Below are 278,191 nucleotides of genomic sequence, written 5' to 3' on the forward strand. Positions count from 1 at the left end.
ACCTTTCTACTTTATAGTCAGGTCAGGAAGACGTAATCTTTTAAAATAATATATCAAGTTAAAAACGGCTACATAAGAGTAGGTAGAGTAGTAGTTTTAAGAGATTATCCCGCGCCTACAACCGCTACAAAGTTAATCATGGGATTTACTGCAAGAGAACCCCTTGAGAACAGAATCCAATAAAAAGTCGAGTAGAAGAGTGATTAAACATTTCCTTAATAAACATCTCCATAGAAAACAAGACCGTGACGGACATGAAGACGCGAATCTCAAGCGAATATTTTGGGTTCGCCAATGACTTTTTATTTATTTCATTTGAATTTATACTTCGTCTAGACATCGTCGGTGAAAGAAAACATCGTGAGGAAACCTATATATTGTGTTGGATAGAATTCTGTCATATTTGAATTGGAAAAGCGTGATGGATTAATATATAGCTGCAAGCCTTCAATACGGATGGTAACTTTTTCCCCACACACCGAACATTTACATGCTATTACTAAGTTAGGAAATGTTACATAATAGTTATAAATAATATAAAATGATCTTCCTAATTTTTAGCGATATAATTGTATTACATATTAAATAGTTTATTGAACTACGGTATATAAAAATGACAGTACAACGAAAACAAAAACGTCATCGAGCGAAACCGTTTGGGTGGTGAAATACTTATTGATGTACTTCACTTAATATATTTAATAATTATATATTTCTATATTGTATTTGATTTAATAAAAATATAATCGGTTTCAGAACGTCATTGTTATTGTTTGGTAAAAAAGTTAAAAAAATAGTTTTTCGGCGCATATATAAAAAAGGGGAACTAATCGATTGTTATCGAATTAATAATATATGATATTTTGTTTTTATTAAATTTAAAATATCTCATAAGTTATTATATTGAAGATATTAAAATTAACAAATAATAAAATTTATTACTTCTACTGGTGTATTTTTTAATATAGGTCTGTTGTATTGTCATCCCTGCAACGGGACGTTTAAAATGAAATATGGATTTTCAAGTTACCTTCGCTCGCAACACACTAGCCAAGTTCGCCATTGACGGACACGTCAAGAAGACATCATCATCATCATTATTATTACCATTTAAGAGGTACTGATTTATAGTTAAAGTAAGGTTTTAATTATTACTATATAAAATATTATGACGTAGGACTTGATTAAGCTTTAAGTTTTGTACTTGGAATTATGACAATAATAATATTAATTATTATGTAACTAGCCCGCAGTACAGCATCTTGATGGAATAAAGCTTTCAAATCATTTTCCTTAATAAGCCCTATAAATTAAGAAGCCCTTTGCCTAGAAGCATGTTACTTAACTTTAATAAAATACATCACTATAAAATCTTTTGTAAAAACTGACTTAGTTACTTTAACTGTGACAGAGTTCTCAGTGAAGGTGAATAAATAAATAATAATTACTCTGTCAATCTGATATCAGTACCGATTAAAAAAAGTATCAGATTTAAAAACAAAATGCGTCAGATAAACCATTTATTGAGACTTTTTTGTCATTTAACAACATAAATACTTAATAAATTATATATTTACATATTAAAAAACTTCTGATAGATAGACTCATGATAGCATAGTTTTTACCTTGAAAATATTTTTATATAGTTATATTATTATTTAAGTACTTTTGTAAATTGATTTGTAAAAACTAAAAATAAAATAAAGTCTCTAGCTAAATATACTGGTATATAAGCGAAATATCACTAACTGTTTGACTCATCACAAGATCTCCGAAACTATAGGCTGGTTGCCTTGAATAGCACAATTACTCCTTTCGCAACGTGGACAGTCGCTAAGAATATTTAAAGGATTTAACGCAAATCCTAACCAATATAAATTTTTCATCATCTGAAATTTGGAACATAACCTTCCAACTAAATTAATCAATTTACATTGTTATTTTGTATGAATTTTTCACGTACAAATTCAGCAGCTAATAGAATAACAATCACGATACGAACCAAACAGAAACCGTGCGGAGCACGGGAATATATGTTTATACCTATCAGTATAAAAATATATCCCCAAAATGAAATATCAAAACGAAGAATAGGATAATATACATTTTCAACTTCTTGAAAGTGAATAATAAAAGATTAAAAGCACTGAAATTCGTGTAAACATTTGTAAATTTAAGCATGAGTGAGCAACCTTTTCAGGCCTTAATAAAACAGGCAGGCATGACCCTTCAAGTAAAATATTCAGCAACGCCGGTTATTCTTCTCTTAGTCTCGTCCAGTATCAAATGCTTCGTAAAATTTAAACGTTTTTATCATTGTTCCATTGTTCTGTTTGTTTAATTTTGTTTCTTTAAATTTATTTTAAGCTTAAAATAAATTTCACAGGTGGTAAAATGTCACTCTTAAATTATAAATAGATTTGCAATTCGAATATAAAAATTAATTCATTTTAGAAATATCCCTCTATAAAATTTTTTTTTAGTCTGTAGTCACGTTTACATTTTACAAAAGTGTAACAAATATTGTGTCGCTTTTATTGAAGGACACGCCGCAGTTCTAAAATAATTATAGTTAGATATGTAGATCAGAATATATAGTAATAAAACGCAATAACTGTATACCAAAAGCATGATTCTGAGTTTTCAATTTTTTTATCTTTTATAACAATTAATTTATTAAATTCTCGTATATATTTTTATGAACTTCACAAAAATCAAAATCTTATGTAATTTATTAATATTTCCGTTACTATTAAGAAATATAAAGAGTTACACAATGTATTTATTTGTAAACATTTCTATTAGCACAAATTATTATTAAAATTTTAGATAAGATATATTTATTATAAATGTAGCATTAAGCTAAATGAAATCAGTTTTCACTTGAAGACGTGCTTAGTGCTACAATAGATTATTACGCTAATATCATGTCGTATTTAGAATACGAAGTTTGCATTAATCATGAGTCGCTGGCTGAGTGGACCGACTCCGCTGTATATCAATCTTGCGTCCAGACGTTGGCACAGCGCGGGGAGTAAATGTACACCTGCATCCATAGAAAACCTGATGTCTCTTGCATAATGAATGATATATAAAAGAGATTTATGCCACTACCCTGAGAGACAATATGGCCCAGTGGATAACTCTTTCGTGTTACCACAAGATAGTTCACGGTTTTTATGAGGTAATACTAATTTTTCTTTACCTTGTCGCAAGTAAAGAAAAATACATGCATGTGTCGAAAGCTATTCTGCCACACGTGTACTCTTCTCCTTAGCTCAGCATTGTGTCATTTATCGTCTGTAACTTTTACATTAACACTGTAAGAAATCATTACTATCCCTTACAAAGTTGCATCGTCAAAGCGACGCTACCAACCTTGCGAACTAAGATGTTATGTCCATTGTGGCTGTAGTTACACTGGCTCACTCCTCCCTTAAGGAAACCATGCTAAGAATTGCTATCGGTAGAATATGTAATGAGTGTATGGTACCAGGTGAGCTTGCACCAAGGCCTACAACCAAGTAAAGTTTTAGGTATGATATATTAATAGTTATTTTTTTTTATTGTTTTAATAATGCTCGAAGCTCAATATGCGCTCGAAAATAATCTTCATAATCTTGTTATAATATTACTGAAAAAGTAAGAAAATTACCACACTCCTTGTTTTGAAGAGTTTCGACGAAAACCTAATCAAATATTCATATCGCGTTGAATAGACTTACAAGTTCTCTTTGACTTTCTGCGTTGTTTAAATTTATCTTGTTTTTTGTTAAATTACGAAATCTTCAACATAAGGTCAATTATAAGACAAACAAGACTGAATCGGGGTACCGTTTTATTTGCCTAAGCCATAAACTTCTCACACAATTTACATCATTTTATACATAAAATTTTGCGGGGTTCTTATAACTAAAAAAAACTAATTTATCTAATACTATATTACTATAACTAACTATAATATACTATAACAGTAACTTGATTAAGATTTTATTATAGAATAACTCGTCAGCTCAAATTAGTCGTAATGTCGATGTGATCATTAGTTTATATGATTCGAGAGACGAAAGAAACGTCTAAGAAAATGTAGCCTTTTATTTATTTATTTAGTATATTACAAAAAATGTAAAATTACTTAGTTGTAGCAAATATTACCTATTACAATCGCTTACGTTACACGACGGAAATACTAAAACAAGTCACTGTATCTTATTAATTTTCTTATGTGTATGTAAGACAAAAACTCCGAATATATTATGTTTCAATTTATAAGGCTCCTACGGCAGTTCATATTGAGTCTAGATCTCTATTTTTTGCGTAATAATAACAATAACAGATAGAAAAACGTAATAATAACAGATAAAAAAACTAAACCCCCTTCTAAGATGATTTGCTTTATTTTATTTGTTTTTAATTTCACTTAAAATAGGTATTTTGAAGCTTAATTTAAGAGCCCTATTGATGATGGATGATGATGATGACGATGGCGGGTGAATTTAAATTGATAGATTACCAAAAATCCTCCTTCTTATTTTCATTATTATTATTGTTTTTAATTTCATTTCGTATTCATTTTGAGCATTTTAAACTTAGTCTAAGAGTAGATGACGTACAAAAAGTAGGCAATAGGTCGAAAATCGTCTCACAGCTGGGTAAGTGCTTCTACCCTTACAGAGTAAGATTTAAAGCTTACATCCACCCACATTGATCCAATGATTCGATTCGAATGACACGGATTGAAAATTTAAATGTACGCAAGGACAAATTGTGTGTATGGAAGGAAGGATCTATTCGCGCTGGATAAAAAGCTGATAAAGGCGGATACAAAAGATAAAAATTCTTGGCGCGAAGATGTGAGCAATTTTATATTTTTCATTGTTCTATTAAAATATACATGAAAATACATACATGTATTATTAAGTTACATAAAATACTATTAAAAATGCTATTGTTTTATCATCTTTTTCCCTTTATACATTTCCGTTTCAGGAAATAAGGAAATTAATTTTAAGCAGAACATTGTTATCTGTACAGAAAAATACATGGTTTGGAGCTTATTCCACCACACTGCTCCAATGCGGGTTGGTGGAATACACATGTGGCAGAATTTCAAGCAGTCCTTTCCCTGTCGTGGATTTCCGTCCCATCGAATTATGTCAGTATTATAGTTGAGGCGTATTTATCATCACAAATAAATAAAAGTAGCAATCTGACACAGTGCCACAATTTCTTCCATATCTGTGACAGATGTCATTTATACTAACTTCAAAATAAATGCTCGTGAAATAACATTACTATTCATCCGGCAATATTTTTCACCTGTGACAGTGGCTATTAATAATAATTTGAGTATCGTACCAAGTATCGTCTGTCGCTGTTATCGTCCGTGAAAAAATAATATCATTATTTTTTTTACGAACATAAGTATTAAATAACTGAGAAAGAGACAAATATTATTTAAGGTTGTATCATAATATGTGTAAATTTTGGTACGTGTATTTTTGGTTTGTTTCGTTGTTAGTTAAAAAATAAATAATAAGGATACTATTACGATTATATGCGTAAAAAAAAGATTAATGCGTTAAAAAAGCCGAGATGGCCCTGTGGTAAGAACGCGTGAATCTTAACCGATGATCGTGGGTTCAAACCCGGGCAAGCACCACTGAATTTTCATGTGCTTAATTTGTGATTATAATTCATCTCGTGCTTTACGGTGAAGGAAAACATCGTGAGGAAACCTGCATGTGTCTAATTTCACTGAAGTTCTGCCACATGTGAATTCTACCAACCCGCATTGGAGCAGCATGGTGGAATAATTTCCAAACCTTCTCCTCAAAAAGAGGAGAGGAGGCCTTTAGCCCAGCAGTGGGACATTCACAGGCTGTTACGGTACGGCGTGATTTAATTGGATTTTATTTGTAATACTCTTAAGAGAAAAATTAACAAACTGAAATATTCACTGCTCGATAAAAACCTTATCTTGGTGTTTTGATCCGATTCATGCTTTCTTAACGATGAACGATTTGAACCCAGGACCTCCAGTTAATGATCACATCTTATATTCACTTAGCCATCTTTGTTAACGTGTATTTTAATAAAAATTTAAATGCCAATTTGCTAAAAATAAATACACAAAAGATATATTATAATGTAACAATAAAATGTGTATTAATTTTATTGTTACAATATTCAATAATATGTTTTCTATTACAAAAATGAATGGTTTTAATTTATTTTCCTATTCTACATCGCTGTCGCAATAAAAACAGTTGTTAACAGTAATGCACCCATTCCGAGATTGTGTTTAAAATTTTATTATCTGAGTAAAAATGAGCGCATAAAATATGAAAGCGAATAAAATGTGAATAAAGACTGTTTTATTTTAATAAAAAAGGAAAATGTACTCTAATTTTATGAAACAATAAAATCTAATTTTCTTTTATAATATAATGATAATTTGTTCCGTTATAGTCCTTACCTTAGTAACTACCAATTTATTAAAAAGCTCGTTCTTTAATGGAATAAAATTATGCTATACTATTGAGGTGAGTATTAAAAATATTTACTTACAAAAATGAACAAAATTATTTCACGCGAAACAATTTATACGCAAAATAAATTAAATAATATTTTACATGAAATTTAAAAAAAAAAACAAAAACATCAACTAAGTTTTTTAAGACGGGATAATTTCGAATTCAGTTTGACAATGGCGTTTTGACAGCGTCACCAGGTGGTGCGCACGCATAAAACCATTGGTTTTAAAATTAAATTATTTGTTATCCTACTTCTTACTACTATTATAAATGTAAAAGTTTATATGCTTGGATTTTTGATACTCAATCATGGAAAAACAGCTTGACGGAGTAGAAATAAATACGGAATATAGAGATTATACTCTGAATACATACACAACTCATACATACAAAAGACATAAATGAATAATTATAGTATACTGGGACATTATTCACACACGGCCATCTGATCCCAAATTAAGCAGAGCTTGTGCTATGGAAACCAGACAACTGATATCCTACATATACTTCTTGTAATTGTTTTCTTAAAAAATATATCTTCTTTATTTGCCGTTTTAAGTCACGTATACGCCAATGAACAAGATGAAAAGATCAAAAATCGAAATAGTTGTTTTCCTCACTAAACAATAAAATTAGTATCAATTTAGCAACATACTTATAATCTAAATTCATCTCACTTACGACTTTTGCATGTTATTAATTAGTATAGAAAAAGCAATAGATGATGTTGGATATAGTTCCATGATCATGAACATTGGAAGTATTCTGTCTTACATAGTGCGGTTTGATTTACGGTTATTGTGGGTGTGACTAATAAAAGCGAAAAACAACTCCTTACATTACATACATTGAGAGACACTACCACACTTGTAAACATTTCCACTATTTTTTATCACTTAATTTATTACGATGCTTATCATACAATAACGTTCGTTGTGCCATTATTATTACTTGCTTTTAATAAGTATTGAAACTTTTTTATGTACTAAAAAGCACATGCATTTTTTTGCAAATAACATCATTGTAATTCAAACAATCCTAACCCAATGTATTCTACATTATATTTTATATTATTAACAAAACTTTTAAACAGTTTAATTCCTCGCACTACATCTCGTATCCACATTTGTATACTTAGGTAATATACATGTAGCATGTTCGTCAATAACAAGTATAAAAAGAATTTAAAATCATTTTCCCGTCTATTGCACATTTTTCTCGAATTTTCTCGGCGACACGAGCGATTCCGAAACCAATATACATCTGGCTACATGCGTCGAAACAAATAAATATACAAACATATGTATATGTAGACAAATATGTAACTGCAATTTTCGAATATAGTTTATCTACAGTGTTGACGTTGAGGGTTTTAAAGAAATAAAAATTATTATTTATTATTTACTTTAAAAAAACGTTCTTAAATTTTGTTTTTAGTATAACGTTTAAAATAAATGCTTAAATTTCAAGATGGTATTGATTTAGAGACTTTTTTTAACCAAATTATTAAAATTCAGAGGCACTTATCTTCGCTTTAAAATAATTTATGATTACGATTAAAAATTATTAAAGTGTGAGAAAGCAGTGACCAGTTTTTATCAATACTCTTTTTTCTGACCAAAAAAACTGCTTCGATTAAAAAAAAATTAAAATGTTTTTAATAAGCAATATTACAAAGGAAAGCCATACACAAAACACCTTTGATGCTGAATACAGCACTATTCATCAAAGAGCAATCACAAGGCCAAGTAAAATGTAAGGAAATGAACATTAGAAGCACTTAAACGGGTCTAAAAGGAAAGCGTTAAGTGCACTGCAAGGGAAATGAAACATTTGTAAATACCATTATGAAAATATTATCGGATTTCATGCCTCAGTGAATTCATTACTTTGGATCTTATTATATACATATCTAGGATATTATATACTAAAGAATATAACAAAACTATCTGAAATGAATATCAGAACATTGTCCTTCGTAATATAAAACTCTGAGATAAGTTTTTTATTTGTTCGTCTTTTACTGATTCATGTAAATACAATTAAAATAAAATTGTCGACTTCCGAATCGAACGCTGCCAGAACTGTAACCAATACACATATTCTCTAGAGAAAACATATTACAATATTTTAAAGATAAGCAAGATTTTATGTTCGGTATGTAATAATGAGAAAAATAACGACAACTTCTGTTTAATTTCATTGTCATGAAGTATTGATTCTTGTGAAAAAAATAACATACAAGAGATAATCAATGCCTTTTGCAATTTGTATATCGAAACAGTTATTTTAAAAATATCTAAACGAGGGAAAAAATAGGCGAAGAGTCTTGTAAGATGGGAATCGAATATTGAAATAAATTTCAGAATACAGAATAATTTCACGATATATAATATATTTTTTTATTCAATAAATTCAGAATTTCAATTTCTCGAAATGCCTTTAGTCGACATAAATATTCTAGCAACTTATGCAAAATGCGATAAACATGATATAGAATATGATACCGAATATTTATAGGCTCCCGTAAATTTCTTTATTTAGAACTTTTCTCTTACTTCGATTTCTTTATTTTGTATGAAAATTACACGGTGCTCGAAATGGAAAATTTATTATTATAAATAAAAATGAAAGTTTTTATGTTTGTTTATAAACGTTCCTAAGCCATTGATCAGAATGTGAGGAAATTTTATAAGTGTTTGTTTGTACATATGGCCCAAAAAAATTAATAAATATGCCATTTGTATACATATATGTAAATTATCATAATAATTCATGAATATTGACAGTACGTGGGAATAATTTGTTTTTTGTGAAATATGTTAGGAAAATCACCTATATAGCTAAGCCTTAACGAGCAATACCTTATTACAAACTTGAACCAAATCGAGCCACACCACCATATAGAGCCATCCGAGATAGTTACATTTTCATACTTCAAAATATAACCATGGCCCAAAACATTATAATCGTAACCAAAAATATCATGTTTAAACCTGAGAAAACAAAACTGAAATTCCATTGGTTTATTATGCATCTCGAGCTCGTTGGTGAAGGAGAACATCGTGAGAAAACCTGCAAATAAAAATTTCTTCTTCTTCATACACATAACAACTTCAACGTTTTACAAGGCTATGATTGTTCAGTTATCTACAGTCAAGGAATCGACTTCTACGATAAGAGGTATCCAATTACTTATCAATTAAACAAGGATCCTGAGCCTTTGTCAGTTGCAGAATATTAGTTAGCAAGGATTAATCTTAGCTTCGATTCTCAGAACTGTCTTAATACACTGTTGCGTCGGCTTATCGCGTATCGCTTTGACGTTTCAGTTATCAATTAAGTTTAATACCACAACACAACTTTATTCACATAACATATATACTAACAATGACTGACTGCCTCGTTGGTCTAGTGGCTTGATATAAGGCCGCAGACCCGGAGGTCCTGGATTCAATTCCCAGGTCGGGCCAATAAAAAGTTACTGGGTTTTACTGTCAGAAAAATTCTCAGTAGCAACCCGGAGTCTGGAAGTTAGAAGTGTGTACACTCCCGTGCCTCGTAAAGCACGTAAAGCCGTTGGTCCTGCGCCTAAACTCTTTCCGATCGTGTTGGATTGCCGTACTATCGGATTATAAGATTTAGGGAATAGAGAGTTCACCTGTGTTTACGCACACACTTGTGCACTATAATATCTCCTGCGTAGTTGGCTAATCTCTCTTAAGATTGGCCGCCGTGGCCGAAATCGGTCTGGAGGACATTATTATTATTATACTAACAATAACATATACATCTAATATTATGCTAATATTTCATATACAACCCCAAAACCGAAAATCGGATAAGAATAGGAATCGTACATATGATATTTATACAAATTGCTATTATGTCAGTTTCTGTAACCCTAAGAACATGTACATATACAAAATGGCATGATGATCGGTTGAATAGATAAGATTGGAAAGCATACCTAACAAACAAACTCAATTTCACATTTATAATATTAATAAGAATATCAGGAAAGCCTTTTTGAAAATCTCATCAAATACCGCATATTTTTTAAACCAATTTTAAATTTATTTGATGTATATTAAAGTACTATATTATTATTATCAATCGTCTTACATAATGCTGCTAAGCGTGGAATGTATGTTGTCGTATACGAAGCGCTTATAATTACTCTACTCTCACTTTTCAACGCAATCCCTTCGTAGTTTACAAGGTTGTATTTTTGTTTCTAAAATTGAAAGTGCTATGAGAAAATTCAATATCATATATTCATATTTACTAATATGCCACACAATTACCTCCAAATTTTGAAGTGCTTATCAAAGTCAGATTAGATAATACTGATCGCTCATTGGTCGCCTATTGCGTCATCGGTTGCCAACGACCAATTACAATTCACATTTAAGTAAAATTCGTTAATTTGACACTGTTCAGCGTTTCTCAACTGAAGATTAGTAGTTAGTGAAATATGTGTCAAATAATAAAAAGTGCATTTTATTATTGAAGTGAGTAAATACGACAATCTTAGGTCGATGTACTATTAAGCTTGTAAGAACGAGAAATTTATAGAACCTAACTAGCCAACGTCACTTAATCTCTTCAAAGGGGGCTCAGTAAAGTGGGTCATTGCACGCCTCGCCTCGCTAACTAATTACACAGCCACCTTCGGGATTAACCGCCAGCGATTCGATTATATCCTGATATTGTGAAAGTGCAATAGAATCTTATTTGCCTTAACTAAACTGCAATATCTATCCGTCGTTTATAAAGTTAAGTTTGTTAAAAAAATTATTGATTTTATTTTCACATGGCTCATAAAGTATTAATATAGTGTACTAATTGATTAAACTGGTTTAATGTAATTCGAAAATGTTCTTTTATGTAGGTATTAATGAGAGCGTCACGGTAGCATACGCAAGCGATCCCGTGGCGCTCTTCGTTAACGGAAAGGGTACCGCTGGTTTTTTAGTGGATATGTTCGAGGCGCACTCGGTGCCTTGGACACCAACGAGCCCCACATACCCCCCCACTGTACCCGTGGGAGAAACGCGTAATGCGTTTCCAGCGTTAAAAAGAGGTAGGTATCACATTTTATTGTAACGAATTACCTACATTTTTTTTGTAGTTACTTTATTAATAAGTTTCTAATGATAAAACACAAAACAGGTAAAATTACACATGAGTATTCATTCTGTTCGATTTTAGTTCACCAACAAGAAGTTAGTTGTTAAATAGGTATTTAAAAACTAACGAATTATGTATAAATTTTGTGTAGTCAAACAGTGGTGTGGTCTTCTTCCGAATGTCAAATCAATGATAACAGAAAGAAAACTAAACTCGTGCTAGACATCGCTTATAAGTAATGTCGTTAAATAAAATAAAAATAAGTTTTGAATTTGAGACAATTAAAGGTGAATTACATTTGGATTGAAAATGTAGTAACTGGTAAGACGGTTAAAATCATTTACGATTTTGAAGTAAAACTGATAAGATAAATTTTGAAAGCGATTTAACATAAGCATTTATTTTGCACTACAAAACATCAATATAAAATCTAAACTTAAATTAATTTCATTGCGCTTACAACGAAGTTTAGACATAATATAAGAGTTAGTAATTAATATGTTTTTTAAATCTTAAAACGATTTAAATCGAAATGAAAGTGTAATTCTAAACACTTTACCATTTTATGTGAGCAAATATTAATTAATTATTGTTATTACCAGTACTACGAATTGGAAACAATAGATATCATAATTAACCCTTAAAAATAGTGTTTATTTATTTTATTAGTGTAACAAACAACATAATTTAACATAATAATATACAGATAAAAAAAACATAGACATGCCAACTAATTTTCCACAAAAACATCGACAAAGAATAGACAAACAAACATAACGTGTGTGTGCTTATAAATAATATGAGCCGCACATTTTTTATCATTTCTACATCTAGTTACTAATTTACTCATGTAACGTCTTACATTAGGTATTATGTCTTACGTTAGGTATAATGTTATAATTACGTCAATAAGATTAGCCAGTGCCTAATTGAATTAGTACCAGTTGAGGGGGTCCACATTGATTTAGAATGTCACGTGAAACAAGGGTCAATCGTTTATCGTATTAAATATAGTAGGTACTAAAATAATGTCAAATATAATTGATAACATTAAAATTTCAATCACATGAGGAGTAAATACAATTAAGCAACTTGACATTAAATTGACATGATATAATTGATCGAAACCTTGAATAATCTAATCGAAATGTATATACCATACATGTAGTGAAATAGTGTTCTCTTATAAATTATACTCCATCTTCGATTGGAATAGGAATATACGCTACATATACAAGTACATACATGTATGTAATATATAGTAGAAATAATTTTTATTTTTATAAATTATTTTTCTAACAAAAAACAAACTACCAGCTAGTATTACAAATTACAAAATAATTTGAAATATTCAACGAAACGAAAAATCATATATAATAATAATTAATCATACATAATAATTTAATTGTGTACTTGATTAATTAACTCAACATCTCAAAATAATGAAGCCAAACATTGATTGGTTGGTGTGTATTGAATCGTATAATTGTAAAATTAACTCGACAAACCAAGAAACAAATTAACCGTGTAATCTAACCACAGAACACTTAACCGCAACGATTCGGATGCGATTCAAATAAAATAAATAAATTTAAGACAAAATATATTCACGCGAATTCAGTTTCCGGCAAATTATAATTTTACAAATCTAACGATATATTAACTATGCAAGAACAATAAAATCACACTGATTATCTTAATTTAAAACGGATGACGCAGCTCCTTACACAACACCATATAAGCTAGGGTTTACAACACAAAACGTTTGCATCGTAATATGATACATATAACTCTTTTGGTTTAAATGGCACAATAAAGCTCCCATATTTCAGCCAATTTTCACAAATTTTTAATGAACTATACACCTAAACGTTCCTCATGAATCACTTTGAACACTGTTGAAAACCAAATGAAACTCCGCTCGGTAGTTTTTCAGTTTATCGAGTTCAGACTGACAGACAGACACGGCGGGACACTTTGTTTTTGTGTTATATGTAGTGATTGTAATTTTGTTGAATAAATTAAAACATTAAAATATTGACTATCGATTCTCAATTCTAAGAATTTATCTATTTTTTAAAACTTACATGAATAAAATAAATTTATTTGATTTGATTCAAGATATACTTGAGTTTAATCGTGGAAGATTATACAATTAATGCATTGTATGAATTGTAAAAGTTAAAAAAAAAATTAAACCAACTTGTTCGTATAGTTAAATAAACTAAAAATAACAATATCTAGGTGCTCTTTTAATTAAAATATTTAAAAAATGACGAAACATAACACAAATGACGAAACGTAACAAAAAAAAAATGACGAAACGAGTTTAGAGGAAAGCTCGTAATATAATCAGTATCAATAAAATAAGTGCAGCTTATTATTTCACTTTACAGTAATTTAAGTTGATTTATTGGGTATTTTTTTGGTAAGTGTAGTCTTAGTAGACTACTTTAGAACCAAAATATTTATGTATTTAGAAAATAATCTTAACGGTCTATATTTCTGTACCTATTTTACTAAATTATCTAATAAAATAATTTTTATATAATTTTAATTAATAATTTTGAAGAGGTTTAATACTCTGTGTCAAAAAATTTGAAGTAAAATTATCGAGGATTGTGGGAACTTCAATCAATGTGCGTTTATATAATATACAACTACTAATATACTTTCGACTGCCTCAGTGTTCTAGTGGCTAGATATAAGGCCGCAGATTCCTAGGGTCAAACCCTGGGATGAGCTATTAAAAGTTATTAAGTTTATCTGTCGAGAAATTCTCAATAGCAGCTTGGGGTCTAGAAATTGGCAGTGTTTACACTTTCGTGGAAAACACCTAGGAAAACACTAAAAACCGTTGGTCATGTGCCTGAACTTTTTTTCCGTCCCATCTGATTATGAGAATGAGGGAATAGAGAGAACACCTGTTTGCACACATACTTGTCAGTCTCTCTTAAGAATCATAAACTAAAAAAATACTAAACCAATTTCCATAAACAATAGGTACGTGATTTTCACTTTATTTTGAAATAAAACAAAATCCACGAAAACCATATTGCAGTCTAATAATTAAAATTTTCCCCGATATTCAGAAAAATGGTTTGTTATAAGTGAAAGAAAAATATAAATCATCCAAAGCGGTACATCGCAAAGCCGTCTTTGAGTAATTAGTAAAAATACATTTACAAAATGAGTAAATAAGACACATAAGCGTCGCACATATAACGTCATCCTTGTGGAAACAAATGGATTGACTATAATTAAACTCAGCATAATGATAGCTTGTGTTCTATGTCGAGGCATTGTATCTTTTATCCTCGGAAATGAAAAGGCAACCAATGGATAGTCATAAAATTCTATATTCCCGTTCAAAGCCCGCGAGAACAAAGTCGCAGGCAGCAGCGCTCGTATTTCATACGTGGAGTATTTACCAACCGGAGAAAGATTAAATATTGATTAAACTATTTTCGTTTTGTTTTTACATATATTTACATAAAAAATGTATCAGGATTGTTTATAAAGGCAGACGTTGTGTGTATGCATGTTGTTTTAGTAGAAAGATAACAAATAAGATAGAATATTGATATATATACAGTATGCATAATAGGTTTGAAGGTATTAGTGACAATAATATCAAAATAGCGTAACAGTATTTCATATGCTCGTAGGCTACAATATATCACCACATACCGAGATATTTTTTTTTTCATATTATAATGGTAACTTTATATGAATTGATTTTGAAGCATTTACCATTGAAAAATGGAAAATATTTAACGATTATTTTCATTATATAAAACTGAATACAAAAAATACCAAACACTTTATTTATTTTTATTTTATATTATTATTTTAACAAATACCAAGCATTGTAAATATTTTCTTTTTCTAAGCTATCTTAACAAATGTTTTCTTAGTACGATATTTATTTGTTAAGAAACATTTACGCAGAGGACTTAAATATATATAAATATACACAATATACAAATCATGACTACGCCATATTCCGCCCGTAACAGCCTGTGAATGTCCCACAGCTGGGCTTAGGGCCTCATCTTCTCTTTTTGAGGAGGAGAAGGTTTGGAGCTTATTCCACCACGCTGCTCCAATGCGGGTTGCAGTTGAATCGCAATTACGATTCTCTGGGCATACTGAACCATAATCTAATCAAAAACTAATAAATGTAATAAAAGTAGACTTAATTTTTTTTTAAATCAAAAAAGTCTAACCTAACGTAACTTGACAGAGCTTTGGGTGTTTATTAGAAAATCAATATTATAGGATTCACTTAATGTAAGCAACTTACGTCACTAATATAGGATAATTTCAGAAACCAGCTAATAATCTCAGACTTATTAATTAATATTTATTAATCACGTAATAAATGAACAAAAAAACCACGTAAATCGGTTATAGCTTATTTACATATTTTAGAAAATGTTACTTTACACATCTATTAAACTACTGAGGTTACAAAAATTATAACCATCTATATACTACTGTAAAATTATAACCATCTGTATAGTACTGGTGGTAGGGCTTTGTGCAAGCTCGTCTGGGTAGGTACCACCCACTCATCAGATATTCTACCGCAAAACAGCAATACTTGATATTGTTGTGTTCCGGTTTGAAGGGTGAGTGAGCCAGTGTAATAACAGGCACAAGGGACATAAAATCTTAGTTCCCAAGGTTGGTGGCGCATTGGATATGTAAGCGATGGTTGACATTTCTTACAATGCTAATGTCTAAGAGCGTTGGTGACCACTTACCATCAGGTGGCCCATATGCTCGTCCGCCTTCCTATTCTATAAAAAAATAAAATACTATATTTAAATAAATATAAGAATTTATGTAAAGACCCAGCGACATCTGAAATTGTATATTGAGTAATACGAAATTGCTACCATGGTGTATCGTGATATAGGATTACCCGATGTGAGCATCAATTCTTTGTGACTAAATCCGTACTTATAATATTAATCCTAAACTTTTCACGCCTAAACCACCAAACCGATTTTAATTTTTTTTTGCCACCAATGGAAAGCTACATTATCAGCGAGTAACATAGGCTACATTTTGTCCCCATATTCCCACGGGAACGGGTACTACGCGGTTAAAACCACGGGCAAAGCGCTAGTATGTTATAAATGCGAAAGTAACTTTGCTTGTAAACTTCACGTCTCGACTTCACGTCTTAACCACTCAACCGATCATTATGAAATTTTCATACACGCTGTCAGGAGTACAGAAAAGGACATAGTGTATGTAACGGCGCTCCCCCCCCCCCCTTAAACGTGGGTGAGATCACACGCGGAATCCAGTTTGTTATAAAGGTAAGTATTTTTAAATAAACATTTTTCATTTTATTTGACCTATATGATTGGCAGTTGCAGTGTTTTTACTTTTAATTATCAGCCTATCATTCTGATATTGTTCAGTCTAAATGATTGATGAAATGGAATTCAAATAATTTAATTGCACGCATCGAAAGCGTGCTGGAAAAGTTCATTATCACCAAAAAATATCGCATCAACTCTGTTTATATTATTTTACCAACTTTATATTGTATTTATAACGTTAAAAAAGCACAGGCACTAATGGCAAGCGGAGATTTCTGAAAACAATTGAGATACCTTTAAAGTAATTGTATTCAAACTATTATTATTATTATTTTATGTACATATATATATATACGTATGACACATAACGTATATATATATATACCGGTCATCTTGACGTCAGAACGACCAGCCGTTTTAATATTTTTTTTGTTAATGATTTAAGTACCAAATATTTAAACAAAGATACTAAATAGGTACTAAATGCTGGTAGTATTAAAATACTCTCTCTAAGCTAATCTCTCACTTTGGGCAGTTATTCTGATGCATGCCGTGTTAGTAGGCGCGGGCTAGTGTTAAATACAAAAAATATTATGTAAAATTTATTTTAATAAGTCTCTTGTACCTTTGAATCTACAAAATTACCACTTAACGCGTACTGATATTCGTAGCGAAATTAAAACTTTAGTGCTTAACCAAAACATAATTTCTTAATGGACTGACCTTTTCAGGTGCGCCGGAATTCATAGTCCAGTCAAATAAGCAATTAAATCGAAATTTGAGCTAATTGGCTTAATTTGCTGTATGAGGTCAAGTGAGGCATCCAAAAACTATTTGTCAACAACAAAAGCACTTACATTAATTTACTTATAACAGAAATCTACTTAGTTATGCTTGTTTGATTCCACTACAAGCCTTCAGAAAACAATATATTTCAGAAATTAGGTATTGATAATGACATATTATATAAAAGATGCCTTAAATGGCGTAGTAGCTATTGGCGGGCAAGACGCTGCAGTGCAACAAGGCTAAGTAAGGAGGGTAATATAAAAAATAGCACTTATTATTTACTTTTTACACTATCTATTTTAGACTATTATTCAATCTAACAGTACCAAATTTTCTATACTTTTTTAATTCCATCACGAACGGGCAAACGTATTAGTTTGCCCGTTCGTGATGGAATTTCTCTCTATGGCTAAACATAAAAAAAAAGAAAAACAAACTTATTTTATTTTGCTTAGCTTTCTTTCTTTACAAGTCACTGTAATCTTATTATATTGTATTTATTATTTCAAAAGTAGTATATATAAGGTAAAGCCACGCGGATTCTTTCAAAGTACTGCCGCACCGAGGCCAATAAATGCCTTAGTACTGGTAGGTAGTATTTTTAATTCTTACCGTCACTGTAACTTTAAATATTAAATAAAGTCGTATTGTCATTTTCCTTTAAATCCGCTGAAACGTTCGTTACCTATTCATTTCCCTAGACATCGTTTTTATCAATTTGAATATTATTGAACATTGAAAGTCCCACGATTCTTACTTCAGTCAATTTTAAACATTAAAAATAATATAGTCGACCTTTTTTTTATAAATACTCCATAAATAATAACTTCAGGGGGAAATCTCACCTGGAGACTTAAATATTCATCCTGCTTAAATTTTTTAAATTAAATAAAATACTAAAATATATAAATAAGACGAACTCAACGTAAAATTACACAGCATCTTAGTAAAAACATTTTAATGTGTTATAAACATTTTTTATTTCTAATAATAAAAGGATTTCAAAGTTAAAAAGAAATATTATATATTTAATAAATATATAAAAATTAACTTCATTGGATATAACTTAGAGCAAAATATCAGTTGTCAATTTAGTTATAACGTTAATCGAAAGCGTTATAATGAAGTCCTAGCTTAGAGTTTCCACTTATAAAAATCGAATAAAAATATAAAAAGTATTATCATTAATGATTATATTAAATATTATAAAACTTGTAATTTTACCCGCTATTAAACTGCCGTGCCAACATATAACGGCATATAACCAACAAACATCTATCGCATTGATATCGATGACAATATATTAGAGTGTAACAATTGATGCAACTGTCATTTAAAACTGACCCCCTTGAAAATAGATATCTTGATTTGGTTTGTCTTATATTCGTTGTGAAAAAACGTCCACCAACGAGGTAAATATATATACGAATTAAAAAGTGGAATCTTAATACTTATCATAAATACATATTTATACAATTAAAATACATTAAAAGATTTAACAACAACAATGTTTACGGGATTTTTTAAAGACACTATTTAGTTTTCTTCAATAACAAAGCAGGAAATATAACATTATAAGGCTTTAACGCAAAAATTTCATATGACTTAGTTGGCAGAACGGCAACAATGCACTAAAGTTTTGGCCTTATTTGCAACAGTGTACCGGAAACGAAGACAGCGGTTACAACTTCCGACCATGGTCATCTTGGTGGGGAGACTGATAGCTCAACTTTAGTTGGCTACTGCGATATTATCCCTCTTGTTTGATCGACTTCCTAGACTCGAACCCGCATAAGAGAAATATATTTGTATAGACTAGTCAGGAAGTTTCTGTGTTGTGAGAATTTTCTAAATCGAACTGATGAATAAGCTAGATTCATTTAAAAAACATTATTTGTTATTGATCCCTAATTAAATAAGCTGCTATAATCTCTTAATAAACATAAACCCCATAAACCTTCCTTGCATTTCAATAAATATTAATTTAAAATTATTACTATTTAAAAATCAAAACAATTCAATCGTCGGTCATTAGTTAAAGATGCTCCACCATACCCCATGGGGATGACAGTGAAGTACATAGGACCGCAAAAAATATTTGTAGGGAAACTATCACCATCTAGCATAGAGAACGAATCAACTAAGTCACATAAAAACGTTTGAATTGCACGTCATGTTTTGTTAATTTTTTATTTTTAAATAGACAAATTGGAAATGTCAATATAAAAATATTGTTTACAAATGAAGTCATTTCACATTTTTACTAGGAATAAATTTATTCAAGATCACAATTTTGCAATAACAGCACTATGTGATGTGTCAAAGTTCAAAACTAAACGTTAGAAAACTAGGAAATTTCTTTCTCGAGTTCGTTCGGTGCGTAGACAGAGAAACAAATAGACCAAGGGGCTGTGAAACCGCGATTGAAACAGAGATAGTTTGTCAATGTGTGCGTATAATGTTGCCATAGTAACTGCATTCCCTGTTTTGGGAGATAAACAATTTTCAGGATTTAATTAAAACAAAATAAGGTTATTAAATTTTATTTTTTATTATTTATTATACACTTTTGTAATTAAAATATTTTTTTGTTTTCCAACTACACCCAAAAACCGTTGCATTGTTTGATTTTGTTTTCGTTATCAATTCTCAGCATCTTTATATGGTACTGGATTAGCATTCTCCTCAGATGTTGATATCTAATCAAATCGTCATTGCGTCTATTAGTTTCTCTGTCTACGGTTCGATGTGTTCCGGTTTATATGTATTATCTATGCTTAACATATATCGCTTGCTTGCTATGAGCTTGCTATGAACACATAAAAAATGCCCGCAATGTTACTGGTTCACCTTTCACGATATTAGGGGGTTGACTTCAATACTTATGGCTTTCTCCCTTATGTATAAGTGAAGAAGATTCGTTTGCTTATCTAATTTTATATATTCGAACGAAATAAACTTAAAGATGCAGGTCTTTAATATCCATATGTAAGAAAAAGTTGTATATCTTGGTGTCAATAAAAATCAAACGGACATAAAATATTTTTTAAGCTAAAAAAATATGAAATTGATTTCGCGCTTAAATTCATGATCGTATCATCAAATTATGTTTGAGAAGAATACTTTTCAGATAAGCAATAATTTGGGTTATTTATTCTTTGTTGACAATTTGAAGAAAGAAGTAATCTTCAATTCTAGTATGCCGTTATGTTTTTCCTGATCAGAAATTCCTCAGACTTCCACTTGTGAAATATTATTTTATAGGTGCAACATTATGCTATTCTAATATATAAAAAATGCTGTTACATCGATTCTAATGGGAAGTCTCAAATATGTAAGCAGTAATTTTTATTCACAGTGTATGTTTAAAATGAATATGCCATTCATTTTAATAACGATTATAACTGTATGTAAAATACTTTAAACTCAACTAAACTAATATGGAAGTAAGTTAATATTACCATCCAGATCGGTTAGGCTGTTTCTAAGAAATTGGTTAACATAAAAAGCTTCCTTCATTTTTGAAGTCAGCTAAAAAGGATGACTAATATATATTGTATATATATTGTTAAGTAAGATAATTTACAAATAAATTATAATTGTTTGCACATTTACTAAAGGAAATCAATTACTTTTAGAAATAAAACACTTTTATTAAATCTTTCTTTTATTTACCATCTAAATTACACAATAAACTAAACATTACAGTACATAATAAATCTCACAAACAATACCATTCACAATAATCATTCACTCATTCACAATTATGTACAAGTTAACATTTGTAAGGAATTATTTATAATTATGATATATTTTTATTCTTCTGACGCATCCTATATGGCATTTTTGGCATTCCTCGAGGCAAATTAGGCTTGTCCGTTTTTACATTTATATCGGATGTAATAAGCTGGTCTAATGTCTGAAAAAAAAACAATATGGCCTTTAAAACACCAAGCTGATGAATTTCTTCCAAAAATTTTGTGCAGAATTTAATAACCCTTAGCAAAATTCTTAACTATTTTTTAAGTATCTTACCTGATTATCAATTAATTGACGATCTTTAAGGGCTTTTTCAATAGTTTCATATTCACTTTGAACATCCTTGTTATCTGATAATTCAACGGCTTCTCGTATTTTAGAAATCTGAAAACAGGATGTAACACTTAATGTAAAATACATATGTTTCCTTTTAAGTTTAAATTATATTATACCATTATTTACAAATGTACACCCTCAAATTAAGGTTAATTATCATTTAACTTATCATAGTAGTCCAGGAGGTAGTGTTGTATTTTAGGTAGTGATTTTACGCCGATCGATTGCCATAATTTTCGATACATCTCGAATAACTAATAAGTGAACCAAGCGTCAGCTGACGCACCCGCGGTGGGTTTGGCTGTGGAAGGGTGCGAAATTGGAAAATTAAAGAAAAACAAAATATAGTACGCCGGCTGAAACTTTTCTCGTGAATAGTTAACATCATACTGATTTGGAAAATAATCGTCAGCTGCATCGTGGAGGGGGATTTACGCGTCAGGTGGTCGCATGAACATTGTTTTCGTATTTTCAAATATTTAAGAAATGAAAAGAAAATAGTAAAGTTTCATCCGGCGTACTCTCCCACAGACAAACCGACCGCTATTTGGGCAGCTGTCGGTCGGTTTGTTTATTAGCTATACAAGATTAAGTATTGTTGTCAACCATGACTTTTGTAAATGCAACGCTACCTCCCGGACCATAAATATTAATGTTACAGAAATTGACTTACTGTTTCTTCAAAGAAGGTATGCTTTTCTTTCTTATCTGGACGGTCAACATCCAAAACTCCCCTTAATATTGGTAAAGCTTCATCTACTCGTCCTAATTGAGCCAATGCCAAAACCTAAAACATTTCTTGTATGGTATTCTTTCTATTTTCTGGTGGTAGGATGTTAAACATCCGCCTGGCTTGTTACCACCGTACGCATGGTGAAAAACTCGTGAAGTGGCTTGCAGCCGCGTTTCGAGGTCAGCCACCGTACAGCCAGTGCCCAAGCGAGTATTGCCGTGATGAGTGTTGGTCCTATGGAGACGGCTGTTGAAGCAATGCCAGGGGAAACTGTATTGACCTGCTGGACAGGGAGACCCGAAGAAACGGCTGTTCCGCTGGCCGCCCGTGGCATAGTGCAGGGGCCCGAGCGTGCCTAACCAGCTCGCGAGGCTGCCCCACCAGGCCACGCATAATCTCGGGGTGGACCGTCCTGCCGGTTGGTGACCGGAAGTTGGGGTGCCGGCGGCCACTTTCGGGGGGGTTCGGGGGCCCTTCCATCCGGCGGGTCAGTGTATTTTTCCTTTTGGCAACCACTTGGGGAAACACGCCTCCACACTTTGCCCATCCCTATCGTGGCAATACGTCGCTCGCTTCACGTCTCTTTTCCATTTTTTTTCCCAAATGGTAGCGCAACAAAACAAAAATAACGGTCGTACAGCTGTGCACACCACCACCATACCCTCGCTGTTTGAGGTCGAGTTCTCTAACATCCGTGGACTCCACGCTAACCTCAACGCTGTCCACCACCATCTCGAGACAGCACGGCCAGCAATGTTGTTTCTCACGGAGACATAAATACTCCGTCTTGCCGATACCAGCTACCTTAATTACCCGGCTACACGCTTGAAGAATCCTTCAAAGCGAAAGCCGGAGTATGATTGTTCGTCAGGACGGATGTTTGCTGTCACCGACTGCGCTGCTTGGAGGACCCCTCCTTCTCCATGTTGGTGGTACGTGTGGACCTGGTTCGTCAGAGTCGAGTCTACGTGTGCCTCTACAGATCCCTGAATCATAGTTGAAATCCCTCGAAACTGACCATGCTGGAAGGACTGCTCATGCTTTTGCTCTCACACATGACTTAACCCAACTGGTTTATCAGCCCACCAGGATCCCAGACATTGATGGGCAAGCACCTTCTCTACTAGACCTTCTGCTGACTTCTCACCCGGTGGAATATCAGGTTGTGGTTCATTACTATGCGTCGGTCCCTTGGAAGGAACGTTGCTTCAGTGGGAATGACCCGACAGCTAGTGCCGCTGCTGTTGCTGACGAGATCATGTTGGGAATGGAATACTACATTCCTAGCTCAGATCTCGTCAGTAGGGGTACGTTTAACCGTTGGTTCACTCGTGAATGTGCCGATGCTGTATCATCTAAGCAGGCGGCATATCGCAAGTGGATCAACGGCTGCATAAGCGGAGCATCTAACATTGACTCACTGAAAGCAAACTACAATAAAAATTCCAAGTCCTGTAGAAAGGCATACACGAGAGCGGATGCACAGCGCATTGTACAGATTGGTCATGACCTTGTTTCGCATCCTAGGGGCTCCCGTAGCGTCTGACCAAGTCTGTGCAAAACAATTTCTGCCAACCGCTCAGAAATCCGGACGGATCGCTAGCTCACAGTCCGCAAGAGCAAGCTGATCTCCTGGCTAAACTCTTTGTCGATAATTCCGTCATCGATGATTGTAGTGCGCTGCCACCTACAATACCTTCATGTGGCCATACGATGCCTGACATCAAAATCAGGCAACGTGATGTGCCTGCAATCACTTGATGTACGGAAAGCTAGCGGTCGCGATGGAATACCAGCCATAGTGCTAAAGAAGTGCGCGGCGGAGCTGTCTCCTGTGTTAACGCGCCTGTTCCAACTTTCTCTCTCTTCGGGATGTGTGCCGGAGGCTTGGAGAAGAGCTAATGTGCAAGCGGTTCCCAAAAAAGGGGATCGGTCTGATCCGGCAAATTATCGGCCAATAGCTGTCACCTCAGTACTTAGTAAGGTGATGGAACGGATTTTAAACAACCAACTGATCCATTACCTAGAAGAACACTATCTAATTAATGATCGTCAGTACGGGTTTCGACCAAAACGGTCCACAGGTGATCTTCTAGCGTACGTAACACACCTCTGGGGTGAAGCTATCGACAAGCATGGAGAATCGTTGGCTGTCAGCCTCGATATCTCCAAGGCTTTACTGGTGGTAGGGCTTTACTGGTGGTAGGGCTTTGTACTGGTGGTAGGGCTTTACTGGTGGTAGGGCTTTGTGCAAGCTCGTCTGGGTAGGTACCACCCACTCATCAGATATTCTACCGCAAAACAGCAATACTTGATATTGTTGTGTTCCGGTTTGAAGGGTGAGTGAGCCAGTGTAATTACAGGCACAAGGGACATAAAATCTTAGTTCCCAAGGTTGGTGGCACATTGGCTATAAGCGATGGATGACATTTCTTACAATGCCAATGTCTAAGGGCGTTTGGTGACCACTTACCATCAGGTGGCCCATATGCTCGTCCACCTTTCTATTCTATAAAAAAAAAGGCTTTCAACAGGGTCTGGCACAGAAGTCTTCTCTCCAAGCTGCCAGCATATGGTCTGCCTGCTCAGCTATGCACCTGGATTGCCTGCGTCCTACACAAGCGTAGCCTTCGTGTTTTAGTTGATGGTTGCGCTTCACAATTCTATGTAGTGAATGCTGGGGTCCCCCAGGGATCTGTGCTATCTCCCACACTCTTTCTTTTGCATATCAATGATATGCTCTCTCTTGGAAACATACATTGCTATGCGGACGATAGTACAGTGCATGGTGGATACCACGGAAGCGCAGTGGCTAGACGAGCGGAAATTGAGGAGAGGCGGAAGGATCTTATCATTGAACTCGATAGAACATTAGAGCTCATCGCCAAATGGGGCTCTGATAATCTTGTTGAGTTAATGCCAAGAAAACACAGGTATGCGCTCTCACAGCGAAAAAGTCAGCATTTTCCCCTCTTCCCTCCCTCTGTGGTACTCCGCTGGTGATACAAAGCAAAGTCGCCATGCTGGGGATTGACGTTCGCTGCGACCTTAGTCCAAGGGGACTTAATCCCTTGGACTAAGGGAGGTCTAATCGAGGTTGTTATAAAAACAGCTTCACGGAAACTCGGAGTTCTGAACAAGGTGCGGCGTTTTTTCACGCCACAACAACTGTGTCTGCTGTACAAAACACAGGTACGGTCTTGCGTGGAATATTGCTCGCACCTTTGGGATGGCTCCGCTAAGTACCTACTGGAGGCCTTGGATCGGTTACAGCGACGTGCGGTCCGCATTATTGGCGACGTAAAGATCACAAACAGCCTCGAACTTTTACAATTGCCTCGATAGATATATCGATGCAATATCTGCCCTCCCAGCGAATATAAAAAAAAATTTTATCAAAAATATATTGCAAGGCCACAGAAATTTCTATAGATATAATAATATATATATATATTTATAATAAATAAGTTAATAAAACACAACAATAATAGAACTTTTTTTTTCAAAACAAAATATGTAAATATGTTTATAATTTGTTTTAGAAATAACCTCTAGTAATAATTAGAAAAAAAATTGATTTATGGTTTGTTTGTATTTGATACAAATTATTTGATTCTATTTAATAAATGTATGAAAAATATAAGATGAATGTGTATTAAAAATAATATTATATGGAACTTACTCGAACATTCCTAATGGTTATATAATGTTGTTTCTGTAATGCTACCGACTCCAGTGCTATATGAGGAGCCCCTTGATTTAAAGCCAATGCTGCAAGAAATAAATGCGCTCTACAAATACAAATATTATAAATGCGAAAGTTAAGATGTTTGTTACTCAATAATGCAAAGGCGATTGGATGGATTTGGATGACATTTGATATAGCTTTAAAACTTATTACAGGCCTCTGCACAGCCATTCACAATCGGCTAAAACGGTGAGTGGGGTCTAGTATTCTATAATAATAAATAACATATATTTATATAAATCAATAAATGCTTAGATATTTCTCACAGATGTATAAGTAAGTATTATCTAACTTTTATTGTTTTACAGGGGTTTATAAAAGTGTTGGTGTGATAAGTACCACGAATGTTAAGCAATAAACTAAAAGTGACTAAGAAAATAGTAAGAGTGAGTTTAAAATCCTCCAGCATCATGTGGATCATATTTTCTCCTCTTAAAGAAAGGAGGAAGACATGTTATGGATAATCCAACCAAACTTTCACTGCACAGGACGAGTCATGAGACAATAATATTTTTTAACAACCACCTGAATCATACGACCACTTTTACATGCTCATAGTAAACAAGACTGAAACCTCAATCCTTTTATTAGCAGCTCAGCTTAAACTTACGATGTAAGATGAAAAATGAAAAAAAATACACACCAGCCATAAGAGTAGCAGTTCTTCTTAATGGAATAGAGCCTACAGCGGTCATGTCCGTCCACAATTTCTTTGCATACTCAAAACTCTGTGGTGTGTTCTAGAAGTAAAATAATGTCTATTAATGCACCATAATTACAATGATTTAAATAATGTTGACAATTTTTATAAATTACATAGAGCAATTGATATTTTTTAAATGATATCAGAAATATATGGTCTTGAAAATGTAATATTCTTCTTTACTATATGAGAAGAATAAATAACTCATTACATAAATATTAATATTTTTACCTGTTTGTAGCAAGCTGCCATTATTAAAACAACTGGATATTTAGGGAACTTGGACATATTTAATTGTTTTTCTTGTACCCTTTCAAACACATGATACATCATATCATACATTTGATGATTATAGAGTAAGTCAAGTAATATCTGATATGATACCAGTTGATCAAAAAATCCATCATTGTCAGGATCTTCAAAACACTAAAAATGAATGAAAGGCCATTATTCAATACCAACATATTTATTTTTACGAGACCATTAATATTAATAATAATCGATATTGAATATTCTTTTAAAATTTTTGTTTTAAATAATAAATTATTTGATAAATAAATAAACTAGTATTGTCTTTTCAATTTACCTTAATAGCTTCATCAGGTGCATCAAGAAAATGGAACATTCTCATAACAATAGGACCGAAAACAAATGAACCAAATCTAAACTCCGTCTTTTGTGTATTGAACCTGGAGATATTTATATGTAATTAATATTTATGTACATTTATATTTCAAATTTATAGTATTCTCAAAAATTATAAGCAACTTTCAAGTACAATGTAAACAACCTTGTCTTTTCAATGTAGTAAATAGTCTTTACTCTATATATCCATTTTTAATCTTACTTTTTAACCATTGTTACGACTAAGTCCAAATCAGCTGGTTCTGCAATATGTACCATATTTTTCAAATCTTCAGTGAATATCATATTTTTAGAATCTGATACAAACTCTTGCATTTTTATCCTAAACTTATCAGAATAATTTAAAAATTGCTCATTAATCTTTTTCCTGGTCTGCAGATATCCATCTATCCCCAGCGATGACAAAGCGTACAATTGGTGCACTGAAAATGAGAGATGTAATGCATTTTAAAATATTTATGCACAATTTAATACAAAAATATATATAAAAATACACACCTTGAGTAGTATGAAACCCTCTTGATGTAAACAGTAAGCGAATGCCATAATTTGATGATATTCTAGCTAAAGAATTATAAAACAAAGACATTTCTTTAATAATTCAGATTTTTAATACAAAAATATATATATACCGAATAGAATATCTTAGGTTAGGTTTTGAAAAGTTAAAAATTTTACAGATGATACAAAAATTATAGGAATAAGACTAGGTTATGACATGAATTTGTCAATGTCAATAGGGGAAACCTCAAATCCATAGACAGAGAAACAAATAATCCAAGGGGCCGTAAAACCGCAATTGAGACAGAGATAGTTTGTCAATGTGTGCGTATAATGTTGCCATAGTAACTGCATTCCTTGTTTTGGGAGATAAATAATTTTCAGGATTTAATTAAAACAAAATAAGATTATTAAATTTTACTTTTTAATACACCCAAAAACCTTTGCATTGTTTGTTTTTGTTACCGTTATCAATTGTACTTCAGCATCTTTATAGGGTACTGGATTAGCATTCTCCTCAGATGTTGAAATCTAAAACACACAATTAAATTATTAATAAAAAATGGTTGCCACATATATTTCTATGTTAACTTCTTGACTCGGAATCTAATATTATTATAAATTCATGAAGAATGTTTAATAATATTGTCGTTAGGTAATTATAAAAAGGAGAACGAATAAATAAAAATAACATATTTACATATAACGAAGCACTTTAGGTTATTATTGGACTCCATTTTTATTTGTTTGTATCGTCTACGAGTCGATATTTTTTATCGAAAATCGGGACTTTTTTTAGCTGACGCTGGCAGCACTTACATGATAAATAATTTTAGGTTATGAATGATAAAAACTGGAAAATCTTCAGGATTTTAATGCAATATAAGGTTCCGTCATGCTATGGCATAAATAAATATCACTGAGAAACTATATTTAGAGACAAAATCGTCGTACTTACGCTTAAAAACACACGTCGGCAATTTTCTTCTTGCTATCACTTTAACATGAAATAATACGACAATGCACCTTCGATATTATATAAGGATTGTTTCTCAGCCTTTTCACTGAATTAGAATCGTTTTCTAACATAAAAATAAGCGAAAATTGAACGAAAAACACAATGAACGCACCAACTGTCAAGCTTACTCGCTACTTAAGTAGCGAAACAAACACCAAAACTGGTTACGCGATAAGGGACAAAAGATTTGATAATTCTATCTCTGTCTAAACCATTTGTAACGTAATTTTCGTTCTCTTTCTTGTGTAAGTGAGAAGAAAATCGTCATTGCGTCTATTAGTTTCTCTGTCTACGCTCAAACCATAGTACTTATCCTCCACCACCACCTTGTAATTATTATGTCACTTGATTATTTATCTAAAGTCATCAACCTTTAATTTATTTATAGAGGTCACAAACATTTGTTAGTCATGATGTCACGAGCTGCAAAAATATTAAGGTATATTTTAACATTTTTTTGTCGTTAAAAATCAAAGATGAGAGATGTCCAGGGGGTTTTTTAAGGGGTACATTTATTTACTGGATTTTTAGGGGTCTTTAATTATTATTTAGTCTATTATTATTTTAAGATTTTTTTCCTTATAAAAACGCACGACTACAATTTATATTAAGCCTCGACCCCAAGCAACAAACTAAACCATAACTAAATTATAAACTCCAAGCATGGCTATCAAAAAACTATAATATATTGAGATTGAAATAATAGCTCAACGGTCCGCGTGCTTGTACAACACATATGAAGCCCGGGCATCGAATTCTGGTCACTGAATGAAAAATAAAAATCGTTTAATGTCATTGTTATCATCATTAATAATATTAGGTCATTAATTAATGTATGTAAAATGCACCCGCATAAATAATACAGCTATTTTATGCTACTTGAATGTATTTTATATTTGAAATGACCTCTCAAACCGAGTGTACAACAAAAAATTTAGGGGGTTTTAATCGATATTTATTAGGGGAAATTGAAATTCGTCCTAGGGGAAACATTCTGTAGGTGTTGGCATCACTGTTATATACTATGACTGTATTATAATCTGTATGATAAAATAGAAACTGTCAAAAATAAAAAATATTAATGTTTTGACAAAAAGGTTAAAATATTAAAGTTACAAATTATATATTTGTTAAGTAGTGAATAAACCATAAATTTGATAATGTAATCAATATTCAAGAATAATCAATTTTTCAAAGTCAATGTGTTTAAAAGAGTTAAAAAATAACACTTTGTGATTTTGTGTTCCTAAAACATTTGCAACATTTAACTAATTATTGTAGAACGAAAAAACGGTACTATATATGGTTACTATGCTGCTTGTAAAAATATGATCTCAAGCATTTAAACGAACGTATAAGCAAGTTTTGTTGTGTCTGTGTAATGACATTGTGTAATCAGGAATACCATATTACTATTAAAATGAAAACAATATTTTAAAGCAAACCATTGCACAATTGAGTGCTCATAACATGAAAATATTTATAAATCACTAGGCAAAGTCAATGTGTTATAAAAACATATCTATACTTGACTTTAAGCCTGTGAAGTTTTCATGCTGTGTGTACTATTGTAATATTATTCAAAGGTAAGGATGCGTTATATTCAGATATTGATTATTTCCTTATAATAATTGTTAATAAATTGTTTTTTTGGTTTAATAATTGCACATTTGTGATTTTGTTTAAAAGGTCCAATGAGCCAAATTAAATTTAAAATAAGTTGCAAAGACGATTTTCATTAAATTATTTCTGATATGTATATTAATGGCCTATTGATTTTCAATATAGATAACCATGGATGGGAAAGTAAAGTGACTAAAAGGACTAAATAAGTGGAGGACATGTGAAAATGCATATTTTCATAATGAACAACATGAAATGTTCAACATAATATGTAATGTTGGAACTGATGACAAAATGCTGGGTGGAAATGTAATCAATGATAATATACTACATAGTACCCCATTTGATTGTCAACATTTGTCACATTTATGATAGTTATACTTCATTGTTTTGACAATTCACATTTTAGTCTATTAAAAAAAGTAACTATCATATATGTGACATTTCATGCTTAAATCATTTTTATACCAAAATTATTAAATAGCATCTATACTTTATGTCTCATTGATATTTTGACTAAAACACAAAAACAAATTTTACATTTTACAGATGCAGGCACATTAACAATTGAAATAACTTCAAAGTGAGAAATAAAGTTAATTAATAATGGCTGACAGGCATAGTAAATATCATTCCACGAGATATTCTAAGAGCAGTAAGAGAAGAAGAAGCAAAGATGATACTAAATGTCACCCATATGAAAGTAAAACACCACCACTTCCCCACAGGCGTACTAGCATACAAGAACTGATGAAAGAACGAGAAACAATTAGAAAAGAACTCAAACATATAGCAAAACTTAAAAATGAAACTCAAAAGGAAATCAAAGACAACTATAAAAAACGAAAGTGCGAAAACTTTAATGATAAAAGTGCCAATGAAAAACATCACAGGGATTATGTAAAAAGCAAAAAACCTAAAAATGAGGTAACGGTAAAGAATACATCGCCTGAAAATAGTCAAGATTATGCACAGTTAGATTCTGAGGATGAAGAGTATATAATTGAGCAGAGAAGACAACAAAGGAAGCAATTATTACAGCAATTACACACATCAGTGGGAAAAACAGATGACACATCATTCGAGGAAGATACTAACAATGAATTTAAAGACCTCAGTATAAATAAAAGCCAAAAGAGTCTTATAATAAACCAAACAAAATCGGCAAAAGATGTAACAGACATGTTTTCAGAAGAGGACTTTGTTCCAAAAAATGATACGGATAATGTTACACAGGACAATAGAAAAGAAAGTTCACAGTTAAATGATAATTGGGATGATGTAGAAGGTTATTACAATATCAAAGTCGGTGATGTCATAAACAACAATCAATACACAATAAAGGCATTGCTTGGACAAGGAGTTTTTGCGAATGTTGTTAAAGCACAAGATATTAATAGCAATAGCGAGGTTGCAATAAAAATTGTCAGAAACAATGATCTGATGTACAAGACTGGTTTAAAAGAAGTGGAGATATTAAAGGAAATAAATGAAGCTGATCCTGATAGTAAATACCATTGTGTGAAATTTTATTGTAATTTCATGCATAAAGGACATCTTTGTCTAGTACTTGAACCTCTTCATATGGATCTGAGGAACATTCTAAAGAAATATGGCCGACACCATGGAATCAATATCAAGGCATTGATGAGTTACAGCAGACAGTTGCTTCTATCTTTGAGACTCCTAAAAAAGATTGGTATTATACATGCTGATATCAAACCTGATAACATTTTAGTTAATGAAAAGAAAAATATTTTAAAATTGTGTGATTTTGGGTCTGCTACAAAAATAAACGACAATGAACCTACTCCTTATTTGGTCTCAAGGTTTTACAGAGCACCTGAAATTATATTGGGTATACCTTACAAGCATGGTGTGGATGTGTGGTCTACAGCATGTACCATATATGAAATGTCCACTGGAAAAATCCTGTTTACTGGGAACTCCAATAACAAAATGTTAAAATGTTTCATGGACTTAAAGGGCAAAATACCAAGTAGAGTTGTAAGGAAAGGAAAATTCAAGGATCAACATTTTAATTACAACAATAATTTTCTTTCACACAAAAAGGATGAATTCACAGGAAGAGAAAAAGTTGTGGAAATCACTAACATTGCAGCTTCAAGAGATTTGTATAAAGAATTAAAGAAAAGTTCTTTAAATCCACCAACATGTGAAGAAAAAAAGATAATACAATTAAAAGACTTACTTGAAAAAATGTTAATATTGGATTCCAATCAAAGACTTTCAGTAATGGATTGTTTAAAACATCCATTTATACAAGAAGAATTACAAAAATGATTGCTCAAAATAAAACTTTAATTAAATTATTCAGTCTTTGATTTTATCTTAAGTATATAAAAGGTGAAGAAAGGTAAATATAAGAAAATGCAAATTCAATAAAATTGTTACTTTAATAGTTTCCTAAGACAGAAAATAACAAAAATATATGCCATCAACCAAAATATCACTTAAAATAATAAGTTTCACATGGGTACATAGTACATACATACATCATGTGATCTATCACATTTCATAAAGGAAAATTGACAATTGTCATTAACTGCTTGATACGATTCAATTATAATTCGAGATTCAAATTGACATTTTCTTTTTTTTCTTTTAAGTTTCAATAATCTGTTTTAAAGTCCACTGTATTTGTAGTTATGGTTACATCTAATTAACATCTACAATCAAACTTTTCCTTAACGTAAAAACTAGAGACTAGTCGTAGAAGGCAAAATGTGTTTTTATTTGGGCCATCTTAACTTTTGTTCTTTATTTATAAAAACAGCTATACTTCTACACTCTAAATAATAGGTTTAAACTGTTTCATAAAGGCTGCCTATAAAAATAACAAAATCAAAATAAATAAAGCCGATATAATATATATTTTTTTGCATTTTAATATTTCATAATTCATTGCTATTCCGCAAAAATATATTTATAGAAAGTGCAGTTAACCTATATATTTAAAATGTCAGCTTTGCTGTTCTGGATAATATTACTTATTTCCACTATCACTTTCATAAACATTAAAATATAACAACAAAATTAAAATAAGTAGGTAAACCATCACAGTATGATAAAATAATTATATATAAACCAATTAGTGTCAATCATAAAATATATAAAATAGCAATACATTCGAACTTCACGCTTACACCTCACAACGGAGAGTCTGATTTAAATTGCGAAATAATCATAGGTTATTCCATACTAATACTATCGATTAAAAGGAATACTGTACAATTGAAATAGCGTAACAGATTCGAGTTCCAGAAAATAATAAATAATTTAAAAAAAAAAACATGTTCGATGAATGTTTGTGTATATTGCTTCCTAAAATATTATTGCAAAATCTAGTAATATTTTATTGCATCAATAATTTCATATAGATATAATCGCAACAGACTTTTAAACGAAGATAAAAACTTCTATCGGTATCATTAATCACGAGACTTTCTATACTATTTAGCAATTGTATGCTCACGATGACTCACCTAAATTATTAAAGTACAAAATTGTTTATGGTCGGATGCAATAACACTGCTCTATGTGATTTTTTTTATAGTCTGTAATTATTTTGAAGATAATTAAAATGTTATTGAAAAAATAGACAATATGTGTCGCTGTTTCAGCTTTAGCCTAGTTTGAAATTTATGTGGATGGATACATTACAACTTTTTTAAGCAGAAAACGAGAAGATTTCGTCTAAATGAGTCCGAACACTGGCTCTAGCTATCACAAAGCGTCTGATAAAAACAATGAAATAAACAAATTAAGAGATTCTGAAAAAAGAAACTACTTGACACTTAAATAGAAAATATTTAAAACTATTTCGTATTCGCTAATTCTTAAATTATAATGTATTTCTTTGGATGAGTGGCATTAATGTTAGGTATATTTAATCTGTTTTTCTTTTGTTATGTTGAGAGCATGTTTTGATTTGGGAACCCTGATGTTGGTACTCCAATGTCTATGGATTGGCCCGACGCTATAGAATCAGGACTTTGTAGAGATGCGCTGTAAACTGGGTTCACCGGGGTGGTCCCTCCTACTTCGAATAGTGTGCTGTCGTAAACACTATTGCTCTGCTGAAACGAAGTTTATACGTCACGAATCACAAATAAATAACCATATTCAAATATTTTTCAGTAGTTGAATATTTATATGAATATAAATTAATGATACAGTTGTCATGGCCATCCATTAAAGCGAAAAATAGAAAGACAACAAACTTACACGCATTTTTTTTAAATATAATCATTAATTAATAACATAATATTAGCTAACAATTTCAATTGATTCATTCAAACACAAATCAGAATTATATTTTCGCGCTTATCAAAATGGCAATTACGACTTTAATTAACTTAAAAAATAAAAATAATAATATTAAATTATAATTGACAACAATACCTGACTACCACGACCGTACCTGATAAATATAATCAGAGTCCGTTTTGAGTGAACTGAAGCTCTGCTGATGCGGAAGGGATACCTGATCGTCGTCCATGGGCTCGTCCATCTGAGCCTTGTACGAGAACATGATGCTGGGCTGGGAGACACTAGAAAATAATTACAAAAAACATTCTAAATCGAGTTTATATAATCTTTATTTTGACTCCTTCGTTTCTCTTGTGGCTATATAAAAGGCTGCAGAACCCGAGGTCTTGGGTTCCTAACCCAGGATTCCAGACCAATAAAAAGTTTCTGTGTTTTTCTATTGAAAATTATCAGTGAGAGTCCGGAGTCTGAAAGTTCCGTACCTCGGAAAGCGCGTACAGCCGTTGATCCTGCGCGTCAACAAAGTGCCATGGGGTGTAACGGATAACAAGTAGACGAGTGTTTCAAATGACATTTTTATCGATTGATATTTGTATACATACATTTAAATCACACTGCACAAATAATATATCTCATTATTTTCATTTACGTACGCAGACATACATAAGCTCTGCAGTCAGATACCTTTTAGTTATCGCGGTTACTAACATAAATTGAATTTACGGCATTAATTAAACATCCCTGAGGTTGATGTTTTACAAATCATTACTTCGATATATCTTATTTACCTACTTATTCTGAAGTAAATTATACAAAGATTGGCCTACGACATTTATATAAGGACTATACGAAAAAAAACCACAGCAATGTGTTCTTGTTTTTATTTTTCACCGATAACTTACCCGATACTTACATTTTACCCCCCTCTTATGAGTACAACTTGTGTCTACGCTCCACGTAAAACACACAAGTTTCTAATGGTAGTACATTTCGAACCTTTATTTTATGCAGCGTATATACTGAATTAATCAAATACATTTAATTCATTAAGCTTATAAAATCAAAATATTTAATACAATCACAGTGTATATTGTATATAAATCCATAGATGGAAAGGCACTCAAGATAAAAGTTGCATGGTTTTCGTAGTTCCATAATTTAATTGTTATTTGGTTGTTACTATTATTGAATAAATAAAATAAAAATATAATTTATTCAAGTAGACTCTCAGAAGCAACTTTTAATCGTCATTTCACATTCCACCGGTTCGGAATGTACGCGAGGATTTTTTTAAATGGTTTAATTTCTTTGTAGTGAATTTATATTCATTGTTTTTGAGAAATTTAATGATAACCGGTAGTCACTAAAACGGTGGCTGTCGACCTTTAGTATAGTTCACTTGCGGTTGCGGTTATTATTTAAGGTCACAGATAAAAAATATCGAGGTTTATTATATTGATATCAATGTAATGTAAGATTTAAATAAATTGCAAGCGACGTGTATCCATAAAAAAATATTGTGATTAGCGTTCAAAGATAAAATAATCGAGCAATTGCGAATTATTTGAAATCATTTCACCCACCTCTTTAATAATAGAGCCGAGATGGTTGAGTGAAAAAAATAAGCTCCTAACCATCTCAAGGGCAGAGCTGTTACTTTTATAAACATGTTATAACGAAACTCATAACATCCGGGATATTTTAATTAACATAGCTCACAATGGCTGATATAAAGCCAAAATTACATCGTTAATTGATATAATATAGCATTTCCGTTATTATTTTTTTAACAATATTTAGAACAGTACGATAGGAACAAAAGGTAAATTTAATACCCGAATACATTCTATCTAAGACCAATCAACCTAAATCCTACAAAATGTGTAAACTCAATATTATATATATTACGCTCAATAATTTTATATATACATACATACATAACTCTGTAGGGTTTACTTGTTATGTACTAGAACCGAGAAAGTATATAAATTATTACCCCAGTGATACAATCTTATTAAAATTAGTCATTTACTTTCTGAACATATCGTACATACAAAAAAGAGACGACGGTGTTGTAACCGAAAGAATCCAAATCCGAAAGAAATCAAAAAGAAAACTTGATTTCGTTTAAGAATAAACACATTAAGCTTACCTGAAAAATTCACTCAAAAACGTGTGATACACGAGCGGCGTGTACAGGGAGAAGTAAAGCCACGTGGTAACGTCCACGACGCACAGACCAGACGGCATGGAGCCCCACGTGAGTATACCCGCGCCGATCGCCTGCGTGGTGTCCAGCAATGCGAGGAGAAGCACGTACAGATAGAACGAGAGTTTCGCTGGAAATAAACGTGGGTCGGTGATATTTGGTTATAACATGGTATGGTATCGAATTAGCAGATGTATAACTTGACGGTTGCACAATGCCTGAACAGGCTGAGAATGCCTTAAGTTAATTAGTTTCCCGCCACAAGTTCGACGACGATGCTTGATAAACGAAATCACTGAATATTATAAATGAGTGTAGTATTTTCTTTTAATTTTCTGTTATTTACTACCAAAATAAATTGTTTGTGTATTTCTAATTAAAATCATCGCGTGATACAAAATTACGCATCGAATTACACACACGATACACGGACCTCTTCCTGATTTAGAACAAATAGCATGAAAATATTCGATATCGTATTATCAAAGTCCCAGTACTACGAACAATAAGAAAAACTTAAATTAACATTATATGACTGGATAACAAACATGAAGAAATGTGAAACATATACTTAACTAAGTTTTCAATCTATTACTTCTAGCATATTTTAGTGGTTTAGTTATTATTATTATAATAACTAACGTCAGGGAACATGCTTGATTTAGTTCTTGTTAAAACAGTTTTGCGATTTAAAACCGTACAAAATTATTCCGACATACCAATCGCAACTTGAAAATATTTACATAAAAACAAAACTAGATTACAACAATAAAAACATACAAGATAAAGTATTTGAAGTGGTTCTCAATTTTAAGTTATCTACAAGAGATAAGATTCGTTTCATCTCGAAAGCCTAAAATAACACCTAAAATAAATACATGAACTGAAGCTTAGCAAAGATATAATATCAGAGAGATAGAAGACGTCATTGAAAAACGCGTTATATAAGATTGATAAGATTCTTTATAAACGACATATTATTATATTTTTTATTAGCGATTCACAATTGACGAAAACTGGATGATGTCAAATTTGTTTAAAAAAAACTTAATGTATCCAAAAGATTTATTCTCTGTAGCTATTATAGCTTCGGATTTCTCTATAATGTTCCAGATTTAAAAATAACTCGTATATTAATTAACATAGTATTTTTTTTTTTTTATAGAATAGGAAGTTGGACAAGCATATGGGCCACCTGATGGTAAGTGGTCAAACGCCCTTAGACATTGGCATTGTAAGAAATGTCAACCATCGCTTATTGCCAATGCGCCACCAAAATTGGGAACTAAGATTTTATGTCCCTTGTGCCTGTAATTACACTGACTCACTCACCCTTCAAACCGGAACACAACAATATCAAGTATTGCTGTTTTGCGGTAGAATATCTGATGAGTGGGTGGTACCTACCCAGACGAGCTTGCACAAAGCCCTACCACCAGTAAAATACCACCAGTATAATATCGTATACTTTCGATATTATTAATAGAATAGAAAATATAAATAGAATTATATATTTATATTATTCTATTTAATGACAATAATAATAAAAATATATTAACCCAATCTCTAAAAAAATGCTTCATTCAAGAATGGTAACATTTTTAGAAGATCTTTTCAACCAATTCGTATTGTAAATATTTCTACCCAATTACGAAGCCTAAGATGTTATTTCGCAATTACTCTGGCCTTTATTATATAAATATGTATATAATTTATATATTGCACACAGAAAGTTGCGAGGGCACTAGGCATCATCAGTAGCATTTTGGTTAAAATTACCAATCAACTTGAGTACCATACATTTTGGAACCTATTAATGTTAAACAAAAAAAAAAATTATAAAATCGTAGATTAAAAAAACAAATATATTTAAACAAAGTTCGCCTAAATTTACAATTTTAACTAACTAACATGGTCATTACTCAATTTTAATTGACTGCCATATGTAACCCTATTCGTATTTAATCCAGTAAATTCGTTTTTCATTCTCCTTTCTAGACACAACTTAAGACAAAGGGTTGATTACAATGCGCTCATACAAGGCTTCTCAATACTAACAAATTATTCATTGCACAAGTATTGTATTGCATTAAGAATCGAGTTTGTATTTTATTACAAAAATCAATAACATCCACGTATTTGCTCAGTGTATTATAATTATTATATTATATACATGAAAATATAATAATCAAGACGAACGCAGCAGAAATTATTTCATAAAGACTTCATATAGAATTTACATGTATTATAGGAGATGTCATCGTCAATTACTTGCGTTATCCCATTCACAATTATTTATTACTAATATTACCATTATATGTATAGAGCTGAAGTATTTACCTAATGGCCAAGAGGGTATATGTCCAGTGTGGCAGGTTTTGCTTATTATTGTTACTTTTTGATTTGATTTTTTAAAATTAAATCATTTCATTAATCACACAAGTGGTCTAAAGCTCATTATTAGTTGCCTACCTACTCTTAATTAACCATAAGTAATAATTAATCGTATAATGAGTTTTTTTTTCCTAAAGCGTCGGAAATGTATTAGTATGTGAGACGCCAAGATTTAAAATACTTCCGAGCTGAAGTGTTTGTTCATTTGACGCGACAATCGCAGTGTTCACTAGTACAATAAAAATAATACCCTATAAGACTACAAACGCTGGTGAAACAGCGCTTAAGAAGTAAGTCTTTAAATGTAGTAGTTCAGGCGAAAAATATGACACCAGTCTAGCATTTGTCAAAATAATATGAAAAACATAATTTGATATAAAAAAAATCTCTTAGTACTAGTAGTAACACACATATACAATACGTAAATGTTCAAAGCATTTCGTTTATCTTCGTAACCAAGTTCGAACGCTCTAATTTTCATTTTTCTTACAATGTAAACAAATACCGAGAGAGACAATTAAAATAATTCAAGAGAAATTAATTAACAGGTCCCGCTTTTAATAATTGTAAAACTTAATTAAATTCAGAATGTTTTAATCACAATAATTGAGTTAAAATATTTGAAATACGTAGAAGTATATAATAGCACAACAATATTCATATGAAAGTTCAAGAAAGTAACCTACACAGTTTATTATCTACACTTATGTAACTAATAAACAAGAAATTACTTTGAATATTATACGTAATTATTATTCCGTGAAGAGGAAATATCGAAGTCTTTATCAACATCCAATGCAAATATTAATAAACGCATATTAATTGTTATGTGATTGTAATATGTTTTTAATATATGCTAAGTATTTTTTAATTGGATATTATAATTAAATAGATATAACTACGTGATATATTTTACGTTATAAACTAAAGCTATTAGAATATATTTGTTTGGTAAACGACTTTAAAAAAGAAGATTTTCAAATCGATTGATTTTTTGTGTACATGTTACGCGATATCTTCGACATATCTTTATTTTATACTTGGGAGGTCCAATTTAAAGAAAAAAAAAATAAATAAATAACTGTTTATGTATTTACATAACAATAATTGTAAACATTTTCCTTATAAACTTTTCTTTGGCGTAATTGATAATAATCGACAATCGACATGGTCAAACAATTTAAAAGAAGACTAATTGTTTGACAATTCCGAGGTCTGCAGTGTTGCCAATTATTTCTATGTAAAATTAGTAATAATAAATTAGTTATCATAACTGAATAGATCTTGACGTCTTATTTGAAGTTCTAGTTAAGATTCTGTGTTTTAGAAGTAGTCCGAATGAACATATGTTTGTACGAACGTGTTTTTTAAGAATACTAGTAAATGTGTTTTAAAAGAATGACTAATGTAAAGGCGTAAATCTTATGTAAGGAATGGTTACGCCAATAGATCGAAAGTCAAGAAACATCTACGGGCGATGACCTCGCATATTGGTACCAACAAGTTATATTAAATCCAAAATAATGGCAACTAACTTACATATTGAACACATAGCTTAGACTAAACATCATATTTTTATAAATCACGCAGCAAACATTGCCGTGTGGTTTAAACAACATTGGAGTTCAGTGGCTCTGTATTCCAATGTAGTTAATCTATAATACTGGTAAGAGTCGATTAAGGTATTTTTGCATCAATCAATCGAATAACTAATCGCCTTAAACAAAAAAGTGAAACGTCAATACGATTTTATATAAACTTACTAATAGGTGCTGATATAAAAAGTGTAGATTTCGTCATCTTTCGTTTGCATTCACTTAAATTGAATTGGGAATCATGGAATATTTTAATCGCCAATGGAAAAAAGACGATTTGAAAAAAAATTTAGTGTACATCGTGACTTGTTATTGTAAATTTTGTGTAGAAAAATAATATTAATTTGAGATATTTTAAGCGATTCTACATTAATTACAATTCTATTTATAATTATAAAATATTGAAATATAAACATAATTAATATTTTAAACTCATATATCAACAACTGAATCATTTTGTTCATTTCATTGAGTATTTGCAGTGTTTTATTGCATTTTAAAGTTAGAATAAATACTTTTATAATGATTTTTATCATCGAACAAATTTAGCTTTTGTTTTAATTTGTATTACTTCAAATATTGTTTTTTGACTTCCTTGGGTTTATACAAAATTTTAGAGCATAAATGTAAAGCATAATGTCTAAAATTTATTGTCAATTTCTGCTTATCATTGAAGAAACAAATAACTGAACCGATTTATTCTATGACAAGGCAAAAATATAATATAATAATAATAAATATATAAGAAAAAAAGCAGAGATGGCCTAGTGGTTACAACGCGTGAATCTTAACCGATGATCATGGGTTCAAACCTGGGCAAGTACCACTGAATTTTTATGTTAAGCACATTTGTGATTATAATTCGTCTCATGCTTGACGGAGAAAAAACATCCTGAGGAAACCTGCATGTGTCTAATTTCATTGAAATTATGTCACATGTGTATTCTACCAACCTGCATTGGAGCAGCGTAGTGGAACAAGCTCCAAACCTTCTCCTTAAGAAAAAGGAGAGGAGGCCTTAGCCCAGCAGTGGGACATTAACAGGCTACTTAAATATATAAGTATATAAGTTTTACAAAATTTTATCAAAATTGTTTCAGTGTTTTAGCCCTGAATCATAACAGACAGACAGAGTTACTTTCGCATCTATAATATTAGATGAATCTATTCATAATAACTATAAGTGAATTGGGTAAGATAATATTTACAAGATTTATTACATAAAAGAATAAATATATCTTTTATAATTACTGATTGTTTAAACATTCCAAACTCATTCCAATTTTAACTGTATTTTAGTTTTTCTAAACTAAATCTTTTTTAGGTAAGCGAGTTACAAGAAGGTTGTATTTTTTTGTCGTAAAAACATGTTTTCTTCTTAGTATAAACTAAGAACTATTTTTAAAACTATTATTTAGAATTGTCACTGTAAATTGCATTCAATCTTGTTGGCCTTCACTAACATAGTTTTTATGAAGTGTTTTAAAACTGAAGAAATTTATTTCATACAATAATAATTGTCAATGTAACTGACCCAATTTTAAGATTCTGTCGAAATCTATATATAATTTTATAGATTAGAGACGTATAAAGCTATGATGTTTGCCTTTAATTAACTAGTAGTATATATTTGTAAGGTAATTAATATATAATATTTGTATTATATTACATAGACTTGATATAACAACGAATTTCCAATTGAGTCACATAAAAACTGACATGACAATTTTAGAATTTATTCAAGTTATTCTCTTATTACAAAAGGACAATGAGAGCTTGCAATGCATGTTCTTTAGTAAATATTAAGCATAACTTGTTTATAATGAATAAGTATTAAGTATAAAATTAACTTACTTGGTAAAGCCAAATATTCCCTTAAAGGTATCCAGGGTAATATAAGTATTACAAAATATATGATGGCAAACACGAGTGACGATGTAAACCAGAACAGCATTCCACCGTGTCCGAACAAGTCATAATCCCTTGTGTCGATATGAAACATATCATTTGGCATAATAATTTCTAATGTTCCTTGTGTTACTGTGAAAGCGAGTGATATAAGTGACGTAGCTAGTAACACATATCTGATACTGCTACGACTGTCCATATGCCCTGAAATTTTAGGATTTCTATTAATTGTTTTAAGAATTATATAAAATTGCTTATTAGAATATCTGTTTATACATATAATCAATTACAAAACTTAATATGACTGACATCAACTTACCAAAAGCTAATCCGAATATAACCACACTCATTTCTGTTGCAAGTAAAAAAAATCTCACAGTGACCCACAATATCTTGTCGATCAGACCGCCCACAGGCATCGCTGCGTTTACAGTCATAGAAACAGCACATCTTATCAAGCTGATGACCACATTACCCCATACAAGTGTATAGAACGTCAAAAATATGGGACTACTGGTAGCACGCAACTTTAACTGAGCCTTATTAAACCGTACCACTAGGAATAGCAGGAAGAGAGCGTTTGGTATCAATATTATCAAATCCCAGATACGAACTCTGCAGAAAAAACAAAGCTGTGAGAACAAAAACATAACCATGTAACTGCACAAGGACAACTTAGTAGTTAGTGATTCGCTACCTTGAGTTGTTCATTTCATAATATAATACGTATTTACAAAATGTTTCTTCTTTAACGGGCGGCAAATCTGATCCATTTGTTCCATCCATTTTTAAGTTTTAATGATGTGCCATTTAGTGTTACGAAATTATTTCAAGATCCCTGAAAGGGAATCATAACATTGCTACTGTAATCGAATTATCTCTCGTAACATAACGTCAGCTTTGTCGTCGCATTATAAAAACACAATTTTTCTTTGTATTTTTGATGGTCTCACTTTCTAATCCAATTTAAAAATTACAACACAACATTAAAATCAACAAACGTCCGACTTCAATGCTTTACAGCTTAATCTATCTCTAATTGCTTTTATTGTCTGTGGGCTGTGGCTGACGGCTACAGAGCACAGGCTACGAATGATGGGAATAGGCAATGGTCTTTTTACCTATAAAATATTTAATCAAAATAATTACTTACTTAATAACAGTAAACTTTGATACTTTTAAGCTGATAATAAAGACAATTGGCAAATTATGCTTATATTATTATAAATACATTGCAAAATTATAGTGTTTATTAATTAGTAATTTTAAACATTATAGACTTAATTAATTTTACACTAAGCAAATGAAATTAATAGAGACATTTTAGTACTTTTTTTAAGTCATAATTATAATAGAAGATATATACAGATTCCAATGACGATTACGACTGACTACAGATAATTAATTTATTCTAGCCTTTGTGAGCTAGGTCTGAGGCCGGAATTCTGACTTCTGACGTGTACGTCTGTCGTCGAGCTGAATCTGACTTACTGCGTGACTTGATTGCATGTATAGTTTGGCCGGCACCGGTTCTGTTAATAGTCTTCTACTACTAGCCAACTCAGTAAAACCTTGTCTCTTTATTTTTCTTGCCTTTATCAAAAATTAGTAGAAAAAAAACTAAATTAATTTTAATCATGGGGATTCTTGTGATGGCACTTGGCCTTCTTCTGGTTGTTAACACGGCCTGGTCGGCCGATGCCCCTAAAGGACCCAAGGTGACCCACCAGGTAATATTTTTTTTAAATAAATTTACTCTTATTTAAAACAACTGAAAGCTTTTAAAGTTTAACCGGATATCATCATTGTGAGGTCGCTGACCTTGTTTGTGGCTGTGATGACGCTTCAAGTTTTGCATTATTCATTCTTTGTTCGGTGTTTGTTTTATTTGTGATCAGATCAAAACATTCAAAACTTACTTAAAACTACCTAAAAATTATATCTTCCTATTTTTTTTTTCTTTTGAAATGAATTAACACAACAAATTATTTTATGTAACTATAAATAAACTCTTAAATAAATGTTTAAGTAAGTCCGTAAAAAAAAAGTGATCTTAAATTGACAAAAATTACTGTCGCCTTGAACTTATCTGTGATAAAAAATATTTTTTTCTGAACAGGTTAAGTTTGATATCAGTATAGGCAATGACCCTGTAGGTACCATTGTCATTGGTTTATTCGGTAAAACTGTTCCCAAAACTGTTGAGAACTTCTACCAGCTTACACAAAAACCTGAAGGTGAAGGTTACAAGGGTAGCAAATTCCACCGAGTCATTGATAACTTTATGATCCAAGGAGGCGACTTTACTAAAGGAGATGGAACAGGAGGTAATTATATATTCTAATTTACTTTTTTTGTTACACATTAACTTCTTAAATGTAGTTTTTTTTTACACACAAAATACAATTGTTTTTAATTGCTTTATTGTAAATTGTTTCCAATTAATTTGTAAAGTAATAAACTTTTATGCCTATAGGAATGAATAGTTTCAAATTATTACATTTTGGATTTTTGATTTTATTTAATACATTTAATTATGGACACAATAACAGCCTGTTGATGTCCCACTGCTGGGCTAAGGCCTCCTCTCCCTTTTTGAGGAGAAGTTTTAGAGCTTATTACACCACCCTGCTCCAATGCGGGTTGGTAGAATACACATGTGACATAATTTCAATGAAATTAGACACATGCAGGTTTCCTAAGGATGTTGTTTCTCCGTCAAGCATGAGATGAATTATAATCACAAATTAAGCACATGAAAATTCAGTGGTGCTTGCTCGGATTTGAACCCACGATCATCGGTTAAGATTCACACATTCTAACCACTAGGCCATCTCGGCTTTTTAATAATGGACACATTTATAAAAAATATTTTAATTATTAAGAGTCAAAACTCATCAGTATTTTTTCATTTCTTCATAGGTCGTAGCATTTATGGTGAACGTTTTGAAGATGAAAACTTCAAGTTGAGCCACTATGGTGCTGGTTGGCTGTCTATGGCAAATGCTGGAAAGGATACTAATGGTTCCCAGTTCTTCATCACTACCGCTAAGACCCCATGGTTAGATGGCAGACATGTTGTCTTTGGCAAAGTAATTGAAGGCATGGTATGTATTTATATACTATGTATTATTATATATATATTATTAATCATAATAAATAAAAAAATATATATTCTTAAATTATTAACCATTACCTTAATTATATATATAAACATTTTATTATTTGAAGATGGTTAAACCGAGCAACAAAAACGACTATCTATTATTAGTAGCAATTTGATTGCTAAGAATGCAGTTCCCAGCTATATAAAAATGCAATACAATTAGTATTGTTACAATATGCAGTTATAAACAATTTGTTTGTTTTGCAGGATGTTGTTCGTAAGATTGAGAAGACAGTTACTGGTACTAATGATCGACCAGTCAAGGATGTTGTGATAACTAATACTCATGCTGAAATTATTTCTGAACCTTTCAGTGTCACAAAAGACAGTGCTAAGTAATAGTAATTAAGATAATAAATTTGTAAGATAATGAAAAATCATTGAATATTATTTTTTCGCATTTAATTTTCTTCTTATGTATAAATGTTTAATGTTAACATCATAAATGTATTTACATTATCATATATATAGATATTAATACTTGATTCTCTCAAATTAGTTTGTACATATTTTTATATTATGTGCATTATATTTTAATTTTGAATACAGCCATAATTATTTATAGACTTCACAGGGTACAACTTGTTTGTATTTGCATTTTCATTGATGATTAAATAAAATTAAACAAAATATGATTAAGTCATGTTTTTTATTTCTTGAATACAAAGTTCTGCTTCATGTTTTACATCATTATTCTTCATAAGTACCCCTAACTTCCATCCATGTCCACATGACTTTCTAGCAACATCTATCATATTTTTCTTTAAATATGCTCTACCTAAATTAACGTAGAATACACCTAAATCTTCTAAATCAGGTATTTGCTTACCAAGATCAATCGCTTTTGTGAAAAATTCAATACTTTCATCAATTTTGCCAATGCTTGCACATACAGTACCAAGATCATTTAATTGTACCACTAAATGCTCTTTATCTGTATCTGTTAAAGATGCAATCTTTTCATAAGCACTCTGCATGTAACGGAAACCCAATTCGTCTTTATTGCATTCTAAAAATAATCGCCCATACCAGTCCTCAGCCATTGCCAGCAACTTTATATTTTCTTCCGTAGGATTTTTTGATACTGCACTATTGAGTTTTTCTATGCACCAATCATATCCTATCTGTGCTGTTGTATAATCTTTTTTCATATGACTAATTCTTGCTAACTTAATGCTGATGTGAATGACACTCAAATCATCTTCCGTTGCACCATCAGCCATAATCCTCTGTGATACAACTACAAATAACTTCTTAGCTTTGTCATACTGTTCCCTTTCAAGTGCTAAATTAGCCATGACATCGTAAATGTATGTTACACCTAAGTGATGTTGTATTTGCTGTGCCTGTTTTAAAGCTACATGAAGAAGTTGTTCAGCTTTATCATATTCATTTCGTTGGATAAACAATACACAATGTTTTATTGATAATATCAACTCATCTTCTGCATTTAACTTTTTTTCCAAACCAATGAGTGTTAGCAATGAAAATCCAAGAGTGCATGGAAGAGTTATTTCCTTTGAGGCATTAAGAAATGATCGTGGAACTATTGTAGGATTCACTTTTTTTAAGTGCAAAAATCGCCGCCATAACAATCTATATCTTGAAGTCATTATAGCAATATTATTATAATTATATAAAATAAACTTTATAAAGAATGATTATATAACCCACAAAATAATTTTAATGGCAGACTTGTTTAATAAAATTTATTAACTATATGCATACTATTAAAAGTGATAAAATTATTTCTTCATTTTAATAGTTTAATTTGATTGTTAGCAAAATTATAGAACATTTAAATTCCGCGAAGTAAGTGCAGTAGGAAAAACAGACATGAAATATCATATGACATATTTATCAATTTTAACCTTATTCTATTTGTCTTTGACTTACAAGTACAGTCAGTACAGAGTCGTAGACAGACAAACAGACTCAACCATCAGCTGATTATTAATAATCTGTAATAAGAAATTTGATTGTCTATATTATTTTATATGTACAATACAAATCAAATCATCAGTGATACACTAGTATCAATAATTTGATCGTGAAAATATTTGGTGAAATAATAAATATTAAGTAAGTTATTTAGTTATGTGATATTAAATAGTTACTAGCGTAGTGTAGTACAGGCATTAGGCACTTTACTTCACATTATTTGTCCAAGCACGTTAATGAGTAGAAGACGTTTAGATTCAATTCCGTAACAGCCTGTGAATTTCCCACTGCTGGGCTAAAGGCCTCCTCTCCTCTTTTTGAGGAGAAGGTTTGGAGCTTATTCCACCACGCTGCTCCAATGCGGGTTGGTAGAATTCACATGTGGCAGAATTTCAGTGAAATTAGACACATGCAGGTTTCCTCACGATGTTTTCCTTCACCGTAAAGCACGAGATGAATTATAATCACAAATTAAGCACATGAAAATTCAGTGGTGCTTGCCCGGGTTTGAACCCACGATCATCGGTTAAGATTCACGCGTTCTTACCACAGGGCCATCTCGGCTTTTTTTTTTTGAATCTTTTTTTTTTTTTTTTCAAAAAAAAGATTCAATTATATTTGCTATATTTACACAAGTATAAAAAATAACTTCAGCGATTAATATACGCGTTGAAATACACACAACATAGTTACAAACTTCAAACGAGTCAACTATTACAAATTTTCTTAAGAAGCCTATCACAAAATTACATTCTACAAAATTACGTATTTACGCACGACGACAACTCGATCTATTTCTTGAGTTTACGACACAGCGCTGTCGCTGTGACTAATCACTAAGCAATCTTGCTAGTTTTTCTATTAATTAATTCATTGTTTTTCTAAAAATGTTGTTAACGGTGATAAGCAATTCAATAATTAGCGAAGGCCGGCAGATATATCAAAATCGAATAAAATTATTTTTTTATTTTTGTGAAACTTCAGTGTTTTTCAGTGTGTTATTTAAGTGTGTTCAGTGATTGAGTTTGTGTGCATTCGAATTGCTGCCACTAGCTATCCGCGGCTTCCCTCGTGTACATTATTATAATATTTTAGTATAATAGTAATCCCCATTTTAAGGAATTTACTAATATTTGGAATTTTAGTAATTTACTCCTCCAATTAAACATAAAGCTTATATTGGGAATTATGACAATACCCCAAAGTTCGAACCTAGGATATGTGTGCGGGTTCGTAATGCGTAAAATTAGATATTTTTTTAAATAATTTAAATATAATATTGTATTTTATCCATTCAAATTGGTCAGCACTGTAGTTCAATCTACGTACTCAAAAAATTACATTCACGCATTTTACGTAATAATTGCTTTGGAATTTTGACTTTGTATGAAATGCTATGCCCAAATAGAGAAAATTGAGGCCGCTATGATCTATAACTGTTAATCTTGAAGATGTGTGAACAACGCCGTATCGGCAATGATATAAATTGAAAAATCATTAATGACTAACGACCCATTGAAAATGATTTTCACCATATTATGTTTCTTTAAAAGTCAAATACGAAGTCTAATAAAGTACATATGATACAAATGTCATTTAAATAGGCGTATAAGGGGACTTTTGAATCGGCATGTTACAGTATATAATTAAACGTAAAGCTGCCATCTACTCTGCTTCTTCTGTATTTTAATGACATGTGCAAATTAGCATCATTCAATGTTGGCAGACGACAGCACTGTAGACGCCTTATATACTGGCCGCGCTAATATATGTCGGGAACACGTCGATTAGTATAAACTTGTGTCTGAAATAACAAGTTTTTATTAACTAAAGCCTGAGATTGGGGCCAACCAAACTTGGTATAACTCAACCCCAATACGACACAAGTTAGCACGATGACTTCTAAAATGACACCTTTTGACCGCAATGACTTCTAAAATAACCATCCCCTCATTTTGAGAATACCGCCTCGCTACCAAATCCAGTATCAGGACGTTAGGTTCCGCAGTCTATTGGAAAGTGCAGCTAAATTAGCCTCTAAGAGCTTTGTATGCTTATCAAGGTAGGTCAGTACTACAAGTCAGCACATCGCCTAAAATTCTACAAGGCGAAAACTCAGCCCCACATGGAGTACTGCTCTCATCTCTGGGCGGGAGAGATGTTATCAGTCTGCTTCCTCTATCGCATCTTTTACGGAGAATGCTCGGAGGAACTGTTCAGATTAATCTCATACGCTGAATTTCACCACCGGACATCGCGTCTATATTCTAAATTCCATCCATACCACCTCGACGTCTGAAAATCTACTACTACAGCGTTATTTTTAAAGCATTTTCTGCCATTTCTGCGGAACCATATTACCCGGCGACTTTCCGAACCGTTATGATATAGAAGAAGCCTTGAAGAAGCCTAAGCCTACGCATTCCTTTAAGGCTGACAACGCACCTACAAGCTCTCCGGTGTTGCTGTAAGGACAGCAACACCGATTACCACTTAGGATTACCACTGTCCAAGGGGACAGTGGTAATCACTTTCCATCAGGAAGACCTCCTTCTTGTTTGCCCCCCTTTTACATAAAAAAGGTTTCTTCCAGTAACAGATTATTTTAATAAAAATTGGCTCCTCACATAGCTATGAGAGTTACTAATACATACAATACATATGTATTTTTGCATCCTTCACATTCGAGGTTGTTAAATTTATTTGCACTTTCATGAGAGGAAAATTTACAATAATATGCCGTGGCTCTATATCGTAACTATCGCACCCCGAACTGTGTACGTAAAACTTAAATGTAAGAAATGCATATTATATATCGATATTATCTTCTATCGAAAGCGGAAAGCACTAGTATCTACGTGAAGAATACGGACTTATTGCCGTTATATATATCACAGTTATGATCACCTGCATTGACAAAATATTAAAATAAACAATAATAATAAGCTCACTAATATATTTCGAGTGATTTGTGAAAGAATCCGCAATCATAAGATCGACTTTCGGTAGATTATTTGTTAGTCTACGTAAAAATACTGCTATTACTAAAGCATAAAATAAAATATTAATAATCGTTCTAATATTATTATAAGTAAAAGAACATATGCGGGGCGTTGAATCACACCGAAGGATAAAATAAATACCAAATTATCAACGCGCGTATCGCAAAAGAGTCGCCCGCAATAACGAACCGGCGATGTGACGTCACAGTCAAAACTCTGACGGAGCAAGAATTATACGAGAGCGCCTAATTTGGCTTGCTTATAAAAAAAAAGTGTACATGATATAATCATAATTTTTTTCACACATGTTATTATAATCGTGTAAAGATTATTTTAGTACAAAAAAAATTTACAAGATGTAAATTAATTGTTTTAGTGAGAAAATTGCGTGACGCTATAATTATTATTTTTTGTTAACAATTTGCTCACTTGGGTCGTTGTTCGATGAATAAATAAATATTTTCATATATTAAAGTTAACGCTTTTAGTTTGTGTGGATGATGTGTTTGTAATTTGCAAAATTACACCAAATGGTTAATAATGGTTAATGGTTGGCCACATGAAGTGAGAAGTTCCCTTTACTTTTAAAATATTTTAATTTATTTGCTTTTATCCATAGATTCGAAACTGAAACGCTAAGTTGCCTTTAATATGCCTGAAAAAAAACATTCATCATCATTATTGATTTCAAGAGAAACTTTACGGTAAATTATTGTAAGTTTAATAAAACATCATAACAATTTGGAAACATTATCATTTTTCATTCCGCTGCTTCCGCGCTCTCACATCTGTACATACACTGTTTAGTCGGTTGCATCAACTTTGAAACTTCTTTACTTGGTGAATTTATTTTATCACATTCGATGTTTGATGAAATTTTGAAACGTATTTATTTTAATTATTACTTATATTTATTTATTTTACCAAACTACAGGGATTCTTACCTGTCTAATTTATGAGAACTGATGAGTTTTGATCCTTTATTATTACCTGAAATGTTTATTGTTTATTAAATATGTTACCGAGTTCAAAGTTATATATAATGTACACGTATATTTTTTGTTTCTACAATAGTATATAATAGTTATACTCAAATGACAAATGTCAGAGATTATATGAATAAGCCTCATCCTGTTCACAATGATAAGTAGTTACATCCTTTATAGTTTAATATATTCAAGTAGCAGCCCAATAGCGAAATGACAACAATAGCGATCGACGATTACGCAGCTGATAGCACATTCAAGTGTCAATATTCGGAAATATAAAATATTGTACTCACACATATTATTTTATTATTTGCTCGAGTGTTTCACCTGAAACTGATCCATTGACACCATTAATCGGATGAGTTATACTTTTGTATTTCTGTAAATAAAAATAAAAATATTACATGGGAGTGAAAAAAAACATTATTACATTTGAATTATAATCGACTTTATGTAATTTCTATATAATATAGGTAGAAGGACGGGCCAATGGGCCACTTGATGGTAAGTGGTGACCACCGCCCATAGATATTGGCGCCTTGGCACCTAAGATGTGATATGTTTCTTACGCATGTAATTACACTGACTCACTCACCCTTACAACCGGGACACAACAATACTATTCATTACTGTTTGCCGGTAGAATTTGTGAGTGGGTGGTACCTACCCAGACGGGCTTACACAAAGAACTACCACCAAGTAAATTATAATAAAATACTTGTAATTATAATAAAATCATTTAAATTAGGAAAATAAAAAAATTGCGAACCTTTGCATCACGCAGCGGCTTTTTAATTTTAATTTTATTCTCCTTCCATTTATCAAGGGCTTTTTTTTGGCATATTTTAAGGTTAAGATACTGCGAATACCATTCAATATGTGAATGAATGTCTTCAAATCTGGGATCTATAAAATTATAAAAGTAATGTATCAAACAGCAGAGTTAGTTTAGTCTGCTGTCTATGAAATACTAAAAGCAGTCTAACGCAATATGAAGGACTAAATAGACTTATTTACACTTACCGTTATCAAAGCTAGTCTTTATTTATTGGACAAATCATCCAACGTTATTGTGTGAGTGCAGAAGCGTTTTATTTTTTTACTCACTTCGTATTAAACAGTCATCCTTCGAATAGTACGTCGAATAAGTAAATAGTCCGTTCATTTTCGTACAACTCACGATTAGTTTATATAAATCGCGACGATTTTTTTTTAAATTAAGAATATTATTCCAATATGCCTAATTCATTTCACCAGAAGTAAATGATAAGTAAAAAACTTAAAATATTTTTACGGCTTATTTTTTACAATCCGAAATACGTGTTTTAATAATCTAATTCTTATACCCAATTTAAGATTCGAACAAATCTATTACTTACCTGAAATTTTTTGGAAAACTTCATCTATAAATTCTTGAAAAAGATGTGAGTCGTCAATACGCTTCGATGTAAATAACACATTTCCATTATATTTGTTCCAAATTTGAACAAACAGATTGTGGTTATACTCATTCCAACCACCGTAACGGTTAGGGCTAGCCTTCATGAACTCTTGAAATTGATGGACTTCCTACATTTAAATATTTTAAATGAACGCCGATATAACTTGCAATATCTTATACCTACATTTTGTTGATTCTTATACACAACATAATTAAATTGTTATAATATATCGTTAGCCTTAAAAAACTAGTTTTCACGCGCGACTTCGCCTGCAGTTTAGGAGAGGAAACAGTCCTTAGGTATAAAAATATGTATGGAGCCTTGGGGTTTTAGCTTGCTTTATTCCAAATTTCATCTAAATCGATTCAGAGGCTTATTCGTAAAAGTAATAATAATAATAATATCCTGGGACATTTTTCACACACGGCCATCTGATCCCAAATTAAACTTGTACAAAGCTTGTGCTATGGAAACCAATCAACTGATATACTACATATACTACTTTTCTTTTTGTAAATACATACTTATATAGATAATTACACCCAGACTCAGGACAAACAGACATGTTCATGCACACAAATGTCTGTCCTGACAAACCCACAACCTTCGGCGTGAAAGGCAAGTGTTCTACCAACCACGCCAACCGGCTCGTGTGTAATATACAGACAGACTCTACTATTTATAATATTAGTATAGATTACTAGATTAATACTTATAACACATTTGAAAGGACATTTGATCATAAATCGCACTGGACTAGGGATAATTTCTTTATACGACTTTTTTTTAATTTTTAGTTTCTCATCACTTTTTATTTCTTGTAAATTTGTATTATTGACCTGAAATAAAACATAATTATTTAAAATAAAAAAAATATATTCCTTATTATTTTCTTTTTTTCTATGTCATATCCTTATACCTTTTCCTCGAGGATACTTTCTTCAGCTTGAATTGAATTTATTTCTTTTCTTAAAAATTGTTTAAAGAATCTTATTTTTTGTTCCAGTTCTAATATATCCTTTTTTAAATCATCGATATCTAAAACATTTAACGTAAATATCCTTTTATTACTTATTGTCGTACTTATGTACCAGTACGCACGTATTCCCCCTTATACCAGCTTTAAATATTTTGTAGTTAATATTTTTACTATATTATGTAAATAATATATAATTTGTAATAGAACAAAATTTATTCAAAAAAACAATTTTTTTCTTTATCTTATCGTAAGTGATTTCCTTTAAGACTCTGGCCTTAAACTTAGTAATATAACAGCATGGCGGCTTTAGTTTAAAATCCTGTTTTTTTAATAGCTTTTCGATATCGATAATAAATAATAATATGAATAAGGTAACAAACCGATCACTTCTAAAGATTTTTCTTGAAAGTTGGTTTTGTCTTTTATGTCTTCGAATAAGTTTTTCATATCGATGTATGAATCTTTTAATTTGCTTGAATATATCTTAAGTTTTTTGTCACTATTATATTTATTGTTTCCGTCGTATACTTCCTGACATTCATCGTACGTTTTATTTACATTTGAGGACAGAATTCCTTCTTGTATTTTCAATCTTCTTAACCGAGCAATGTAAGCATTATTATTATTACCAACAATATCACTTCCTTCCATAGACATGTTGTTTATTTTGTGCATGTTATTGGACTTTTATTTGTTATATACGTTTATAAATACGTTTTAATAAAAAGTTTTTAGACCATCGCGTCACTATGATATTCATCGATCAAACTGGTATCGTACATGTACGATATCACACACACCAGAAAAATATATTTATTAATAATACAAGAAGATGTTCTTGGATTGTGAATAAGCATTTTGTATCCAATTATTTAATTTAATAAACGACATATTATATTTTATTGATGCATAAGCAATATTTCCTATAACTTTTTTAGATATTATAAATTAACGTATCATATTCTTTCTTATTGTTTTTTTTCTATAATTGAATTAACCGAAAACATTAAAAAAAAAGAAAATAACTGTTAATCGTTGTTCCTATTTTCATTTTTAGTTAGTTTCTCTGTCTACGACGAGTTATGACAATTTATTGACATTTTCGGGAATGACAATATGACATAACTGACAGATGACAATTGCCAAACAGTAAATTGTCATTCCAATAAATTGTGGTCGGCTGTATTTAGCTTATAGAATGTGATATATTGATTATATTTAATGTTGTACAATTGCTGATATTCTATATAAACAGAAAAAATGTTTTCACGTACGAGATTCCTTTTTTCAAGAGTTCTACCTCTAAAAGTATGTATTATCTCAGATAAATTATATTAAAGTGTGCAGAGAATAATGCTAATGTTTACTATTTTTTTTAATTTCCAGAGTGCTTTTAAGTTAGAATATAAAAATGAAGCTCGTATATTGTGCGGAATTACAGCTGTAAGGCACCGTTCAACAACTCCACTCAATACTATTGTTATGTTTGTACCACAACAAGAGGTTAGTAATTCTTTTTTTTATACAGACAGTTGTGTACATTGTAATTCAGATACATAGAAAAATTATATAACATCTTTAGTGAAAAAAAACCTTCAATATTATAACTATAATTTATAGGTTATCAATGAATATAATATATATATGAAGAAATATTTCACTTTAATGAGGCTATAACATATATTTTTAAATATCATTTCCAGGCATGGATTGTAGAACGAATGGGAAAATTTCATAGAATACTTGAACCGGGGTTAAATTTGCTCTGGCCTGTGGTAGACAAGATTAAATATGTTCAAAGTTTGAAAGAAATAGCAATAGATGTTCCGAAGCAAAGTGCAATCACATCTGATAATGTTACACTTAGTATTGATGGAGTGTTGTACTTAAGGATAATTGATCCCTATTTGGGTAAATATTATATTAAATGAATAAAATACTTTATATACTTTATCCTTAGCTTCCACCTCTTTATAAAATTTAAATCACCACACTAGGTGGCAGGGCTTTGTGCAAGCTCGTCTGGGTAGGTACCATACACTCATCAGGTATTTTACCGCTAAACAAAAATATTAAGTATTATTGCATCCAGTTTGAAGGATGAGTGAGCCACTCTAACTGCAAGCACAAGGGGCATAACATCTTCATTCCCAAGATTGGTGGCGTACTTGCAATGTAAGGATTGGTTAATATTTCTAACATCACCAATGTCTATGGGTAGGGGGTGACCACTTAACCGTCAGGTTGTAAGGAGTTTTTCTTCAATGCTGAGCAAGAGAGCAAGTGAAAAAAAACTAAGTATTTGAACTCACAATCAATCAATCAACAGCCAATCGTTGTCCACTGCTGAACATAGGTCTCTCCCAAGGTGCGCCAAAGCTCCCTGTCCTCCGCCTTCCGCATCCAGTTGGTGCCCGCCACCTTCTTAAGGTCGTCGGTCCACCTGGCTGGAGGGCGCCCTACGCTGCGCTTGCCGATTCGCGGTCTCCACTCTAGGACTCGTCTGCTCCAACGGCCATCGGTCCTACGACACACGTGACCAGCCCACTGCCACTTCAGCCTGCTAATTTTGCAAGCTATGTCGGTGACTCCGGTTCTTTTCCGGATAATCTCATTTCTGATCTTATCCTTCAAAGACACTCCGAGCATAGCTCGCTCCATAGCACGCTGAGCGACTTTGAATTTGTGGACTAGTCCCGCAGTTAGTGTCCACGTTTCGGCACCGTATGACATGGCAGGTAAGACGCATTGGTTGAAGACTTTCGTCTTCAAACATTGCGGTATAGACCACTTGAGGACTTGACGAAGGTTGCCAAATGCTGCCCATCCCAAGCGAATTCTTCGATCGGCTTCCTTCTCGAAGTTGTTCCTACCGACTTGTATTATCTGTCCTAGGTAGGTATATTCACTAACAACTTCGAGAGGTTTCCCCTCGACGTATATCGGTCCCGGCACGACATGCCTATTGAACATGACCTTGGTCTTGTCCAAGTTCATACCGAGACCGACACACCGGGAAGATTCGCCTAGGCTACGCAGCATTTCGGTGAGTTGTTCCAGCGACTCTGCTATGATGACGATATCGTCGGCAAATCGAAGGTGTGAGATGTACTCGCCGTTTACATTGACTCCATACCTAGTCCAATCCAGCGTTTTGAAAACGTCTTCCAACGCGTTGGTGAACAGTTTCGGGGATATTACATCCCCCTGTCTCACCCCTCTGCGCAGTTGGATCGCCTTCGTCTTACAGTCCTGGATGTGGACAGTCATTGTAGCGGCGTTGTACAGACATCTCAGTACCTCGATATATCTCCAATCGATATAACATCTCTGCAATGAGTCGAGCACTGCCCAGGTTTCGATGGAGTCGAAGGCTTTCTCGTAGTCCACAAATGCCATACACAGCGGCTGATTGTACTCTTCGGTCTTCTGCACAATCTGCCGAACAGTATGGATGTGGTCGACGGTGCTGTAGCCTGATTGAAAGCCGGCTTGCTCTGGGGGCTGGAACTCGTCAAGTCGTCTGGCGAGACGGTTCGTGACGACTCTTGAGAACAGCTTATACACGTGACTCAGGAGGGAGATTGGTCTGTAGTTTTTCAAGAGGGTTTTATCACCTTTCTTGAAAAACAGTACCACCTCACTCCCGCTCCACGTTTCCGGGGTCTTGCCATGTTGGATGACGGAATTAAAGAGGCTTGCTAGCTCTTTCAGGACCGGAGTCCCGCCTGCCTTAAGCAACTCTGTTGTGATTCCGTCATCACCCGGAGCTTTGTTGTTTTTAAGCTGTTCTAGAGCCGCCCTAATCTCTCCTTGGTCAACGACCGGGAGCTCCTCGGAGTAATGGCGCATAATAGGGGCGCGCTGGTCATCAATACTGATTCCCACGGGTTTATCCGATCTTGAAGAGAACAACTGCCCATAAAACCTCTCTACTTCTCCGACAATCTCAGGCCTAGAGGTACGACCCCACCATTTTCAGTTTTAAGTTTTGTCAGACGTGGCCTCCCAAACTTGCGAGCGAACACTTTCGATCCCCGATTTTGCTCAATCGCAGCCTTGATGGCACGGGTATTGGAGCGTCGGATATCGCGTCGCGTCAGCGTTTTTATTGTTCGGTTTAAGGCCTTATCTGACAAAAACGATGGTAGTTCTCGTCGTTTTCTCATGAGCTCGAGTGTCTCAGCAGAGAGTTTTGGTGCGTTGTCTCTTCTCTGTGGCGGAAAACACTTGCGGGATGTGTTTTGCAGTATTTTGACCAGCGTGTCGGTTCTCTCATCAATGTTGCTCATGGTTTCCAACGTGGTGAATTGATTTTGAAGTTCCATTTGGAACTTTTCGGAGCATTGAGCAGCTTGGAGCATGGTAGGTCGGAGAGTAGACCTCATCATTCTCGATCTTTCGGCTTTTAAGTTGATATTTAGAGTGCCTCGAACCAAGCGGTGATCACTTCCGGTATTAAACCTGTTGATCACTGAAACATATCTAAATATGTGCCTTTTATTCGAAATGATAAAGTCTATCTCGTTCCTTGTCACGTTATCGGGGCTTCGCCAGGTCCACCTCCTCTGAGGCTTCTTTTGAAAAAAAGAATTCATCAAAAAAAGCCCCTGCGCTTCGAGAAAGTTTACCAGCATTTGCACCCTGTGATTTCTGCAGCCCAAGCCGTAAGGTCCGACTTTCGATTCACCGCTATCTTGTACTCCCACTTTAGCATTAAAGTCTCCCATAACAACATTGTAGTGGGCCTTCGAGGTGTCGTTGAGGGCCTTTGCGATGTCCTCGTACATCGCTTCGACCACATCATCAGAGTATGTCGAAGTTGGCGCATATACCTGTACGACCTTCAGGGAGTACCTGTCGGAAAGTTTTAGGACAAGGTACGCTACCCGGTTCGACACACTACTGATTTCCACAATGCTGCTAATGAGATCCTTTTTGACTAGAAAACCGACACCACCCTGGGAAAGGTTATCACCTTCGCGGAAGTAGAGTAAGTTACCGGACTCTAGAGTTATCGTGTCCTCCCCCTGTCTTCGGACTTCAGATAACCCCAGTATATGCCAGTTTATATGACTTAACTCTACTTCCAGCCAGTCCAGCCTCATCGAGCGTCCATTATACGTTGCCATGTTCAGTCGCTTTATACGGTAGCCTGCCGTGAACCGGTGATTCTTAGCACCCCCTGCCCTGCCGATACCGCGACCGCTACCTTGGTCGGGCCTAGCGGGCTTGCCGGTAACTGGGGGCCTTTTTTTGGGCGCATCTGCCATTAAGGGAGGGGTTTGCCCATACTCGCTGCGCTGGGCAGGCGTGTTGGCGAGTGCAGTAGGGGGGTAAGATGTTTATGGGAGGGGGGACGCTGCTGCCCATCCCCCCTTTTCCCCGTCCCTCAGTCGCCTCTTACGACACCCACGGGATGAGATTGGGGGAACTCACAATCTTCATTTAAAATCCACATGTTCTTTTCACTGGAACAAATTTTTATAAAATACTTTAAATAAAATTTAAGTTCACAATTTTGCTTATCTATAAGTTGATAGAAATTTATTTACATTGTATTATATTCAAAAAAATTGTTAAATAAATCAGAATAGGAAACGTATTTAATCATTGTACTCTTATCTTCAATAGCGTCTTATGGTGTGGAAGATCCAGAGTTTGCGATAACACAGTTGGCTCAAACAACGATGCGTTCCGAATTGGGACAAATATCACTTGACAAGGTGTTTAGAGAAAGGGAATCTCTCAATGTATCAATGGTCCATGCAATAAACAAAGCCAGTGAAGCTTGGGGTATTACATGTCTGAGATATGAAATTCGTAAGTAGAAAATGTAATATATCTTGGCCTTTAGGTTTTATTGTTACCTAAGATTGATACTCAAAGACAAAATTAGGTTGACTTTATTAAATTAATTAAATAGTTGTTAAGTTAACTGATCTCATTGCAATCCACATTTGTAACCTGGATACATTACTACTACAAAATATATTCTGATTTGTTCTCAGTCCTAAAACTAAAAGTTTCGACCTAATTTTCAATAAAACCAGTCTTAGTGGGCTTCCTCAATGAAAAATAGCCCGTGAGATATTATAGTGGTTATGTGTAATAAACACATACAATATATTCCATCACTCTTATATTTATACATCAAGTGCAGGATTAACATCTTTACATGCTTTCCAAAGCACCAGAGTGTAAACAATGCCTACTTCCAAACTTTGGGATGCTACTGAGAATATCTTTATCGAAATACTCTGAAAGCCGATAGTTGCATATAATATTCGGTTCACGATTACGATATGATGTTTTCAATTTTGGTAATGTATAGATGAAACCGAAAAAGTTAACAATCATATCGAAGAAATATATTGACATGTAATCTTCTAGATGGGTCTATCTATTTGTTCTAGGTGATATAAAGCTGCCAACTAGAGTTCATGAAGCTATGCAGATGCAAGTTGAAGCAGAGAGACGAAAAAGAGCCGCAATTTTGGAATCAGAGGGTGTCCGCGCCGCTGACATTAATGTGGCCGAGGGAAAGCGGCAGGCTAGAATACTGGCATCAGGTAAAATTATATATATAAGTACAATTTAGTGTTTATAGTTTTGAATGAGTTTTGTAGATTTTAAAGAAGATCAATGTATATATATATATATCATTGAGTTGCTTAGTGTTTTGAAGGGTTGTGTATTGAGGAGTTTGATTGTTACAAATTGACAGCTAAGAAACTGTGCAACTAAGTTGAAATTGGTGAGATCGAAATAATAAGCAGTTTGTTTACACAAACGAGTAAAAAGATTAAATAGAAACTGCAAATTAAAATTAAAATTTTCTACTTTATGGGTAAACTACAACTTACAAGATTTAGACTATTTTTAACACTTAGAAGATATTTTTATTGTAATATAGTAATCAGATATTTTAGTTAACCATACAGTATTACATTTTTAATGTATTTATGAATAACCCAATGATTTTTTTTTTAATTTAAACAACAATATAATTTTTTTAATTTATCAGAGGCCGAGAAACAGGAACAGATAAACAAGGCATCGGGTGAGGCTCAAGCGATGCTGGCTGTGGCAGAGGCACGGGCCCGAGGATTGACGATGATTGCTGGCGCACTATCTCAACCGGTATAATATTTCATCTATACAAACCAATTACATCTTATAATATTAAATGTTATATATAATTTATAATTGCATATATATATGCAATTCTTGTATATATTATTTTTTTATGTATCTCGGAAACGAAATGATTTTGTTGTTGTGAAAGTTTGTATTTAGATAAGATTTTGCTTTTTTAAGTTTATAAAATTATTTTATTTTTTATCTATGATTTTTTTTTGATAAATGTAGATGTGAATGGATTTGCTATTTGATATGCAAATGTTAGTTTTCGAGACTGGTACACTGACACAATGAAAAATAAGCATATCCAGAAATAATTGACAACATTATTTCTTTGAATCGAATAATTTTTATAATTCTATTTTCTATGTAGGAAAGCAAAAACGCAGCATCTCTGACACTCGCAGAGCAGTATGTATCAGCCTTCAACAAACTTGCGAGAACAACCAATACACTCATATTGCCCGCTAACGCAGGAGACGTCTCTAACTTGGTTGGCCAGGTAACACTCCAAGTCTGACTTATAAAACACTTCATATTAAGTAGAAAATTTTAAAACGTTACTAAATAATATTTATTTTATTTGTATTTATATGTTCCACTCACAATTAAATTTTCAGGCTATGTCAATATATTCAACGGTGGCCTCGCACAATAAACAAGTACCTCATGGAGAGCCAATAGTTCCAGATATAATGTATGACGACCCTTTATTCAAATTAAGTGCTCTAAATGAAAATGGTACAGCGTTATCCGGACAACCAGTGCCAAGTGAAGATGATAATTTAGCAGAATATTATTCAGATGACGAAGAAAGGGAGAAAGCAAGAAAGGGACAAGCACAAAATGAAAAGGAACAATTTAATATTATTGACAAAAAAAAATAGAATTGTTAAGAATAAATATGTCTGTTAATAAAAATAAAACTAAGCATTGAATGATTTATTGTTTATTTCCCAAAACATATCAATACAAAAAATTACATTACATATTTATACTGACTTAAATACTTATCTCTAAACTAATTTGATAGGATATAACAATATTTCTTTCTCTTGTACCAACTTAGAAATGATAGCATTTTAGACCTGTCAAAAGTTTTTTTTTTAATAATTTTGATGTAACCTTTACATACAATATTCAATCATGTAATTCTAAATATGTCATTAGTCTTAAGAGATTGCATGTAAAAGAATCCGCACCATATTATAATTGTCTTATTTTAATTTACATACTATGTATGTTGTCTATACAATTTTTATAGCTCCTTATGAGATAAATTTTTTCAATAGTCCTTATTGTCTAAGTTCATATAAAAATGGTTTATTAAACCATAACAATATAATAATATATTTTATATAATATAATTCATGTGTGATTTTAAATGCAAAATAAAATTATTTATTGAGGAATGTTTCAAAAATGGAATGATTTGATTACATTCATCTATGTTATCTTAACAAATTTGTCTTTTTGATTGAAGTAGCTCACACTACCCTCCTCAGGCTGCCCTTGTGGAGCTCCTACTTTATGAAGACTAATATATGATGCAGTGCAGTCAGTGCCATCAAATTGTCTCAGATGAATCTGAAATAGATTTTGTAAACAAGATAAAATTTTAGTTTAAAAAAAATTTTGGTCATTAGAGTTAGTCTACGCAACTCCCTACCCATTGTTTATAAAATGGCAATTTTATTTAGCCTGGATATTTTATATACTTTATTTAAATATTAAAGAAATATATTTTTTTATATTTTAATAATTATTTTAAATAATATAATACTGTTAAAATAGGTTATCTAGGATTTTATTTTAAATCTATAAAATATAACACATTTTAATTTCTGCTTACCAGTAAATGCAAATTGACTTCATCACTTCTACTCAAATAAGGGAAATTACCTCCACTCTTCAAATGAGCGAGTTTAGCATGAGGGTATGACTTATATAGATCTTCGCGAACTCTTGAACTTAGAGCACTTTCATCCCAAACATCCATTATTGTTATAGGCAGGTCACTTAGCAACTGAGGTTGAACATAACATGGCATGCAATTAAGTGTTAATCTTGATGCTAGCTCTGTTTGCGTAAGTGATTCTAGCTATAAACAAATGAGTAATTAGTAAGTATTTATGAAATTTATGTTTAAATAATAAGCATACAAAGATGTTAAAGCTATAAATTTTGGCAAATTAACATTAAAGCAATCAATTTATGCATTATTTTTAAATGTTATTCATACTCTTTCAACCATAAAATCAATGGATTCTGCTATTCTTTTATCCACTTTGTCTGCCGTAAAGTTTCCCATTAACATTCTCTTCAAGACTAAGGATGGCAGAAGCCAAAAAAGAACTGCTGAATCGTCGTATTCAAAAATAGATGTATCAGTAAATGAGTTGCATAATATTATAGATGCAACACGAGGACAATTTTTTGTTAATTCTGTAAACTTTTGCCCTATGAAACCACCTAGAAACAAAATATAAAAAATTAAATAATAAATTTATAAGAATGCAAATAATTCTTACTTTTTGATATTAGTTTCTATATCAAAATTACCCAGAGATGCTCCAAATATATGTACTCTATCTAATTCCATGTAATCTATAAGTCGTTTGAAGCCATCACACCATTCTTTCAAGTTCCAATAAGGTGGAGGCTCAGCTGCTATTACGCGAATACCTCTTGTTGTCAGACCCATTATTTGTTTATAAAAAATGTCAGCAGTCCCCGAGACTGGTGGTAAACATACAAGGGGGCAATTAACAGATTTTGGACCACTATCAAATATTTTCCATGTCTGAAACAGCAAAGATAATTTTATTACAAGCTGTAAGTGCATACATACGCAACCAAGATAACTTGAAATTTGTTTGTTTACCTTGGAGCCTTCTATATCAACAGCTATTTTTCGTAAAGGAATACTACTTCGAAAACTTAAATATTCACTAGATTGCGATAAATCACTAAGGCAACTCATTATAGAATGAACTAGATTAATATTTTACTAGCTTAAACGAACTAGTTCAATTTGATTATTAATATTAATGAATTGAAACGTCGAAAACGTCAAGTGTCAAGTAAATGACAAATATCACGTTTGCATAAATGCCATTCTAGTAGCCGTAGTTATTTTTTTAAAGATATATTAGACTTGATAATACCATTGTTTTATTCCATTTTCCACAAAATTATCTTATAAAATAATGACGATATAGCAAAAACTCTCATTTTCTACTTTGCTGATACTTAGTATCTTGATGTTATCGACGTCTAAACAAGCTTTAGTGTCTGCAAAATGTTTGCACACAATTTATTTTCGATCTTCGAAATATGATCATCTCTTCCCATTTTGCAATAAATACAAGTATTCGACATAGCAGGTAAAATCTTATCTAATCGCTACTGTGTTCCGTTCAACGTTGACAGCATTTTACCTTGTTTCGAGATTATACATTTCCATCTGCTAAAGCCATTAACTATGAAACTGAACTTAATAACTATGAAACTTGGTTCAACCGATATTTTAGGAAACACGTCACAATGTTACAATTGTATATACTAGTTTTACTTTATGTTCTTCAACTTCAATACATTATGCAGTTGACCCGAAGTAATCTCCGCACACCCTATCCGACATGCCTATAACAATACCTATAATGTGTCCATGCTATGTACCCATACCCATCATCATCATCATCCTTTTGTCGTCCGCAGTTGGACATAGGCCTCTCCAACCCATACCCATACATATATATAATGTGCCTTACAATTTTATAGCGGCAAATCATCGTCATCGTATGTATAAACACCTTGTCTTGTTAGCATCATAGTAACTATATAATTTGATGTATTGCAAGGTACTTCTCATCAAAAAAGTTTAGGGGTCGCACTGGTGGCAGTCTCAGCTCTATTTAGTCCGTCAATGTGTGTAATGTACACTTACTAGGTGTGTAACCTACTTATTGTTTTTGCATTATATTTGACTAGCTGGTGCCCGCGACTTCGTCTACGCAGGATTAGTATTTGGAGTAGCTTATATTAGCGTGGCGTAGAAAAGAACTAACATTATGACATAAATATTTTTTGAGTCGCATTTGAAAAATATAACTGCTTGACAATATTTTAACATAAGAAAATTGGCAATATAATAAATATACGGTAATTAGGCACTGCAGAACCCTGATCATAGGCCTATAGTTATCTAGCTACTGCAGTATGCTCTTATAAACTATATTTAACGATTTTTTTCCTTCAGCATAAACATGCAGATTTTTTGCTTTGGAAACACGCGAGCAAGCCACATAGAGCTGACCGTGAGAAAAACATGGCGTGCCTAAATGTATGCCTGCTACCTTTAAGGTTTGCTCCTGCGATTTGTTGATCGTCATTGAAAATGCGACTTTTAACGGGAACTGCAGGCGTTTAAAATTGAATGGCAAGTTATTGGGTATGATTGGGATGCGCGGTATAAGAACATTGTCTCCCTTGGCTTCTCCAGTTAAAATTGTGGCCTTCACAATGTGCCTTCCTAGTTCGGTAACTCGCATTGATATACATCACGTTATTTACAATATTATAAATCAACCAAAAAAAGACCAATTACTAACCTACCTACAACCTCTGTAATTTACAAAAAAAGAAGGAATTCGGTATAATGAACAGGTAAGTAACCTATATCTATTAATTTAAATAAAAATGAAGTATCTTATTTAAGTGTAACTCCTAACCAAAAAAAAACTGCCAATACCTAATCTTAGGCCTATATTACTTGAAGTACAATCCGTTTTTAAAAAATCGCTATAACCATGAAAATTCGCTAAACGGAAACAACAGTCAACGATGTCTGCCCTCACGCTTCTGCCCGCGTTCGGGTCGCGCACTCAGCGATGAGCGCCTTCTTCCCCCACACAAGTGCGTCGTGCACCACCCGCCACCGCCGCCGGAGGCGAACCGCGCCGTACCGCTCGCTACACCGCACCCGTAGTATCGCGCATTTAAACTAAATGATGTCTATCATACATTACATAATTATGTGTAACTAACGTTTATGGCAGCGCACGCCAGAATAGCTCGCAGAAAGGTAGGTTTTTTCCTAGTTACTTGACATTTAATGTCATATTTTGGACAGCTCACACAATATCTTTATAAATTGTAGCCTATGTGTTATTCTGATGTATAAGCTATATTATTGGAAAGTTTAATTGAAATCCATTCAGTAGTTTTTGCGTGAAAGAGTAACTGTAGTGTAGTATATAAGCAGCTGACACATGGTATTGAGAGCAGTAATAAATTTATCTTCAAACCTTAAACATCTACTTTATTTACCTAGTCCCGTCCTTACATGGCGACCCTGCCATTTAAGGTTCGGTTTCGGGTTCTAACGAAGTGCAGTATAACAATATAATGTCGCTCTGTGTAATATTGGACATTCGTGTATTTAATTGTTCGAACGTTAGTAGCGTCATAATACAAAATGGGCAAAGAACAAAGTAAAGAACAAATTGTGATTGCACAAAATGCCGCAGGAGGCGTGAATTCGGCCGACGTGAAACTAATACACCAAAATCAGAAAGTGACAAATATAATTTTGGGTATTTTTCTTTTACTTTTAATTTTGGGGGCAAAGTTTGCCATATATAAATTATATAAACGCTGCCACATAAACTGGATGCGTCAGGAGATGGCCAGGAGCGCTTTCAGACGTTCGAGGCGTGGACCAGAGACTGGAGAAATAAATCAGGAACGTGTCGTTTAGCCTGGAGACGCATCAATGGATGCTTATAAAAAAAAATAGGAGTGTAAAAGTGTGAAAAATATATAAAAGGAGAAGTGAAATAGTGTCATCAGCAAAGGTGTTATGGTATTATAGACAATAGATATATTCATATTTTATCATTATTTTTAAGTGTATATTTTTAAGCCGTTTCTTAAGATTTAAATGGATCATATATTAGATATAAAACATCAAATTGAAAATATAAAAATAAATTTAATTAAACTAAGTAAAGGGAAAAGAACTAAAAAGTTGTTAGAACAGAAATATTTAGAGGCAAAAAGTTTATATGACGAATATATAAAATATCGTGACGAGTTAAACTTTAATGCATCTAAAGGGTATATAAAAAAGGAAGAGATAAATTACTTATTAGTTGCTTGCGAAGAAATTGAATCGTTTTATCAAAAAATTCAAACAACTTGTTTAGTTAGTGACCAAGATTTTAGCACCATGACTGACTTTGACATGAAAACTGCTACTTCTCTTCTACCTATTATGACAGGAGATGAAGAAGTTACTAAAAAATTAATAGATTGTATCGAATTCTATAGCCAAACCATTAGGAAAGAACATGAACAGTTACTTATTTCTTTTGTCCTTAAAACTCGTTTAACTAAAAATGCCAAATTACGTTTGTTATCTAACTATGAATCTTCCACAGAACTTATTGCCGACATGAAAAATAATCTGTTGACTAAGCAGTCAGCCACGGCACTACAAATAGAAATGTTAAAATCTAGACAAGGTTCGCAGAGTATTGAGGAATTTGGTAAGAAACTTGAGGATTTATTTGTTGAATTGACTATTTCCCAAGCTAACGGTGACGATAACGCGTTTAAAATATTGAGACCCGTAAACGAAAAATTAGCAATACAGCGATTCACCGAAGGTTTAAAGAACAGTCGATTAAGCACTATTTTAGCGGCCCGCAACTACTCAGAGCTGAAAGATGTTATAAGAGCAGCCAAAGACGAGGAACTGTCGCGTCAAGGCTCTTTTACATCAGCTGAAACGATTTTCACGACTCAACATCGAGGTAAGTACCAACCATCTTATAGGGGGCATAGTAGAGGTCGAGTATTAAACAACGCACGCCAACATTACACGCCAAATAGTTCATTTAGGCCGATGCCGAATCAAACATCTAGTTTATACCACCGAGGAAACAATAGAGGATCCACAAGTAATTCTCGAGGACGCGGACATAATTTTGAACGTGCAGTATCGCGAGGTAGAAATAATAACGGAAGAAAACAGCATGGGTATCTTATGAATCAATCCCAAAACGATATACAGGTTACTACTTCGGAAAATAACCAAAACTTAGAGTTTTTTCGATCCTAACTTTATTCTAGCATGCAATACATATAATAATTTCGTAGAGTTTACAATATTAGGTACCAAATATAGAATGCTAATTGACACGGGCGCCTCGATGTCAGTGATTAAATACGATGTAATAAGAGATAGGAATATTCCAATACATCCAAAACGCGTAGCCGTAAATGGTATTGGTGGCACCTCGTACACCGAGGGCTATGTTTACATACCGTTTACCTTATGTGGAATAGAATTCAAACATAAGTTTTATGTCTTAAAGAATTTGCCTTGTATTCAAGATGGTTTAATCGGACAAGAATTTTTAACTAATTATAATTGTGTATTAAATTACGAAAATAATACATTTACTTTAAATAGCTTCGACAAACCAATTACGCTCTCCTTAGGTTTAGGAAAATTAGGTAAAAATACATTTATAAAGGTACCTCCGAGGTGTGAAAAGTTTTTTCAAGTTGATTCTTATTTGAATGAATCGTGTGTTATATTTCCCAGAGAATTGTGTGAAGGTGTATTTATCGCTGGAAGTATCTGTCAACCGAAAGAGGGAAAAATATTTATTCAAATTTTAAATACTCGCGAAACAGAAATTAATCTTAGTTATTTTAGGCCTGAAATTGATTTATTATCGAATTATAATATTTGTTCGTTTAACAAAGAAAATTTGGACGGAAAAAGAGTTCGGAAATTATTATCATTAATTAAATTGAATCATTTGAACAAAGAAGAAAGCATTAGTATACAAAGCATTTGTGCGAAATATGCTGACGTATTTTTCTTGCCAGGAGACAAGTTAGGTACGTGTAATCTTTACGAACAAAATATACAACTAAAAGCTAATACGAATCCGGTCTATACTAAACAATATAGATTACCGTTTTCTCAACGTGATGAAATAGAAAAACAAGTTCAAAAAATGTTGGCCAATGATATTATCGAACCCGCTAACACCGAATGGTCTAGCCCAGTACTATTAGTACCTAAAAAATCAGAAGATAATAATAAAAGCTGGCGTTTAGTGATAGATTTTCGGAAATTAAATGATTGTATAATGCATGACAAATTTCCCCTTCCGAATATAAGTGATATATTAGACTCACTTTCAGGAGCTATTTATTTTTCTCAATTAGATTTAACACAAGCTTATTATCAAACGAAGCTAAATGCTGACAGTAGGAAATATACCGCATTCACAACACCGTCTGGCCAGTATCAAATGACCCGTATGCCTATGGGTTTGAAAACCAGTCCTGGTTCATTTTCACGCTTAATGACAGTAGCAATGTCGGGACTTAATTACGATAAATGTTTTGTATATTTGGATAATTTAATTTGTTTCGGAAGAAATTTAGATAGTCATAATAAAAATTTGTTAGATATTTTAACAAGGCTTAGAAAAGTTAATTTAAAATTAAATCCTGATAAGTGCGATTTTCTTCGAAAAGAAATTTTATACCTCGGACACGTGGTATCAGCGGACGGCATTAAACCAGATCCAGAAAAAATTAAGGCGTTAATTAATTATCCGGTTCCTAAAAACGTAGACGAGCTCAAACGATTTGTAGCCTTTGCGAACTATTATCGAAAGTTTATTCCGAATTTCGCCCAAATCTGTATTCCATTAAATGATTTATGTCGTAAAAATGTAATATTTAATTGGGATAAAAACTGTCAAAAATCATTTAGTACTTTAAAAGAAATGTTAATGAGCCCTCCAATATTACAATATCCTATTTTCGATTATAATAACACATTTATACTACAGACAGACGCCTCAGGGTATGCAATAGGTTCGATTTTATGTAATGCTGATCGTAGACCAATAGCTTACGCCAGTCGTAGTTTAAATAAAGCTGAACGTAGGTATCCAACGATTGAGAAAGAGCTTTTAGCGATTGTTTGGTCTGTTAAATATTTTAGACCGTATCTCTATGGACGAAAGTTCATTATAGAAACAGATCATAGACCCTTAATATTTTTATACAATATGACAGATCCTTCCAGTAGATTGTTAAAATTTCGGCTAATACTTGAAGAGTATGATTTTAAGGTTACTTATGTGAAAGGGTGTGATAATGTAGCTGCAGATGCATTGTCACGCATAGAAATTAGTAGTGAAGAATTAAAGGCGATGAATGATCATATTATGTCAGTACTTACAAGGGCACAAAAGAAGAAGCTTGATGAAAAACCTTGTAATTCTACTTCGGTTTCTAATATTTCTACTGACGATTGGACTGATCACCCAAGAGTTGTAGAGATGTTAAAACTACCGAAGTATTACACGGAGTTGGTATTTGTGAATGAAGAAGAATGGAGAAAGTTTAAAAAATGCGTATCATTAGAGCGTGGTGATTATGCATACTCGTCGTCAAATCGTACAATTTTTGTGAAACTGTTTACCCAATCCCAGTGTACACGAGCTGTCTCTGTGAGGGAAATGGAATCATTTTGTATCGATTTAAAAATAAATACGTTATATGTAATAAAAGATGAGAATAATTTTCAAATAATTAAAGAGCTAGCTCAGGTTATTAATAAAATGCGTAAGTGGTCCGGACCCCGTTTATGCGTAATTAAAGGAGTTACAAAAATTATAGACGACGATACGAAAAGAGTTATATTAAACGATTATCATATCCTGCCCACTAGCGGACACGCAGGAATAAGACGTATGTTAAATAACATTCGTAAAAAATATTTTTGGCCAGGATTAGAGCATGATGTTAAGCTTTTTGTAAAAAAATGTAGTAAATGTCAACGTTATAAATATTTAAATACCATAAAAGAACCTATGACCATAACGGACTGTGGAAATTCAGCTTTTGATAAGATTTATTTAGATTTGGTAGGTCCATTGACAAGAGATAATAATTATAATTACATTTTAACGCTCCAATGCGACCTCACCAAATATGTCGAGGCATATCCGATAGCAGGTAAGGATGCGCGCACAGTAGCTACAACTCTAGTAAATAATTTTATACTTAGATATGGCATCCCTCGGCAGATCGTGACCGATAGAGGAACTGAATTTATAAATTCTACAATGGAAGAGGTTTGTAAAATTTTAAATATAAGTCAATTACAGTCTACAGCCTTCCACCATCAGACCTTAGGATCACTTGAAAATAGTCATAAACATTTAACATTTTATTTAAGAATGCAAGTTAACAGTCATAGTCAGGAATGGAGTTCATGGATTCCTTACTGGTGTTTTTCGTATAACACTTCTGTACACTCGAGTACAAAATTTACTCCATACGAATTAGTGTTTGGCAAACAATGTAACTTACCAAGTAATCTTAGGTCGACAATAGATCCAATTTACAATTTTGATGATTATGCAATAGAACTAAAATACCGGTTACAAAAGTCACAAAATGATGCTAAAACAAACCTCATAAATTGTAAAACTTTAAGAAAAATAAAATATGATAGAAGTATAAACCCAGTGGAGTATAAACAAGGAGACTTAGTATTGGTTAAAAATGAAAATATTAGCAAACTTGATCCATTATATTTAGGTCCATATACAGTTGTTAAAGATTTATCACCGAATGTTGTAATTTTAGTCAATGGTAAAGAAAAAACTGTTCATAAAAATAGGACAAGACTTTATGTTGAATGATCATTAAACATATTGTTTATTAAGACTTGTGATTATGACTGTACCTATTATGATATTTGATATTAAATTTCAGCACTGCATTATTATACCTTTGTTTACATATTTGTTTTATTTTGTTTAATTATTATTATATTCAATTTTATTTTACTTTTTCATATTGTATTTTGATAAAAAAAATGTTAATGTATCCAACATTTTTTTTTGTTTGGTAGGGCATGTAGTGTAGTATATAAGCAGCTGACACATGGTATTGAGAGCAGTAATAAATTTATCTTCAAACCTTAAACATCTACTTTATTTACCTAGTCCCGTCCTTACATAACAAACATCCATCCACACATACAAACTTTCACGTTTATAATAGTAGTAGGAAGTAGGAAGTATAGTTTTTAAGTTATTGAAATTTACTATCATTTATACAGACTTTAAGAACTTCACACGAAAAGAATGAATAAATAATTATCGCCCTGCATTGAAGTCAGCAATCTTGACTTACAACCATATTTTAGTTCATTTTCGTATGGTTTTCTATCACGCATATATTTTTAAATGTGCAAATTTACAATAGTAAAATAAATAAAAACACTAGATTTGGCCAAAGCTCACGTTCACGTACATTTGTGTTTGGCTCGGCGATAAAAGGATAAAGTTGGGTTCTATAAGAAAAAAATCAAATTCGCATCCAAACACATGCAGTTTATTACTGAATATCTTTACGCAATTAACATTTTTTTGACCTCCTACAGTAATTTTCCAAACCACTTATATTTACTTAATCTAATTTAAATGTTATCATCGGACGATTTTTATAAATTTCTATTTAAAATAAAGTGAAGAGTGGAGTTGATTATTTTACTTATTGTAATTCTATACGTTAAACAAAGTACAATACTAAAAATGGGGGTAAGGGAAGGGGGTGGATACAGATACAATAATTCGAATTATATTTTTGTTAAAATTAAAAGCGTCGTACATTGTAATAGAAGTTTATTCTTATTTATCCCTGTACATTGTCCTATAAACTAGACTTCATATATAATCAGATTTTTTAAGTATATTTAAAAAATATACTCTGACATGTTTAATATTATTTAAGTAGTTAATTGAAAAAACTAATTTAATACTATCTAAAATATTTCAACTTCATATAAATAGGACAACTTATTGGAATAAATGAGAATAATCCTTAAAATAAATTACGTATGCAGCTAATTATTCCATATTTAATATATAATAATGATATAAGCCAACTGTTTAGAGAGTAATTAATAATCTATAATTGTCAATCAACTTACATATTTAAGTATAACATTAATTTAGCTTAGTATACTAGCCATTAAAACTACTTTTTTTTATTAAATAATTTCGGTAATGTATCGATAAAGTAATATATGTATGCACTCTTCAAATATAGCCTAGAGGGTATTGAATATATTATAGTATTATCATATTATTATACAGTTATGATTTGAGCACACCTACTTTTGAACAATAATTGAATGCTAAATTAATCTCTGTACAATTTTTGATACCATTAAAAATGTCTAAAGCAGCATTATATACATTGTTTCATAGAAAAATAAATAAAATTGTGATGCCTCAATTTTAATGTATGAAATAATAAAAAACGATATAGTTTTAATTATATTTTAAGTGTCAAAAAGGATAAAATTATTACATTCGATTGAATCAAATTATAATTTAAAACATTCTATTAATTACAAAGTTTCATGAATAAATAAATCATACAAACAGTTCTTGTTGTGGATAAAACCATTACGGAACTATAAAAATTATACAAATCTAATTCAAAATAATTGGTCTACAATATGTTCTAGGCTAATTTTAAGGAAACTAATATTAAAAAAAAAGTAAATGACTTATTGGATGACATTCGAAAATTAAACTATACATGTTAAGTTTTGGCTAGAGGCGGACTTTTTTTTTGATAAATAATATTAAAATTGGCATTTGATCGAGACATTACATCATAAATAATTTTATATTACAATTAGATACAGCTACATATTAATAGGCTGCATGCCATAGTTACATTTTCACATTACTTTTACAATTATTTGTATATTTATTAAGCAAAATTATGAATATAGTTAATGTAATATTTAATACAATACTGTATTTTTAATATTGACAATTTTTTTTTACTGTCCTACTGGGATTGTAGCAAAGACAAATAGTCTTTGTTACAAAGATAATATATTCAAAATTATATCTGTTATAATATCAATGTTGTGGAATATTATACTGTTCACGATTCTATAGTCTTTTGCATGTTACAAGAAATGAAAATTGTTTTGACCCATATTAGTAATTATTTATCTGTTTTGGCAGTGATTAACGTTACTAAAACAAAATATGTATTTTGTTTATTTCAACTTCTATGTAGGAAAAATGTGAGTAAGTTTTAGGGTAATTTCCATAGCTACATACACTAACAATTTTCTCTTAACTTTAAACTCTGTTAATGTAATAATTTTTATGTCACCTGGAAATATTTTAATTTGATCGAGCATTTGATTTATTATTATTGTTATTGTTGCGTTTAAAGTTTATACTGATGCCTGTATCGTTCAAATGGCCTTTTGTTAATTATTTTGCATAGTCCGACTTAATATTTAAGTTCTCCCATATTCTTATGGTGCATTTGTGTTTGTCAATTTATGTTTATTACATAATTTTTAGACAATACAAAAGTTGGTAATATTACTTCGATAGAGTTTTAAGGAATAACAAATGCCAATATATAATATTATATATTTCTGGTTGTCCGTCCGTCGCATGAGATCTCTTTGACGTATCACGACTCGCCGTTGCCGCTGTCGTCGCCATCTTCACCCCCCTCCAACTCCTCCTCAGAGTCGGTGTCGAGGTCATCGTAGTCATCATCATAGAAGTCTGTCATGTCCAACTGAAAGAAAATTATGATTGATGAAATAACACTACATATTTTATGTTACTAAGTTTACATAATTTCTATGTGGATTAATTCGTTGCCTGTATACAGGATCATCTGGTTGAGATGAGATCACGGAGGTATCACACTAATTCCTTTATTTTATTGTCAAACAACAATATTTATTTTAATAACATGTTAATATTATTATGTTTAATATTGTTATGTTTACTGGTGGTAGGGCTTTGTGCAAGCTCGTCTGGGTAGGTACCACCCACTCATCAGATATTCTACCGCAAAACAGCAATACTTGATATTGTTGTGTTCCGGTTTGAAGGGTGAGTGAGCCAGTGTAATTACAGGCACAAGGGACATAAAATCTTAGTTCCCAAGGTTGGTGGCGCATTGGATATGTAAGCGATGGTTGACATTTCTTACAATGCCAATGTCTAAGAGCGTTGGTGACCACTTACCATCAGGTGGCCCATATGCTCGTCCGCCTTCCTATTCTATAAAAAAATGTATAGGGGATTTGTTCTTGAACCCACGGCAAAAAATCCTTGAAAATAATATAAGTGCTTTATCTTTCTTGCAACGACACACCAATAACATTGGTTATTTCTATATGGTGATAACTATTCTATAAGGTAGTCAAATTGCCTAGGATTATAGTCACATTTTATTAGATTATATTCATAATATGCTATTAAAATGTATATTTAAATGAATACAATGCCTACCTGTGGTTCTTGTGTTGTCGATTTTACTTGTGTTTTAATGCAATAATCTTCTAATGTTAAAGGTACGACTATTCCTTCTTTCTCTGCTTCTATGCGCGCCACTTGAGCTTGTTTTCTGTAATAAACAATGCGTTTAAGTGAAACAATTATAATACTTAATTCTGTAAGGAAAAGTGCTTAATCTTATCTTCGAAATTAACATTTACATTATTATGATGCAAATCCACTGAAATAGTTAGCAATATTTCAGAGAGTCACCAACTCATATTGACAACACATGCAAGTTGCCTAATTACAAAAAGAATGATTCCGAGAGTGTTTTATATAATCTTTAGAGTAATTTAAAAGGACTAAAAAGATTGCTATCGTATTTATCATGTGTTTTGAAAATTAGGAACTAAGTATGTCAATGGGGGTGTACTACTTATGGTATGTTGTTTGTGGTATGTCAACCACTCATCAATTTTTTTTTTATATTCGCCAGGAGGGCAAATGACTACTCCACCTGATGGTAAGTGGTAGTAGAGTCCAAACGCGACGACGGCCAGTACAGACGGGAAAAACGTTCTGCACTAGCCGCCTTCGCCTTGCCGGCCCGCAAGATGCCTCTTCACGCCTCGTTTGAAGGAACCCGGGTTGTAAGAGGAGAGGAACACGTGAGCTGGTAAGGAATTCCATTTTTTGGAAGCGCGACAAAGAAAGGAGTTGCCAAATTTCTTTGTTCGCGATGGAATTGATGTCACAGTTAGGCGGTGACATCGAGAACCAGCTCGCGTGGACTTAAGAAGGAAGGGGGAAGCAGGAATTAGAGAGAATAATTCCTCAGAGCACTCGCCGTGATACAGTCGATAGAAAGCGCTGCTATCTCTCGACGAAATTGTAAAGGTTCGGGGTTGTTAGTGACCTTTACGTCGCCAATAATGCGGACCGCACGTCGCTGCAACCGATCCAAGGCCTCCAGTAGGTACTTAGCGGAGCCATCCCAAAGATGCGAGCAATATTCCACGCAAGACCGTACCTGTGTTTAGTACAGCAGGCACAGTTGTTGTGGCGTGAAAAAACGCCGCACCTTGTTCAGAACTCCGAGTTTCCGTGAAGCTGTTTTTATAACAGCCTCGATGTAATCCCTTGGACTAAGGTCGTAGCGAACGTCAATCCCCAGCATGGCGATTTTGCTTTGTATCACCAGCGGAGTACCACAGAGGGAGGGAAGAGGGGAAAATGCTGACTTTTTCGCTGTGAGAGCGCATACCTGTGTTTTCCTGGCATTAAACTCAACAAGATTATCAGAGATCCCCTTTTTTGGGAACCGCTTGCACATTAGCTCTTCTCCAAGCCTCCGGCACACATCCCGAAGAGAGAGAAAGTTGAAACAGGCGCGTTAACACAGGAGACAGCTCCGCTGCGCACTTCTTCAGCACTATGGCTGGTATTCCATCGGGACCGCCAGCTTTCCGTACATCGAGTGATTGCAGCTCCGCACGCACATCACGTTGCCTGATTTTGATGTCAGGCATCGTATGGCCACACGAAGGTATTGTAGGTGGCAGCGCACTACAATCATCGATGACGGAATTATCGGCAAAGAGTTTATCCAGGAGATCAGCTTGCTCTTTCGGACTGTGAGCTAGCGATCCGTCCGGATTTCTGAGCGGTGGCAGCGAAGGTTGGTTTGAAATTATCCCACCGCTAAACATAATGACTCTGCATTCCGTGTGTAGAATACACACAGAATGGTTTGAGGGGTGAGTGAGCCATCGTAATTACAGGCACAAGACATCATAGATCACATAGTTGGCAGTTCATTGACGATGTATGGAGTGGTTTACACTTTATGCATTGTCAGTGACCATGGGTAAACGTGATCAGTTATCACCGGTGACATATTTGCTCATTTGCCTTCTTAAAATAAAGGCTTTTGTATAAACTTGCTTCAACGTTTACTGTTTCTAATTAGAATAATGTTGATTTTAAAACACCCTGAAAAATTGTTCATCAATAGATAACATTTTTCAAGTCAACCCACTTTAAATCGTTCGTTTGAGCCTTTTTACCGATTTTAATTATTCTGACTACACTAAGCAAAATGGAACGTATTTGTTGAAATGGCATGTAAATAATCCTAATTACAAAAACCTTTGTTTAAATAAATGAAATCAACGTTGTTCATCATAAATTTACGATGCATCGATGTACGATGAATGAATTACTTCATTTCAAACAATGGAATAAATTAGAACATACATGAAACATAAGGTCATTTGCACGATAACCAACATTCGGCACGGCATTGAAGCAGGAGACGTACTTATAAATTGATATGACTCCAGGGGATAGAATAGATGGATCTTAACTCATGTGCGCGAGTTTAAATCCGAAAGAGAACCATTGAGTTTTCATGTGTTAAATTTGTGTTGTCTAATGATGACGATAATGTCCTCCTGACCGGTTTTAATCACGGTGGTCAATATTAAGAGAGGATAGCCAAGTATACAGGACATTTTGTAGTGTACAAGTGTGAGAGCTAACATAGATGCATTTTATTCCGTCACTCTCATAATCCTAAGGGATGGCAATCCGACATGACCGAAAAGAGTTCAGGCGCAGAACCAAATACTTAATCCGAGTAGAGCTGCATGGTGGAATGAGCTTAAAATCTTCTTTAAATGACACAGTACAGTGGTAGAGTTTTGATGAGTTATTGTAATTTTTACCTTATTATATTTTCGTACTCCTTATCCTTGCCCTTGGAATCACGCCAGCGGCGGTACATGACGCTCGCGTCAACATTTGCTGGGCTGAACGTGTTCGGCTCGTTCAGTAGAGAGATGACTGATAGTAGCACGGTGCGAACGGATTGCGTAGGGTTCCAGCGCTCGCACGGCAACTCACCCGACTGTGGGTCGTCCACCGGTGGATGAAGGATTGATATGCAAAGATCACCGTTCTGAAAAAAAAATGAAAAAAAAAGTTTAAATTTTTCTTATTATATTCCTATATCATTGAATTTAGAATTTCGAAGTACGACTAATTCTATAATAACAAAATTCATTAAACCAAAAGAAGGAAATCTATGTGGGTACAAATTGACATAAAATGTTCATTTATTTGGACCGATATATCTTTAAATATTTTGGGATAACAAGATTACTTAAATATTGTATATACGATACACGGGCGGTACACAAAAATAAAGAACAACAAATTAAACTCTTCATTTAAAATAATGTGTGGGTATGACAAATAGAAGATGCAATATTATGTATCGTTTGTGTTATAGCAATTACATAACAATTGATATTATTGTCTTTAACTAATTTAAAAATTAAAACTTTGTAAGATAAATGCTATAATCAAATAATATATGAAATAAAGAAAAATACAATAATCAAATGAAACTGTAGAGTATTAGTCGCTGATAGTATTAAATGAAACTCTTAAAACAATTTCATAACAAATGCAAATACTTTAGGGCCTTGAAAACTTTTTTTAACATATGACTAAATATCCTTAATGATATAAGGTAATTCATTGTATAACCGTGCTCCTTTATATAATATACTTTTTTACCGTAGTTGGTTCTTAGTCGTACGAGACATATATTAATCATCCGTTTAGTTATCCGTTTCTATGTTTATCCTATTTTTGTAAACGATAGTTTTGTGTTTATGTTTTTGTTCAAAATCTTTTGTACTAATATACACGTGTTTATATATTTGGGACACTGTCATCAACCCTGTTTCGTTATACACTTTTTCAGTAGGATATCTTGAAAACAAAACACGTTAAAACCAGTTTAATACGATGCTCGCGTAATTGTATAATTAGCAACGTTATATTTGACGAAAATCGTCACAATGTTGTTTATTACGATAATTAATTTACTGGTGGTAGGGCTTTGTGCAAGCTCGTCTGGGTAGGTACCACCCACTCATCAGATATTCTACTGGTGGTAGGGCTTTGTGCAAGCTCGTCTGGGTAGGTACCACCCACTCATCAGATATTCTACCGCATAACAGCAATACTTGATATTGTTGTGTTCCGGTTTGAAGGGTGAGTGAGCCAGTGTAATTACAGGCACAAGGGACATAAAATCTTAGTTCCCAAGGTTGGTGGCGCATTGGCTATAAGCGATGGTTGACATTTCTTACAATGCCAATGTCTAAGGGCGTTTGGTGACCACTTACCATCAGGTGGCCCATATGCTCGTCCACCTTCCTATTCCATAAAAAAAAAGAAAAAAAAACATATTTATTTAATTTGAGTTTACGAGATAAATGAGACGGTTTCGTGTATGCATATTATACGTGTCCGCTATCTTATCCAAGAATCAACATTCCATGTGTACCACTGATTGAAATCTTACTTTCGTTAGAAAATAAATCTTCTTGTTTAAAAACATAAAGTATTTTAATTCTCTACATATTAAAAAAATGGAATTAATAATAGTGTTATGTGCGAATATTATGCGTTACCGAATAAGTATATTATACGAAGATATCCTATATGTTAATATCTCTTAGTTTATGATGTTTACATAGCAAAAAAATAAATAAAAACAAAACGACGAAAAAAAAAACTAACAATTGAAAAACAATCTTTAAAATGTGGAAAATAATATTTATAATTTATATATTACTTTTAATATATAAATAGCGATATAAATAAAGACGACTGGTAGTTCTCTTAAGCACTTGTTTCTCGATTTTTCACTTTTCAGTATGTTATTGCGTCGTTTAGTTTGCGGTGAAATATTCGACACGTGTTTTAAGCAATCGTAAAACAATGAGCCGATGAAAGAGGTCGGACATTTATTCTCCCGTGACACATTAAATAAAACTAATTAAAATGTCGTTGGTGAAGAGATAATTTCGTGTGTATAAGGTACATATTAAGTGATCGGAAGACTTCTAAGGCTTGGAGCGACCGTATATATCTAAATACACTAGTATCGAAAGTTGGCAAAGTAAAATACTCCATTTCAATATGCATGGTTATATTATGCAGACAGACGTATGTATGGCATTTGAGCCGAAAATTCAGCTGAATATTTACGAATACAAACTGAAAATTTGGTAAATACTGAAGGTATTAAACGATTATTCAGCTCGTTATAGCTCTGTACTAAGAATGAATATATATATATATAACGGATGTAAGTAATGAGTATAGCTTGAAACTACAAGTTATAATTTTTATTTTTTGTACAGTATCATATTATGTTATGTTATTAAGTATATTGTTTATTTTTTTAAATAACAATGTATTAAGTCACAGCCGTTACTAATATATTAATATCCTAATAATAATATCCTGGGGCATTTTTCACACACGGCCATCTGATCCCAAATTAAGCTTGTACAAAGCTTGTGCTATGGAAACCAGACAACTGATATACTACTTCTCTTCTGTAAATACATACTTTTATAGATAATTACACCCAGACTCAGGACAAACAGACATGTTCATGCACACAAATATCTGTCCTGGATGGGAATCGAACCTACAACTATCGGCGTGAAAAGCAAGTATCTACCAACCACGCCAACCGGCTCGTTGTTATATGTAATCTACGATGTAAATTCATTGAAATATATAATCTACAATCTGCTTTAAATGTTTAAATTTATCGCTAATAATATACTAAGAACGTTAATATGTACCAAATATATAAAACCTTTTTATTAATCTCTTTACATTATAAATTTTTTGAATAATATTATACGGTGGTGTGACTCCGAATGATATTTTCTTTGTGGCGATACATATCGAATTAAGTTTATTTATAACTGTTCCCAATATATGCAGTGATCTAAATTTATTCATAAGGCCCCCGCGTAGGAAAATAGCAATTGATAATTTCGGCTTGTGAATGATAAAACATCTATATACATAATAATATCCTGGGACATTTTTCGCACACGGCTATATATCTGATCCAAAATTAAGTTTGTGCAAAGCTTGTGCTATGGAAACCAGACAACTGATATACTACATATACTGCTTTTCTTTTGTAAATACATACTTATATAGATAATTACACCCAGACTCAGGACAAACAGACATGTTCATGCACACAAATGTCTGTCCTGGGTGGGAATCGAACCACACCAACCGGCTCGTCATACATATATGTATAGTTTGTACGTAAAAAATTGCTTTCAAAGAATCGACGGTTATTAAACCTGTATAGTATTTATCGCTTCACGGTATATAGAGCTCTGCGAATCGTACCCGATGCAAGTAACAGTTTGGTTACATAAAAACCATTGTTGTCGACTCGGCTTATGTATTCGTAATACATGCTTAAAAATCAACCGCAGTCATTTCGAAATAAATTATTCTAATTTTGAAATTTGTTTTTCTTTCGAAGAACGATCATGTAAAAACGTACTTGTTTACGTTTTTATCAGATTCTTATGAATATATGCATGACTGTCTGGAACATAATTTTCGCAAGTATAAACAGTTATAAATTCTAGTACTTGGTATTGTAGTGTCCCGGGTTGAAGGGTGAGTGAGCCAGTGTAATTACAGGCACAAGGGACATAACATCCTAGTTCCCAAGGTTGATGGCGCATGGTGATGTAAGCGATGGTTACCATTTCTTACAATGCCAATGTCTATGGGCGTTGGTGACCACTTACCATCAGGTGGCCCATATGCTATTCCGCCTTCCTATTCTATAAAAAAAAATACATATTACAGTATTGCAAGGACATAATAATAATAAATAATTTCTTAGAATATATAAATTGAATGAAGTTCAGATGAAATTAAGTAACCGTCTGTTAGGCCCTATTTTGTCTCTAAATGCAAATATAACCTAGTACTGTATTCATTTGCTAAAGACTTATAACCTTTGACTGCAGCCTGTTATGTAATGGGCACAAACGAGTACCATTGCTTTAACTACCAATGCAAAATATGAATGTTATATATTTTTTTTATTACACAAATATACTAAGCTGGATAACTAGTAAATCGATCAAAGAATTTTGATGAAATGTTCAATCTCCTATTAAGAACGTTCTAGTTCTTTCAAACGCCTATATTAGAAAGAGTGGATCAAGTAAGAAATATTTATAATAATAATAATATCCTGGAACATTATTCACACACGGCCATCTGATCCCAAACTAAGCAGAGCTTGAACTATTTATTTGTTTGGATCTCCAACTATTACTATACTATGGAAATCAGACAACTATATATACTACTTTTCTTTTGTAAATACATACTTATATAGATAATTACACCCTGACTCAGGACAAACAGACATGTTCATGCACACAAATGTCTGTCCTGGATGCGAATCGAACCCACAACCTTCGGCGTGAAAGGCCGAAGGTTGTGGGTTATCTACTAACCACGCCATCCAGCCCGTCAAATTTTTGACATCAATTATGGCAGTTAATTTGAGGCTATTATTTATAAATTTATTAAATTAATAGCGATAGAACATCACGACATAATTTGGAAAAGTTGAAAATACTCGAGTTATATTTTGGAATAAACAATTCCCATTATGAATTCAAAATGGCGGATAATGCAATGATGGAATCGGTTCGCCATTTTGAATTTAAATTTTAAAATTGAAACTATCAGAAACTTTAAAAGGTTACAGCGATAAAATATCTGAAGGGTTTTTTTTTTAAATTTGAAACATCTATCGCTTCTGGGACTAAATGTTCTTAAATAGTGCAGTAGGTAATTTAAATAGTACAACGTTTGCAAAGTCTCTGAGGTTCTTTTTAGATTACTAAATCAGAAATGTTAACCTTCACGATTCGTTAAACAGATTACAATTCCAAACACAGCTTTGGAGATTGTTAGAATTATTATTTTGGACTTTAGTTCGTTGTAATAGAATACAAATAAAGATAAATGACATCGTATGCTGTATGAAATAAAACCAAGGGCAAAATGTAGAGGTAAGCCGCTCAGAATACCTAGGCTTCTTCCGCTATCTCCTTATACAAGTAATATATCTTAAGAACAATTTATAATACAGCGATGTGACTTTTTAAATTATACTGCAATAATTTTAACCGGTCGATAGTACAACAAAAGTTTTCTGCGTTCTCCTTATGTAACTAAATGTAAGCTCCAAAACCTTCTCCTCAAAAAGGGAGAGGAGGCCTTAGCCCAGCAGTGGGATTCACAGACTGTTACTAAACGTAACAATGGATTATAATTATGTACATACATCATTAATTGATATCATTTTATAGAATAATATTACCTAACCCGTGGTTGGTTTACCATCTCATTTAAAAAAAGGTTAGACTTTTAAACCAGTTTAAATTTTATGTTATGTAGTTTAAAAAAATGAAATATAATATAGTACACGTAGTTTACTTTTTGAAAATAATATTGCGAAATCTTAAACTAAGAGTAAAATATATTTTTATTCCGAATATTTCATGTAAGTAAATTGTATTGGCATTTACACGAGGTTACTAAATATAATTTAGAGGAAAGGTGACGAATAATTCGTGAGTGATTTCCTACTAGCATTTAAGATTGAAATTTATTTTATAAATATAACTCAACAGTTTTAAGTTTATAATTACGACATGTATATTTTTAACCTAATAATTATTTTATATTTAGAGTTAGTGACTTAGTTTTTTTTAATAATTAATGTACTACTAAAAAATATTTAATGTTTTAAAAAGTTACATACGGTAAATTATTTAATATTACTGGTGGTAGGGCTTTGTGCAAGCTCGTCTGGGTAGGTACCACCCACTCATCAGATATTCTACCGCAAAACAGCAATACTTGATATTGTTGTGTTCCGGTTTGAAGGGTGAGTGAGCCAGTGTAATTACAGGCACAAGGGACATAAAATCTTAGTTCCCAAGGTTGGTGGCGCATTGGCTATAAGCGATGGTTGACATTTCTTACACTGGCAATGTCTAAGGGCGTTTGGTGACCACTTACCATCAGGTGGCCCATATGCTCGTCCACCTTCCTATTCTATAAAAAAAAAATTATTAACTAATTATATATAGGATAATGAAGTCGGTAAGAAATTTATAATAATTGGTGCATCTAATTTTAACTAATATTATAAAGGCAAATGTAAGTTATTTTATTTGTTTTTGTTATACTTTTAACAATCATCACTAAATTTTGCATACGCTTTGTTAGGGATACAGAAACAAAGCACATAGGGTTCTTAACACCCCCCTCCACCACCACCACACACACCAGACTCGGACGAAACCGTGAGCGGCAAATAATAAGCAATAAATAATTATTTTAAATATATATGAAACAACACATTTCGAACATGACAATTTAAATAAATGCCGTGGAGTACCGGCTTAGAATAGTACTCCCCCAATCTCATCCCGTGGGTGTCGTAAGAGGCGACTGAGGGACGGGGAAAAGGGGGGATGGGCAGCAGCGTCCCCCCTCCCATAAACATCTTACCCCCTACTGCGCTCGCCAACACGCCTGCCCAGCGCGGCGAGTATGGGCAAACCCCTCCCTTAATGGCAGATGCGCCCAAAAAAAGGCCCCCAGTTACCGGCAAGCCCGCTAGGCCCGACCAAGGTAGCGGTCGCGGTATCGGCAGGGCAGGGGGTGCTAAGAATCACCGGTTCACGGCAGGCTACCGTATAAAACGACTGAAAATGGCAACGTATAATGGACGCTCGATGAGGCTGGACCATCACCTCGCCGAATTAGAAGTAGAGTTAAGTCATATAAACTGGCATATACTGGGGTTATCTGAAGTCCGAAGACAGGGGGAGGACACGATAACTAGAGTCCGGTAACTTACTCTACTTCCGCGAAGGTGATAACCTCTCCCAGGGTGGTGTCGGTTTTCTAGTCAAAAAGGATCTCATTAGCAGCATTGTGGAAATCAGTAGTGTGTCGAACCGGGTAGCGTACCTTGTCCTAAAACTTTCCGACAGGTACTCCCTGAAGGTTGTACAGGTATATGCGCCAACTTCGACATACTCTGATGATGTGGTCGAAGCGATGTACGAGGACATCGCAAAGGCCCTCAACGACACCTCGAGGGCCCACTACAATGTTGTTATGGGAGACTTTAATGCTAAAGTGGGAGTACAAGATAGCGGTGAATCGAAAGTCGGACCTTACGGCTTGGGCTGCAGAAATCACAGGGGGCAAATGCTGGTAAACTTTCTCGAAGCGCAGGGGCTTTTTTTGATGAATTCTTTCTTTCAAAAAAAGCCTCAGAGGAGGTGGACCTGGCGAAGCCCCGATAACGTGACAAGGAACGATACATATTTAGAGATGTTTCAGTGATCAACAGGTTTAATACCGGAAGTGATCACCGCTTGGTTCGAGGCACTCTAAATATCAACTTAAAAGCCGAAAGATCGAGAATGATGAGGTCTACTCTCCGACCTACCATGCTCCAAGCTGCTCAAGGCTCCGAAAAGTTCCAAATGGAACTTCAAAATCGATTCACCGCGTTGGAAACCATAAGCAGCATTGATGAGAGAACCGACACGCTGGTCAAAATACTGCAAAACACATCCCGCAAGTGTTTTCCGCCACAGAGAAGAGACAACGCACCAAAACTCTCTGCTGAGACACTCGAGCTCATGAGAAAACGACGAGAACTACCATCGTTTTTGTCAGATAAGGCCTTAAACCGAACAATAAAAACGCTGACGCGACGCGATATCCGACGCTCCAATACCCGTGCCATCAAGGCTGCGATTGAGCAAAATCGGGGATCGAAAGTGTTCGCTCGCAAGTTTGGGAGGCCACGTCTGACAAAACTTAAAACTGAAAATGGTGGGGTCGTACCTCTAGGCCTGAGATTGTCGGAGAAGTAGAGAGGTTTTATGGGCAGTTGTTCTCTTCAAGATCGGATAAACCCGTGGGAATCAGTATTGATGACCAGCGCGCCCCTATTATGCGCCATTACTCGGAGGAGCTGCCGGTCGTTGACCAAGGAGAGATTAGGGCGGCTCTAGAACAGCTTAAAAACAACAAAGCTCCGGGTGATGACGGAATCACAACAGAGTTGCTTAAGGCAGGCGGGACTCCGGTCCTGAAAGAGCTAGCAAGCCTCTTTAATTCCGTCATCCAACATGGCAAGACCCCGGAAACGTGGAGCGGGAGTGAGGTGGTACTGTTTTTCAAGAAAGGTGATAAAACCCTCTTGAAAAACTACAGACCAATCTCCCTCCTGAGTCACGTGTATAAGCTGTTCTCAAGAGTCGTCACGAACCGTCTCGCCAGACGACTTGACGAGTTCCAGCCCCCAGAGCAAGCCGGCTTTCGATCAGGCTACAGCACCGTGGACCACATCCATACTGTTCGGCAGATTGTGCAGAAGACCGAAGAGTACAATCAGCCGCTGTGTATGGCATTCGTGGACTACGAGAAAGCCTTCGACTTCATCGAAACCTGGGCAGTGCTCGACTCATTGCAGAGATGTCATATCGATTGGAGATATATCAAGGTACTGAGATGTCTGTACAACGCCGCTACAATGACTGTCCACATCCAGGACTGTAAGACGAAGGCGATCCAACTGCGCAGAGGGGTGAGACATGGGGATGTAATATCCCCGAAACTGTTCACCAACGCGTTGGAAGACGTTTTCAAAACGCTGGATTGGACTATGTATGGAGTCAATGTAAACGGCGAGTACATCTCACACCTTCGATTTGCCGACGATATCGTCATCATAGCAGAGTCGCTGGAACAACTCACCGAAATGCTGCGTAGCCTAGGCGAGTCTTCCCGGTGTGTCGGTCTCGGTATGAACTTGGACAAGACCAAGGTCATGTTCAATAGGCATGTCGTGCCGGGACCGATATACGTCGAGGGGAAACCTCTCGAAGTTGTTAGTGAATATACCTACCTAGGACAGATAATACAAGTCGGTAGGAACAACTTCGAGAAGGAAGCCGATCGAAGAATTCGCTTGGGATGGGCAGCATTTGGCAACCTTCGTCAAGTCCTCAAGTCGTCTATACCGCAATGTTTGAAGACGAAAGTCTTCAACCAATGCGTCTTACCTGCCATGACATACGGTGCCGAAACGTGGACACTAACTGCGGGACTAGTCCACAAATTCAAAGTCGCTCAGCGTGCTATGGAGCGAGCTATGCTCGGAGTATCTTTGAAGGATAAGATCAGAAATGAGATTATCCGGAAAAGAACCGGAGTCACCGACATAGCTTGCAAAATTAGCAGGCTGAAGTGGCAGTGGGCTGGTCACGTATGTCGTAGGACCGATGGCCGTTGGAGCAGACGAGTCCTAGAGTGGAGACCGCGAATCGGCAAGCGCAGCGTAGGGCGCCCTCCAGCCAGGTGGACCGACGACCTTAAGAAGGTGGCGGGCACCAACTGGATGCGGAAGGCGGAGGACAGGGAGCTTTGGCGCACCTTGGGAGAGGCCTATGTTCAGCAGTGGACAACGATTGGCTGTTGATTGCTTGATTGATTTGAATTTAAATAAAATTTTACATAAACAAAGAAAATAAATTAAAGTAATTATTTGAATCGTGATAACTGACGTAGATATTAAGCAATAATTATTTCGAATAAATAACACAAAAGATTTCCCGAACACGACGTGACGTTTTGATTTTTTACCTAATACATAAAAATGATAAATGTGATAATGTGTGTAAAAGATTCATAAATAAATATTATTGTAAGCATGAACATATATAGTTCATTACAAATAAAAATAGATTTCGTACTTTAAATTTAACCTTAATTATTCGAATAAGTCGAGATGGCCCAGTGGTAAGGACGCGTGAATCTTAACCGATGAACGTGGGTTCAAACCCGGGCAAGCACCTCTGAATTTTCATGTGCTTAATTTCTGTTTATAATTCATCTCGTGCTTTTCGGTGAAGGAAAACATCGTGAGGAAACCTGCATGTGTCTAATTTTATCGAAATTCTGCCACATGTGTATTCCACCAACCCGCATTGGAGCAGCGTAGTGGAATAAGCTCCAAACCTTCTCCTCAAAAAGGGAGAGGAGGCCTTAGCCCAGCAGTGGGACATTTACAGGCTGTTACTACTTACTACTACTATTGGAATTCAGTATTGTTATCACAAATGAGCAATTGGCATTAATAAATTAAAAGGTTTTTGTATAAATAATAATTTCAATAATTGTTATGTGACCTATTTATAAAATTGGTATTTGACTAACCAATCATAATTGATCTTTCTAATATTTTTTTTCGTTGCAATATTTGTTGTTCTATGAAAACCTGTTACAAAAGACAACATTAAAAAAATTACTTAAAACTATGCGTTGCATGACCATCGTTACGAAAAGCATTTTACTTTACGAACATCATGTAATATAAAAAAGTAAAAAAAAACTGTGTTGAGCATTAGAAAGGTTTTATGATTGATGAAATAAAATAATATTATCAATTTTTGATTCCAGCAACGTGGCATGTTTGTCTGTGACAAAAAGCTTTTGCTGCGCTTTAATTGACCAGGAGATGATTGTAACTCGCAATATTAATATTAAATATATGTACAAAACTTCTCTGAAATGTCGAGTCTGTAGAACAATTTGATACTATTTATCTAGAAAAAATGTTTACTGTACTTCAAATATATTTACACGGCATTTACTTATCAAACAATTATTATATAAGAAATGACAATAAGCATAGTTCTATCGATAGACTAATATTATATAAATCCTAGTTATTTGTGAATTTATTAATAACCTGAGCGCCTAATTATATTATACTTTTTATAAACATTACAGTAAATCTTTTCATTACGTATTTATCTTAAGATACCTGTGATGTACATCATCATAATGCTATTTATGAAATCTAATGAAAAGAACACTTATCGTAAAAAATGAGTCGTTGTTCACTCGCGTTAAGGTTTCTGACATATAATATATAGCCAACGTACAATGGAAAGAGCGCTAGTCGTATGGGAAAATTGTTTACAAAAAAAATAAAGAGACATTGCAAGATTGCAACGCCATTAGTGATGACATAAAATATAGAAAGAAAAAGCAACATGTGATAGCCGATCCAACTTAATGTTATGCCCTAGATATTAAAAAACTGAGCGTTCATCTATTCAGCATTACATAACCTGAATTGCTATTACATATAATATATTAGTTTAAATGAATACACTAAAACATAATTGTTGTATGAATTTGCAATTATCATATATATAAATATTGTTAAAACAATGTTAATTATTTAAATGTCCGTTTGTAAAATGTATGCAATCAATCGTAATCTATTATTATCTGTTATTTTTAATTGTACGATCTACTTGTCTTCCTGCCTACGTAAGTGGTTATGTAGTTATTGAGTTACGTACTAAATAACAAGGAAAATACTTAACTTACACGTTGTTTATATTATTTTTAATATTAAGAAACGAGTCTATTATTTAAATTTTGGTAATATATAAAGAGACGGGCAAAAATAAAATACGAAGATGCAATTAGTGTTTTTATATAAAATTACTTAATCAGTAATATAATGAGCACAAGGCGAGTAAGATTATATAACGAGGACTGTACTTTTAGATAGACTATCAAAATAACCGAGAATGGTATGTTTGCTATATTATAAATTTTATTTTATAAATATTATGCATCCAATATATAATCAACGCCTTTAATATAATTGATTTAGTGTGACATCTACATCTGCCTTATTAAAATTCTTTTCATAATGTAATTTTCCATACATACAGTTCTCATTTCTCAAAATGAATCGTGAGCAGGATCTAGATCGGGGAATTTGAAACCCGCAAGCACCAAGCACCAGCACATGCTTAATATTCATTATTACGTACATACATTATTCAACTTAACAGATATATACATAATTAGAAATAATCATTATAGGTTGCAAAAAATTCTCCCCATTATTAAGTTATATTTTATTATAGATTTTTATTAATCTAATAGGTACTTCTTTGTTTGAAGTCTTTATAAATAAATTTAGAATATTGTATAGTAATTTTGACATTGATCGTAATTGAAAAGGATCGTTGGCTGTTATATGATAAAGCATAGGGACCCTGGTTATAAATTATTATTTAAAGTCTACGGTATCCTGAAGCTGTGACTACACTCAATATTCATAACTACTACGATTGGGATAATGAGTACGTAGGTCTTAACTTTTAGGAATGCGTGGAGGAGTCCGTCCGGCCTTTACTATAACCCTTTGGTTTGGAGACCCTTTCTCCAATTGATAGCATCCAAACTGTTTATATATATTTATTACATAACTTGTAGTCAGATAAATAATTAAATAGTAGTCATTATGTAGTAAATTGGGAATCTATGATGCAGCTTCATAGTACAAAAACATAATGATATATCAATAAAACGATCATGTACCTAAGTATAAAATGCTGCCTCGTTGGACTTGTTCAAGCTTCAAGCCTCGGGTCAGGACACTATATTTATTGGGATTTTCTGTTAAGATATTTCCAATAGCAGCCCAGAAATTGGCAGTGTTTACAATTAGTGCTTTGGAATTGAAGTCGTTGATCTTGCCTTATCTCTTTAACGTCGCGTCTTTCATAATCCGATGGGATTGCGCCTCATCGGATTATGAAAGTACACTTGCATTTGCGAATACACACACACACACACAAAAACTTGGTAACTAGCTTTTCCCGGAGTCTTCTTTCTCACGAATTTAATTTCGTACTTACCGCATTTCCTAGTAAGGAACATGCCAAGTCTCAGGGGTACCTCCATATCAAATTTCATTACGATCATTTATTATGAGCCAAAAAATAGACAGAAAATACGATCAAAATCTATTCTATGATAACGTGTGACATTTCAAACAATTGACACGAATTTTAACGAATGGACGGGTCTCAGAGTTTTGCTAAACAAAGACACAGTGAAAGTAACCAAACAGCTCCGCTAACGGTCCTGTCTAAGGAGATACAAGAGAGCACACATAAGCCTGTCATATATCTTATTCATAACCGACTGGCTGTCCTAGAAGGACAAAGGCTAGATTCTATCAGGGTTGACAACTGTACCGATGAAACAGTACGTATGTTGCTAGAGCACGTGAAAATAATATCTACAGAATTTACAATTCATCAATTATTTTATTAAAATTGTGTAAATTATTTGACGCAACGTGAAAATTAACAATCGATCCATCTGCGTGTGCGTTAATTATAAAGGAACTAGTTTTCGACCAAGAATTCGTCTACGTGGCATTATATATGTATATCCTTCCTGGGGGATCAAGCTTGTTTCATACTATATTTTATCAAAATCGGTTTACTGGTTTTTAGCTTTGAAAACGTATCAGACATACAGCGTAACTTTCGCATTTATAATATCAGTATATATATTGGAATAGATTAGACGGGTTTTAATAGCGTGTATTGTTTGTATTTTCATTAAATAAATAAAATATTAGGACTTAATCGATTTTCATTCACGATAGACTGCTGTGACCTCAGTCGGCCTGTTACATAGATTTTTGGAAAATGTTTACGCCAATCGATTGTAAATATTTTATACGAGCAGTCAGCTCCGATGTCGTATGGGTAAAATATAGATTTTGTCTCGAGATATGTTTCAACCAATGAGATATAAACATTCGCCAATCGAACTTTCCACCCGTACTGTGATAATGCGTCGTACAGCACGCTAGCTTATTTTATCATGCGTTAAATATCACGTAACCTACAAACCTACTGGTTAGTATTTCAAATTGTAAAAGGCAATATTTATCTATATAAAACGTTTAAAATGATATTTATTTTCATAAAGATTAATAAAAAACTAAAACTAAAAAACAGTTGTCGTGTTATTATTACCGCTTATTTATTTAAACTGCCTCGTTGGTCTAGTGACTTGATGTAAGGTCACAGACCCGGAAGCCCAAGGTTTAAGTCCCAGGTCGGGCCAGTAAAAAGTTATTGGGTTTTTCCGTCAGAAAATTCTCAGTACCAGCCCGGAGTTTGGAAGTAAGAAGTGTGTACATTCCGTGCCTCGGAAAGCACGTAAAGCCGTAGGTCCTCCTTCTCCTCCGTTGCTGGACTCTTTCCGGTCGTGTCGGGTTGCCGTCCTATCGGATTATCGAGAGCTAGGGAATAGAGAGTGCACCTGTATTTGAGCACACACTAGTGCACTATATGTCCTGCGCAGTTTGCTAATCTCTCTTAAAAATTGGCCGCCGTGGCCGACATCGTTCTTGAGGACATTATTTATTATCATTATTATTATTTTTATTTAAAAATCTATATATAATGCGAGTTATCTAAAAAGATAGATGTTATAAAGATAGCTGGAACTGAATTATTTGTAAAAAAATTTAAGACGAACGAATCTCTTATACAATGTTTTGTTTTTATCTGTTAGGTATAGTATTGGGAGCGTTTGCAACAAAAGCGTACGGACCGACAATATAAGCATATTGTACTGTATATATATATACTGTATTGGCTTTTAAATCGTGATAAGTACTGCACACAGTAAATAGCTCGTTGGTCTGGCCTGCTATCCTATTAAGGATAAGGTTTGGAGTATTTGTATATTTATAGCTGAGGTTAATCCGACAAACGCAGATTTCCGTACTATGTTATCCTTTACCGGCAAGCACGAAATGAATTATATACACAAATTAAGCACGTGAGAACTCACGTTCTATCCACTGCTCACTCGATTCAAGTGTATGTTGTATGATGCGATTTGATTGCGAGAATAGTTTTATTGAAATAAAATAATCACAATATATTTAGACAAGACAATAATTTGAATACTTAGTTATACTGAAAGTATAACAGAAGCAGACTGTAAATTTGCCACCGTGGGCTTCCTTTCCTCATGACATGATTTGGAGTTTATTCCACCACACTGACCCAATGCGGGTTTGCGGATACACTTGTAAGAATTTTATTTTTTTTTTAGAAAACCTGCATGTGTAGGATACACATGCAGGTTTTCTTACAATATTTACCTACACTACCAAACACGAAATCAATTAGAAACAATAATTGAACGATATATTTATTATGCGTAAATAAGGCACGGTACATCTTGATTAATTATTCATTATTGTGTGATGTAAAAACAATAAAAATTGAAAGTCCTTGGGTTCAAAACGTGCTACGTGCCAACGATATGATTAAATTGATATTATCACTAAATAAAATAGAACAAAAATATTTAATGACAATGGATGCTACAAATGTTATTTCGACCTTATTTACGTACATTTAAAGTTCAAAGTCGACTTTATCTTTAAATTAGATATTACTAGAGCTGCAAATGTTTGAATTCTAACCAAATCAGTCGTGTGAACTTCCACATTTGACCTACTGCCCCACTTTCATTTACTGGTAGGTTTTCTTACCAGCTAGACAAATTTTATTTGTAAAATTAAAACAGTGTTTATCAATAATAATTACATTAAAATATAATAAATTGTGTGTAATTTAATAATAGTAGTGCTTAAACGTGTAAAAAAAGGTCTTTAATTGCAAAAAACATTGACAGAATATTTTATGTTATATATACAAAAATATTCAATAAGATAATGTAATATCATTCAATAAGATAATGTAATGTTGTAACGGAAATTTTAGTAGAGTTAGAAAATGTTACTTTTTTTAATACTATCTATTTTTAATCTGTGTGCATGTAGAGGAAACAACCGCAATGATTAAATTAATTTTGGCACCAATAAAATAGCTCATGTTTAGTTTCATTTACATTTTATTTCCGGAAATTTCTCAGAGACCAAAACCTAAGTCCCACGCAATTGAAAACACGGACATTATTTGAGATAGATTCATGATTTTAGACGATGCGGATCGCTGTTTTGCATTAAATAAGCTTAAAATAGTCATTTAATTTATTTGAATATCATAATTATGTATTTTTTAAATTTCTAATTAGCCGAATTACTAGAAAAGAATCGTAAAAATTTACATCTTGGCTTCGAATGTTGCAAAAAGAAAAAAAAATCCAACGTTATTTGTGCTAAGTATAAAAAGACAGAAGTATTAGTAGAACAATTAAATTTATAAACGTAAAGAAATATATAAAACGACTCATTTTTGTTTCCAAAGTTTAACAACGTTACACAGCGCTTTATTTATTTTCAAAGAAAATTTGATCCTTATTTAATTAATGGAACAAACATCGTCCCTCTGGGCCGTAAGCGAGACGATAGAAAAGATCCCTGAAGCGAGACATCCAGCAAAGTCCGAGTCCGAGGCGGTTAGCTACTTCAAATAATTATGCCTTTGTATGCTTTCACTAAAATACATATTTAGAGAAGAAATAAGAAAACGCTATTATATTGCTATGAGATATATTTGATGTATCAAGCAAAAATACAAAATAGTGGAGGCGGTAATATTAAAGTAGACTTGACTTGGTCCAGAATATTCCTTAAGAGAGGTCACTTGTTGTTATTGTTGCCATATTAAAATATAAAATACGAAGTGACGTTAAATAAAAATTAATAGAAACAATCATTATTTTGTAAATGATTTTATTCAAATGTTTAAATAATCATCAAATGGTTAGTAAATCTATGAACTATAGTTGTGTGCGCTGTAAATATTTATTTCGTAACTTTAACAATAAGTTTTTTTTAAAATATGAATTAGTTAATATAAACTGTTATGATGATCGAGCACAAAGTGAGATAGTCGGTGCGTCGCCCTCGGCTAAAAATACACGGGCGGTTCACTCGGAGCTTCCTCACAAAGAAAGCGCGTGAGTTCTGACCTCCAAATCGCATTATGACTTGAAACAATGTTGCAAACATTAACATTGAACGTTTAAAATAATATCCTGTATTCACGTGTGCCGCGTTGTTCCGGTACAGTAGAACAATCTCATCTCGGTATGAGCCGACTTACGCCCAGTCATATCAAAGTATTCGTTTTGTCTAATACAAGTTTGCAATTATTTATTGAATCCCTATTATGTCCCGATAATACTTTATTATTTCGTAGCCTTCTGATTCATAAGTAGCAATCTAATGGTACCTTCTGAATAACGTCACGTTGACGATACTTTTATCCGTAAGCAAAACGAAACGTTTCTTGATTACAGTAACTGGGCATAAGGGAATTTCGATATGCACATCCATAAATCAAGCACGTAAGTATTTTAACCAACCCGTATGGTGGGGGGTAGCACTGCATCAGCGAAAGAAACCACATGGATTCAGGCTGGATGCCAACCGTAAGTCTACCAAATTCTATACATGAAGTATACACATTCCGACAAAAATATGTGATAAAGGTAGTAATTAATGTTCATTTAATAAATTTAGTATGATCCAATGTGTATATAATTTAATAAACGTGCATATATTAAATAAACATAAAAGTAGATATGAGGAAGGAAGTAATTAAAAGGACATATCATATTGCGAAAAAACTAGAATATTCCGAGTAATGTCGAACCTTGGAAACGCGGCACCGAACTGTTTGACTGTTTGGTGACGTACGCACGGTGCGCATCACCCCACCATGCGGTTTCTCGGGCTGATTATAATTCATATTACTACTAAAAAATGGAAGCGCTGCGCACTATCTCTTGCGTTTTAGCATAGCGATTTAAGAAAACCGTAAGCACGTGGTGTTATAAGAAAGCATACGCTCGAAAGTTGGCACGGATCGTCGGCCGATGTGATGGAATAGCTTTCAGACGCTATTTACAGATGCAAGTGAATGTAGCACAAGTTCAAAGCGACCACCACGACGCAGGTCGACGTGAATAAGGTTAATTACCCCAAGGCCGGGAGGGTGCCTATGTTCAAGGGATATTCCCGTGTAAATGTAAATTTGTCAACGCAATCTTAACGCATCTCACGTTTGACTTTAATAATAAGTTATTTTAAAGTCAAGTATTTCGAAATTATCTTAAAAAAATTACTACTAGAATTTTATTTTACTATATAAAAGCAGAATTTCTTTCGTAGCATTATAATAATTAAATTCATGTAATTTCATTGTATGCTTTATCTATTTCATAAAATCGGTTTTTAATTTTTAATACTTAACTTCTTATGTACTTGTTGTTCGTTGTCTAAATGTGATTCACATCACATGCTTCAAATTAAGTATACTATGAGTCGGTTAGTAATCATCGCAGTTGCTACAAGCAAAGGTCATTCAACCATTATATCCTGTTTGAAGAAATTTTTTTAACGAACCTGCATAAAGCAAACTATTCTCTATAAAGTCTTTGATGGTATTATCCACTATAAATCAATTAAAATCGATTACAAATAAAGCATTCTCATTTAAGAGTCTACTTAAATAGTGTTATAACAAAGGTTAAATCGTTTAGCGACTTTCGAAATAATTAATAAACAACCAGAAAAAACTAGTTTCATTTTATATAACATTTGACACAATTGTTTTGTTTCGTTATAAATAAGTTTGAACATTACAATTTGGTTTAATATTATATAATATGCGGATTACATAGTCGCTTAATACAAATGAGATTCAATAGGATAATGGTTGAGTTGAAAATCAATATGGTAACGAGAATCTATGTATACATATGTACATACGTAATAAAAGAACATGTCCACTGAGGTCACATCAACGAGCCAAAACTACTGCTGCTAAGAATATGAAATTTATAGATTTTATAGTATTTTATGACGTCAGAACCCATTAGTTTATAGTGTTTTAGTTCTGTGAATTTACGTTACCGTCGATTAGAGGTGAATCCCTGAAATATAGAAACATATATTAAAGCTAGTATTCAATAACGCGACTAATATAATTTAAATATAAAATCCACCGTTTAAGATACAAGGCCAGAGAGATGGAGGATGTATTGAAGGATGTCTGTAATGCGGTTATCCGAATCGATCAAATCGTGACATTTAATATACTCTTAGCTTTCTAGCAAAATGTTTGGTGTGTCATCGAGTGATTCATACTTAGTTTGATGACCTGTCTCACCACTGTATTGCGAGTCGGTCTTTATAAAACTAACGGTACCATCGGCCACGGTCTTACGGGTTTCAATCGTGTTTTTGTATTGTTTAACATATGTTTCTATTGCTATATCTTTTAACGGCATGTTTATTAACGTGACGTCACGAATTGACAATATTCATGTTTGATAACAAATGACGCATTCAATTACATGATCTTTCAAATTATACAGTTTATTTCGATTAAAATGTTTTAAGGAAAAAGTTGTGTAACATTACTCATTAGTAAAGTTTAAGTAAAGTAAAAGTTTGCGTTTTTGTTACTACTGGAGTCGATTTAAATCAAAAATAAGGCGATTGATAAATAATTGTTAGCATTGTTTTTCTGTTATATATTCGAAAATAACATTTCGATATGTATATCGAAAATCAATCACTATACCTACATATATACCTAACTGCTCTGCTCTGTTGCATCCGTGTTAAACGTTACCGCTCCGCCCATAAGGTCGTAGCGTGATGTTATATTATGTTTTTTTCTATAATCTTTTTCAGTAATGGACTATCTAACCCAAAAAGATTACTCAAATTATATTATTCGGTATATCTTTCAACGTTTCTTTCAGCTTCATAATATATGTATAAGAAATTACAAAAATGTAAAGTAATAATCTTGAGTTTCGTAATATATTTCCATTGTTAGAGTATTTTACTTTCACGGTCTCAAACTAAATATAAGTGGGTCAAAAGTCGATCTGTGACAAAACACTTTAGGTCGAATACTGAGAGAATGTGTTGCAATACCGTCTTATTGATGATATTCAATTGGCAAAACTTATATCTGACTTGCAACGTGGAATATGTACAACTATTATTTATACTTAAATTTAAATTAGTGTATTTTTATTTGCGAGTTATTATAAAAATTCCTACTTTCTCTTTATAAACATTTTTTTTATAGAATAGGAAAGCGGACGAGCATATGGACCACCTGATAAGTAAATGGTCACTAACGCCCTTAGACATTGGCATTGTAAGAAATGCGCCACCAACCTTGGGAACTAAGATTTTATGTCCTTTGTGCCTGTAATTACACAGGCTCACTCACCCTTCAAAGCGGAACACAACAATATCAAGTACTGCTGTTTTGCGGTAGAATATCTGATGAGTGGAACCACCCACCATATGGGTAAATACCAATTTACCCAGACGAGCTTGCACAATCCCCTACCACCAGTGAACCATATATGTAAAACTTCATCGATAAGGGTGTTTTTTATTAACTATACTTTAAAGCCTTATTCATATTCCAATTCTGCGTAAATCCTGAGGTGTAACTCAATAGCTAAGAGGCTTCAGTTTCGAATTTGCAAATTTCACACCGCTTTACAGCAGCTGTATTGTCGAGCTATTGAGGCTTCCATCCATGGTTAAATAACACGATGATTGATCAAATATCAAACAAATTAACCGTTATCATATTTGGTAAGAGTAACAGTAGGTAAAACCGTTATTGTTTACTTAAAATTCATTTTATATAAAATGATAATTATATACAGTACACTAACAGCCTGTTAATGTCCCACTGCTGGGCTAAGGCCACCTCTCCCTTTTTGAGGAGAAGGTTTGGAGCTTATTCCTAAGGATAATTATACGCATATGTATAATTATGGTACGAAATGTATGTGTCACATTTTTTTCAAAGAAATGATTCACCGTTACTGTTTCCTATAAACCTTCTAAGTGGGCACTTAATAAATTCAATGTCAAGATTGCATTACATTTCTTAGTCTTCTTAAAGGTTAGTCGTCCGTTTTATAGTCTAAAGACTTGGAAAAAACTTTGGTTATAAATAAAGACGACCAACGAACTCATATAGTTTTCATTTTATTTTCATGATTTAGTTCCTAGTCAGAATAAAAATATTTATAAAATAAGCTTTTTTATATAAAAGGCTATAGTCATAACTCCCTTAAACTTCTCCCAATTTACTTGGGGGTTGGTGCAGTATGTACGAGAACATTGTCGTTTTCCAATCAGACATCACCTGTACACTCACACCTATTTTATGTATGATTCATCTTTCGCATAATAAATTCCTTAACTTAGTCTTAATTTTCATCCATCAAGTCTCATTTAAAAAAACTTTTAATCGCATGCTATTGTCTATGATTGATGTCACTTTTGGACTACCCCCTATGTACTAATTCGTTATCCTGTCCATTTTTGTCACACAACACTTCCGCCTCAACAATCCTATTTTAGCTTCATGTAATAATTTTTCATCCGTTTTATTTATGCCCCAGCATTCCAAGCCCATACATAAGGACCGGTCGCATTATTGATTTCCAGTGAACTGTTGCCATTTCATCTAACTCGAGTTAGGTTTTTCAAATAATATTTATGTGTACTATCACTTTGCACTAAAAATCCGAAGTATCGTAAATATGTGCAGGTTGGCAGTATACTTCACAACAACTTTTTAAAGAACAAAGTCAATCATTCCATTCCATACTCATACACTCGACGACTTTCGTACTCCGGCAGGTATCAAATATGAAAATGTACAACTAACAACTAAACTTTCAGGCCACATTTAAGCGTACATAAATGATGTTATTTGAAGCGAGTTGCTGTCAATCAACTGAAATAACTATAAATCGTTACATTAGGAGTAAATATATGATCGTTAATAATATTAGTAAAGGTAAGAGTTAATATTTTGAACACATTTACATAAACATTTTCCGGGAAGTTTCGTTTTACTATTATTTTTTGTAGAATAACTTGTTTATTCGGCGATTGCAAAAACTGACTTCAGAACGGCAGTTTTATTAAATGTTTGCACTATTCAATTCCAACTTATACAACAATGGTCACTCGTCTAACATGCTTAGTCTAGAACAATCTGATAAAGGCAACTTGATGAAACATCCAACTTTTATTTCTCTAAAGAAATATATCTTTGTACAGTATAAAATATAGATGTTTTTAAAAGAACCGATGAGCCTTCTTTACAAGCTCAACTACCAGTGGGACATTTATAAGCTGCTATTTTCTACGGAGGATCAAGTATTAAAACCGTAATGACCCCATGCGATTCTTAGAAATATGCTAATGTTGCTTAATTGTCATAAATAGAGAGTATATGTTATAGATCGATTTAGGGCAGTTTCGATTTGTAGATGATCATTACTTTTTTCGGAGATTTTTGTTTTAACTTTGCATAGGTTACAGCTTTGCAGATTGCCTACAGATTGGCTTACAGTTTCACAGATTGGTTGACTTGATAGTAATCGTTATATCCGCTTCTAAGAGCTGTAGTGTGAATGCCCCATACATAATGCATACGAAGTTTCAATTCCATTCTAGCCACTGATTGTTTTTTTATAAATTTAAATAAGTAATCCACAAATTTAGTTGTATTTCCGTCTTTATGCCTACTTTATTAAGATCTTCAGCAAGGCAAGGATATGAATAAAAACATCTATTGTTTAATATTTCATTTGTCTTGTGTAATACAAGACGCCTTTCTTATTTGCTAACATACAAAAATGTTCATAATAGTTTTTTATTAGTAAAAAAAACATTTTTTTATGAATATATATTTTACTATATTTTAGCCAAGTTAAAAAGGAGAAAGTTCTCAAATTGTCTGTGTCTATATATTATGTATGTATAATATTTCAGATATAATATTTTGTTTATGAACATTATTCAGATTTAGAATTATATTATAATCATAATTGTATTTGTTTTGTGACTTGATGTCACTAAATGTTTTCACAAAACATCAGATAAAACCTATCTTGAATATATCATAATAATTTTATATATATCTAGCCATAGCAAAATTCCATTGTTAAAACATTAAAGAATTCACATTGATTTTCTTGTATGTAAAAATAAAGGAATTTTAATTATAAAATTTTGGTTAATGTTGCTAAAATATTATTACTTTTTGCTTACCTCATACACATTTGGATGCCATACTTTTGTGAGAAACCTTATGGTGGGAGGTGAGTATGGGTAGTCTGGAGGGAACTTCATATGTGCCTGTAACAAAATAACACGTTATAGTAGAAGATTCTATAAAAACATAAAAAATCCAATAACTTCGATTATAATACTGGTAATATAATAATTATACTACATTTTAATGAGCTGAACTCATTTAAATGAAATAAAATAAAAAATACTGAAAACTAATAATTAAACTAAATAGCACACATATATTATTTTATGTTATTCATGTAATTTTATCTCACTTAACTTTAATTATGTTGTACTCAAATAATGAACTTGATAAAGTATAGAATTAACTTTATCAACTGAAAATATGTTGCACCTGGCAACACAAGAATACATAATGTTTATGAGAGATCTCTTCCTTAATTGTAGCCAAAACAGGTGATACTTTGTAAAGCTCTGACTATTCCATCATGGTAGGATTGACTCATCATTATTCTTCATTCCAAATAACATTTCGTGAAATTTGAAAGATAGAAGACATAGCATCATAGATCCCACTATTGACAACACAATAGTTATGTATGTAACACCCTTACTCATATTATAAATGTGAAAGTGATTTTGTTTGTTACACTTTCATGTTTTAACAACTCCATCAATTATTATAAAATTTAGTATTACTGTATTGTCTCAGGTACAGAAAACGACATCTAAGACCTGACTCCCCCCCCCCCCCCTTAATACGCGGGCGATGTTGCGGGCAAAAACATTTAAAAAGTATTAATAACATTATATATTATTATTATGGAAGTACTGTTTTTTATAACATAAATAGTGTTTGATTCTGTTATTCAAATAACAAGATGTTCATATTATCAGCTGCCAGCCAAGAATGCAATGCATTTTTGCTTAGATTAATAATATTCATGTGCAAGTGCAAAAACTGACTATATTTAATGTAATAAACATTGTATTTTTAACCTAATTCCCTGTCTGTAGTTGTTTGTTGATATTTATAAACTAAGATATTTAAGGATTTTTTTTTCAAATATACTTTTGAATCAATTTAGAATTAAGTTATAATATCACTGATTATTTTAAAAAACTTGTAGTTATTTATATTTGTTTTTTGTTCATTTTATTATACTAAAAATATAATAGTAATTGTATATATCCTATCAGTTATTACTTACACCGTTGCTTGCCTGGAAGAGATCTCTATGCAGCGATAAGGTCGCCATAATTGTACTTGTTTATTTAGGCTGTATACATGTTTTATATTTTTCTCTTTGTGGTGTATAATAAAGTATATAGTTTAGTAAAGTAATTGAAATTGATCTACTTATTGCTTGGCCACAATATCTTCTATCTTATTTTTCATACTCATATGTAGCGGGTTTGAAAATATTTTCAGTTCTTAAATTAACTTACTTTTATTTTGATGTCTTAACATAAAAATAATAAAGCTAATATTCACAGATTTCTAAACAAGACATACAATGAATTGTGATGTAGTGTGCTTGAAAATCGTAAATGTTATAAATTGCTTTCCTATATTTGAATAAATTGAAATTATTATAAAATATAATAGAATGCTCCTTATTGTACTGTATTATTGTGTAACATAGAACAAACATTGGCAATATTTGTTGTGTTGTTTTATGTAAAATCATTATTGGGCTGTTTCTTTAAAAATGTGAAATTAATGTGATACACAGTGCATATTTGTATCATTAAGCCATATCAAAATTAAATATAAATTATTCATTTGCTTTATATAAATAATAATGATTTCAGGCAATATAAATGCTTACTATTTTACATGATTATATAATTATTGTTGATAATTGTTTTGTTTTGTATAAGTTATAATTAAATTGAATATTCATTGATAAATAATGCATTTTATTGTATTTTTATAGTCATTTAACTTTTATTCCATTTTCCTTTTATGGAAAATATCAATGCAATGTTTTATGAGTCTGTATATTCTAAAGGTCAAGGTTAAGAATTATTTGTGTAACAACAATTGTCTCCGTATTAAAGCCATTTTTAACAATTCAAACATTACTTACAATTTTTAGTAAAGAAAAAGGTTTAAGATGAAGAAAAAAAAATGGATCACCATTCATATACAATCTCTAATCTCCCAATATAACCATCACATTGTTAGTCATAGTATTTCAAAATATTCGTATACAAGTTGTGACTCAGTAATAACTATTTTCAAAATTAAATTTCTATTCTTGGATACAAACAAGCCTATGTATATGTGTATAAGTAAGTATGTAAGCCTATGTATATATATATGTGTACTTTTTGTGTGAATTTTTATTCCTTATTTTGTTATGCTTCAGAAAGCTGAATAATAGACGGCAATCAATCATTCATGAGCTTTAATCACAATTGCAACCCACTGCTAGACATAGGCCTCTCAGGGTACTCCAACTCTCCTATTTTTCTTATAAAATATTAGTAAACCCTTTCAAATTTAATTAAGAAACACACCTTTTTTCAAGCAGTTCTTATCAAGCAGCTTTGAATCATTATTTTTTAGGATGAAATTGAATATAAGACTGGTTTGTATTGTATATTCTAATAAGAACTGACAAAAATACAACAGACACTTTTTCTAAAAACTTATTAACAACTATATTAAATTTATGTTTTGAGTAGAAATCACTAAATAGTAACTTTATTCTTTTTTATTGTTTAATGTTTATACATCAAAATAGTAGATTTATTGAAATATGTTAAGGATCACATGAGTATGCAAAATAGGATAGAAAATATTGTGGCTCAGCAATAAGTCCTTAATTACTTTTTATTTATTACTTAAATATTTTGATACATAAATTAAAATTGCATAATAAATTTAACAAAATAAAATAAATTTGACTATATTAATATTTATTTTTTTATAAAATGCTAAATAATTTATAACTCTTAATTCTAAGTTGATTCAAAAGTAAATTTGCACAAAATACCATGTATTTGTATATTAATATTCTTGTATACTAAATGATTACCTTCAATACATTACAAGTTTGATTAATAATATGAACTTTAGTGACAATTTTTTTTCTTTTATAAAATAGGTACACATTCAGGCAAATGTGTACCTATTTCTCTTGATGGTAAGTTGTCATCACTGCCCATACATATTAGCACTGTAAGAAATAATAATAATTCCTTACATCACCAATGCTCCACCAACCTTGGGAAATAAGATGTTATGTCCACTTTGTCTGTAGTCACACTGGCTCACTCACCCTTCAAACGGGAACACAACAATACTAAGTGTCTAGCCAGGCGGGCTTGTTCAAAGCCCTACTCGGTAAAATCCATTAGAAAGTATAGTAATCATCACGGATGTATTATTGAATTATTCAAACAGAGATGGTTAGTTTTTTGCACATGCTTGTGAAGTCATATTAATCTAAACATAAATGCATTGCAGTCTTGGCTGGCATCTGATATTATGAATGTGCTATGATGAAATAACAAAATACAAGGTTACGAACTTCTAATATTTTGAATAGCAATTAATTTTTTTAATTATCATGTGCATATAACTTAGACCATTTTAATATATACAGTATAAAATTGCTATAATTGTATAACTTGAATAAATATATATAAATTTGGCACAGATTATTACATTGTCCTTTATGATGTGTAACAAAGAACGTAATTATTTTTTGTCTAACTAGAAACATACCTCTCAAATTATCTATAAAATCTGAAAAGATCTTTAATCTTGTAATGTGCAAGCATTAAGTCTATTGGTAAGGTTATGTTTTCTAAATTTATTTCCTACTTAAAATTTTAGAATCGTAATGAATATAAGCTATTAATTTAACATTAAAAAATTTGAGTCAAACAGAATTTAAAAATATCTCGCATGACTGCACAACAATGAACTGTCTTACCTTGAAGTATCCGCCTTGGTACAGCGTATCAGGAGGTCCAAATATTGCAACTTCCCATTCAAACAAATTGTCCTCACCCAATAACTTCACTCGAAAACCTTCCACGGGCTCTTCTTGTAGACTTTTGTATTCTAAAGCCAAAGCTCTCAAAGCGGAACTAGTTGGTACCGTGCAAGACATTTTTATAAATTATTCTCGCCACTACAGACAGAAAATTAAAACTGCTATCTAGAGGTGGAGATTCTATTAACATAACACCGAGGAACTCTTCTCGCGATCCACGTATTCACGAGGCATTTCAACTAGTCTCAATTCACAATAACAACGAATGAATTTTGGTAAACATAATATCACCAAAAAATAATGGATTATTTGACTCGCGCACTATTCACAATAACTACCACTGTTGTAAGTTGATTATGACTAACCTTTAAAAATTGATTTAACCTATTTTAACAAAGTAAGATAAAACAATGAGAAAGTCTTAATTCAATGTGCAAACAATCGCAGTTCCAAGGAAAACGGCTGCGTGTTCATTCGTACACAGCTGCTACCAGAGTTGCCCGAGCGAATATTGTAGAACAGCTGTTAGTTATTTCCGTGCTTGATTGCGCAGCGATGTGACGCACGCTGGCGTTTATTGACTACGAAAGCTTTACTGCCATCTGATGTTGAGCGTTGTAAAAAATAAATAAATTATATTACTGAGACTTACGAAAAGTTTCTGAATAGTATTGCTAGTTGGCAGCACTTGCACTTCATATTTAGTTCTAATTTATACAAGTAGATGGCATAATGTGTTTCTAACGAACATATTATTATTCATTTATAAACTTTTACTTGAATAATATCAATTTTATTTAACGTACGCAATGCAGAAAGAAGGTAATAAAATATCTTTTATTGGATGTTTTTTAATATTTAGCCTACTAAGATACTAGTTTCAATACACATTTATTCGGGAGAAATTGATGAAAATAATTTCGGAGCATTTTGAATATGAACATGTTTTCAGGACTTGGGGTCAGGTTAATGGCTTTGTGATGTGTAATTTTACTAACACGCAATGCAAAAAGAAAGTTTTATGATATCGGTGTATCTGTTTGTGGCATGATAGCTTTTAAACATGATTTCGATGATTTTTTTATATACAAGTAGCATCCCCATCCGATTCGCATTGGAGAAATTTTATTATATCCATATTCTATTGATATAGGTACTTTAAAAGACAATTTTAATCTGCACTAAATGGCTAAGATAAAGAACATAAGGATTTATAATGAATTGGAGAAAATGGCATCGCGAAAATCTATAATTTTTACTGCATAAAAATATATATTGTCAGTGTGAACTTTACAAGATAGAAACATGCTAACTGCGGTCTTAAAAAATTCTACTATGTACATTGTTTTAATGTATATCTTAAAATTAAACCAACGTTAACCCATATAAGCGTGCAAAAATCATTTTTATGGCAAAATACCGTCATAAATTAGCTATTTTGTACAAAATATAATCGAAATTATATGCATATATCTTTATCGTGTAACGCTCTTCCTATTAGTGGAAACCGTATCAAAAGCCTTTGCTTGGCTTAACAGAATTTAGCGGAGATACAGAGAAAAGCAGACGGCGATTTTGTTTTATACATATCATATAAATCAGTTCAACCGTTTTAAATCACCAGCTCTCGTCGGTAAAGGATGCAATTATTTAACTCGCCCTTGCACGATCATACATTGCAATATATTTGATGGTATTGCAATAACCTTGAACTATGCTTTTACCAGAACAGTCTGCAGAATTCCTCGACGTTACGACGGCTCGCAAGATGCCTCTTCACGCCTCGTTTGAAGGAACCCGGATTGTAAGAGGAGGGAAAGACGTGAGCTGGTAAGGAATTTCATTTTTTGGATGTGTGACAAAGAAAGGAGTTACCAAATTTCTTTGTGCGTGATGGAATTGATGTCACAGTTAGGCGGTGACATCGAGAGCCAGCCAGAGCGAAGACTTATGAATTATGACTTTCCTGCTTCCCAGGAATTAGAGAGAATAATTTCTCAGAGCACTCGCCGCGATACAGTACTGATAGAAAGCTCTCTATCTCTCGACGCAATTGTAAAGACTACGTAAAGGTCACAAGCACCCTCGTGTTTGTGATTTTTACGTCGCCAATAATGCGGACCACACGTCGCTGCAACCGATTCAAGGCCTCCAGTAGGTACCATCCATAGGTAGCGGAGCCATCCCAAAAGTGTTTTGTACAACAGGCACAGTTGTTGTGGCGTGAAAAAACGCTGCACCTTGTTCAGAACTCCGAGTTTCCGTGAAGCTGTTTTTATAACAGCCTCGATGTAATCCCTTGGACTAAGGTCACAGCGAACATCAATATCGCCATGCTAGGGGCATTGCAATTTTGCTTTGTATCACCAACGGAGTCCCACAGAGGAAGGGAAGAGGGGAAAATGGTGATTTTTTCGCTGTGAGAGCGCATACTTGTTTTCTTGGCATTAAACTCAACAAGATTATCAGAACCCCATTTGGCGATGAGCTCTAACGTCCTATCGAGTTCAATGACAAGATTCTCCCGCCTCTCCTCAGTTTCCGCCCGCCCAGCCACTGCGCGTCCGTGGTATCCACCATGCACTATCATCTGCATAGCAATGTATGTTCCCAAGAGAGAGCATATCATTGATATGCAAAAGAAAGAGTGTGGAAGATAGCACAGATCCCTGGGGGACCCCAGCATTCACTACATAGAATTGTGAAGCGCAACCATCTACTAAAACACGAAGGCTACGCTTGTGTAGGAAGCTGGCAATCCAGGTGCATAGCTGAGCAGGCAGACCATATGCCGGTAGCTTGGAGAGAAGACTTCTGTGCCAGACCCTGTCGAAAGCCTTGGAGATATCGAGGCTGACAGCCAACGATTCTCCATGTTTGTCGATAGCTTCACCCCAGAGGTGCATTACGTACGCTAGAAGATCATCTGTGGACCGTTTTGGTCGAAACCCGTACTGATGATCATTAATTAGACAGTGATCTTCTAGGTAATGGATCAGTTGGTTGTTTAGAATCCGTTCCATCACCTTACAAAGTACTGATAGCTATTGGCCGATAATTTGCCGGGTCAGACCGATCCCTTTTTTTGGGAACCGGTTGCACATTAGCTCTTCTCCAAGCCTCCGGCACACATCCCGAAGAGAGAGAGAAAGTTGGAACAGGCGCGTTAACACAGGAGACAGCTCCGCTACGCACTTCTTTAGCACTATGGCTGGTATTCCTCCGCACGCACTTGATCGTATGGCCACACGAAGGTATTGTAGGTGGCAGCGCACTACAATCATCGATGACGGAATTATCAGCAAAGAGTTTAGTCAGGAGATCAGAGATTAGAGAGCTTGCTCTTGCGGACTGTGAGCTAGTGATCCGTCCGGATTTCTGAGCGGTGGCAGCGAAGGTTGGTTTGAAATTATCCCACCGCTAAACATAATGACTCTGCATTCCGTGTGTAGAACACACACAGAATGGTTTGAGGGGTGAGTGAGCCATCGTAATTACAGGCACAAGACATCATAGATCACATAGTTGGCAGTTCATTGACGATGTATGGAGTGGTTTACACTTTATGCATTATCAGTGACTATGGATAAACGTGATCAGTTATCACCAGGTGACATATTTGCTCATTTTCCTTCTTAAAATAAAGGCTTTTGTATAAACTGGCTTCAACGTTTACTGTTTCTAATTAGAATAATGTTGATTTTAAAACATCCTGAAAATTTCTCCAAGCCTCAATATGATATATCGATATGAATAGTTTGTTCAAAGATCACTTGACCGGGACAAGATGATGAAAAAGAAAGGTGGTTATAAAATTTCAGTTTTTATAATAATCGTAATGCCATCAAGATAGGACTCATTAGATTGGTTTCAATAGTCTGATGAGTCTGGTGCAGGTGAGATGACGTAAGAAATAGAAAACGAGTACATTAAGCGAAGACAGTAGACTTAAATCCGGCCAATATATATTTTTTAAAATGCTTTTTGTAAGTTTTTTAAACTACTTTTGGCACAGCGTTAGGAAAGAAACTTGTATGTTCAAAATTCTCCCACATGTGTGTCCACCATTGGAACTGAAACTCTATATGTCTTTAAAAGAAGATGCTTTTAACCAATGGCGTAGCTATCGTAGGGCCAGGTGGTGCAGTGCACTAGGGCCCCGGAGCTCAGGGGACCCTCTAACTTCATCTTTGAAAAGAGAGGAACATAAAAGAAAAAAAGAAAAAATAATCTTATGTGGTTTTTTTTCCTTTATTGATCTCATCTGTATAATAAATATTCTATATTGTCATGTTTATTAATTCCCATTTTCTTCTATTAAACACAAGATTCTAGAGTCCCCTCATAGAGACGACGTATGGATTTAGCCTATTAGGGATAAGTTGAACTCACTGTTTCCTATTCTTGTTCCTATCTATAATTTTGAAGGCCAATATAAGTTCAAGCTACGCGGAAAGAGGTGATGAGGGCCCGATTCTTTCCTTATGCCCTTGTCCACCTAGCTACGCCACTTCTTTTAACCAGCCGTGTTTTGTTAAGTAGTGGATGGATGGACAGGCAATGGTACTAAAGGAATAAATAAATTTTAAAAATGGTAATAGGTAAATTCAAAAAAAGCAATAAATATTATGATTACGTTCCGGTTTGAAGGGCGAATAAGCCAGTGTACAGGCACAATGGACATAACACCTTAGTTCCTAACGTTGATGGCACATTGGCGATGTAAGGAATGATTAATATTTCTCGTGGCAGGTGGTCTATGTGCCCGTCCGCCTACCTATAACACAAAAAAAATCATTTATATATATAGCTAATTCACATTAATGGTCATGCCATGAATGTGACAAACTCAAATTAATTCCAAAATTGCATGACGCTGCGAACACTTCATTATGTCCGCCATAGATAGATATAACCGAATTTCTTAGAGCACTTACACGGTACAGTTTGCCAGCCTAGTTTAACCATATAAAATAGCAGTTAGGCTGTTGAAGCTGTCTGTGGAGACGGTGGCACCGAAAATGGACGACAATGATATGCTAGCTTTAATTTTTAACGAGTTGAAAGACACCTAGCTCTATAGTTTCACGTCCTGGCAAAGTCAAAACACAACACTTTTAAGAATGTATATCTATGAATTTTACGGTTTATAATATATGACATATTACGGTATACTCAGTGATTAACAATACTCTTATTCTTAGTGCATGCAATCAGTTTGTGGGCGCGTGATTCAAAAGTGGCTCGCCCACCATCGCCTTGTAAAGGCAACGAAAACCGGGCCTTGTGCAACCTACGGTTAATACATATCGCTAGAAGTTTTCGATCATACATTAAATTGTCTTACATTGAATAATTTTTGGTTTTTTATATTCTTAAATGGTCATTAAATTACGAAAAGTTTAATATTGAACCACCTACGCCAATCATTGATAACTTGAATTTACGTCTTCTAAAGATATGAAATTAATTCGTAAGGTAAAATATTAAGACTACAGATACTTTATCAAGATAAATAGTATGCGATAACGTTCTAGAATTTTAAGGCATATTTTGGTGTGGTTTAAACGTTTCAACATATTTTTTTTAATTGTAATACAATTTATGTATCGTCATCTTTAAAATTAATAAATATTATGTAATTTTAAGATCATTATTGCACGGGTTGTAAGTATTGAAAGTAATACTGAAGTTTTTGATTTCCTAAGACTACTACTTCGTAATATTTTAATATAAGTAATAGTTAAAGTAATTTCTAATTGAACTAAATATGCACATACAACATGTTAAATATGTGATAAAAATTACATTAATTTTGTGCGTTGCGTGTTTATTATAAGAAATATGTCTAATTTACTCTTTCGCGTCAAATGACTGTTGCTTATTAAAAGAAAAAGAAAAGTCAAGTAACGTTTCTTTATTATTGAAACAAATAATTTTAGATTTAATTATGTTTCTTATAGATGTTAAATATATTTTGCTAGATTGTTGATGTTTAAGGATTATTTGTTGAATATTTTTTAATTGATTATTTTGCGCCATTCAACGCTTTTCTTTGGTATAAAGCTATGCTGTATACTATAAAAAACATATAATTGTAAAATTGCCGTCCCATCGGATTATGAGAGTTAGGGAATAGAGAGTGCACCTGTGTTTGCGCACACACTTGTGCACTATAATATCTCCTGCGAAGTTGGCTAATCTCTCTTGAGATTGGTTGCCGTGGCCGAAATTGGTCTGGAGGAAATTATTATTGTAGAAAGTATATAAATATGACGATGATTGTGGAAGACGTTGGAAAAAAACATGCAGACTGGGAGCTTTGCTGGTGTGCGTCGCGTAAATTAATAGAGTTATATAGTGTAAGTTTCATACTGTTAACCCTTATTTTACGTTGAAGCCATGTAGTTTATTATAATAATATAATGTTGTCATATCTAACAGCCTGCAATATTTGGTTTATCGAAACAGGTAAACAACTATGCTGATTTAATTTTTTTTAAATTTATTTAATTACATATAAATTTATATGAGTACAAATCGCGTAGAACCCTTGCCTTTCATCATAATCCGCTTTTCCTTATCCAATAGAATTGGGTCGACGCATAAACTGCATGGTATGGAGAATAACGGCTAGCCGTTTGCTTGAAACCAACACTATGGTGGGTTGGATTGCGATCACCATAAGTGTTTAAGGCGCTTACATCCTCGATTAATGGATGCGCTTAACAAAAATCCCAAATCGGCTCTTATGACATTCTTATGACATCGGCTATATTCCGCTTTGTCGGTATAGCGCGGCGCGATAACTTGGCTTTATTTGGTATTACTTTTTATATATTATTTAAGAATTGAAACGCACACCAAAGGAATATAAAAAATATAATATGATAATTACATAAGTATTCATCTTGATTTATTACAATAATATAAAATATGGTTTATATTTATTTAAATTACAAATGTAGATATTTTTTAATAACTTCTAGAATTAAAACTAAAATAATAAATAAGTATTTATTTCATGAATGGTAATTATTAAACTATCCATACATAAAGTCCATACATGAAGTCTTAACAATATCTCCCGAAATATCAGAAACGCGTTACGAAACGTTATTTTCTTAAAGTGAAGACTTAAGTGGGTCATATCGAGTAATGTACTCTGTACCTAAGTATACGTGTGTCATGGTTAGACTGGATTAAATTGAACGTTACCAAAGACATATGTTAATACAACACACGTACATTGTCACCGTAAACGGATCATGTCTATGTCATCCCAGAATAAAATCAGTTATTCCTTTATAATATTCCTTTGCATGCATCATGTTGAGGTCCGTAATTATGTTCATTTAGCATGGTTTTTCTTGAGCTTTTGTTTTTCTTTTTCTTATCTTTTACTTGTATGTCTTTTTCTTCCTTGTGAGTGTGCAATAAAGTTGTTTAATAATAATAGTAATATTGATTTTATTTTTCGAAGTCCTCTTTTCCCAATTTTAAAAGATTTACATACTCATGACTCTACATAAAAGCAAAACCTTAATAAGAAAATAAGTAAGAAATATTTGGTATTGATTTAAATATTGTGGAATTTATTTATTTGTTCTAGATCACGTTGTTGTTATTTTTTAGACATCCAATGTTCTAAAATTATCACTTAGTACTAGTTGAGAACCATTACTTTACAACTATTATTTTTATAGTAAGTAAACGTCATTATTTATTTTTTGCCATTATATTATGTAATGTAACAAGAAAAAATAGTTAGAGTGTAATAAAATATTTTTTATAGGAATATACGAAGTAGACACATGTATTATAAAGATAGTGTTTTGTCTGTGTTCATAACACAATACAAATACAATAATATAATAATAATACAAAATAAGTAACAGCTTGTGAATACCCCACTGCTAGGCTAAGGCCTTTGCTCTCTTTGAGGAGAAGGTTTAGAGCTTATTCCACCACGCTGCGTCAATGCAAGGTGGTGGATAAATATGTGACAGAATCTCAGTGAAATTAGATGAGATAGACGCGGAAGTCTCCTCAATATATTTTCGTTTAACGCTTCGTTCATGTGCTTAATTCATCTCGTCGAGTACGAGATTCATTAGTGTTTGTCTAGGTTTGAACCCGTAATCATCGGTTAATATTCATCACGGGGCCATCTCGGTTCGTACTTATAAAATATTTTTTATTTCTTAAATCATAGATAGGTAAAAAATAAATGACAAGTCTATTATATTTTAATTTAAATGAAACCAATCTAAATTAAAAATTATATGGCACAGATACTGATAAGTCATTTTTCTTGTGTGCTAAGGTCGTGGGTTCAAAATAAACAATATATTTACTCATAACAAAATGGAATCATTTGTTATTGTTTAATCGGGATTTTATTGGTTAATTTACCTCTTACATTAATGCTTTCCTTCTAAATTAATACGTCTTATTTCTGAAAACTCAATGTATGTCATGGCTTTTATGCGGCTTGAGTATTACTAACAACTAAATGAATGTAAAAAAAACACCGCATAAATATACTCGTATTGGTTTTTAAATAGCAATTTTAATTAAGCTAAAATACTGATATCGCTCAACAATCTTTAAAATACTCATCTAATATATTATTATTTCGAGAAATGACATAAGCGTATGTGACTTATAAATTTACTAAAATATATATTATTAAGCAATGAGTACTTTTTATTACGTCTGTGCATAAAAATAGATATGATCAGATTTATTCACATAACAAATAACAACTAAGGTAATGAAAGTTGTGACATATGTAAAGTGTATTAAAATTGCAAATATTATATTGTCCGTGTGTATTCATTAAGTAACATTCGGTAAGCCATTTTTGGTATTAGTCCAACACGGAGATGTAAGCGCTTACGTGTCGCGAAGGTCTGGTGGGCGATCAAGCCGGCATCAAGGTGCGAGGGGGGCACCGGGTCGCACTCAGACTCCGCGAGCCAGTCGCAAGAAGCGCGCGCGCATGCAGCGACACGACACGAACGACTCTCGCGAATTGTTTATTATATAGTTAGATAGTTACATGGCAATAGTTTGACTTTTTTATTATGTGATAATATATTTTATTTAGCATCGTGTGTAAGGTTATTTAATCGTTATTATTTAAGAATCTCGTTTAAAATAAGATTATTTAATTTTCGTTAAAATACGTAATTAAGTGGGACCAAAATGACTATAAAAAATAAAAAGACTAAACAATCAAGTACGTCCGAAGTTACGTCATCAAAGAGTGCGTCGACTAGTGTCCAGAAGTCTAGCACATCGACATCTGTGCAAAAAAGTAGTAACACTCTTCACAAGGTCAGCTCTTCTGGTAAGAAAGTACGCTACATTGATGTTAAAGTCGAGGAAGATGACCCGCTTATGATTACTGATATATCTGATCATGCGTCGATCAGTGGTTCTACTATATCAGAACATTATAATAGCCACCCTAACTACATAATAACTGAGGCTCCTTCGGTCTCCGATTTATCACAGATAAGATCTCATGAGCACCATGTGAGCGATATGGCTCAAGCAACTACTGGTGAGTTTATATCTAGCTCTGTGCTACAGGAGTCCTCATCATCACACCAACAGAGTTCTAAAAGTGAAACCTATGAGACTTCTTCGACATCTGTTCAACACTCTGGTTCTAGTCACAGTCAAACGTTTGACAGAACCATGGACTCTTCCGTTGACAATCAGACACTTAATACGGCGTTTATAGACAACGCGGCACATAATACAACAGGATCAAGTAACACATTCCTGTCGAGATCGAATGGAGCAAATGCAACCGATTCGTTTATTCAGTCCGAGCGTCAGAATTTAGTAAATCAACAATCAAGTTTCAATCAAGATCAAACGAAAAACCAGTTTACAACAAATGTAAAAAATACCAGTTCAGGTGTTTCAAACAATAAAAATATTCGCGAGAATGAACGTAGCACAGTTATTGACCCCTCGCGTCGAATCCAGACCGTGGGGTCAGATCGTTCTAATTTTTATGGTGGAGAAGGCACTCTTGACAAAAGTGGCAAGACAAAAGAGTATAGCAGCACATCACATTCTAGTGAGTCTAAAAGCAGCAATGTAACAAAATCATCATCATCTTCATACGTTGTTGAAATTGTCGATGGAAAAGAACGTATAATTGATAGCTCAAAGAGAGAATGGGGTGATGCCCAGGAAAATGCAACTAAAGAAGACTATTCAAGCGTTAGTGGAACTGGAATAAAAACTGAAACGGCTTACGGTATTCAAAATTACGACATGAAATCCAAATATGATACTGGTAAAGATGGAAGCAAGCCAACTAGTGAAATGACTATGAGAGAAAACTCTAAATTTGTGAAGGATGGAAATCAGATAACAAGCCATGAGAGTCTAATATCTCAAAAAGATAATGCAATTCAACAACAACACAGCTCGACACAAGAACAAATAATGTCTGGTGATTCGACCCGTGAAAATATAACATCTAGAGGCAATATTCAATCTACATTGTCCAGTGATATAGATAGCCATCACACTGATAGAAATATCGTTGAAAGTAATACCACACAAATGAATAAAGTGAACAATCAAACCAACAATCAAATAAGCAACGTCAGGCGCAATTTCAATCAAACTGATGCATCCAACTTTTATGGCTACGATTCCACAATACAAAACCAACTTAAAAAAGTTGGCAATATTTTGCAAGTTTCCGATACAGAAAACCTTAACTATTCAACGAAAATTTTAAAGAGTAATACAAGCAGTGCACAGCAAGAGTCGACATCATCGTATGTGTTGGAAGTTGTAGATGGAAAACAAAGAATTGTAGATAGTTCCCATAGAGAATGGGGAGACAGTAAAGATCGATCAACATACGAAAAAAGTCACCAAATAAGTGGTACTGATATAGAACCACAACATGAGTATTCGCGTCATGTTTTGGACAAAGAGTCATATTACGATACTGGAAAAGAGGGAATACCTAAAAGTGGCACATATGTTACAGAGGAATCTGCTTTATATAAAAATGGAAAAGAAATTGCTTCAACAAGTAATACTTATGGTGGTGACTTCAGGAAGAAGCCAGCTATAACTGAACACCCTACTGATATAGATGATATTCAACATAGAGGAAACACTACAACATCGACACATAAAGATGTAAAATCTGATAATTACGTTACTTCCAGCGACACACAATCGCACGTTCAAGACACTAAAGACGTTACAAAAACTACTGACTTTATTACGACCGAGACACAAAACCTCAGCAAACAGACATCTTCTACATCGAAATCACAAACTAAAGATACTTTAACTACGTATGAAAGAAGTACTGGAACATGGAATGGTAAATTTACTTACGAAACTGATGATGATAGACCTAAGAGACCAAAACAAATGTCTCCTTTTGGTAGACCTGAACAGCCAAAACATCACTTAAAAAGACAAGATACAGAAGAAAATATTATTTTGTCTTCAAGAGATATAAAAGACTTTACATCTATTAGTGACTTACGTAAAATCATTGAAACTTCTCAGACTAATAAAGACATAACTGTGAGTAACAACAACATAGTTATAAAGAGAAATATCGACGACAGAGTATTAAAGGAAATTATAGATACAGTTAAAAAGTATCCATTCAAGAGAATAGACAAAGTTTCTTTTGGAACTAGGATCAATGAAGACGTAAAAGACTTGTACGAAGGAATTGATACAGAACAAACTACTATTATAAATACTACAACAGGCGATACGATCAAAAAATCGTTTGAGGTTGAGAAAACAAAGAGTCAAATTGAAGTAACTCGTTATATAAATGATAATGGTATAACCAGAAAAATAACTACTTATGAAGATGCGAAAGAAGATGAGAAGATAAAGACTGACGTTTTTGTCGACAATAGCTCGTTAGACATCAGAAACTTGGTAAGTTTATAGATATAATAAATCATTTTATATTATTCTTATTGTCATTATACTGTACGTATATGATTATATTCTGTACAGTAACAGCCTGTAAATGTCCCACTGCTGGGCTAAGGCCTCCTCTCCCTTTTTGAGGAGAAGGTTTGGAGCTTATTCCACCACGCTGCTCCAATGCGGGTTGGTGGAATACACATGTGGCAGAATTTCGATGAAATTAGACACATGCAGGTTTCCTCACGATGTTTTCCTTCACCGAAAAGCACGAGATATTCATCTCGTGCTTTTCGGTATAACAGAAATTAAGCACATGAAAATTCAGAGGTGCTTGCCCGGGTTTGAACCCACGTTCATCGGTTAAGATTCACGCGTTCTTACCACTGGGCCATCTCGACTTTCTCTCATCTCGATATTCTGTACATATATAATTATATATACTATTTTTTCAATAGAAGGATGTCCGAACAACGAAAGATGTACGCGAATACGACGTGGTCGATCGTGCTATCACCGACACCACGAGGGAGGACACTGTCGTCAGCACCATCTACGACGAGACCATCATAGATGACCGAAAAACTGTGCGAGATGACAGAAACGTCATAGAAAAAACTGTCTACATTGATGAGACCAGGCCAAAACAAGGTGGCCCCAGAAAACCAGAGAAAATAATCGAGAAGGAACAGTGCATATGCGAAATCTGTACTTGTGGGTGAGTATTTAACATTTTTACCATATATGAGTTGTTATGATTCATTTTTACATCATGAATTTATTAAATTCAAGGTTAGGCTTCGTCACTATAGATACATACAATGATTTTTTTTATTAATCACGCTCATTTTAGCTGGTTATACATTGTTGAGTTTAAATTGTACTTATTTATTAATTTTAAGGTGAATTTATTTAGTACTGATTCCATATAGTACGCAGTTAATAAATAAAAAATAGAACAAACTTCTTAATGCTTATTTATATTTAATTAAATCTGAATGAATTTTATACATTGATTAAGTACACTATTTTCTTTTTAGTCAATTGTAAAAGGTTATTAGTTTTATTTAATTATTAATAAGGTTAATAAAAAACAATCGTATAATTTGTGTTAAGTAGGCAGGTACAGATAAAAACCTTCATAAAACTTTTGAAAATACACTTAAGGATACTTTATCTGTAACTATAATTTACTATACTTAGTCGACTATGCATCAGACAAACGAAATCATTAAGTTGACACTTACGTAATATCCTCTGCTATGCAACTGCTTTATATAATATGATAATTTTCCACAATTTAAGATTAGGTAAAGTGAAAAGATGGAACAGTTCACTGACTCTAGCTATAAAATTTATTGTTCACATATTTTGGCTAAGTGCCTAACATCTCTAGTACGTTTGAATTTCGATTGTTTGACCTTCAATTGTTTTTCGAAACTGCCAGCATCAAATTTAAATCAGTATAATATGCATCAGTGACGTACTTCATAGTTAATTCGTAGTCAAAATAAATAAAATTTTATAGCTATCAAGCCTATAAACAAATCTTATTTCGGTGACGATGATGCGTTACTCATATATTATTGGTGAAGTCCTTATACTTACAGCGTAGGTTGTTAGCTCAAACTAACGTCCACGGTATCTCGTTTCAATTGTCAAGCAATTTGTATCAATTCTTAAATACTTTCAAAAAAATTGATTAGAACATAAACCCTTTTTATTTTAGCACTTGTTATGCATTGTTGCAGTAGATACAATGAATAAACAATAATAAAAATAAAAATGAATGAATATCGATATTCTACTTTAAAGTTATTACATTGTCAAAGATTAGGTAGACTTGTTACTTTTCAGATTAGATTAATAATAATCTTTTAAATACGGGTTACGTGATAGTACATAACACACAATCTTGATAAAAAAACTTTATTTTTTAATATAATATATATATTTTTTCAATTTTAATTTCAATCTGCATTACCGCAGTGGTTCAGTCTAAGATGCGCTTAGCACATATTTTTTTAAGAGTAGTATAAAATAATAATAAGAATGAATAGATATGTGATAAATTTAAAGGAATAGCACGGAGTTTCAAAGTATGAACATTCTTTTATATAAATCAATAACGAGTAGGTAATAGTCGGAATGTAGGCGAGGTGGTAGCGCCTACTCAGTCGTACAAGTTGCTAACATTTTGTACTTCAGGGTTCACGTAGCTTATCCCAACAAATTATATTATTAAATTATAATTATTATGCTTACTACTGGCATTAGCTAATTATTAAAAACTGGATACTAATTTGACATTTTATGTTTTTGAAAAAAATAGTTCGACAACCCTAATTTATGAACCAGTCTTTGCCCACAAACCCGACGGATAACTATCTCGTGATACGATTTTGCTATGAATAAATTATTAAATTAGGTTCGAAAGATAAATTGTAATCATAAAATCGTTTTAAATATATTTAAAGTAGCAATTAAATATTCACATCAAATACAGATTATACAGACGATAATATAAACTATTTGTCTATTACCATTATTAAAGTTATGGTAGGGTTAATTACCGTACGCGTGCAACTATCAGCATTGCATTGTTTAGAGTTTTGTTTCAAAATATTTGTAGCTTTCTACATTTTGAGGGATATAGCGTGCTTCTCAAACATTATCCACGACCTCGAATTTATCTGTCTATTACATTCTTAATCATTTCCAAATGTTAACAGTGCTTAAATGTAGTTTCGTTAAATATACTGTATCATTCTAGTCGACTTTATAATTTAATACATTAATCATAATAACTATCTGGTTAACATAATTACATTATAATCGAAAGGCATAAAAGCTTTCCGAAAAAATGTTAGCTTTAGTATTGCCAAAACCTTTACTACAAAAACATGTTCAAATGACCATTCCCAAACAAAGTTTTCTTTTGTAAATTATCAACAGAATAAAAAGCAAAATGAACGAGAAAATTTGCTGATGTTACCGTTACGATATTGTAGAAATTGTAAGTGTATCTGAAATTCTCCACATTAGTTAATCGGGAGCATTATGAGTCAATGATCATATAATTACAACGAATTAAATTTGCTGAATTTTTCTCTTTTTGCGTTATATACGAGCAAATAGTTTTTATAACTGCATTATGCATTCTACGACCGATTTAATTTTATCGGTACATACATTTTATGACTGTGGGTATTTGTAGGCTGTAATCTTCTCACGTTAAAAAAATATTTTTCTTTGTGCTAGTTTACCACGTATAGTTCGCAAACAGTTCCTATTAGGTATTAGAAGAAATCGCAGAACTAGTTTATAACTGGTATCTTAAGAAAGCTCAAACACCATTTATTTTTTTATAGTTTGTCGTTTCAACTTGATGTCTGTTAAAATAGTAATAATTTAAATCACGTTTTATTTAATCTTTTGTTAATTTGAGAGAGTAATTGAATATTTTCCTCAAAATAAAGTAATGTATAGGCCTGTAAGTCCTATTCCAACCACGCTGCTCCAATGCGGGTTGGTGGATATAAAACCTGTACCTATACATAAGTTATTAATAATAAACAATATCTTTATTGCAATCTCTCTTTGCATTATGTATTTTGTATAATATGATTAATATCCTACGCATCGTCTCTAATTTTAGAAAATAGCATAGTAATTTGTCTATTACAAGTTTTGATAAACAAAAGTCGTTATACGGTCTTCATGGGTAGCTTTTAAAATATTTTTTTCTCTCGTCGTATTGCCACCGCTTAACCACCGTGACATTTCACATTACACAGGTGTTAATCTAATGGCCTTACATTCCTATTAAATGTCGATGTTTTAGTTACTGTTTAAAAAACACAATGAACTTCACGAAAAGCGTTGTTAAATATATGTATTACACAAGGTTGCTTTCCTAATAGTAAAATCATATAAACAGTAAAGTGAACATTAAATTTCAATACATACGTTTTAAATATATCTCTTGGCATTCCTTTATACCAAACGGATATTGATAATATTTTTTGTTGAACCTAAAAACGAATGCATTATTTTCGACGGCGAATGTATACTTTTTTATTGAACCGGTTTAAAAGTTACGAAATCCAGTTAATAATAATTGGAACATTCAAACTCAAGTTAGAAAATATTGAATACAAGAAACTTATTATACTATCTTACTTTAATTTCATGCAATATTATATTTATTGCAACATTAATAATTATTATCAAAATAAGAAAACTACGCCAAATGAAATTTACTACTTTATATATAAAATTGCAAAATAATTTAGTCTTACTTTTCTTTTTTTTAACTTTAATTATTAAATGCTGCAAAATGCTTTACCAAATTCCACCGCGTCTTAGTAGGTTAGACGTAAACCCGCTATTTAAAATGTTATATTTATTTTGTATTCGTATTTTACGTAAATGTACAATTATTACAACGATAAGCAAACAGGCGCCTTTTACTGGGGACGAATTCATAATGAGTTAATTAATGTTATTAATTGTATTCATTAATACCTAAATATACAATACAGTGTTGTTTATTGTGTTATATAGGAGGATGCTGTCTTAATAGTTATAAATAAATGTGCAGTAATATATGAGTAATTCTATGTTTAACCCATTCTCATGCAAAACATGATAGCTTCGATGACGAACGCTTTGATTATTCTCTTCGACCCCGACTTTCTGAACTAATGTGTATTATTATTATTATAAAAAATACAATATTCCTGTGATATATTCTACGGTCGGTTGCCTTTGTGCAGGACCCTTTCGATGGGTTCAATGAACTCTTCATTCTACCATCAATTTTAATACATTGTATTGCTTAGTTAATTAGTGCAATTCGAGGCACAGAATATATAATATCCTACACCTTATTCCAATCGTAGTAGGAATAAGGCTAAACAAACTGTAGACTTACAAATTGCATGCGATTTTCTAATTGTTCTGCTGAATTATGCACTACAAACAGTTCTTGATTAATTTACCTTTATTTATAATACAACAGTATTCCATATAACTAGATATAACCATGATATCGTGTCAATTCGATCTCAAAGTTGTTTATTTGCGTAACTCCTCTTGTGATTGGCTATAGATTCTCTGATTTTAGTCGCAGGGTACGAAGTGTTTTGTATTTTTTGCAGTATATGGGTGAATAACACCACTAACTAACAGGAAGCTATCAATCAATGACTATATACATAATTTTATTAAATTAAAACAAAGAAAAAAATCATAAAAGTGTAACGATACCAAAGAGTGTCAAGACCTTTCATTACAATAATTATTATAAATGTGACAAAAAGGTAGGCAGGTGTTGCATTAATTATTAATGAAGGTTACATTCAAATTCTTAAATAATAATTAGCCGTATTTTTTCTAAATTATTTATGTAATTATTTGTATATAAATAAACGTTACCTAATAGTTTTTGTTAAATTAACGTTTTATGAATGAAATATAAATTGTGCAATTACTTGAATATTTTTTTGTAATCAATACAGATTGCTAATGCTATTATTGGCATTGTAAAATAAGCAAAAGGTCGAAGGTATACGACATTTGCACGAGATAGATATTTTTGATGTGCGTGTGTGAGTGTCTCTACGTGTTGATTTCACACACAGATAAACTTGCCACAAACAAACGGTTAAATATGAGCGATATAGATAAATAACTCGCTTACAGCTAAATTTTATTTTAATTTTATATTTTTTTAATTAAATTTTATATTTAATTTAATATTAAATTTTACTTATTTTTTATTATCAAATTAAAACATGAAGATTTTGAAAAGATTTTAATAATTGTTTGAGAATTATTTATAAAAAGACAATACAATCAATCAAAAATTAAAAATTGCCTATTTAAATTGTAATTTGGGTGACCTGAAAGTTTATATAGTCTGTAGACTGTACAACGTTCAACGTTACAATGTTGAATGTATTGTAACGTGTACCCTGACCGACCCTAGTAACATGTATTGATCGACTTGTATTTACAAGGTGAAAACAAGGGGTAAGCCTTACGATTACAGTCTGATAGTCTACTTAGAGATATTTATTTTGTATTTCGATACGACCTACTTATATTATAGACTGCCTCGATGTCTAGTGACTTGATGTTAGGCCGAAGACCCGGAGAGCCTGGTTTCAATTCCCAGGTCGGGCCTATAAAAAGTTTTTGGGTTTTTCTGTTGAAATTTCTCAGTAGCATCTCTCTTGAGATTGGCCGCCGTGGCCAAAATCGATCTGGAGGTCATTATTATTATTATTATAGCTTTTCTGTAAATTAATAAAAAAACCTTGCGTGAAAATCTAAATTTTTTAAAAAGGAAGTTTTATATAACAACTTACGATGTATACCATTCATAAATTACTATACTTATTTAACTTATACATAATTTAAAATAAATTAGAAATTGATTTTAGTAATTTTATTATCACAATAATATTACAGCGATAAATTTATTAAATTATTATCTTAATGTATCCATTAGCAGATTAATATTATAGAAAGCTATAGAGTCAGAGATGTTATGTTTTAATTATTAGAAATATAAAAAAACGGAACAATGACAATGAATTGCATGTGACAGGTGAAGAAATTAAATTAAGCAAATATTTCTAAATCGGTCGTTTTTTCATTTAAATATGACGTAAATATTTGATATCATCCATATTCACGTGTAGCACGTGATCTGGTAAATTTTATACTAAATTATAAGAAAAGCGTATGACAAAATTATTTCCATAAAATCATGTAGACATATAAAAACTTCGTCGGTCACATTATAACATGAAAGCAGTCTAGTGTGACTTGAATAGAGATTCTATGCCCGTTCATTGTGACAGTCAATTGCGACACGCCATGTTGCAAAAAGGTTTTTGTACCTGTTGTATTCCATGGTATACGTATATGTATACAAAATTGAGCAAGTACATAAGCGAGTAACATAGAGTGTTAAGCCCGTGTTGTAAAGCGACAAGTGACACTTTTTTACTTTTATTAGTTAATTTCATACATTATCTACAATAAATTTGATATGATTAATCGTTTTTTTTTTAAATATTCTATCTTTATTGCCCGTACAATCGGTTAATGACAATGTTTAATGGGTTTGTAAATAAGTACCTATTTATTAAAATTATAAGGAAACACCTTTCCAGAGCACAATCTTATATATGTTAATAGATCTGAAATCGTGGGTATTATGATCTCGAGATAAATAAATTGTTTGGTGTAGGCAAGTTTACGTCATTCTGAATAAATGTAGGTGTAGTGGATCAAATCTGTATAGTAAAATCTTGAAGTCTAGACAAAGTTTACGAGAATTGCATTTGCAAATTATAGCTTTGAAATTGTTTGTCTTAGAAAGTACGAGACACACGACACACTTATTAACTTACATAAGTCAAATGGTATTACACAAAAATATATAATAATTATATATTGGTGTTTTTTAAATAAGACTAACATTTTTAAGCAAATAAATCAGTCTTATGAAGTCAAACATAGCGGATTTTTTATTTTAATATACATTTAGAGCTCTTTTGCAGAGAATAAAATTTCATCAATCAAAGATAATTTACTTTAATAAAGTATGTTCTTAAAATGTTTATAAATAAATAACAGTTAACTTTCATAAATTATTATTAGTAAATAATAAGTCGTTTAGTATTTGTAGTAGTTATGTAGCAAGCGAGTACGTGACTGGGATGGCGCCTAGGCGATAAACTTAGTTTATAGGCATTCGCAACACGTTTCAATTCGAATTTATTCGACATGCCTGATGATAGCTACAGTACATTTCGAGTCACGTGAATATATTTTTGGTATTTATGAAACAAAAATAAGTTTTGTGTAACGTTTTAATATTGTTTTTAAATTATTGAAAAGTATATCTTTTCAAAATTATTGTTATAGTAAATTATAATAGCTGTAGGTAAATGTCAAGCCATTGTTTATGACTATGTATTAACAGCATCAATTCTTATCACGAATTAAGTTCAACACTTAACCACTTGTCGTGATTAAAAATAATTGTCTTAATAATGGCGTAAAGGGCTCAATTAATTATACACTTGGACAAAGGATACGCTACTTTAGTTTTGTCAGAGGCGTTTAGAGAAACTATCTAGAAAATTATAAAAAGATTTGTTTCAATAATTGTATTGTACATTAATGTTGTAAACAGTACCAGGAATTTAATGAATCTTGAAGTTATTTAACTACAATTTAATAACAAAAATATCATATCAGTCATAACTGTCATTTTTAATGTTTCCGCGAATAAATCTTTCGAGCGGTTTGAATCATGTTGTTTTTTATTTGTTTAATATAATTGGAGCCATCTGTTGATCTCACGATGCGATTTCTGTCGCGAATTTCGTGACGTATGATAATCACGATCGTTCCGAGAAAACATTTCGCGATTTACATTCATTGTATGTTAATACTGCGGTGGGAGTCGAGCGAGACACGATCAACTTTTCAATAACACACATGAACAGTAATGTTTGATATCGTTTTTCTATGCTAAATTATTAAATTTCATGCCATAGATCTCTATACGTGTGATAACGTTTTTGTTCCAGTATTCATTTTTGTTAATAAATACTTTCGTTTTCTATACTAAAGTTCCGCCTAACCTCACCAATTAATCAATTTAAATAGCATGTTAAAAAAATAGTACATAAGGGATAGTAATAATTACAAAATTATAGGTGATTTAAAATCCGTGAAATTGTTGTATTGTTGTATGAATACATATGATTGTAATGTATGTTGGACATTTAATTGAAAGTAGTTGATTGTAATTAACTTCTTCTCGACATAATTATACGAGATTACGAATGGCTATAAATTGAATTTAATTCTATAAAAATACGATAAAAATATGCTGGTAAAAAAATATCACTTGAAAACATAACTTTTATGTTGATTTTGATTTGAAATGGTTTGTTTAGCAATTTATGTGAATTTATATTTCATTTTAATTAAACATATATTCTATTGGTGAAAAGTCACAGCGAACAGCTAGTTTTATATAAATCCCTTTTTAGTAAGCAACAGGACGCATCTGTTTATTCTAATCAGTTGCATTATGTCACCAGTTTTACAATGTACTTCGTTTTACAAATCTAGCGGTTTTATACAATTGGTGGCCACAGTGAGGTTTATAGCATTTTAACAAGTTGTTGTTTAAGAGTGATAGAATCTTTCAGTGTTTGAGCAATAAAAAGTAATAAGCAAAGTGGACGTCGCCCACTTCTTCTTCAATTGAGATTGAGCTATTACTGAATTGACCTTCTCCGTCTTACCATATGCGTATCATTTATTAGACAAGCACCAGATAAGATCTGTTCTCGCGCGTTTTTTTGGATTTTACACATACATAGATAAAAAATATATATCCGGGAATCCGGTTATTTGTGATAATTTATCTTCAATAAATTTACAAAGAAACTTTTAAATAACCGGTTCTTATTTTCTTCTATTTATGATTTGGAGAAAGTTTTATTATGAATGTTAAACAGAAATGTTTATTACAGATAATAAATACTGGATAGATTTTGGTGGGATTGTTTTCCTTGACGTTCCGAGATTACAGAGTGAAAAAATTACGATTTTCGGTGAACCGTATTGGGTTCAGTTCAGTTTACTACCATGCGTTTGCGAGGTTTTAATTGACTTTTAATTGTGAACTGTCATTTGACAAGTTGTTACAACAAATTTAGTTATATTCAAGAGGTTTTTCACAGAGATAAGATAACTAAATCACTGTTATAAGCGTTAATGAGCACGTTTTAATATGCGCATAACCTTTTAATAACTGTAGGTTACACTTGTTTACCTTTAAAAGCGGGAAAGAAAAAAAAAATTGTAGACTGTTCTATTATGAACTCGTCCATAGTAGAATACCTAGTTTGAGCAATTATTGAACGAAATTAAGCTTAGAGGATTATTGGCTGTGACTTCACAGGCTGCGGGTAACAAAATCGGCAAGTCAATTAGAAAGACGTGACGTTGTACCGACCTCAGTGAGCTATTCGCGTCGGTGATCTCATCGTGCCCACGTCCTCGCTTAAACTCGTTTCTGACTTGTTTACTTCATGTAAAACTTAACGTTTCAAGCCAGGTCGTTCTGCACTCTTACGTCATCTTTGATATACGAGGATACATTTCCTTTTTTTTTTGCATTCCGAAATATAATCGGCGTTTTCGAAGACGTGTTATTATATATATATTATAGTTGTGTGATATTTACGTGTTTTAGGTGAATAGGATCCTGTTTTTATGTGATATCTGGATTTTCCGTTATATATTACATATTTTTTTCCGATTCTGATATTGTTTTACAAAAAAATCATGCCTGGTATAAATAAATATTACGACAATTTAATAAATAAGTTTAATTTTATTATATTAGAACATACTGTTTTTACATAAATAATACATAAATTTGCTTTCTTGATGGTGGTTTAACTTGCAAAACAAAAATTAGCTATTGTTCGACTATTGATCTGAATATTAATTTACTTGAATAATTTAAAACAGATTAAGAATCAATAATATGAGTTGATAGTATTTAAAAAAATAAATTGAAACAATACATTTTGATAAAACTGAGCATTTCGATCAAGGTAATGGAGAAATCAAAGTCATAGGTAGGGTAGGTAAGGCTATTAATATGCATCTGCTTATTAAAATTCAACATTTTTCTTTACTTTGCCGGATGTAATTACTTCCCAGAACTTGATCATTATTAGCGACACTTTAAAATGGAGTAATACAAATTGTGTTTTGTTTTTTTTTAATCAACCGTTCAATTTCTGACTAGGAAATATTACTTTTAAGAAAATCAATTGTGTAGTTTTAGTTTTCATCGACATCGGACCCGAGATTCCTTTGAGTATTTTTTGTTATCTCTCATTGTTTCGGATTTAGTCAAAGAAATCAGGCAATTTGAAAAATTCATATAGGCAAAAACCAAACACCATAGACGGTATAAAAAGTGTTTTTTACTCTTAGCTTCTGTCAATGTTAATGAACGAAACTGTACGATGGTAAAGTACGGACTTTTGTAAAATATAGTATATTATTAAAAACGAAAGAAAAATCTGTTTGATGTTATCATTGGAAACAAATTTAGAGTGTGTTGAGTAGTATTCAACGAAAAAACATAATAATTATATTGTATGTGTTTCTTGTGATGTTATTTTATCAAATTGCACACGGCAGAGATTATATTTTATCATACAAAGGATTTGGTGAATTCGTATAGCAATACGTGTGTAGCAAACACGGTGATTATGTGATAAATTTTATCAATTGGATTTATTTATGCATTTTAATTTTATCACATTCTTGAGCAAAAAGCAGTATTCAGTAAGAATGATAATTATACATTTTTGGATAAATAGAATTTGTTTTTAATTGAATACTAATGGAAAAATTGAAGCTGAAAGAAAGAATGTAAGTTAGCAATGTAAAATTAAATTACATGCTGAAAATATAATTTGCAAAACACTTTTAAAGCAAACACAGTAGCGCTTATTCGGCTTAAGACATGAATTAAGTTGGGACTGTCAAAGATTAACTTGCGATTTTAGCTTTTATTATCTACGTTGCAAAGCCGAGAATTGTATGAATTGCAGTCAGTAGACACTATTCATTTATTATCATTCAAGTCGTATAAGGCCAGTAAAAAGATCGACCTCAATATTCTGCAAATGGAAAGTTGCTGCGGGAGACAATCCAAAAATGGGTTGAATTACTGAAATAAGAATTCAAGTAGCTTTTAAATGCATGAATATTTGTATGTTCAGATATGGTGTTGTCCGAATGTTTCTGTTTTTTTAATTTAAATACATCTGAAATAAAAGTCTTGATTAAGGTGTCAGACTTCTATAGGAATAGGATAAGGAAAATTTGATTATTACGGAATTTAATCTCTGCATTTAAACTCCCTAACCTGTACCAAAAATCAATAGATCACAGCGCTAATTTTAATCACATACACGTTACGTAGGTAATAATTAAGTATAGTTTTATAATTACTATATATTATCTATTAAATTTGGAATGTATGATTCTATTAATATTTTGAAATATGACATACCTAATAATAATGCCAGCCAGCGGATATATAAATGCGGAAACTTAACATAAAATAATATTACATTATAAATATAACCTTGAACTATTCATCCTCTTCTTTGAAACTATTAAATTATTAAAAGGTCATCATTGCTAATTTGTTTTTGCTTTAATTGCCTTCAATTTCCTGGAAGTCAATAACAATATACATTGTCTCCCATTATACTCGAGATTTGATTCTATTAATAGAGTCTTACATCGATTGCAAGCCGCAAGTGGTTGACATTGATACACTGTAAACTATCCTATAAAACTTCATTGCCCACTTGCTTGCTGATATTTCGTACGTCGTGAAATTTTACGTACTATAGACATATTTATATATTTTTTATACATTATTTTCCTATGATACAAATATATATCATATTTTCATATATATTAAAAAGCAAAGACTTGATTTCTTAACTGACTGAATATCAATTATCAAATCATAGCTTAAAGTGTAATAGAGACTTCAAATTTAGAGGAGACAAAGTTCCATCCAGTAAACTCTTTTCAATTTTAATTACTTATCCCTTATAACCAAGAGAAAAAGGTAAAGACGTAACTTTATACAAAAGGTTCGCGATAAAACACATATTTTTTTTTTAACAGTGGCTGGACTTATAATGTCATTATTATGAATTATTATTATTATTTGTAAAATACGTTACACTCGTTAACTTCTTTATAACAAATACTTATTAAGGTTATCTTCTAAAATATTATATCTGTGATAAGATTATCTCGGGTACATACGCTATAAACCCATAAAATATTTGCCGATACCAATTTTTATTTGGTAGGATACATCCATTGTTCTCTAACGATTTACTTATAATTACATATGGACATAAAATAAATTTTAAAACATTTTAAGTATATATTTAAAAACTTGTAGCTTGTAAAATTGTTAAATAACTTTTTCTCAATAATGCAACGTCGTAATATTATCTATTGATTGAAATTGAATACGTTTGAATACTGTTACGATTAAAATTTAACGGTAAATATAATTAATCTGACTTTAAGTTGGCACAGAAAACCAAATGGCTTATAAGCTAGTGAGAGCTGGTATTATCGTGTAGGTGTTGCATTATAAGCCAGTCACAACCGTAGAAGGTCGTCGACCATATGGTCTGTCGAATCATGCACAATAAAATCATAATAAAAATCTGTGATTATATTTAATTATTCTTTGTCTTGATTTAACTTAATATTATAGAAATGACAGTTACTTCTTTTTTTATAGTATAAGAAAGGCGGACGAGCATATGGGCCACCTGATGATAAGTGGCTAGGTAAGATAATAGGCTTTGTAAGAAATGTTAACCATCGCTTAAATTGCCAATGCGCAACTAAGGGACTAAGGGACATAAAATCTTAGTTTCCAAGGTAGGTGGCGCATTGGCTACGTAAGCGATGGTTGACATTTTTTACAATGCCAATGTCTAAGGGCGTTTGGTGACCACTTACCACCAGGTGGCCCATATGCTCGTCCGCCTACCTATTCTATAAAAAAAAAAACTAAGATGTTATGTCCCTTGAGCCTGTAATTAAATACACTGGATCACCCATCAAACCGAAACACAACAATACCAAGTACTGCTGGTTTCCCGTAGAATACCTGATAAGTGGGTGGTACCTACCCAGACGAACTTGCACATAGCGACCACCAGTAAACTTCTTCTTAGTTTTACGTAAATTAACTATACGTAAAACTTATTATATTTTGTAATTACAAATATAAAAAAAAATGTATATTTTTTTTATATTATGATAGTTATTTAAATCGTTTTTAAAGTAGTTACTTAATACAAAAATAATCCAAATTTTATAAGTTTTGCGTTGATATATGTTCGGTGGTTGATGTAATCATGGCCACGATATTAAATTATTTCCGCCAGTTGATTATTTTGCACTTGAAAGCAACAATGGGTCACCTTGGTTACCGCGTTGCGTGGGCAACGGTAATACTTTTAAGGCATTAAAGTAATGGTAGCATAAAAATGCATTTTTATTATTATTATTATCTATAATAGTATGAATATATCTTGGGTGATCTGATGGTTAGCCTGCCGCATATCAATAGTACTATAAATAAAATAAATAAGCAATATTAACTATTGCGAAATAGTCATTTATACGTTCAGCGAGCCATAAGAAAATAAGGTGTTAGTTCTTGCAAATGTAGTTAAAATGGCTTACTTACCGTTAAGCAAAACAGCAATATGAATTGTCGTTTAAATGAAGTCATCATTGACTTGATTTTAAACCTACCCAAGTTATATAAAATACCTAATAACGTTTGTATTTATTTAACTGTAGTACGATTTAACACACCTACGTCTACCTACGTTAAATACATAGTTCAAACTTCCCTTTGTCAATAGACTATATCAAATGTTATGATAACTATTTTTGGATTGTTGTACAAATAACGGCTTATGTCTTTTAAAAAATCAATGAGTATAAATATTAATCTGGAAATGATTTCGTGTTGTTGTTGTTCCTAAACAATTGAGGCAGTGGAACAATTAAAAAAATTATTTTTTTGCTTTCAATTCCAATGTATGTAAATTATAATGAATTAGCACTTTTCAACGTAAGTTAAATAACTTTATCGTTAATATTGTAATGTAATAGATTTCGGAAAGTAATCTAATGTTATTTTCATTTTGGTATTTGGTAATTTGAAAGTAATATAAATATATATTGTTTGATTTTTATTAAAAATAACGCCATAATTCGTTTCACCATACTGACATTAAGTTGAATTGCCGATGACCTCTTATTTAAGATTTCGAGTGAAATGTTAAATAATTATAAAAGTTAATGGAGGTTGGTTTATAGACATTTATATAAAACTAGCTATTGTCCGGAATGTGTTACAATGGCTCTTTTTGTAAACAATTATCCGGTACAACTTGCACTCAATCACGGAACTGTCGACAACTAAGTGCTACAACTCAATCGGATAAACAGTATATCCTAGGTACCTACCTAAACTTTATAATGATATGATGGAATGCATATGAAAAAAGACACATTCATCATTGTCATCATTCATACTATATATATTATTTATAAGTCTGTACAATCTTTGTCAAAGAAAAATTTTAGTAGTTCTAAAAGTTGTTTTTTTTTTATCGTATGTGCAATAGTTTTTCCATTCTCTTTTGACGACTTACACCTTAAACACACACACATATATTCTAAAAGTAGGCAAAGCTAGAAGAATCTATGCATTTTCAATGCATTGTGATAATAACCATTAAATATTTAAAACCTTTTTTGTTGACTGTACTAAGTTCTTCTCACGACGCCGACGTTCCGCGTCGATGACCGTGGCTCCTCCGTCTTACAAAAATGGTAATGCGAATTCACCGAAATAATAATTATTTACATCGTGATAAGAATCACTATCTATAAGTACATCTGGGTAGAAAATGAACACATATTATATGCCTGACACATATTTCAAATACATTCGTGGTATTTTTTATAAAATGAAATAATTGCAAGATTGTTGTAGTCAACAAATCCCTATATATTGCATTTCACTATTAATTAAATGTTTACGGATGTTATTTAAGGGTTTATAAATAAAACAATGCTTAGGCAGCATACAGGAACTCTTTCGAATGCCAAATCAATGATGATTGAGGTGACATCTCTATCTGTCATCATTGACAGAAAGAGAAAAATCAGTGTTTAATCTGTGCTTACACCGTAACAGCCTGTGAATGTCCCACTGCTGGGCTAAAGGCCTCCTCTCCTCTTTTTGAGGAGAAGGTTTGGAGCTTATTCCACCACGCTGCTCCAATGCGGGTTGGTAGAATTCACATGTGGCAGAATTTCAGTGAAATTAGACACATGCAGGTTTCCTCACGATGTTTTCCTTCACCGTAAAGCACGAGATGAATTATAATCACAAATTAAGCACATGAAAATTCAGTGGTGCTTGCCCGGCTTTGAACCCACGATCATCGGTTAAGATTCACGCGTTCTTACCACAGGGCCATCTCGGCTATATAGTGCTTACACCGCTGAACAATATTTGTAAGTAGGTAAGTGTGACTCTCTTCACTGCAACAACTCTAATTTTAAAAATACTTCTGTTGACATTTCGATTTGTATGCCTAGAATTCTTTGCAACTAATTTGTTGTACATTACGAGTACATACAATACTAATTAAAAAAGTACACATATATATGTATATTTTTAGTACTATTAATATTTATGTTTTTCAAGTTTGGTATGAGACAAGTGAAGAAATTCAATAGGATTAGTAATACGTTTTAAAAAATATTTTTTTATTATTGGAATTTACTAAGATGATTTTGTAATCATATAAAAAAAAAAACAAAACATTTCTTAAGAAGTGTATTAATCACACTCACGAAATCTCGAGTCTGGTTGAGTAATATTCCCGATATAGTTAGGACCAGGCGTTAGTGCCTGACTCACAGTGGAGAGCATCTTGCAAAACAATCAATTGGTTGTTTGATAAGGTTCAATGTATTCAACATATAAACTAAGGATAATATAAACATCAGCAAAGTCATATGACATTCAGGAAATGTGTCCATGTCCGTATATTATCTTCAAAGGCAACGGTTTCGATTTTAATCCAATAAGCGCGTCTTGTAATTTTTGGCGTATGTAAATGCCTGAGAACAGATTCTTACGTATGCATATATTATACTTTCTCACTGTGTTTTCTGTCACCACAGTTACATTAAGTATTGCATAAACGAACTTAATCTCTTGAAAGTTACAAATCTTTTCCATATTTGAACTTTGTTAATTCATCGATAGAATTTTGAACTATGTTATTTATTCGAATTAAAAATAAAATGCAGGACATGACTAAAGTCACACACACATACATATATTGTTTCGTCAATCTTGTGTGTTTGTTTTCATGGATATAAGTATATAGCCTTAAGTATAATGTAACCCTGCAAGATTGCAAGCATATGGATATTTTTATTGCTATTTTATTATCCACTTAACTTGCAGATGCATTTACACTTTAAGTATAGGCTTATGTCATCAATATTAATGCATATATGTATATAACTTTGCACTTAATTTGATACCTATATTTTCCCGTCTTAAATGGTATTAACTTCCTCCTATTTTACATACAAATGTCAACAATAATAGTTATTTTTTGTATAAAATACAACTTTTACTTTAAAACAGAAGGTTAGCTATGTTATTTAATTTAACGTTCAAAGATACGTAATAATTTATTATGGTTCGCATATTTTGTCAAATTTCGATTAAATGTATACTTGAACAAAATGGTAAATTTTGCGACAACGGCTCGAAATACATATATTTTCTAAACTGTTTAATTTTCTGTTTTTTTATAAACATAAAATAATTAATATATTGCATAGTTTATTTCACCATCTCTATGTTTGGTAGCAATGTTGCCAACATAATTACTAATATCGTTACATATACATTTAAATCAAATTAATAGATAATTGAGTGTCGTCACTCGTCAGTCGTCAGTCAGAAATGTAAAGCAGATAGTTGCCGCCATTTTGACAAACTCGTTGCATGAACTGTATTTACATAAAAGTTGACATAAATCTATGAAGTTGTGGTTTTTTTTTTCTGGTAATTTAATAACATATTAAAAATAAAGTTATTACTAAAATATACTATTTGTATATAAGTATTAAATATTGGCATCTTAAAAATCAGCGCCGTCAAAAAACAAGAGAAGAGAAACATTTCAATATCCGTAATATTAGTTAGATAATATTATTCCTTTACGGGCATTTTTTGGGATTAATCGTACAGCCTTATTCTATATCTATCTAGTCTATTAAATTAAAAAAATACGAAGATATTATATATATTATCCTATTTGTACAAGAATAGCGAATTATCATACCTATTATGTAAATATGATGTCACCGCACGGTTTTTAATTATTTTGGCAACGAACTCTAATAGATAATATGGCGTTAGAAATTCATAACCGCGACCATTGATACGAACGTAAACCTATCAGCAATCAATGTTCAAAATTGTCTGTGTTATAACTAACGTTACTAAAGTTTTTTTTACATAACATTGTGATTAAAGCTGTTTTAATTAAGTGTGTGCTTGAAATGAGAGTTTCAATTCAAAAGGAATGTTGACAATTAAAAGGTCTTAACAATAATTTAATAAACATAATTAAATTTACTGATAGGCAATTACAGAAACCGACACACCATGAAAATAGTATTTCTATTTTTTTTAATTACTGAATACAATATGTTTTTATACTATTCGTTTTATAAATTAATTGTTGTTGTTTTTTATTTGCATAAGTTCATAGATAATCACAAAGTAATATTAATCGTGTTATTAGTTTACAAAGAAAGATTAAGGACATGTTTGATTTCCATTGCTAGGCGACAAATTATATCAAAGGTAACACACACATACTACATACCCATCGAACAACCTTCTAAAACGAAAAACATAACCGTCATCCATTTAGTTGATAGTTAATCAATAACAATATACAATAGATAATATATATATATATATATATATTAGAGAGAGATTTTTTTATATGTTTTCTTTCTAACAAAAATATCGACAATTGTCACTATGATTTTATCGATATCAAGACGAATAATTAATTTGACAATAATTTCAAGTTATTTAATTGTGACGGTCCGTATACTTATAGTAGAAAAGTATCCATATATTTAAGTATTCATTTCTTTAATAAATATAATTTCAGTGAATTGATCCTTATAAGACGACTGTTGTTGAGTCAGCGCTATATCGGGACTAAGAACCGCCCACTTGGGTTCTGAAACTCTTTGTTCTCACTAATGAATCAATCTTACTCATTTTAGTATGTGTATTGATATTTTTTATAAAATATTTTCATTTCTTTAACTAGTGCAATGAGTGACATTACGTAATAACAAGAATTAATTGACATTTCTTTAAGGAATTTAAATAGTAATATAGTTGTTTTAATAAATATTTTATTAATGCTACAATAAAGTAGTCCATATTAAAAAAAAAAAACAAGTAATGTAAAAGGTACACATAGTGACCTAGATTTGCTATTCTTTTTTTTAAATATTTTAGATAAATAATGGTTTCAGCTGTTAATATGACGTATTAACATTTTGTTTGGATTGAATATGCAATGAGAATAAATAAACAAATCAATATTTAGGCTTAGTAATAGAAAATTTAAGTTTCAATAGAAAAGTAACATTGTGCGGCAACAACGTCCAATCATTACGGCAGTAGGTACCTAATTCGCGTCGCGAAGCGGTACGCTGCGAGTTCCCTTTCGTTACATTATAAGGTTTCGTTTGTAATAAAAAAGAATCGAGTATAAAGTATTTTTTAAAATTCATTCATTATATGCGCGTTGTAAATATTATCTATTTAGAAAGTATTCATAACAATGGCTTAATTATCCATTTTAGCAAAGACTTAAACATTTGATGTAGTTACTTTTTATTGTTGAAAATAATAGTTTGCGATTTTACTACGAAATATGAATTTTTTTTTAAACATCCGAATAGTAACTAATGTGCAATGCTAGTCGCAATGGAAGCCTGCTATGGCCGAATCGCTCACGCTGCCGCCTCTACCATTGCAAAAACGTTTTCCATTGTACTTGCATCCGTGCTACCGTTTCGCAAGGTGTGTAAGAAGAACCTGTGTAACAGTTATATTTATATAAATAAAAATCAAATAAGTGTCAAAAGTGACAGATCAGAATAAAGAGTGTTATACCTAATGAAAATATTTTGTTGTTTTAGGCGTCACCGCTGCACACACAACGATGTCCCGGAGCCATTGTTCGATGTGGAGCACACTACGAGCGTGGTCTCCGCATACAAACAAGATTACGACGAAAAACACGTCAGCCGCACAACGGCTGTGTATCAAGAAGATCATTTGAGGCTTGAAGGAGATTTCCAAGAGCCTGAGCGTCCTCGTTGGCAGCCTGTTGAGCGACCTAAAGCAACAAAACCAGAAGACAATCTTAAACCAGAAGGTGATTTTGAAAAGAGACGCCCTGAAGAGTGGCGCCCAGGTGATAGAGCTCCAGTAAAGAAACCGGAAGATAATCTAAAGCCTGAGGGAGATTTCGAAAGGCGTAAACCAGATGAATGGCGTCCTGGTGATAGGGCTCCTACACGTCGCCCTGAAGACAATCTTAGACCTGAAGGTGAGTTTACCACACCTGACAAAGAACTATGGCGACCTGCAGAACGCCAAAAGGCAAAAAAACCTGAAGACAACTTACGCCCTGAAGGTGACTTCGAAAAACGTAAGCCTGAAGAATGGCGTCCTGGAGACAGAGCACCAATTCGTCGTCCTGAAGACAATCTAAGACCAGAAGGAGAATTCTCTACTCCCGATAAAGAGCCTTGGCGACCAGCTGAACGACAAAAACCTAAGAAACCGGAAGATAACTTACGACCTGAAGGAGATTTCGAAAAACGTAAGCCGGATGAATGGCAGCCAGGAGACAGAGCACCAGTACGCCGTCCTGAAGATAATTTAAGACCAGAAGGTGATTTTGAAGATCGACGACCAGAACAGTGGATGCCCGGTGATCGAGCACCTACGCGCCGTCCTCAAGATAATCTTAAACCAGAAGGAGAGTTTACTACACCTGAAAAAGAGCCATGGCGGCCAGCTGAGCGTCAAAAGCCTAAAAAGCCAGAAGATAATTTGCGCCCTGAAGGTAATTTTGAGAGACATAAACCTGAGGAATGGCAACCTGGTGATAGAGCTCCGGTTCGCCGTCCACAAGACAATTTAAAACCTGAGGGTGATTTTGAAGTCAGAAAGCCAGAAAAATGGCAGCCTGGTGATCGAGCGCCTGTCAAACGTCCAGAAGATAACTTAAAGCCAGAAGGTGACTTTGAGAAAAGACGCCCTGAAGAATGGCGTCCTGGTGATCGAGCTCCAACACGTCGCCCTGAAGACAATCTTAGACCTGAAGGAGAGTTTACCACACCTGATAAAGAACCATGGCGACCTGCAGAACGCCAAAAGGCAAAAAAACCTGAAGACAACTTACGCCCTGAAGGTGACTTCGAAAAACGTAAGCCCGAGGAATGGCGTCCTGGTGATAGAGCAACGGTCCGACGGCCAGAAGATAATTTAAAACCAGAAGGTGATTTCGAGGACAGAAGGCCTGAAGTCTGGAGGCCAGGTGACAGAGCCCCTGTCAAACGTCCCGAAGATAATTTACGACCTGAAGGAGAATTTTCAACTCCTGAAAAACAACCTTGGAAACCAGCAGAACGGCAAAGACCGAAGAAACCAGAAGATAATCTTAAGCCAGAAGGAGATTTTGAAAAAAGAAAACCTGAAGAATGGCTACCAGGAGATAGGGCTCCTGTAAGGCGACCAACTGATAATTTGAAACCAGAAGGTGAATTTACTACGCCTAAAAAAGAAGAATGGACACCAGCTGAAAGACCTCAACAGAAAAAACCAGTGGATAATCTTAAACCTGAAGGTGAATTTACAAAACGACAGCCGGAGGAGTTTAAACCAGCAGAAAAACCTTTAGTGAAAAAACCTCAGGATAATTTACGACCAGAAGGTGACTTTACGACTTCTAGAACAATAACTGAAGACTACAAAGTAGTTACTGGTGAAAGAGCCGAAATAATAAGACGTACTGATAACATAATTACTGAAGGCGAATTTGTAGGTACGTAGTTTATAATTGAAATAGCAAAAATTACACACTTTATTAATTGTCCTCAATTAACTAATAAGCAAAATAGTCCTCAAGCAAAATAGTTTCTACTTAAGATAATATAAAATTGAAGCTTTTTTTAAAAGAATCATATTAATTTTTAAATATTCCTTTATTAAAATGTTTATTGAAAATTTTCATTTTACAGATTCAACAACATCACGCAGTGAGTATACATTGAAACCTGCCGAAAGACCGAAACCGGTTCGGAGGAATACTTGGACTAAAATAGAAGGAGATATGATAACTGAAACAACGTCACAGTCAGAATACATAGATTATACGGATACAGTCGAACGGACAACTATAATTAAACGTAAAACAGATAATTTAATACATGAAGGAGAAATAGATTTTGTTACGTCAAATCAAAAAGATTACACTGAAAAAAATACAATAATAGAAAGGCCCCAAAGGCGTAGAACATGGACAAAAGAAGACTTTGATAAATTTTATTCAACAGAAAATACTGAAACTCTTACTACGACGCAAGAGGAATACAGAACTTACGAACAAAAAGGTCCAAGACGACCGGAGGTGAGAAAACCTAAGGATAATCTTAAACCGGAAGGTGAATTCGAAAAGCCAACACCTAAAGAGTGGCTTCCGGCTGAAAGACCAAAGCAAAGCAAGCCTGAAGATAACTTACAACCAGAGGGTGAATTTACAACACCCGATAAAGAAAAGTGGCGTCCCGCTGAACGGCCTGTTCAAAAGAAACCCAAAGACAATTTGAAACCTGAAGGCGACTTTGAACAAAGACAGCCAGAAGAATGGCAACCAGCTGAACGTCGGACACAAAGCAAACCAAAGGACAATCTCAAGCCTGAGGGAGATTTTGAACAACCGAAAACAGAAGAATGGCGTCCTGCCGAAAGGCAAACACCTACAAAACCTAAAGATAATCTCAAGCCAGAAGGCGAATTTGAAACTCCTGAAAAAGAGAAATGGCGTCCAGCGGAGAGACCGAAAGCTACGAAGCCACATGATAATTTAAGACCTGAAGGTGACTTTGAGCACCGAAAGCCAGAAGAATGGCAACCTGCAGAACGTCGGACACAAAGAAAACCAAAGGACAATCTTAAGCCTGAGGGAGATTTTGAGCAACCTAAATCTGAAGATTGGCGACCTGCTGAGAGGCAAACACCTACGAAACCTAAAGATAATCTTAAACCAGAAGGTGAATTTGAAACTCCTGAAAAAGAGAAATGGCGTCCAGCGGAGAGACCTAAACCTACGAAACCACAAGATAATTTACGACCTGAAGGCGACTTTGAACAAAGGAAGCCAGAAGAATGGCAACCTGCAGAACGTCGAACACAAAGTAAGCCAAAAGACAACCTGATGCCTGAAGGACAATTCGAACAACCGAAAACAGAAGAATGGCGTCCTGCCGAAAGGCAAACACCTACAAAACCTAAAGATAATCTCAAGCCAGAAGGCGAATTTGAAACTCCTGAAAAAGAGAAATGGCGCCCAGCGGAGAGACCTAAAGCTACGAAGCCACATGATAATTTAAGACCTGAAGGTGACTTTGAGCACCGAAAGCCAGAAGAATGGCAACCTGCAGAACGTCGGACACAAAGAAAACCAAAGGATAATCTTAAGCCTGAGGGAGATTTTGAGCAACCTAAATCTGAAGATTGGCGACCTGCTGAGAGGCAAACACCTACGAAACCTAAAGATAATCTTAAACCAGAAGGTGAATTTGAAACTCCTGAAAAAGAGAAATGGCGTCCAGCGGAGAGACCTAAACCTACGAAGCCACAAGATAATTTACGACCTGAAGGCGACTTTGAACAAAGGAAGCCAGAAGAATGGCAACCTGCAGAACGTCGAACACAAAGTAAGCCAAAAGACAACCTGATGCCTGAAGGACAATTCGAACAACCGAAAACAGAAGAATGGCGTCCTGCCGAAAGGCAAACACCTACAAAACCTAAAGATAATCTCAAGCCAGAAGGCGAATTTGAAACGCCTGAAAAAGAGAAATGGCGCCCAGCGGAGAGACCTAAAGCTACGAAGCCACATGATAATTTAAGACCTGAAGGTGACTTTGAGCACCGAAAGCCAGAAGAATGGCAACCTGCAGAACGTCGAACACAAAGAAAACCAAAGGATAATCTTAAGCCTGAGGGAGATTTTGAGCAACCTAAATCTGAAGACTGGCGACCTGCTGAGAGGCAAACACCTACGAAACCTAAAGATAATCTTAAACCAGAAGGTGAATTTGAAACTCCTGAAAAAGAGAAATGGCGTCCAGCGGAGAGACCTAAAGCTACCAAGCCACATGATAATTTAAGGCCTGAAGGTGACTTTGAACATCGAAAGCCAGAAGAATGGCAACCTGCAGAACGTCGGACACAAAGAAAACCAAAAGACAATCTTAAGCCTGAGGGAGATTTTGAGCAACCTAAATCTGAAGATTGGCGACCTGCTGAGAGGCAAACACCTACGAAACCTAAAGATAATCTTAAACCAGAAGGTGAATTTGAAACTCCTGAAAAAGAGAAATGGCGCCCAGCCGAGAGACCTAAAGCTACGAAGCCACATGATAATTTAAGGCCTGAAGGTGACTTTGAGCACCGAAAGCCAGAAGAATGGCAACCTGCAGAACGTCGAACACAAAGAAAACCGAAGGACAATCTTAAGCCTGAGGGAGATTTTGAGCAACCTAAATCTGAAGAATGGCGACCTGCTGAGAGGCAAACACCTACGAAACCTAAAGATAATCTTAAACCAGAAGGTGAATTTGAAACTCCTGAAAAAGAGAAATGGCGCCCAGCGGAGAGACCTAAAGCTACGAAGCCACATGATAATTTAAGGCCTGAAGGTGACTTTGAGCACCGAAAGCCAGAAGAATGGCAACCTGCAGAACGTCGGACACAAAGAAAACCGAAGGATAATCTTAAGCCTGAGGGAGATTTTGAGCAACCTAAATCTGAAGATTGGCGACCTGCTGAGAGGCAAACACCTACGAAACCTAAAGATAATCTCAAGCCAGAAGGTGAATTTGAAACTCCTGAAAAAGAGAAATGGCGCCCAGCGGAGAGACCTAAACCTACTAAGCCACATGATAATTTACGACCTGAAGGTGACTTTGAACAAAGACAGCCAGAAGAATGGCAACCTGCAGAACGTCGGACACAAAGAAAACCAAAGGACAATCTTAAGCCTGAGGGAGATTTTGAGCAACCTAAATCTGAAGATTGGCGACCTGCTGAGAGGCAAACACCTACGAAACCTAAAGATAATCTGAAACCAGAAGGTGAATTTGAAACTCCTGAAAAAGAGAAATGGCGCCCAGCGGAGAGACCTAAAGCTACGAAGCCACATGATAATTTAAGACCTGAAGGTGACTTTGAACAAAGACAGCCAGAAGAATGGCAACCTGCAGAACGTCGGACACAAAGAAAACCAAAGGACAATCTTAAGCCTGAGGGAGATTTTGAGCAACCTAAATCTGAAGATTGGCGACCTGCTGAGAGGCAAACACCTACAAAACCTAAAGATAATTTGAAACCAGAAGGTGAATTTGAAACTCCTGAAAAAGAGAATTGGCGTCCAGCGGAGAGACCTAAACCTACCAAGCCACATGATAATTTACGACCTGAAGGTGACTTTGAACAAAGACGGCCAGAAGAATGGCAGCCTGCAGAACGTCGGACACAAAGAAAACCAAAGGATAATCTTAAGCCTGAGGGAGATTTTGAGCATCCTAAATCTGAAGATTGGCGACCTGCTGAGAGGCAAACACCTACGAAACCTAAAGATAATCTGAAACCAGAAGGTGAATTTGAAACTCCTGAAAAAGAGAAATGGCGCCCAGCGGAGAGACCTAAAGTTACGAAGCCACATGATAATTTAAGGCCTGAAGGTGACTTTGAGCACCGAAAGCCAGAAGAATGGCAACCTGCAGAACGTCGGACACAAAGAAAACCAAAGGACAATCTTAAGCCTGAGGGAGATTTTGAGCAACCTAAATCTGAAGATTGGCGACCTGCTGAGAGGCAAACACCTACGAAACCTAAAGATAATCTTAAACCAGAAGGTGAATTTGAAACTCCTGAAAAAGAGAAATGGCGTCCAGCGGAGAGACCTAAAGCTACGAAGCCACATGATAATTTAAGGCCTGAAGGTGACTTTGAGCACCGAAAGCCAGAAGAATGGCAACCTGCAGAACGTCGGACACAAAGAAAACCAAAAGATAATCTTAGACCTGAAGGAGATTTTGAACAACCAAAGCCAGAAAAATGGCGACCTGCTGAGAGGCAAACACCTACAAAACCCAAAGATAATTTGAAACCTGAAGGAGAATTTGAAAAACCAAAAGAAGATAAATGGCAACCGGCAGAAAGACAAACTCCTAAAAAACCACAAGATAATTTGAAGCCAGAGGGCGATTTTGAAAAACCTGTGCAAGAAAAATGGCAACCCGGTGAACGACCTACACAAAAACGCCCTCAAGATAATCTTAAACCTGAAGGAGATATGGATGTTGTTCGACGGACAGATTATTCAGTCACTCGTGGTGATCGTGCTGATGTTGTTAGGCATGAAGATCATCTTAAAATGGAAGGTGTTATTGATGTTCGCCGCACTAGAGACGACTTCAAGCGGATTGAAAAAACAGAAAAGGTAATCATTCAGAGGCACGAAGACAATTTGAGAACGGAGGGTGAATTTATTGATCTTTGTACTCGTAATGATTACAATGCTACCAAAGGTGAAAGAGCACCAGTGATCAAACCTCAGGATAATCTTAAGCCTGATGGCAAATTTTATAAACCTGAAGTAGTTCCGTCTCAACCAGCTGAAAAACGTAAGCCTTTCAAACATGTCGATAATATTTCAATCGACAGGGATGCTGATATAAGCCGTAAACAAAAAATTGAAAGAGTGGACATAATCCGACGAGAAGATAATTTGAAAATCGAAGGTGAATTTATAGATATGAAACAACGAAATGATTATAAAGTTGTGACTGGTGATAAGTCAACAATTGTAAAACATGAAGACAATCTTAAAATGGAAGGGAAAATGGAGAACATTCGCTCTTCAGACACATATCGGGTCGTTAAAGGTCAAAGAGTTAAATTAACTCGCAGAGAAGATAACCTCAAAATTGAAGGTGTATTTGAAGACCTCTCACGAAGAGACGACTATAAAATCAATCGCGACAAGCAATCAGCCATTACTTATTATACCAATGAAACAAAAAATGTTTCTAGAGATAAAATATCAGAATATACGAATGGTCAAAGTCCAGGCCCAAAAATTCATGAAGATAAAGGAGATCGAAGGTCACCGATGTCTACACCTAAACATACGGAGGAAGGTGCTACGCGTCATCCATCGCACTATCCATCCGAAAGTAATAAACCACTAGGATCTAAACCTACTCAAGATACAGATTCAGAAGACCACATAAATCGTTCACCACAATTCAGTAAAACGCCAGTAGGCCCTGCTGATAAAAGTAAAGATGCACGTCGACCCAAATGGGGTGAACCTAAAAATATTCTGTATCCGGATGAAGAAACCAGTGGAAAACCTCACGATTCAAAATTTCAACCAGATGAAAACGTTAGACCTGATTTTAATCAACCTAGAAAACCTCAACAAATTCAAGAGCGAACTAGTCCTATTCGACCGAAGGATAATCTTTATCCTGAAGGTAGTATGGAAGGTTCTCCATCTTCAATTAAAACTGATAGTTATGTTCGCCATACAGATATCGTGAAACAAGATGACATACATAAAATCACGCGACAAGTTAATCCGGACGAGATTCGACAAACTCGTAACTTGACTAATAATGAAGACCAGAGATACCATTCTATAACTCATACTGATATCTCTAAACATACTGATGAAAAACATTCTCACCATGCTGTCAAGTCACATGTTACTAAAACTGTATCTAATACACAAAATGCAAGCTATGCGCAAAACTCCCACTCTGAGATACATACTAAGGTAACAGGCATTGATAATACCACCGTAGAAAAATCTCAACACATAAAATCAGGGTCAGACATCCACGACTCCCGTTTAACTCAAAATCGCGAACTTTCAAAAAATGACGTCCATACATTATCATCTCAAAAGATAAATCGTATAACATCTCAAGATATAGTTAATCGTGACGAAACTGATCGTATCACTTCGAGACATTCCACGGGAAGAACTGTTAATAAAACCGACTCTAAAATTAATAAAAGTGTGTCTTCTTCAAATAAAATAATGAAACAAATTACTGAAAAGAAATTAATCGGTGGTAAATGGGTAACAGTGACAAAGAATGTTGAAGTTACCACTGTTTCCGATGGTGATTCAAAAACGACAGACAACAAGGGCATTTCCGACGGTCGTTCTGAAATCCGTAATAAGCAAACTAGCAGTACTATGGGAAGTATCATATCGTCAGATCAAGTTAACATGAATAATGGTGGTCCTAGTCAGCGTAACGTTTTGAATACTACCCATATTGTAAAAGGAAGATCTGATGAAAATAATGATCAATTTGTTCAACATTCGATTTCTAATAATCATTTAACCAAAACAACAGGTCTATCATCACAAAAAATTATTAGCTCTGAACAACATTCATCATCTTCAACTAATCAGGCTATACGAAATCAATCTCAAATCTGTAGTCATGTATCTTCGGGTGTTCACACACAAGACAACTTGTATAATACGAGTCAGTCTAGAGGTGTCAATCGACATGACAAAAATACATCTTCAATAAGTCAAGTAAGTGACAGGCAAACGCAAAGACATGAAGGTGGCGATAATGTTCAAAGAAAACATGTAAGTGATCAGTCATCTATAAGTCACGTAACTTCAAACCTTGACAACCGAGATAATCGCAGTACACATTCATCTGATCGCCATATCCAACGTACTGCAGGGTCGTCCACAAATATTTCAACTTCAAACCACGTTGAACATAATGTTTCTAAAGTGTCTTCAAGTCATCAATCTCATTCTATAAATAGAAATCAACTAAGCGATAGTGTAACAAAGACTAGCATCGAGTTCCAGAGAGCAATGCATGGTGGTGGAGATGTTCCAATGGCCTCCGTAGATAAAACGTCCCGTTCTGGCCACCACAAGCGTACATCGGATTTAGTTTCGGATATGACAAGTACAAACGCAGTACTTCATCGTAAGGGTGTTACATCGACAACAGAAGCCCAGCACTCAATAAGTTCCACGGCCGCTGCTCAAAGAAAAAGCATAACCAACCTTAATGAACGTGGAGAATATATAAGCAATTCAACCCACAGTGCTGATAGGAAAAGTATCAGCTCTATGCATCGATCTGGTCGCGATAATGTAGCTGTAATATCACAACAAACCGAAAACGACACACGTCGTCAGCAAAAGAGAGATGGTCAGTCTACAATGGTTGTTGATCGGCAACCACGTGTCGTAAGAGATAATCTTCGAGTAGGCGGCGAGTTTTATGGGCAGTCTGAGGCGCGTTCCTATGGAAGTTTCTCTAGGTCCAATCAAGTGGAGCGGTCAGAGAGAAATGAGCGTATAGAAAAAGTTGAACGTCATGTGCGACATGGTACAACTTCGCACTTTGTTTTAGGTGATGGTGGTACTAGCTATAAGCGTGAATATACAGCACATGTTCATGGAACTTGCCCTGCGACGCTGATCGAATCGCCGCGTACTCCATTCAAACACTCTCGCGACTCCCGTGAGCATAAATTCTATACATCGAAAACAACACAAAAAACGCCTCAGTAACTTCAATTGTATTGAACTAACAAAAAACTGTATCATTCCTTATTATTTGGAACTTTATACTGGACTATGTTTTATATTATACCTATTTTTATAAATTAACATTGCTAGACTAAAAAATGTAATGTGCCTTTTAATAAATTTTATCTAATTATGCGTAATATATTTAATATTCTTTAAATGTAACGATGTTTAACTGTTTTTTTATTTGTCAATCATTGCCATGTAATAAATTTTATAATAATTTATGAATTTTATTTCTTGACATATTCTACTGAAGACGCAAGAAAGTATAAATATTTAAATAATTAAAATGGCTGGTAGCTCACAAAACGCCATATTAACATAAAAAAGGCAGTTATTTATTAGAAAACACAGACAGACACTTCAATTGTTTTTGCTTTAATAGTTACGACTAATCGATCTATCTACATATTTTATTAAAATTCTATTGTGTATAAACAATACAATATATTTTAATACAAACAAAAATTAATTACAAATGAGTCATTAAAAACAAAGTAATTACTTTTATTCGTGTTTGGGTACTTCTTTCTGTAATCTATATCACAAATGACTGCTATTTGTGTAATACACTGCACTTAAATCTACTATATGATGTGCTAGCGAACTCTGAACTACTTGGTGTACATACCTATACCGTGTAATTTAGTTCTTTTTAACCAGCTTACCCATGAATTCACCCACCGTGAACCGTCTCTTACGTGCTCGACGAAGCGCGCTGTTATCATCTACACATACATAACATAATAAAACACTCTTCTTGAACCCATAAAATAAATCGCCTTAAGTACATAAATACATGTGTAATTTTAAAGATTTCGGTATTAATATTTTCAATGTGAATAGTTACACATCGGATATCTATGTAATTAACAACAAGACCCCTATATTACTAGTTGTTTTTTAGAAATAACATTTTAGAGCAGACAAAATATAGAGACTGTAGGATGTGCACTTAAAAACATGAAAGTTTTGAATATAAACAACTCCCTGCCTCACCGCTTTTTATCTCTTGGATTTTGTGAACACAATTATAAGTTAAGGGGTATATTTATACCACATGTATATTTTATACGATTTATATTTAAATTTTGTTTTGAATAAACACATTAAAAAATTAAGTATTACACACGCCGGGCGTGCGTTATAAAATTTTGTGCACAGGGTTAGATCGCTTGGCTCGATACTGCAATATGTAAATATTTAAACGAATGTTTAATGAAAAGCCTGAACGTAAAGGTAGTAAATAAATTTTTTTATACATCGCAGCCACTTGAGCGGCGTATCTTGTCTCTGATAATGGATTATCATTCAAAGGAGATACTCTACGAAGAACCGTTTCTGAAAGAATGTAAATAAATAAAAAAAGGCGAAGAATAACATTGGCAATACATGGCATGGAGCCATGACATAAATTGGATGAATAGTCCTCTTCTCCAGAACAAGTATCATAATTATTTATAGCACACAGCTGGTTTTACCCCAAAGTTGAATGCCGTAAGAAATCAATAGCTTGGCGCGATATCTATTCTAGTACATTCTAAAATCTACTCGTATAGAAAACTTTTAATAACTATTAACATTTTAGTTAATATATATTTGTAGACATTTAAATAAAAACATTTTTTCATTTTGGAATAAAATCAAACCCTTAACCAAATCAGTTTGAACGAACGCGGTCACTGGTTGTACTTATTTGTTTAATTAATTTATATACCCTAAAAGACAAGCATATAACGAAAAAAGTGTAACAGGATTACTTCTCTTATATAACACATCTTCTAGAAAAAGTACCACAGTAACAGTAACAGCCTGTGAATATCCCACTGCTCCTTTTTGAGGAGAAGGTTTGGAGCTTATTCCACCATGCTGCTCCAATGCGGGTTGGTGGAATACACAAGTGGCAGAATTTCAGTGAAATTGGACACATGCAGGTTTCCTCACGATGTTTTCCTTCACCGTCAAGCACAAGATGAATTATAATCACAAATTAAGCACATAAAAATTCAGTAATGCTTGCCCGGGTTTGAACCCACGATCATCGGCTAAGATTCACGCGTTCTTACCACTGGCCATCCCGGCTTAAGAAACCCTATAGTAGTTGAAGTATTTGCACAAAAACATTACATGAAAAAAAAAATAGAAAGATATTTGAAATTGCGACTATATATTTTGGTATGTCTTTGCAAACTAACAATGTCAATCGATGTGTAAGGCTACATAGACTAAGCGGTCCGTTCTACCAGTATTATCGGATCCGTCATTTTATTCTATAAATATCATATGATTTGTAGTATTGTTATGCTATTGATTGCTATAGTTTAATATGCGGCACATTTATAACGTAACAATTACCTTAATAAAGTTTCAAAATCGTTTTACGATCTCTACCTAGTGGTTCCGTTCAGACGTATTACAATGCACCAGTTTAATTTATTCATAGAAATTTTATTATTTTATAAATAGAAATGTACTAATATTGCAAAAAATACAATTTTGCATGTCAAATCCATATAAATAATTTGGTTGAAAATATCAAATATAAAAATGTATCATGTTTTCTTTCATATTAATAAAATTTTAAAAGTATTAATAACTATTTCATGTTAAATAACGAAAAACGTAATTTATACAAAACTACTTTATTATTCATAGAAGTACATTATCATTTCAATTTCACAACCACACGGTAAATTATTTAAATAAACAATGTCATGTTCTTACTACCATAAATCTAGCACCTAAAGCCACCTTTTTAAAAGCTATTTTATCAATCACATATAAACAAAAACAAAACTATTCTATAATCTTCAACATGCTTATAAATCATATCAAAATCTAACAATATATTAATACAAACATATGTTTTCATTATTTTTTTACTCTTTTGTACCGATTGATATCTTTTTCAGAATTATCTGTGAAAGATCCAAATGTTTCATCATCCATTTGGTGTTCAGTTTTATCGATACGATTGTCTGACATCGAGCTATTTTCGTGAAATAGAGGACCTGTTGTACGACTACTTCTAGACAAGTTGAAATTTACTGTATTATTGACAGTATTAATAATAGCGTTGGAACTTAAAGATCGCTTATTTCTTTTTTTCTTATTGTTCATTACATTATAATTCACGCCTTCAATGTCATTTCCGACGAAGTCAGATTGGCCGTAGAAGGAATCTTTATGGTTAAATTCATTTCTTTCATCATTTACAGACTCATCACTTTCAAAATCAGTAATAAAAGACAAATTATCGTTCGTAATAAATGGAAGATCTCGTTTTTTTACTCTGTGATGTAATTCTTTTCTTTTAATTCTTACTAGAGGTTCTAACCCTGATTCTATATCTCCATATGTATTAGCATTCGGAAATGAATCTTCTAGTTTTTCAACAGAAGCAGATATGTCAGAAGGATCACTTTGGGAAACAACTCTTTGCTCGGTATTAAATTCTTCACTTTTAGGTTCTAACCAATCTTCATCTTCAGAGCTTTCCTTATCTATTGGAGAATCATTTGAATTTTTAGTATCTAAGACTAAAGAATCATCGAAAGGAATATTTTTATTCGTTAAATCTTTTCGATTAATTTCTCTTTTATTATCAGTTTTTACAGTTTCTTTTGTGTTACAGTTCAAGTTTACTTCGTTTTTCAAGGCTGAATCAGTATTTTCTAATTGCTCTTCTGTTGTACTAGTATCGCCCATTTCTCCAGATTTACTTCCTAATTTTCCTGTTTCATTGTCAGTGTCCGAAGCTTTTATATTCAATACCTCACCATTGTCGACGTTTTTGTTGCTCTCAGTAGTGCCAGAATTAGACGACAGAGAAGAAACTGAGTAACTTCCTTCTATTTTACTTGTATCAGATTGATCAAAATAGTTGTTATCTTCTACTGCACCCGCTTTTTTTGTTATTTCTCTTTTATCCATAATTTTTCTTAAAAGTGCTTTTTTATCTTCTGGAAGAGAATTCATTAGATTTTCTAAATCTTGATCAGAAAGTTTTTTGATATTTTTTAATATAGTATTCTCGTTTGCTACATCTAAATTGTTGTTTTCATTTTTAATACTTTTTAATTCAGTTATTGGTTTTTCCTCAAAACCTTGAACTTGTCGACGATTTCTGTCAGAATATATAAAATAGTCATAATTGTTCGCCGCCTTTTTTTCTACGGGCATGTTGTTACCATACTGTTTTTTTAAATTAGATTTATCATTTTCGTCTACTCTATAACCATTGTTATCCTTTTGAAACTGATCGTTGATTTTTTTAAATAATAATTCTCCCGAATAGTCTGTGCCCAAATGTGTCGACCTTTCATCCACGTTTCTACATTCTACGCGACTATTTTGGTCATCAATGCGACTGGGTTGTGAATTTTCAGTTTCTGCTGGATTTTTGGGACCAAATATATAGTTCGGGTGGTTTTTTATATAAGAGAAACTCTCCCTTTCCCCGCGATAACTCAAGTCTTGTGGTTTATCTCCTTCTTTTCTGACACTCGATTTAGTTTCTACAAACTAAAATAATTTTGTCAATGAAATAACTTAAAAAGAATAACTTCAAAAAATACCAAAGGACCTTTAGCTAATAATGTAACTGTCATAAATATTTAATGAGCTAAACAATACGATAGGTACAATTAATATAAAATCATATTATAAATATTTACATAAATTTCTGTATGAGACTTACTTTTTCAGATTCTTCTTTGTTAATGTCTGCATCCTGAGCCAATTCTTGATTTTGTGATTCCTGTATAATGTCACCATGACTATTCACGTTTCGGAGAACCTGTTACACAGATTGTATGTAAGAAAAAATAGAATACTATAAAATATAAACAACCGTGGAATAAAATTGTGCAATAAGGGCTATACATGTTAACACTTAAGTTACAGTGACAACAAAAACCTAGATATTACTTTTAGAGAACTATCTAAGGGAATAATTGGTTTGTTTAAAGTCTATATTTAGTTTATAGAGTTATATTAATTATAAGACACATAATACGCCTTCAATCTTTCTCGTGGATAAACTACAGGAATTAGATGTGTATAAATATATATTAAGCTATCTCTTAGTTTAGCTAACTCGTAATCTCTATTAAGAAATTTGTAAAAATAAATGTATAACTTGACAAAAGGCTCTAGTCACACGCCAATGTGACTCAAGCATACTATCGCTGCTTCTAAAGTAAATGTCTTAATAATGCATCATTTAAATAAAAAAGTTAAACAGTACTCATACCTCATCCGCTGCAGGCCCCTCTTCGGGAACATATTCGTCATCAGCCGACTCATCGCCTTCATATTCAACTCCTATTTCGCTATGAAAATATTTAAATTAAATCTTTCAAATTAGTATTTCATTCATTCATATTTTGATGGACTTTTTAAAAGTAAGATATTTTTATAAATTTTCACTTTTATATATTTTTTTACGAGTGTATATAAACCTGTTATTAAATATTATTTGTAAAAGATGTTATCAATAAATTTCTAAATTAAAATTCTAATAAGTAATTTTGACAACCCTTCTCGCTGGTGCGTATACACTGTTTCGGACACAGTGGCATCGCTAGATCGTTCATAGTTTTATTAAAGAAGCTTCTGAATAGATAGGTACGTATGACAGTTTCGTTACTGAGCGACCCGGAACGAGCTTATGTGTTAGCTTTGGTGGACTTTTTTTGACGTATACGTATTTGGTCACTAGACAAACAAATAATAAAAGCATCTTGAAATAATTAGAGTCAGTTTAATTTGTGTTATCAATAAAACGCCCTTTACAAATATATTTTAATCACCTAATGTAATAACCTTGAATCTAAATGTTTTTATTAGTTTTACTTAATTTGACCTTATTAAAGTATAATTAAAAACCTGTCTTCTTCTTGAAAATGTGATGGTCGACCATTGGTTAATATTATATAAACGCCAAAGAACAGAATACATTTGATTAAAAACTGCATTTTAGTTCTATTCAAAGAATGCTTATTAAACGCTTGTACAAGAAAATAAATGTAAAAATGACATATTTTTTTTTATAAAATTTGTTCCAACCAGGTATGTTTTTCTATACCACCTTAGATTAGTGCTCGGCAATTCATTAAAAGCGGTGCCCGCTTGATTAAAATGTTTGTACTCTATTGCCAGTCCATGCCATACTTGCTGCTCATTTTGCGATGCTGCTGAGTGTTGATGATGTGATTACTGCTAAGATTAATAAGATTTTAAAAATCGATCGTCCTAGTTATTTTCTAATAAAACTTTTTGGTGATATCTTTTAATCGATTTTAACCGCAGTAATTTAGCAACTACAATATTTTTTTTTCTCCTATAAAGTTACGCCGCTTGATAACGAATCATGCCTTTACTAAAACACTAATATTGATATTTTACTTATTTTGATGTGTTAATATTGTACGACTGATAAATTGAACTAAGGTTATCGTTGTTTTGAACATACATATGGTTACTGTGACTTATCACTTACCTTTTCAATATTGAATGCTTCGCGGCTTTTTTATGGTTCCTTCTTTTTTGGAATTTATGTAGTTAAATGCCTATCAACGTTATACTTGTAATAGAACCTTTTAATGATTTGATTTTATAAAATCAAAATCATTTAATCCGTAGGTATACTTACTAATATATATAATAGATTTTGTTGTATTATTGACACTGGCAATAATGTAAGGAATCGTTTCAGCTAAATCGATTTACCGTTTATTCGATTTAAATTTCAATTATAGTTCCCACACACACACAGATAGTTTAAAGCTTTTGAAATTCAGTCACAATATCAATCATATTACATTAATGCATACAAAATATGAATAGCACAATTTTCTTGAAATCCACACATAATTTACATTAGCAGTAGGGTGACTATGTTCTTGCATAATTAAGTAACGCTTCTATAACGATGTCGTAGTGCTTACAAAAATGACCTTAAAACAACAACATTTAGGACACAATGAAATAAAGTCAATTACTTACAACAATTTTATTTTAATGAGACCGTTTCATCTCTATCACACTTATTATGTACATTTGGTTTAAATAAAACAAACCATTGAAACATTTAACTGCAAATCTTCAATAAGTTTGTGCATATTTGAGAAAAAACATTTATGTCTTACATTTAATGTCATACAAATCGATCAAAGATTAAAAGAGTTTGTAGAAATAGTCGATCATACAATTTGGTGTTTCGTTTGCCTCCAATGTGTTTTGGGAGCTTCATACCTGCAATTCTTTTTTGAAAAGGATAATATACAATATATATAAATATACATAGCAATTAGTAACATTAAATTAACAACACAAATAGGGTTACTCTTAGGTATTCTTGTCATGTTTTTAAACGTTTTTAACGTTATAAACTGCGTAATTCCTTTTTTTTAACATAATAATTATTTTTACAAGTCTAAAATGCAAAAGGTACAAAATTGACTGCCAAGTCATATGTAACCTTAGAACAGAGAATGTCTACATATAGAATATTACAAAATTAATTAATTATATTATATAACATTTTAATATACGTAACTTAAGAAATAAGTTTAGGAAATGAATTAATTATATTGTAGCTTGTATATATGATTGCAATATATTTACATTGTTTTTTTTTTTTTTTTATCGCGAGCTATGTATAAGAATAACTATTAATAGTCACACTTATAATAGTGAAGTCGGGATGGCCAATACGATCCGATACATCGGAATACAATACTATACGATTTATCGATAATTAATTCGATATGTAGGCTATACGATACGCTTCGATATATCGTATAGCTGGAAAAATATCGCATTATCATATCGTATCACACGATGGCAATGTTTTATTATAAGATTAACATTACATCATAATAAATGATGATAAAAAGTGACATCGAACATATTCGTATTCGTAATAGGAGATAATTGACAAATTGTGTATAGACAACAAGAGCTCATGTCTTTTTTAGACTGATCAGCGGCAACTTTGAAAAAACTTTCATAAGATATTTAAAAAAAAATAAAAACCATCGTAAACCACATTAAAAGATATCCCTTTGAATAGATACACTATTTATATAATATATCGATTAAAACGCATTCGATACGTTTACGATGTGATATATCGATATGAGAGACTTTTTTGGGCATCCTTAGTGAAGCTCTATCGGACACAATGTGAATCCAAATTTGTTGGCAATATTCTGTGCAATTTAGAGAAGCTTTTCATCTTCATCAAAGTTTTATTTCTGTATTTTTTCTACGCCAAACTTAAGTTTAAGGACAATATTTTTACTTTAGTATTGACGTTTATTGACATAGTCCTATTTTCGTTTTGCAATAAAATTAAAAATAATAAAAATGTAAATATAATGAAATTGACTCCACTCCAATACGATATTCTATTCGATTCTCTATTCTAAGGTACATATATATTTTAAGTCACATATTGATGGTTTTTTTAAATACTAAAACGTAATACAAGTAACGAAACCAAAGTTTGAAATATATATATATTTTATTTTCTTTAATGCAGTTAGTCGCTTATAATATGTGGCAGTTGTTTGTTATTTAGTTAAAATCCGTATCTTGACTCAAATTATTAACGTCAGTAAAAGTCAGGAATGCCAATAATTCGAAAATTCACTGTTCAATTTCAAACATATAAAACATTACTTATAAAAAAAAATTTAAACGGGTTATAAGTAAAACATCGCCATCTCCTTCTTTCGAATCTCAAATCAATAATGTCATAAAGAGCGAAATGAATATTCAACTAAACAGCCGCTGAGCAACATTTATCAGTATTTTTTTTTAAATATACGAAGACAGCTTGTGTGTTGGCGTATTCCCAACTTAAACTGATTAAGTTTTCATAGTAAATGAGGTAAAAAAAAAAAAGATTATTAATATTCATATTCCTATACAAGTATTGTACAACCATCATTAATTCTTTAAGTGAAAATGTTAAGCTTAATGACTAAAAACTTTATGCCAACATTTAACAGTTTCATTAATTGGAATGTTAATGCGATGAGGAAATGAAAACTAATTAAGACTCTTTCACCCAAACTTAGTCTAAAAGAAATATTTTTATAAAATTCCAGCATATATATTCAAACATATCTTATACATATTAAAATCATTCAGAAATCATTCAATAGCTTGAAATTACTTGAGACACATAGATTTATATAAAACATATTATTATTATAATAAAATTTCTGACTGGACAATTTGTCATAATCGAATCGACGTCAAAAGTAATTAAGTAAAAGATAGTATAGTTAATTAATATATTTTTTTGAAATCAGCATATCATCCTAGCAGTGTTACTTTAGACAGAGGATTAAGATTGAACGGTCGAATAATTTCGATTCTTATTCGGTCAATTCCCATCGAAATTTTCAAAATTGCTTACAAACAAGTTTAATTCGATTAAAAGTTCGCTATCGAAGTACGACATCTCATTAAAGCTCTAAAAAGGTTGTTGACATGAAGTTCTTAGTCACCGCGAACTTATTATCAAGGTATTACAATCGAGCAACAACCTTGGTATACGCAGGTTTGAAATATGTTAAATAAAAACTTACATATGATTAGGCTTCTTTATGATTTATCTTGTGCTTATTAACTTTTATCACATTTATCGTACATTTATACAATCTACATCTGTCATACAGTACATTCTAGGTGGAATAAAAGATATTATTTAAAATATACCAACATCGTAGGCGAATAAGTAACAATAATACTCGTGTACAGAGTAAAACATCATCAGAAAAATAAAAATTTAGTCATACGATACACTGATACACTGTTCTATTCAATTCAGTGTACACGATTGTTTTAATTGTGTGCGCAACAAGGTTATATTATATTATAATATATATATGTATATATTATATACATTTATGTATTTAGATTATAAGAACCGATGTAATATATTGAACAAAATGCGAAGATAACGTATTCTAAACAAAACGTTTAATAATATATTTTTTCTGTATTACGTTTACTTTTATATATTTAGCACAAACCACGCGACAATGTTTTAAGGTTTTATGGAGTTTTTGTTTCGTGTAAAACTACTAAGTATAATTAATTCGTTTCTCCATTCGTACTGATTACAATATTAGTGTGATTAAGATTTGAAATTAATGACATTCATTGTTATATAAATGTAAATGAACAGACAATAATTGTGTTGTAACACTGCTGACTAACTTTCAATTAATCTCTCTCCGATTAAGAGTGATTCGGAATTTATTTCACAACGCCAAGTTGTTTTTTTTTATACATATTTTCATGAACGAAGGCACACAACTGTTCGGTTCAAGTTGAACTAAAATTAATTATTTTAATGCTCATGACAACACCTGTTCTATCCACTCGACAATATCGCATTACTCATTATTTTATTATGCTGCTTCATTGGTTTAGTGGCAAGTTTATATCACTGTAGATCTAGATGTTTTGGGTTCAAACTGGGTTTTACTTGGTAGTAGGTTTTTTAAGCCCTTCTGGGTAGGTACCACGCACTCCTCACATATTCTACCGCCAAAAAGCAGTATTTTTGTTGTTGTGTTCCGGTTGGAAGGTTAAGTGAGCCAGAGAAACTTCAGGCATAAGGAACATAAAATCTTTAGATTCTAAGGTATTGGCTGTGTAAGAAATGGTCAATTTTTCTTACGGCGCCAATGTCTATAGACGGTGGTGACCATTTAGCATCAGGTGGTCCATCCACCTACATATATCATAAACTTCTATATGCGCATGCGTTTGTGCGCTGTCTCGTGCGTCTCTGTGATTAACCACCATGATGGAACTTTATTAAGGAGGGTATTATTATAATATATTTCACATAAAATATTGTTACCAGTACATCGTACGTACGTCGCGCAAATATTTAAAAGTAAACAATTATATAATAACCGTAATCGAGCTCAATAAAATCTGATAAATATGAACAACACATCGAAGAACAGGTTCTATTTCAATTGATACTCATATAACTTGATGACTAGACTCTTAAAACATAATAAAATGAGCATTAACAAAAAAAAAAAAAAAACACGTAACTACACGATCTTCACCGCGCTCGCTGTTTGTTGTAAATTATAATTTGTACATTTTTTTTTTACAAAATTATAGATCTCCGTTAAGAAAATCGTGGTCGTAGCGAGCGCGGCGAATTAAAAAAAAAAAAAAACTAAGGATTTCGAAACTTATCAACTATAAAGTTTAACTTCAGATGTAGTCCTACTACCTTGAAAATGCATATATTCGTCAATATCCATAGAGAATAGAGAGGGACGGACTGAGCTCACACGACGCTCAATAATTTAAACTGCATCGACTATTGAATAAATCTAATCAATATAATAAACATTCAAAAAAAAAAAAACAAAAGACTACATTATTATATACACATTGCAAATAATCGAGTCCGATTTACGAACGGTACATTTTCTATACTTCATTATAATAATACATGAAGCGTCGTGTCAAATCAGTATGTACCTGTCTTAAAAAAAAAAAAATATTGTATACATGGTCAAACAACGATACAGGATTCCCTCAACTAGACATTGAAAAATTGACCTTCACACGAATCCATATTCTCGCAACCACGGGTGCGTACATACACAGATATGTTTGCGACAAAAGCTTATTTAAAAATTTTTTATTAACAATTCTTATTTACATAACTTAAACGACATTTCATCCAAGTACATACAAAACGGTAAAATGAGCACGTTACATGCTTAATGACATCAATAAGCCTGTGCCTTAATAAATCATTATCATTAAAATTGTGGTAAATCGTAATTACCTAGTAAGAATTATTCGGATTAAGTTTCAGTCAACGCTTGAGCAATCGCTGAAAGACGATACTATAAAAAAATGTCAAGAGATAATATAAATTGTTGATTTTCGAATTAAAAAAAAATCGCTTCAACGATTGTTTAAACAATTCAATCGCTTTAATACAGCATGAAACATTATCGTTTTAAATGCAACACTATGAATTGAACACTTTTAAGTTTTATTTACACACAGACCGTTGCGGTCCCGCGTCGAACGATCGCGTAACGTCTGAATCGAATTCCGAAATAAATCCTCTAATGATATTCGAGTACATATTCACAATACTTAATATAAAACAAATGGTTAATTAAATCTGTACACGAATCGTCGATAAAATTATCGATCGCCATTTAGAAAATCTAAATCTACGTCATACCTAACGTCCGAATTAAAAAAAAAACATGAGTAAAACCATTTAACACCACAAGTCACTAGACCACACGAGTCACAGGTCGCAGCGGGAATGTTCGACGTCGCGTAATATTCACTAACTCAGACTTGAAACGATAGAAATTGTCATGAAGTATTGGTAGAGAGTAACTCCTCTGAGGACCGCTCGCGGAACCCACGCGTGACAGACACATTCGGCGCTGTATTAATAGTTATTTAATTATATCTGTGGAGTTGTGATGAATACTAGTTATACAAAAGTTACATTGATGGACTAATCGGTGTTTTCTATGTTTTAATTTTATATTAATTATTATTAGAAAATATGGTTGAACATTACGTGAACATATTGAAATTTATGAGGAAAATTGTATATTCGTATATCGGTCTGTCATAGGTGGGTCCTACGAGCGTCGCCAGGGAATCTAATCATTGCCAATAGGTAGCGGGGCGCCGACACGGTACTACAAGCCGTCGAGCCGGTCCAGGCGGAACTCGTGCTCCACGGACGAGTCCGGCAGCAGCGCGCTGGGCTCCTCCAGCAGCGTCAGGTCGTCCAGGTCCAGGCCGGCACGCAGCTGCGCCTCCTCCCCGCCGAATATGCCGGGGTCTAGCTCGCCCGAGTAATCTGCAATCGACGATCCGACAACTCACTAAACATGATACTCACGAAGACCTACGATCTCGGAGTTGATAAACTACACAACATGTTGCTTTGAGAAGTTACGAAGGACAACAGTAACAGCCTGTTATTGTCCCACAGCTGAGCTAAGGCCTCCTCTCCCTTTTGAGAAGGTTTGGAGCTTATTCCACCACGCTGTTAAATGCGGGTTGGTAGAATACACATGTGGCAGAATTTCAATGAAATTAGACACGTGCAGGTTTTTTCACGATGTTTTTCTTCACCGTCAAGCACGAGATGAATTATAAACACAAATTAAGCATTTGAATCAGCAATTCGGGATTTGCCAGGATTTGAACCCACGAACATCGGTTAAGATTCACGCATTCTAACCACTAGATGATCTCGGCTTTTTCGAAGGACAACAGAAAGTTATTTCAAACCATTCTTTTTTTAAATTTGGGACTGCGAGTGGACGCAACGTCAAAAGTGGAAAAGGAAGATATCGTTATCGTAACGGGCGAGCGCGGCAGCGACCTGTGAGTATGATGTCGGGGATGGAGCTGGGCGTGGCGGGCGTGGGCGGCTGCGAGGGCGACGCGAGCGGCTGCAGCGCCGCGTACGCGCCGCCGCCCGCCACCGGGTCGCGCGCGCCGTGCCCGCTCAGCGCGCTGTGGGCGCCGCGCGACGACTGGAATGGAACGAGGGGCACGGTGTAAGTACCTATTGTGATTGAACAGTCGTGTGCGACGATAGGAAAATAATAATTGCCCCGAAACCCACCTGTGAATATGTATGTGACGAATTCGTTGTTTGTGACGAATGCGGCGAGCTGTGGTTTATGTACGTCGTGTTGTAGCTCGACGTGGGCGGGTCCAGCTGCCGAGGTGGATAAAACGTTAAAATTGAACCATCTACACGTTCAAGTGAAGCTAAAATAGTAAAAAAAATACTAAACTCGGTATTACCACAAGACGGCACATCGACTACAATATTTATTTGATAAAAATCAAGCGAGACATAACGTCAAATTATAATTTAAATTTCAAAACAAAACAGTTGTAAAATATTAACCGGAGGAATGCTAAATGATAAATAAGTAAAATAAACATGCTATAATATAAACAATGATCTAACTGCTGAACGCATGCTTTGTGTTTCATATACAACTTAACGAGGAATATGTGATAACAATATGATTTATCTCTTAAGCGAGTAAAAATGTGCAAAGCATGCCGTTCGATACATCGGTAATTATATTACCACTAGACAATATATATCTAAAACGCAGAAAAGCTGTAAATAGTACCAAAAGTATTTATAGTTGGAGATTATAAAAAAATATCTCAAGACTTGTATTATTTACACTGTAGTACTATTTTAAGCAGCACGTAAAACGAAATGTAATGTTGTTGAAACAATTTATAAAATCATTTCCTTTTACTTGCAATAATATTCGAAATGTGCAGTTATAGGAACTATTCAAAAAATGTGCTCCGAACTATCTTTTCGGCGTCGTCTGATTGCGAGCAATGATCCATTTTAACATAAACCCAGAAAGTTAATGATTTTTTTTTAATAAACTTATTAATGTATTTATGATATTTGAACATAATTAAATCAAAGATTTTGGACATTATTCATTTTATTCTTACTGGGATCTGATATAAAATTCTGGGTTAAAATTTAAAAAACAAACTGCACCAATTATATGGTGAAATATCCTCAACAATTTTCTTGGACAGGGCCCAATTACAATTATTTTTATTTGGCCGTAAAACAATTTACAGTTATTGTATAAATGATATATGCATGTGTGAAACATTTAATACAATCGTCATCGCTCACAATCACACCTTTACCGCTACCAAATTGTTTAATTTAAAAACGTATAATCGTAAAAGTATGGTGTGTATGTGGTGTCGTACATTTTCCGCGACCTGTACGTGCGCGGTCCAGCCCGACTCCACGAGACTCTGCACCAGCTGCGCCCAATCCTTGGCCAACATCCACCAACGTTACACACATTTACGAAGGCACACACGACCACAAAAAGATTACTATTTGTTTTAGATAAATTGCCACGCAAGTGAATTTTTACTACGAGTCTATTTAAAGTGTTTTGCTTGTTTATACGTTTTTGTATCTCAAATCTAGTTTATTTTACATATGATTTCGGTTTAAGTAAAAAAAGGCATTTTATTTCACACCTCTATATAATATACATTTTATATTGTAGCATCACGTTTAATTGATACGAGTTACTTGTAAAACGATTCAACTAACGATTTGATTTAGATAAATTTAGTTTTTTTTTCTTTTCATGTATTATCAATATGAATTGCTGAACGTAGATGACTTACATATTACAGATACTTGTTCAAACCCAGCCCATATATTTATGTATTTATAACTCGTTTTGTTGGCAGCAAATTTCGAATGAAATACTATCGCATTCAACCAATATTTAGATGATGAAATATTGTGATTAAATAACTTTAAATAACCTAGCAGTGGATCATATATACTATTTATTACTGGAGATAAAATTATTGTAATTATTTTCCGTAATTATATATAAAAATAATCATTAAACATTTGTTCGCAATCACATATAACAAATAGTAACCTCATACCGTGGTTGAGAGCACAAATATTATCGTTAATGAATTTGGTAAATAAATTCGGACGAGTTAATTATTTAATTTCATTTTAATACAAGATTGAATCCTAATGACCGTTAATTCATTTACCTAATTCCAGGGATAATTATAATCTAGTTTACATACACAAATTTCATGTAATGTCGCTAGGATGTGCATTTATAACGATATTTATGTGCTGAAATCTATTTGCTTTCATGTGTTATGTTATCATTTAACTGCGAGTGCCGATATTCACTAAATATTTCAATTTTCGCATATAAATATGTTCTTATTCATTATTAAATAGTTTCTATACTATTTCGAATATCGATATAAAGCCACGTTTATTTCTCTTATATAATATTACTCACAACTCCTTGCTATTCATATTCCATTGATGCATTGAAATTTTATAATAATGATAAATTATTTTTTATACGTAAATATCAAATTATACACAAAGGTGACCCCATTTCATCTCTCGTTGACCTGAATTAATTTTATTTGACCTATCGCTTTTCACAAAATCCAAATATAAAATCCGATATGTTTTGCAAAGAATTTGACTTGTCATATCGCTGTTACGCATACGTTTATATAAAATAACTATCACTATGATTTATGTCTCACCGTAGGTTAGTTCACATATAAAACTTTTAAACCAGACTTAGAACCATGTGAACAAAATGTAACTCAATATATAATACTTCATGATTTTCATGAAGTATTATATATTCGCCCACGTGTATATTATAAAAAAAATAACAATTAATAGGCAAAAAACTCACTTTAACATTTATAGTATTAGTATATTTGGGGTTATATTATTTTGCCCACACTCAAAATGGGCATATAGGATACCCAGAAAAACATAAGATTTTATTGTTCATTTTAATAATAATAATGTAATCCAGACTTCAGCCTTCGATTTCGGCCACGGCGGCCAATCTCAAGATAGATTAGCCAACTGCGCAGGACATATTATAGTGCACAAGCAAAGGTGCCCTCTCTATTCCCCAAGTCTCATAATCCGATGGGACGGCAATCCGTCACGAACGAAAAGAGTTCAGGCGCCGGACCAACGGCTTCACATGCTTTCCGAGGCACGGGAGTGTACACACTACCAACTTCCAAACTCCGGGCTGTTACTGAGAATTTTCTGACGGAAAAACCCGATAACTTTTTATTGGCCCGAACTGGGATATACAATAATCGCCTTCGATACTTAAGTTCGAAACATAATTAATATTATTATATTAAAGCTATATTATTGAAATTATCTATATTTAATTAAATAAAATTTTATTTTTTTAAAATAAATTATAACTTACCATTGTTATTTGCTCGAACGGTTGTAATAATACTTGGTGAAGGTTGTTGTAGTCTGTCTGCGGTGACTCCACGGGACTGCCTGGACTGTGCACCATCTGGAATGTATATACAATTTATTGTTTGTGTCCCACGGCTGAGCTAAGGCCTCCTCTCCCTTTTTTGAGGAGAAGGTTTGGAGCTTATTCCACCACCCTGCTCCAATGCGGGTTGGTGGAATACACATGTGACAGAATTTCGATGAAATTAGACACATGCAGGTTTCCTCACAATGTTTTCCTTCACCGAAAAGCACGAGATGAATTTGAAACAGAAATTAAGCACATGAAAATTCAGAGGTGCTTGCCCGGGTTTGAACCCACGTTCATCGGTTAAGATTCACGCGTTCTTACCACTGGGCCATCTCGACTTATTATTTATGTATTAAAGATGATTATGATTACGATATTTTCGTGACTGATAGCAGCGTGGAAGTAGATATCTTGTAGCGCCATCTAGTGGCGAGTTATAACAATGGTAAGTGTAAGAAATTTCTTTATGATTTAATTTAAACAGCCACTGGGTCACAACGACCCTGGCCCTCTGGGCCAAAACATAATGACACGACGGATGAACCGTCGGGGAGGAGCAGCCCGGGTAGGGGGGGCAACCCCGAGGCCCGTACCCAGACTGGCCTAGGCCAGTCAGGAGGACCCTCATCTCTCTCTTTATGATTAAATACATATTTGTAGAATATTTCTAAAATTCTCGGTCAACGGTCTCGGCCGCTTTTTTTTTTAACACCAGCACAACTTAACTGGTGGTAGGGCTTTGTGCAAGCTCGTCTGGGTAGATACCACCCACTCATCAGATATTCTACCGCAATACAGCAGTACTCGGTTGTCGGTTGTAAACCAGTGTAATTACAGGCACAAGGGACATAACATCTTAATTCCAAAGGTTGGTGGCGCATAGGCGAAGTAAGCGATGGTTAACTTTTCTTACAATGCTAATGTCTATGAGCATTGGTGACCACTATCAGGTGGCCCATTTTTATAGAATAGGAAGGCGGACGAGTATATGGGCCACCTGATGGTAAGTGGTCACCAAACGCGCTTAGACATTGGCATTGTAAGAAATGTCAACCATCGCTTACATAGCCAATGCGCCACCAACCTTGGGAACTAAGATTTTATGTACTTTGTGCCTGTTATTATACTGGCTCACTCACCCTTCAAAACGGAACACAACAATATCAAGTATTGCTGTTTTGCGGTAGAATATCTGATGAGTGGGTGGTACCTACCCAGACGAGCTTTCACAAAGCCCTACCACCAGTGTATATATAATGTAATCACTGTGGTGTGGTAAATATACTCACTGTGGGTGAAGGTACATTTATATTTGACGTCGATGAATATTGTGAGGGCGGACTGCAGTGGGACTGGTAGCTCGACGTTATCCAACTATGGTCTAGAGATGACATGTTCTGTAATCAGTCGAATTGAAAAATTTAATGCGAGCAAAAATAGATCTTAGCAGTATTGAAATAAGCGTGAAAACAGTATAGAGAAAATGTCTTGTCCAAATCATAATTATTATAAAGCTTTCGAGAATTTTGATTTTGAAAAAAATAAAATTTTCACATATATAAATAAATCTCTATGGTTAAACCTTATTGGTTGATTGATAATTTTTTTTTTTTTGTAATAAAACTCTTTGCTCGCTAAAGCGTTAACATAAATCAAGTAAAAATGAATTATGATTTAAACATAACAGAAAGTTGTTAGTTCACTTCGCTGTTTTCAATACGCAGCTCAACATGCAGAGTTACAGTTTAAGCAGTTGTATAGCATTTTGTTATTGGCAATGATTTATTAAGTCATTTGGTCATATTCAAAGACATAGTGAAGAACCAAGTGCGATATGACATGCCAATAAAAATAATAATTGTTATTAAGCATATATCATTGTAAAGTTTAAGAAACATATTAATTAAAAAAGAAACAAGAAAATGTATCCAAGTTAATAGGCTATTTACATTATGAACTTATAGTCAAAATCTTTATTCGATACATAAAGCCCGCTTGCTTGTTTATCAAAAATGTAAAATAAATATAACACAATGAGCTTCCTCAATTTTTCCTCTTAAGTGGAGTGATAACTAAAAATTAATTATTTAAATAATCCTTTATTTATATTATAGGTTTTTATAATTAACACTGAGTTCGGTTTAATTTCTTATAATATATCATATATATGGAACCCAATTGGATTTTTTATCTATAAAAAAAAATTATTCATGAATAATGTAGAGTATAATATTTGAGACAAGGAATAATTATTAAAATACTGTGATTTACAAAATTGTCTATTTTTAAGTAAATATGTTATGAAATAATGTTACACATTTGTTTGTTTAATTGTTATCGCTAATGTTATATAATACTACATATTACTAATTGATCAATTTTCATAAACCTATATATTAAATATATAATGCATAGGAACGTGAAAAATCAATGTGTAAAGAAATAATTTTCTTTTTTTATTATAAATAGGTTGGCAGACTAACGAATGGGCCACCTGGTGGTAAGCCCCACCACCTATACACATTGGCACTGTGAGAAATATTACCAACCTTGGGGTTGGTAGCGGTTAGGAATGGGTAATCTCCAAAGACTGAGATATTATGTCCCTTGTGCTTGTAATGGCTCACTGGCTCACTCACCCTTTTTACTGGAACACGACAATACGAAGTATCGATGTTTGGCTGTAGAATATATGGTAAGTGGGTTGTAGATCACCCAGACAGACTTGCACAAAGTCCTACAACTAAGAATTATGCAGCATAATATTGTAAATATGTAATATAATTTTAAAATTATTTACAGTCCATTATTAAACATATAATGATACAGCAGTAGCTATGACAAAAGTCAATTTATTTTAATGATGATTCTTTTATCCAAAGGTATAAAAAGCATAAGTATAAATACATTACACGCCCGCTTTTATTGACGTAGATTGAAATATATCAATAAGTTAGAACAATATAGTTAATAATTTAAATATATACACAAATCTTCGCTAAGACACGAGAAATGAATTTCTTTTGTAATCATTTCGTCCAAATTAACTTTAGCAAAAAAAAAACATAAATTAAAATATATAATAGAAACAGAGCTTCGTAATATAGCATCATAATATATTTGAGTAAAAATCGTTTTCCGGTCACAATGAAGTAATCAGATGAAAGCATTTTTGTAGTTATAAATTGCAAAGCTGGAAATTTAATCATGCAAATTATGGAAATAAAAAAAAATGTTAATAATCTTAAAAAATGTTAGTTTTTGGAAAGTTTACATTTATAGTAATGCGAATTTCAATACCATTTATAGGTTAAAAACATGACATTAATCGACAGCGTTTTAAGCACCGAAGCGAACATTTTCGTGAATGATTTTAAAAAAAGTATAAAAAAGGAGGTTACAAAAGAAAACGAACCTTATTATGATGAAGATAATTATTTGTGTTTGGTACAGATAAGTGATTCTGAAATAAACAAAAACATGACCGTGTTGAAAGCAAATAAACACAACAAAAATATAAACAACAAAAATGTTAAACATCTAATAAGAGTAACGAAGTGACATAAACAATATTTCAATTGTCTCAATAATAGTACAAATTGTATGTACGACGCATCTAGAAATATTTAATTTAATGATAAATATATTTATTAAAATGTAGACTTTATTACAACGACATAAGACACAAAATATAACAAACTATTAGTTTCGTACGAAACAATAAACATAGAACTGATAACAACTCAGAACTTAAGTCTGTTAAGCAACAATTATTTTACATAAATATAATATTTCGTTTTTAGAGGTATATTTTTTTTTACAAATCGTTATAAATTAATCTTTATGATTATTACTTTAAGGTGTAATTCACCTTAACACTTGTAACTTTATTTACATAATATCCTATAGCTAAATAGTTCATTCTACGCATGTTCACGGTGACTGTTCACGCAATTGTGTACTAAGATGTCTTAAAAAATTTTTTATAATGTTTAGTGTTAGTTAAAATTTTACGTTTATTACATGTTATACTATCGATTAGCACGTACAGCTTGGCTTCCCACCGGAGTTAAATTGTGAATTGAAAGTGCATCGGTTATTGCGCATACAATTGTGCACCATAAATTCTGTACAGTGGGTTAATCTTAGCTGAGATTGACCGTCTTGAACGAAACCAGTCAGAAATACAACATTAAAATATTTTTCATTCTTATTATTCGAAGCAAATACGTATAGATTATAAAAAAAGGTGTTATGAAGTAATAATAAAAATATAAATAAATAGTATTTTTTTTTTATATATTTGCCGGGAGGACAAATGACTCCACTCCACCTGATGGCAAGTGGTAGTAGAGTCCAAACGCGACGACGGCCAGTACAGTACTAAGCGAACCGAGTGTATTGCTATATAAATTTATTTTTTTGTAAGACTACGTTTCGTAGATATTGACAGAGTAAGAGCGTACGTGAATATAGTTTGTATTGTTTTTATATAATGCATAATCGTGTGTTTAATAATACCGTATAGTAGGTCTTCCGTCCGTGAGTGACTTTTGTGTGTGTGTGTCTGTGTACGTGTGTGCGCGTGCGTGTGTACCTGCGCGTCGTAGAGCGGCTGGTCGTGCACGGCGGCGAGCGGCACGGTGGCGCCGACGGGCGAGCCGGACGCGGGCGACAGGCCGCCCGTCGCCGGCGACACGCTGCCCGTCGGGCTCTGCGGGCACACTCACGGTCCTCATCTCGCTCATCGCGCACATCTCGCTCGCGCAGCGTACTTACTTTATCATACGTTCCATGCGAAAGTCGCATTTGCAATGGAATGGAAGATATTTTAATTGCAAAGCTGCCGTTTTTTTTTTATTGTTAAAAAATGTACACGTATCACTATTAAATCGTTGTCGACTAGAATTTGAACAAGAACGCGACACTATAAACGATAGAGATAACATACGCGAAGATTTCGTAAGAAAACGTCGATGTAAAATTATTATATTTTAGAGTGAATGTTAAGGTGCTTTTCCCATGGTACGTGACTCTGCGGATTATTATTCATGCCTCGCCGACGACTACGGACAGCCACGTACCGCACCAAGAATTTTCAGTATCAGTCTTGAGATTCGAAGTCATTATGTCATATAAAATTTATTTATATTTACATTTATTTATTGGTTTTGTTTTAATTAAATATTAATATTATTTTATTCATACCACCACCCACCTCATATCCTATCTGTAATTACTTACACCGTTGGTTGCCACCTTTAATCGCTTTAACCAATTTGTCATTATGAACGAAATCCTAATACCACCTGTTTTATGTAATTACTTTACACACTTTCAACGCTGATGCGTATTGTATATAGAATAACAAGTATTTATTTTCACTGTCATAAGTGATATATTTTTGTAACAATGACGAAATGTTTTATGTGAAGTATTTTCTTAGATAAACAGAATAAATTATCATGAAGGTGGTAAATACCTAATGATACATAACTTGTACAGTTTTATAACTATTTTATACAATCATGTATTAAGCGTGCGACAAAATATAAGTAACGTTGTTTAATTATTTTTTGTATAAAATATTTTCGTATATAAAAATATTACGAATTTTATGTACAATATTGCGTATTATAATATCTTTTGTAATGTAATTACGTGTTTTGCTTCGTAGGATACGGTGATATTAATTAAAATATTACGAAAGTATTATATTTAGAACTACATATTCTATGCGATTTGCTACTAGCTTTGCTATTTTATTCACTACAAACTTATATATTAATACATATTTATTTATAATAAACTATTCAACTGGACATTATAGTCACGACAACATCGCTAACATTCAAAACGCATCTTTTCGCGAAATAATAATGAATATTAAAGATCACAAAATTTCGACTAAATTTCTAAATGTCAAAGTTTATGTTACGAATATTAACCTCCTGTGATTGGAATAAGCTTTAGGTAGCAGTAAGCATCAATCAAGTGCTGAATAGCACCGTAACAGCCTGTGAATGTCCCACTGCTGGGCTAAAGGCCTCCGCACCTCTTTTTGAGGAGAAGGTTTGGAGCTTATTCCACCACGCTGCTCCAATGCGGGTTGGTGGAATACACATGTGGCAGAATTTCAGTGAAATTAGACACATGCAGGTTTCCTCACGATGTTTTCCTTCACCGTCAAGCACGAGATGAATTATAATCACAAATTAAGCACATGAAAGTTCAGTGGTGCTTGCCCGGGTTTGAACCCACGATCATCGGTTAAGATTCACGCGTTCTTACCACTAGGCCATCTCGGCTGAATAGCACGCTGACATAAATATAGGTCCTTTGATTACAAATCGGTAACCACGTGTAGATATAGATTTTTAGATATTTATTGAATATCTAATAATAATAATAATCATTTATTTGCATGAAACATAGTTTTACAGATGTGATAATTTCTTTATAAGTCTGTAATACAATTCGCCCACGATAGGCGCGCAAATATATTTGTCGTGTGTAAATATCTAAAATACCTTTGTTCAGTGAAATTCAACGCCAAGTCCCAACAAATCAAAAACGAAGGCACACACAACACAAAACAAGAAAGTCCGAAGCGACAGAACGATAGATAATCCAGAAGAACCATAAAAATGGGTACACTTGAAATTAAATTCTAATAACCGATTTTCCATTCGGAATATGTACTTTGATTGACAATGTCCTTTTGGTTTGAGTTGTAAATCAAAATTGTTTATATTTTTATCAATAAAACATTACATAGAACTTATGGAAAGTATATTTAAAAAAAAAAAAAGATCAGTCTATTTTTCGTTCAGAATAGATATCGCAAAAAAGAAAAATGCTTGTCAGTAAGGCGAGATTAAAATTAGCACTTCCCGCTACAAAGACTTGGACTTACATTTATAGACAAGCTTAATGATTCCAAATGAAATCTCGACTATTAGGTCCCCTGGGTGTAGTAGATACGCTAGGTGAGGGGGAGAGTACACTCACATATCGGGGCTGGTACTCGGGCGAGGTCCGGTGCGGCAGGTAGTGCGGCGGCGGGAAGTGCACGGAGGTGAGGTCGGGCAGCGAGCCGCCCGGCACCTGTAGCTCGCACTGCAGGCCGCCCGAACCGCCCTGGCCGGCCCCGCCCCCGCCGCCGCTCTCGTACACGCTGCGGACACACCAAGCCTACCGTTACTTTCACTCCCATCGGAAGTCTACGTCTTATCATATTTTCCGGATTTCGATTCTAGTGATTTTCTCTTAAAACCAAAATTAAAGGAGCGGTATTAGAAGATCAATAAGAAATATTAAAACATTTTTGTGTTTTTTTTTTTAATATATTGATTTCAGAAATTTTATATTTACCTTATGAAATAACGATTAAAAGTGCTTGTAGAGCGATATTCAAACCTAATAACATTATACATAGAACACACCTGAATTAATCGATTTATGACACTGGTAACGATTTGTGTGAATAATTTTAGCATAATGATATAAAATCGTTGTTTTGATAGACAATTTGTTATAGTTTGACGGTGTCGTTACGTAGTACGTACGCATAAATTATTGTGTATCATTATAATCCTTGTTGTTAAATGTTTATTTATTATTTATTTGTGACATTTTTTTTTAAATTACTGATAATTTTTTGTTATTTTTAATTTGAATTGTATTAGATGATTCTGGAATTGCTATGTACACTTGTAATTGACATGCATATTAGATATACTATTATTGTTTTATAAATTAATCTTTTCAATGCTTTATATGTATGTTGTAAGTGTGTTATTATAAATAAATAAATAATTTTCTATATAGTCGATATTTTTTAATGTTTTCAGGTTCAAATACGCGTTTATAAATCAACTCATTTCTAGTGACGAAAAATATTGTGAGGAAACCTTTTAGAGTCGGATGAAATTCTACTAATATCTACCCTTTGGAACAGCGGTAGACTAATCTTCACACATTTAACGTAAAAGGAAAAGCATTTGCCCCGATAATTATAGTAGCGGGACATTTACGGGAAACTAATCAAAGAGCAATGCGGTTAAGTATTAAATGAACACATTAAAAATCTAAGTAGGCCAGCTGTGTAGGGCTAATAATTTATTAAAATTACTTTATGCCGGTTATATGAGGAAAATATTATTTATATCAAATTAACTACCTTATAAAGCGTCGTACGTTGTGTAGAAATAATTGTAAGGTGTTCATAGTAAAGTAGACTACTAGTACTTTACGCTTTGGTAATAAAATAAATTATCAATTCATTTTTATAAATTGTTTTTTTAATCAAGCAAAAATTATTTAAACAAAACATTTATATAATAGAACGACGACGGCAATAAAATGCTTGAATGAAACAAACAAAATATACTGAAATATCAACGCACACCCCAAACTACTGGAGCTACTAGCACCATAAAAATTTGCTAAAAAAAGCCGCCTTTAACGCAGTAGGCTAGCACTGAGAAAGAATTTTTGTAAATTAATCTACTAAAGTAGTGATAAAGGGGATGAAAATGTTTGAAAATCCTTCATGTTTGAAGATCTATGGAAATTGGTATTTAGATGTTTTGAATTATGACGCGAACGAAGCTGCGGGTAAAGCACTAGTAACTTATTATTGCTAATTATATTATGATAATTAAAAAAAAAAGTCTGTATTTGATAATTTCCATACATAATTTATACGTACTTAAATTAGTTAAAACAAGCAAGTACAAAATCATGAGATTTACGTTCAATTTCATCTTGTTAAATGACAATTTTGATGTGCTCGAGAGAGCGTATTTGAATAGAATTAATTTCGATTTTAATTTACCTTTTATTGATAACATAACAAATCATACGACTTAATTCATAAATGTATGACGTTTCCATGTTACAATTCCCGTGAATTACTCACTTGTTATTGTTAGGTATTCGTGGTATTTCACACGACGACCGCGGACGGTTGGTCGGATTCATTCCGAGCGTTGCTAGCACGTCGAGAGGAATGTTGCTAGCTGAAATAAATATACATTAATTATAATAGGTTTTTTTTTTTTTACTTAAAAAAATAATCATGTGCTAATTTATTTATGCTCAATTAAAACAATGACGTACATATAACAAAAACTTAATATACAACATTGAATTAATTAAAACATTCATTTGAAATTTAGATTACAATGGTATGTATAATGGTTGAAATAGTTTATGAATATTATTAACTTTTTTACATCAGCAAAAACTAAATCGATTTAGTTTTTGCTGATGTAAATAAGATGTAGAAAGCAGGAAAGATAAGTAATAAGAACCTCTCCAGTACAAACATTAATTAACCAAAGACGAAAGTTTTCACATTATTATTATTATTACACATTTAATAATTTTGTTTTAAATGTTATAGGAAAAAATTTATTTAAAGATATATTTAGTGACCAATAAAATAAAAACATATGAAAACAATTAAGGAAGTTGTAAAATAAGTTTTTTTTTAATTTCCTTTTATATCGACAAATGCTCGACATGTTCGGCTGACAACCAATCGGCTGACATAAGATTATGTTTCTCACCTCGTCGATGATTCTGGTGAGGGTGTAAGTGTGGGTGTCCGTGGGAATGCAGTGGGTGGTGCGGTGATAGGGGCTGCGTTGTCACCTGCTGCTCACCGCAGGACTGGTGTAACGCTGAGTCAGAGTTCGTCCGTCGCCAATTGCTATCCGGTGGTGGACTAGAATAAATTAGTAAAATTTACAAATTAAAATATCTTCGTTTTTTAAAAATTTACTCTAATGTATAGACAAATAAAACACTAAAAAAATACAGTTTGAACAGCTTTATTATAATACTTTGCGTCAGAAAACTTCAAATTTGATCCCATTGGTCTGCAAACTAGCCAGACCAACAATAAATAATAAAAAAAAATTAATACATGAACTTACATAATACAACAAGAAATTAATGGTATTTATGTCAACTTTAAATGAACAGGTAAAAATAGTGTCCATTGTTTGCGTCATTTTGACGGACGATTTATTTAACGATCAAGCAATGCGGACGGATGGAAGATTTCGTATTCTACAATTACTAATACGTTTAACGAGAATAAATAAAACCGTTTGATTATATAAATCTATGACTCATTTGCATTTAAGTATCACAAATTCATAAAAAAAAAAAACTATTAAAATAAGTAATTTGCCATGGTGGCTTTACGTTAATCGTGTGTTATTATATAAAATAAAATTAATAGTGATATTGTTTCATCAAATTTTAAAAGAATCCGTATCAACTTAATCTGAATTCTTTTTAAAAAAATTCGTATACGGTGAGGTATAGAATACGTCTAATAATTTCCTAACGAGGCTGTTATTAAGAATTTTTTTTTATAGCAATTAAAACAATAACCTTATTATTTTATTTAGTTTGTAAAATAATAAAAGCTTCGTTTTCAAGGTATGCAATGATAATCGTCCTAAATAAGTATGTAACTGAATGATATTAATCTTTAAATAAATTAAATTTAAAGTCGGTTATCATAGAATCGAATTTTCTAAAACAGTCTATACAATGTCAATACAAATGTCCTGTCGCTTCAATTTGGACACATAACAATAAAAGCATTAATTATGAATGAGGTTACCAAGAATGGTTCATGTAATAAGGCTTGAATTAAAATGTTCGATGTGTCATTCGTAGATAGCACGCTATTTCAATTGAAGTTTAAGCTTATTAATTTATTGAATCAAAACACACTTTCAAGTGGAACTACTTTTTTTTAAATAATACTATTAGTTCCGGCTCCGTACGCAATCATCAAGGGAATTCGTCCGTTATATTCTTATAAATTATGAGTATAAAATAAATATGTTATATAATAGGTGTTAAACGTTTTATCCGCCCGTACTGTGCTAATACATTAAACCGTCACGATCGACGTTTTTTCTCACGTCTTCATTCAAATATCTTGTAGCATCTACAGAATAAAATCTAAAACTACTGAACGCAAAGTGTTAAAGGCAAGTTTTGTTTAAAGAACTTTTTTTTTTTTTTATAGAATAGGAAGGCGGACGAGCATATGGGCCACCTGATGGTAAGTGGTCACCAACGCTCTTAGACATTGGCATTGTAAGAAATGTCAACCATCGCTTACATATCCAATGCGCCACCAACCTTGGGAACTAAGATTTTATGTCCCTTGTGCCTGTAATTACACTGGCTCACTCACCCTTCAAACCGGAACACAACAATATCAAGTATTGCTGTTTTGCGGTAGAATATCTGATGAGTGGGTGGTACCTACCCAGACGAGCTTCCATCCAATTCATATGTTATGTATTGTAACGCTTGCGATTTTTAAGAGGTACAAATTTCGACAAATCTCCTCGTTTTAGAATCGCCAGAAATGTATCTGTGGGTATGCGAGCGTTTTGTGTGTAAGCATTAATTACGGACTACGGTACTAGTTTTCGCTCGCGCTAAGGGGCAAATAGGTATGTCCTTCCTTGGCGTTCAAGCTTGATTCTTACCAAAATTCATCAAAATCGGTTCAGTGGTTAAGCCGTAAAAGCGTAAAAGAGATACAAAGTTACTTTCGCACTTATAATATTAGTATATATAGCATATTCCTTAATATTTCTTTAAATTTTATTTCTTCAGTACAACTAATCGATAAATCAAACTTATTTTATCCGACGCGTAGTTATTACACAATAAACAACTGATTGTGTTTTCCTTAAATTAAGTTGTTTTTTTAAATACATATATGCACAGTCTCTAATACATTGAAGTAGAAAGTTGACATAAATGTATATATATATATTTAAATATATATTATATTGTAAATTGGATGAAGCCGTTAAATTATCTAAAATATAAATAATTTAAATTTTAACGTTTAGAGAAACGTTAAAAGAGAAGTTACAGAGGTAACTTCTCTGTTTAGATCCAAATCATATAAATATAAAATTATCTTTCTCTAAAATACTAAGTAGATTACTCTGTATCACTTGCCATTATGATGAATAAAGACCAAAACATAACAAAACATTAACTTAACGTGGTATAGTTTTTTTTAATAAGTGTAACAAGATACAGAAAACGTTTGACAGATCCTTTGTTTAGCAGTACATTGGCAATGTAAAGACTTAAGCCTTATACAAAGCCATGGCCCATTTGGCAGTGACAGGCTGCCTTTTATCACTAGCAACACTATAGAATATTGCGTATAAGTTAAAGTTAGAAAAAAACCAATATATCCCACATAAGATCTATCATACAAATTATAAACGCAGAGATCAAAAGCTCAGCGGTGTTATACTGTAAGAACAAATGAGTTCATATCTCACTCGTGAAATGTTAAAAATCGACTTTTGGTGATACACTATGTTGACGCATGTATATCTTAAGGTGGCTTCCCACGGTGCATGATATTACGGATGGACGCGGACCAGCCCGCACTGACGCACGGTTGGAAAAGTATTATATGTGGAAGCACAGACAACTCCGTGACAGCGCGTCGAATTCGTCGCGAGTCGGGTAACTCAAAAAGTACGGGTACGAATTTTGATATTTTGCAATGACAAAATACTTTCGAATCTCAAGACTGACAGACCGTCACGCACCGTAGAAACAGCCTAGTTGCGGTGCGTGGCTGTCCGTGGTCGTCGACCGTACGTAAATAATCCGCAAAATCAGGCACCGTAGGAAGTCCTTTAAATGTTATAATAATTACAATCAATGTCGTGATATGCGACGTGATTTTTGACATTTCCCGATCGTCCGTTTCCCGCTTTCTGCGGCGAGTTTCGAATTCGTTGACATGACAAATTCGTGCAGAAGAGCTATACTGTTCACACACGACATGATTTCCATTTATATAGAGTTCAATCAAAATTTCTAAGATCACGCAAAATATTCAGTAAAATTAAACCTATTTGTAAGAGCACACTGTAGAGATAGGGTGTGTCAAAAATACATTATAAAAACCTTTTTGAAGTATGTCAGTAAAATACAACTATTTCTTTCGAATAATCCTTACGAATAGTTTTGGTCTGATATGAAACAACGAAATTGATGGTTATTGAAAGAAAAGGAATAAATATATAGAGAAAAATGAAAAAATATCAAAAAAAGTTCATGAGCTTGAAAGTTCCATGTGGAACATTCGGAAAATTATTTAGGAATAATAGATGTTCCATTTGCTTGATTTGATTGTTTTGCCTCCCTTGCCTCTTCATTTGGGTTTTTATCTTACGTCATAAATATCACTACGTTTTCTACTGAACTGAGGATTAGGATTAATAGACTTATTTCTTACAATATTAATCCCTATCATTATCCTTACATTACCGATTAAAAATAACTCGTTTTTTATACTAAGTCTATAACAAAAAATGTAAGAAAAAAAACGTTACGTTATTATAATTAATAAATATATTCCTTAGAACAAGCCCTTGACCTCATTTGATAAATTGCGTTTCTAATCGGAATTCTTTTAATTAGCCCATATATTCGTCATTTGATCACTGAAGTCTAGATGAGTATCAAATTTCAATTGTCCTTGTTCAGTTGATTCAAGAAATCAGACGACCAGATATATAAACGCGAGTGATCCTATAAGAGTTTCGTGCTTTCATTGGATGTACGCAACTCTAAAAAGGCGCGAAATAAGAAGTAAGCAGCTTACTACGTGTATGTGGTTAAAGAAAAGATCACTTTACGCGGGATAAATGAACTTTATGACTTCCGGTCTACGAGTACATTAATTATCATATTTTACGAATCTTCATATTTTTTATCGACACCGTAACTTTTAAATAACGAACCTTTAATTACAAAATTTATGTGATGCCATTTGAACTCGATGATAAAAGAGAAATATCAAATGTCATGTCATGAAATTAAAAGAATAATTATAGTGTGTAACGTGCGGCACTGAATATTCTGTAAATTTATAGAGGTCGCTTAGCCCGATACTGACAATAACCGTCTCATTTTGTATAATTAAGAGCAAAGTTAGATTTATTAAAGTGACTAAATATTGAACACTCATTGGTTGAAATAAAATAATCTTACGCGACAAAACGATTTGCTATCCTTTTAACACTATGGTGTCACGAGAATGAGATAGCAAGTTTAGTATCAAGATTATATACAATAGAATTGTCACCATTATCTGCAATTAAATCCAAACTATAATTTGGGGAGAAAATTCGAAAAGAATACGCTAACTTAGCTGGTATATTAGGGGACAACTTCCTGGTCAGGATTGAGTAAAATTGGTGTTAAATATATAACGGGATAAAGCCTTACTTTACTAATATGGGCATTCTATCACACTCTTTACTTAATTTCTAGAATATATAAGACTAATAATTGACTTTAATCATAAATGTTTATTTTATTTCCCACGTAATTTACATTATGAGTATGAGCGAAAAAAAATAATAAAAAGGAATGTGTAATGAGCGAGATGTATATTATGTATAGCTTATTATATAACTACTCACGATTGTACAAAAATTAAATTTAATACTGTTGTTTAATAAATCGATCACTGTAAACTTCAGTGATAAATAATAAAATAAATAAATAATAACTTAACCTTCTCAAAAAGGGAGAGGAGGCCTTAGCCCAGCAGTGGGACATTCATAGGCTGTTACTGTACTGTAAACTTCAGTAAGAGTAAACTTGGCGTGATAATGTTTTAGTAAAGATTCTTTATAATGTAGTTGCTATTTAAAACGTTACGTCTGTTGAACCTATAATGTACAGCAGTATAATAAGAATTAATTTAAAATAAAAAAAAAAAACAGTAAAAATCGTGATCTCCGACATGGCGATCACTCAATACCTTGCTGAAAATTCTTACCTGAGATAGACCGTGCTTCCGTATGGGCTGGTGTCATGCTTGCGATCCGCGGGTCGTCGCATGGGACCAACTGATGATGAAGCCCGCCCCCTCTGTCCAGGCGACCGTGGCGACGGTGACGTCCCACCACTCCTACCACCGAGGCCATACTGCGTCACTAGTGTCGTTTCCTCTGGCTATTGACAAATAAAAAAATATTAATAAAATTAAAACAAACAAACATTTGTGGTTCTAGATTTAGAAAACTATTCCAAAATGTTAACTCATGAAGTTAATTATTATAAGTATTTTAGTCATAATAAAAAAAAACATTTATTAAAGAATAAAGAAGAAAAAATACTTTTTTCATTCTTAACCGTTGTCTTAATGAAGTTGTCATACGGATTAATAACAAGTTTTTTCTTTACTCTATCCTTATCATCTTTTCACGTACGATTTCTATACATCATAAACAGGTAAATATTTCAACAAGATTATTGAATCAGGATAAGAATACTGCATTAACTAATTACCTGTGATACTATAATCCCAATTAATTAATGATAAATAACATATAATCAATCAATAACACTGAATAACATAGTTACCATTTTTATGTTACCATATAATATGTATGAATAAATAATAAAAGCCATACATAACTGAATTAAGAACAAATAATATATCTAAGATCTACATAAATTAAACTATTATTGCATTCTTGCTTTTGTAACAAAATTTTTCCTAATATATGAGAAACATTCCAGTAAGCTTCGCAATACATATGTAATCAACTCAGAAGTAAATAGTTTGGCAGTACATCATTTTTTTAATAAAAATATGTTGATATTTCTTTCAGTTTAAAAAAGATAGCAGTCTTGTAAAATTTGTTTAGGTCTGCATATGAGAAATGGCATGGATAATAGAAACACACATTATAATGCCAAAATGGTTTTAAATTAACAAAAATTTGGAATATTTTTTGCATAATATAATTTAATGGAAAGTAAGGAATAGTTGCAAATATGTATCAAAATCCTTTTTTACCAAACAATATACAATTTAAATAGTCATATGTCATCATCGAAGACATAAATAATTTTTAAAAAAGAAAATACTTTCCTTTTCAAATATATTACATATATATTATTTTTATCTGTGAAATTAAATATATGTAATAAATCATATATACAAACAGTACTGTACAAAAAAAGATCTATCAATATTTTTTTAGTTTAGTTATTGTCTTTATTTCGATATTCTAAATATTGTGTAAGTAAATAATTATTTAACAAATATTAATTAATACCTGTAAAGTTCAATATTTCTCTAATGTATTGCATTTGTTATAAACGTTAGCATGTCATATGTTTTTATTAATCTGGTTATAAAATAAACAGATCATGTAAGTCGCGAGAAAAACTCGTACAACACATGTTACAAAAAAAACATATTTATGTCAAAGCTTTCAGCTTCGAATGCCGATTCAAGGTTTACAGCTTAATATTATACACATAGTAATGTGTAACTGTTGCCTTGCAACAAATTTAGTTGACCATGTTATTTTATATTTTATCTCTTGATAATCTACTTATTTGAGTGCCTAAAATATAGCATTCTCATGTAAAACTAGGCATATTCTCATGCAGGATTGATATATTATTGTTTGAAACAATTTAGGCTGAAATAAAAAATAAAATATCTGCATACAGATATCCTACATTTACTAAAAAGTTCTACTAACATTTATAAAAAACTAATATTATAACTGAAGATAAGGGAGCAAATAATATGGGTATTGAACAAGCAGATTCCAAAATGTGGAACCTTAGTGACTTCCGTCTTTGTTGTTGGTGGCTCGGGTGCTGCAACATTAGGAAGTGAGCCACTCCGGAATGTACCCAAGCCCTGTTGTGTTTGAACTACGATTTCAACAACTTCTGGCTCAGGAGGGGCTTTGATTTTGGCTCGTCGACTACTAGAGTTAACCTGTAACCACCATTTCTCAACAACTGCTTATTGTTGTATAAATATTTATACCTATATCTTTATGTAATTTTTTTCTACCAATAAATGTTCACAAGCACTTTTGTTTTATGGATTGCAGAAATTCTCTTCAAGATTTGATATTACTTTTAATAAAAAAAGTTCCCAAAATAGATAGCATGCAGATTCATAGTATATATTTCCTTATTATTTACTAAATGAGTACAATTTTGTATCTTATTTATTTTGCACTAATATTTTATTTTAAACAGTAAATTGTAACTAAATGCTATTGTCTTCAATTAGATATAGTACTATTTTATGTGTGTTGCAGACGAATAATAATTGTCGAATTTAAAAATATAATCTTATATGGATATTATTCTAAATTGAATGCATCGCTGGATATATTGAAAGCATACAAACAGTGAACGAAATATTGGATGGTAATAGGTGCCCAAAACAAATATTACATCTTTAAAGAACAGTAACCTTCAACCGTTCATATTCTTAATCTCGTTATTGTTTGGAGTGTGCAATTGATATACAATAATAAAACAATTTCGACAATGACAGTTGTTAATTATTATGAGAACTGAATATGCAGAAACATTGTTCCTTGTTCATTCGTATAAGATTAATATTCAATAAGTAATTGAGTCGCAATATTGAAATGATTATTGTTTACGTCGGCTAGCACATTTGACGGCCAGGAAGCGATTGCCTGAGTAAATAGGCGACCCGCGACATACCTTATTGGTTGCGTCGGAAACTTCACGCATTATTTTTTCAAAAGCAGCCGTTTCCTCAGCTTGCTTTTGATTGTGAAGGGCGATTTTTTCACTAAATTTTCTAGGATTCGCCATGATGGTCAACAAACATTTATTCTTCTCTTTTTACATCACAATTTTCTGCGCTCAAAGAACCAAAGCGCGCCTGCCTGTCAGACAGTAACTTAATGTTGCCAACTGTTATTGTTCTGAATTCAAAACAGATAAACTAAATGGAAATCTATTAGATTGTTACGTTATGTAAATGAATAAGAGTTGGTATTTTACTTTCTTATCTTATTTATTAATGTATTTTTCTGTATTTTATGCAAACAATTATTATATTATTTTTATATTTCTAAATACGTTGTGCAATTGGTATATATTTTTATAATCAACCATGATATCATAATCAACAACGATATTAAAAATATAAAAAGTTAACATCTTTTTACAAGTATGATATAATTGATAATCAATAATTAATAGTTATGTTAAAATATTGTTAAGGGCATATGCCCTTATACGAAATTACGAAACATAAATTATATTGACTTTAAAAATATGCTCTAAGCATTACAATATTGAGTCTAACATTTTGCAATAAAATTAAAATTTCGAGATAATTAACACTCCGTAAAACTTTTTTTTTCATTTTCACATTATGTCATACGTGACGCGTGTCGTTGTCAATCTTAATTTGTCAAACCCTATCTGTCACAACACAGAATAGGTACTTAAATTTTATCTTGATATTTAAAATGTATATATCATGTTATCCGAAAATCTGTAGCACAATTTATTAAGTTGCTGCTCGGGTCGGGTGTGTGCTGAAGACACATAGAGAATTATAGGAAAAAGGAATTAATATGGAGGAAAAATATATATTATCTTTAGATATAGGTACTACAACAATTAGGTCGGTTATTTACAATTCAAAAACAGAAATCGTAGGCAGGGCTGTAGATCAGGTATTTATATTTCCTTAATTTAAATTGTAAATAACTTTTAATATATTTTAGTCCTATATTTATTTACAGCACATAGATTGAATAAATTATAATTTAATAATCGTAAATGTCATAAAAATAGTTACGACGTGCAAATTAATTATATAAATTTAATTTAAAGAGTATCTTTTGATTTTGTCATTCAGTAATTAAATTATACAATTAAACTATATATATAAGATACATATAAGAGGACTACCATTTATTTTTTTTTTAAATATTAAATTATTAACAGACCTTTCTTGTTTGAGTGTATAAACAATAATATATGTTTTTTTAATTTAAGGTAACTCTTCACTATCCCATTTCTGGCTATGTGGAAATTGACCCTGATGAGCTATGGACCATTGTGATAAATGTTGTAAACACTTGCTTGCAAAGTAAGTTTTATGAAATATAAGAAGATTAAGAGTTAAATACAATAATATTCCTTCAAAAATAATAGCAAAATTTTTTTTTGGTTGGCTTAATAATTTATAATAATTGTCTTTTTAATAAATAATTCTAGTTTACTTAGCTATTTGAATTATCTTTTTTGTTTAGTAAAGCATCTAAATCTACAGGTATATTATATGATTTTATTGCTAATAGGCTAGAAAGGTTATTGCCGTTTCCGATTTCAGAAAGTACTGCCAACCATGGAGTAGGGGTTGTTATATTTTAGGATTACACTGGCTCTCTAACCCTTCATATAAGAATAGAATATAATATTTGCAAGTTGATATTTGCTGATAAATCGATGAATTATTATTATTATATTTTCGAAATTACTATGAAAGTAAGTTTTTTTTTAAATGTTAAATACAGTGTCACGGTAAAAGTGTTAATACTATTGACATATAACTTTTTTGTTCATGATCCATGATAGATTATATTTTAAATGCGGTGATAATTTTTCTGATTTTGTATCTATACATTATGAGATGTGTGTATTCATGTGCGTCTGCATGGACTTCTTCGTGTCCGTGAGAGTGCGCGTATGTCTTATGGACATGACGTAGTTTGTGCGAGTGCAATTGCATAGGCGCGTGTGCGTGTGTGGTTGCGGGTTCTTGTATGTGTGTTCACATATGCTTAGGCAAGTGTGTCTTTTGCTTCGCATATCTATCTTCACTAATTTCATCATATAAGTGAGTTTTTAATAGAAAAACTATTAGATAAAATGACTTTAGAAGTCCGTTAATGTAATGTTCCTACGGGCGGACCGAACACGCTTCGACCAATTTTCACATGTTAAAATTTAACAACTTTTTATACGTAACTACGTATTATATTAAGTAATAAAATATAAAGTATAACAATGCATACGTATACGTTCACGAATTTTAGGCAATATATAAAATCAGCCATTTACGTCAACTTGAGTCGGTCAACGATGGGAGACGCGTTTCTAAGAGGCCTGTGCACGCTTAGTTTTCACAGGAAAAAGGTAGAGGAAGGCAATGAATCCATTGAAAAAAATTTTAAACTTAAGTTTTTATTCAAGCAATACAATTAACAATAAAAATAAATGGCTTTTGAACACATGGGCACCGTGAGCTCTTGTGTTCTTTTCAATCCTTAAAAGGTAAATTAAGTGAAGACTTCTCTATCATATATTGCTATTGGGTCATTCGAGATCATCCTTTTCCTGGAAAGCTAATTGTCAAGCTGGTCGTATGTAACAAATAAATCATATTAAACTTACCTCAATGTTGAAAGAGTGGAAACTAGGTAACTCATGCCCTATTTATCCAAAAGGCGGTGTCGTACCTTAGGCCTACCCGTATTTAATATTGTTCAAAATAGTATAGTAGTATAATATTTATTTACTACTACAAGTTATAGAACTGACTGAAGATAGATAACACTGATAAGTTACTGGTGGTAGAGCTTTGTGCAAGCTCGTCTAGGTAGGTACCACCCACTCATCAGATATTCTACCGCAAAACAGCAGAACTTGGTATTGTTGTGTTCCGGTTTTAAGGGTGAATGAGCCAGTGTAATTACAGGCACAAGGGACATAAAATCTTAGTTCCCAAGGTTGGTGGCGCATTGGTGATGTAAGCGATGGTTGATGGTTAACATTTTTTACAATGTCTATGGGCGTATGTAATGTTACGATCTGATCATTCAACGGTCGTAATTAATGAAACTATAATAATGTTAAAACGAATTGTTGACTTAATTACGGTTTGAAATAATTTATAACATAACCGATACAAAGCCTTACTTATCTAGTGGGGCTTATACGCCGCTTTTTCATTTAAAACAAGTATTTTTACATAATTGTTTTTGTATAATCAGCTTAGTGTTCCGCTAAACCTTCTGACTGTTCCAAACAACCGCCATACCGTAAAGAAGTATTCTTTCTTAAAACAATCGAATCAAGTAATCGTTAATTACCTATTATTTTTAATAATTATCTGCGATGATTTTTCGTTGTAATCAATCGATGGATATATATTTTTCATTGGACTTTGCTCTTTCTATTCTGGAGAAAAACAATTCTTCGATAAAGCTACTTTAACGCAATAAGAAACATTTAAAATAAATCATAATGATTAAAGAAATAATAATATTAATATCCTGGGACATTTTTCACACACGGCCATCTGGTCCTAAATTAAGCTTGTACAAAGCTTGTACTACGGAAACCAGACAATTGATATACTACATATACTACTTCCTGTGTAAATACATACTTATATAGATAATTACACCCAGACTCAGGACAAACAGACATGTTCATGCACACAAATGTCTGCCCTGGGTGGGAATCGAACCCACAATTTCGGCGTGAAAGACAAGTATCTATCAACCACGCAAACCGGCTCGTTAAAACAATAATTATACTATATAAATATATATTACATATAGCCAATTTGGCTCAGGTGGTTGGCAAGGTTAGAGTCTTTCGTCCTAAATTTATGCTTAAAATTCATTGCAATGAAGCGCTGTGTTGGAATGAGCTACAAACCTTCTGAGCTGCTCTTTAAAAGAAGGGACATTATCCAGCAGTAAGACATTTACGTCCCAATACTGTTATTATAGTCTGTCTGTCCTGAAACTACAATCTAAAGTTTGGATTTAGTAAAACTTTGCGGTATTTTACTGTTATTACAAAAATAGCAAAATACCGTATAATATAGAATGATTTGTATGTTGAGAGTTGAAATATATATTTAAATGTTAGAAATAATTTAAATAAGAAAAATCTTTTTAGATGCAAAACTCTCAGCCGGTCAGATCACAGCAATGGGGGTATCGACACAAAGAGGTACATTCATAACATGGTCTAAGACTACCGGGAAACCATTTCATAGATTTATAACGTGGAAAGATCTCAGAGCTGATGAATTAGTGAAGCAATGGAATAACTCATTCTCTTGGAAGGTATTGTTTTAAATTAATTAAATCATTCGGTCATTAATTCAATATAAATACGTATGAAATGATTTTCAAAGTGACATTTAAAATTTCATGAATTCGAAACGAAACTGGTTAACAAAAACACACTGCAAAGTTTCTTGTAATAGTTGCCCTATGTAAAAAAGGATTTATTCCTATTTCGAAATAGTTAACATACAAGTACTTGATTAATTTATACACGTACCTGACTGAATACAATTGTTCTGTGCATACGGATATTAAATATCGTTATGTATTGTATATTATTATAAAAGCCGAGATGGCCCAGTGGTAAGAACGCGTGAATCTTAACCGATGATCGTGGGTTCAAACCCAGGCAAGCACCACTGAATTTTCATGTGCTTAATTTGTTATTATAATTCATCTCGTGCTTGACGGTGAAGGAAAACATCGTGAGGAAACCTGCATGTGACGAATTTCACTGAAATTCTGCTACATGTGTATTTCACTAATCCGCATTGGAGCATCGTGGTGGAATAAGCTCCAAACCTTCTCCTCAAAAAGGGAGAGGAGGCCTTAGCCCAGCAGTGGGACATTCACAGGGTGATACTGTATTGTGTATTATATAATTGTAAATGTTTCATAAAATTTCTTAATTTCAGCTTCTCAAATTTGGTGCTTATGTGTTGTATATTATATCAAGGAGTAACAGATTTCGTGCTGGGAGCGTGTTTAAATTCTCCAATAATCAGGTAAATATCTACACAATTACAATTTCTACTATTATTAACTGATTAATTCAATAGCTTTGCGAACGGCTTCGCTCGCGTCATAATTCAGAATGGCTATATACTAATTACCATGACCCTTATTTAAAAAAATGAAGGATTTTCTGACAAACTTTTATCCCTTAACATTTTAGTAGTTTAAATTTTCAAAATTCCTTTTGTAGTGGTAATCCGTAATAAAATGAAACCATAAGGGTTTCATTAGCAAGGCAAATTAGCATTTTCATGGTGCTAACCCCAGTAGTTTAGGACGTGCGTTAATATGTCAATCTTTTATATATATATAGATAATCATCGTTTGTTTTATTCAAGTACTTTATTGCACAAATATTTCAAATCAAACACCTCGTACTCAATGTGGAAACTTATTTAAATTATTTTTTTGTTGTCACACATGATCTCGGAATTTAACAACGCCAATACAAGCACAAAGTTAATCTCATCAGTACATATTATAATACAATGTAACGCCGTGTCGCTGTTGGAACGCGATAAACTCAAAAAATACCGAACGGTTTTTCATACGGCCGGAGTGATTGAGACAGATGTTACAAAAATATTTACTTAATCGGAACGTAATGAATAGTTAATACTTATAAGTTATAACACTATTTAATAAATAATAATATACAAGAGCCGTGATGGCCTAGTGGTTAGAACTAGTCAATCTTAACCGATTGGGGGTTCAGACCCAAGCAAGCGCGACTGAATATTTATGTGTTCGGCGGTGAAGAGAAACCTCCATCTCTCGAATGAGCATCTGCTACATTTGTATCCAACAACCCGCATTAGAGCAGCGTGGTGGAAAATAATATTAAAACAATTGGTCAATTAAATAATAGTCTATGCTAATAGTTGATTGCGAAATGAATGAACATATAAATTTATAAAACAATATTAACGTACGTCTATGACCCTAGATAAGCGTGTATTAAAAGTACATTCAAAGATTCAGTTCAACAGTCATTAGTCTAAGGTCGCGTATTCGTTGTGTAAAGTCTATTCAAACCACGAGCGGAATAAAGACAAATAAACAACTTTGACATCGACTTGACGCGATATAACTGGTCTATTTCTTGAATAATATGCTATTCACTATGGATTCGCGAAGTTGTAATCGGATATTTGCAAGTTTAATTAAAGTTGCTATTGCTGGTTTAGTGGAATCTCATATGTAATATGTAAATCTAAAGTTTGTTTACGTTTACTACTTTGTCGATTGGAATTTGAAAAGATATAAATTATGACGCAAAATTTACCATATAAACTCCTTGCTATTATAATAGCGAGCGTTTTGTTTTTTGATAATAATTTGTGTTAGTGTAAAATATTGTTATTATTTAAAAAAAAATTTTTAGTTATAATAGTAATTTTGAAGTTTTACTTGACAGTGGCTATAATATAAATTTAATATTTATATTTAAAATTTATTTTTTAGTTTTCAGTTATTTTATTTTTAGTTTTATTTATCAAAATATCAGGACCGAATGTAATAATGATTAATTTATCACTATTTTGAGACATAACAATAATAATATATTACACTTTTTTATTTTAACTTATAAATATCATGATAATTTATTACGAGAAAACATTGTAGTAAGTCTAAATATATCTACAAGGTATTTAATAATAACATTATGCCATTGCCAATAAAGTTGCTCTGCTAATTTGACCTTTATTACATTGGATTTTCATTTATTTTTCGTCGATATTAATATCACAGAACTACAATGTATGTAAATAGTTGGTTTATTTGCAGTAAGGTGATAAAAATATGAAGTAATAAAAGTTATGTGTCGAAATCTGATGGTTGTTAATTGATTTTAATTACTTGGTACACCCCATCGCGAAAGTATTGAATATGCTTTAGGTACATCCGAATGTATGAATGATGAATGGCTCTCAGCTATTTCACGTTTATTACATACAGTACAGTAACGGCCTGTTAATGTTCCACTGCTGGGCTAAGGCCTCTTCTCCCTTTTAAGGAGAAGGTTGGTAGAATACACATGTGGCATAATTTCAATGAAATTAGACACATGCAGGTTTCCTCACGATGTTTTCCTTCACCGTCAAGCACGAGACGAATTATAAACACAAATTAAGCACATGAAAATTCAGTGTTGCTTGCCCGGGTTTGAACCCATGATCATCGGTTAGGATTCACGCGTTCTAACCACTAGGCCATCTCGGCAATCGGTTTATTATTTAATAACGCATAAGTCAGATAATTTTTATTTTATTTTACAAATCTGCAATGGTTTTAGTTTCTGTTATGACTGAAAGCATTATTATGTTATTCAGGATGGAAAAAATATCAAAATTTCTTGTAGTTGGAATGTCCAAAATTGAAAAAAAATTGTGACGATTTCGACAGTTCTTAAAAAAATAAGTATCAAGAACTATTATACTTTCTTGTTTCGACTTTCGGACTTTCCGTATACATTTAATTTGTTTTTTACATAACATTAACAATATCAGATTTAATTAATAAAGTATTCTTACTGCACAAACTATAAATATACTTGAACACAGCTATTCAATAGCTTTGTATTTTTTTAAAAAGAACCCTCTTAAAAACTACCGCGTTTAAGGCCTGTTTTAATTATAATAATATAAAAACATGATTACAAAATGTTTTCGAGCCTTCTCTTTCTGGTAACTTCCTCCATCTAACTGTCTTTATAGAGAACGTAATCGTTTTTTAAATTTTCAATAAACTTAATAATTCTTGAAACGAATATCTTTTACCAAAATTTGCCTGTTATATAGATTACTTTACGTGAGATCGCCTTGGAATTTCATTTTAATAGTGATACTCTATTGTGACGCTGTGCCGTGATGGATCATTCCGAGTTCAAACCCGGACAAGCACGACTGAAGTTTCATGTGTTTAATTTCTGTTTGTGTTTATAATTCATCTCGTGCTCGGCGATGAACGAAAACTTCGTGAGGAAGCTATCCCGCATTGGAACACCGTGGTGTAGTGAACCTTCCCCTAAAAAGAGCCTTAGCTCAGCTGTAGGACATTTATAATCTGTTACTTTATTTTTACTTTACTACTCTGTTGGTACATGTGTGGAATAAAATTATATTATCAAAGGGAAAGTCCTTGTTACGCTTTCACGTTTTTACTGCTTAACCGATCATCGTGAAATTATGCATATACGTAGTCAAGTGTACAGAAAAAGACATAGTTACCTAGCATACCGACACACATTACAAGCGAGCGGAAACTAATATAGCTTACATTATTTATATATATATTATTTTTATATTATATTTATTTATATTATAACTTTACATATTATGCTTAAATTATTTAACTTATTATTACAAACAATGTTTGAAGGTTAATAAGAATAAACGGCTATGTTAAAATTTACCAAATTTTCCTTTAAAAACAAAATTATAATTTTTGAAATTGTTTCACCTTGGCTTTAAAAATATTTCCACTAAACAAATCTCAAATATAATCGGAAGGTATCATTATAAACATAACAATGAACATGTTTTTTTTTTTTAATTTGTATAATAATATACTCGTGGCAACACATTTATTATGCTTAGAAAAAAGTAATAATTATATAAAGTCCAAGTCAAACGTGCGTATTGAGAAATACTTGTTTTTATGAGGAAAATTTATTACTTTTATATCTCGTGGTCAATACAATTTTGCTACAACTGATAATATGCATTCCGTTTTGCTTACGGATGGTAGTATTGTCTACGAGGCGTAATTCAAAATCAATCGCGATGTTCATTTCGATTCATGGGTGTAGATCCAGCTTATCATAATAACTAAAGAGCCACTACTTTAACTTTGACAGTCCATTTCGTCTTCATCGACATCATTTAAATACAAAGGAACCGTTTAATTCGATTAATTCAAAATGTTATAATGTTAAATAATTTTTAAAATATCAAAGTACGAAACGTTTACGAGAACAACTTGGATAATCACATCGCTTAATACTGTTTCATGATATTTATTATAGAGCAAATTGTATACTTAAGTCACAAATGAAAAACACTAGAATAATTACGTTGATGAATATTCTCATAAAACATATTTTTAAAATTAAAAAAGTTAAGTTTTAAAATATTTATGTCAATAACAAAAACATTTAAATAATTTAATTGTTTAATACGTTTTAATGAGCTTTATTATTATTATTGAATTATGAAAAACTAACCGCCTTTTTGGGTTAGTGGCTAATTTATAAGGTCGCAGATCAACCCGTGTGTATACTCCCGTGCCTCGAAAAGCAAGCCTATCCTCTGCCTGAATTTTTACGGACATGGCGGATTCGCCCTCTCATCGAATCATGAAAGTATTCCCACCCAGTATACCCAGTTATTTCGGAGCTGACTCGTTACACAACGCTGACTTCGTCTTTCTAATGTCAAATTAATGACAACAGATAATTAAGTTTATAAGTAAGGCCGTGAGAAATAAGATTTTATAAAAACAAACTTAATATTTATTTCATTTACATATCTACTTAAAACATATTTTAAATTTACTGTATTAAAATACAATCAACTAAGATGTTATGGGAAGTTTTTTAATTGTATTATTATATTCTTATTACATTAAAATTTTAATATCGCAATCCAATATGATAATTTAAATAATTAATTTTATTCATTCTTTATTTTTTTAATTGCAGACGACATTGAGATTGTACTGGGCTCTACTTAACATACCTGAGTTGAAAGTAGCAGTTGAAAAGAATGACGCCATGTTCGGAACCTTGGATACTTGGCTGCTATATAAAATGACAGGTAAGTACAGTAAACTGTAGGATTATTATCGAACATAATCGTAATAGCTTGTATATTAATTCCGAGCTGTTATTGACTAAATAATATGAATCCTGTTTGAGGATATAAATGGTAATCGATTCATTAATTTTAATTATTTAAGTTAATAGTTTCATCATTCCACCAGAGTAACTACGGAGTTTCTTGTCTGTTCTTCTACGTATAATTTATTCTGAATCGGTGGTCGCTTTTAATTTAATTTTGGAAAATGACGATTTAAAAGTACTTGAATAAAGTATAGTATTGATTGGGCTCAACATAAATATTATATGTGTATATATGAATATTATATAAGTAATATAATAATCCTTTTATCCGATTTAAATTTGAAATGTAATATTTTATTCACTCTGCCACATTGGCTATATTCTATTTCGTATATTTATTTCATTGCCTGTTTATTATAATACTATTGTTAGTGTCTATAGTAAAAAAATGACCTGACGGGCCGGTTGGCGTGGTTGGTAGATACTTGCCTTTCACGCCGAAGGTTGTGGGTTCGATTCCCACCCAGGATCTGTCCTGGGTGGGAATCATTTGTGTGCATGACATGTACTGTTTGTCCTATGTCTGGGTGTAATTATCTATATAAGTGTATATTTACAAAAGAAAAATAGTATATGTAGTATATCAGTTGTCGCGTTCCATAGTATAAGCTCTGCTTAGTTTGGGATCAGATGGCCGTGTGTGAATAATGTCCCAGGATATTATTATAAAATTCTAAATAAATATTCTCTATAATTTGACATATCAGAACAATCGTTTCCCGGTAAACACTGATTTCTCTCTTTCTGACATTATTGATTTCACATTCGAAAGAAGAAGACACAGCATTGTATCACCAATTCGCTGAACAACGTTTATTACTATGGCCGTTAGACTTCTGAGCTAGATTCCGTCTACGCATGAAGGTCTTATTTCGTGACTAAATAGACATGATTTTCAGGAAGCAAGATTCATATGACAGACGTGTCATCGGCGTCAGCGACTGGTTTTTACGACCCTTTCACTATGAAATGGTCTAGTTGGGCTTTGCAATTGTTTGGAATACCATTAGCTGCCTTACCGACACTGGTCGATACTGCCGGCGATCACTTCACTAGTACTGCACCAGAAATATGGGGTCACGCGATACCTATACGGAGTTTTGTAAGTATATAACATAGCTTTCGCCCGCGGCTTCGTCCCTTTGTGAGTGGAAGGAGGTGATCGGTACCCTTTGTCCTTTTCTGAACCCCTAACAACTTGTATGCAACATTTCGTTATGATTGATTAAATATTTAAGAAAGCGTAACGAATAAACAGGCTTCAAACTGTATTCAATACCATATATATGTATATGTGTACACAGTGTAGAGTCAATATACTTTTGGTTTTGTTTAGTTTGTCTAAAGAACAGTTTTTGTCTATTGATTTCTAATATAAATATCCATAAATGGTTATGTTATCGAGTACATTTTTTTAAAGAACAATGTTATTTGTTTGTTCAAACCAAACATTTCGGCAATATCAAACAAGTCATTCGTATCGTCTGTTTATGTTGCTCGAATTTCCTATAGAGCAGAAACTTCTAAATTTATACCACTGATCATTGAAAACATTTAATATTTCATTTAACGAACGTTCCATGACAGTGAATAAAAAAAACTCCATATTGAATAAATTTTGTAATCATTTGAATGTATACAGTAAGTAGTAACCAGCAACTGACAAATATTTCAGCAGGTTAACTCCAGTGATTTTACACCTATTAATAAACGCCACTTATTCGCGGAACCTCTAGAATTTTACAAAAGATTCTTTATTTTTCGGGATATTTTAGTGAATATAATAATTTAAGTGAATTGATTCGTTTTTTTAAAGATATATAACCTGCGAATAATCATATGCATAGCGTACTTATCGGGTGTAATTACCAAAGTTTGTCGGCTGTGACTTTTTCCGGTCGTGTCGGATAGCTGGCCCATTGAATTTTAAGAGTGTCTCTATTTCCGTAGATATAAATATAATATGTACTGCGCAGATTAATATTGGCCACGATGGCCGAAAATGGTCAGGAGGACATCATCATCAGTGTACAATTGTGTGCAAACTGGCGGAGTCTATTCCTGAATATGTTCAGCACAAATCGATTCTTAATGAAAATATCGAATTTAAACCAATAAAGTATTTTACAAGTATTTTAGTTATTATTGTCTCCAAATAAAATCAATTGACTTTATTTTAGATTGCCGATCAAACAGCTTCAATGTGGGGCTCGTGTTGTTTTGATGTCGGCGACGTGAAGCTGACCATGGGTACTGGGACGTTCTTTAACATCAACACTGGTTCTGTACCACATGCGTCTGTTTCTGGACTATATCCAGTAGTTGGGTGGAGGCTGGGTGATGAATTGGTCTTCTCAGCAGAGGGAGCGAACAATGATACAGCTAGCATCATTAAATGGGCACAAACCTTAGGTATAATATAAAAAACGTTTTTTTTTATGGATAAACTTCTGCATAACTTGCTATTGCTTACATCACCAATGCGCCACCAACCTTGGGAACTAATATGTTGTGTTCCTTATGCCTGTTATTACACTGGTCCACTCTTCAAACCGGAAAACAACAATACCAAGTACTTCTGTTTTGCGGTAGAATATGTGATGAGTGGGTGGTACCTACACAGACGAGCTTGCACATAGGCCTACCACCAGTAAAATTCCTACCAGTGGAATCTACCTAGACTAACACAAAAAAAAATCGCCTGACAAACAAACAAATTGTACAGAAAACAAAAATTATTCATGATTTTTGTCATGGGTACATATTGTTAAAAAAAGTATAAAATATCAACATAAAGCCTATCCGAATGTTGTATTAATATTATAATGTAATGCATTTCAGGTCTGTTCGATAATCCCCAAGATACGGCTGAAATTGCCATGTCGGTGCCGGACACTGACGACGTATTCTTCATACCCGCGTTCAGCGGATTGGGAGTAAGAAATTTACGCTTGACATTTTAATATAACTATCGATTACAAATGTGTTTATTTCAAACAAGAAACTATTTTATAAATACATGATATAAATACCAGCCACCGTATAACGACTCCACCGCGGCGTCGGGCTTCGTCGGCATGAAGCCGTCTACGACAAAAGCGCACCTCGTTCGTGCCGTCCTCGAGTCGCTGGCTTTCCGCACTGCACAGCTGTATACCTGCGTCCGGGCTGAAACTTCGTACACGTTTAATAGTATTAGGTAAGAAAAATAAAATGGTTTCGCAATCGGCGACCGTCACAGCCTGTTAATGTCCCACTGCTGGGCTAAGGCCTCCTCTCCCTTTTAAGAAGAACGTTTGGAGCTTATTCCACCACGCTGCTCCAATGCGGGTTGCCTCACGGTGTTTTCCTTCACCGTCAAGCACGAGATAAATTATAATCACAAATTAAGCACATGAAAATTCAGTAGTGCTTGCCCGAGTTCGAACCCACGATCGTCGGTTAAGATTCACGCGTTCTAACCACTAGGCCATCTCGGCTTATCGGTGACGGTACCATAAAATATTCATCCCATCAAAAACATAAATGTGAAATAAGAGCCAAGTTCAATATTATGATATGTGCCTTGCTTGTTGAATTCAACGACAAATAAGTTAGATCTAAATGGGTGCCAAGTTCAATGGTCAGTCCTGAAATTTATTTATAACAGCATAAAATATTTTATAACAATTTAAAATGTCATTTCTTCTTATAACTTTATATATATATAAGTATGATGTCTATAATTAATTTGCATCTTTGCTAAACAATGCTAAACATTTTACTTTGTTACAGGCTAGATGGCGGTGTATCCAATAACGATTTTATAGTTCAACTAGTAGCAGATTTAACAGACCTACGTGCGATACGACCAGTAGAAGTTGAAATGTCTTCCCTTGGCTGTGCTCATATCGTTGGTTTACATTTAGGTAAGTTATAATTAATTTTTTAGAAACAAATTGATTACTCAAAAGTCATAAACATTACCTTTACCAGTTTAAATTAGGTCTCATATTGTTTGTGCTCAGGCAACCATCAGATATGAAATGTTACATTTAAATCACGTTCAGTTTCCGAGACGCAGACTAATGTCAAATTACAAATTTTATCTTACTTTGAATTGTCATAGGTCGATGGCAGACTTTAACGCAATAGGCAACCAATGAGCTTTCAGTATTTAGCCGGATTTAGTATATATCACTTTGAAATACTTTTCAGAAACTGACGGCAGTCGCACCGTTTATGTAAACTGGGAAAACAATAATAATTTTAGTATTGATTTGTGGCGTTTGGAATACAAATCGATTTATTTAGTATCTGCTTAGATAAAGCTTGCACAAAACTATACTTCCAAAGAAGGAGATTTATTTTAATTTTGGTTTAATTTTATACGTTTAACCGAAAAAGAGCTGAGAAGGCTTAGTGGTTAGAACGCGTGAATTTTAACCGATGATTTCAAACTCGGGCAAGCACCACTGAATTTTCATGTGCTTAATTTGTGTTTATAATTCATCTCCTGCTTGACGGTGAAGGAAAACATCGCGAGGAAATTCTGCTACATGTGTATACCAAACCACATTGGAGCAGCGTGGTGGAATAAACCCCTAACCTTCTCCTTAAAAGGGCGAAGAGGCCTTAGCCCAGCAGTGGAACATTAACAGACCGTTACTGTACTGTATATAATAAAAGTGAAATAGCTGAGAGCCATTCATTCATCAATCATACATTCGGATGTACCTAAAGCATATTCAATACTTTCGCGATGGGATGTGCCAAGTAATTAAAATCAAATTCAAATTTCGACACATAACTTTTATTACTTTATATTTTTATCACCTTGCAACATACATAAACCAACTATTTACATACATTGTAGTTCTGTGATATTAATTTCGACGTAAAATAAATGAATAATAATGGTCAAATTAGCAGAGCAATTTTATTGCATTATATAACACTAACCCCGCATTGGAGCAGCGTGGAGGAATAAGCTCCAAAACCTTCTCAAAAAATAGGAGAGGAGGCTTTAGCCCAGCAGTGAGACATTCACAGGCTGTTACTATATTAGTACTATACGTTTAACTACTCAAATAGGTTGCAATATATCTTATTTTTGCACCTGATTGCAATCAAAATAAAATTTACTGGTGGTAGGGCTTTGTGCAAGCTCGTCTGGGTAGGTACCACCCACTCATCAGATATTCTACCGCAAAACAGCAATACTTGATATTGTTGTGTTCCGGTTTGAAGGGTGAGTGAGCCAGTGTAATTACAGGCACAGGGACATTTTTTTCTATAAAAAAAAAATCCATCTGACCAACAATTACACAACATCGTTGCTTGAAACTCTTGTCAACAAAAAACCAACAACAAATGTTGTCAACAAAAAAGTTGCCAATTTAATACATAAATATATATATATATCTTCTCAGCTTGATCTCGTTTAATTTTTTCAGGTATATTCTCATCGAAAGAAGAGTTGAAATCGCTTCATAAAGTAGGTACCGTGTTTACGCCACGGCCTCAGGTTAAAAAGGCGTACGAAGTGACAATCGCTAGATGGGAAGACGCTGTAAAGAGGATGTGTGGTTGGTATTTAGGGAATAAGACAATTTCCTATCGAAACTCAGTACAAGACTCGAGCAACTCAATCAGACCTCAGAATAGTTTCAAGGTCACATCGATGAAGAAAAATGGACGATCCAAATAGCGGTGGCTTTTTTATTTGCTTTTATTCATCGCGTGCATTCCGATATGCAGATGATATTGGACATTCCTTAGTAGTTTTAAAATGTATTGTTGTTATATTTATAAGAATTTGACGAGATTGTAGATGACTTTTTAACGGGTTGTGGTTATATAATTAAGGTGGTCTGAATCGTTTTTTTAATGTTTGATTTTAATCGTATTATTTATAAATGAGATAAACTATTCGATTATAGTGCCGTATATATATATATGTGTTGAACAAATTGGACGTTCGCGAACGAAATTATTGAACGTTATTAGTTCATGTGTTAGGTATAAAATATCGTCGTAATTATACTCATTAAGCAATCCTTTGCCGATTGTAAACAGTGAAATACTGGCTTGTGTGTTTGTATGTTTTGTTATGAAACAGCATTGTTTCAACTCGTACTGGTAGGTGTGTATACTCGTCAGGGTAGCCTTAACATTCGATAGTCTGGCAAAACAGTAATACATACAATTCGATGGTGTGTTCCGGCTTGTGACGTAAAATTTATTCTAGAAAGAACTTAATATCCTAGATATATATTGGAAATGACTCCTTACAAAGTAAGTTACTTCTTACAAAGCAAGTCTGGTGACTACTTACCACCATATGACTGATTTGGCAATTTATGAATTACACACATATATATATATATATATATATATATATATATATGTATACAAAATTACTACTAGTACATAATTATATAGACAGATAGATTTTTAATAAATACATATTATATAAAGTTTGGTTCCTATATGTGTATGTAGCTTTATTATCTATTGATACATACATATACATATATATACATATAGATACATAGTTTAGACCCGAAATTAGTAAATAGTAATCAATATATGTATGGCATCACATAGCACTTTATAATTCTTTATAAAAATTAACCACCGCTTCCAAGTCTGGCTTCAAGTCAAAATGTAGACCATTAAAGAAAATCTATTTTTAATCTATCTACTAAGGTCACCACTGCCCATTAACATTGAATGAAGTACGAAAACTATTTTATCATTTTAATTAACTAACAACTATGGAATTCGACATGATATTATGTTTTTTTTTTTTTTTTGTATCTATAAACACAAAGGCCTACTCATCCTTTAATTGTTACTGATAAACAGTTTGTTGTAAGTTAAAATACGAGTAAGTACCACTTAACATTTCAATCGTTAAATTTAAGTATATCTAATAATCAAAATAATTCCGAGTCGGAAATTTCGATACTATATATCTGCCAATTTAATCCTCATTTATTGGAAACACGTATAAATACTTATTCATGTTCTAATTTCGACCTCTTTTTATAATTTTCAACAGCTTCAACCATGACATTTGATATTTTAAAACATTTAAAATTAAATTTATTTTCAGTCTTGCCATGTAAAATTTATTATTGAATTTAAAATAAAATAATGTTCTACGTATTCTTTATGTAAAAATTAGTAAGCAATAAAATGACAAGAATAAGAATTAAATTATTATATAATGGTTTGAACTCCAATTTAATAAATATATTGTTAAGGAATTCTTACAAATTGTATATTTGTAATATGGAGATTATTTATGTTATATATCGTCAATAAATGGCTTATATAACGCAAAAATATTTTACTAAAACTGGTATATTTCGAGATTAAACAAACAACAATTTTAGCTTTTTAATATAAGCATAGAGGTATTAAGTTTTAAAAGTAAACGTTACTTTACACTAATTATAGAAACGTTTCATTCGTTCATAATCGATTATTCATTCTATTCGTACACGATTTACATTTGTCCTTGAAATAAAAATAAGTGTGAATGAACGAATGAATACTAAAAATTAATATATTTAATGAAAACAGAATATGCAGCTTTAATAGATATACATTATACATGTATGAATATTTATAATTTTGTAAAAAAAATGTAGTTATTTTATATTTCCACGTAATAACGATTTTTGCCTATTAGGTTTTTCGACTTACATAAATATTATTTATTTACAAGTTGCTTTTTTAATGTTTTTTTTTATCGATAATTATATATAATATTTCATAATTTAAAAAATGTTCCTTACGTATTATTTTTATTATTTCGTGTAAAAATATTAGTTGCTGACTTGGCACAATTAAAAAAATATATTATTGAATCTGCGTAAGATAGGTGATAATGATATTATTATATAATATAATTAAATATTTTGACATAGGATTTAGTAAACACGAAAGCAGAGATAGAGGGAGACGATTGGTTTATCTCTCCCGCTATATCAACGCTTTGGTGTAATTGGTGTGTATGTATGTATACATATATATATATATGAGTAGTTATATGTATGCTTATATATTATTTCATATATTGTACTAAATAGTAGGCTCGATTTAGTCCTTCTTTTAATATGTGGTTGCCTGGAAGAGAACATTGTTTTTAATTTGTTCAAAAATAATACTTATATAAAAATAAATGCATACATAATACATGCATAGTAACTGATGTGTGCGAGGTGTCATTCCACTATCCAGACGTGCTTGCACAAAGCCCTACCACCAGAACAAACTTGCGCTGCCCAATTCCCTATTCACTATCGTGGAAATGGGCCAACTTTAGACATGGTATTAGACATAATTAAGTATATTATAAAGTTTGAAAAACACCATATATTACATAAACCATTCTGCCGTAAAATAATGATATCATATATTTATTTACATATGTACACATCGATGTATATAACGTTATAAGACTGTAATATGACAAAAGACAGCTTGTGATATTTCACGTAAATTGAACTCTTAAATATGTTTTTGTATTTAATTGTATGTCGTAGTGTCATATAGTCAATTAAACTTTATAATTTTTACTTACTTCAGCGTGTATTTAGCGCGCGCAGATAATGAACAAAGTTTTTTTTAATACTCATTTAATTAATGTGTTATGATTTTTTAACATATCAAAATAATATGTTATTTTTATTCGTAACAAAATAAATATAAGGAATGATATGCCATTTAAAACATCAGGTTCGACAAGTAAGGCCGTTTCGGGTCATATGCTATTAATATTGCAGTTTATTATTATATAAAGTTTATATGTAAATCTGCGATTTTATGTCGCACTTGCATATATTTTTTATAATAATATACGCTAATTAATTCAAGTTTTCCTTATAAGTTCACATATAACAAGTTTTCACTATAAGAACGTGATAAAGTTATTTATTATATGTTTATCTTTAATTATTTACTCATTGTTTGAACTAAATGTTATCGCTAAGTATGAGAAAAACATATAAATCACGTTATATTTTTTAGACGTAGTTTAGAATTGTGTAGAATGGCGAAGGGTATAGTTTTGCTCATATTATTTTTGCTCATTAGAAATATATGTGGATTACTGCGGGATGGGATGCTTTTATATCCCGAATTATTAAAGACTAGTGTTAATGTATGGGAAGGAAATGATTATATAGATTATAATCCTGACCAAATTTCTGGAATCGTTTACGTGGAAGCTCCTGTGAATGGTTGACATTACGCATAATGGCGCCAAAACTCATATATATATAAGACTAGCTGTCAAAAAGAAGAAATTGTGGCGTTTCTGCTGTACACGTTCCCTAAAGTAATTTGAAAAGATTAAAACCATTATTTCTTTCTTATTTGTGAGGTTAAATAGAAATGTTACATTAGCTTAACTTGAAAATTTTGTAAAATAGAATCAGTATTGTTTATTCTCTAACAGTTTTGTGTCTTTTTTATTTATAAATTAATAGTCTATCGAAGGTGTGATTTATCAGTATAAACAAATTTCGTAATAAATCTGTAATGAATGTACTATTTTATTAATATAGCTTAATTTTAATCGATTGAATGATTTAAAATTAACTATTGTATCATCAATATTATTGAATATCTATCAGATAAATCTGAGATTCCTACTTATATTATCTGTATTTTTCTTAGAAGTGTCATTCAACCATTTAAAAAAAATAGATTTTTGTGAAAAGTTAGGATCAAATATATAATTATTGTATTTAAGAAGAAAAAATTGCCGTATATACATAATAATTATTATGAAAAATAAACACAAGATATTAAAAAAATGTATATTGAATAAATAGAATCAAATTTTATCTTTGTTGTTTTATTATTTTTATTTTTTATAAGTACTTTTTAAAATCCTTATTCGATAAATTTTTATACATTACCCATGTTAAAACTTTAATACCTACTGAAAATCCAATTCAAAATTGTAGTAATAACCTACATCGTGTTTGCTTTGGTTAAATAGTTAAAACTGTACCATTGAAAAGACATGATGTTTTAAAACATAAGTATACAATTACTAATAATAATAAAATGTGTGATTGAACTCTGATTAGTGTTGCTAGAATTGAAAACTTTCAACGAAAAACTAACACTGTAATCATAACCCCGATTTGTTTTGACTTTTATGTAAATTTCGTGTTCAATTATAAAAAAGTTAATTTTTTTAAAGAATATTAGCAATGCCCGTTATTTTTAAAAGAAGTTACTAATATTCCTATTTACCCCTTCAAAGCGTCAAGCTTGTGTTAGGAGTGTGGGGATGATTAACCTAGGAGTCAAGATCGAACTTGCGATTTTTACATCGCTAGATGGCCCATAGATCATTAAACTATTGACACTTCGAAAAAATATTTACAATCACTAATAAAAAGTAGCCTAAATTTTGACCCAATACATAAGCTTGATTTTTTTTTCAGCCTCTTGCCGTCCACTTCTGGACGAAAGAACGCCAACCATCCCGATCTTGAGCATCCATCCCGTACCTGCCACCTTTTTTAAATCGTAGGTCCACCTTGCCACAGGGCGTCCTACATTACGTTTGGTACGTTTGGTAAGTTCTAAGCGTGGTCTCCAATCTAACACGTTTCGGCTCCATCGGCCATCAATGCGCCTGGAGACATGACCAGCCCACTTCCGTTTCAGAGAGCTAATTCTACGGGCGATATCGGTGACTTTAGTTCTCTGGCGAATGTATTCATTTCGGATTCTATCTGCCAGAGAAACTCCAAGCATCGCGCGTTCCATTGCTCACTTAGCGACCTTAAATTTGTGGTCCAATCATAGGTGGTAAGTGTCCACGTTTCGGCACCGTAAGTCATTACAGGTAGGACGCACTGATTAAAGACCCTGGCCTTAAGCAACTGTGGGATCGACGATTCAAAAATATGACGCAACGTCCCGAATGCCGCCCAGCCCAAACGAATTCTTCTTTTAGTCTCCTTCTCAAAGTTGTGCTGGCCAAGTTGTATAGTTTGGCCCAGATGTATTCTTGCACAACTTCAAGTGGAGAGCCATTTACGACGAAGCTTGATTTATTTATATTCATCTAAGTGTTTCTGCATTATAACTTTTACAAATGTTGCCTTAGCTATATCAATATCTAGCTCGCCTCGTTGGCTTATACTTGTAGATCTATGAGTTTCGAGTTCGAATCCCAAGTCAGGTGAAAAAAACATTAATAGCTAGGAGTTAGAAAAGATAATACCTACACTCCCTGGCCTATCTACGGTTTCTGAGACACGAAAACACGTAATGCCCTTAATCATGCGTCTGGTCTCTTTCGGTGTGGTGTCCTGTCCTGTCGGATAACGGTTATACGATATATGCCATGCTGACTGATCACGATGACTGCTATGCGCTATAAAGACTCTGCCTTACGCTAGTCCCCGCTGAGAATGGACAAACCTCATCACAATGAATGTCCAACAATTAAATAGTACAAAAATATCTTAATGCTGTTTAAAAACTCTTAATAGAGTTGGGGTGTATTCTACCACGCTACTCGTGTCGTTGGATATACATGAGGCAGACATTTCATTTGCGATAATGTGCAGGTTAGCGGCATACAAATTAAGCACATAAAAGCATATATGTAATCAGTGATGCTTACTCGGATTCGAACGTATTTACGCTGATATATGCTTGATATAAAAAAAACACTTATATAGTAGATACATTTTAAATTACAAATAAAATTAAACAATTTTTCAGTAAATTTCAAAGATAAACGCATTTAATAAAATAACAATATATATTTTTTTATAATTATTAACTTAAGTAATGCCTACAATTGCTTAACAATAATATTATTTAAAAAAGGTAATAACATTGTCGCCATCTATGTTTTCATGTACCGCTGTTACGGGAATCGAAACTTTCTAAATTAGATTCAACAATTATTATTCTACTTAGGAAGTTCAACTGTGTGACGTAATTATGAAATAAAAAAATTAGCAATTATCAATGCAAATCTAGAAAACAAAAGATATTCAATGCAATCTTTAAGGATATAATAATATAGCAATACGATGTAAGAATTGCAATAAAACAGACTAATCGTAATCTTATAATATTTGTGTGTATAACTGAGAGTACTTGAGGTTTTATTGTTAGTGGTCATCTTTGTCCGTAGACAGGCGGTGTAAGAAATTCTTACACTGTCAATGGCCCGTCAAACATATCGGGTTCTAATATTTTATGGCCCTTGTAGTAAATACACTAACTCACTCACCATTTAAAATAGAACTTAGTGACACAAAGTAGTAATGCCTATGGTGGTAGAACAACTGGTATAATAGGTTGTATCTTTAGAAACTGCGTTGAATATCTTTGACAAAAATATTTTATTAGCAAGATTGAATCAAGAAGAATTTCCATAAGTCCTTAGTAATTGGGCTTCCGTGACTGGTACATATAATAAAATAAATAAATACTTATAATGAATACTAAGTCAAGTACAAACTTATATGATTCAGTATTTTATGTCCACTGATATTTTTATAGTCCGTATTAAACATTAAATTGTTAAGCTACATAGGTACACACTTAAAATAATTATGTTGGTAAGTATATAAATAATTCCATACTAATTATAATTCAAGCTTTGGTAAAATGCTTATTTCGCACAATTAAATTATGTGATAATAATCATCCAACCCAAGTCGGCAAAGTTTTAATTCTGCGTACTAATCCTGTTAGTGAATTTTCGTAATTAGCGCCTTGAAAATCTGCCAACAGATCGTTGCTAGGATTGTCGCCTCTTACCGCTGATCTCTTTTTAACATTATGCACTGGCTGACTTTCTCCTGTTGTTGTAAAATCTTCTAACGGCAACACTACTGGAACAAATCCAATTAATCCTTGTCTTATAAGGCTTTCTATATCTGTCTTGTTTTCTTGATCAGACAACACTGGTTTTGCAATGGCAGAAGCAAAAGCCAAAAATAATATAAATATTTTGATATACATAATGTTGACAAAATATTTCTTCGTGATTGATATATATTTCTGCCTATCAACTAGTTCACTATGTTTTGTTGCCCGATGAATATTTCTGAATAAACAATTGATCGCATGCAAATGTTTTATACGTTTACTCAGTCTTGAAAAATAATTGTGCTAACAAAATTATCTTAAAAGGATCCATGAGCGTTGCGTATCGGTAGGGTCACATGTTAACATGATAAATACATATTTTCAATGATATAATTGACCGTGAAAATTGTACGTACCGAGTTGTTGACATCTCTGGAAAATGCGATGAATTTTTAAATAATTTATCTTTTGTTTATCATATCTTAGTACACGATTACTAACAACATAATGTAATTAAACAGCTAACTTTGTTTCAATGAAAGGCCTTGCGTTGCGTAAGAAATTTCAAATGAAATTATTTACACGTATAAAATATGTACTTTATTTACATTGTCACCTGTAAATTATTGTAAAAAGTCCGATTTATTTTTATGTACGTACGTAGTATTTACATGGCTTTGGAAAACGTTATCCGCTCCTCAAAGTAATTGTTAATATTGTGTAAGTTACCTACTGTATCAGTTTCTATAAGTTATTTTATCTTCATTGTGTACCAGATTACCTTGCAACTTAATTTCCCTAAGGCATGAAATTGTAGAAATTAAACAGCCAAAAAAATTAGTAAAATCCTTGAAATGGACGTCCCTGCTAAGCTAGTTAAAACAAAGAGAATATATTTGTCAAATACCCCAATGATAAATTTAATGATGTATAAGAGTACTTACAACAAAAAAATACCGAATAGCTTAATAATTTGAAAAATTATGCAATCATTAATTAAACTCAAAAGGGTAAACTAAAACTGAAATACCGTAAAAATAAGAGTGAGGCGTTCTATGCATAGATACAAATGTACATAATCATGACTTTACCTACCTGTAAATATTTAAAAATTGAAGACAAATTATATCAAATCATAAAAAGGGTCTAATTTCACCGAAATTCTGCCACATGTGTATTCCACCAAACCGCATTGAAGCAGCGTGGTGCAATAAGCTCTAAACCTTCTCCTCAAAAAGGGAGAGGAGGCCTAAGCCCAGCAGTGGAACATTTACAGGCTGTTACTGTTACTAGTTATTTCTTCAAACCGGAATAAAAAACAAACAAAAAAACATAACTACTTTTAATATCTACATAAGGGTCAGATAAGAACTTGATGAAATGAAGCACTTGTACCTTTTATTATTATGAACAGTGGGAAAAAATTATTGCAGTTAATATTATTACAGTAAAGTTATTTAATACACCGAAAATTATAAGACAAAATGTATTAAGTTTATTCTATTTATATAGGTCCTTTATCTAAGTCTTCGTTTTTTGTATCTCTTAATTTTTCGATAGAAGGAAGTAATAAAATTGGTATAAAAATCTGTAAAATTAAATTCATAGTAATGCAGCCACGTGCCATTTTATTAAGAAAATTATATTTATATTGGATTTATATTATTGTTTTGTATTTATAAAAATAAATACAGGCACAAAAACTACAATGACGACAAAAAGCGATTTCAAAATCTGGAAAAATAAGGTACAAAATCGTTTTGTAATCATGCAGGCTACAAAAAATATATTGATGATAGTTTAGCACACACTTTTTTTCAACTCATTAATATGTATATACAATTTTTTCTTTATAAATAGTGCTCTGTAGCTTAAATTTCAAGGCAAAGCCTTGTGTATTATTCGTCCACAATTGCGAATTTTTAGTAAGTTATATAAAGGAAAAAATTAAACCACAAAATTATAAGATAGTTCGTTAAGCTCATGTGCTTGAGACATGTAATAATAATGTTTAGTAGTATATTCAATTATTATTTAAGCAAATCTTTTGATTATTGAGAATAATTTAAAACTATTAAATTATTCTCAATAATCTTTTTTAATTTTAAGCTAGTTTTAACTGGTAATAACTAGATTTTTCCTTAACAATTTCTCTTTTACGAAACTTATATCACGTGTTGTCGCAATTTTTTAAATATTTTGGCCTCATTATAACTCATGAGGAACACGACCTCTCGAATGATTGAATATTCATTCTTTTCTTTTACCAAAAACGATTAAAAATACGACGAAGATAACGTATTAATACCGACGAATGGACAACATGAATGGACATGAAGAGTAATATTTATGCTGGCGTATGAGTTTTTATTTTTATTTTTACATACTTCATAAGCAAGGGTTGTTAGCGTCCTATTAGCACCTTGATGTGACTCAAGGTTCGTGCATAAACGATTACTTTGCGATTTGTTTAAAGAATTGATTTTCAAAGAATCGTGCGTCAATTCTAACTTCACATACATAACATATTGTCTAAGTATACAATTTCAATAATCTTTAATATTTTCTGCAATCATAAGGGTACTTTAAAAGGATGGTGGACTTATTTCTGAAGCAGATTAGTAGCAAGTGTGAAGTTGAACAAGATTGGATCTATTGGAAATGCGTTCATTATTTTTCGCCGTCGCGTCGTTGGCGCTGCTAGCAATTTGCGTTTGCGCTCCAGAAAGGGAGGCGATCCAGCACATCCCACCAAAAGTCGGCGTAACACCGTCAGCTACAGGAAAAGATGGTGTGGGCTCTGGTGCTGCGGGAAACGCTGCTGGTGCTAAGCCCTTGGGCTTAGCTAGAGCCCGCAGAGACATTGGGGGTCAGGAAAGTGATCTTCTGCCTTCAGCCAACGATGTAGATATTTCACCTTTTGGAGATAATTCTAACCTCGATGGACGCGGTCGCATTAAGGTGCTCCCGGCTTATCTCGGTTAACAATTCAAGATTTCGACTATTATGTATTAGATACATGTACTATGTAACATTCTTTTTGCGATATTAGGTATCATAGAATTATTTGGAATGCATACCTTAAAATCTTTTTTGTTTCTAAAGACCTTATTTTTCTTTGATAATGTAATTTAAATTAATTATGTATGTTACGGTTTTATTTTAACAGTATTATTTATAAATTCGTCTTTATATTAACTTAACGTGGCCTTTACGTATTTAATTAAGATTATACACGGAAGTAATATAATGTGTAATATAATTTTACACGATTTATGTATGTAATTTAATTTTTACGAATTAAACAATATAATTATATTTGTCAGTATTATTTTTTATTTTTTTTTTATCAATCACCATAACACAGTATTGATATAAGTTTTAAATCTTTAGGTATTTTTGTCACTATGTTTTATAGAAGTGTCCTCATATAAAAGCCAAAAGGGAATTGGAGAAATTGGAAGCGATCTCGTTTGTAAAGGCGTGTAAGGTTAAGTTTACATGAGTTTTATTTTCAGGTGCGTCTCTTCAATGTTCAGCTTCAGTCAATCAAATCAAATGATCATATCCGATTCCGTGATAAGACAAACATATTGCGTTGAAAACGCAATAATAGATTTAAGAACTTTACATGAACGCCGTAGTTATTTTTATAGGCGTAGTTATTGTTAAAAAAATATGATTAATATTATTAATATAAGATCATTTTAACACATACTTTATTTTAATCAGGAAGGCTTCGCAGTTTTCCTCACTTTAATCAATATTAATTAACATGAATTAGTCAGTAACATATAATTAAAGCCTGTTACTTATAAATAGAAGCGTTGTTTATTTTACACATTTCTTCCTGGTTTGCTAAACATGAAGGCATTAGTAATATTTCTTATTTCTTGCTACATAATATGTTGTATCAATACTGTTCCAGTTAACAATGGCAAAGATTTTCCGCTAGAAAAGATGAACACATTACAAGTTGATACAAATAATGTATATACGAAAGATAATCCGGAAGTCGTTATAAAAACAAATGATGCGGAATTGTTATCGACGGCAGAGAGTAATAATTATGTGTATCGACCACTTTTCGTTTACAGAAGGATTGAACATAGTAAACGCAGGATCACTATGTATAACTCTTTCGCTGGTTAGGTAGGTCATATTTTCATTTAATATATTTTCATTAGCTTTATCAATTTCGATAGTAAAACCCTAACGATGGTATTATATTGCCTTTTGTTGTAACTAACGACTTTGCCATTCCTTATTGGTAATTAACACTTCAGTCGAAAAGTATTGCGTTATTTCAGTTTTTTATTTAATAACTGTACGGTTTGTCATATTTGTTATAATGAAAGGTTCTACGAGGGATTTTGTTTTAATTTTTCTTTCATTACATGTAAGTTAATTTTCATTTGTGTTTTGACTGTATTTTCTTTTCTATTTTAATATTTATCTTGCAGAACATTGTTGCCATGGCCGGTATATCACCATTTCATGATTTTACAAATAAGATAAACTCAAAGATCAATGACAGGTTTATATTGAATTCTCCTTACAAAGTTCTCAAGCACTTGGACAATTCAATTTTGAAAGCTACTAAAAATGTTACTCAAAATCCTGTAATGGAAGAAAACCTTTACCAAATTTCGAAGGATTTAGTTTCTGCGATTTTAACAAAGCTTGAAATCCAGGACAAAATAACTAGGATCACACGAGAAGCTCTGGATGCACCCGGTAAAACAAAAGGAATGACTGCAATAGAAACAAGACGTATTTTGGATTACATATCAAGAACACTATCGGGCCATATTCTTACAATAACTAGGGCATCAACAGAACCTGAACTGCATCGTTTAGTATTTGGTTTGGCACAAATAGCTGCAGAAGTATCAATTGTTTCAGCGTTGAAGGATATAACATATGCCACAGCATTATCTAAAAAGCAATCAGTAGATTTGTCGTTTCGAAGAAAGAGGTCCGTCACGTCCATAGGGGAACAAGTTAACACAACACCGGTACCAGCCAATAGTTTACTGTCTACGGCTTACAGCGCAATATTGAATAAATCAATTAATTCAGTTGGAACGCAAAATATTTACTCCAATAAAAACACAGTTGAACAAATAAATCCGTATTCGGTCATTTCAAAACAGGAAAGGAAAGCTGTACAGGTTTTATCTAGTAAGAAAAAGTCTTTAGCTTCAGTTTCCAAAGGATTTTTAAATCAAACAGCTCTGGATATCGAAAACAATCGCACAAATGTGACTGATAGTGACGCAATTATTTTGGACAACAAACTAAATGGAACCCGTCTGCTAACTGTAAATAGTCATACTTTGGATACACGAGAACCTAATGTACCTAGCCTTGTAGATGACTGGATAGATCCAAAAGAAAATGTGTACGGTCTTAATCCTGATCTTGTAGCTGAAATGGAAATAGACCAACCAATAACAGAGGATGAAACTTTTAACGAAAAGAAGGCAAAACAAAAACTGGAACGTCTTGAATTAAAAGCTAAAAAGGCTATACTTTACGCCGGGGATGTTGCTTACTTGACTGCTGCCAGTGTAGTGGCCTTGAGACGTGCACTAACGGCTTCCATAGAGGTTCATATGTCGGTTAACTATGCTAAGAATGGTATGTCAAATCATCAAGATCTGATGATGAATTTAGCAAAAACAGCAGCACAACAAGCTGGCAAAGAGGCTAAAAGTGCAACATCTAAGTCGCTTGCTTGCGAACGTGTCATCAAATTGGCTTTAAAGTATACTGCCCAGTCTAAAGGAGCTAAGTTGAATCACGTTGCAAGCAGAATTGTAATGGATACATTGTCTTTGGCAACGCTCGCTAAATCAATGGCTTTTGTGTCTTCTGATATTGCTATCAATTCTTTATATCAAGCTACTGATGTAAAACCGCCTTCGTAATTTCGTATGTGTTGTATGTTTTATTGAATAACATTTTGTTTTATATTTTTCATAATATATAATGTATCAGACATATGTAATAAATCATCGTAATTTATTTAAGTATTCAATAGATTTTCATTTTATATATAGCTTGATTTAATTCAACAGTTACAGTGCAACTTATAGTAAGTACACGCGAAAGGAGTTAAACACTTTTGAGTTAAAAAAGTTTTATTCAAACGTTAAAGATAGAAACGTTGGTTTCAAGTTCGACCATAATCTTATTTTATATACTCGGTTATTATATATTTTCTCTAGTACACACCTTCCAGTAGGAATCTACAGAGATACATATAGCGCATACTTAACCTTTTATTTAAAAATAATTATATAAATATAATATATGTATGACTTGGTCAAAGTGAAATCATCTCATGTCGTATTTACGTTTTGACACGTATATACGACTTACCGAGGAGAGGAGGCCTTTAGCCCAGCAGTGGGACATTCACAGGCAGTTACGGTTACGAATATATGTATAATAAATCTTCATAATTCTGGCATACTCTTATGTTTGTATATTTATTAACTTATTCAGGAATCAGAGATTTATTACCTAAATACAACCGCACGTCGGCAAAACATACAAAATAAACAAAATACTCTTTACTTTAATGTTATTGATATATTTTATTTTTTGTGTATACAAATAAAATTCATTTTTAATTTATAGTTCTACTAAGTTAATGGACTAATAATTTTTATTAGTATTTAAATGGTAGTGTCCCAGGCTGGAGACTTCGTTTTGCAATCAAGACATTTACAGTGCCAGCTATCGAGAATTGTATGCATCACATTATTGATTGATTTACGAAACGTAGGTACATACATGAGCATCACGTAGGTAACATTTTAAAAGATAAGAAACAGTACAGACTGTAGACACTAGGTGGCGCTGCTCTTATTATAACTATTAACTTACTCATAGAGTTGCTTTTACCTCTTTATAAAATACGCAAAAACACAATCCGAAAGGTAAATTACGGTATAATTCAAGGAGGTATTTTAATTATAATATGTATAATGTAAACTTCAGATGCCAATGCCCTTCATAACCATTGTTGCAAACTGTCTAATATTACGTCCAAGACAAGAATATATTATAATTTTTTTTCTATTCAAATATAATTCTTATCATGCAGCATTAAGAGTGTTGCGTGTGGTCTTGACTAGTACGTGCTTATCGATATAACGTGTTCGTATATGATTGCAACATTCAGATCGCATTAATGATAATGAGAATCAATTTGTATACTATGTTGCAATACCGATGTGATGCCAGTAAAAAAACTTTAGATGTAAAAGATACGGCATCATTTGAAATCCAATTCGTCGCATTAGGATATAAATTGTCATATTTTTTGTAATACCTTTTCTGTATTTATTTATTTTAGGAAAGCCGAGGAAAATTTTACACTTATTTTATGTGTTAAGCTTCACTCATTGTAGGTATTTATTATTTCTCCAATGTCTTGCTTAAACCACTCCATACACCGTCATCGCACCGACTGACTTGATCCAGATATTTTAATAACCTATATCCCTTGTGCTCTGAAATACACTGACCCAATCACGGAACACAGCGGTACAGAGCATTGATTTTTGTTGATAGAATTAATTAATGGAACCAGATGGCTTCACAAAGCCGTATCTATGGTCAAAATACTTTTCAATAATCAGCTTACAAGTGATTAAATGCGAAGTACCCACAAAAATATAATGTACTATATACTCTTTTAAAATTATTAAAAAATTTATACAATGACAACGTATCAACGTAAATATTAAAAAATTTAAAATGATGCCATCGAATAAGTGCCAATAAAATGAACTCCTATACTTGGCATAGACTTTAAGTCGGCTTGTATAGTATTGGTGATAAACGAAGTTCTAATTTAGACAAAGCATAATAGCTGCTGCACGTCGTCTAGCGCATTTATCATGGCGTACCTACTACACTTATATTAATTTGCTCATCCGATGTTGAAGGTAATTGTTTCCTAATTTTTATACCTACAAAAATAAGTTTAAGGTAATTTAAAAACTGAATAAGGAAATTTTAATCTAGAGGTCCTTAGCTAAAGGTATTATTATTCCTGTGAAAAAGACACATTTTTGGATATCGCAACTATTTACTATACTGTTAGCTAAAAAGCTTCTTTAGACTACGTAACGTACAAGTAATATTACTTGATAGTCATAACTGATTGCATTGGTGTTATGTCGCACAGGTACTATGTGTGATACGAATGTACTTAAACCTTGGCGAATGTTCTAGAAGGTTGTAGCGGGTCGTTGCCCAACGATATGTGTAAGAACTCTGTGAGAATTCCACATAATACAGTTCCGTAAACGAGATTTTGTTAAACAAAACTTATTTTTCCAAGCCAATACGCTTTTTAGTTATTAAGTACATATGGTTTAGCAAAAAAAACCTTTGACAATATTAATAATAATATGTTAATGACGTTAGTAAAATATCATTTATCTCAATTCAAATAAACGCATTAAAAATTAAAGGTAAATTAATGTAATGACCGATATTAGGCAGATATGCACTTAATTAAGCTTATCAAATTTAATTTTAATTGATTTCAATTTAGCACAACAGTTATTAAAGAACATTTTAACAAAATTATAAGGAATTTAAGAGCCATAAAGATATTTATATTTATTTCTGATATACTTTCAATTTGAAGTATTGTAATTAAATTATGACATTCGAAAATGTTTTAAAGTATATTTCTATATATTGGGTATTAAAGTACCCAGATAATTATTCTGTGTTTTTGGATGGTTGACTATGACTACATGCATTTTCTCAGTCCTGTAATTAGTTAAAATTTGGTAAAAATTATATCAAGTTATTAACCCCAAGGCAATTCTAATTTGGATTCAGTTTTTTTTAATAAGGAAAAATGCGTAAAAACTGCATAAAAGGCAAACGATTATCATAAAGCTGTAAGTTGATAGAAACGAGTTTACATACGGTAAACTCGTATTCTACAAAACATTTTTTTTTAAATTATAATGATAAGCTTCTTCTTATTTAACGTTTTTTAACAAAACATTATTTAGACTCTTTAGAAAATGATGATACATTAAATAAAAAAAAAATCTAGACAAACATTTTTAAGTATTGATCACTAGCTCGGTTAGGGTTGAGCAACGATTCTTAGACAGTTATTTATTTATTTTGTCATGGCCGTCATCAAATATTATATTATAAAATTTTATAGCTGTATATTAAAAAACTAAGATGTATTTTTTAAAAGCTATATACTATATACATTATGCGCTGTGTACTAAATTACACGAAATTCATGATTAAATAGTACAATTAATATGACCTTGGCATAATGTTTATAACAAGGTCAGGGTTGGTCAAAATATATGCTTTGCTTTAATTAAAATACAAATTGCAACATAATTTGTCGCATGTATTTAAAATATATAATACGAAATATTTTTCATTCGTGTACTTCAAATACAAAATAGTAAACATCATACAATTTTGATTTAAAATACAAAATACACTCAACATTTGATTGCAATAGACAAATGTATTTTTTTGAAAATGTATTCTGTCATCAAAATACTGGCAACTGCCAATCATGAATTTCATGTTCATGCCTTTTAATCAAAATTTTTAAGTTTATAATAGAATTAACTTGTCATCTTTTAAGTTTATAATTGTTAAAACTCGATATTAACAACACATGTTAGAGTGAGTTCAACAAAGTACTCAGCCAGCACTAAAATCACTCGAACAAATATACCTTAATTGTTTTTTTTCTTTAGTTCCGATTACACCGGGGGAAGATCGAATTTCATCTAGAAATATTTAAGTTTCGTGGAGCCGTAGAATCCATTCAGCCCCGTGACAATCCGTATTATGAATACTGTCTTATTTCGTAATTACAACAGTGTCGAAAATATCTATTCTGAGTAGTGTTAGGAATATGTAAAATCATTAAAAAACTACTAAATTGTATAAGATTTCATCATAATAATATCTTTGCTTAAATAGTATTGACAGAACGCCACACGTAGCATACATGTTGGTCTATGCCGGTTAACCCTGTTATAACTAACACGTTAATAGTGGATAGTTAAAGAAACAAGACAAAGGACAGGATTTACAGTGATAATAATACAAGCAAGTTGTCTAGTTTCACAATAAATTAATAAAAAAAAAAGATCTTCCCATTCGACCTTACCCCGTGTAATGTGCCTCGACCTAGTTATTCTACTTTACATTTTTAGTTTAAATGCTTGGGATTGTATCATATTAAAAAAAAATATCAATTATTTATTGATTGATTAATCTACATTCAGTGTCAAATACTCGGGTCATTGTATATAAATAATTAATAATATTACTTATGTTGTGTTTGTTTAGGTAATCTAATTTATTAGTTTGAATTGGAATTTATAAGAAATAGTCCGTTTTGTTATTAATTTGTTTACAAAGAAACCTAACACTGATACTTTATGAATAATATGTTTTACATAAACAATATAATTAAAACAAATATGCGTTTCAGTACTTCGTTTTAAAATTGTATCAATTTTATCCATACCTATTTGCAATAATATATTTAACATTTATGTTTTAATTGAACATTGTACTACATAAAATGGTAGTTAGTGATGTGTTAGTCTGTCTCATTGTAATCTTTGTTTTCTTTTTTTCTGGAATTAAAAACTTACATATAAATTCAAGAAACATAAATATCCTTTAAATATGTTGTTTTAAGTCGAATACACATCTAGTGAGAAATATCTACACGCGTTGGAATACATTTGCATGAAACAAAATCAATTGCACTTTTATTTTTATGTTCTAGAGGTGGAGCAGATAGTCGGTCTCGGGTCTAATAGAGAAAATGCGCGCGCAATCTACTACGCAATCAATGTGTAAAAAGGATAGAAGTATAACTCCCAGAGCTTCTCGTTGTTTCTGTAACCCTAGTACTTTTTGTTTTGACATCAAAGCGAACTGCTAAGTTTGTTTTTGTTTATTGAAACTATTTTTTTTAGCTAAAATTAATTAATTACTTTCTTTTAATCTAATTATCTTTTTCTCTTTTTTAACTTTTATATAATTGCAAATTATTTAAGATGTTTTTAAATAATGTTGAAGAATCATTGAGTAAAAATGTCAGTATTCATCTCGATTAAAAAAGGTTTTATTACAAATTTTAAACATAGAGAAGATCTATTTTAATATCTGTCTGAATAATCTTTCTTAATATCTATATATATTTTATATATAAGAGAAATACCACTCATCGCGAGATCTCCTAAATTATCCGCGCGATTAACTTGTTGTTTGTCACATACTCCTTTAGCGATGTAGACGCTCACTACGCAAATCCTATCCAAAATACTTTTTTCTTCTTATCTAGCTGTGCCATCGGGACGATTAGCTTGCATGATTTGTAAAAAAATCAGAAAAATTAATATTTCATAATTTATATAAAGGTATACCATCATATTTTGATCCGGCAGAAAAGCGCATTTCGAACTTCTTAGTGGAATTTAAAAAAAAAACTGTTTTCATTATATTTTAGGGATTATTGTCGTTTGCTTTACATTAAATAATAAATAATACTATTTCTAAAATATTAAATAGAGATTATCATTTGCTTAATTACAATTTATAAATTGATACAGACAGCATTACATAACTCTTACGTGCTTATGATCTCCTTTTATCCATTGTTTTTGAATTTCAAAAAAATAGATTTTACAGGCGTTTTCCATTTGGAACCTTAAGAAATATTGTGTTCATTTGAATATAAATAAGCACACTTTCTTTATTTAAAAACTGTTTCATTGTGGTTATGATCTCCTGGTTTTCAATATTATGATATTATATTTTCCTGGTCATCGGGTCGACGATACATTTATAGATAATTTATAAAGTAAGAGTATTCCGTATACATAAAATAAATCTGGATAGTTAGGTGTATGTTTTGCTCATGTTTTAATGATACGGCATTACGATTGTTTTACAGTTTTTACGTTATTTCAAATATTTACAATATTCAAAATACCTACTCCAGGTACCAACAATAGTCAAAACACAAGAATAAATTACATACATCACATTACTTTTCCAATTTGTGGTTTTCGGCGGAATTCTGAAAATGAACCTCAGTGGCAGAAAAAGGAAGTCAAAAATAAACCTTTATTTGATACATAATATATAGCGAAAGTAACTTTTATCCGAAAGTTTTTCCATGAACATCTCCTTTTCGTTTGTATTTGGAATTTTACAAATATTATAAAGCACTGAGTTTTATTTGAATCTTAGTCACTTTTTAACGAATTCTTAAAAAAAAAGTGCCTTTAAGAATCTTATAAATCGATTATAATGGAAATTCATATATTCTATCCAGATTAAAATTATTTACTTTATAAAACACTAGTGAACAGCCCTCTCATAGCTGTTGTATCCATTGTAAGCTACTATTTGACATTATTATGCGCCTTAAAGTAAAAATAAAAGAGAAAAAAATTGTGTTCGACTATGCTCTTTGCCCGAACCATTTTATTTAATATTTTAAATTCGGCGTACTTACTTCTAATTATTGTAGTAAAATATTTTCCAAGGTTAGATAGATCATCTGATTAAAGGATGTTAATTGCTAAAATAACCTTATTTATTTCCTTCAACTTTCGATTTGTTAACAAAAGAATTTAATTTTTTTTTTCTATTGCCACTTAAACATTTTAACGACATCAACATAAATAAACATGATTCGCTAAAGACTTGATAATGACCGTTTGGCGTTTGTTGTTTTCCTAGTACTTATCGTGGGGTTTCATAACGCGTGGTTATTCGAGAATGGTTTCAATATGACTTAATTAAATTAAAGTTACTACGATATTAGTTGTCAATTTTCATAATCATGATTATATTTTACAAAATAGTTCAGTAACTTTTTCTCATTTGATTGTCAACCGATTCTTTTTTTTTTTGTTCGGAGTTATTGACGATATTTAGTGTTTTCAATAGGAAAAAATGGAGAACGCTTGTAAAAATAAATGCATACAGATATACAGCACGGGTTCGTTAAACCTTATTGGAGGTGATATTTCCATTGGTTTAATGTATAGAAAAATATAGATTTTTAAGGGACAACCATATTTAAAACTTGACAAAGTGCATTTCGTGTTACAGTTAGATTATGTTTCATTCTGATGGAGGTTATTGTTCCGGATCAAAATAAATCGATTTGATTCAGTTAATTTAATACCAATTCTAACTAAAATCCATTTCTTATTGATGTATTTATTTGAATGTATATAATAAAACCGAAATGGTATAATTACATATATATAATGTGTTATTCGATGTACATACATATGCGTAAATAATTATTGTGATTATATATAAAAAGGTTTTATATAAAACTATATATAAAAACATTTTAAGAATGTTAGTCTATAAAGTGTACGAAAATGACAGCTACAAAGGAGTATTAATTGTCACGGAGCTCACGCCATTAATTTTAAGAAAAAACATAAAATTGACACTTCAGCATCGCCGTCCGCTGTCACAATTTTTCACAATTTTTATTACTCCATATTATTTTCTATATTGTTCGCTATTCACGATTCAATTGCAATATTATTTAAATACATATAAATTTGTTACGTCAAAAGAGTTTTACTTCTACGTACAAATTCCCATAATCAACATAAAATAAATCAAGCCACATGTATGGAACATTGACGCCATAGTCAAATACATCAAACTACATAATATTAATATAATTAAAAAAAACAGTCCATACATTCTCATAAAAGATATTTCTAAGAAACTGGTCCACACTTCTGGTGACCCAAGAGCTGGCGCTTATTTAGCCCAAAGGCTGAGTCCAGCGGTGCAGAGAGGCAATAGTGCCAGCGTCTTGGGTACAATGCCACAGGACAATCTTTTAGACCGCGTGTTTTTGCTTTAAATTTGTAATGTGTATTTTGTTCTTTTTATTTTAATTTTGTATTTTATAAAAATGTCTGTACATAAAGTAATATATACTATAAAAATAAATAAAACTGCAAATATGATTCCAATCTTTTTATATTAATAGGCTTTTTTCAAGTTACCAAAACCAAAACAATCTTTAATTTATTATTTTTGTCTTTTTGTTCGGGCAAAAGTTACTAAATAATGGATTGTTATAGACTATTCCAAGAAAATAACTTACAACAAGCAAAAGTTTAGCTAAATATTTGTTACCTGCTATTTTTAAAACAAATTTACAAGGATAAAATTGTTATTGCGTTTTTCACAAGAACAAAAACAAGGGTACTAACTCATTTGTATATTTCTCAGAAACCATTCATTTAAGGCTTTCTATTATGATGGTTAAAAGAATATAACAAAAGGTTCTAGTCGCACCATTTTATTATTTATGACTCCATTAATAGGAAATGAAACTACAATGCACAAAAATCTACCTGCCTGACTCCTCGAATTTTTAAATTTTCTGACCAATTCTTATATTATTAAGCACTGAGGTATGAGCATACCAATGCCCTTTCTTTTAACAGGGACTAATTCTACTAACAATTTGTCACTTTATTGCAATCGAATCAAAGCGTGATCATTGCCGTTTCGTTATGTTATCCGTTTTCATACTACTTAATGAAATTTTCGACTAGCTAGCATAAAAGTTAACAATTAAGTTTGGTTTTGACATAACGCTATATCATATCGGTTCGGTTCCGATCCGAATAAATATAGAATAGTCAAAGTTGGATTGGAATTGAATCGGGAACGTATCGTAATAGTCATAGATTAGTAGAATTAGGCCCCAGGTCTTTTTTTGAATTAATGAATTTAAAGCAATTCAATAATAAACGTTACTTACTATTGTCAGAACCAATGTTTTTTTTTTATATTCGCCGGGAGGGCAAATCACTCTACTCCACCTGATGGTAAGTGGTAGTAGAGTCCAAACGCGACTCACGGCCAGTACAGTCGGGAAAAACGTTCTGCACTAGCCGCCTTCGCCTTGCCGGCCCGCAAGATGCCTCTTCACGTCTTGTTTGAAGGAACCCGGGTTGTAAGAGGAGGGGAACACGTGAGCTGGTAAGGAATTCCATTTTTTGGAAGTGCGACAAAGAAAGGAGTTGCCAAATTTCTTTGTTCGCGATGGAATTGATGTCACAGTTAGGCGGTGACATCGAGAACCAGCTCGCGTGGACTTAAGAAGGAAGGGGGAAGCAGGTCTATAGGTAACGGTTATCAATTTATATTAATATATATATTCAGCAGTAATATTCTACCTATAGGAACTTACATCGTATCTTACTTGTGAAATTCTGAAATCCAACTTACGATAATTTCCCTTTTTAAATGTTAGTATCCTTTAAATGCTATAATGATTATAGTCAGTGTCGGATATAATTTTCTGACATTTCACGATCATGTTCTGTAGTGTTATTCCGTAAGAATAAACTCAAGACTCAGCCCAGAAATCGGTCGTGAAATGTCAGAAAGTGAAGTGTCATTTCAAGAATACACGCATCAAAATGTAAGTGTAAATCATCATAAATCAGTTGTCCATATTTCACGAGTTACAACTTTGTTTTTACAGAATGTAGCTCAAATGCCTTACACGGTATATATATATATATATATATATATATATATATATATATATATATATATATATATAAGCTTACCTTCCTTATAGAATAAAAAAAAATGCAAAAACATAATGAAAGCCGTTCTTATCTCTGCATCGAATCAGAAAATGCACGACTTATCCTTATCTCATTAAACGTGAGGTATGTATTTATATTTATCATAACTATATCATTCGTTATTACTTAATTTGATTTGACCATTTCATTGTCTTGTCCATAATCTACATCTATACAAATAAATAAAATTGAAGCGTCTGTCTATGATTTTGAAAATTTTTGTTACTTTTACCAAAACCTAAACAATATTTTTTTAAAACAATAAATATTTTATAAACTTATGTATTTTTGCAACAAATTAATTCCACGCTAGCGAAGCCGCGAGTTTTGCTTTTGGATGAATATATTTCGATAATTTCATGTTATTTTGTCACATTTTAGTCATAATAAAGAGTCAGATTAGAGTTGCGTGTTTTATTTCTATTTAGCGAAATTATCTAATTTGTTGTTGCCGCCTTCTAGAGATACCTATGCTTCCATTGTTTTACTGTCATAGTTAAGCATGTTATTTTCGCATGACACAGTCGTTACGAGCAATTACTAATTACTGCGGTTATACAGCAATATTGTTTTTTTTTTAAATAAAAATGTATTGTGCTTAGTTTTGTAACGCCATAAACAAAATGACAAGACATAATTAATGCAATTTATTTCTATATTTAAAACAATTTAAAAATAGTATTGCATAGTAAATCTATAAACATAATGATCGTAAGTCGTATAATCCAAACAAATCCTCTAAGGAAAACTTGCATTTTAAAATGTAACCGGTTATATAACAGGTCTTAGTGGACAGAGCTCTAATGGGATTGTTATATGGATTTATTGATTTCCATTGTTATGTGAAGGTCTCTTCATTTCATTATTGACTAATACGGTAAACGTAAATATTCTAATAGCGTTACTATAGGATAAAAGTATATATTCATTGAAAAATATGAGTTTGGAATATTCGACGTATATATTTTAAATATTTAAGCTCCTTTTATCGACTCTCATACCATTAGCGGACCATTTTGTAAATATACAATACACGAACCGTAACCGTAACAGCCTGTGAATTTCAGTGAAAATAGACACATGCCGCTTTCCTCACGATGTTTTCCTTCACCGTAAAGCACAAGATGAATTATAATCACAAATTAGGCACATGAAAATTCAGTGGTGCTTGCCCGGGTTTGAACCCACGATCATCGGTTAAGATTCACGCGTTCTTACCACTGGGCCATCTTGGCTCTAATACACGAACGCCTTAAGCCATTTGTTCCATGTAATAATATTGTTGCAATGTATACTCGAAGAATATATTTTGTTTAATACAATAATATAATGTTAAGTATAATTTTATTGTATTAATTTTATCGCTTTTTTTTAAATTAAATTTGGTTACAATGAATAAATATGAGTAAAATATTTGCGAGCAAAGCATATTTCGTAGGTATTTAAAAAAAAAAATCTTAATCGGGTATCTGGCATGCATTAATAGGCATATTTTTAGCTTAAGCAGTTTACCTAATAAGTGTTCGGGTAGATGACTTTAACTTCTACTACATTAACATAATCAAATATGCTTCTCTCAAATAAACTAAAAATATAACTATATAAATAAATTTGTAGACACTATGTAAATTAGAAATATATGACGTCATACAAGATGTCCATATAACAACTATAGGAAGTTTTTTTTGCTTGAATTGGGAAAAAAATAACTGGGCAAAAACAATGATTTTTTTTTTTATATAATTTTATGTTTTTCAACCAGTTTGTTTTAACAAACTTTCAATAAGAAAGGTTCTCTGTTTTCATTAAGTGTTTGTGTTTATGTGTGCGATTGTTTTAGAAACTAATTTTTTTAACACTCATACGTAAACTATACTTATTGTAAGGTTTTAGTGTCTATATAAAAAAAAGGTTTACATAGAATAATACCTATTATCTTATTCTTTTACAGTTTATAGAATACGGTAAATTTAAAAAAAAAGGATTTTTAAACATTACGATTATTGTTTCTTATTAACTGCACGCTTTCTTTTAAGCTTACTAAGGCTATTAAGTCCGAATACAAAGACAACAATTCACAGCCTATTAGGCTTATTCTCTATTTGATGAAACATCTACGAATGTATTTTTTATACTTATTGTAAATTTAAAAGGTTGAGAAATAAATAGTTGAGACGAATCGATTTCTCTTATACGCTACGATCGCGAGAAAATTGGTATCGCATACGTAACAATGTATTCATTAACATTAACACATTACCGGTCGTTCGTCGCCCGTCGCTCTCGTCGACTTACGACGCAAATTGCTAGTGGACTTTGAACGGCCTTGCGTCTGCTCGAACGTGTTTGGAAATGCCAGCGATCGTTTCACATATTTTCTTTATAATTAAAAAAAAACATAATTAAATTAAGTTAAGGTTTTATATACGTATAAGTTTCATTTATTTATTTATTTTATTTTTGGACAACCAACAGTAGATACATTAGATAGACAGTTAAATAGAGGTTGAAAAGGTTTTGTGACAAATTTTCTACTAATTATAGGTTACCACAACATTCGTAAAAGCATCACATAGTCATTAAATATAGACATTAAATAAACAGCATTAATTTCTTCGGTATCATAAGTACCTGTTGTATATGGTATCACTTATAATATCATGTATGCTATTTAAATACATTATAAACAATAATTTGTCAAAAGTAATCATTAAAACACGAGGTACCTATATTATATTATATATTAATATTTCAAGAAAATTCATTAAATAAAATATGCATATACATGGAAAACAATAACAAAGAAACATTGTGATATTGTCCTGTCTGTTAGGGGTCATCGACATTAGTACTTTATTCACTCTCTCTCTCGAATATCTATCTAAATATATGTACGTCAATACTGACAGAGGATAGTTTCGCCGATATTATCTTTGAAAAAAAAAGACTATGCAATTTGTTTAAATATTTCTTCCAAAGTCATAATGAAACAAAAGGTTTTATTTTTTAAACACTTACGACCTTTTCAAGAGCTCTCATTTTTCATTTATAAAATGATTTTAGACGCACATAAACTCAACTAGATAGTTATTGAGATCTAAACGCTATGAAATTTAGTAATGCTTTGTTGTATTTTATATTTTCATATAAAAAAGTAATCGCATTGTATTTACCTTTATAAACCTACTCTGAAATATTATTAAAGCCCGATCGTTAGGCCTTGTGTCTTAGAGATTCAAGGCTTTAGGATTTTTGTCCCCCCCCCAATTCGAAAGCGGTTAGAGTAAAATTATATTATTTTGGGCTGGGCACCTATGGTGGCGTAATAGAAATAGTTCGGCTATATTACAAATCAAACAGTACTTGCTACTTGATTAATATATTGTATTATACCTAAATAATTACAATACAATACTATTCCATTTAAATAACTATGCACTTTAATTTTACTTCCAAAGTTTCGATAACAACATCGTCGACACTCAAAACGCCATTTTATCACGTTTCCTTTTTGAATGCCATAGGATATTCATGATCTCGACCACTGAAGGTAAGTCTATTCAATGTCAAAGTTGTTAATTTGTCTTTACTATTGTCATTGAAATAGGGCAATAGACTATATGGTACTTGTGGGTATACAATAGGAATACTAGGACTGGTATATATTCGAAAATTATTAAGCTAAGTAAATTTTTATTACCCGTTTGTGTATGCTAATCAAAGGTAAAAATTAAACGGTAATTTAACCACAGCCTGTTAATACTCTACTCTTAAGGAAAAGAATTTGGCTTCGACATTTCACTAATATGCGAGTTGATGGACATAATTGACATGTGGCAGTATTTCAACTGACACTGAATGCAGGTTTCCTCACGATGTTTTCCTTTACTGAACACAAGATGAATTATAAACACAATTTTAGCAAATAAAAACACAATGGAGCTTGGACTGAGCTTGTATCAGAAATAAATATAGTTATGTACTTAATGAAACATTGATAGACAAACATTATTTGTAAATTATATTGTAATACCGGAACTTTATATGCCAATTAATAAAAGAAATTCTATCGTTTTTTTATTTCCACTTTTAGTGACTAGTGTTTTTGACAAGATAAAGTTGGATAAAAACATCTTTGCCTGACAGAAATAACTAAAAAAAAACTCGAAGGAGAACCAGTATTAATTTTTTCCGGTAGTAAAAATAATTCGAAGTAAATCAATATTTTTATAAAATTATTTAAAACAGGTACTTAATAAGATTGTTTGTTCCGTGATTCGTGTCGGCTTTATTTAATTTAATATTATTTTAAGAATGTTATTACGATTATCAGCCGATACATATTAAAAACCAAATTTGTACTCTCTCGATTAGCATAGCGATTTTTTTAAAAGTAAATTTAAAAAAAACCATTTAATTTACCATAATAGATAGATTGGTATTATATTATGTAATTATTGAAAATTTATGTCAAAAAATATATTCAGTATTACGGTGTGACAAACATACATACCAAATTATCTATTGTTATATTGATAATTATTATTGACATTGTTGATTAGCTATAAATATTAATAATGAAAATCGGATGGAACTTCATCAATTTCAAAATCTTTACAAAATAAAGAAGCATTATAATTACTTATTCATAGTCAAAAAATCAACCACTAAGAGAACTATCAAAAGAAATTCAGCGTGACGTCTCTTATTCTTTTATTTCCACCAATTGTTATTTACAGTGCAATTATTTATATTTGTATTTAGAACGACCTGGCCTCGTTTATTTCCCAAGGTGTGGTATCATGTACGAAGTTATTAGTTTAATAATATCCTATAATACACAAACGACTTGTTGTAAATTTTGCATTTGAACATTTTTGAACGTTTTTTGGCTAGTGTAAAAGCCAAATCTAAGAAGCGACAGTCAATATCTTAATATCACTGACACTGCTCATATATTGCACGTATAACACTCTTTCGCAATATAAATATCGTATTTAGGTCGGCTGTATTATTCCAAAGCTGAATGCCGTGGGATATAGTGCTCTTAGATTAAATAATCAATAAGAAATAAAGAAATCAGTGTTTAATGAAGCATCCGCTAAATAACGTTAGTTTTATACGAGACAAACTACTACTAAAACTAACAGCTTTCCTTATAAACAAATATTTATAAGGAAAGCTCCAGTGACATACTATAGGAACTCTCTTCATTATTCAACCGTGAAATGATGACAACCGACTTAAGGTGGTACACTATTTTGATGCGTGTATTTTTGAAATGTTATAATTATTATTGTGAATGTCGCATAACAGTTTTTGACATTTCAGGACCGTCATTTGCGGCGAGTTTTAAATTTTGCTGTTACTGTTTATTTATGATAATGTCGTTGCACACAATCTTATATAAAAAAAAACTAAAACAATTTATCAAAGCTTATTACTTAAAGCCATAACAGTATAAGTGAAATTTTGAAGCTATTTGATTCTCACGTGAAATTTTAAACGGTTATTAAAAATCGAATATAAAATATAGTTTATTTAAAATAGCAATAGATATGTAACGAGGTAAAAAAAAAGCCGAGATGGCCTAGTGGTTAGAACGCGTGAATCTTAACCGATGATCGTGGGTCAAATCCGGGCAAGCACCACTGAATGTGCTTAATTTGTAATTATAATTCATCTCGTGCTTGACGGTGAAGGAAAACATCGTGAGGAAATCTGCATGCGTCTAATTTCATTGAAATTATGTCACATATGTATTCTACCAACCCGCATTGGAGCAGCGTGGTGGAATAAGCTCTAAACCTTCTCCCCAAAAAGGGAGAGGAGGCCTTAGCCCAGCAGTGGGACATTAACAGGCTGTTACTTTTTACTGTATGTAACGAGGTAGGATTTTAATTTAAATATGTTTCGACACAGTGTTACTGATATATTTGAAAGATATACTATGCAGTTGATAGAATGTTTTGCTATAACTCTTCAAATGCTAAATTCTTCGAAATACGTATATTGATAATTTAAGAGAAGATTTGATATTAGTTGATGGTCCAAGCCCGTTTGTATAGATTGTTTGTTTGGCGATAGAATCTGATGAGACCATCCACTCAAAACACAAAAATGATTGAAAGGTGTGTGAGCCAGTGTATTTATAGGCAAGGGAACTAACAACTTAGTTCCCGAGGTTTAGTGACGCATTGGCGATGTAATGGATGGTTATTATTTCTTGCAGCTCCAATGTCTATGGACAGTGATATCCACTGAAGATCAGGAATCCCAATTGCACGTCAACCTACCTATTTTATACAAAAAAAAAGAAAAATTATTTATCTGTAATCGGTATAAAAGACTAAGTTGACGGTTCGCCTCGGTGTATTCCAAATGTAGCTTCAGTCCATATCTCAGTCTTAATTAATATGAATCTTGTAAATTTTACGATTGAAAACTGTTGATTCTGCCTACGCATAAAGTATTTTTATTATAATAGAGAACAAATAACAACTAACAAAAATTAATTTTGTAGCTATAAAAAGCGTATCAGATTAATAACTAATTCCTCTCTAAACTAATTTCCATATCGTGACCTAGATATTATAAGCTTAAGATAATACTTAAATGTTTTAGAATTCTAGATTATAAATTATTTTTATTTTTAGTTTAAAATTATATTAAATAAATTAACTATATTCAAAGATGTTTTTTAAATTTATAATTTATAAAAAAATCTCTATTTTCAGTAAGGTCTTTGAAAGATATCTTTTGGCTGTGCTAAATTATTCTGTTCAAAGTTTTAATTCTTCATACTATGTGTTTATGTACATGATCTATGAATATAAATAAGTAATAATTATTCGACTATAGATATTTATTTTCTTTTAATAGTTAATTATAGTACCTCAGTGGACAGGGTGAACTTATACCGATGATTGCGGGTTCAAACTTGGACTAGTACCACTGAATTTTTATGCTTAATTTGTGTTTATAGTTCGTGTCGTGCTCAGCGGAAATATAAGCTCTGAACTCCCTCCCTGAGTAGTATAATATGTAAGTTGATTTTATTATCTATGAAATTTCGTCTATTTCGTTCTGACATTTGAAATTCTTGCGTTCAGACTAGCTTTATAGAATATTTAGAGATATATGAACGGGAACCATTCCCTTACCTAAATCCTACATGAAAGGACCTAAGAGCCAGTCTTACTACAAGCACAAGGGACTTAACATGTTAGATCCCAAAAGTAGTGATGCATTCAGTAAGGGATGGCATATATATTTTACAGTGTCGATGGCATGGGGGTGCAATGGTATCCACTAACCTCTTTGCAAGAAATATAAAAAAAATTGAATAGCTTACTTCGTTGTAGGGCTTTGTGCAAGCCTGTCGATACCTAATCACGTGGCCCATTTGCGAGTCTGTCTATTTATTTTCAATAAAAAAAAATAAAAAAAAACAATATTGAGTTACAATATAATTTTATTATTTGTCTACACTCTTATAATATAAGAGCCTTCATATTGGTTTTTACAATACAAAAAATTAAATTACATTTGTATGACGTAAAAACTTAACAAACATGGACTTTGAAACATTTGTATAAGATCATTTAACTTTCCAGATAGGTGATGAATTTCAATAAAGGTGTGTACAGATAAGTCACGATCATTGGGAAACGTAATATCATTTCATACAATAAAATTATTAAAAAAATTATAATATTATCTTATCTTCAACGTTGATACGTTGATACGTAGAAGATAGGTTAATCTTATTAATTTGTTTTTTTATCTATTGAACAATATATACTAATTTACCCATACCTACTAATTTATTTGATATATTCAAATAATGACGAATCTTGTTTTTAATATATTGTTGATAGTTAATACTTTCTTTTGAATATATATTTTTTTAAATAAGTGATTTTTGAAGTCGTTCAGTCCGCTTTATTATCTTAATATGCGTGTTTACGAATTATTTTTGTCGTACTTATTACTACCAAATAATAAAAGCAAGAAAAGATAATTTCCGTTGGTCTTTGTAATCTTATTTTAATTAAGAAAAATAAATAAAGTACGTGTACGTGTTTAAATAAAATTACGTTAAAAACTCACATTTTGCGCGTTACTTTGGCGGTTGCTTTGCGTTACGTAGCGCTTCTTAATTGAATTATTTTAGGTTATCATAATAATTATGATAAAAACTTTTCCGCCTGTGTCAGGTTTTTTTATGAATATAATTATATAGAATGGTAATATACTATTATTACATTTATGCCTAGATGGCCCAGTGGTAAGAACGCGTGAATCTTAACCGATGATCGTGGGTTCAAACCCAGGCAAGTACCACTGAATTTTCATATGATTATAATTCATCTCGTGCTTTACACGTATGTATTCCACCAACCCGCAATGGAGCAGCGTGGTAGAATAAGCTCCAAACATTCTCCTCAAAAAAAGGAGAGGAGAAATAGTTACTATAGCTCCAAGAGTTAAATCTTAGTCTGTTCAGAGTTCATCAACAGCCAATCATTGTCCACTGCTGAACATAGGTCTCTCCCAAATTGCGCCCAAGGCTCCCTGTCCTCCGCCTTCCGCATCCAGTTGGTGCTCGCCACCTTCTTAAGGTCATCGGTCCACCTGGCTGCAGGGCACCCTACGCTGCGTTTGCCGATCCACGGTCTCCACTCTAGGACTCGTCTGCTCCAAAGGCCATCGGTCCTACGACATACGTGACCAGCCCACTGCCACTTCAGCCTGCTAATTTTACAAGCTATGTCGGTGACTCCGGTTCTTTTCCGGATAATCTCATTTCTGATCTTATCCTTCAAAGATACTCCGAGCATAACTCGCTCCATAGCACGCTGAGCGACTTTGAATTTGTGGACCAGTCCGGCAGTTAGTGTCCACGTTTCGGCACCGTATGTCATGGCAGGTAAGACGCGTTGGTTGAAGACTTTCGTCTTCAAACATTGCGGCATAGACGACTTGAGGACTTGACGAAGGTTGTCAAATGCTGCCCGTCCCAAGCAAATTCTTCGATCGGCTTCTCAAAGTTGTTCTTACCGACTTGTATTATCTCTCCTAGTTAGGTATATTCACTAACAACTTCGAGAGGTTTCCCCTCGACGTATATCGGTCCCGGCACGACATGCCTATTGAACATGACCTTGGTCTTGTCCAAGTTCATACCGAGACCGACACACCGGGAAGACTCGCCTAGGCTACGCAGCATTTCGGTGAGTTGTTCCAGTGACTCTGCTATGATGACGATATCGTCGGCAAATCGAAGGTGTGAAATGTACTCGCCGTTTACATTGACTCCATACCTAGTCCAATCCAGCGTTTTGAAAACGTCTTCCAACGCGTTGGTGAACAGTTTCGGGGATATTACATCCCCCTGTCTCACCCCTCTGCGCAGTTGGATCTTACAGTCCTGGATGTGGACAGTCATTGTAGCGGCGTTGTACAGACATCTCAGTACCTCGATATATGACACTACACAACACTACACTACAGTCGATATGACATCTCTGTAATGAGTCGAGCACTGCCCAGGTTTCGATGGAGTCGAAGGCTTTCTCGTAGTCCACAAATGCTATACACAGCGGCTGGTTGTACTCTCTTCGGTCTTCTGCACAATCTGCTGAACAGTATGGATGTGGTCCGCGGTGTGTCGCAGCCTTGATGGCACGGGTATTGGAGCATCGGAGATCGCGTCGCGTCAGCGTTTTTATTGTTCGGTTTAAGGCCTTATCTGACAAAAACGATGGTAGTTTTCGTCGTTTTCTCATGAGCTCGAGTGTCTCAGCAGAGAGTTTTGGTGCGTTGTCTCTTCTCTGTGGCGGAAAACACTTGCGGGATGTGTTTTGCAGTATTTTGACCAGCGTGTCGGTTTTCTCATTAATGCTGCTTACGGTTTCCAACGCGGTGAATTGATTTTGAAGTTCCATTTGAAACTTTTCGGAGCCTTGAGCAGCTTGGAGCATGGTAGGTCTATTCAAAGTTATGCTTTATTAAACATGGAAGTTTAAGTGATAGCCAAATAATGCTTTTTTGCGCAGATAATCCGTATTAGTCTTTTTATTGAAAAGGTAGCCGGACGAGCATATGCGCCACCTGATGGTAAGTGGTCACCAACGCCCATTGTAAGAAATGTTAACCATCGCTTACATCGATAATGCGCCACCTTCTTTGGGATCTAAGATGTTATGACCATTGTGCCATAATTACACTGGCTCACTCACCCTTCAAACCGGAACACAACAATACCAAGTACTGCCTTTTTGTGGTAGAATATCTGATAAGTGGGTGGTAACTACCCAGACGAGCTTGCACAAAGCAGTACAGCGTAGCAGTAATACGTCTTTCATTTTTTTTATTCACCGATTTTTGAGACTCCATTAATAGTTTTTCTAATTATCCAAAAGATAAAGATGTTAATTGTTTAGTACCTAGGGTCAGTATCGAGGTAAGAATAAACATAAGTGATTTTTTTATGAACAAATACGTTACTAAATAAATAAAAGCAACCTTTTTTTTGTTTTCACTGGAAAAACGCATTTACTCGTTTGCCGTCCGTGAAAAAAAATAAAAGCAACCTAAAATAGCTTATTGTGTTTTATTTTTAAAAAAAGCCCCGTGTGACTGATTATAACGGTAGATAGTTGCTCTCGCTACTATCATATTAATTCACATAATGCACTGTATTGGAGAAAAACATTATTTTTGGCTATTGTTAAACTGACATGTTAGTAAGGCATAACTCTCAATGGTCTCAGATTTGAAACTTAGCGTTATAGTAACTAGCCTAAAGTGTGACATCAATTCCATCGCGAACAAAGAAATTTGGCAACTCCTTTCTTTGTCGCACTTCCAAAAAATGGAATTCCTTACCAGTTCACGTGTTCCCCTCCTCTTACAACCCGGGTTCCTTCAAACGAGGCGTGAAGAGGCATCTTGCGGGCCGGCAAGGCGAAGGCGGCTAGTGCAGAACGTTTTTTCCGTCTGTACTGGCCGTCGTCGCGTTTGGACTCTACTACCACTTACCATCAGGTGGAGTAGAGTCATTTGCCCTCCCGGCGAATATAAAAAAAAAAAAAAAACTTTTGTTCAGCTTAAAAATACCTATCCAACGATGTATTGGAGGTTGGGACAAGAGTTCATAAAAATTCTGGTATCGTCCTTTAAATTAATATTCGAAAATAGAACTCATTACAATATAATATATTTAAACAGGAAATTAATTATTTGGTAATTAAAACACTTTGCTACATGGGTCTTATTTTTCTACCGATTTAAAAATTTACACATTTGATTATGGAAATATATTGTAAATGACGTATTATGTGTACATATATACTTAAATCGAGTCGTGATGAACTTTAGTGTTTTTCCATTACTTTTGTAGTATTTACCGATTAAATACTAACTTTTAGGTTAGGTTTTTATGTAATTTGTAAGCATTACTTTAACACATGGATAATTTATGCTCTTGAAATATTTTTTGTTGCATTAATTTATTTTGATATTCAAGCATTTAATAATTTTAATTTAAAAATTTTGCGTATGTAATGATTTTAAAATATTTAACGAGTACTGTACTGTTCTTTAGGTTATTTGAAAAAAACTGTCTACAACTAACATGTTTACCATGTAAATTGTATTTTTACATGGTAAAGGTTTTACCATGTGTATTGTGTTTTTTTTAATCAGTAAAACTTTCCATTCTTCAACATTACACAAAAGAGTTTCATTTAAATGCGTATGTAATGATTTTAAAATATTTAACGAGTACTGTACTGTTCTTTTGGTTATTTGAAAAAAACTGTCTACAACTAACATGTCTACCATGTAAATTGTATTTTTACATGGTAAAGGTTTTACCGTGTATATTGTGTTTTTTTTTTTAATCAGTAAAACTTTCCATTCTTCAACATTACACAAAAGAATTTCATTTAAATAGAATAATTTAAATTATTTATCAGTTCATTATTATCGGTTAACAATGTGAATAATGCATTATTAAAATGATTAATATTTAACGATCTTTGTGTGTATATCGGTAATACAATTAATAAAAAAGTACATCATTTAGATTATTTTTTAATTAACGATCTTTGTACCAGATGCCTTCTTTATTTGTTGTTTATAGTCTATGGAAACTTTGACGTATTTATTTGGCCTTGGTTTTGATGACGGTCATGTGTATCAAAAGCTTTGTTAGTTCAGATAAAATATTTACACATCCTGTTTCGAGGTGGTAATCGAGCGAAAATTACATATGTATTATGATTATTTTTCAATTTATGTGCGATCTTAAGACGTAAGCAATAACGTAAATCAAATATTACCTGCGCAGTTTATAATTTTATTATAATTTATTTTACATCACTTTCGGTCCGACCAAACAAACAGCCATATAAAAGGTCCTCTAGATCGAATTCGACGACGGCGGCCAATCTCAAGAGAGATTAGCCAACTGCGCAGGACATATTATAGTGCACAAGTGTGTGCGCAAACACAAGTGCACTTTCTATTCCCCAACTCTCATAATCCGATGAGACGGCAATTCGACACGACCGAAAAAAGTTCAGGCGCAGGACCAACGGTTTTACTCTCCAAGGCACGGGAGTGTACATACTGCCAACTTCCAGACCCCGGGCTGCTATTGAGAATTTTAGACAGAAAAACTCAAGAACTTTTTAGTGGCCCGACCTGATATTTGATCCCAGCACCTCCGGGTCTGCGGCCTTACATCTAGTCACTAGACCAACTAAGCAGTCGATATAAAATATTTAAAGAACACATTATATATTAAGCGAATACAGACAATCTTAGTGTAAGGGAAAAATATAAAGAAAATAATCGTATAATTTTATGAATTAGCACCCAATTAAAATGAACTCTTTTATATACATATTTAAATTAAGCTGATATATTTCGAACAGAAATATATTTGTTTATTTGAAATAAGGAGATAGATCAACTAATAATTCTGTTTTTAAAATTGCTGTCTGATGTTGTCGGAACTATGAACTTTGAACATTTGTGTTTCATTATCTAAAAGCAAATGGACTAATAATGCGATTAAGCAGATTTTTATATGAATACCCGTGTTTATATGAATAACCTAAATACCCGTGTCGACTACGCAGTTCGCACGGGAGATTAAGTTTTTAACCTAAATTATGCTTTATGCAGAAGTTTATTTCATCTTATTAACTACGACACTAAGACTAAGAAAACTTTTTATACAATATAAATTATATAAAACAGTATAATTGTCTTACGTTTTTATAATAAATCCACAATCGAAACGAACTTATTTATGTATTTATGTTAATCAGTATTTTTATATATGTTTTTACTCAACATTAGTTAGTTACCAACATTGTAACATTTGGATGTTAATTTGAAAAAATAACAAAATCAGTACTTTACAAATTCATAAGCATACGTACAACTAAGTAAAATCCATAGCGATGTGGATTGGTTTCTGCAAAGTAAAAGAGATACGCAATCAAAATAAGATTTGATCATTTATGTGGGACTCACGGGGCAGAAGGCCATCGTCCTACCCACTAAAACCTCCTCGTTTCCGTCTCACCGCATGGTGGCGGGGTTACGTTAACGCGTTAGCACACCACCGCGACCCCGCCTGCGGCCGTCGCTTTGGGTGAGCAACCCACCGGTTGTTTTTATTGAGGTTTTCTCCTCTTGGCCCGGCCGGTGAAGGCAAGGCCCTCGGTCCCACCACAGGCTGGCGCCTGGATGGGGAAACGAGTTTGAGAAGGCGGTGACCGAAGTCTGTCCACCCAGCATCGACACCGAAACTGGGCGAACCCGCCTCTCCCTCCTCCTTCTACTCCTCCTCCTGTCTCCGGCGGCCCAAAACGACCCCGGAGTCCTCCTACTTGCCACGAAGCCGCTCGCTGGTCCACTCTACGCAACAGAGAAGTACCAGGAGCGGCCCGCGACACTTCCGCCGCGTCAGTCTCAGCCGCGATCGACAAGCATTCCGAAAAACATCGGATTGCTGGTCGACCCCGTTGCCCAGGGTACTCCACGTGGAAGTGACTGACATGCACCCTAAATAAGATTTGATCTACACATATACATATTTAACATCTATAACGTAACAACCCGTAATTATCCTTGTAAGTAGCTTTAGAACTAACTCCTCAACGCTCCTGTTCGGGTAAGTGGATACCATAATTGCAGAATTTCAGCCGAGCTGAATTATTAACACAAATTAAACAAATTAAACACACACAAAAAAATCTTTATATTACACCAATATAAAAGACGATATAATCTATAAAAGGAACAGGGATACACCCCTAGGATAGGATCCCTAGGAATAAGGATAAATCCGGCGAAGGGCCTCTAATTAATTTTTTTACTACGAACCGTAATATAAACAATTATTCAGTGACAATATTAGACATTTTAAATTCTTACAAGTTTAAAGTTCACTATTTTTTTCAAACATATATTCGTATTCGTTATTCTCTTTACATAGTAATAAGCCATTGTTCATTTTAATTATTCCACACACGAAACACGCGAGGCCACGATCTATAACAATAAATACTAGTAATTAAAGTACGAGAAATCAATAGTTTTACAGTTAAATATCACTAATATTAAATTAAACAGGCACGAAACTATTAAATTTATGAATAATAAATTCCCTTGAATAAATATGTATCGGACACATACTTAACTTCTTATAAATAATAAATCAAAGAACAATTACATATGTTTGTGTTATAGAACCAAAACCGAAGAGTTTAGAAAATAAATCGTTTGCCAAGTTTGCAAAGCTTTGGACCTACGAGGGACTAAATAATCACGATTTAAAAACGCTCTCCTGTTTGCTTTTTGCAGTTAAGTACTTAGTTTGACGTAGGACGTGTCAATGTTTAAATTCACATAAAAGTTATTTTAATGGTGATGGACATTTAATTATAACTTAAAAAGTGTAATGATAAATAATTCATTAAAACGCAAATATAATATGAGCCATACACACTTTGCTTTGATTATGTATACTATGCATACTTTGCTTCACTAGGTATACCAATACACACGATGCTGCATGTGTCTAGATATATCAAAGTCTATTATAATGTATCCAAAAATAAAAAGTTAAAATCTGAGCTCGTGTTCGGTCAAGATACTATAATTCATATGTAATTATGAAATATAAATATATATATATATATATATGTATATATATATATATATATATATAATATAATATATATATATATATAAAGCATAAATATATATATATATATATATATTTCATAATTACATATGAATTATAGTATCTTGACCGAACACGAGCTCAGATTTTAACTTTTTATTTTTGGATACATTATAATAGACTTTGATATATATATATATATATATATATATATATATATATATATATATATATATAATTTCACGTTTATTTACATATAATACACTTTTTGAAATATTTACATACTATTGAGTATTACTGAATTTGCTTTGAATGTACCTATTATCTCACTGATTATGAGATCTTTGGAAGTAATTATACACGATCTTTATATAACATAATAACATATTAATTTTATTACTGAAACTGTATGTTTTATTTTTACACGTCATATTTCATTATTGGTTTCATTTTTTTTTCAATCAACATATATTTCGATGTTTCACATTTGACGGGTATCCCGTGACGCCGTAATATTTCATTGTAAGCTTATTTGTATAGTACCCTTATTAATTTTTAAGCAATTGATACTTGAGTCTATTAGCCCCGACGTTTATGCGAGCTCCTTTGAACCTCACTACATCTAGCGCTGTCTTTATTAATCTAACTCTTTTATGTACCAAAGATCAATGGGGATTTTAGATTATATATTCATTATAATTTAATTGGTAAATTAAATTGTTATAACTGAACTTGTGAAGTTATTAAAATAGATAGCCTATGCTTTTTTCAGCATTCAAAGTTGTTAGTTATATTATAAAAAAATACCTTGAGCATAAATGTAAAAGTGATTGAGACTAATATTTTATTACTACTAACTAATATTTAGTAGCTTAAAAAAATCAAAGGTGTTCTACGGAATATTAAGTTAAAGATACAAGATTGTAGAATATCTAGAACACAATGTGACGCAAACTGTATAAATATAAATAATTCAATTTATCAGTCGTATTTTGTGGGTGTGTACCCTTGATACGCAGTAAAATCGAATTGATTAACAACAGTATTACTAGACTTGTATACGTGGTGATATTTTATTTTGTCGGTTTACTTTCAGCTTCGTCAAGGTTTCACGCACACCCACAGTTGTTTATTATGTTATGATCATTCGCCGCTTGCAAGTGGTATTGACCGTACGTTCTACGTTATATTGTTTGCGCGCGGTAATCTGCGTACTTATAAAAACATTATTGATTTTTACCTTCAAAAATCAATGAAAATGTACTCCATTGCAGAGGCTACGTTAGCTTTTGTCGTTCTGTACCTGTTTTCGTTTCTTTTCGAAGTTGTAACGGGATTAGTGTCATAAAATATGAAGTTAAAAAATTATAAAATGTGATATTTTAGTTTTAAATAAACTAGTTTTAAGTTAATTAGTCAAAATATCAATGCAATTATATTTAAGTTATTAAATAGGTGTATTCAATTATTTAAGCCCGTATATTGCAAATTAACTTTCATTACAACGAAGCCGAAACAACAAATATTTTCATGGTAAGTTCTTTTGTTATTTGTCTGTGCATTTTAGATATCCATTTTTTTAATTAAATATTTTAAGATATATTATTTAACATTACCTACTTACTTACTAAATAGTTACTCATATTCATATAGAATTGCAAAAAATATTCAATTATTCACCAACAAATCAAATCTGATAGTACCTACTACCTACATAGCAGATAGGTACCTACATATCTGATTTGTAATGATAATAAAATAAAATAATAATAATTGTAACTACAATTTGTTAAGAAATATTTGTGAAAGTTGAATCTTATTCATCCGGTTAAAAGCAAGCCGTAGTTAAACAGATTCCTAAACGTCGCGGCGAGCGCTTTGGGTACAGGTATTTTTAAAAGTATACATATGGCCCTATATGGAACATTCTACTCTTTATTGAGAGTTTATGCCTCGTTGAAATCTACGTTTGGGTTAAAATATAAATAAAGAGAAAAAGAATCGTGTAAAAAGTTATCAAAACATTTATAATATAAAAATATACAAAAGAAACGACCCTGAAAGACCATTTATTATGAATCTAATACATGTGCGCGGCTCAGCGAAACGAACGCCAAAACATTTGTAAAGGTATGGCCATACCAGCGCGAGTAAGTTAAATACTTTTGTTGTAGTTATGTTGATCGATCGCAAAGGTGTTATTTTTTCGATGGTTATGTGTCTCAGTCGTGTCCACTTTATAGTGCTTTGTTAGATTTTTACGATTACGGCAACTATTTTTGGCTTGATACAACATTTTTTTGCACTTAAGTAATGCACTTATGCGAAAACTATCTGACACAATAATAGGTAATGATGCTTGTTTGATATTTGACAGTAAAAGTAAATGTCAAATGTCAACGTCATAATAATTTAATTAATTGGAATTTCTAATTATTAACTCATAGGAATCATATTATTGATTTAAAAATGAAGCATTATATATTATCGAAAAGACTTTTATATAAATACAGTAAAATATTTAAACGTGGCTTCTCGATTCATTGTAACAAAGAGTGGCAAAGTGTCGTAGGATTAGAAGTGCATGCTCAGTTAAACACGGAATCGAAACTTTTTTCTGGTGCTGAAAATACATTTGGTGGCTTAGTGAATAATTGTGTATCATTATTTGATGCTGCGATACCGGGAACATTGCCTGTTTTAAACAGAAAATGTGTAGAACTTGGTGTTTTAACTGCATTGGCACTTTCATGTAAAGTAAACGAAGTTTCGACTTTTGATCGAAAACATTACTTTTACGCCGATTTGCCCGCTGGTTATCAGATAACGCAACAAAGAACACCACTAGCGAACGATGGCATCATTAATTTTCAGGTATCTTTATTAATTTTATGTTATTGCTGTGAATTAATATTAAGCAATACATAATTTAACACAACCTTCATTGAAATGCTTTTTGCCTTTCATATTTCTTTGCGGTTAACATTTATAAACAAAATGGTCATTATGAAGGATGACAATGCTTATGTAATATAAATGATTTAAATTAATTTATGATTTTAATAAACAATCAAAGTAGCTAAACTATTCAACTTTTTTGATATAAGTAAATTTTAATATATGTGTTAAAAATAGTGATCTATTATTAAAATATCAGGATCCAAAAAGCAACTTTGTTTGTCAAAGACTCGATTTGCATTTCTACTTTGGATATTACTATGAAGAAAAATACATGTCTCTAAATGCAATTTATTGTAAGTGACTTCCAAAGGAATGTTAGAAACCCATAAAAGATCAAAACTTATGTAATAAATAAGAGAAAACAAAAAGGCACACATTTCAAAGACGAGAAAATAATTGAAAAATGTCCCTTCTAACCTTCAGTTTATTTAAGTAGCATTATTAGCTATTAAATCTTGTATATCCAGCTTTAGCTTAGTATATAAGCACTGTTGACATTCAATACTTATCTATTTTATTTTTCATAGGTATTTACACCAGGTGTTCACAAGAAGCCATATAAGAAGAGTTCAAAAATAAAACAAATACAATTAGAACAAGACAGCGGAAAGTCTCTACACGATGCTGAGTTAAAGAGAAGCCTTGTGGATTTGAACAGAGCCGGAGCCCCACTTATTGAGCTAGTCTTTGAACCCGACCTTGAGGTGAATTTTGAAACTTTAAGATTTGCTTTTCATTTATATAATGTGACTGTTTAGAACCAGTATTTATGTATATGTTTTGTAGTTATATCCTGATAACAATCTTTATATTTTTTAGTTTAGTATAGCTTGTATTAAGAATAATACAAGGAGAAGATATAAATAAACTTGAGATTTTCACTTTCCATACAATTTGTGAATAGCTACCCAGTGCCCTATATCCTCATATTGTTATTCCACGTCAAACAGTTCTTGATTAATATATCATTAACAACTTTAATTTTACTTCTGAAATTACTATAAAAACTCTGCCAACATTTAAAATGTCATTTATTCAAAAATCCATAGTAATTGCTTTCTATAATTCATGATCTCGACCAATCATATCGTTTCAATAATTTAATGTCAGTTGTTGTAGAATGTATCATTATTTTAATTATTCTTGATGCTAATTAATATTTTAAGTGTCTGTATGGCTAACACAAGTGTCTAAAAGTTGTTAATTAATGAACAAAGGTGATCAATTGTCACAATATTACCTTTTTCTTCTTTGTAAATCTATATCATAAAAAATAGCACTTAGATATGGACAGAAATATATGATATTTAAATATTAATATGGAAAATGTTGAATAAATTTATTTAGATGTTATATTAACATTATATATTGCTGTTTTTCTAGGATGGCGAGGAAGCAGCAGCACTAGTTAAAGAACTTGTACTGATTGTACACAGGCTAGGTGCATGTACTGGTCGGATGGAAGAAGGTGCTTTGCGTGTAGATGCCAATGTGTCCATGCGTCATGTCGGTGAACCACTTTCTACACGTACAGAGGTAAAAATAAGTCTTATACTTGTAATTTGTAAATACCTAAATTAGTATCAAATAAACAGACTTTAATTTATAATTGTCTCTCTAAATAAAATATGAAGTTAATATAACATTTATTAATATTTTATTTGCATAGGTAGGCAAAGTGTCAATTTGGCTACCTTGTAGTAAATGGTCACCAACGCCTATAGAGTGCCTGGCACTAAGAAACATAAAACATCATTTACATTGTCAATGCACCAACAAGTTTGGAAAATAAGATATTGTGACCCTTCGGACCGTAACAAAATAAAACTTAGTATTGCTGTGTGGCAGTAGAATATAACCTACCACCTAGTATTCCACCTACTAAATGAACTTGGTAAAATTCCATCTCTAGTGGTGGGAAGGAAATAAGTTAAATTTTAGTTTAAGATTTTACGCATCTATGTTAAGAAGTGTAGATAAATAGAAACGTATAAAGACTTCATAATACATAAATAAGCTTCTGTATCATTTACATCTTAAGACATATGGTTAGTATAATAGTTGCCCCTGTGGGTTGTAGCTTGATGTTGTAACAATAGCCTATTTAATTAATGGTTTTATAAAGGCAATAAGATTTTTTCAAATCAGACTGATAGATCTTGATATTAGCTTGTACAAACATAAAAATTCTTTAGCTTTATAAAGTCAATGTAGATATAAAGGTATAAAACAACTCGAATCATTTATTTAAAAATAAAGAGGCGAAATTTGGTCAAATGCATTTTTGTTCTATTCTCTTTTGAAGTCATTAGGTAATTGGTTTTTATTGATAAAATCATTTTCAATAATTTGATAAGTAATTAATTATCAATTACAGAACCATTAACATTTTTTCAAAGATAACATTGTTTTAACTTCAGTTAAATTATGTTGTATATTTAATAAATAGGTATACAATATTATATAAACAATTTTGACCCTGAATTGACATGTCATCATTGGTTTAGTTCTAGAATAATCTATGGTATTCATTTTGGATTCTTGAGATTATATTTTCATTTTAAATGTTGATTAAAGTGGATATAAGTAGTTAATTGGAACACTGTTGCATATTATAATTTATATGTTTATACGTATATTAATCAAGAACTGTTTGTAGACCGTAATATATATGAGCTATAAGTAAATCGTAATTAAGTTTGTTTATTTTAACTTCTTCTGCCATGAATAAGCTATTATAGAAACAATATTTACTGGTTATTTTGTATCAGGTTTATTTGTTACATAGATTTTTAATATGTAAAAATCTATGTAACAAATAGATTTATTATATGTAACAAATAGATTGTTACATAGATTTTTACATATTACTTCTAAATTTACATCAATAGATATAAAGGTTTTGTTCATGACATGTACTATGAAATTACAGTTAAAAGTGTTTTACTTTTTATATTATTATTAGGGATTTCATTGAAATTCATGAGTGTGATAATTTGTTAAGTAATGGGTAGACATTTTAGTTCAGTTTAATTTCTTGTTTCAGATTAAAAATATTGGTTCAGTGCGCGGAGTGGCAGGCGCTATCCGTCATGAAATAGAACGTCAAAGATCAATATTAGAAAGCGGTGGGCGTATTTTGAACGAAACTCGGGCCTGGGACGCTACAGCGAAAATCACTATTCCTATGAGAGACAAAGAAGTTGTACAAGATTACAGGTAGGTAGATCTTTTAATATTTTTTTTATTTGTTTTTTTATTTTTTATTTATTTGTTTATATTTTAGAGACCGTTTATATTGTAGATTGATTTTATAATTTTATTTTTATTAAATAGGTGGGTGGATGAGCAAATGGGTTGCATTGTAAGAAATATTGACCATCGCTTACATACCATTGTGGTGACCTTAGGAACTTAGGTGTTATGACCCTTGTGCCTGTAGTTACACTGGCTCACTCAGCATTCAAACTGGAACACAACAAGTGCTGCTGTTATGCGGTAGAGTAACTGATGAGTGGGTGTTACCTACCTAGACGAGCTTGCACAAAGCCCGACCACCAAGATATAAGAATAGTCGAATATTTAAGTTTGCACTTTTTCTTTTTCGATATAGTTTTATATCAATTCCAGACTACTTATTTTACTAATTTTTAATAAAATTAACACAGCAACCAAAAATACATTACAATTTTATGTTTTCAGATATATGCCTGAACCGAACCTTCCTCCATTAAGGGTTAACCTCACAACAACAGAAAACAGCCAAGACGTCGTAAGCGTACCACTCATCAAAGACAAAATACCAGAATTGCCAGAAGAATCTAGAACAAAATTAATAAAAAATTACGAATTACGCCCCGAAATAGCAGTGCAGCTTGTGAACGAACCTGTTTTATTAGATTTCTTCCAAACCATAACCTTAGTTAAAGCTAGGAATCCAACTAAAGTCGCCAATCTCCTACTAAATGAGCTCCTAACAGTACTTAATAAAAGAAAATTAGACGTTGCATATTGTCCCTTAACTGTGAACCAGTTAGAGGATGTAGTTGATTTGCTATTAGATAAGAGAATTAGTTTAGATGTATGTCGTAAAACTATTAATGAACTTGTCGACGGGACGAGCTCATCGGCTATGGAAATAATAAAACAAAAGGGCTGGCTATTGATATCAGACGAGGCCGAGATATATAACAGTTGTATCAAAGTGATAGAAAATAATCCAAAATTAGTCAAACAGTATAAAGATGGAAAAACTAAAGTGTTAAAAGCGTTACTTGGAATATTATCTAAAACTACTGATAATAAACTTGACATGTCAATAGCTTCCGCAAAGTTGGAGGAATTATTAAAGAAATAAAATTGAAAATTATTTGTTTTTATTTATTTACATACAATTTAAATAAATGGCCAAGAAATTAATGCATTGATTTTCATTTCGTGTCAGTAATAAAGCACTAACAAAAAAAGGTAAAAAGGTTTTTTTTTAATTTTAACAAATAGCTCAGTAAGGATCGATATTAATGCTAAACAGCTTGAGAGTTTGTTATTTTGAATGAAATGAACTAGTCAAATTATACATTTTATGTTAGGTTAGGCGCATGAACAATGACGTTACGTGCTTTCCGAGGGAAGTTAAGATTGCTAATTCCCAAATTTACAACTCAATTGATATTTAATTATTCTCAATTTAAAATTCAATTCTACTAATCTATAACGATTACGATACGCTCTCAATTACATTCTAATTCAACCTTGACTAACCTATATTTATTCGGATCAGAACCGAAACGATATGATGTTAACTTTTAACGTTATGTCAAAATCAAATTTAATTGTTAACTATTATGCAAATAGTGGACTATTGAATTAAAGAATAGGAAAACGGATAAGTGGCAACGATTACGCTTCAATTCGATTGCGCTAAAGTGACAATTTGTTAGTAGAATTGACCCCCAGATCCGTGGTTTAAACCTATGAGATTCGCGCCTGTGGTTACTGTCAATATATAAGAACTCTCTGACACAAGCTAATAAAGGTAGCAAAGTTATAGGAATTATGTGTTGCTAATAAAAAATGGTAGGATTTTATAAACCATGTGAAACCGAAGAAGATTTTTGGGAATTTTTAACGATATTTTTTGTTTGTTTTAAGCATAATATGATACCGATAATATAATTGCATTTCAACTGTAAATCCTGTTACTTTATAAATAACATCAATTCCATCGCGCACAAAGAAATTTGGCAACTCCTTTCTTTGTCGCACTACCAAAAAATGGAATTCCTTACCAGCTCACGTGTTAGAGCTTACAACCCGGGTTCCTTCAAACGAGGCGTGAAGAGGCATCTTGCGGGCCGGCAAGGCGGTGACGGCTAGTACAGAACATTCTTCCCGACTGTACTGGCCGTCGTCGCGTTTGGACTCTACTACCACTTACCATCAGGTGGAGTAGAGTCATTTGCCATCCCGGACATATAAAAAATAAATAAATAAATAAATAAAATTGTGACGAAGAATTAGCCATTACTGTATTGTAGCCTTAAGATAATTTCTTTTTTCGTTAGAATTGATGTTCTCCTGGCTAATTTAGGCCTCTGGCTCAATGGGTCAATCTTAAGAGAGATTAGCCAATTGCACAGGACATATAGTGTACAAATGTGAGCGCAAACACTGTTGCACTATCTATTCCCTCCCTGCCATATCCGATTGGACGGCAATTCGAAACGAACGGAAAGAATGCAGGCGCAGGACCAACGGCTTTACGTGCTTTCCGAGGGAGTGTACAAACTTCCAATTTTCAATCTCCGGGCTGCTACTAAGATTCTTCGGTAGGAAAACCCAATAACTTTGGTTGGTCTTCCTGTGGCTTGAACCCAGGACCTTAGGACCTTCTATCTAACCACTAGACCAACGAGACGAACGAGGTAGTTTTAAAATAATGCATCGTGTATAATGCACAAAAATATTAAATTTTATAATAAAGTTAGATTTATCAAAATGATGAAAAACTGCATGTTCGTTTATAATGTAATGTTAGATTTTTAAAGTGTGTGAAAATTGAGTTGTTTAAAATAAATATACATAAAGGATATAAATTTTGTCATAAAATGAAGTAATGTTCGTTATTTGTTATATAATTATCAGAGAAGATACAATGTTTTTTGTTTACGAACGTACTTGGCATGCAGAGTAAATGAAGGCTGTTTGTTGACGATGCCACACGCGCCCCGAATATTGGAATCGTCAGGGGCTCACAACAGTTAATAGGTATTTTGATTGTTGTAGTCAATTTATTGTCATTTTCTTCTCTCTTTTTCTAAGTTTTCTCTCATAAGGCAGTCAGAATTATAGTATTCTGACTGCCTTATGGTTATGTACTTAATATTAATAATGATATTTTTCAATATGAAATGTAGCTTAATTTATTGACTTCGATTACATACACGTACATTGTAGTATCGTTACTCATAGTAAACAATACCATATTTAATAATAAAATAATAATAATATAATTTATTATATATACATAGGCTCATTAAAACAAAATACTAGGTATTTGATGTAGTAAAAAAGTAGTATTAACAATTCTACTTTTAAATAAATTTTCTATAACGCTATTTTCGATACAGATAATTGCAATGAAGCAATATAATACAAGACAATGGTTAAGCTATTTGACATTTATTTAATAAAATGCTCATTTTTAAAATAAAACTTAGTAATATGTTAATTAAACGAAGATAACACAGTGTCACATGTGAACCTTAAGTGAAGATAGCGGGTTCAAGCCCGGGCAAGCATCGCTGACTTTTCATGTGTGCTATATGCTATGTTAATATTTTGCCTCGTTCTTAACGGTCTAGGAAAATATCACAAGAAAACCTTTATACGTTGTATAAAAATTTACCTCTCTTCTTCTCAATAAAGTCCTAGCTCAGCGGTGGATTTTTTACAGGCCTTACTATAATTTTATACAAAAGAGTTCATGACACCTGGCAAATTCTCTTTTTCCAAACTAAACAAATGTATACAAGCTCAATTAGTTTTTAATCACGTTTTGTTGCAGCATCTAGCTATTACATTTCTTTACCATCAATCGAACGTCAATACGGCTTTGGAATTGATTGAAACATGATGTTGTCTACATTATTGACTGTTTCTTGCCTGTACACAGTAATTACAGCAGATATGACCGCTTCAGGAATAGACAGAACAGTGAGCGACGGAGTGACAAGTATTGGATACAATGTTGTATACGGAGACGATGATCTGTTTGTTATAAATCAGGTCATAAGTGACTCGGAAAAGTCAGATATATTGAGGAAAAAAACTGATTTAAACCAATCTATTGCACCGTTACCAGCTGAAGATGTTAAGTGCTTGATGTCTGTGGACCGTTACTGTTCTAAAACTATGTTGGAAATAAAAAGTAAGTTTAGCTATTCAGAATTATTGTATTACGTTTATATATATATCACTGCCTCGTTGGTCTAGTGGCTTGATGTAAGACCGCAGACCCGGAGGTCCTGGGTTCAATTCCCAGGTCGGGCCAATAAAAAGTTATTGGGTTTTTCTGTCAGAAAATTCTCAGTAGCAGCCCGGAGTCTGAAAGTTGGAAGTGTGTACACTTCCGTGCCTCGGAAAGCACGTAAAGCCGTTGGTCCTGCGCCTGAACTCTTTCCGGTCGTGTCGGATTGCTTTCCCATCGGACTATGAGAATTGGGGAATAGAGAGTGCACCTGTGTTTGCGCACACACTTGTGCACTCTCCTGCGTAGTTGGCTAATCTCTCTTGAGATTGGCTGCCGTAGCCGAAATCGGTCTGGAGGACATTATATATATTCTATTATTAGTATTTTAAATTTTATTTGTAAAATTAAATAAATTGTGTTTAAAGTACTTTAAAACTACACCAAAATAATATTAAGAAATTTATTTGCATTTAATAATTAATATAAATGATACTTTCAGGCGTTCTCATCCAAGCCTTAAAAGATGATTGTGCGAAGTGTTCTGTGAAACAGAAAGAAAGCGCAGGGAAAATTGTTGCATCTATGATGGCTCATGATCCTGTTGCGTGGAAGCTCTTCCTCACCAGGTACGACAGTCTCAACAAAATTCAGAGGATTCTGGGATAAAATAAACGCGTAAGATATTTGTATAGCAATCATTTCACTAATTAAGTACTTTTAATTGATATATTAATTCATGCATTTCATAAATTGCTGATTGATTTCATTTATATATTACATTTAAATGTAGGTATATAATAAAACGAAGCATTAAGATATATTTTTTAATTATTTTAGGTCAGCTCTACAAATTTTACCTGAAAAGAAACCACTTAAAAAAGAAAGGTCAAAATTTAAAATAAAGGGAGATCCTGAATTAATTGAAAATGCAAGAAATAGATACACAATGCCCGGTGTGAAAGTGAGAGTGAAGAGATACGCCATGGAGAAAATAAATTAAAACGCACATTTTCATGGCTTAAAAAATCCTGTTAATCCTAAACAGCTTATGTAACTATTTATTATAAGTGAATAAAACTTATGTTATAAGTTTAGTTTTGAATTAAACAACGCGTTGTTCCCCAAATATTTATTAGCGACTTTCGAAAACCTACTAAATACGTTTTACAAAAACTAGTTCGTGTATTAGTTGTATTGTAATTTGATAAAAAGTTTTAACATTCATTTATTCTTTAGAATCCATTCTTGGAGTCGGATCCTTGTTATACGAGACGTCATCATCTTTGTCGCCATCGTCGTCTCCATGACCTTCATCATTCTTGTTTTCCTTCGATTCAGACTCATCCTTTTGTTGATTTGTTATGTATTTTAATTTGTATGTGCCATCAGGGTTATATCTGAATTAAAAATTAAAAAAAATGTATATTCGTCCTGTGTTCATCTGTGTAAAGATGTTAATTATGAGATAGATCTTCACAAATCCTTTTTGAGGTACTCGTACAGTATTCGTTTAGGACATAAATAAATTTGATATAATATAAAAAGTCTAATTTATTAATTTTAAATGAATTATAATAATCATAAAAGTTTGTTGTAATTCAAAGTGTAAGTAGGAATATAGATGGGCATATGGACCACCGATGATAAGTGGTCATCACCACTCATAGACATTGGTATTGTAAGAAATATTAATACTTCTATCGTCCATGCTCTTCTAACCATTGGAATTAAGATGTTATGTTTTCTCACTCACTCTTTAAGCCGGAACACGTTATTGCTATTTTGCGGTAGAATGAGGCGGGCGAAGTTATAAGTATATATAATATATATATATGTATGTTGTCACTCTGTTAGTCTATATGTAATTATTTAAAATTTGCCGCAATAATAAAATATACACATTGGACCGTTATTGCTCATCGGTAGATTAAAGGCGTTCTAAATAAGACGAGGCAATTAATAATACACTGGCCGCCAAAAAAATCGACCCACCCGTATTTTTTTACTTACAAAGTTGTTATCTTAACTATGCGACGACCTAGGTGGATTGTTTTACTTATGGGACATACATTTAACATTTTATAACCCACTTGATATTGATTTGGAAGAGTTGTAAGTGTTATTGAGGATATTTGGAATATTTTTAAAGTATTGATAAGAAAACGTTACTTTGTGCACAAAGTGCATGGTTAGTTTATTTCCAGTTCTTAACGCGGAGTCATCTCGGTTCGATGTTTATTATTGATTAAGTGTATGAAACTTTGTTGAAACAATAATTTTAATAAGTTTAAACATAAAAAATGGATACTACTGAAGCAGAAGCTGCTCAAGTCGTAGCTCTTATTCATGAGGGGTTAAGTCAGCGAAATGTGGCTAGAACACTAAAATTAAGTCGTTCAGCGGTGCGAAGAGTGTACAAACGCTACTTGGAGACTGGGGAGTATCGCCGGAGACCAGGATCAGGCAGGGGGCGTGTCACGAACCCGACCGATGACCGTTTTATTGGTTTGACGTCTTTAAGAAACCGAAATCTTTCGGCTGTTGACGTTCAAGGTAGACTCCGAGAAAGTCGTGGAGTGTCTGTGAGTGAAAATACTGTAAGAAGAAGACTTCGAGAGCAAAACTTAACCCCTCACAAGCCAGCAACAGGACCAAAACTCACAGCATCCCATTGACAAGCAAGACTACAATTTGCTAGGCAGCACGTCGATTGGACACTGGACCAATTGGAGACAGTATTGTTCAGTGATGAAAGCCGAATGTCTCTAGTAGGCTCTGATGGACGACGTAACGTCATGCGAAGGCCAGGAGAACGCTCCTCTCAGTGTTGCATTCGAGAAACAGTCCGATTTGGTGGAGGCTCTACAATGTTTTGGGGAGGTATTTCTTTGACGGGACGCACAGAGCTGGGTTTTTTTCCGTAATCGTGCTGTTAATGCTGAAACTTACATAACGGACATTCTGGAGCCTCATGTGATGCCTTACGCTGGACATATTGGGGATAATTTCCAACTTATGCACGACAACGCAGGACCTCACGTCGCTAGAATTGTTAAAGACTATCTCAGGGAAGTCGAAATTCCAGTTATGCAGTGGCCAGCCAATAGTCCGGACTTAAACCCGATAGAGCACCTCTGGGACCAGCTAAAACGTACGGTTCGAGCACGAAATCCAATTCCAGAAACCCTGAATCAACTGGAAGCTGCCCTAACTGAAGAATGGCAACGGACCCCACAGGAAGACATTAAAAAGCTAATCAGGTCACTTAATAGGCGTATGCAGGCAGTGATTAGGTCAAGAGGAGGAAACACTCCCTATTAAAGTAAGATTTAGGCACCCAAATTTAAAAACAAACGGCATAATCGTTTTGTACACAAAAAAATAAAATTGCGTAAAATTTTGTGTTTTCGTGTTTTGTCACATATTTACCTAAAAACCTATTTTTTGCGCACTATTTCTGTTTTTGTACAATCCTACAATTGCATTTTTTCATTATCAATCTTAAAAATATAAATATGTGGTAGTTTAAAACCATACGATAGCTTTTTTACAAAAAATGTAGGTGGGTCGATTTTTTTGGAGGGCAGTACTTTATATAAAACAAGTTTTCCCCCTGGGCTACACCCACGTAAAACATTAGGGTAACCCCCTAGTGTTACGTTTAAAAAGTATCCTATGTCCATGGGGTTCAAGCTTGCTGCTTACAAAATTTCATAAATTTTGCTTTAACCGCGAGTCAGAGTCAGAGACAGTCAGACTTACTTTTTTTTTTTTATAGAATAGGAATTCCGCATTTATAATATTAATATAGACTTGTATAGATTATTTATTAAAGTAACTTACTTTTCCTCTAGTTTTATCCAGTCTTCTGGCTTATGATCGATTAAGTAATGCATAACCTTATCCGCACCATCGCGCTGTTTTTCGGTACATTTGCTGCAGTCATTTTCAATTGCATCTGGTAGATTTCCTGTCGTAGTTTATCAAATGCAATGCGCAATATTCAAATGAATTTACTTAGAAAAATAAGTTAACTTATTAAAAATATTGTACATATAATTTTCTATACTATTCAAATTGTATTACATAAGTGTGGACTTGAAGGACGGTATAGGCTTACTTTTTAATTCCTTCCCATCTGGAGTACAAGGTCCTTTATCTAGTAGGCAATTCACGTATCCTGCTAGTAATCTATCGCTGCTTAGAATTTCATCTAAATCAATACCATCGTACATTGTTGTGTATGTGGGGTTTTCACAATCACATTGGTAAACAAAGTAAAGAATCGATATGCTATATATGAACAGCTTCATTCTTTTTCACTGAAATTAAATAATTGTATATTGAATATACATTACAATATCTACATAGGTTATGATTATTTTTAGTCATAAAAAAGAACGGAGTTTGGAAAAGTGCAATTGTTTAAGGCAGGCGCTTATGAAGAGTAAACCATCACAAGAATCAAGCTACTTATAAATTTCAGTTCAATTCGTTGGATACAAAACTTAAGTCTCAAATTTATTAATAATTTGATTACCAGGAAACTAATAAACAAAACCGTTTTAACACGTTTGGTATATTACGTTTATATACGATAGTTTATGCTTAAAATTATCTTTATGTATTATTTTTAAATTGATAGCACTAGTCTGTATTCCATATATATATATTTTTTTTTAATTTTGGCGAATATATTTACACAAAATTATAGCTATACACAAAATATTCTGCCAATATCGCGCATGATACATAAATAACAAGTATTACTGCGTACCTGGTTTCGAATTGAAATCAGAAATAACTAGTGATAGATTGTTCTAAGGGAAAGAAAATGCAAAACTCTTTGTGGTCAGGGATCAAATACTCTTTTATACTAACAGAACATAATACCCAGGTTATTATCCAAGAAAATCATGTTGTTAATGTTGAAATTGATGAAAATTACCGTACAAACATGCAAGCTCTTTTAAAGTCGGTAATTTTTATTTTACCTACTTAAAAGAATAGCTATTTGTTTTATTTTCAAATTAATTTAAGTTATTAGATACAGGCATTTTTAACATATTTATTTATTTTAAATAATAGACTAGATATTTTTAAATTTAGGATTATTATTATATATATAAATATTTAATCAGCATGTGAGTAATTACCTTCTCCTCAAAAAGGGAGAGGAGGTCTTAGCTCAGCAGTGGGACATTCACAGACTGTTACTGTACTGAGTAATTACAATTCGTAACTATTTGAATCTGAGGTATGTACAACCAAGCTACCGTCCTCCTCCGGACTGATTGAATACCTCAAATACGCTGTGCCGTTTCATTCCAGACAATGGTAGTATTACCAGTGGAAGGAGATTTGCGTTGGGGTAGCTCGCACAGTCCTCAGCAAAAAATTTTTTTTTTTTTTATAAAATAGGAAAACGGACGAGCATATGGGCCACCTGATGGTAAGTGGTCACCAAACGCCCTTAGACATTGGCATTGTAAGAAATGTCAACCATCGCTTATAGCCAATGCGCCACCAACCTTGGGAACTAAGATTTTATGTCCCTTGTGCCTGTAATTACACTGGCTCACTCACCCTTCAAACCGGAACACAACAATAATAAGTACTGCTGTTTTGCGGTAGAATATCTGATGAGTGGATGGTACCTACCCAGACGAGCTTGCACAAAGCTCTACCACCAGTAGTATGATGAGTATAGCCAATTATTTGCAAATAACAATGCAAAAAGTATTTTTGTAAAGCTTATGCCAGGTGCCAGGGAGTTTCCGCTTTTAAGATAGTATTTATGACAAGTATTCAGTGGATGATAATTGTTTCGTATATTTTGAAGTATTGTAAATGAGCTGCATATACATGTCGTATTATTATCCCGAAATTTGGTTGGGTAAATATCAATTACTCCCTCATTTTTAGTACCTATGTAAGTGAAGTGCAAGATAGGATCAGTGCGTCGCACGAATTAGACAAGATATATATAAGTCACTTCATTTAGCTATAACTTAAAAATCTAGACTTTTCTGGTAATCTAAAAAACATAGTATTTTCAAAAGAGGCATAACTAGTTGTATTTATGTCCCATTTTTGGACAAATTTGTAGAATACAAGGATGGGTCTGATGACTTCTTAAAAACTATAGACGGAGCTAAATAAACACCCTAAGCAAACAATGGTATTAAACCAAGTTATGTATTAAAGCAATAATAAGTTGTTTTACACATGTTTCGTCTGTTGGAATAATAATATTTATGTTTAATTCGCAAACGTTTAAAATAAATATTTGTTTTGCTGTATTTACATCTTTGCTCTTAAGTATCCTTCCAAGTAAATGATTAGATTTATATTATTAATATTACTATTTCAAATTTTATTAGGTATCATAGAGATTGATCCTTCTTCTCTTCCTCATTTTCATAAATGGTGATTTTATAGTGTAGGGAATAAGCATGACATAGTGCCCTTCTTTATACAGGCGACTAGTGCATGAGACATAAGTTAAGAATTACGAAATGAAAGATCACTTTCAGACGTTCATATACTAAAAATTGTAATCAAAAGTAATATAGGTTCTCGGTGAAATTCTTTTGCCGGTTCATCTCAGGTCGGCTGTTTTATTTGCTAGCCGGTGGTAGTTTTTTGTATAAACTATCAATAAATGATTCCTTGTAGTGCCAACCAACAGTAAAAACGATTTAAAATTAAAGTTCCGCTAAAGAAAGTCTACCTGTACTACCTGTTCAGTAGATGGTCCACGCAAAAACATAACTTTGAACTCTTATTTTTTTTAAAGGTCTGTGACCTGTGTAAGCCATGATTAGTAATGCATTGGCATATGGTAGTTTTGCCTATACTTTTTGTAGCAGTAATTCGAGTGGATATTTTTAGATAAACGTTTTCATAGACGAAATATAAATGACAGACCGCGCTTTAACTATAGAATATGATAATAAAATCACTCATTATTATTACAAGACACTGTTTACTTGATAGAGAAGTGTTCTCAAAGTCATGCTTAATGTATATAAGATATTTTATGCAAGCGACTTAAAAGTTTAAAAGGTAAATCTGACTGTTACTGTACTGAGGAATTACAATTCGTAACTATTTGAATCTGAGGTATGTACAACCAAGCTACCGTCCTCCTCCGGACTGATTGAATACCTCGAATACGCTGTGCCGTTTAATTCCAGACAATGGTAGTATTACCAGTGGAAGGAGATTTGCGTTGGGGTAGCTCGCACAGACCTCAGCAAATTTTTTTTTTTTTATAAAATAGGAAGACGGACGAGCATATGGGCCACCTGATGGTAAGTGGTCACCAAACGCCCTTAGACATTGGCATTGTAAGAAATGTCAACCATCGCTTACATAGCCAATGCGCCACCAACCTTGGGAACTAAGATTTTATGTCTCTTGTGCCTGTAATTACACTGGCTCACTTACCCTTCAAACCGGAACACAACAATAATAAGTACTGCTGTTTTGCGGTAGAATATCTGATGAGTGGGTGGTACCTACCCAGACGAGCTTGCACAAAGCTCTACCACCAGTAGTATGATGAGTATAGCCAATTATTTGCAAATAACAATGCAAAAAGTATTTTTGGAAAGCTTATGCCAGGTGCCAGGGAGTTTCCGCTTTTAAGATAGTATTTATGACAAGTATTCAGTGGATTATAATTGTTTCGTATATTTTGAAGTATTGTAAATGAGCTGCATATACATGTCGTATTATTATCTCGAAATTTGGTTGGGTAAATATCAATTACTCCCTCATTTTTAGTACCTATGTAAGAGAAGTGCAAGATAGGATCAGTGCGTCGCACGAATTAGACAAGATATATATAAGTCACTTCATTTAGCTATAACTTAAAAATCTAGACTTTTCTGGTAATCTAAAAAACATAGTATTTTCAAAAGAGGCATAACCAGTTGTATTTATGTCCCATTTTTGGACAAATTTGTAGAATACAAGGATGGGTCTGATGAATTCTTAAAAACTATAGACGGAGCTAAATAAACAACCTAAGCAAACAATTGTATTAAACCAAGTTATGTATTAAAGCAATAATAAGTTGTTTTACACATGTTTCGTCTGTTGGAATAATAATATTTATGTTTAATTCTCAAACGTTTAAAATAAATATTTGTTTTGCTGTATTTACATCTTTGCTCTTAAGTATCCTTCCAAGTAAATGATTAGATTTATATTATTAATATAATTTTCGAATTAATATTACTATTTCAAATTTTATTAGGTATCATAGAGATTGATCCTTCTTCTCTTCCTCATTTTCATAAATGGTGATTTTATAGTGTAGGGAATAAGCATGACATAGTGCCCTTCTTTATACAGGCGACTAGTGCATGAGACATAAGTTAAGAATTACGAAATGAAAGATCACTTTCAGACGTTCATATACTAAAAATTGTAATCAAAAGTAATATAGGTTCTCGGTGAAATTCTTTTGCCGGTTCATCTCAGGTCGGCTGTTTTATTTGCTAGCCGGTGGTAGTTTTTTGTATAAACTATCAATAAATGATTCCTTGTAGTGCCAACCAACAGTAAAAACGATTTAAAATTAAAGTTCCGCTAAAGAAAGTCTACCTGTACTACCTGTTCAGTAGATGGTCCACGCAAAAACATAACTTTGAACTCTTATTTTTTTTAAAGGTCTGTGACCTGTGTAAGCCATGATTAGTAATGCATTGGCATATGGTAGTTTTGCCTATACTTTTTGTAGCAGTAATTCGAGTGGATATTTTTAGATAAACGTTTTCATAGACGAAATATAAATGACAGACCGCGCTTTAACTATAGAATATGATAATAAAATCACTCATTATTATTACAAGACGCTGTTTACTTGATAGAGAAGTGTTCTCAAAGTCATGCTTAATGTATATAAGATATTTTATGCAAGCGACTTAAAAGTTTAAAAGGTAAATCATATTTTTTTAATTTATATAGAATCCTCATCCTCAAAAAGGGAGAGGAGGCCTTAGCCCAGCAGTGGGACATTAACAGGCTGTTACTGTTTTTTGTTTATAGAATCATTTTTATTAGTAGTATAAGATTAAGATTTTTTATTCCGATCGACCATAATATATTTGGTGTGAGTATGTAAATATGCGCGAGGCAAAGTGTGAGAATTGGTGTTTTTAATAATTACTCTTGAGTTGTTTCTGGTTAGAGGAAGCGCTAGCTTCAGCTATCAGGGTAGAGTGAGATTGTCTTTCAAAGCTGGCGTTAACTTCACATACATTGCATTTCAGTTAATGATAAATAAAGAATAATACACTACACTACATTTTTAAATAAAGGATAATACACTACACTACATTTTTAAAAAATCGAATAGCGCTTTTGTACCCCAGGAAATTGTTATTGACATTTTCGCGCCCCTTGCTACTTGGTGCATTGAGTGATTGCCCGTCTCGCTCTACCCCAGAGCCCTCTGGTTAGAGGTGATTATAGATTTCCCATCAGTGTATTTGTCATGACCAACTGAGAAAAAATTCCAATGACAGTTTGTTATGTATATAAAGGAACCCTAAATCTGTCAGATTATACAGCTATTAACCTAAATGCTGTATAAACGACCATATCACTTGTGGCCGTGGCACGGTCCGATACAATAACGTCAATAGCATATTTACTAATCGCGGTCAGACGTTGACGATTTGATCATTCATTTCTGTGGCCTGGTGCTAAAAGGGCCAAAGTACGTTTTCGAGTAAAATATAAACTAAATTTTGCCATTTGTCGAATTATTTAAAAATAAATAAATTAATTTGTGCTGAAATAGTATACGCTTAACATTACTGGTACCAATAATATCACACAAAAATTCATAAGTATGTTATGTACAAGAACCAACGCACCAGGCCACAGATATATATTAATATTCTGAGTAACTCGATCGATCGATCGAACTCGAAATTCTAGTTTTTTTATTGATTTTTTTTTGTGCCAGCCCAGAGTTTCGATACTGGCAGGCTACACATTCGTACCTCGAAAAGCACGTAAAACCATTGGTCCTGCGCCTGAACTATTTTGGGGTCGTATCGGATTTACCGTCCCGTCGCTTTATTAAAGTAATCAAATAGAGTACCTCACCTACGTTTGCGTATACTTATGCACTATAATATAATATAAGCGAAGACTAGCGAGTCTTTCTTGAGAATTGTTCAGTAACAGTCTGTTAATGTCCCACTGCTGGACTATGGCGTCCTCTTCTTTTTTGAGGAGAAAGGTTGGATCTTATTCCACCACGCTGCTCCAATGCTGGTTTTAGTAAAATTAGACACAGGTCAGGTTTCCTCGTGATGTTTTCGTTCACCGTCAAGCTCGAGATGAATTATAAAAACAAATTAAGCACATGAAAATTCCCGGGTTTGAACCAACGATCATCGGTTAAGATTCACGCGTTCTAACCACTGGACCATCTAGCTTTAAAATATTGTTGCTGTTGGTCGAAATCAGTCAGGAAGACATCATCAACCAGTTTAGTCATAAACTTTATAACTATGATATATAGTACCTCATAAATGGCAACAAAGCAATATTAACAGATTTTGTAATACAATAAACATAAGCAATTTACAAACTATTACCAATAGCTAGAACTTGAACCTATACAAGGCTTTTAATTTTAACTGTATATGAAATTTATACATTTTTAATAGATAATGATTCAAATAAAAATAAACTAGAACCTTTTTAGCTTTTTATTTCTTTTAATATACGTAGTATTGGAATCAGATATGTATATAAATTTTATTAATTGCGCTGTCTCGTTTCTCAACTTTATGTGTGATAAAAAATGAAGTCAACATCCTCTGATTCTAAATTCAAAAATAGTATTTTTTTATAACGGGTATTATTTAAACTTTCATAATTGTTTTGGTGTGTTGTATTCGAAGATCACGTGTACAGGAAGACAAAATTCAAATATAGATACTTTATTTATATAGGCTTTTGTCAAGCACTTGAATTGTATGTAAAGTTTCCATTGATTCGGAATGTAGATTATACTGATTGAAACTAAATTCAGTTTAAATATTCTGCATCAAAAATAACGACCAATTACAAAATAGCTCCCGGCGTTTCTTGTTTTTAAAAATCTTGTTTTTAAAAATCTTCCACAGATTAATAAACTCTATCGTTAATAATACTAAGATTCAAAACGAAATATAATGTTTCCTAATTATGTTCTACTTGTAACTTTAGCCTTACTATTTTTTTTTATTTGTGCCAAATGGACACGATATACCTACTAATATATCGATTTTGATACAAACCAAAACGAAATAATATTTTTTAGATATATAATATCAACATTATACAAGTGCGTGTTATTTTTTCATTTATTGAATTTAATGGTAATTGTTTATAGTTATTTTTTGGCAAGTTAATAAGGTTATATCGCATAATTTAAACCTAAATTTTTAATAGAGGCATTGTAGAGCATTGCTTTAGCTACAATTTAATAAAAAAAATTACAATCGTTAAATAATAATGAATGTCGATATATTTGCATATTTTTTCTTTCGATAGACATTATAGTTGATTCGTTAAAAACGATTTAACAAAATGAAGCCTCAAAAGCCCAACCGTATATAGCGATGTGTAAGATGAAGATCTGGCTAATGCTATTGTAGTTCCCATTCCTAGCACAAGCTTGACACTCAGACAGAAATTAAAGTAAGGACATCGATAATTTAAAAAAAATAGGCCATGATTGTGTCATTTAAAAAAAACGTTTTTTTACAAAATATAGAGAACACACATACGTGGACAAAAATAATAAATAAATAATAATAAAAACAAATCAACGATCACGTTTGCTACTTTAAAAAAAAACTAGGCATTGAAAAGCGTTTTAAATAAAATAACGTCACTTGACAGAACACATCGTTTACGCTCAGGGTTTTTACAGGTAATAATCTCTGACGCAAAAGATTAAGACCGGTCTAACTTACACCTTGACGAAAAATAAACTCGAATTGTAAGATCACGTGCAGATAGATTTATTAATTTATTATATTCGTTATCATATATATTATATTCGTGTCCACTAAGCTTATTAACTATTAAAGATATAGATCTATAGTCTTGTTTGTCTGCTTGTAAGCTGACCAATTAGCTTTAGTTACAATTAAATATATTTAGTATTATGTAAAGCTGAAAAGATTGTTTGTTTGTCGCGAGTTAAATATGGAAAAAAATGCATTAGGAAGCCCATTTATAACTATAACGTCACGCTTCGACCCACAGGGGCAACTTTAAACGCAGGTGAAACTATGCGGAGCGGTTAGTATACTTATATATGTACTACATTTACAATTGGAAGTAATTTTCTATGGATATGTTGTTACAATTCCGATTCTCAAAAATAAGCCCTTCAGTCTCCAGTGCAGGTGATAGGACTAATTGTAATAGCACCCAACTATGATCATCCATATCCACGGGCAGAAGCCGTATATATGATCGTAATAGATTTTTTTTTTTTTTTTATATAGTAAAGGAAGGCGGACGAGCATATGGGCCACCTGATGGTAAGTGGTCACCAACGCTCTTAGACATTGGCATTGTAAGAAATGTCAACCATCGCTTACATATCCAATGCGCCACCAACCTTGGGAACTAAGATTTTATGTCCCTTGTGCCTGTAATTACACTGGCTCACTCACCCTTCAAACCGGAACACAACAATATCAAGTATTGCTGTTTTGCGGTAGAATATCTGATGAGTGGGTGGTACCTACCCAGACGAGCTTGCACAAAGCCCTACCACCAGTAGATTTATAATAGGTGCATATTTTTATATATATTTTTATATTTGTAGAGATTAGATAAATTAAAAAGATAAGATTTTTTTTTGTCATCGTTTGAATGTATACGGAAAATATTCTATAAGCAACACTGCACAAAGGCACTGTAAGAAATATAGGTATGGTACTTCTTAAATTAATTAATTAAAGTGTTAATGTGCTCACACTGAAGATATCTAAAATGTTATGTTATGTTACCCTTACCTTACCTAACTTAAGTTCCTATAATTAAAATGGCTCAGTCACAATTCAAACCGGAACACCAATAAAAGGTATTTCTCTGATTTGTGTACCTGGAGAGTTGTTGGTTCCGAACGAACCTGCTCATAGCCCGACATTCGAATAATATGAGATGTAGTTACAATTAAAATAATATATGTAAAATGCATATATTACTTATATGTTTATTTTGTTATTATAATAGATAACTGTAAGAGGAAAATAACCAAGTTTCACGTATACGCAGGCACGAAGCAGGCTAGTTTCGAGAAACAGAATGTCAATAAGACAAAATTATATGCAGTTTTACATGATATGTACTATCCAGTATTGCTGCGAATTACGTCTTAAGTATCAAAGAAATAAAGGCTGTTATTGCATACGTCGTGTAAAATGTACGACCTTTATTAGGACATACGCGTGATTTACTGACTTTAAGTGGAATAATCGGCCTTGCCCTATCAGACTCAGAGCAAATGGATGTTAACAAAATAACTTGGTAAAAAGTTAACAATAAGATTTCAATGTAAATATTTTTTTTTAAGAATGTTGCCAAAATAAAATTAAAGTGTATTTTATTTCAATCGATGGTATTATACGGTTATATTATAAGTTATAATAATATTACAGCAAAGTCTGTTTATCATCATTTAAAAAAAAACTATTTTTTTTATTGCTATTGGAAATGGCTGTTACACGTATCTTTTGCCGTGATCTGAGTCTTTGTGTTTTCCGGATAGGGTCCTTGTGGTGGTGCTTGGTGTTGAAAGCTATAAAATAATATATATTATAAAATAAATAACAATTACACATTGGAAAAATTATATAGTGAAAATATCTTATATACTTTAAATATATATACAATAACGTATGCATTTACTTAGTATGGTTTGATCAAATAACAACATGTAATGAAATATATTCTTGATTTGAATTATGTTATACTTGTATTCAGAAAAAAATATTTCCTGGAAATAATCAAAGTCCGAATCTTCGTTTCGTTAGCTAACGTCGCTCACTAATAATATATTTATATACCAAGTCAAATCAAAAATCTTTTTACAGTGCACCATGTTTAAAAACCAAAAACAAGGGTTTACATACGCGATATTATCGTTAAGAAAGTGATTTCTTCTAGATAGCCTTTGGGCTATATAAGGTAACAGCCAGTACATCGCTTTAAAAATTTAAGGTCTCATTATTTTCAGTAATGGTGCTTGTCCGGAATATTAAATTTGACAGATGCTCAGATAAATTGCGAACCACCTCCTTTTTTAAAGTAGGCGTCAGGCGGTGACCACTTACTATTAAGTTGACCATTTGCCCGTCCGCCTATTATTTCGTAGAAAAACGCTTAATAATGCGCATTGATTACTGTCAAAGTTTCTAAAGTGTTCATTAGACGAAAGATTTTGTCATCAACCTTATCACAGCCAGTGCTATAAGAGTCAAATAAAATTTACGTAACACTGTAATATATTGACCGATGTTTTCTTTAAATTGATTGATAAATACAGATATGAAGCGATTGATGGTTTCATCAACCAATCACCAACTATAAAAGTTAGTATCTTTAATCATTTTTTATTTTAATCCTCATGTTCGACCTACTGAGATACCTCGATTCATTATATTGTAAATAAGAGAATGATTCATAAATAAATAATTCGATTACTATAATTACAGTATATAATGGTTTCGCTAAGCATAGTTAATGTAACCGCTAATTTATTTTATGCACTGTAACTTGCGTCATTTCTGTTTAACATCTACGTTAGATGTTTTGTACTTGTTACTGAGAAATAGAAAAACCATTTAAAGCTAAATATATACAAATAATATTAACATAATTGCTTTTACAAATACGGTCCACGAAGTGTAATTGTTATTCTCGTACGTTTTTATATATTATTATTTTATATATTATTATATATTTATAGAGTAATTATAATATTGTTGCTACGTTGTAGGCTTTATCATTCTCAATGTTTTAATGAGATCTGACTATTATGCAGTCCAGGAGGTTTAATTTACGTTCTTCTATCAAAAAAATAAGTAATGATAAATATTTTAGTAGTGGAAGCTGTTCAAGGTCATCAGGTGGGATCAATTGATTATTACTTTTTATACTCATAACTCTGTTTGCTTTGAAGGGTGAGGTAGGAACCTATTTTTATTAAATGAACTCATCATTTTAATCTTCTTTATTGGCTGCGCATTGACGGTGAAATAAATAGTTAATCTTTCTTATACTTGCCACCATTGTCAGTGTACTTTACATTTTGTACTAAGTCTTCATTCCTTAAATAGATATACAATAAAGTATGGATTTACTGAGTGTGGTTTGATCAAATAGTCCTTTATTAAATATTCTAAAATATTCCAGAATAATTTTACCTCACAAAATAAAAATACTAATGCAAAATATTTTATTGTTAAATACTTCAAAATATTTTTATATTTTCAAGCATAAAACCTTTAACAATTATTGGATTTAATGTTATATATATAATAGTTTTCAATAAAACTTACGATATACATATTTTTCTTCTTACTGTTAATTAGGTTTACCTTTAAGCAGATAATATCGTATAAATCAACATACATCGTTATTTGCATATTATAGATTACATAATCTAAACTTTATCGTATTTACAAGCTTTTATACAATATCATGTAATGATGTGTGGCTCAAATCTAGCAAGCTGAATTTGAGAGTTTCAATCTGCGTAATGCGCTAAAATTTGCACCCACATTTAGTTCTATACGACATATAACCTAGAATACTAAATCTTATAATTTTTTGTTGAAAGTTATTATATCACTGACGTGCAGACGTTGTCCGTGTATTTTTTCGCAGTGACCGTTTTAATTATTATAATTACTTACTAATACGCCTATATACCCCTCCAATTAAGCGTACAGCTTGTGTTAGGAGTGGGGACGAAAATTGCCCCAGGGCTCAGGATCGAACCTGCAACCTTTACATCAGTAGGTAGTGATATTCTGAATGTAAAAAAACTTTCCAGTGCATTACTGGTTTATGGCATGGGGGGCCGTTATGTAAAGCAGGAAAAAATTAAATGTATTATTAAATTAAACGTATTATTAGAATAAAAGCGCGGTTGATGTAATTTTATATATAGAATGGTATTGTAAATAAGATGTATATATGCATAACTAACTAACTACAATATCTAACTTGTTTTGTAATTAACTTATATAATTATTAACTTCGCTATGATAATTTGTGTTACTCTAGGTTAATGAGTAACAAAAAATGTTTCGTTTTTTATGTTTGATTTTAAAACTTTATTGATTTTGTACTTTGCATTGATCAATGTATGTGTCTTCTCTCTTCCATGTTGGTATAACTTAAAGCCATTAAGCTAATAATTTAATTCATTTGTAACATTGTAACTAAAGATGACTTAACTAGATAAATGGTACAATTTACCGATACGTTGACGTGTCTGTGATAATAGACAATTAAATTACATATCATTATCCTATCAATGGGTAATTCAAAATGCTATTCTAAATGTTAAAACAAGGGACTCCCTTCGGAATATTTAGGAATACTTACTAGTAGTGTCCCATTATATTTACAACTTACCCTTCTTGTCGCGGGGTACTCGCTTCTGTAATAAAAACCCGACCATCATTTTACATTTGCCAATGAAAACATTTAAAGTTCATGTTAAAAAATATAATTAAATCAAATACTTTATTCTGTATAAGATTATATAGATAACAAAAAAAAACTCGAAGTAAGTATCCGTCTGTATTTTCATACAGATATCCTGTATTTAATTATATATGATTATTATATATGAGAGATTAGTGAAAAAAGTGACTACTAAGTTTCTTGCCAGTTCTTCTTGGTATAACGAGTGATAGCGTCACATAAGAGTCAATTTAAATAAAGAAAATAATGATATTGTTTACCTTGTGCCTAAAATAACACCAGCTCATTCACCCTTCAAGCTGGAATGCAGCGAAGCATGGATGTTTTGCCTCAGAATAATTGATGCTTGACCTACCTACAACTATTTAAAACATAAAGAAACTAAAACAATTGCCTATCTTATTTTATTATAGTTTCAAAGATTGTATTTTTTTAAGTTTTTGAATAGCAGCAAATTGGTCATCAATTTGAATAAACATACAAAGTAATTTTATTACCTTTACTTTTGAGGACAAGGGGTTGTTCCTTCATGCTGCTTCAATGCGGGTGCTGATTTGGTTATTTTTATCCGACACATGCAGCCCGGCGAGTACGAGATGTTGTAGCAAATGAAAATTCAGTGGTACTTACATCGGTTTGAACCCGTAATTTTCAGACCAAACTCACACTAATTTTTTTTTTTTTTTATAGAATAGGAAGGTGGACGAGCATATGGGCCACCTGATGGTAAGTGGTCACCAAACGCCCTTAGACATTGGCATTCTAAGAAATGTCAACCATCGCTTATAGACAATGCGCCACCAACCTTGGGAACTAAGATTTTATGTCCCTTGTGCCTGTAATTACACTGGCTCACTCACCCTTCAAACCCGAACACAACAATATCAAGTATTGCTGTTTTGCGGTAGAATATCTGATGAGTGGGTGGTACCTACCCAGACGAGCTTGCACAAAGCCCTACCACCAGTGATATCTACATACATACCGAGAAATTGATTGACCATTGAATTTTATCTTCACGCGAAGTTTTTGTAGAGTATGGCAACTAATTTGCTGTAGGTTAATTTGTGGGAAAACAATTTTTAATATACTAAAAAAATTTATCGAATATTTAATTAAGCTTTTTTCGCTAAAAAAACATAATATTTCAATAATAAATAATCATTCGCTTCGATGATGTTATCTGTGACGTATAGAAACATAAAATAGTTTGCTAATTCAGTTATATAAAAAATAAATAAAGACAAAACAGCCTTAAAGATTGTAGATAAATTAACGACATCTATGACGAAACCGTTCCGCGAACTATGTACTAATCGAAACTCGTTTGTCGCGTCCAAAAATCTCGTTTTTTAATAGTGTATAAAAAGTCGAATCATAGCTAGCCCTCTGTACTCAGTAATCAACTCGGGTCGTTGAAAGTGCTCTTAATTTACAAAAAACTTAAGGTATTATATTTTTTGTGACTCGTGCTTTCGAATGGAATAATTTTAAAGTATTTTAATACGTGTGCTCTGACGTATTCATGATGTTTTTGTTCGTTATTTAAATTTACGATAAGGAAATATTTGTGTACCTTTTGTATATTTAGCAATTTTATTTTTAGTTTAAAAAAAATTATGCAGATTATTATTGGTGCTTAATATTTATGACATTTTTTTTATTACGACATAGTATAGTATAGTAGTTTCTTTTAAGCATATAATAAAGGTTTTAAGGTTTGTCAGACTAGTGATAAATTCTTCTTAAAAAGATTATGATTTTTTCAGAATGAAGAGCATTATTGTGTTATGTTTTTTGGCATTAGTTGCATTTGCCGCAGCTCGCCCGGATAAATACACAGACCGTTTCGACAATATTAACATTGACGAGATTTTGAGTAACCGAAGGTTATTAACAGCTTACATTTCGTGTGTGCTTGAAAAGGGCAAATGCACTAACGACGGACGTGAATTAAAATGTGAGTATAGTTTTTAATGTATAATATATGATGTTCCTTTAAAAATTACGAATACATTCGAATAATCGTTCTTAAATTTAAATTACAACTTGATCCGTGGTTTCATGTTTAAATTTTACATACATTTTTATAAACTTTGCAATATTGGTTTACGTTTTTAAAACCTAGTACCTACCTAGCATTTGTAAAACTTAATTTCTTTGTCTATGAAATATTTATTCCGTATTTATAAATACTATCGAATCGTCTTGGCTTCGCACTGGTAGAGAAGGAAAATAATATTTTGGATAGGATTTGCGTAAAATCCATTCTTAGTGAGCGTCGACGTCAGGGAAGGTGTAACTGTGATAAATTTCAAGTCAATCGGCGGATAGTTTAGGCGACCTCTTGATGAGTTGTATTTGTATATATATAAACCCATATATATAAATATATGGGTTTAATTTTTACTTGCATATAAAACATAATGAATCATTAAAATAATAAACTATATTAAAGCCTTAAATAAATAAAAATAAAAATAGCTATTGTACAAACCATGACCGCGTGGAATTGTAATAATGCTAGCAGCATTTCCCCTTTGAATCCCAAAAGTATTTTATAAAAAATATATTTTATTATTATGCTATGTAAAAATTCATAAGTTTCATTGTATTAGTTACGAAACAAAAATTACATTTTTGTTGCTATTATACAAACATTTGTATTGTGTGAAAGAAAAACTAACTATTGTTTGCAGCATAAATTGCCTTTTGTTTTATTTTTAATACAAAAACACTACAACTAGTACCCGAATTTACTTTTTGTGAGATATTTAATACAATTTCGAAACAGATTCATAATATATATTATTTACTCAATTAGGATCATTAGATAATTTAGTTCATTGACGAATATTAGATAACATAGTAATTACACTATTAACCAATGTGAAATAATTTTACTAATGTGTCTTAATATTCGTTTTTTATTACTTTAGATTTTAGACATAATAAACACAGTTTCAGTGTTATTAACAAAAAAGTCTTAGATGATGGTTTCGAGTATTATTTATTTAGGAATCTCCAATAAAGAATAAGCACGTACGACAACATTACATCGTGCAAAAAGGTTTTACAGTATATGTTTCCTTTAATTATCAACACATCAAGCACGTTGAATAATTACTAAAGATAAAGAATTAAGTAAAAATAATATTAAATTTTATGTATAAATGTTAGAGCTTATTTTTGTTTATATTCAAGGTTCATTTCCTATAATCCTTTGCCCATTTGATAGTACCATCAATAATATCTGAGAGGTGTGTTGCGAGTTGTCTCAAATAATGGCTTACAAAAGTTACAAAAGTCATTGGAAGTCATGTCAGTTGTTAACGAGTTGTTATAGATACAAAAATCACAACATATTGTTTATTATTTCAGCTCACATTAAGGATGCATTGGAAAACCGCTGTGAGAAATGTACCGAGGTTCAACGTAATGGAACAAGAACTGTTATCCGCCATTTGATCAACAACGAACAGGGTTACTGGGATCAACTCGTCGCTAAATACGACCCACAACGTAAATATGTTGCCAAATATGAGATGGAACTCAGGGCTATCAAAGCGTAAAGAGAATAAATATGGGAACCTCTTTGATAGAGGTTAGATATAACTTAGTGTTACATCTACATTGTGTTGAAGTAAAGACTTATCTATAAATATTTGCCGCTATGAATATAAATAAACTTATTTTTAATTAATCAAAAAAAAGATTATCGCTATAATGATGACGGAAAAAGGTAAACCTTTGTTTAACTAAACGAAAGAAGGCCGAAACTGTTTGTAATGAAAAGTTAACTTTGTTCAAATATTAAAAGTACGATTTTTCTTATTTAGCATTATTTTATTTTTCAATTTACTGTTGTGTTAATTGAATTTAAACAAAATTCAATTAACAAAACATTGAATATTAACCGGAAAATAGAACAAAAAATGTTGTCTACTGTTCATTTTTAGTATCATTATTTGTATTTGCATATGTTTGTTTAGACAAAGTGGATTTTACGTAGTTCTAATTTAATATTATTAAATTATTACAACTTATTCTTAGTTTTTTTTTATTAGGTATATAAAGATTCACGTGTACTACTATAAAATGCCAAATCTAAAAAGGAAAAAAATGATATGTATATATTATGTTATATCTATATTTATATTAAAAATCTTAAGTGAACCCTATTTACCCGGACAAGCCTCATTGGTAGCTGCGGCTATCAGGTCACGGGGTTAGGCCTTAAATGTAGGTATAGGTGGTTGCTGTTTTTGCTGGTGGTTCTCTTGTTTAGATACAGGTGATCAGTAACAGCAGGAGCTCACTAGGTTGACGACGTTTATTGATAAAGATGTAACTATATAACATCAGGAAGTAGTAGAGTTTAAAGAGGGCGTAATCGGGTGGAACACCTAGTTAATTATATGATTGGTTATATAATATTATGATTAAACATTAGAAACCGGTTAATACCTAAAAACTGGTTTGTATCTGAAAATAAGATCTGATAAGTGTAATTAAATATTTTAAAGGTGTATTAATAGCATTGAATTACTATATTCTATTAATATGTTCTAGTATAGCGTCTTATAAAAAGATTAGCTTCTCTAGAGTCCCGGCTTCGCACGGGTAGAAAAGAAGAAAAATGTATTTTGGATAGGATTTGCATAAAATTCGTTCTTAGCGAGAGTATATAGGTCCAGGAAGGAGTAACTGTGACAAATTTCAAGTCAATCTGGCTTATAGTTTAGGAGATCTCGTGATGAGTGGTATTTCGCTTATATAATATATTTATGTGTGTATTTCGCTTATATATGGTTATGTGGTATTCTTAACCACTAAAACCATAGCGATGGCTGTTTTCAAATCGGAGAGTCTGCGGGAACGTCTTGATATAACGCATCCTGGTTCCTCGCCGTTCTTGCATCGGAGCTCTTTTCATTGGACAAAGATGATCTCGTCTCGATCTGCGTAAGAAAACACGAGGCTATGCCGGATGCTGTCCTTCTCAGGGCCAGGACATACGCCCTATATTTTAAGCTTCGGACGTCGGGGTTGTGAAAGGACCGAGACAACTTGCTCGGCGTCTCCACTGATCGCGATCGGCCCTCTGCTTAGCGGTAAAAAAACTCGGAGCGTTTTTACGCAACTTTTATTTTAATTGATATCTGAACAGTTCCTAGTTTTGTACTTTAAATATTTATAAGTATTTAGAAGCAATTAGAAGACAAAACAAGTCATTTCTTTGTTTGTTTGCTATTAATACGTTGATTTCATAAAGCAATAAAAAAAGTTAGTCAATTTCTGGCTGCTACTGAGAATTTTCTGACAGAAAAACTCAATAACTTTTTTATTGGCCCGACCTGGCAAATGAACCCAAGACCTCCTAGTCAGCGGCTTCATATCTAGCCACTAGACCAACGAGGCAGTCGATATAAAATATTTAACGTACACATTATATATTAAGCGAATACTACATAATACATCTTAATGTGAGGGAAAGCTATAAAGAAAATAATCGGATAATTTTATGAATTAGCACCCAATTAAAATGAAATCTTTTATATACTTAAATTATGCTGATATATTTGTTTATTTGAAATAAGGAGATAGATCAACTACGACTCTAAGACTAAGACGAGTTCAGTAACTTTTTTACGTCAAATTTACTTGTATTTGAATAAAATTAAAATCTAAATTGTCGTAAGTTTTTATAATAAATCCGCAACCGAATCGTACTAAAGTATTTATAATAATCATTACTTTTGTATGTGTTTTTACTCAACATTAGTTAGTTACCAGCATTGTAACAATTGGATGATAATTTGAACAAATAACAATATCAGTACTTTGTAAGTATTTAAATGACAAAGCTACCGTTTACAAATTATTAATATTAGGTAAATATATTTTTTGACTTGGAGACAAGCCGATTATTCGACCATCTTAGTCGGGTGGCAGCGCAAGAGCAATTTCCTAACGCGGAATTGGTGTTTTTGGGGGATTTTAATGCTCACCACGAATCCTGGTTGAAATCCCTCAAAACTGACCATGCTGGAAGGACTGCTCATGCTTTTGCTCTCACACATGACTTGACCCAACTGGTTGATCAGCCCACCAGTATCCCAGACATTGATGGGCAAGCACCTTCTTTACTGGACCTTCTGCTGACTTCTCACCCGTTGGAATATCAGGTTGTGGTTCAGGCTCCTCTTGGCTCTTCGGATCACAGCCTTATTTCTACCAGAGTGCCACAGGCCAAGCTGCCGCCACTAGCGGTATGCAAACGTCGCGTTTGGCACTATAAGTCGGCGGATTGGGACGGTATGCGCGATTACTATGCGTCGGTCCCTTGGAAGGAACGTTGCTTCAGTGGGAATGACCCGACAGCTAGTGCCGCTGCTGTTGCTGGCGAGATCATGCTGGGAATGGAATACTACATTCCTAGCTCAGATCTCGTCAGTAGGAGTACGCGTAACCGTTGGTTCACTCGTGAATGTGCCGATGCTGTATCATCTAAGCAGGCGACATATCGCAAGTGGATCAACGGCTGCATTAGCGGGGCATCTAACATTGACTCACTGAAAGCAAACTATAATAAAAATTCCAAGTCCTGTAGAAAGGCATACACGAGAGCGGATGCACAGCGCATTGTACAGATTGGTCATGACCTTGTTTCGCATCCTAGGGGCTCCCGTAGCTTCTGGCGTCTGACCAAGTCTGTGCAAAACAATTTCTGCCAACCTTCGCTGCCACCGCTCAGAAATCCGGACGGATCGCTAGCTCACAGTCCGCAAGAGCAAGCTGATCTCCTGGCTAAACTCTTTGCCGACAATTCCGTCATCGATGATTGTAGTGCACTGCCACCTACAATACCTGCATGTGGCCATACGATGCCTGACATTAAAATCAGGCAACGTGATGTGCGTGCGGAGCTACAATCACTTGATGTACGGAAAGCTAGCGGTCCCGATGGAATACCAGCCATAGTGCTGAAGAAGTGCGCAGCGGAGCTGTCTCCTGTGTTAACGCGCCTGTTCCAACTTTCTCTCTCTTCGGGAAGTGTGCCGGAGGCTTGGAGAAGAGCTAATGTGCAAGCGGTTCGCAAAAAAGGGGATCGGTCTGACCCGGCAAATTATCGGCCAATAGCTATCACCTCAGTACTTTGTAAGGTGATGGAACGGATTTTAAACAACCAACTAATCCATTACCTAGAAGATCACTCTTTAATTAATGATCGTCAATACGGGTTTCGACCAAAACGGTCCACAGGTGATCTTCTAGCGTACGTAACGCACCTCTGGGGTGAAGCTATCGACAAGCATGGAGAATCGTTGGTTGTCAGCCTCGATATCTCCAAGGCTTTCGACAGGGTCTGGCACAGAAGTCTTCTCTCCAAGCTGCCGGCATATGGTCTGCCTGCTCAGCTATGCACCTGGATTGCCAGCTTCCTACACAAGCGTAGCCTTCGTGTTTTAGTTGATGGTTGCGCTTCACAATTCTATGTAGTGAATGCTGGGGTCCCCCAGGGATCTGTGCTATCTCCCACACTCTTTCTTTTGCATATCAATGATATGCTCTCTCTTGGGAACATACATTGTTATGCAGACGATAGTACAGTGCATGGTGGATACCACGGACGCGCAGTGGCTGGGCGAGCGGAAATTGAGGAGAGGCGGAAGGATCTTGTCATTGAACTCGATAGGACGTTAGAGCTCATCGCCAAATGGGGCTCTGATAATCTTGTTGAGTTTAATGCCAAGAAAACACAGGTATGCGCTCTCACGGCGAAAAAGTCAACATTTTCCCCTCTTCCCTCCCTCTGTGGTACTCCGCTGGTGATGCAAAGCAAAATCGCCATGCTGGGGATTGACGTTCGCTGTGACCTTAGTCCAAGGGATTACATCGAGGCTGTTATAAAAACAGCTTCACGGAAACTCGGAGTTCTGAACAAGGTGCGGCGCTTTTTCACGCCACAACAACTGTGCCTGCTGTACAAAATACAGGTACGGTCTTGCGTGGAATATTGTTCGCACCTTTGGGATGGCTCCGCTAAGTACCTACTTGAGGCCTTGGACCGGTTGCAGCGACGTGCCGCACGCATTATTGGCGACGTAAAGGTCAAAAACACCCTTGAACCTTTACAATTGCGTCGTGAGATAGCAGCACTGAGCGCTTTCTATCGACTGTATCACGGCGAGTGCTCTGAGGAATTATTCTCTCTAATTCCTGCTTCCCCCTTCCTTCTTAAGTCAACGCGAGCTGGTTCTCGATGTCACCGCCTAACTGTGACATCAATTCCATCGCGAACAAAAAAATTTGGCAACTCCTTTCTTTGTCGCACTTCCAAAAAATGGAATTCCTTACCAGCTCACGTGTTCCCCTCCTCTTACAACCCGGGTTCCTTCAAACGAGGCGTGTAGATGCATCTTGCGGGCCGGCAAGGCGAAGGCGGCTAGTGCAGAACGTTTTTCCCGACTGTACTGGCCGTCGTCGCGTTTGGACTCTACTACCACTTACCATCAGGTGGAGTAGAGTCATTTGCCCTCCCGGCGAATATAAAAAAAAAAAAAAATATTTTTTTTTTCTAAAATCCATGAATTATTTTATTACTTGCTTATAAAACTAAACAAAGACAATTTGATCGTAATCATGTAATTGATTTAATAATCAATTCTATTGAACTCAGTACATGTCATATTTTATGTTTTAAAATGATTTCTAGGTATTGAACAACTATAACGATAACTAGTATAGTTTTTTTTTTAGTTGAAAAACTTGTTTATAACAAAAATAATCGTTTATATACTTAAAGAATTTTTTACGAGAAATGTGATATTACATACATAGATGTACAACGATATATACGATTTTAATATATTTCTAGCAACAATACATAATATTTTCATATTATGTACCTTATTTCTAATGTTTACTTTTATATTAAAAACCAATACGCGCATTATGTAAATCATTTGAAGCCAGATTAGTTTAAAAGTTCAGATATTAGAAAAAATATAGTAAAAATAACAATAATGCGAATAAAAATATAAATGAACCTAGCACCGAACCGAGAATGCCCAGTGGTAAGAATGCATGAATCTCAAATGGCTATTGCGGTTTTTTTTTCGCTGGCAAAACGCATTTACGCGTTTCTCCTACATGAGGTGGGGGGGTATGTGGGACTCGCCGGCGCTGAAGGCGCCGGAATACCCAATAAAAAACTAGCGGTACCCACTCCGTCTTGTCGAGGAGGCGTCAAGGGATCGCTTGTGCATCCTACCGTGACGCACCGACCGGTTGGCCCGCTCAAGCGGCCTCCATTCCTAGGGGTTCCCGGGGTACGGAGTACCCCCCTAACACCAGCGGCGCTTACGGTGAGAGAAGAAGGTGCGCATAGCGTCCGCGCCTCATCCCCGGTCTTCTTCTGCGGAGTGAATCAACGACGGCTGACTTCGTCTCTTGCTCTCGCTCCGCGACTTCCTTCTGCAACATGACACTCTCGCAAAAAGAGACCATTTCCATCCAACCAACCGAGCGCGATTAACGCTATGCTTGGCAGCGAGAGGTCTCCGCCAACTATCGCCGCCATGGTATGCCTCTGGGGCTCCCATGCAGCACACTCCGTCAAAGTGTGATGTACCGTGTCCAGTGACGCTCCACACTCATGACAGGAGGGTGACATCTCCCGCCTCGCTATCCCGTGTAGGTACTTACCGAAAAAGCCATGTCCGATAAGCACCTGCGTCAGCCTAAACGTAAATGTGCCGCTCCTTCTTGTTACCCAGCAATTCAAGTGGAGGCGGATCGCCTCCACTGTCGCCAGGCCTGCTGATGAGGATCCCTGGTCCTCCTCCCATCTGCAAATGAGAGCTTGTTGGGCTACAGACCTGATTCGCCCCACCTCTGCTGATCCTGGACGGTCGCCATTGGCTCTGGCTTTCACCCGAAACTGATGCACTTCTGCGAGTGCCTCGGCCTGGAGTTCCCAGGGCGGATCACTCGCAAGAAGTGTCGCCGCCGTCCACGACACCGTACGGTAATCTCGTACCGCTCTCACCGCTATAACTCTCTGCGGTCTCCGCAGAAGAGCTCTATTACGAGCGGTGAGAGCGTCTACCCATATGGGTGCACCATACAGCGCCATGGAGCGCAGTACACCGGCGTATAAGCGTCGGCATGGTGATTCCGGCCCTCCCACATTAGGGCTATTGCGGGTTGCTGAATTTGTTTATATAATCTCGTGCTCAGCGGTGAAGGCAAATATCGTGAGGAAACCTTATGTGTCTAATTTAACTGAAATCCTGCGATTGTGTACCAACACGAAATGGAACAACGTGGTGAAGTAATTTCTTAACGTTCTTCTCAAGGGGGAAGGCGTTAGCCCAGCAGTGGAACATTTACAGGCTGTTACTTTATAGTATTAACGTAAAATACTTAAGTAGAATAGATTTGACGTAAAAAATGTGATGTAAAAACTGAACTGCATGCACAGCAAGTGCATTTAGGACATTTTTGGATAGCCGGTCCGGTTAAGAGCTTATGAAATTTTTACTACGGACTGCTTGTTGTGTCTAGCTTACTTCAAATATGTGGCTAAAAAGCTAAGAAATACTTATTGACATATATATTACATTGCCGCTATAAATTTGTACCTACGCCTTTGAACTCACGAACTCATGAAAACATCTTTTTAACAACCCTGCATAACTCCTTTGTTATGCAGTTATTTTATTTATATTTTTATTATACTGTAATTCTTAATTAGTAATTATGATTCAAATCTTTCGAACAAAGAAATAAATAATTTAATATTATTTTTTTTACCGACGTTGTGCCAATTATATTATATGGTTAGCTTACCTTTTGAAAAAAACTCCTTATTTTTTTTGTATTACACACAGATGTGTTTTAAGAATCGAATATTGTAATTGCCTTTTCTAATAAATTAGACGGCTATCAATTTATAATATTTCTTAGATTTATTGCGCTGTAAATATAATACTTTACACATGAAAAAACTCTCGAATAAAAGTTAATGATAAATTAATTTTTCAATTAAATCATGCAATTAAGAGAAGAAACTAGTTTTGAGTCAATATCATCACTAACACACATACATAATGGTCATGCAATGATATATGTATGTATGTATATACTACAAAAGGTGTCTTGTAGAACAGTTTATCTATTGCAAGCAACAGTCTTCACATTGTTTAGCTGATATTTAAATGTTATATGTTAATTTGTAAACTGTTTGTGAAGAAATAAATAAAATATTATTAAAAAAAAAGAAATGTTTATACGTACCTTCATCCACAATATCTTTTAACTAAACATATAATCAAAAAATCAGAAATTGAAATGTGGGCATTAGAAAAGCTATCGTCGAAACTAAGGACTTTAGAAATCGGATTAAAAATAAAGCTAAGTCGATAAAAGTTTCTTACGTATTTGAGGCAACCTTAGTTGCTAGAAATCTTTCCACAGATTAGTCATACTGGTGTTATTTTCCTTATTTTTTACTAGAGGTAAATTTTTACTAAAAGTAACGTATTGTAAATAATATCGTTGAAGGCTATTTACAATTAAAAATGATATGTTCGAGTTATTATAAAGGTGAAGTGATATAATTCCTCTATTAGGATATTAATTTAGGTTACCGATCACTACAGATATATAATATTAATAACCCATTAATAAAGTACCATGAACATCTAAAAATTGATAAATAAAAATAACGTACAAATAAATAAATAAAAAAGAACTCAGAATTGCAAGAGTGCATAATATTGTAGGATACAAGTATCTTTTATAAAAAAACACTAAACATTTTGCATGTTACTTATTAATTTAATTCGATGAATATAATAAAATAATTGTCTATAACAACAATAATTGACGACTACCTTTGAAGCTAGCTTCCGCCCTTAACTTTGCCCGCGCTCGAGGGGGCATGTTCTTCGACTTTTTCTGTACTCTTGAATACGAGAAGATTTGATCAGTTGAGAAGTTAACCGATAAAAACTAACTTTCGCATTTATAATATATTTGTAAGGATTAAAGACATAAAATAATAATTCGACACTGTGTTGTTAATCGAATCTAATTTAGAACATTCAATTAATCCATATAAAATATTAATTTAATACGATGAATGTAAAACGTGACGTCAGTGAGAACAAAAAATATATGCAACACAATCCAGTTTTTGCGATCAAAAAACAAGAAAATAAAAAGCAATGGAAATAATTGATATTGAAATTCATTTTAATCACGTTTTAGCATCAAGGATTTCCTACGCTAAATTACATATTGCTAATATATTTTATAATCTTTATGTTATTTTTATTTAGGAAATATCTTATTTGTATATTAAAATATTTATTGTGTAATATCAAACTATTTTAGTACATATTTATATTTTTTCCATCTTAACATAAACTTTCCATTCGATTTTTTTTATCAGATCACCAGAGATCATCGAGTTCAATACTTTGCGCGTCAAGGTCGAGTTCTATCTCTGAAAGAATATTTAAATAAATTATTTAAATAAATACTGGTGGTAGGGCTTTGTGCAAGCTCGTCTGGGTAGGTACCACCCACTCATCAGATATTCTACCGCAAAACAGCAATACTTGATATTGTTGTGTTCCGGTTTGAAGGGTGAGTGAGCCAGTGTAATTACAGGCACAAGGGACATAAAATCTTAGTTCCCAAGGTTGGTGGCGCATTGGCTATAAGCGATGTTTGACATTTCTTACAATGCCAATGTCTAAGGGCGTTTGGTGACCACTTACCATCAGGTGGCCCATATGCTCGTCCACCTTCCTATTCTATAAAAAAAAAAAAAACCTATAAATATATCATGATATTTAGTCCATAATTACCTATTAAATAAAACAGTCAATACTAATCCTTATGCGTGATAAGTTTAAAACCTATGTTTGTTATATTTTATAAGTATTTTTCATAGAACAGATGTAGTTAATATTACGTAGGTCTCATCAGGTATGTCACGGTAGCACGCGAAAGCGATCCCGTGGCGCTCCTCGTTAAGACGTAAAGGGTACCGCTGGTTTTTTAGTGGGTATTCCGATGTTCGGGGCGCACTCTGTGCCTTGGACACCGGCGAGCCCCACATACCCCCCTACTGTTCCCGGAAACGCGTAATGCGATTTTCCAGCATTAAAAAAAAGGTCTCATTAGGTATCCTATTCTAAAATTGAGGATAATTATTGATAGCAGCTTCGAGTATTTTAGACATTTATATCTACTTAAGTATTCTTAGTAAGGAAACAAGTTCAAGAAATCTAGGCTAAGTTCGTAATATAATACTTTACCGATAATAACTAAATATTCAGAGAACTCTTAAAAGCTACCTAGACTATAATATTACACTCCACGGGTTGCCTTACAATATTTAAACTTAAAAAAAGTTAATAAAGATTTTTTGTAATTTGTAGGAAAGTATAGGAACAAATAGATTATTTCATGCTAAGTGCCTTATTCATATTTCCATACAACTTGTAGAAAGTATTGAAAAAATGAGGTAAATGCGCTAACAATAAATGTTAGCCCTTGTGCCTCCGTTACACTTCTACGCATCATTTCAGTCGGAACTAATAGATTGTTTTTGTGTATCATTTCATATTTTAGCTTTAATTACTACATTATATTATAAAACAAAGTCTCCGCCCTATCCGTCTGTTTGTCTGAACGCGATGAACTCAAAAACTTCCGTACGGATTTTTATACCTGGACCAATGGACAGAGTAATTCAATTCATGAAGAAAGTTTAGGTGTATAATTCATTAAGGTTTTGCATAATAATAAATATTCTGGGACATTATTCACACACGGCCATCTGATCCCAAACTAAGCGGAGCTTATACTATGGAAACCAGAAAACTGATTTACTACATATACTACTTTTCTTTTGTAAATACATACTTATACGTAATTACACTCAGACTCAGGACAAACAGACATGTTCATGCGCACAAATGTCTGTCCTGGGTGGGAAGCGAACCCACAACCTTCGGCGTGAAAGGCAAGTATTTGGAAGCTTGTTGCTCATTCACGCAAAAATTGCTGAACGAAATGAAGCTTTGAATAGAGATATCTTACACCCTGTCTTAACACATAAGCCTAACACTTCGTCCTCCTCTAACACGCAGGTGTAGCCGCTGGCGGAGGCTAGTATAAAGTAAAACCCTATTGTTAGACCATTATAAGCTACACTAATGACGCGAATTAATTTTAAATTGATTATACAGTATTTATATATATTAAAACACTTATATACGTTATAATGGTATTTGTGGTCACATTATTAGTCTATATTACAAATACATAGATAGATATTAGACAGAAGATCGAAGTAATGACAGTTTCCAATTGGTTGGCATTCCACAGGTCGAAATGCGTATTTTACCAACACCAAAGTATTTCTAAGTAAAAATGCACAGAATTTACGAAAATATCTTGTGCCTATATAAATTATTTACTTTATTTTGTTTATATATATTTTTAGTTTATGACACTATCGAATGCACCGTTTTCTTAACTCGTTTTGCTTGTTAACACGTGATAAATAATTATTATTAATCACTCCAGGCCTTACTCTAGTTCATATCATTCAAATTTAAATATTGAATCATAATTAGATTCAGGTAACCCAGTTAGGTATAAAATAATTAATGTAGTATTTATTTTCTGATAATTGAATTTGGAATTTTAATTTTATAAAAAAATAAGTTAACATAATACATAAA

At 32.8% G+C, this 278,191-nt stretch overlaps 18 protein-coding genes across 75 annotated transcripts; 9 read left to right on the plus strand and 9 right to left on the minus strand.

Annotated features, from left to right (window-relative positions):
* Positions 1-21,455: 21,455 nt before the first annotated feature.
* On the minus strand, positions 21,456-28,427 carry LOC126775110 (pentatricopeptide repeat-containing protein 2, mitochondrial-like). Its single transcript, XM_050496876.1, has 9 exons — positions 28,220-28,427; positions 27,924-28,143; positions 27,663-27,765; positions 27,308-27,502; positions 27,017-27,113; positions 26,308-26,396; positions 22,566-22,679; positions 21,833-21,940; positions 21,456-21,716 (listed from the first exon to the last, which is right to left on the minus strand). Exons 1-9 carry the CDS (start codon positions 28,308-28,310, stop codon positions 21,600-21,602), a joined length of 1,134 nt encoding a protein of 377 aa, XP_050352833.1. The 5' UTR covers positions 28,311-28,427; the 3' UTR covers positions 21,456-21,599.
* Positions 28,428-30,427: 2,000 nt separating this feature from the next.
* On the plus strand, positions 30,428-33,196 carry LOC126775090 (serine/threonine-protein kinase PRP4 homolog). Of its 3 annotated transcripts, XM_050496849.1 has the most exons (3): positions 30,428-30,826; positions 31,029-31,172; positions 31,413-33,196. In XM_050496849.1, exon 3 carries the CDS (start codon positions 31,470-31,472, stop codon positions 33,165-33,167), a length of 1,698 nt encoding a protein of 565 aa, XP_050352806.1. In that variant the 5' UTR covers positions 30,428-30,826; positions 31,029-31,172; positions 31,413-31,469; the 3' UTR covers positions 33,168-33,196. The 3 variants fall into 3 exon arrangements, with proteins under 3 accessions (XP_050352806.1, XP_050352807.1, XP_050352808.1); XM_050496850.1 differs by lacking the exon at positions 31,029-31,172; XM_050496851.1 differs by having other exon boundaries at positions 30,434-30,533; positions 31,029-33,196.
* Positions 33,197-33,261: 65 nt separating this feature from the next.
* Positions 33,262-44,308, minus strand: LOC126775111 (transmembrane protein adipocyte-associated 1 homolog). Of its 2 annotated transcripts, none has more exons than XM_050496877.1 (6): positions 43,960-44,308; positions 43,582-43,877; positions 43,209-43,466; positions 37,309-37,495; positions 35,308-35,437; positions 33,262-34,963 (listed from the first exon to the last, which is right to left on the minus strand). In XM_050496877.1, the coding sequence occupies exons 1-6, from the start codon at positions 44,046-44,048 to the stop codon at positions 34,793-34,795; spliced, it is 1,131 nt and encodes a 376-aa protein (XP_050352834.1). In that variant the 5' UTR covers positions 44,049-44,308; the 3' UTR covers positions 33,262-34,792. The 2 variants fall into 2 exon arrangements, with proteins under 2 accessions (XP_050352834.1, XP_050352837.1); XM_050496880.1 differs by having other exon boundaries at positions 33,262-34,960; positions 43,960-44,307.
* Positions 44,309-44,684: 376 nt separating this feature from the next.
* On the plus strand, positions 44,685-47,028 carry LOC126775136 (peptidyl-prolyl cis-trans isomerase 6). Its single transcript, XM_050496917.1, has 4 exons — positions 44,685-44,992; positions 45,382-45,589; positions 46,185-46,369; positions 46,636-47,028. Exons 1-4 carry the CDS (start codon positions 44,900-44,902, stop codon positions 46,765-46,767), a joined length of 618 nt encoding a protein of 205 aa, XP_050352874.1. The 5' UTR covers positions 44,685-44,899; the 3' UTR covers positions 46,768-47,028.
* Positions 47,029-47,060: 32 nt separating this feature from the next.
* On the minus strand, positions 47,061-48,278 carry LOC126775119 (tetratricopeptide repeat protein 19 homolog, mitochondrial). The gene has a single exon (XM_050496896.1). It carries the CDS (start codon positions 48,039-48,041, stop codon positions 47,064-47,066), a length of 978 nt encoding a protein of 325 aa, XP_050352853.1. The 5' UTR covers positions 48,042-48,278; the 3' UTR covers positions 47,061-47,063.
* A 3,563-nt stretch (positions 48,279-51,841) lies between these two features.
* LOC126774727 (coiled-coil domain-containing protein 112-like) lies at positions 51,842-55,228 on the minus strand. The gene is made up of 8 exons (XM_050496263.1): positions 55,162-55,228; positions 54,722-54,840; positions 54,515-54,581; positions 53,740-53,925; positions 53,130-53,266; positions 52,654-52,739; positions 52,316-52,361; positions 51,842-52,026 (listed from the first exon to the last, which is right to left on the minus strand). The coding sequence occupies exons 1-6, from the start codon at positions 55,226-55,228 to the stop codon at positions 52,659-52,661; spliced, it is 657 nt and encodes a 218-aa protein (XP_050352220.1). The 3' UTR covers positions 51,842-52,026; positions 52,316-52,361; positions 52,654-52,658.
* Positions 55,229-55,936: 708 nt separating this feature from the next.
* LOC126775105 (stomatin-like protein 2, mitochondrial) lies at positions 55,937-62,865 on the plus strand. The gene is made up of 8 exons (XM_050496872.1): positions 55,937-56,089; positions 56,168-56,284; positions 56,485-56,692; positions 60,416-60,604; positions 61,198-61,353; positions 61,809-61,924; positions 62,298-62,426; positions 62,545-62,865. The coding sequence occupies exons 1-8, from the start codon at positions 56,042-56,044 to the stop codon at positions 62,809-62,811; spliced, it is 1,230 nt and encodes a 409-aa protein (XP_050352829.1). The 5' UTR covers positions 55,937-56,041; the 3' UTR covers positions 62,812-62,865.
* Positions 62,866-63,019: 154 nt separating this feature from the next.
* LOC126775121 (maspardin-like) lies at positions 63,020-65,009 on the minus strand. The gene is made up of 5 exons (XM_050496899.1): positions 64,809-65,009; positions 64,487-64,727; positions 64,167-64,396; positions 63,777-64,025; positions 63,020-63,511 (listed from the first exon to the last, which is right to left on the minus strand). Exons 1-5 carry the CDS (start codon positions 64,905-64,907, stop codon positions 63,371-63,373), a joined length of 960 nt encoding a protein of 319 aa, XP_050352856.1. The 5' UTR covers positions 64,908-65,009; the 3' UTR covers positions 63,020-63,370.
* An 8,341-nt stretch (positions 65,010-73,350) lies between these two features.
* On the minus strand, positions 73,351-106,771 carry LOC126775130 (ubiquitin-conjugating enzyme E2 R2). The gene is made up of 5 exons (XM_050496910.1): positions 106,162-106,771; positions 102,227-102,313; positions 79,044-79,276; positions 76,330-76,444; positions 73,351-75,604 (listed from the first exon to the last, which is right to left on the minus strand). Exons 1-5 carry the CDS (start codon positions 106,339-106,341, stop codon positions 75,494-75,496), a joined length of 726 nt encoding a protein of 241 aa, XP_050352867.1. The 5' UTR covers positions 106,342-106,771; the 3' UTR covers positions 73,351-75,493.
* Positions 106,772-115,198: 8,427 nt separating this feature from the next.
* LOC126774802 (titin) lies at positions 115,199-148,116 on the plus strand. Of its 50 annotated transcripts, none has more exons than XM_050496382.1 (9): positions 115,199-118,182; positions 118,632-118,891; positions 138,145-140,060; positions 140,257-141,336; positions 141,598-141,858; positions 142,642-143,115; positions 143,377-143,586; positions 143,848-143,946; positions 144,208-148,116. In XM_050496382.1, exons 1-9 carry the CDS (start codon positions 115,435-115,437, stop codon positions 147,873-147,875), a joined length of 10,716 nt encoding a protein of 3,571 aa, XP_050352339.1. In that variant the 5' UTR covers positions 115,199-115,434; the 3' UTR covers positions 147,876-148,116. The 50 variants fall into 50 exon arrangements, with proteins under 50 accessions (XP_050352339.1, XP_050352353.1, XP_050352323.1 ...); XM_050496396.1 differs by having other exon boundaries at positions 142,642-142,977; positions 143,500-143,586; XM_050496379.1 differs by lacking the exons at positions 142,642-143,115; positions 143,848-143,946 and adding exons at positions 142,120-142,194; positions 142,456-142,593 and having other exon boundaries at positions 115,200-118,182; positions 143,116-143,463; positions 143,986-148,116.
* A 2,527-nt stretch (positions 148,117-150,643) lies between these two features.
* LOC126774830 (dentin sialophosphoprotein-like) lies at positions 150,644-153,892 on the minus strand. The gene is made up of 4 exons (XM_050496458.1): positions 153,786-153,892; positions 153,151-153,229; positions 152,596-152,694; positions 150,644-152,420 (listed from the first exon to the last, which is right to left on the minus strand). The coding sequence occupies exons 1-4, from the start codon at positions 153,872-153,874 to the stop codon at positions 150,768-150,770; spliced, it is 1,920 nt and encodes a 639-aa protein (XP_050352415.1). The 5' UTR covers positions 153,875-153,892; the 3' UTR covers positions 150,644-150,767.
* A 3,206-nt stretch (positions 153,893-157,098) lies between these two features.
* Positions 157,099-182,609, minus strand: LOC126774841 (CREB-regulated transcription coactivator 2). 3 transcript variants are annotated; one of them, XM_050496474.1, is made up of 12 exons: positions 182,429-182,609; positions 179,712-179,887; positions 174,412-174,569; positions 173,760-173,859; positions 171,848-172,013; positions 169,434-169,550; positions 168,252-168,299; positions 166,126-166,233; positions 164,768-164,863; positions 161,575-161,670; positions 161,329-161,482; positions 157,099-160,797 (listed from the first exon to the last, which is right to left on the minus strand). In XM_050496474.1, exons 1-12 carry the CDS (start codon positions 182,540-182,542, stop codon positions 160,634-160,636), a joined length of 1,497 nt encoding a protein of 498 aa, XP_050352431.1. In that variant the 5' UTR covers positions 182,543-182,609; the 3' UTR covers positions 157,099-160,633. The 3 variants fall into 3 exon arrangements, with proteins under 3 accessions (XP_050352431.1, XP_050352432.1, XP_050352433.1); XM_050496475.1 differs by lacking the exon at positions 168,252-168,299; XM_050496476.1 differs by lacking the exons at positions 168,252-168,299; positions 169,434-169,550.
* A 555-nt stretch (positions 182,610-183,164) lies between these two features.
* LOC126774838 (putative glycerol kinase 5) lies at positions 183,165-199,623 on the plus strand. Of its 2 annotated transcripts, none has more exons than XM_050496469.1 (11): positions 183,165-183,417; positions 183,743-183,836; positions 186,662-186,831; positions 187,470-187,559; positions 192,272-192,386; positions 193,372-193,574; positions 194,653-194,884; positions 195,314-195,408; positions 195,508-195,671; positions 196,247-196,380; positions 197,908-199,620. In XM_050496469.1, the coding sequence occupies exons 1-11, from the start codon at positions 183,316-183,318 to the stop codon at positions 198,159-198,161; spliced, it is 1,653 nt and encodes a 550-aa protein (XP_050352426.1). In that variant the 5' UTR covers positions 183,165-183,315; the 3' UTR covers positions 198,162-199,620. The 2 variants fall into 2 exon arrangements, with proteins under 2 accessions (XP_050352426.1, XP_050352427.1); XM_050496470.1 differs by having other exon boundaries at positions 183,176-183,349; positions 197,908-199,623.
* Positions 199,624-209,193: 9,570 nt separating this feature from the next.
* Positions 209,194-211,362, plus strand: LOC126774840 (uncharacterized). Of its 2 annotated transcripts, none has more exons than XM_050496473.1 (2): positions 209,194-209,476; positions 209,788-211,362. In XM_050496473.1, the coding sequence occupies exon 2, from the start codon at positions 209,800-209,802 to the stop codon at positions 211,255-211,257; it is 1,458 nt and encodes a 485-aa protein (XP_050352430.1). In that variant the 5' UTR covers positions 209,194-209,476; positions 209,788-209,799; the 3' UTR covers positions 211,258-211,362. The 2 variants fall into 2 exon arrangements, with proteins under 2 accessions (XP_050352430.1, XP_050352429.1); XM_050496472.1 differs by lacking the exon at positions 209,194-209,476 and adding an exon at positions 209,583-209,723.
* A 27,315-nt stretch (positions 211,363-238,677) lies between these two features.
* On the plus strand, positions 238,678-243,563 carry LOC126774839 (glutamyl-tRNA(Gln) amidotransferase subunit B, mitochondrial). The gene is made up of 5 exons (XM_050496471.1): positions 238,678-239,110; positions 239,725-239,901; positions 240,581-240,733; positions 242,244-242,416; positions 242,900-243,563. Exons 1-5 carry the CDS (start codon positions 238,706-238,708, stop codon positions 243,552-243,554), a joined length of 1,563 nt encoding a protein of 520 aa, XP_050352428.1. The 5' UTR covers positions 238,678-238,705; the 3' UTR covers positions 243,555-243,563.
* A 1,764-nt stretch (positions 243,564-245,327) lies between these two features.
* On the plus strand, positions 245,328-247,678 carry LOC126774881 (uncharacterized). 2 transcript variants are annotated; one of them, XM_050496532.1, is made up of 4 exons: positions 245,328-245,464; positions 246,372-246,626; positions 247,168-247,294; positions 247,506-247,678. In XM_050496532.1, the coding sequence occupies exons 2-4, from the start codon at positions 246,386-246,388 to the stop codon at positions 247,666-247,668; spliced, it is 531 nt and encodes a 176-aa protein (XP_050352489.1). In that variant the 5' UTR covers positions 245,328-245,464; positions 246,372-246,385; the 3' UTR covers positions 247,669-247,678. The 2 variants fall into 2 exon arrangements, with proteins under 2 accessions (XP_050352489.1, XP_050352488.1); XM_050496531.1 differs by lacking the exon at positions 245,328-245,464 and having other exon boundaries at positions 246,332-246,626.
* A 131-nt stretch (positions 247,679-247,809) lies between these two features.
* Positions 247,810-251,504, minus strand: LOC126774893 (ejaculatory bulb-specific protein 3-like). Its single transcript, XM_050496546.1, has 4 exons — positions 251,446-251,504; positions 250,789-250,990; positions 250,512-250,638; positions 247,810-248,065 (listed from the first exon to the last, which is right to left on the minus strand). The coding sequence occupies exons 2-4, from the start codon at positions 250,979-250,981 to the stop codon at positions 247,894-247,896; spliced, it is 492 nt and encodes a 163-aa protein (XP_050352503.1). The 5' UTR covers positions 250,982-250,990; positions 251,446-251,504; the 3' UTR covers positions 247,810-247,893.
* A 10,302-nt stretch (positions 251,505-261,806) lies between these two features.
* LOC126774921 (allergen Tha p 1-like) lies at positions 261,807-267,349 on the plus strand. The gene is made up of 3 exons (XM_050496580.1): positions 261,807-261,832; positions 265,190-265,380; positions 266,802-267,349. The coding sequence occupies exons 2-3, from the start codon at positions 265,191-265,193 to the stop codon at positions 266,990-266,992; spliced, it is 381 nt and encodes a 126-aa protein (XP_050352537.1). The 5' UTR covers positions 261,807-261,832; position 265,190; the 3' UTR covers positions 266,993-267,349.
* The last annotated feature ends 10,842 nt before the right edge of the window (positions 267,350-278,191 follow it).

Source organism: Nymphalis io, chromosome 17, assembly GCF_905147045.1.
Source record: "Nymphalis io chromosome 17, ilAglIoxx1.1, whole genome shotgun sequence".
In the NCBI taxonomy this organism is placed as follows: Eukaryota; Metazoa; Arthropoda; class Insecta; order Lepidoptera; family Nymphalidae; genus Nymphalis; species Nymphalis io.

What these genes read in the sequence shown, in the direction of transcription:
- LOC126774830 (XM_050496458.1), bottom strand. Translation starts at nt 153,874, where the DNA reads ATGCAGTTTTTAATCAAATGTATTCTGTTCTTTGGCGTTTATATAATA. An exon ending in CATTTTCAAGAAGAAGACAG is followed by an intron (nt 153,230 to 153,785) that starts GTTTTTAATTAT and finishes ATATTTTCATAG; the next exon opens with CGAAATAGGAGTTGAATATG. An exon ending in AGGGGCCTGCAGCGGATGAG is followed by an intron (nt 152,695 to 153,150) that starts GTATGAGTACTG and finishes TCTGTGTAACAG; the next exon opens with GTTCTCCGAAACGTGAATAG.
- LOC126774802 (XM_050496366.1), top strand. Translation starts at nt 115,435, where the DNA reads ATGACTATAAAAAATAAAAAGACTAAACAATCAAGTACGTCCGAAGTT. An exon ending in ATGGCGTCCAGCGGAGAGAC is followed by an intron (nt 141,859 to 142,641) that starts CTAAACCTACGA and finishes CAGCCGAGAGAC; the next exon opens with CTAAAGCTACGAAGCCACAT. An exon ending in TAAATCTGAAGATTGGCGAC is followed by an intron (nt 143,587 to 143,847) that starts CTGCTGAGAGGC and finishes AAGATTGGCGAC; the next exon opens with CTGCTGAGAGGCAAACACCT.
- LOC126775111 (XM_050496877.1), bottom strand. Translation starts at nt 44,048, where the DNA reads ATGGATGGAACAAATGGATCAGATTTGCCGCCCGTTAAAGAAGAAACA. An exon ending in TATGAAATGAACAACTCAAG is followed by an intron (nt 43,878 to 43,959) that starts GTAGCGAATCAC and finishes TTTTTTCTGCAG; the next exon opens with AGTTCGTATCTGGGATTTGA. An exon ending in TATATTCGGATTAGCTTTTG is followed by an intron (nt 43,467 to 43,581) that starts GTAAGTTGATGT and finishes CTAAAATTTCAG; the next exon opens with GGCATATGGACAGTCGTAGC.
- LOC126775119 (XM_050496896.1), bottom strand. Translation starts at nt 48,041, where the DNA reads ATGACTTCAAGATATAGATTGTTATGGCGGCGATTTTTGCACTTAAAA.
- LOC126774841 (XM_050496474.1), bottom strand. Translation starts at nt 182,542, where the DNA reads ATGGCGAATCCTAGAAAATTTAGTGAAAAAATCGCCCTTCACAATCAA. An exon ending in CCGAGTACCAGCCCCGATAT is followed by an intron (nt 169,551 to 171,847) that starts GTGAGTGTACTC and finishes GTGTGCCCGCAG; the next exon opens with AGCCCGACGGGCAGCGTGTC. An exon ending in CCCCGACATCATACTCACAG is followed by an intron (nt 160,798 to 161,328) that starts GTCGCTGCCGCG and finishes CGTCGATTGCAG; the next exon opens with ATTACTCGGGCGAGCTAGAC.
- LOC126775090 (XM_050496849.1), top strand. Translation starts at nt 31,470, where the DNA reads ATGGCTGACAGGCATAGTAAATATCATTCCACGAGATATTCTAAGAGC.
- LOC126775105 (XM_050496872.1), top strand. Translation starts at nt 56,042, where the DNA reads ATGTTTTCACGTACGAGATTCCTTTTTTCAAGAGTTCTACCTCTAAAA. An exon ending in TGTTTGTACCACAACAAGAG is followed by an intron (nt 56,285 to 56,484) that starts GTTAGTAATTCT and finishes TATCATTTCCAG; the next exon opens with GCATGGATTGTAGAACGAAT. An exon ending in TCTCTAACTTGGTTGGCCAG is followed by an intron (nt 62,427 to 62,544) that starts GTAACACTCCAA and finishes TTAAATTTTCAG; the next exon opens with GCTATGTCAATATATTCAAC.
- LOC126775136 (XM_050496917.1), top strand. Translation starts at nt 44,900, where the DNA reads ATGGGGATTCTTGTGATGGCACTTGGCCTTCTTCTGGTTGTTAACACG. An exon ending in GACCCAAGGTGACCCACCAG is followed by an intron (nt 44,993 to 45,381) that starts GTAATATTTTTT and finishes TTTTCTGAACAG; the next exon opens with GTTAAGTTTGATATCAGTAT. An exon ending in TAAAGGAGATGGAACAGGAG is followed by an intron (nt 45,590 to 46,184) that starts GTAATTATATAT and finishes ATTTCTTCATAG; the next exon opens with GTCGTAGCATTTATGGTGAA.
- LOC126774727 (XM_050496263.1), bottom strand. Translation starts at nt 55,228, where the DNA reads ATGAAAAACTTATTCGAAGACATAAAAGACAAAACCAACTTTCAAGAA. An exon ending in TCCTTTCAAATGTGTTATAA is followed by an intron (nt 53,926 to 54,514) that starts GTATTAATCTAG and finishes AAATGTAGGAAG; the next exon opens with TCCATCAATTTCAAGAGTTC. An exon ending in AGTTTTCCAAAAAATTTCAG is followed by an intron (nt 53,267 to 53,739) that starts GTAAGTAATAGA and finishes ATAATTTTATAG; the next exon opens with ATCCCAGATTTGAAGACATT.
- LOC126775110 (XM_050496876.1), bottom strand. Translation starts at nt 28,310, where the DNA reads ATGTCTTTGTTTTATAATTCTTTAGCTAGAATATCATCAAATTATGGC. An exon ending in AACTGCTACTCTTATGGCTG is followed by an intron (nt 26,397 to 27,016) that starts GTGTGTATTTTT and finishes TATTTCTTGCAG; the next exon opens with CATTGGCTTTAAATCAAGGG. An exon ending in TAACCATTAGGAATGTTCGA is followed by an intron (nt 22,680 to 26,307) that starts GTAAGTTCCATA and finishes GAAATGTTTTAG; the next exon opens with GTTTTGGCATTGGCTCAATT.
- LOC126774839 (XM_050496471.1), top strand. Translation starts at nt 238,706, where the DNA reads ATGAAGCATTATATATTATCGAAAAGACTTTTATATAAATACAGTAAA. An exon ending in TCTTTGAACCCGACCTTGAG is followed by an intron (nt 239,902 to 240,580) that starts GTGAATTTTGAA and finishes CTGTTTTTCTAG; the next exon opens with GATGGCGAGGAAGCAGCAGC. An exon ending in GAAGTTGTACAAGATTACAG is followed by an intron (nt 242,417 to 242,899) that starts GTAGGTAGATCT and finishes TTATGTTTTCAG; the next exon opens with ATATATGCCTGAACCGAACC.
- LOC126774921 (XM_050496580.1), top strand. Translation starts at nt 265,191, where the DNA reads ATGAAGAGCATTATTGTGTTATGTTTTTTGGCATTAGTTGCATTTGCC. An exon ending in CGACGGACGTGAATTAAAAT is followed by an intron (nt 265,381 to 266,801) that starts GTGAGTATAGTT and finishes TTATTATTTCAG; the next exon opens with CTCACATTAAGGATGCATTG.
- LOC126774840 (XM_050496472.1), top strand. Translation starts at nt 209,676, where the DNA reads ATGAAAGGTTCTACGAGGGATTTTGTTTTAATTTTTCTTTCATTACAT. An exon ending in TAATTTTTCTTTCATTACAT is followed by an intron (nt 209,724 to 209,787) that starts GTAAGTTAATTT and finishes TTTATCTTGCAG; the next exon opens with AACATTGTTGCCATGGCCGG.
- LOC126775121 (XM_050496899.1), bottom strand. Translation starts at nt 64,907, where the DNA reads ATGAGTTGCCTTAGTGATTTATCGCAATCTAGTGAATATTTAAGTTTT. An exon ending in TTGATATAGAAGGCTCCAAG is followed by an intron (nt 64,728 to 64,808) that starts GTAAACAAACAA and finishes TTGCTGTTTCAG; the next exon opens with ACATGGAAAATATTTGATAG. An exon ending in AAGTCAATTTGCATTTACTG is followed by an intron (nt 63,512 to 63,776) that starts GTAAGCAGAAAT and finishes AATCTATTTCAG; the next exon opens with ATTCATCTGAGACAATTTGA.
- LOC126775130 (XM_050496910.1), bottom strand. Translation starts at nt 106,341, where the DNA reads ATGTCTTGCACGGTACCAACTAGTTCCGCTTTGAGAGCTTTGGCTTTA. An exon ending in ACCAAGGCGGATACTTCAAG is followed by an intron (nt 102,314 to 106,161) that starts GTAAGACAGTTC and finishes ATTTTGTTACAG; the next exon opens with GCACATATGAAGTTCCCTCC. An exon ending in GAGTACGAAAATATAATAAG is followed by an intron (nt 76,445 to 79,043) that starts GTAAAAATTACA and finishes TGTTTATTACAG; the next exon opens with AAAACAAGCTCAAGTGGCGC.
- LOC126774838 (XM_050496469.1), top strand. Translation starts at nt 183,316, where the DNA reads ATGGAGGAAAAATATATATTATCTTTAGATATAGGTACTACAACAATT. An exon ending in GCTGCTATATAAAATGACAG is followed by an intron (nt 192,387 to 193,371) that starts GTAAGTACAGTA and finishes CATGATTTTCAG; the next exon opens with GAAGCAAGATTCATATGACA. An exon ending in TATCGTTGGTTTACATTTAG is followed by an intron (nt 196,381 to 197,907) that starts GTAAGTTATAAT and finishes TAATTTTTTCAG; the next exon opens with GTATATTCTCATCGAAAGAA.
- LOC126774893 (XM_050496546.1), bottom strand. Translation starts at nt 250,981, where the DNA reads ATGAAGCTGTTCATATATAGCATATCGATTCTTTACTTTGTTTACCAA. An exon ending in AGATGGGAAGGAATTAAAAA is followed by an intron (nt 250,639 to 250,788) that starts GTAAGCCTATAC and finishes AAACTACGACAG; the next exon opens with GAAATCTACCAGATGCAATT. An exon ending in TGGATAAAACTAGAGGAAAA is followed by an intron (nt 248,066 to 250,511) that starts GTAAGTTACTTT and finishes TTTTTAATTCAG; the next exon opens with ATATAACCCTGATGGCACAT.
- LOC126774881 (XM_050496531.1), top strand. Translation starts at nt 246,332, where the DNA reads ATGTTGTCTACATTATTGACTGTTTCTTGCCTGTACACAGTAATTACA. An exon ending in AACTATGTTGGAAATAAAAA is followed by an intron (nt 246,627 to 247,167) that starts GTAAGTTTAGCT and finishes TGATACTTTCAG; the next exon opens with GCGTTCTCATCCAAGCCTTA. An exon ending in TGGAAGCTCTTCCTCACCAG is followed by an intron (nt 247,295 to 247,505) that starts GTACGACAGTCT and finishes TAATTATTTTAG; the next exon opens with GTCAGCTCTACAAATTTTAC.